Source organism: Lemur catta, chromosome 2, assembly GCF_020740605.2.
Source record: "Lemur catta isolate mLemCat1 chromosome 2, mLemCat1.pri, whole genome shotgun sequence".
NCBI classification, from domain to species: domain Eukaryota; kingdom Metazoa; phylum Chordata; class Mammalia; order Primates; family Lemuridae; genus Lemur; species Lemur catta.
The window spans coordinates 9,758,733-10,047,090 of record NC_059129.1 but is presented as its reverse complement, the minus strand read 5'-3'; the positions used below and the strand labels follow the sequence as shown (position 1 = coordinate 10,047,090).

Genomic DNA, 288,358 nt, shown 5'->3' with positions numbered 1-288,358 from the left:
GGCATCCTGGTTCAAAGGCCCAGCATGTCGGGAAGAGTCCTGTACACGATGCCGCCCCTGGGCCTCATGGTCATCCCTGGGGGACAGACGGGGGTGCTGGGGGCTTCCCTCCCTCGCATGTTTTCCCAAGTTGCCTCCTTTTAACCAATCTTAGCACACTTTCTCTGTCTTCCTCACTTGTTATGACTGTGCACTATCTGGTCATGTGTGTCTAAGGCAGCTGCTGTCACAACTGTTTAGCTATCACGGGGACACTTAGAGGAAGCTGCTGGCGGTGAGGTGGTGGCAGAGAGGGGAGGTGCTTTCTGCCCCCGGGTCGGCTCACCCAGACCCCTCCTGGGACCACACCTTTGGCCTGGTCTCTGCTCCCACCTGACCGTCTCAGGGCTTTGGAATTGGGACTGAGCCGTGTTTGGAACCTGGTCCCCTTTGTATGACAGTATCTGTCCAAATTACAGATGCAGAAACTCTGTCCCAGCTGGTCTGCTGCCCGGCAGTAATCCTACACATAAACTGGTGCTTGGGTAGACCTTATTTATACACAAGGTCATTTTTTGCAACATTGTAAAAGTGAAAGATTGAAAACCTCAACCCCCTTCTGTAGGGTGCTGATTAAATTAATGGCACGATCCTGTAACTGAATATACTACTCAGCTGTGAAAAACTAGCAAAGAAAATCAAGGTTCAAATAAATCTTTGTGTTTAAAAAAAAAGGGAGGATGTGGGAATATGTATTTGTATTAGCTTATGTTTGCATAAAGACCCCGCTACTTGCTGAATGACTAAATGTTGCATGTGGAGCTGGAAGTGAAACTTAGTGATTAGGGGCCGTGGAGAGGGGAGGGGGACACAGATTTGTTCATTGCTTTTGAGGGGTGTGTGTAAGCGTGAAACTTTTCAAAATATCAACCTTAAAACTGCAGTGTCGTTAAAACAAAGCCTCTTTTAAATGCAGCAGTTTGGGCTTGACTGTCGCACTGGATCTTGCTTCAGCCTCTCAGCTGCGTGACCTTGGGTGAGTTACTCAAACTCTCTGCTTCAGTTTCTCCATCCATGGAATAGAAGCAATAAGAGTTCCAACCTTGGACAACTTGGATGATTAAATGAGATAAACTGTGCAAGCAGCCAGAGTGAACTGGTGGTGGCAGTGGGCTTCCTAAAGGCACTTCCCAGCCCTCGCACTGCACTGATGACACCCCCAGGTCAAGCATCCAGTGAACATCGTGCCAGACCATAGCACCCAGCTCAGAAGCTGTCTCACTTCCTGCCCAACAAAGGCTTCTTCTAGAAGCTTCTACCTACCATGGCTTTGGGGGCTGGTTTCACTGAATAAACAGCCTCTGTGCCTCATTTTGTTCACCTGTGAAATGGGGCAGTAACCCTCCTGCCTCCTTCTCATGAGGACAAGGTGAGGCTTACAGTCACTTAGGAGCGAGCAGGGACCAAGGGACCTGTGATCTCGTTTGTGCGTCTGCCTTTACCCAGTGGAGACATTTCTGAGATACAAGTCCCCGTCGATTCTGTCATGTGATTATTCTTTGAGAGAGGGCAGACTTGAGTAGGAGCATAAAACGCAGGCCCGGGCTCGGGTGTACTGGGATTCAGCTTTGTATGAACTCACTGAATTTCTGTTTAAGCCAGCATTCCACCAGCCTGGGGGACAACCTTAACCTCGGTTCTTTAGGGCTAACCCCGCCCATGGAGTTGACACTGCGTCAACAAGAACAGGTGATGTTGGGGCAGTGGGGTTGGGCCTCCTGAGACCTGGGGGTTTGGGGTGCTCGGGACAGGGTCCTGTAGTCAGGATCACCCAGTTTCCTTCTTGAAGTCTCTCTGACACCACCTTGCATGTCCTCTTCCTCCCACTCTTCCTCCTCCTCCTCCTCAGTGTCATCTCTGTCTACGCTATTGCTTCCAGCATGCTCCTGACCCGAGTATGGTGTCCCAGCTTCAATTCCCTGGGGCCCCTAAGGGCTGTTACAGGGGTTGGGAAACTTTCTATAAAGCACCAGACAGAAAATAGCTCGCGCTTTGCAGGCTCCGTGATCTCTGTCTCAGTGACACCTCGGATAGGTCAAAACAGCCACAGACAATTCATAAAGTGGATGTGTCCCAATAAAACTTTGTTTCCCTAGTTGTCCTATTTTTGTCAATAATCAACAGAGTGAAAATGTAACCTCTGGAATGGGAGAAAACATTTGCAAACTGTATATCTAATAAGGGATTAATATCCAAAGCATATAAAGAACTCCTACCACCCAAAAGCAAAAACACAGAGAACCCCCCAATGGGTGAAGGACCTGAATAGGCATTTCTCCAATAGGTACATAACAGCAAACGGCCAACAGGTACATGGGAAGGTGTTCAATACCACTAATCGCCAGGGATATGAAAATCAAAACCACAATAAGGTAATCACCTCACGCCTATTAGAATGGTTATTGTCTCCCATCCAGGTCCTGACCTGCCTGACCCTGCTTAGCTTCCCAGATCAGAGGAGATCAGGCACCTTCAGGGCAGTAGAATGGTTGTTGTCAAAAGCAAAGACAACAAATGTTGGTAAGGATGTGGAGAGAAAGGAACCCTCGTACCTTGTTGGTGGGAGTGTAAAATGGTGCAACCACATGGAAAACAGTATGAAGGTTTCTCAAAAACTTAAATATGGAACCGCCACAAGATCCCGCAGTCTGTCTTCTGCGTTTGTCTCCGAAAGAATCGAAATCAGCATCTCAAAGAGACACTTGCACTCCCATATTCGTTGCAGCGTGATTCACAATAGCCAAGGTATGGAAACAACTCAAATGTCCATCAACAGATGAATGGATAAAAAAGTAGCTCAGCCATCCAATGAACCACCTGAAAAAGGAAAGAAGTTCTGACACGTGCTATAACAGGGATGAGCCTGGGGGATGTGATGCTTATATGAGGTACCTAAAATAGTCAAACTCATGAAAACAGAGTGGAATGGTACTGGCCAGGGGCTGGGGAGAGAAGGAAGTGGGGAGTTGCCATTCAACAGGTATAAGGTTTCACTAATGCAAGATGAATGTGTTCTAAAGATCTGCCGTACAACATGGCACTTGTGGTTAACATGGTGTCTACACTTAAAAATGTGTTAGGAGGGGAGTGGTGGCTCACACCTGTAGTCCCAGCTACTCAGGAGGCCGAGCGGGGAGGATTCCTTGAGCCCAGGACTTGGAGGCTGTAGTGAGCTATGATCTCGCCGCTGCACTCCAGCCTGGGCAACAGAGCAAGACCCGTCTCTTAAAAAAAAAAATCTATTAAGAGGGTAGATCTCAAGTTAATTGTTACCAGGAGATTCAAAAGAAAATCAGATTTTCATCCTGGAACACGGGCTCATTTGCGAATCCTTTTGTAAGTCAAATAGCACTCCCTGATTTACCTTTGGAGGGAAGATGCATTTTCCTACACTGATTTGCCTAAAGCTACCTGTGCTCGATGCTCTGGGGTCATCAGATTCTTGACGTCTCTTCCATGAGCATCCTGAATTTCTCTGTGTCCCCAGCGCTCCAGGTGTGTGGCTGAGGCCTCCTGCTCGGGAGCTCCAGCTGGTCTGGCTGGAGGTCACGGTCCCACCACTTTCTGCCTGTGTGACCTTGGGCAAGGCAGCCTCTCCTCTTGGTGCCTCAGTTGCCTAATTTGTAAACTGGGGAGAATGCCACCACCTGTGCTAGGGGGCACAGGTGGTGGGGGGCACAAGGCTCAAATGAGGCAATGTGACATGCTCGTCACCGGGCCCGACAGAGGTGGGTGTTCAACAAATGGGAACCGACCACCTGGTGTCAAGCTCCAGTTATTTTGGGGAGAGGCTTGAGGCAACCGATTAGAGAGACGGTTGGCAGGCAGAAGGGACAGGATTCGGCAAGTTGAATTGTTCAGATCCCACTGACTTCTGGGTGACTTCTGGGCCGGCGATGGAACATCTCTGAGCCTTAGTTTCCCCATCTGTGAAACAGAGATGACAAAGAGTAGCAACTTCCCCAGAGCTGCTTTGAGATGGTGCCTCAGGGCCTGGCAATGCAGTAGGTACTTAATAAACGCAGTAGGTTTAGTGTTTACCTCTGCTGGTGACTTGTCTAGGTTCCTCCACCTGCCAGGGACCCCCAAGGACAGGAAGCCATCCTTGGTGGCAGCAGCGAGGGGCTTCCACCCATCAGATCAGTCGGGGAGAAAGTGTCACAAAGAGACGTCTCCAGAACCTCTCCGCTCGTGCCCGGAGCTTTGACACCAGTATCTGCTGGCGTTTATAACTTGGTCTCTTCTTCGCTGTCTCTGTTTGTACAGTTACCTTCTACCTCTGGCTGATGGTACGGGCTTTCCACTGTGATAACGTGTGACAAGTCCTTTAAGAATGTTTTTTGAGTTAAAAAAATGGGAGTTTGTTTAAAGAAAAATACTAAGCCAAGAAAGAGTACAGGAGGAAAAACCGTACTCGAGTTTGGGGAGCTCTGGGGGTGCGTGGTGAGTGCGGTTCTGGGATACAGAGCCGGTGGCGTGGTAGGGAATTTGCAGCCGTGGGACAGGAAGCGGATATTGTACAGGGGTGCTCGGAGACCCTGTAATTGCTTAACATCTCTGAGCCTCAGTTTTCTCACCTGCAAAATGGGGCAGGGAGGGCAGGAGACTGGCTCAGGCAGAGCTTGGACAGTCACCTTTTTGGGCCAGAGCTCTACCTGTGGGTGGTGGACAGAGGTCACAGAGAAACTGGCCTTAAGTGACAGAAGCCCAGAGAAGGTGGCCAGCACCTGGCCTTGGTGTTCCTTGTCAAGTCCGCCCAGCTGGTGTTGCATGCCCTTGGCTGCCTGGGACGAGGGCGTGGGCACTTTCTCCCCCATGCTGTCTCCTCCCTTCCCTGGGGTCACCTCCTCTGCCTTTAGGGGGTAGGAGTGGGAGCAGCGAGGCAACCTGTGCATAGCAACGCCCCACTCTGAGACGTGCGCTAAGGGTGTTGTATCATTGCCATGGGGACATGGCGACCCAGTGACCTGGGGGTCATGCCCTAAGCCCCTGGCCCTCTCCTCAAAGCAGCTGTGGGATGGTTTTTGTTTTGGTCATAATTAATGCTGAGCACCGACTGCATACTAGGCACTGTGCCAAGTCTGGGGATAGGGCAGTGACAGGCTGGGAGGGTCCCCACACTCCCGGAGCTCAGTCCAGCTGGGGACACAGAGCTCCAGGCAGAGGACAGCAAAGGCAGAGGCCTGGGGACAGGAATGAGCAGGGGAAGCTGAGCTGCAAGAGGCCGAGGCTCTGCAGACTTGGAGGGGGTGGGAGAGCACGATTTTTAAGTTAATTTTTTATTTGTGTATATTCATGGGGTCCAAGTACAACTTTGCTACACTGATATACTGCTTTTTTTTTCCCCCCTAAGAGAGGGATCTCACTATGATGCCCAGGCTGGAGTGCGATGCCCATTCATAGGCGCAATCATAGCTCACTGCAGCCTCGAACTTCTGGGCTTAAGCGATCTTCCTGCCTCAGCCTCCTGAGTAGCTGGGACTACAGGCGTGTGTCCCTGTGCCCCCTGGGGTGTGATTTTTTTTTAAAGAATGGCTCTGGTGGCCAGGTGGAGGTGGCTTTAGGAAGCTGAGTGGGACAGGGAGAGCTGCCGGGAGGCTGGGTAGGGGAGGGAGGCCACCCGCCTCGCATCCTGCAGCCAGGGCTCAATCCCAGCTCCAGGCCTGTGGGATGGGCCAGGGGAGCCTCCCTCCCTCTGCATACTCAGGGGACGCTGGCACCGGGGAGATGTCAGTCGTTCATTCTGAGGTGGGGCCACTACCCCCGGCCAGGCTGAAGGATCACGTGCTCTCCTCCCTGCCACCTCCTCCCCAGACCATCTGTCCCCTTAGATGTCAGGGGACATCAGGACATCAGTAGCCATGGGCTCGGGGGAAGCCTCCTTCCCACTGCAGCCTGGGGAGACAGAGGACTGGGGACATCCTCAGCACATGGGGCTCCCTCCAGGGGCCCCGTCTAAGCCCCTGGCAGGCACCTGGGGACTCCCAGGACAAGGTCCCTTCTGGAGGGTTCTCAGCTGATCCTGCTCACCACCCCACAGCCCCCAGGGAGGGCAGCTGACCCCACCAGGGCGGTGCCAGGGAGGCAGCCCGGGGGTCAGCACCCAGGACGCCTGGGTGTCCCACGGGACTTGGCTGCCCCTTTTGCCCAAGGCCCTCCCTCCCCTGGCTCTCTCTTGTCACCTTGTGGTCTCGGGTGACTCTTGTGACTGTTGGCAAATAGCTCCCCGAGGCACAGAGGCCCCTGCACGTGATCTCCGAGTCTCATCTGTGTTGCTGCTGGAGCCGCTGCCTACAGCCCCGGGCATTGGCTTGGGACGCGGGTGACATTTGTCTTCATTAAGGTGCCTGGCTCTGGAGCCCAACACAGGACCAGCCTTGTGTTGGGAAGTGAGCGCCCCGTGGAACTCCAGAACCGAGTCGCCTCTGGTGCCCGCCTGCACTCCTAGACCCTTCCTGCTTCTCCGGGTCTCTCTCGAGCTCCAGAAGTGGGGTTCTGGGCTCTCTTCTTCCTCCCAGCGGGTGACACCGTGTTCCTCTTGTTGGCAGGAGTGGACGTCCCACCTGCTGCTGATGCCATCAGTACCCTAGCGGAGACAGCAGAATAAATTCTGGGCCACCCAGGATCATTCAGTCACTCAACACACATTCCCTCGGCAGAACATTTTTATTAAAAACACAAACCGAAGACGTGCCCTTTGACCCAATGACCACACCTTGGGGACGCTGTCCTGTAGACAAGTCAGGGCAGCATCGCTGGTCGAGTGAAGGGCCCGAAACAGCCTAAATACCCATCCCTGGGGAAGGGGTCAGTACCTTAAACCACATCGCAGCTTGTCACCGATCGGGAGTATGAGGAGGCTGCTAAAAGGAATGAGATTGATGTCTCCGCATGGAATTAGCCTATTTCTGTAAAAATGAAACAAACCGCATAAGTGCAGATGGATGACTGTGCAGAAAGAAAGGTCCAGAAGGAAAAGTGCCCGGTGGTTACCTCCCTTCAGGGAAACGCAGAGGTGTGGAGGGGACCCGGGGGTTGCAAGGTTAGAGGGAAAGGAAAGAGATCTGGCTCTGTCTTTGTTCCCTCTTTGCTGTTCGGCTTATTTCAAGGAACATACATTGCTTCTATAGCTCAAAAGGAAAATCCAATACAGCATATTTTTAGAAACGTACAGAGGCTCTGCGCTCCCAGCAGCGGTGGCTGCATTTGTCGCGCGTGTTCTCTGGGGCTGGAGCCGTGCTCAGCTCTCAGGGACCCGCTGCAAGCACCGTGGGGTGGGTGCTTTACTACCCTGGTTTTTTTGCATGAGCACCCAGGCTCAGAGAGGTTGAGTGACTTGCCCAAGGGGGCACAGCACAGCTGGCAGGCGTCACAACTGGTGCCTGGGGACAGAGAGAGGGAAGGCAGGGTCTTATGTCACATTATCAGTTACCACGTTGGGGAGGCCAGAGGGAGGGGGTGGCGATGAAGGAACAACCTCAGCTGTTGAGGACTTGGGTGGGAGCACCTACCTACGTTTGCAATGTCTGCGCAGTGCCGAGGCTCCTCCACCCGCAGAGGGAAGGGGACGGCCAGCTGTCCACATTCCCCGGGCTTCCCACTCAACTCAGCGTCTCTTAGCTCAGATCAATGTTTATGGGGCCCGGAGGAGACGAGCCACAAAGCGCAGTCCCCTTTCTTCCTCACCCCTCCTCCAGGCAGGAGCTTTTCAGACGTGGACTGGGGCAGATGCTGTGTCGGTCTGGCTTCCCTCTCTCACTGCCTCCACCCAGCCACGGGGTCCCGGAGCCCAGGGTCTGGCCAGGGAGGGCCACACCTATAGGTGGGCTCAGCTCTGGTGACGGCTGCTGGGTTATCTCTCCAGAGCCTCAGCAGATGGCGTTGGACATTTTCTGCACTAAGTGGCCTGGGGTGACATGTGGGAACCGTGCCCACGTGCTCACCTCCAAGCCCTGGCTAACATTGAAGATGGCTGGAAGTATCTAGCTATGCTTAGAAACCCTGTGGGGAAATAAGATTTTGTCGCTACTACGATAATTCATTCAACAAATACTTTGTGAGTGCCTGCCGGGCCCCAGGCGTGTCGTAGATGCTGCCTGTGGCATATGGTGTGAACGAGAGTAGAGTCTCTGCCGTGCAGGGCTCATATGCCAGCAGGGGGGGAGGCAAAAACCACCCCGAGAACAGATGAATGGGCAAGCTGGCATTTGAGTGGACACAGAAATGATGAGAAGGAATCAGCCCTGCGAGGGTCTGGGAGAAATAGTATTGCAGCCAGAAGGAATAGCATGTGCAAAGGCCCAGGGGCAGGGAAGAGCTTGATGCCTTTGTGGGATGGATGGGGTACCAATGTGGGAGCAGCGTGGGAATTTCCAGCCATATTTAATCTACCACAGCAGGCTGTGATGCCTGGGGCCAGCAACTTAACCTCTCTGTGCCTGACCTTCTTCCCCTGTGAACTAGGTCTTTTGGCATCTATATCACAGAACTGTTTGCGAGGATCAAATAGATGGTGCCTCCAAAGTGTTTAGCATACTGCTCAGTCCTTGGGCAGTGCCCAGTGAACAGGAACCACTGTTATTGCTGCTGTTATTAATATTATTATGGTAATGGGAACTTAGCAAATGTTGGATGGATGGATAGGTGGGTAGAGAGATGGATGGGCGGAGGGAATGGATGGGTGAGTGCAGGGATGGATGGACAAATGGCTTTTGATGTTCAGACAACATGTAGTCCCGCTGACTTATCTGCTAGTGATAAGTCATCTTATTTCATGGGGTGTACGATAAACAGCAGCTCTTTGCTGTTGAGTTCAGCCACCTTGATTTCTAAAGAGACCTGACCTCTTGCTCAGTTGACTTTTTCATCATCTCTATTTGTGTGGGAAGATGGCAAGGGAGCGTGAGGGTCAGGTGATTCTGCTGCAGGCTCTGTGTGTAAGAAGTTACATTCAAGCTTGTGTGTGCACGTGCACTCACGTACGTACACACACACACACACACACACACACAAACTCACTCACTCACTCGCTCACTCACTCACTCACTCCTCTCCAGACGTGGCCAAACTCTAGCAGTTGTGACAAACAGCCAAGCTTGCCACTAGACAGTTAAGCGGCAAAAGGAGTTTGCCGACCCATGTTCCTCTGGGGCGGGCAGCTGTGAGGGGTGTCCCCGCCGCCCCCAGAGCAGGACCCACCTCTGCTCCTGAAGCCAGAGCCTGCGCCTGTCGGGGCTGGGCCGCCCAACCACGTGCGCGGGGCTGCTCTAGTGCTATGGTCGAGGGTAGAGGTGATCTTGGAAGAGATGGCCTTGGAGAGCATTTTGGCCCTGCGTTGGCCGGGTGAGCTGTGGGGTGGGGGTGGGGACCGTTGCCACCTGCTAGTGTCATGTTTTCCTGCTCCAGCCTGACACTGGGTGTGGGGGAGGCAGGGGCAGGAAGGAGGTGGGGAGGGCGTGGAGAGCTGTCTTAGTTCTCCACGGTTGCCGCTTCAAACTACCGCAAACCTCATGGTGTAAATAAAACAACAGAGATTTAGCCTCTCCAGAGCTCTGCAGTGAAGGCGGCGGCAGGGCCCTGTCCCCTCTGAAGGCTCTGGGGAAAAGTCCCTCCTCGCCTCTTCCTGGCTCCTTAGGTTGTCTTGCTGGCAGTGCTGGGCGTTCCTTGGCTTGCGGCTGTGTCACTCCAATCTCCGCCTCCCTCCTCCCATGGCTTCACTGCGTGTCTCTTTGTGTCCTCTCCTCTTCTTAAAACGACGCCAGTCGTTGGAATCCCTCATGATCTCATCTTAATTTGATGCCATCTGCAAAGACCCTATTTCCATTGAAGGCACATTCAGAGGTTCTGGGTGGACCTGAATTTCATGCGGACTGCATTTAACCCAGTGCAGGAGGGGAGGCAGAGGCAGGTGGTGGGACGGGAGAGAACCCAGGCTGCAGGACCCTGCGACACAGACCAGAAGCCATGGGCAGTGCTGCCCTAGGCTCGGGCAAGGACAGCCCCGTGATTCACTGGAAGGTCCGCACTGGCCCTTCCGCATGGGGCAAGGAGCTGTGGAGCCAAAGGGATGTGCCCACTTGGTGCCCACACAATCCCCACTTCCGGAGCACATCCTGGGGACCCTGGAATTCCCTGCCCAGAAACATAACCCTCACACCAAAGCCTCTCCAGGTGGCTTCCTGGATCTGCCCTGCTCAAGGTGGGCTGGCTCACCTGCATGGGCACCTCTTGGCCTAAGGGGCAGCTGTTTGGGGGGCATAGGGTGGTACCTGGACTTCCGGGCTGGGGTGCCTGTCCCTGTGCACAAGGCGGCTTGAGTACAGAATGGAGAAGGTTGGGAAGAGAAGTCTGTAGAACATGAAAGGGGGCTGGGAGAATCCTAAATCCAGACCTGGCCTTTGAGGTTGTAGTGAAAGGTGTGTTTGTCGAAGAGGGAGCCTAGATATGTTTATTTACACAGTATGTTACAACAGCTTGACTTACAGCTTTTCAACACATAGACACGCATCCACGAGCCTCCGTTTCTACCCTTGCCCTGGGCCTTGCACATGTTACAAGATGTGAGTCGAGTTGGAGGCATCTAGAAGCATCCAGACTCAGCCTTGGTCCTGTCATCGAATTTTGGTGTGTGTGTGTGTGTGTGTGTGTGTGTAACTTTTCTTGGTCTAGCTCATTAAAATATAAGCTTCATGAGAACAGGGACCTTTTCCGTCTCATCTTTAAAATGGGATTAATAATAGTCACTGCTTTGTAGGACTGCGGGGGTAGTGAAGGAGTTCATGGTTGTGAGGCAGAGCCCAGGGTCTGGCATGCAGCAAGCACACTGAGTGTTTGCTCTTGTCACTCTTGTCATCTCTGTAGCCCCAGAACAGGCAACAGTGCCTGCCAGGCATGAGCTAATATTTCTGGAAGAAATGGTGATGTGTGGCTGAGGATGCAGAAAGCAGTGTCCCACCCAGCTCTTGGGCTCGAAGACTTTGTGCCCGAAAGCAGGTGAGACCAGGGGGTTCCATGGTTCTACAAACAGCCCCAAAGGCAAGTGTGTGCTATCACATCCTAATGCCTGACCTCCCCCAGCAAGGCAGTGAGGTCATATTTGCATTTTGAGATGGTTTCTCTGGATGCTGCGGGGAGCTGGACTGAGAGAGGGACAAGAGTGGATGTAGGAGAACCAGGAGGGAGGCCATTCTAGAAGGCCAAGGACAGACAGAGAAGTAAGCTGCTTCCAGGGCTGCTGAGGAAGCGGATGGGCAGGACTTAGGCTGGGATGTGGGAGGAAGGAAGGGACCAGGAGGGCTCAGGGATGGTGCCTGGTTTCTAGTCAGCACATCTAGACTGACAGATGGCAGACCCCAGACAGAACTCAGGTTTGAGGGGTGGGCTCTTAAATTCAATTTTGGACGAGTTGAATTTGAGGAGTCCCTAAGACACCGACAAATTAGACAACCCAGGTTTGAACCCTTGATCACCTAGGGACAGCCTGGGCAAGCCTCCCTCACCCCTCTGAGCCTCAGTTTCCCCATATGTGAAATGTAGTATTTCATCAGGTGATTGTGAAGACCCTATGCGGGAATATAAGCAAATTGCCCACCACAAGGCACCATGTGGGAAAAGCATGTGTCCTTATTACGAAGCACTCTGTCAAAAGCAACAGATACACAAGGCAAACTGGTTTAAGCAGAAAAAGAATTTACTATTCTTGTAACTGTAAAATCCAGGAAATAGATCTCGTTCCTCCTCCAGCTGCATCTGGGGCTCAAGCATTGTCACAGGGCCACCATGTTTTTGAGGGCTCCGTTATCTTTCTCAGGCACCTTCCAAGTGTGTTCCCAGTGGCCACCAGCTCAGCAAATGCAGTAGTGGGGGGTGGGAGGCTCTTTTCTTATAGTTCTGGAAGAAAAGTCTCAAGGAAGATTCTGATTGGCCCAGCTTGGTCATGTACCCATGTCAGAGCCAATCACTGTGGCCAGACTTGGGTCACATGACATCCGGTTCTTGAAAGAAACAGGCATGCAAAACCAGCAGCCCAGCAGCGCCTGTGCATCATGTTCCCAACCTGTCCCATGGAAATTTCTGGAGGGGAAGAAACGGGAATGTGGTCTCTGGTGCACAGTAGGAACTCAGTTCACGGTGGTGGTTTTCATTAGGATTCCGGAGGGGGGAACACGGAACGTCCCTCCATCTGTGTGTTTTAGAGTCCTTTATAGATGTGGGTTTCACCTCAGTAATCCCAAGTTCAGTGGCATCCAGTTTTCCTTGGCCTTCTCCGGACAGTTGTTTACCACACTGGGGAGGTGGACATGAGAGATCTGTACTGGGGACCTTGAGCCACCCCTCCTGCCCCAGGATGGGGAGGGGGTCACACTGTCCGTCCATGGTCAGCTGTGAACGGGTCCCAAGCATCCCTGTCACTGACCAGGGACTCCCTGTTCCTCCGGGGGAAATTCCAGGGTCCCCGGTGTCCCCCACCAGCCAGATCAAGGGAGCAGGTTCTGCAGTTAGACAAAGACCTTTGCGGTTTATAACGTCAGGGAGAAAATTCCGAAACCTCCGGGCGAGCTGCGATGTGGACGCTCCTTTCGACAACCCGGTTCTGATTGGGGCCGCCCGAGAACTCCCTGCCAATTAGCAGCCGCGCTGTGAAACCTGGAACTTCACAGCTTAGCAACGAGAAATCTGGGAGAACTCTGGAACTAATTTAAGGAAAGGGGAAGAAAAACACCAAGAAGGGAATTAGCAGCCAAGTAATCAGGCTGCGTGTTTTATTATTACCTTTGCTGCCAAGACAAGTAATGAACGTTTTCAGCATTAATTACCAGCAGAGAGGGAACCAGCGAGATAGCTTGTCTCAAACTCCCGGGCTAATGTTTGTTTTTGTTTTGTTTTTCCTAAGCTACTGCTAGGGTAGGGATGTGAACAGAGCTAAGAAAGTGTGGTCCGAACAGGTACAATAATTAAAAAGCACATGGATCCCGGCAGCCACACCTTCCTCCCGGAGTCCCTTTGCCACTCTTTCTCTGGGTCACCTTCCATCCTGTGACGTGGACACCAGCCTGCCTGACATGGGAATCAGAGTTCTGTGAGGCTTTGGAGGGTTTCTGGGATTCCAGATGGCAAACAGGTCGGAGGAGTCAGCGGTGTCGGTGGGGCCATTCGATGACTATTGAGTGTCATTCACATGTCACCACTGAGTCAGAGGCTGTGAAACCGAAGTGAATATCACAGACCTGCCCCTCCCCCCACGGGCTGGCAGTCTAGCCAGGGATGGGGGTGACTAGATATTAATAATCAGCTAATTATACAAACCATGTGATTACAATTACGCTGATGTCGTGGAAGAGTGGGATGCTAGGGACAGGGTTATGGGGTGAGGGGAGGGTTAGCTAGAAGGTCTTGGGTTATCCTGGCCCTGCTTGGAATTGCATGGGAGTGGAGCGGGGTGGGTTCCAGAGGGAGGCTGGACCAGGTGGACAGGGGCAAGCCCACCAAAGGCCTCCTGGGCCTGCAAAGTTTAGTATTTATCCTAAAGCGATAGGGAAAATGAGAAACCATTTAGGTTTGCAAACTGGGCACGGAGGAATTAGATTTACAGCTTAGAAAGAGAGCTCTGGCTGTTGGGAACAGAGCAGACGGGAGGGGTGCGAAGAAGAATGTTGGGCCGCAGACTCCTTGGAAGGCCACTGAGATGACATGTGGGTGGTGCCTCCCAGGGGACCATAGGCACGAAGCCGCAGTACTTCTGTGGGGCCCTGTGGATGGTTCTCCCTGGCCAGCTCTGCCCCAAAGCCTCATTTCCTGGAAAACATCCATTTAGATGCCTCCCTGTCTGTGAGAGGGAGTGACCAGCTCATCCCAGCTGGCCCAGGACTTTCCTGGTTTTAGCACCTAAAGTCCCCAGTTCCCAGAAACCACTCAGTCCCTGGCAAACTGGGGAGATTGGTCACCCTACTCAGGAACAGGCTTACATGGGGCATCAAGAGTCGGCTTCCCTCACCACAGGGGGCTTCCTGGTACCTTCTCCTCAAGCAGCCCAAACAGGCTCAGCCGCTAATTTGCTGTGTGGCCTCAGTCAAGTTACTTGACCTCTCTGGCCGCTGTTTTTTCATTTGCAAAATGAAGTGTGACCCGGAGCGCTTTTCAGTCTCCTGGCAGCACTGATCTCCTGGCCCTGCTATGGCATTTCAAAGATTATGAAAGACAGGGGCCATGTACCAACAGTGTGGCCTTGGGCAGTGAACGTAGCGCACCTCCCTGTGCCTAGCTTCATCCTCCATAGGATGGAATGACAGGACTCACCTCGTGGAAACGTGAGCACTGAGTTAAGTGAAATTATTCTGTGTGTTTGCAATAACTAGATACTCAGCAGTTGGAAAGTAGGGATGTTCTGGTTAATGAAAGTATGGAGAATTATGATGTGTAAATAGTGACCGCCAGTTTTTTCTAAAACTGGGATGTGATTAAGCAACCTCAAGTCTCAAATTTTGCAATGGGTTCCTTATCACAGTACTGACAGTCCACTGAGATGCCCCTCACCCCTGAGTCTAGTTCCGTGAGGTGGAGACTAGGTCCTTTTGGCACTGTCCTTCCATAATCAACATTTGTTGAGTTATTAGAGGTCACATTATGTCCACTTTATAGATGAGAAAACTGAGGCTCAGGGAGTTCAAGGTCCTACCATTAAGTGGTGAAGTCAGAATTTGAACCTGGGTCTGATTCAGGGTCCTGTTCTCTCTACTAATTGGCCTCTACTTCCTCGGGGGGTGCACTAGGAGGCAGCCTTGGTGGGGGAGCCCCCGTGAAGATCTGGCTAGGGAGTTCTCCCAAGGGACCAGCCTTTTGGAGGGGACTTTCCCTCACCACTAGTTGCCGTGGAGACGGTGAGATGTTGCAGATACATCTTAAGCCTGCTCTCCGGGCTTGTCCCAGAGATGCCAGCAGTGGGTGGGCACACGAACCCAACACCCTCGAGAGAAGGGAAGGAAAAGGCTGGTCTTCACAATGAAAAGAAAAAAGTATAGAGCCTGTGCACACATCCTATCTGTCCCTAACAGAGTGTGGTGCCACGAGCCCCGGCTCCAGCAATCACCAGCTCTCAAGCCAGTCTTGTTCCTTCAGTGCCCCTTCCCTCCTCCCATCCCTGATTATTTCAAAGCAAATTCCAGATAGGAACCATTTCTTTTCCAAATATTTCAGTACATAACTCCAAAAAATTATTTTTCTGCCACCATCACACCTACTAAAACTAACAGTAATGCTTTTAATATCAGCAAGTATCCAGTAAGGGCTCAAAAAAAAAAAAATCAGTATCCAAATAAGGTTTGTATGTGGCCATTGGGATGTCTCTTACAACTCTCTTAATTTGTAGGTTCTCTTCCCTTCTCTTTTTCTTCCCTTGCAATTTATTTGTTGAAGAAACTGGGTTGTTCATTCTGTAGTTTCCTACAGTCTGGATTTTGCTTATTGTCTCCCCATAGAGATGATATGTTTCTCTCTCCCTATATTTCTTATAAATTGGTAGTTAGATCTAGAAGCTCACTTACATTCATGTTCCATTTTTTTTTTTTTTTTGGTATGACTTACTTCCTAGTGGTGGTTTTGTATTTCCATTCAGAGGCATATAATATCTGGTTGTCCCTCTCTGTGATGTTAGCAGCAGTGATCAGCATTGTCTAGACACATTATTTCATTAGATTTTGAAATGGCGGGATACTAATTCTATTATTCTGGTTTTGTTAGTGGAAATACGTCTAGAAAGAGTATCAACTTATCAACTACTTGGCTGTCATAAAGTATGGTCCATACCTAAAAGAATAAATGCTTGATTCTTTATCCATCAGTTTTCAAAATGAGTTGGTTTCCTAACATCTTCCAAAGGTGACAGATGAGTTTATATTTTTCTTTATTTTTCTAAGTGTCATGGTGAGCTCGTTGATTTGGACATACATGCAATGTTTCCATCCACCGCAGTCGTTATGCTCACTGATGCTCAAAAACTGACCGATCTTTGGCCAGTGGGAGCCTCTTCACAGTGTCCCCTGCTTCCTTTTGGATGTGACCCCAGAAGTCATTGGCAGCTTCAGAAACCATAATCTGGGTATTGGGGGTGCTTCTGAAAGAGTCATTATTTCTAACCTTTCGGTGGACAGAGCTAGCAAACGTGCTTTATTTTGTAGGACAAAATACAGCAAGATTTCATACTGATGCTTCCAATTCAAATTTGGGGTTATGGGGCTTTCACCTGTCTCTGTGATCTAACACGTGCATCTCCTTTCTGCCGTGACCGTGTGACAAAGCCCGTTTCTAAAAGCAAAGCTCCTCCCTGTATCTCCCATCGAGCTGGAAGCACAGAAGAAAGCACTTAAGTCTTTCCCTCAGAAATGAACCTCTGATGAGGCTGCTTGGAAGTGGCCCTAGGAGAAGCCCACTTCCGGGTCATGGGAGACGGCGTTCTCGTGGCAGACGAGCCACCTCCTTCCATTGTCCTGTGTGTGGATCCTGACATCTGGCTGTTCTCCATCCTGGCTGCACATTGGAACAACATGGGGACTTACAAAAATACCTCTGATGCTTGTCCCCGTCCCCCTTGTCACAAGGAAATCAGAATCTCTGGGGCTGGGACCCTACCATCATTGTTTTTTTTTTTTTTTTTTAAGTCTAGGTAATTCTAAGGTGCAGCCAGGGGTTAGGATCACTGCCCTGGTCCTTGCTTTGCAGCAGAGGGAGGAGAAGGAAGCAAGGGGATGGCAGAACTCTTGCCTTCAAAGCCCATTAATGTGGGTTTGAATTCTGCCACTGCCAGGTTCTAGCTGGGAGGTCCCTGCACCAGCACCGACCAACATCTGTGACGTTCAAATGGTCAGTGTAAGCTCTGTCCAATGTGGTTGCCACTAGCCACATAGGGCTATTGGGCACTTGAACTCATTGCTAGTAAAACCTAGGGAGTAAATTTTAAAATTTATTCCATTTTTAACTAATTTACACATAAATAGGCACAAGTGGCTCATACCTACCGCCTTGGACAGCACCACTCTCGAAAATGACCTAATGTTTCATGGCTTCACTTTCTATAAAATAAGGAATAATAAAGGTTACTTCAAGGGGATGTTGTCAGGATTAGAGATAATGTATCTAAAGCACCTGGTGCACACAAGGCACACAATGTTGCTTGTTTTCTTTATTGACATCAGCCTGACACTTAAAAAAAAAGGCTTGTCTGGAAAACAAGTGCTCAGAAGCACCCCACCACACAGGCTAAAAATTCCGAGCCATTCCAGAGAAACTCTCAGAAACGATTCCTTAATTGTAGAAGTTCAAATGCAGCAGGAGGTTATCAGTTACAAGGGCTGTATTTCATTACAGATCTAGCCGCAGCTCAATAAATTAAGCAATCACTCAAAATAACATGTTGCTTTAATCCCCTGTCTTGGAACAATTCCAAGCTGTTTGGTTTTATATTAGCACAGCCCAGAAAGGCGACTCACATTGGACTCTTTCCTTTCCCCTCAATTCATCAGCCCCTCTCTGGAAACATCTTTGCATCTGCAAGCCAAGCTCAAGCTTCCTTTTATCAAAACTGGAGCCTTTTCCATCCTCTAGCCTTGACACGTTCCACGTTTCATTTGCTGAAATTACTGGCGGGTTTATCTGCAACTGAGACAGAAAGGGACACCTCTTAGCAGCCCAGTTCTGGGCATGTAAAGCTAACTCTCAGTGGCTTTTCCATTCTCATTTCTCTGGTGGTTTATAATCTCACAGTAGAATTTTGTTTCCCCTAGAAACTTGGCACGGGAGGTGTCAGCCTGGAACATATTTGTTTGTGTAAATTAAAAGAAGAATATGTTGTGACCATATTTAAGTTCTAACTGCTCTAAAGAAGTAAATACTGACTCACACAATGCTTCTCACTGCACCATGCTGGCTCACCTCCTCAGACTCTGCCTTTGTTTATAAAACCCAAACTAATGAGAGAGCTCTGAATGGCTTATCTTCTCAGAAAGCTGCAGGGACAATCTGGGAGGCCATGTCCACCCCCAAGCAGGTCCACAAAGAACATCCACTTACCTCTTCTGGAATTGGCTTCCCCTGACACTGCAGCCTTGCTGGGGTGGGAAACAGTGTTGGAAACAGGCACCCACACACATGCATTGGGCGTGCGAATGATAACAACCTTTTTGAAGGGCCCTGGGCAATAGCTGTAGAAATGTAAAATGTACATATCCTCCAACTGAGAAATTCCACTTCTAGGAGTTTATCCTACAAGTATACTTGGCCATGTGCCAAAGACTATATACCTTGTAGACGGGAAGTTCTGGAGTTAACTGAAATGTTGGCTAGTAGGGGACAGGTTTAAGTACGATGTGATGCTAAAAGTCACTAGAAAGAATGAGGTGGGTCTTGAGAGCTGTCAGGATACATTGTAACACCCAGACTTTCTTTATGAGAAAAAAAAGAAGTGCATGTCCTTGAACATGCTTACAAAATTTACAAACGTTGGGCACAGTACCCACAGTGGTTACTTCTTAGAAAGTGAGGTAGGAGTTAGAGAAAAACTGCAAAGGGGGGACCCTTTATTTCCCAACTTACTCTCTTTTGTGCTATTTTTCTTACCATAAACGTGGTTTTATTTTTTTTAATTTGGGATAATTACACAACATAAAATGGTGTTTTAAAAATCATTTCCACACTCTGAGCTAGAGCAGTATTAATACCACAATACTACTGTTTTCATTGCATGCTTGTTAGGACAATGGAGTGGGGATGGGATTCTCTGCTTTTCTGATTTCTTTATGCAGATAAACTGTGGTGGGCTAGATGGTAGCCCCCAGACAGATGAAAAGTATGTCCACTTGCCAATCCCTGGAATATTACCTTATATGGCAAGAGATGTGATTAAGGATCTGGAGAGGAGGTTCTTATTCAGATGGGCACTAAATGCAATCGGTGTATCCTTATAAGAGAGAAATAGAGGCTGACACAGAAAGAAGAGGAGGCAGAAAACAGAGTGATGTGGCCACAAGCCAAGGAATGCCATAGCCACCAGAAGCTGTAAGAGACAAGGAATGAATTTTCCCCTAAAGCACCTGGGGGAGTGTAGCCCTGCTAGATTTCCAACTTTTGGCTGCCAGAACTATGAGATAATAAATTTCTGTTGTCTTAAGCCACCTGGTTTATGGCAATTTGTCACGGCAGCCCAAGGGAATGAATTTATAACCTGACTTTCCTAATACCTATTAAAAGCAAGAAAAGCACCGGTGCGTTAGGAAACAAGTTTGGTAGGCCCGTGTGTTTTGGCAAACACAATTCATTCATTGCACAGATATCTACTGAGCATCTATTAGGTGCCGAGGACAGAGCCAGCAGAAAACACAACGAAAACGCCTGTCCGCTGGGAGCTGACATTTCAGTGAAGGAGGCAGACGGTAAACAAAATAAACAGAACACGGAAGAGGGGCCAATGGTAGTAGAAGGTGCTAGAGAGTACCAGAAAGCAGGGAAGGGAGACAGGGAGTCAAGGAAGGGGACATTGCCGTAGAAGCCTGAAGGAGGTAAGGGCACCTGAGGGAAGACGGGTAGCCTGGCATAGGGGACAAATATAGACCTTGACCCTACGAGTGACATGTTGATTGGACCAGAATAAATAGGAAGGAGCTCCCTTTTCTCCCCGCCTCCTCCCTTCCCTGCCTCCGCCAGCGCTTGCTGCCTGCTGCGTGCGTTCCCACACTCGGTGACCCCCTCAGGGGGGAGCAGGCACGAATCATTACAGATATAACGTGGTGGGCATCAGAGCAGAGGCCGGGGTGGGGAGGGGGGTGTGGGTTGGGGATAAGGTCGGGGAGATGGAAGCAAACCCAGGAGGGGAGGACGTGGGATCCGAGCACACATGCTGAGCTCTGATTCAGCAGGAAATTACCTGGAGGGACCGTGGAGACATGTCTGGGATGCTTTTATTCTGAAGGACAGCAGGCCCACCGGAACAAGAATATGAGTTCTGAAGGTGACCTGCCCTACCCCTTTTGGTTCCACACAATCCATGAAAAGGAGAACAGTCCCCAAGCCCTGAAGTGGTTCACTTTGGGCTGCAACGGAAGTTGATCTGACTGAGGTAAAATGGGAGATTTATTCACTCGATAGCTGCGATGAGGAAGGGCAAGAGGCTGAGCTGCTCCAGGATCCGGGGCCTGGACTCGTAAGGTCAAGTTCTATATTTGTCCCCCCTGGGGTCTCCTCTTGCCTCATCCCCAACCCCATTTCTCATTTCTCCTTCTTTCTGCTTCCTGGCCTTAGTCTCTGGGGCCACGGGTAGCACCAAGTCCACCTCCTTAGAGCCTGGATGCCAGACAGGGGGGAAAAAGCTTCCCTGCCCCCAGCTCCTTAGATAACCTTAGATTTACCTTGCTTGGGTCACATGACCACACCTGGACCAATCACTGTGGCCTGGCTCAGGAGTTTGGTACTGTTATTGGTCAGATTGGGTCACATGGCCATGCCTGGTGCCATTATGGCAGCTGAGGGACCAGACTGTGGGTGCCATGTTTGACCATATTTCTGTGGCCTGGCAGGTCTATTACTGGAAGTGGGGAGAGTGTGCCGGCAGGAAAAAAAATAGAGCCACCTACATCTTCCAGGGCCTTCTATGCTGCTTCTCCATTCACTCTGCTGAGAATTCTCATTCAGGATCCAGATTCTGCTTTAATATCCTACTCTGGCTGTCTACAAACCCCAAGCTGCCAGCAGGACTTCCTCAGACCTGTTGCTGTTATTCTTTTTTGTCATCGTCATTACACTATCTTAATCAAATTTAAAATGTTTTTTCATCTTTGGTTTGTGATTGCCTCTCTCGGCCTAAGGGTAGGAACCCTGTCTTGTTGATTATTGTATAGCTCATGCCTCGTCTGCAGCACTACATAAAGCAGGTACACACGTAGTGAACAAAGGAATGAACATCCCACAGAGAAGGAAGGACCTGCAAGGTCTTTATCTGTTTTCTCCTCAGTAAGGCCCTCTCTTCCTCCTCCCCTGAACCTTTCTCAGTCGTACTGTATACCCTTTGATGACAAGGCTCTGGTAGTATGAGTGCACCTTGGTCCTGTTAGTTTAAGTTGAGTGTCATCCCAACACACACTGAAGGCTCCGAATCGCTGGGTGTCTTGAGTAAATAAGATGATCTATTCTTGGGTTAAGAGTCTGGATAAGCACAGGAAATAGGGTTCACTGGGTTAGTGGAGGCTGTCCTTTGACAAGGATAATGGAGCTCTCGCTGAGCTGGGAGGGATTTTGCACCACATTTGGTTGCCAGTGTCTACCATGGCCACCTGTTTCTGTCGGGCATCCCTCAATCTGCGGCTGCTCTGGACTGTTTGCTCACCAGCGGGCCTGTGTTCTTAAGACTGCGGACCTGTCATCTGCTGGGATATCAAAGTACACTCAGAATCCAGGACAAAATGGTACAGCCAAATAAAACAACTGTGAGCTCTTAGGGAAGAAGGCTTAAGACAAATTTTTTTTTTTTTTTTTTTTTTTAAGTGCTTATGACCTACATGTCAGCTAGGGTCATCTTATTTTTGGAGATTCAAATGAAAGGGACTGGAATCTTGTCCCACATGCCATGGAAGACCCAACTTTCCTTGGAACCTTTCCAGGGATTGGGGGTGAGGGGTGCTTATGTCTCTCCCAGGCACCCAAGGCTCTAAATTCCTGAGTCCACTGTAACAGCTCGGCTTAGGCACCGTTTTGCCAGCCTCAGGGCAGAGCTGGCCCTCATGGGCACGGAGCCCACTCAGTCACACAGGGCCACACTTGGTTTAATGCTCTGCTGTTGCTGTTTTGAACTTCATCATGATTTTTGAACAAAGGCCTTCACCATTTCATTTTGCCTTGGGTCCCCCCAATTAGGTAGCCAGTCCTGCCTCACTCAGGGTCTATTCCTTTCCCACCCCACGTTGATTCTGCACCAGTTCCTCCATTCTCCCCACATCCCATTGACACAAGGACGTGGGTGTAGGAGACTTTGAAGGTTTGGGACAAAAGAAAATGTTGACCTCTCAAGCCAAAGAAACAAAGTGCAATGCTTGAATTGCCTTTAAAACACTCAGCGGGAAATGAGAGAAGAGGGAAGGCGGAAGAAAGAAGACAGACAAAAGGCTGAGAAGTGTGGAAGCTGGTTGATGGGCACCAGATGCTTGTTATAGCATTTTCTCGACTTTCAGGGGTGCTGGGAAATTTCCATAATACAAAGTTTAAAAAGGCAATGTAAGACCTGTCTCTGGCAGTTCCCCAAAATGTTAAATATGGAGTTGCCTTATGACCTTGCAATTCCATTCCTAGCTATATACCCAAGAGAAATGAAAACATGTCCACACGAAGACTTATAACATGAATGTTCATAGCTGCATTATTCATAAGTCAAAAAGTATAACAACACATATGTCCATTAACTGACGATAGATCAACAAAATGTAACATTAACATGCCCATGTAACATTAATAGAACATGGTTCAGCCATAAAAAGGGATGAGGCACTGACACATGCTACAACATGGCTAAACTTTGAGACCATTATGCTAAGACTTCTGAAAGGAGCCAGTCACAAAGGACCATATCTTGTGCGATTTCATTTATATGAAATGTGCAGATTAGGCAAATCCACAGAGACAGAAAGTAGCTTAGTGGCTGCTCACGGCTGGGGATGTTGGAGGCTCGGGGTGGGGGAATGAAGGCTAAAGGGTACGGGGTTTCTTTCTGGGGTGATGAAAATGTTCTAATGTTGATTGTGACAATGGTTATGCCTTGAGATAGTTTTCATTTTCACTTTAGAGAAGTGCCTTCCACAGCCAAAGTGCCCCGTTGAGGTATTTTCCTAAACTACAATACTTTCTTGCCTCTGTAAAAGTTACTCAGTAGACAGCTGTTAAAATTAGAATTTTAAAATCCCCAAGGTGTTCTATTATGGCAGTCACTGATAAGTCCCAATAGTTGTAAGTTCCAAGAGCTTCAGAACTCCCTCAGGGGAGGAGGAGGAGCCAGCTCAGCCCCTCCAGAGACAGTGGTCATCTGTTCTGAAACCTAACTCTCAGTCACCTCACAGGTGGGGAGAGAAGAACCTTGCCAGGGCCAAGTTCACAATGTTCTGACTGAAGAGCAGGCATTTGGTTTGGAAAGGGGTCAGCAAACTAGTCCGCTGGCTGAATTTGGCCCTCTCCCTGTTTTTATAAATAAAGTTTTATTGGAATACATAGCCACATCCATTCATTTATGTGTTGTTGGTGACAAACAAGTTGGTGACATTCAAGTTACAAATGGCAGAGCTGAGCGGCTGCAGCCAGAGACTGGATGGCCTGCAAAGCCTAAAATATCTACCATCTGGCCCTTTAGAGAAAAGGGTTGCTGACCCTTGGGATGAAAGATGAACCCAAGCTCATCACGTGCTGGGTGCGTGACCTTGGACAAGTCAGTTCAAGCCTGTTCTAGGCCTGTTCCCATCAGTAAGCTGGGAATAGTTAACAGGCCCTCCCTTACGTGTTGCTTGTGCAACTAAAAGGACTTAACACATGGACAGTGCCTAGTACATACAAAGCACTCAACGATAGGTCAGTGGTTATGATATTTAGAAAATGAGGGTGATAACTCCTTCATAGGGTGGTTTTCTGAAATGATGAACCATGCTTGTGAAAATGGCTGTCAAGAACAGTATGTTTATTGTTGTTATAAATATCTTAAAGGCTTTTGAAATGATTCTTTGCTTCTTAGTAATATTTAGACGTTGGAGTTTTGAGAGTGTAGATGAACTTTCAGAGGAAAAAGGATAATCTTTACTCCAAACCCTTTCATCTAACAGCCCAGGAAACTGAACCCTGACCCCTGGCTGGGTCTTGAAGCTGCCTTAGAGCTAAAACCCGAGTATTCTTTGGGCTGTACTCAGCCCGTTCCCTGATCCAGGCACTCGCGGAGCCAGGCCCATATGTCTTTAAATACTTGTGTTGCCTTTGAACTCCCCACCAGATCCTGTTAGGCAGTAATCTACTGCAAGGTGTGGGCACACAGGTTTGGGGCAGGGGGAGGGTCTTGGGAGACCCTCAGGGGCTGTCCAGAAGCCTGCTGGGCCAGGAGGACTGACAATTGACCCTGCACTGCCGCCTTGCATCTCTGGAAGCTGTCATTTGAGTAGGTTTGGTTCCGGAGGTAGAGCAGTGTCCCATTCATTGGCTTTGCAACTATTAACTGAGCATCTGCTACAGACTAGGCCTGAGGATACAGCAATGAAGGACTCATGGCCAAACTTACTGCCAGCGGGCTGCCCTCAAACACCTCACCAGCCTGAGCCTCAGGTGCTGACCGGGCCCACTTGTGGGCTGGTGGCGGCTGCTAAGTGAGATGAGGCGTGTGAAGCGCTCAGCACGGAGGACAGGCTCGGCACTATCACCGATGTTCTCAGCCTGCTGTGACTGTCGCATCTCATCTCACAGTAATAGTTCACATTTATCATTCTTACATAATAGCTAAGGTGTATATGGCGCAGAGGCGACGACAGGCGCCGTCCTTAGATCTTTGCAGACGTTTGTGAATTGCATCCTCACCGCACCCCTATGTGGTGCCCTGTTATTCTAGTACCTATAGACGGGGGGAACTGAGGCACCAAGAGGAGAAGTAACTTACCAGAGGTCACACAACCAGTGCACGGAAGAGTCTAGATTCAAACGTGGGACAGCTGGCTCCCGGGTCTGTGTTCTTAACCTACCTATTATCAGGGCTCAGAAAACAATATCCCAAAATACGGTGTGTTGACATGCTGAACTAGCTCAGGGTCTCTCTCTCATCCTCTGTCCCTCCCCAAGCGGGGGAGAAGGCCGTTCTCTGAAGTCCTCTTAGCTACGCAGAAACCAAACCTGCCAGAAGGGAACACGATTGCCTTCTAGTCCCTCCCTGAGATTTCATTAGCCAGAGATTAATACTCGTATCACAGAGAAAGGGACTGAAATTAAACACCCCCTCCGCCCCTGGGAGCCCAGATGTACTGTCCCAAACTGTCCTCTGTTCTCCGGTCCCATCCAATGCCCAAAGAGAATAATTTACTGACCACTTCTAAGCACTGGGCCCATTCATTCCCCCGCAAAATCAATGACTACCCCTCAAAATGGCACATTACCCCATTTCCCCTCCCCTACGGAGAAGGGTACATGAACATCTGGACCTCGCTGGGTTACTGGGGAATCGTTCTCCTGTCACTCCCCCACGCTTACACATGTTGAATGAATTTATGTGCTTTTTTCTCCTATTAATGTGCCTGGCGTCCGCCATTGTCAGTGAACCTTTAGAGGGCAGAGGGGAAGCTTGCCGCTGGCTCCTACCCTGTGTGTTGACACATTACTGAGATGCGCACGCACGACCCCTTCCTGAGATCCTAATGCCAAACGTTCAGAGTGAAATTTTCACCATGATGTGGGATTATTTGTTTCTTTGCTTGTTCTTTTTCTGTCATCTCTGACTCAAGTGTGAACCCCTCGAAGGCAGGGGCTGTCTTGCTCCTGGCTTTGCCGCCGGCTTAGCACACAGTAGGTCCTCAACAGACATCTTTCCAATGAAGGAAGGGAGGAAGCAGGTGTCCAGCCAAAGCAACAGCGACAGTTCTCTGAATTCAAGCCTGTGTGGCTTAAAGGTTGTTTTGCGGGAGTCCCCAACAGCTCAAAAGAAGGCTTTTCTCACCTGGGGTTCCCCCAACCATTGTGCAGGTGGAGAGTATTTAAGGGGCGCCTGGGGCCCAGCCCCCATCCTGGCAGGCTGCAGGGCAGGGGTGTGGGGTGTGCCCTTGCAGCGGGCTGGCAGCTGTCTGCCCTGCTGGCCTCTCAGTGCCTGCCACCCCCCACCCCATGACACAGCAGAAAGTGAAACCGGAGTCAGCCCCTGCTGGCTGGGACCCAGCATCCACTGATCCCTGCGAAAGCACCATCCTGGGGGTTCTGTGGGGAGCCTGTCGGGCGAGTGCCCCTGGAGGCCAAGGGCGCGATGGGCCCCTGCCCGTCCGGGGCTGCTGGCGCCCTGTCTGTGAACCATCACAGCTGTCTGTACTGAGCCTCATGAACCCGGCGAGCCTCACACTGCTCTAGACAGAGGGTTTGTTATTCTCCCATTTTGCTGAGAAAACTGAGGCTCAGAGAGGTGGCCTGGTTAGAAAGGAGTATGGTGGGTTATCGTGACCTCAAAAGGAGACACATATCTGAGCTGTGGGTGGGTGCAGGGGTGGGGGCGTGAGGTGTCCCGGTGATGGTGGTAAGCAGGGAAGGGTGGCTTCCTGCCCCCACCAAGGGAGATGCGGGACACCCAGATTTGTCACAGCTGAAGCCCCCCCCCATGGCTATGAATTGGCAACCCACCCCTCCCCCACCCCTCCCCACCCCAGCTACATGGGTGCCGAAAATGCCTAAGAGAAGTAAGAATTCTTACAAAGTGGACCTCTGAAACTTTACAAACTACCATCTTGATTTCTTTTTTTTTTGAGACAGAGTCTCGCTCTGTTGCCCAGGCTAGAGTGAGTGCCCTGGCATCAGCCTAGCTCACAGCAACGTCAAACTCCTGGGCTTAAGTGATCCTCCTGCCTCAGCCTCCCGAGTAGCTGGGACTACAGGCATGCGCCACCATGCCCGGCTAATTTTTTTTTTCTATATATATTTTTAGCTGTCCAAATCATTTCTTTCTATTTTTAGTAGAGACGGGGTCTCGCTCTTGCTCAGGCTGGCCTCGAACTTCTGACCTCAAGCAATCCACCTGCCTCGGCCTCCCAGAGTGCTAGGATTACAGGCATGAGCCACCGTGCCCGGCCCATCTTGATTTCTTGTCCCATCCTCAGGCTACTTTGTATTACATTTGTTTACTATTTTTCTTTCAAGAAAATCACTTTTTTTACTTACATAAATGGATGTAAGAAAAAAAAAAAGGACCCCCATATCCGTACCCTAAATGGAAAACCAATTGCTTGCCCTAAATAGAAATTAGCTGTGCAAAGAAATATCTATTCGAATAATTTTCATCTTTAGCCAGGTACTACCTAAAATCATCGAGCAAGTGTGCCCATCACACCTGGGAAACTTGTGTGCAAGCCATGTATCTCATGCATGGGGATCAGGTGGCCCAGGGCGGTTGAGTCACTTGCCTGGGGTGACAAAGCAAGACAGTCACAGAGCCTGGGCTGCAGTGCAGGCCTGGCTGAATCCAGAGACCCAGGCTCCGTGCTGGGCTGCCGTCTCCCCCTCGGGTTCATCTGCATATCAGGCACGTTCCTAAATAGTACCACGAACACCTTGCGTGTTTAATGCATTGACGTTCCTGTTTTCAAAGCACCTTCAGAGCTTGTACATCATCTGAGCTCATTATAACATTCGATACGTCTGAGAACCCTTTCAGAGCAGGGGAGGTGTTGCCCCTTCCTTGGTGGATGGGGAAACTGAGGCAGAGAGTGGGAAACTGTCCTCACTCAGGAGCTGGCAGGCGAGCTGAGCAGGGACTGCCCAAGGCCTCCTGCCAAGGCGCAGCTCCCAGAGGCCCTGCTGGAAGGGCCAGGCCTTGTCAAACAGGTCACACTTGTTCTTTTGCAGTTTCCCCACCTCCCCCGACAACCCCCCCCAAGCACCCAAGCACGGGGCCACAGCCATCCTGCTTCCCAGGCCTGATCTCCAACGTCTGCCCCCGACAGCGAAAGCTTATTTAGCAACCAGTGTCTTTTTATTTTTCGTGGTGGAAACCGGTTCTGAGCGCAGGAAGGGAGATCTACCAGGGACCAGAAGGAACTACCCCGAGAGAGTTTGGGGAACATCTTTCTTCTTTTAGTTGCTGGAGGAACTCAGAGCTGCTGTCTTCCCGGCCCAGGGACCCCCGAGGAATACTGCAAGAGCAATAAGGATTTTTAGGGGCATTATGATAGTGGAATGGAAACACATCTGCCCCCAAAAGTCCCTCATTTTCCCTGCGGTAACGAAGCAGCTGGCAGGAAGTGGTGGCTCTCGGGGCACCAAGAGCCAAAACTAAAAAGGAAAAAATGTACAAAGTTAGAGCAAACTTTAAACAAGTGAGTGCTTTCATAGTGTACGGCGGCTCCACGCGGGCTCCCGAAAGGGACCTCGTCTTCTCAATAATTGGCTAAATGTGTTTCAGTGCCGCGGCCTCAGTATGTCCAGAAAATCACAGATCTATAACCTGAAACGGTTACAAGGATGAGTCCCTAAAGCCAGGCGCCTTGCAGAAGCCTGTGATGGTTCCCCCTGAAGCCCCAAGTGATTTTCCCAAACCCTCATTAACGATCTGAGCAAATAACAAAGCTTTTGATACCTCCTCTCCTCTGGAATGTAAGAAAGTTCATCCACTTGGAAACCCAGATGAAAATACCTGGTTTCCACAGCCAGACCCCGACTGAAGGTCAGAGGCTTGGGTAGGGCAGTTGGGTGGTTAGCGCTGGTAGGCAAAAGAGGAAAATTCACAGCTAAGCTCCCGGGGGCCACCACTAAGTCCTGAGGATTAAGAAGTCCAGGGCCATGGCTTCCCCAGGGCATATGATCTTCGAGGTCCCCACAGACGGGTGCCCCTGTGCCAGCCGGCACCCGAGGGCTTTGAAAGGGTTAACCCCTCCACGTCGCTGATACCGGAGGAGGAGGCTGCTCACTCAGCAAGCTGGCGTATCACACTGGCCCATCTCCGAGAGGACAGGGCCTGAAAACAGCCTCTGTGAGTTCTGTGAATGGAAGTGGCCTTATCGCCATCAGAACGAAAATGGGAGGAAAAGCCTTTCCCAACACAGAACCAACTCCCCAAGTCGCTCGCTGGCTCCTTGGCACCCGTCTTGTGGCCCCGAAGCTCTGGCAGGGACTCCCGGCATCTGCACCAGCGAGCACTTGGCCATCTCAGCCAGGCCTGAGAGGGAGTGACTCTACCCTTGCCATGTGACAGCCAGGCAACCCAGCCCAGATCTCTTCTTTCAAGTAGCACCTAAAATATTCTCCGGGTGAACCTGAGGCTAAATATGGCATGGCCTACAAGTGCCCGGTCTGGACCTTTTAACGCCATTCTAAGATACAATCGGGAACCCACGAGGCCTTTTGGTGGCCTGGAGTCCAGTTATGGGGCCAAATGGGTGTCCCGTGGGTTTGGCTGACTCAGGGCTGGGTGCAGCTTCCTGGAGCGGGCGCATTCTGATGCCAGGGCAGAGCAGGCTGCAGACTGCTTTCCTGCATGTTTTAGTGAGAATGCCTGCCCTGTTCTCACTCTCGCCTGACCCCAAGGTGGCTCAGTTGCTGGCTGCCTTATCTGCCCACCTGGCTCTCCCTGCAGGCCTGGGTTTTCCTCCCAACCCGATGAAAGAGAAGGGCTCAGCTCCCCGGGTGGGTGGGAGGCCCCACGTGGCCAGAGAAGAGCCCAGCAAACAAATGCTTAGATGCGCTATGTGCTCAGTTGCTGGCCAGGCGCCACACCCCCTTGGCCCACCCCGAATGGAAGGATCGCAGCCCTATTGCTAGAGAGTGAGGGCTGCAAAAGCCCCGCTCTGCATCTCAACCTCCTGGAGCTGCATTTGCACTTGCACAGGGCACATTTGCCTCGAGCCCGTGGGACAGTCTCATCTTTTCCCCTTTGAGCATTTGGAAGGCTGCGCTTAGCAAAGTGGGGTTCTGCCTCCCCCCAGAGCCCCCGTGGTCACTGGGCTATGAAGCCCTGCAGCATCTCTGGGGAGGCTGCCCTTGGGCGCCAAACACCCCACCTTCTGGCTGAACTGTTGCAGGCTGTGGACCAGGGGGAGACCCCCAGGCACCTGTCTGGGCTTGTCTGGGCTCTAGTAGCGGCTGTAAGGCCATGTCTGGGCCTCAGCTGGCAGTGGTCCAGGCCGTTTTGGGCACAGATTCCAGTGCCAACAGGCTGGGCACCAATCTCATGTGTGATTCCAGCAAGAGGGACTAGTTTTCTGCACATCTCTGAGAAAACTTTCACACCACACTGCACGGCTAAACTCAGGCTCACGCCAGCCACTCATTCCTCACCCTGCCTAGGCCAAATCCTCAAGGAAAGCCTAAATTTGTCCCTCACTCTATATTCCCAAAGCATTTTACAGACTGCTTTCTCGTGACACATCAGGGGATTTCATTTTCCAGGGGTGTTCCTCTCGTGCAGTGGTGCTGCCATTCAGGGACATTGAGAAAGAAGTTTGCTTTGTGGTGCCATAAACTCAGATGTTTTATATAAGGAAGATGGTGTAAAATCATTTTATTTTAAAGCTTTACAAATATTTGCACGTGTCCCCTACAACTGGGGACGCTGAGAAGGCAGAATCTGAACACTGGCTGCTTTGAAAAGAGACCACAAGGAGGGCAGAAGGGTCAGCCTGGCATGGGGTGATAAAGGGACCCCAAAATCTACTTTTAAACTCTGTTGCTTCAATATCCACCCCTTTCCTTGAAACGTCTGCTTGGCTAACAGGCCTGAAAAATCTACGGTTGTTTACATCATGTTTGTGAGCGTCAGGGTTTTTGTTCAGAGTTTATTTTCATCTCAATCCAAATATAAAAAGCAAAAAGAAATATACATTTTTCCTGCATTTGGGATGCCGAGCAAGAGAGACAATTCCAGCTTAAAGTAACTCTGATCGACAGTGTTTTATTTTGTGTCCACACTTCTTTTCTGGCAAGTGATTCTAAGTACCGAGTTTGTCTTCTCTCCAGACTAATTTTTTAGCCTCATGCCGAAAATAGTTGTATTTACAATCCAAATTAAAGGAGGGTGAGCTGATCTACTATTAGGAAGCTATAGTTTATCTGGCAAGAATGTTCTTTCTGTTCTTAATGTTAGGTTGGGATGGGGGAGGCGTACCGGGAGGCAAGAAATAGAGGGAGTGTTCCCTTGTAGGGACTTTTCCAACTTTCATTGCTTTGAGTCATAAACGCATGTTTTATTTTTAAGGAAGTATTATTTTCATTGCAGAACCACCTCTAAATATTTTATCCCTGGCCATATCTTATTCTTGTCTAGAGAAACGTTTTTTTTCCCTATGAGATTAGCAGTGGCTTGTGTACTGCTAAGAAGGAAATTCAAAGTTGCTATTCTTTTTCTTTCCCCCTAAATCCACACTTCTTGGCGAGGGGGGGGGGTGGGCATGAATAGCAACTGCTTAGTAAAATTTTGCAGAGAGGCAAAAGAGAAACGCCAAAATGTATTCAGTGTATTCAGTAGTTCCATGTTAATTTTTTTTTTTCTTACTGGTTTGGGGGGTTAGAAGGGTGGTGGTGGTAAAAATCTGAAAAGAAGCTGTGATTCTTTGCTGAATTAATGACGAGTTCTCACTGCAAAGTGCTGATTTATAATCTCTTTGCCATACTACGTTGCCTGTTTTCAAAACTCAGAGAGGGGGGGAAAAGTTTGCTAAATGTATTCATAATGACATGCACCGTTTCAGAGGGCTGAGTATAAGTCATGCTTGTGCTGTTGCGAATGCTCACCATTAAGACAGAAATCGTTTCACATTTAGCACTAAATTCTGTCTGATTGTCTACACTTAACAATTCAGTAATTTTAACATTCGGCTTCATCGCTTCGATTATAGCTCAGTATCTTGGCGCAACAGTCAGTGTTCCGGCCTCGTTAATTCACGTAAAACACCCTATTTGTAGAAGTATCATTAAAGGCTAATTTGGTGAGATATCCTTATTTAGCAAAGCAAATAGGGTTTGACAGTCAGCTCCGGGTGGCGATTCAGCAAAGCACAAACACAATTCACAACGTGACAATTTCCCAGCAGCGAGCCTCGTCGAATTGTGGACTCCTGAAAATTGTGCTGTTTCATCGTGTCCCATAATACAGAGAAAGAACTCTGGAAGTAAAAAACTCTTTTTGCCAAGGCAGCACAGATGTCATCTGTGTGTACATGTGCCATGTGCATCTAGTCACTAAATCTTACATCAGGGACTCTGTTCAAAAGGTTTTTCAGGTACAGCTCACTTTTCTATTCCCTGCTGTGAACAGTTAATTTAAATCTAGGTTTGCAAATAACTTAGGGTGTGTGAATGTCTATATAGGTTACAATTGGAGAGCTGGTGTGTGTCTGTGTGTGTGTGAGTGAGTGAGAGAGAGAGAGAGAGAGAGAGAGAGAGAGAGAGAGAGAGAGAGAGAAAGAACACAATTTAAGTTTAATATTCTGGCAAGGGCATTTGTGTCCCCCCCCCCCCCCCCCCCCCCGCCACCTTTGCCATAGAGACCTCCCCTAAACATTATCCGGACTTTCTGATAAAATGTTTTCAACATAGAGGTAGCAAAGAGTTGCAAAGAAATGTTACAATTCCAGGTGGAAGCAAACAGCAGGTTGCTCCTTTGACACATGTACAGAGAAATCTAATGGTCATTACAATTCAAGAGTTCAGAGCTGTTTTATTTGGGGGGTTTCAAACACTTCGCCACAATCAGTGGGCTACTCATTCCCTTCTGACCCTGTCCACTGAAACATCATGTTAAACCACTGGGTCGGGGGGGAACTCTACTTCTGCCTTCTTGCATCTTTTTTGGCTTCCCGAGGGGAAAAGCCCTTGAAAACACAGCAGGTTCAGCAAACTCACAACACACACATACAAGTATATCTGCCCCCAAAGGGCCCTTCACTTCAAAAGCAGCAAAGGTCCCCTTTTCCCCAGCCGGCTTTGAGATGCGTAACCCGAGGGTGGTAGCTCGCTGCCCTCACCCTCCAGGGCCTTCCGAGGCCTGAATCCCTCGCTGTTAAGAATGACCCCAAAAGCGGGACTTTGTGGGCCAGTTGGATAAAACATAAACTCATCTCGCCCTCAAAACCCCGATTCTGGGACCACAGCCTCCAAAGCCGCCTTTCTCAAGAGTGAGTTCCCTTCGGGGCTCACAGGAACAGGGACAGGCTGCCTTTGAGGCAGGATTTTGGAGAATCTGGATCATTAAAGGAATCATTACTGGATTTCCCCTCAGGGAGGGCAGTTCAGCTCACCAAGAAGTCAGGATGTCGCTGTGGGAGGGAGGGAGATACTTGCCCGGCCCACGGGGGTGTCTTCCCTCCCCACCAGTCACCAGTTGCCCCCAGCCCAACAGCCAGGCCTGAAACCCACCCGGAGAACAGAAGGGACGCCACGAATGTCCTTAGCGACATAACCCGGGGGTCCGAGCTGCCTCCTCCAGCCCTACCCCCATCTCCAGCTTAATGAAGTTTAGTCATTTGTGCCCTTAATTGTCTCTCATTAAAGTCAAATTTGCTGCTTGCCCAGATTGGGGGGTATGATTTCCATTTTAATAGCTCAATTAGCCTCTGGGCTCTGGAAAGGCCACTCCCCCACACACCTTTTCTCCCCATTTTAACCCCTCTCCCTTTTTCACAACTTCTCCTAAAAATAAATTATAAATATGGATGTGTCCTCAGAGGATCTGAGCAGCACATTCCAACGCTCCGCTTGGTGGGGATTGGAAGCAAGAGAAACCAGAAACGCCACTCCCCCCACCCCCAAATCAAGATGCCTTTTCCTTTTTTCTTTCCTTTTTTTTTTTTTTTTTAAACTTTTTTCCCTAACTTGGTGTCGTCTCGGGCCCAGACACCCCGATCCGCACCCCGGAACCTAGTGTTTTACTTCTGCCCAGCAAAAGCCAAAGCCAACGTGCTGAGGCTGCCCGCTCCTGGGAGGGAGGGGGCAGCCAACTTTATTTGGGGGCGGTGGCAACTCTCTGGGGACTGTCCTCCCTGGCTTTTCCAGAGTCCCCCGGGCCCGGCCCCCGGAGGCTCGCGCAGCCAGGGCACCAGTGCCAGCGGGGCCCGGGCGCACGTGGAGTGGCGGGCGCGGCCGGCCTGCTCTCGGCGCGGCATTGATATCGGGGTCACGCAGCGAGTCAGTTTCCCGAGCGGGCTTTCCGGGGTGGGGGCGGGGAGGCTGGCTTTCCACCGCCTCGTTAATTTCCAAGCGGGAGCATTAGGGAGGCGGCGGGGGCGGAGGGGGGAGCAGCAGCCGCGCCCCTTCCCACCTCCTGGCCTAACACGCCCCTCTTGGGAGCGGGGGAGGGGGAGGGGGAGGGGGCCAGGGGAGCCGCGCGCGGCCCCGGGGGTGGCGGCAGCGGCAGCGGCGGCTGCAATTGCAGCCCAGACAAGCGTCTCGCGCCGGTCCCGGGAGAGCCGCGCGCGGCCCCCGCCGCCACCTCCCCGCTCCCATTCCCACCCACTCCCGGGGCAGCCGCCCCGCACCCCTTCGGCCCCGGGGGCCTGGGCACCCACCTGCCGCCATCCCTGCCCTGGCCCGGGGGAAGGGTGCCAGGCAGGAGAAAGGGGAAGACTCACCGCCGCTGCCGCCTCTGGGGGTGCAGGGGACCCCCCAGGGTCTGCGCCTTCCCCGGGCTCCCAGCCGGCGTGTGCGGGGCTGGGGGCGCCCCGTGGGCCCTGCAGCCTCCGCCTCGATTGGAGCCCAGCCTCAAATCCTTCACCGTGGGGGGGGGGGTACTTCTAGAAAAAAAATCCGCCCCCCCCCCCCCAGATAAGATCCTCCAAGTGATGGGCGGGGAGCATAGAAAATCCTTTTCTGCAGAGAGCGCGGAGCCGACGGGGCTGCACCCGGCCTCCACGGTCCGCTGCCGCCACAAAGCCGCGCCCCCGTCCCCCCCGCCCCCCCCAGCGCCCTATGGCCGGCCCGGGGCGGGGGCTGGGCCAGCCCGGGGTTGGCCGCGCTGGGGAGGCGGTGGTGGCGGCCCAGGCGGCGGGGCGGCTCCTCCCCGGCCGGGAGAGAGGTCGGGAGCCTGGAAGCCGAGCTCGCCGGCCCGCCCGCCCGGGTGGGGGCTGGGGCGGGGGCCGGAGTCGGGGGGGCCCTTCCTAGAAACCCTCGCCACACAGAGCCCGCGGTAGGGGCATTCCTAGAAATGCGGCGGCGACGTCAGCCTCGACCTGTGGGGACAGAGCCTGGGGTTCTCCGAACTGCGGGGACGGCGGACGCACGAGGTTCCCCACTTCCATTACCCCCGCTGCCCGGAGAGGGAGCGACCCGGGCTTCCCTCCTGAGGAGCGGGCGGGACTCCAGGGCGCCCGGGGGATCCCGGAGCTGGGCACTGGGGTGCCTGAAATGGGGACGCAGCCACTTAAGATTCAGACCCGCCCCCAGTCCTGCCCCCCTCTTTCGGGAACACCCAGCGACAGTACCAGCAGGAGCATTTAGCCCTTCCCCCAATTTTCAACCACCGCCCCCCAGGCCCCCTTCAACACAGTGAAAGTGGCGACAACAACAACGTCCAGCCAGCCCCAGGCCTCTCCCACCCGCCCCCGGGTGGCCCTAACCTCCTCCGGGATCCCCAGGTTTGAAACTGCAGGGACACGCTCTGTTCCCAAGAACTCCCCAAAACACCAGCCCACCTTCAGGCCAAAAAATAAAGTTGTGCTTCCTCCTCCCCAATCCAATGTCACTTTGTTGCTACTTCCAAAGCTCTGGGCTCTGGAGATGTGCTGGGAAATTCGGGGTGGGGCATGAGGGTGTCCTCTCTCCACCTGGCAAAGATCTGGCCTCTGGCGCTGACACCCCCACCCCCCATAAGCTACTTTTCCAGCGTAAGGGGCACGGCCCCCCAGCTCGTCCCCCTCCTGAAATCCGTTCCACCCACACAACCCTGCACAAGGACCCCCAGGTCCATCCCAGAAGCAGCCCCTCTTTCCCAATGAGAATCCTAATAACTGAGACATGACTTGTCCCTCTCTACCGCCCAGCCTCTCTGTGGGAAAACGTGACTGGACTGAGCCTCCCAGGATCATAAAAAATGTATTTGCTGTCCTCTGTTGGCCAACGCGGGTCACACTCGGAAAACACATCACCTAACCCAGCAGTCGGTCCTGATGCCACAGGGGCTGTCCCAGGGACCCCATCCAGAGGGAGTGAGCCAGACAGCCCCTCTTCTTCTGCCCTGGGTGCCTCCCTGCTGTCCCCTACCTTACCCACCCCTCAGTGGGGGGGGGGTGTCCTATCTTGCAGCTGGTGTGCAGGACTTTGATCCGTGGGTCTTGTGGCTCACATCCCCTTTCCCCGTTGGGCCCTAATTCTGGAAATCTGGAGGGCAGTGCCAGGAAGGCTGGGTTTGGGGCACAGGGACCCATGAGGGTAGTTTCTCCAAGAGCAACTTGGCAGGGGACTGGCAAAAGGGGGATAGGTCAGACCCCTCTGAGGGCAAAGGGCTGATCACTGGTATTAACAGTCCTCATTTCTTCTGGAGGACCTACTATGTGCCAAGGACATGAAGTACACTGTCTTATTGAACTCACCCATTTTCCAGATGCAAAGACCAAGGCTTAGAGGTCAGTTGTTCGTGGAACTAACACCTGCTTGCCCTCTATGTTCCAGGCACAGAGATGATGCCAGGGCCATGGTGGCAAACAGGACAGGTCCATGCCCTCAAGGAACTCGTCATCTGGGGGAGAGATCTGAGTCACCAGGAGATCTATATATTGCCATCGGGGTCCAGGGCACTGGCTCTGGAGCCCAGTTGCCTTGGGTCAGGGTACCATGAGAGACTGAGGCTGGACTGGGGATGTCTTACCCAAGTGCACCCTCAGGGGCTGTCTCCACTGAGGCTGCAGTGTCCTTGCTCTCTCCTCTTGCCAGGTAGATTGAAAGCTCTGTCCCCCTTTGCTGCTTGTCACCAGCTTGCGAGACCCTGGGCACTGCACAGCCCCCTGGGCCTCAGTCTCCGGTAAAGTAGGAGTTGTAAGGCCTGCACTATAGGACTTTTAGGGGGATCAAATGAGGCGAAGTCCCTGCAGGAGTATTTTGCAACAGTGGTTGCTTGTGCTTGGTGCTACTACCTGGAGGAGGGGGTGTCGGAGCTGAAACTGCAAAGAAGGGAGACACTGGGCAGGTGAGAGGGGAGGGGTCGGGGCAGCCAGTACAGCACGGGCAGCAAAGGCTGGGTACCCTGGGGAACAGAAATAGTTTCCTCCTGCTACTCAGGGCCCACAGGTGCTGCCCTTGCCCACATCTGTGCACTGAGCCACAAGGTTCTGGAAGCTGCCTGTATCCCCACTGCCCAGACTCTGGGGTGGCCAGATGGATGCAGAAGGGGAAAACCAGGCTCTGGTGGGACCAGCAGGGTCTTGGGTGAGGCCCCTGAAGGCAGCCAGGGCCTGGCCTTTATCTTGTACTTTAAACCCCCTTAAAAGATGCCCCCAGGTCCCTCTGAGGCCTGCCCTTGCCAGGCCTGGCTCAGCTCCCCGTGACTCAAGCTAGTGGCGGGCCTGAAGTCCGGTTAAGCACCGGAAGCAGCACCAGACTCCAGAAAACAGGCGGCTCTTCGGGCCGGAAGCCCCGGAGGCCCACGCTGGCCTTTTCCCAGGAAGGAGCCCCGCCCTCACCCAGGTTCCTGGCCCGGGGCGATGCCAAGGCCTGGGCATAACGATGGGGAGGCCACCTGGGCAGCAGGAGTCCTGGAGAGCTGCGGCCAGGAACGGCCTGGACTCCGGGCTCTCAGGCCCACAGACAGAGGGTGGGTGCAGGCCTCACTCTGCCTGTCTGTGGGTTTGCCTCGGGCTCTGGGGACAGCGGGCACCACCTCCCAGTCACTGCCATCTCCTGAGCCTCCCAGGATGTCAAAAACGGATAACTTCCAAAGCACATGTGCAAAATTCTTGTACAATAGGTTTTAAACGTTGACATTGAACAAATATATGCTTGTAAAAAAACAGGCACCCACAATACATTGTCACGCAGTTACGTTAGACATGGGACAATGGCGGGAAGGACAGAAAATACATTCCTATGCACTTCCGCAAGTGTTGTGATGGCCGTCTTCCTTCCTCAGTCACGTCAGAAGGAGGCTGTGCCCGCCCTTGTGACATCTTCTGGAGATAATGTTAAGAATCGAGACTGAAGGCCGGGTGCGGTGGCTCACGCCTGTAATCCTGGCCCTCTGGGAGGCCGAGGCGGGAGGATCCCTTGAGGTCAGGAGTTCGAGACCAGCCTGAGCAAGAGCGAGACCCCGTCTCTATTACTTAAAAAAAATAAAAATAAGAAAAGAACAAGAATCTAAACTGAAAAATCTTTCTGAATACAAGGTCTGAGGCCACGTGGCCCTCACTAGTTAGGTGTGAAGCAGCCCCACTGCAACCTTTGACCCTTGATGGGGTGCCTTGGCAGGGAGCAGGGGGAAGGCCTTTCGCTGTGCCCTTGCCCCCCCCCACCTAGATGCTGTGTGCCCCCCGTAGGGAACAGCAGATATTTGGGTCAAGGGCACTGAAGTGAAACCACACTCCCTGTGGCCCAGGCCCTTGGAGCCTGTGACATCAGATAGAGCTGCCCGGCCTTCCTTGAGGCCACCCAGAGCGTTACGAAGACATTCCGGGTCCCTGTGGGCCTTCAGCCTTGCGTTTCCTTGTGAAATGAAAACATGGGGAATTCAGAGCCCTGCATGTTTCTGCTGTGTGTGGTTGACATGCAGGACAGATCTGACAATGACAGACTTTTATGGAGCACTTCCTGTGTGCGCTGCATTTTACACTGCGTCATCAAAGCAACCCCACGGACTGTCGTTTATCTCCACTGGACAGATGAGGAAACTGAGGCCGAGGCGGTGCAGTCACTTGCCCAAGGTTCTCAGTCGGGAACTTTCAAGAATTGTGGCGGGAAGCGGGGTGCGTGCTGCTGGCGGCCCCATGTTCAGCCCCGTGGGCAGTGTCAGGAGCTCCGTGGTGCAGTGTAACGGCTTCCAGAAGTAGAGAAGACAGGTAAGGTCGTTACCCCTTGGCAGAGAGGGAAAGTGACTTGTGCAGGGTCCCCCTCTGGGCTCCCACACTTTGGATCAGACTCCCTCATGCCTTCTCCCTGGTCTGCCTGCCCGCGGCACCTTCTCCCAGCCCTCCCCACCCCCTGGGTGGCTCTTCCTCGCGTCCAAGCCCAGCCATGAGCTTTGGGTGGGTGAGTCCTCTCTGGTGTGCCTGTCACGTTCTCATTATATTGTGTTCCTTTGTTAGTCCCCTGCCACTGGTCTGTGAACCCCCAGGGGAGGCAATACTGTCTCTCATGACCCGTGGCCCTGGCACCGTGCCAGGTCTACCACATGGTGGGGCTCTTTAAAAATTTGCTAGAAAAGAAGGGAGAAAAGGCATTGGAAGAGAGGGAATGGTGGCATCCCCTCTGGGACCACATTGGGGCTCCCAAGTGGCTGATGACTCTAGGCCCTGGGTGGACAGAAAGCCAAAGTGTCACATACCCACCAAGGGGTCTGTGGTTCCTGGTGGGCTGGGAAAAAGGCCCTCGTTAGCAGGGCATGACACAGGCACTCGAGGCTGGTTAAACCAGAGCCCAGCTTCGCAGTGAACAGAGAAGCCAGAAATCCACCCGGGGCCTGGGAGCCATTCAGTTCCCTCGGGAGCAACAATGGGGTTGTGAAAAGGATTCAGCTGCGTGGTACGCAGGACGTGCTCCTGTGGCCTGGCGTGTACTGAGTACTGACAAAATTGTAGCGATCATCACTCGCTATTAAATGTGGTGGTGGACGGCCTGTACCTGTGTATGCTATGACCCGATTCACAAGTGCCAGGGGCTCTCCCTTGTGTCCTTGTAAGACGTGGTTGGTTGTCCCTGGCATTGGCTTCATCCTTGCCCCTCAGCCCACCAAAACCAAAGTGAAGAACGCACCAGCGTCTGGGGGTGTGGGCCAGCCTAGCCTGGCTGGACCTGGTCACCCAGGGAGGCAGAGGTGGTTTCTCTGAGTTTCAGCAGAGTGGCCAAAGTATGTCAAGAAACTAGAAGAATACTAGGAAGTCCAGCCCAAGTGGAAATGAAAGAGTTGATCAGCTTCCCTATCGGCATAGAACTCTTCTCTGGAACCCACATGACTAGGGCCACAGCCCCGACTCTCAGACCAATACCAAGTTAAAAATAAATGCTGTTGGATTTGAAGGTTTTTTTTTTTGACCAGAGGTTGCAATTGGCAGCCCACAGGCCAAGTGGAGCCCACAGATGTGTTTCATTTGGCCTGCAGAGCATTTAAAATAATAATAATAAATTTGATTTAGTGGCCAACATTTTTAAATCAGGAAATTTCATATTTTCAAAATCCAGATTTCTGGCTTCTCTTTAAAAACATCAGATGATCCAAAGATTTGGTGGCAGAAGGTGTGTGTTCCACAGGGCAACGGTGGCTTGGAGCAGAACGGTGGTATATTTGTCAGGGTAGGCTAGCTGCTGTGACAAACAACCCTGAGCTGTCAGTGGCGTGTTTCAAGAATCATTACAGAGCCAGGTGTGGTGGCACATGCCTGTAGTCCCAGCTCCTCAAGGAGGCTGAGGCAGGAGAATCACTTGAGGCCAGGAGTTTGAGGCTGCAGTAAGCTGTGATCGTGCCACTGCACTCTAGCCTGGGTGACAGAGCAAGACCCTGTCTCTAAAAAGGAAAAAAAAATGCTGCAGATTTTATATCTAGCAAGGCCTAGGTTTGGGCTTTTTTTTATCCACAGCAAGTAAAAATCAGAGCAGCTTGCTTACCTGAATTAGAAGGGCAGGGCAGAGGTAAAAGAAAACAGAGTGGTGGGAAATGTTCGTCATGCGCCAGCCTGGTGATTTGCTCAGCAAAACTCAAGTTGATGTGATATAAACAACGTCTGCTGCTTCCAGGGGCCTGCCACAATATTTTCTTTTAAGTGCTACTCACGCCTGAAATACACTTCTGGTTTTGAAATGTGGTTCTGAGCCCATGTACGTATACAAACCACTTGCTCCCTTAATAAGAGTTCTGTTTTTCCAATCTTTAATGTAGGTTTCCTAAGCGCATGATGTCAGCCCGGATGGGAGACCTGCCAGTCCAGTGTGGGCTGGAGGCCTCCCCTTGGAGAGGGTCAGCTTGATGACAAGAGTGGGCTTTTGCACCAGGGACTTGGCATTGTCTCCATGCAAGTGGCCGCTGTGTTAATGTCCCTACTCTCCAGAGCCCTAGGACATCTGTTTACTGTTTACATTTTCTCTTTTTGCAGTTGTTAACTTTGTAAGTTTTGCTGCAAAAATAGTGAATCCAAAAGTAACATAGCTTCTCTTTGCCAATGCCATGATATTGGGAAAAAATTATTAATAGTAATTTTCTCTGCAATTCTTCTCTCTCTCTCACCCCGCCTGGGGGTATTCATTATCAATAGCCTGATGGATGGTGGGGTCTTTGCATGGGGTACGGACTTTCTCCACATTCCAAGGAACCAAAACCAATACACACATATACATGTGTATGTACTGATAAATATATTTATTTTTACAAAAGAGGGACATCAGAAATTACAGTTATGCAATATGAGTAAGTTCTAGAGATCTGCTGTACAACATAGTACCTTTAGTTCACAATATGATATTGTGCACCTAAAAATTTTTAAGAGGGTGGTAGATCCATGTTAAGTGTTATTACCACACACACACACACACACACACACACACACACACACACACACACAATGCAAAGGGACACAAGGAAACTTTTGGAGGTGATGGGTATGTTCACTACTTTGATTCTTGATTGTGGCGATGGTATTACAGGTGTATGCATACGTCCAAACTCATCAAACTGTATATATTAAATATATGCATTTTTTGTATATCAAGTATACCTCAATACATCTTTAAAAAACAAACACCACCAACTTTCCTCACTTAACTGCATTCATGATCACTTCAGATCAATAAATCAATCATTCCGTTAATGGCTGCCCATGACGCCATGAAGTAGAGGGCTCCCCATTCACTGAACCATCCTGGCTGGTGGATGTTTAAAATATTGTCAGCAGAAGAACTCCATGACACAGGAAGTGAGTGAATGTGTGTCATTCCGATTTTACAATGGGAGAAACCAAGGCACACAGAGGTTAAAATGGCCAGTCCGAGGCTCTCAGCAGTTCCTGGTAAAGGTAGGGCAGAGCCCTCTGGCACTGTTCTTGCTTCATGCTGCCACAAGGTGTCACTGTTTAAGCTTGCTCCTGCATAGCCTCTGTTGACAAACCAAGATAAGGATCCTCTCTCAGGGACCTAGGCTCCCTCTTCTGCTTCAGAAGTCCTGTTAAGCCCTATTCTGCCAAAGATTAATTTTGAATGACAGGAAGGGGGGTTGGAAGAGTTTAATTTCTTCTTTCCCAGAAAGCCGTGGGCTCCTTATACAAATCTACCTTCTTCCCAGTGATCATTCTGTGCACTGAGGTCTCAGGGGGTCACACTAGGCTCTGTCTCACCTGTCTCTCTTTCCTCCCCACCCCCAGGATCAGAATCCTTCTTAACTTCCCTAAAATGTCTAAGGAGACCAGGGAGCAATTCTTCATAGAATAAAGACAGTCGACTTCAAGGTGACTTTCAGACATGCAATTCATACACAACTTACAGAAATCGAAACATGGCTTTATATATTCATGAATACAAGTGGTTTAAATGAATACAAAAATGTCTTACTTATTCAGACACACGATCAGCTTTACCCACTTAAGTGTAAACAGAGCCTGAATTCAGAATTTTGCTCGTGAGTTTCTGGGGCAGCATGTGCCAAACTGGTTTTACAGCTCTGTGGCATCCCCAGATTCCAACCAGAGGTGAGGGTTTTGAGACTCCTGTGTAATCTTTCAGGCCTAAAAAGAAAAAACAAAACAGCAAGCACTTCTCTATACATGAATATACACTCTTAGTTATTGTGTGTAATTTTTTTTTTGCATAAATGGTATCTACAGTATGTTATGTAAATTGTCCTTTTCTAAAGTACATTCTACACCTGATGCAGAGGCAGGTGGGGGTGGGGAGTGGAGAGGTGGAGAGTGGGGGGGGAAGTGGGAGGGTAGGGAGTGAGGCATGGGGGCGGCGGCAGATGAGAATGGGCTCTTTCCTAGGGTGATGTCACAGAGAAAGAGTGCTGCTTGACTCTTTAGATGGGGAGGAAAAGACAGGAAAATTTGGGTGCAGAACTCCACACTCTTCACAGATATTGGCCTACCTGCCCAGGAGCAGTGGTTTTTGTTTTGTTTCGTTTTGGAGGAATATTTGGGGACATTTTTAATGAACAGGAACATAAGTGCTCTTTTGTGGCACTTTTTCAAAAAGGATGAATAGACGCTCCAGTGGAGAGAAGAAAACACTCAGCATTTATCTGTCTTAATTCTGGATTGTTCTAATTTGCTTGTGTTCTAATAGGTTATGTTCATGTTTGGGTGTGGGGTCTGGAGGTGATTCTGCTCCTTCCTGGGTTTAGAACGTGGCTTTAGAATATGGCGCTAGTTGGGCGGGTGGGGTGGTGGCTCTCAGAGTGAGGTCCAGTATTCACGTCCCTGAGGAACCTGTTAGAAATGCAAATGACCAGGCCCCAGCTCACAGCGACTGAACCAGGGCGGCAATCTGTTTGAACCAGCCCTCCCGGGGATGCCCAGGCACGCTACAAGTGTGAGAACCACTGCTGTAGGCTCGCGGAATTATCCCCGGCCACCCTCTCCGGGTCAGCTCCGGAGAGCCCGCCGGGGTCTGTCCTGCTCACTGAGCTAGGCCCCGGGGCACACGCTGGGAGCCACAGTAATGCTTCCTCCAGGCCGGGCGCGGTGGCTCACGCCTGTAATCCTAGCACTCCGGGAGGCCGAGGCGGGAGGATCGCTTGAGGTCAGGAGTTCGAGACCAGCCAGAGCAAGAGCGAGACCCCTTATCTACTAAAAATAGAAAGAAATGAGCTGGACAACTAAAAATGTATAGAAAAAATTAGCCGGGCATGGTGGCGCATGCCTGTAGTCCCAGCTACTCGGGAGGCTGAGGCAGGAGGGTCACTTGAGCCCAGGAGTTGGAGGCTGCAGTGAGCTACGGTGACGCCACTGCATGCTAGCCCGGGTGACAGACCGAGACCCTGTCTCCAAAAACAAACAGAAACCCCCAAAACTTCCTCCAATTATGAACCCGGGCTGACGCAGGTTTTAGGTGAAGCCGGTTTCAGAGTCTCCTCCACACAGCGGGCCTGGACGTCGTGGTCATCGCATTACCGCTTCAAGGGCATTCGAGCAGCCGCGTGTGCACCCTTTGGTGACGGGCCGAGGCCGCAGCTCCGCTGACCGAGGCCGCCTCGGCGCCTCCCGCGGCTGCAGGACGCCCACGCTGGCCGGATCCCCGGTTTACAGAGGGACAAACGGAGGCTCAGGGCGAGGAGCTCAGGTTTTCATGTCGGAGTTGCCCCGAGTCTGGGCAGCGCCGCCCTCGGGAAGGCGTCGCCTACGGTGGCTTTCCGTTCAGCGAAGCCACCAGCCGGACGCCGCCGGCTCCGCGTGTGGGCTGGTGTCGCAGCGGCGGCTCTTCCACCGGAGTGGGTGAAATTGGGTTGTAATGTTCAGAAAACTGGGAAGTGGCCCTGGAGCCCAGTGCCACCAGCTGCAGACCTTCCTGCCCGAAGGGTGCTGGGCCCTCGCTGGGGCCTTGACCGTAGCTGTCCCCTTCGAGCTTGCGACCCCCGCCCACCGAGAGCCCGCTTTCTTTCCGAGCACGGTGCGCCCCGGGGGCGGCAGTGGCGCTGAACCCCGGGCGGCCGCGGTGCTGCCCAGTGGCGCTGAGGCTGTGCAACCCGGACCGTCACCTCTGCGCGGGAGGGAGGAGAGTCTGAGCGCAAACCGAAAGAAAACACTTGGCGCGATCTGCAATCCAGAGGAAAGGATCTGAATGCGGAGTGGGAGTGGCGGCGGAGTCTGGTGATGAGCGCTCTGGAAACGTGGTCTCCGCTTCCCAAAAAGTCTCCACCTGGCGGGGTTAAGGACAGTACCAGGCACGGACGGGGTTCGAACCCGTGATCTTCGGTTTACGAGACCGACGCCTTACCACTTGGCCACCGCGCCTGCGTTGGAATGGCGGCCCGGAGAACCTCTATCCTGGCTCTGCTCCCGGGAGCTCGCCCCGCGGGCACGAGCGCGCGCGCGCCCGGCCCTCGCGCGGCCCCGCCCAGCCCTCGTGCGGCCCCGCCCCCTTGTGGCGGCCGGCGAGGCGGGGCTCTCGCGAGCGCGCGGCGGCCACTCCCGGCGGCCACGGGGTCTCGGCCCGCGGGGTCCCCCCGCCCTCGGGCGCGGCTGGGACGGTGTCCCGGAGTCCCCGCCGCCTCGTCTAGAGGCGTGTCTGGGTCTGGGGAGCGGGCGGGGCGCTTGCTCGCGTCGCGGGGTTGGGGGTTCGAATCCTGGCTCCGCCAGAGACTGAGCGACCTGGGGTGGCTCGTCTCAGAGCCTCAGTTTCCCCTCCAGTGCGAGGCACCCAGGAAGCCGAGGAATGGGGGAGGTTTTCGTTATTCGCCCGACTTCGGGGCCGTCCACGGCTGCCTCGCACGGAGTACACGCTCAGCAAGGGTTGTGGAATGAATGTGTAAGTTTTATAAAATAAAAATCCAAAAGTCCCTTCTTGCCCCTGGGGCGTGCCCTGTCCCGGGACCAGCAGCATCGCCTGGGATTTTGTTAGAAATGCAACTTCTGCGGCCCGCCCCGACCCGCTGAGCCAGCAACTCCGGGGTGGAGCCCAGGCCTGGGGGATTTTACCAAACGTCCAGGTGATGCCGATTTTCCGGTAAGTCTGAGCCCAGCGGCTCTAGACAATTTACGTGCATATTCATGATTATAGATCCAAATGTGCCCTTTTATTTTTCTACAAGTGAAACTTTACCATTCTTTGCATTTTCATTTTTCATGACTTAATGTATGATGTGTGAATTCAGCAGCATGTGGTATGTGATACAGGGTAACCACAATTAATAGCATATATTTTTTGATAAATATAACAATTTCTATTATTCATTAATGTGATGTGTAATATTTACAAAACGCGTTATAGTAAATTATATGTACTAAAGTGTGTACTGTTGTACCACAATTGACTTCATCTGTTTCTGGGAGCTAGGCATGGGGTTGTCTGCAGCTTTTTTGCTCACAGAACATTGTGCTACCATTTTCTCTATCAGCTGGTACTGGTGATGCTGTAGAGTGTATAGGGATGTATTAACAGTATTCACAGCCCACCAGGCAGGTGTATAGGCAGATAAGAAACTGAAAAACACCGGGAAGTTGTGTTCACCAGTGGCTTTAAATGTCAAAGTTTGGGCATCTGAGTGGAAAAGGCAGAGGGACAGATTATCCTAGTTTGCAGACGTAGTTATCTTATATCTAGAGAAACCTAAAGACTGCACAAAAAACTGTTAGAACTGATAAATTCAGTAAAGTTGCAGGATACAAAATCAATATACAAAAAATCAGTAGCATTTCTATATGGCAACAGTAAACAATCTGGAAGAGAAACCCCCATGTACAATAGTTACAGATAAAATACCTAGGAATAAACTTAACCAAAGAAATGAAAGATCTCTATAATGAAAACTAGAAAATATTGATGAAAGAAATTGAAAAGGACACACACACAAAAAATGGAAAGATATTCCATGCTCGTGGATTGGAAGAATCAATATTGTTAAAATGTCCATACTACCCAAAGCAATCTACAGATTCAATGCAATCCCCATCAAAGTACCAGTGACATTCTTCAGGAAGTAGAAAAAATAATCCCAAAATTTATATGGAACCAAAAAAGACCCAGAATAGCCAAAGCCATCCTAAGCAAAAAGAGCAAAACTGGAAGAATCACATTACCTGACTTCAAACTATACTACAGAACTGTAGTAACCAAAACAGCATGGTACTGGCATAAAAACAGTCACATAGACCAGTGGAACAGAATCCAGATATAAATCCACACATCTACAGTGAACTTATCTTCGACAAAGGTGCCAAGAACATACAATGGGGAAAGGACAGTCTCTTTAATAAATGGTGCTGGGAAAACTGGATATCCATATACAGAAGAATGAAACTAGACCCTTATCTCTTGACATATACAAAAATAAAAATGGATTAAAGACTTAAATCTAAGGCCTGAAACTATGAAACTACTAAAAGAAAACATTGAGGAAATGCTTCAGGACATTGGTCTGGGCAAGGACTTCTTGAGCAATACCCCCAAAGCACAGGCAGCCAAAGCAAAAGTGGACAAATGGGATCACATCAAGCTAAAAAGCTTCTGCACAGCAAAGGAAACAGTCAACAAAGGGAAGAGACAACCCCCAGAAAGGGAGAAAATATTTGTAAACTCCTCATCTGAAAAGGGATTAATAACTAGAATATATAAGGAGCTCCAGCAACTCAAGAGTGAAAAATTAAATAATCCAATTAAAAATGGGCAAAGGATCTGAATAGACATTTATTTCTCAGAAGAAGACATACAAATGGCCAACAGGTATATGAAAAATGCTCAACATCATTAGTCATCATAGAAATGCAAAATTACAATGACATGTCATCTTACCCCAGTTTAAATGGCTTTTGTCAAAAAGGCAGTAATGAATGCTGGTGAGAATGTGGAGAAAGGGGAATGCTAGTACACTGTTGGTGGGAATGTGAATTAGTGCAACCACTATGGAAAACAGTATGGAGGTTCCTCAAAAAACTAAAAATAAATCTGCCGTATGACCCAGCAATCCCACTGCTGGGCATATACCCAACGGAGGGGAAATCAGTATATTGAAAAGATATCTGCATGTTTATTGTAGCACTGTTCACAGTAGCCAAGATTTGGAATCAACCTGTCAATGGAAAAGAACCCAAACCCTGTAAAATAATTTAAAGAGGTTTATTCGGAGCTGAATACATGCAACCCTGGCCCGGAGAGCCACACCCAAGAAGGCTTGAGCAAGTGGTCTCACCGTGGTTGGGTTACAGTTTGGTTTTATACATTTCAGGGAGAACAGGAATTACATGTAAAGTCATAAATCAATACATGGAAGGTGTACATTGGTTTGGCCTGAAAGGGCAGGACATCTCAAAGCGGGGCATCACAGGTTATAGGTGGGTTTAAAGATTCTTTGATTTGTAATTGGTTAAAGAAATGAAGCTCTGTCTAAAAGCTTGGAATGGTTTAAGTTAAGATAAAGACTCAAGTGATCTGTTAAATCAGTTGATGACCTGCCGGTGTGATTTGAGCTTTGTCTTGCACAGCCTTAGGCTTGTTAATAACTTGTAAAGGATGTCTCCAAGAAGGGATGGTGGGGACATGATGAGGCATGCCCAGCCTCCCTTCTCATGGCCGGTAACTCAGCTTTCTGGGATCCCCTTGGCTAAGGAGGGTGGTCTATTCAGTTAGCTGCGGGGCTTAAGATTTTATTTTAGTTCAGCAACCTAAGTGTCCATCAATGGATGAATAGATAAAGAAAGTGTACTTATACATAAAGGAATGTTATATAGCCACAAAAAAGAATGAAACCCTGCCATTTGCAACAACGTGGAACTGGAGAACACTATGTTAAGTGAAATAGGACAAGCACAGAAAGAAATCTCACATGTTCTCACTCACATGTGGGAGCTAAATATTAAGAACAATTGATCTTGGGGGGACGGGGGGGTATGGGCATTATATATAACGTGAACTTTTGTATCCCCATAATGAGCTGAAATAAAAAAAAAAAAAAAAAACCAAAAAACAATTGATCTCATGGAGACAGAGTAGAGTGATGGTTACCAGAGGCTGGGAAGGGTAACAGGAAGTGGGGGGATAAAGTGGGGATGGTTAATGGGTGCAAAAATATAGGTAGGTAGTTTGATATAGTGAACAATATTTGATAACACGACAAGGTGACTATAATCAACAGTAAGTTAGGGTAGGTCTTTCTCCACCCGTGGACACTGACCCACTCCACTCTCTGGAACGTATTTCCACCTTGTGTAGCTTTCTTTTTACTTCATTCTTTCTTTTATGTGATAAACTGTTTTTGTATAAAAAAATAATAAGTTAGGACATACTTTAAAATAACTAAAAGAGTAGAATTGGGTTGATCCTAACACAACTGTTAAATGCCTGAGATGGTGGATACCCTGATTTGATTAATTCACATTGTATGACTGTATCAAAACATCACATGTACCCTGTAGAGATACACAACTACTATGTACCCATAATAATGAAAAACAAAAAAGGAAAAAAAAAGGCACGGACATTTGCCCTCCAGGTGCTGGGCCGGGAACCCTGAGGCCTTGCACCTGGAGTGCTCGAGCTGTAAATGCAAACCTCGCAGCAGCCCTTAAACAAAAAAATTGGAGAACATTTTCAGAATTAAAACCTGCATTACTGAGCATTGCTTCCGACTAGCTGCACTGTCCCCTTCCTTTTTTTGGGTGTTCATTGAGTTGTTGGAATTATCATGCAGAAGTGACACGGGCTTATAAAAAGTGAAAAGAAATTAGCAAATGAGGGAAAATCACACGGGGGCTGAGCCCACAACTAACTGGCAGGTAGAATGGAAATTGGATTTTAACAGGTACTTTTTCCAGCTGCATCTCCTGAGGGAAGGGAGGGAGTTGCACGATTCGGGGGTACCGGGCACGTGGAAAGGGGTATATGTACTTTGATGGCGGGAAGGAGCTCTGGGTAGCCCACATGGTCTGGGGGAGGGCCCTCTGACCACCTGTAGCCGTAAATCAGAGAACACAGGTGGCAGGTGCTGGGCAGGCGGAGCCTATTTATCTGACAGGTGTAGTGAAGCCCTGAGCGGCCACGGGTCACGGGCACTTGGGTGGTGGATCTGTCTGTCCCGGCCCTGGCATCTTAGAGAGAGGTGCCTGAACGAGGTAGGTCCTCAGTATGGATTCAACATGTGGGGCTCCCTTCCATGTGGTCCGGAGACCCTCCTTGGCCGGAGTCCTCCAGCGCCATCCTGGTACTGAACTGCCAGCAAACGTTTTGCTGATCAAGCCAAAACCTTCAGTTTCTCCGTGATCAGGAATTGTCCACTGTTCACCCCAACTGAAAAACTTAAATTGGCAAACATTTCCTATGCGTTTCCTTCCAGGGTCCCTGGGGTGGGGATGGGGGATTGGGGGTCCTGATGGTGCACAAATGTGACCTGATCCCAGGCCTCCTAAATGCTAGGAGAAGAAACCAGAGTTGGCTGAAGTAGATGGTGCTTTGAGGGGTCTGGGAAGGCGACATTTTAAGTGAGAGTATGTCAGAATCGATCTGGTGACAAAGCCAGGTGACATGATGGATTGCTTTTGATCTTTTTGTTTCATCTGTGTAAATAAGTTGCCTACATCTGAATAATTTATAACCACTTACATTTCCTTTGTGTTCAAACTTATGCACTCTTCTATTTTAGAAAAAAATAGTTTTTAATCATTTTTTCTTTTTCCTGTACCTGTCTCCAAAGTAACAATTTTTTTTGTTGTTGTTGTTGTTGTTGTGTTTTTGTGGAGACAGGGTTTTGGTATGCTGCCCAGGCTGGTCTCAAACTCCTAATCTCGAGTGATCCTCCCGCCTCAGCTTCGCAAACTGCTGGGATTACGGACGTGAATGCCTAGCCAAGGTAGGAATTCTTAACCCCGGGCTCATGCACTCAAGCCCAGGAAATCTGTAAATTCCTCCAAAGTGTACATAAAGTGTGTGTGTATTTTGCTGGAAAAGGCATGTCACGATTTTTTATCAGGTTTTCACAAAGCCCTCCTGAAGGTCTTAGAAGCTTGCAAACCTTTTTTATTTCCCCCCTCCTCATGATGGCACGTGATTTACCCAAACCCTGCAGAGACGCGATATCTGTCTAAAGTGCTTTAACCATCACCGGGGTTGCTCGAAAAATTGCTTCCAACGAATTCAATGACAGCGTCTCTAAGACACTCTCCCCTTCAGGGATGACCCACGCTTCAGCCAGCTCCCCTCTCCTCTGCCTGCAGCCCTGCACAGAGCAAAGCTATGCGACAAAGGCTCTTCCCGGCTTGGGAGGGGCTTGCACCTGCGGGATCTCAGTTAAACCCTGGCAGTTCTCACTGGACCACGAGCTGGCCCACCTGCAGATGTCATTAAAAGGCAGACTGCAACTCAGCAGGTCTGGGCTGAGCCCAAGGCTCTGCATGTCTTACCTCCCAGCTGCTTTGGGACCTCACTTTGAGTACCAGTGCTTTAAACTATTCTTGGAGCAATTCATTTGCTTGCTGAAGGGGAAGGAAAAAAAAAAAGAAAAACCTCAGGCTTGGATATTTGGGTCATTTGAGGTAATGACTGCAGGCTTTCTATTTAATACTAATATCTTAAACATAAGACTTCACCTAAAGAAGCCAAGCTTAGCTACTCTCAGCATCCCAGCTCGTTAAGGCGGGGGCTTTGCCTTGTTAACTGATGGTCAGTTTAGATCCCAGAACCAGCTGGGTGGAGAGCAGAGAACACCGCCCCTCATTTCATTGCCGTTGTGATAAATTCAGTGATTTAGAGCAGTCTGGGCACCTCAAGTGCTTGGCAGGGCCAGGCAGGTTACATAATGAACCTGTGAATCAGGCAAGTGTAGGACAGAAGAGTGAGGCACCTGGGGCCAGGTGATGCTATGCTATTTATAGTCCCACCAGAAATACACAAGTTCCAGTTACTTCGCATCTGTCACATTCTGTATTTTAAATTTTAGCCATGCTAGTGGGCGTGTGGGGGTATCTTATTGTTTTAATTTGTATTTCTCTGATAGCTAATGATGTTAAACACCTTTTCATGTGTTTGTCGGCCATTTGTTATATCTTTTGCTAAGTTTCTACTTAAATCTTTTACCCATTTTTATAGCTTGTTTGTCATCTTATTGTTGAATCATCAGTGTTCTTTGTATATTCTAGATACAGGGTTTTTGTCAGGTGTATGTGCTGTGAATATTTCATCCCAATCTGTGCTTGCCTTTTCATTTTCTTAATGGTGTGTTTTGAAGTACTAAAGTTTTTAATTTTGATGAAGACCAATTTGTTAATTTTTTTCTCTTATACTTCATACTTTTTGTGTCCTGTGTCTTATCTAAGAAATCCTTGTCCACCAAGGTCACAGAGGTTTTCTCCTATGTTTTCCTCTAGAATTTTTATCATTTTAGCTTTTATGTTTAAGTCTATGATCCATTTTGAATTAATTTGTGTGTATAGTGTGAGGTAAGGCTTAATGTGAATTTTTTTCCCCGTAGGCATATCTAGTTGCTCCGGCACCATTCGTTGAAACGAATACCCTTTTCCCATTGAGCTGTCTTGGTACCTCTGTTAAAATTCAATTGACTGTATCTGTGTGGTCTATTCCTGGACTTTTGATTGGGCACCGTTTATCTGTATGTCTATCTGTGCGCCATTTACCACAATCTTGATTGTTGTATATTTATGGTGGGTACTGAAATTAAGTACTGTAAATCCTCCCACTTTGTTCTTTTACACAATTGTTTTGCCTATTCTAGGTCTTTTGCATTTCCATATAATTCTTAGACTCATCTTGTCAGTTTCTACAAAAAGCCTGCTGGGATTTTGATTAGCACTGCATCGAATCTATAGATGAACTTGGGGGAAATTGATGATTTAGCAATATTGAGTCTTCCCACCCATGAATATTACATGTCATTTCCTAATTGTTGATGACACCTACAAATCTCTTATTCTAAATTCATTTCTTTGGAATTGAGTTTCCCATGATGTTCTGTGGAAGAAAGGCTGGAATGATTGTGGTAACTGTATTCTCCCACCTCCTTTTAATACTCCGTCCGAGCAAAAATCCCCGCCGCACATGGGAATGGTGCCAGCGCCTGCAGAATGCAGCATGGTGTGTTGCCTGTGTAATTCAAAGATCTTCCAGCTCAGAAGGAGAGGTGATGATTACTTTTTAACACCCTTAACACATAATGGCAACCATACACGCGATGTTGTAAAGACAAAAAGTAAATTTTTCTGCAGAGAAATTACAGTCGTACAGGATGCCCTGGTATCACCTCAGCAAATCAATCTTTGAACCTCTCTAACCTTGGAACATATCTGTTTAAATTGGTTCATTCCAGAGCCAGAACAAGATCAAGTTGGCAGCTATGAATAATAACAAGTTTTGTTCTTTCTTCCCTTTTCCTTTTTTTTTCTTTCTTCTTCTTCTTTTTTTTAAGATAAGCTATAAAAAGGTCAACCAGATTATCTGACATACAACATTAGCATGCAGAGTTGACAATGGGTTATACATATAAGAAGCAGACAGTAACAGAGAAAAAATTGCTATTTGTCTTATTATTCTTCCTGCATGTAGCAGAGGACTCCCTCCCTCCCTCCCTCCCTCTTTTCAAGGTTGGCCATTGTTATGAGTTTATTTTGTATCATTACATATCTTTCTCTTTGCTTTTGTGTTGATATATATTTGCCCATAGGAAATATAGTTAGTGTTTTGGGTAGGTGCGATTTCTCCCCACAAATGGTATCATATTGTACATGTTTTTTCTTTCTTTTTCTTTCTTTTTTTTTTTTTAACATCTCTTTTATTCTACAAAGCTTTGGAAGTCCAGCCATATTCCCTGTGGCTCTAGCTCATAGGGAATATGCAGAGTTCTAATCCACTAGGTACCTGTACCACAGTGTTAATAATTCCCCTATTGCTGGCCACATAGGTAGTTTCCAGGTTTTCTTCATTATAAATAGTTTCTCTTGCATCTTTGCACATGCCTCCCTGTGCACACGTGTGGAGGGTTCTTGGACAATAGATATCAGGGCCTGTTGCTTTCCTAAAATAATCCAAATTCTCTGTTGGATTTTTACCAGCCTTAAGCAACAGTTCTGAAAAATATCTGCTTCCTGGTGGGTAAGCTGGCCATCGGTCCCACTGGGCTACAGAAGTGATATTAGCTGTGGCTTACGTCTCTCTTTTTAGCTCTGTGTGGGGTTGGTTGGGAAAAGGCAGAAATAACCAGTCCCATCCTTGGTGTGACAATGTGGTCGAAGTACACTCAGCTGCTTGAGACACGTGTTACAGGTTTGAGTGTACTGGTATCAACCCAGACAAATTCCTTTGGTTCTTTTTAGTATTATGAGCTTGTAAGAAACAATATGTAAATGTCCAAAATTGGTTCTTTCACATGTGTTGCCACTTCTTATAAAGTAGTATGAGAATCTCACATGAATGATAGATGGCACGTGTTTCTCAATACAGGAAAGAATATTTTTTAATGTTTATTATTATATGATATTAAAAATGCAGACCTTTACTCATATTATCCAGGAAGTTATTTTGATAGATAAATAGATGGTGATGTTTTTCTAGACCTTGTATTTTAAGATCACTGGTACATAAATGACACTTGATCCTCTGAGTTGTGAATTTTTGTAACCAAAACAGAGTTTTGGTGAATTTATGCCTGCTCTTGGGCCATCTTCCACGCACACACTCTAGCAGTAGCTGTGTGATTAAGGATGGGGATATATGTTATGAAGTTTAAAGTGACTTTTTAAAAATGTCATCTCCTGTCATCAGACACCAATTATCATCTCCCCGGCTTTCGGTGTGGGAGGTGATTATTCCCAGGGCTGTTCTTGGCAACTTGAAAAGATAAATGGGTGGAAGGAAACGAGAGCAAATGTGATGATGAATTTACTTACCGAGCTGCGCAAGCCTTTTGCGGCTTTGCTTTAGTGGTCTGAAACTGTTAATGTGTATGTAAAACTCGGGTATAAAAATGTTGAACATGAAATGTGACCTTTTCCTTCTTCCTTGTTCCATTCTAATGGACTCATTAGAATTTCTTGATGGAAACATGAATAAGATTTTACCGGAAACATTTTTGTTGTTCTTTTTCATAGTAGTTAAAATGCTGTCACTGTGTCGTCTTGTGACACTGTCTCTCGCCATAGCTGCTTGTTGGATGCCAGCTTATTGCCTGGAAGTCTGAACGGTTTTTCTCTGGTGTTTACCTCTGTGTTTGCCCGTTGTTATGGTATATTAGTGAGCACCGTTTAATCCTATGCTGTCTTTAAAAATAACACAAGGAAAAACATTTAGAGAAAAGTACAAACACTACAGCCAGACCTCATTGTATTTCAACTAAAAGGCACTAATTCCATCCAAGTAAAAGCACCTGTAGACAGCCGGGGTGGTTTCTTTTTTCTTTTGAAGTGAGTTGTTTATTTCTTCGTGCTCTTTTGTAATTCTTCTCTTGCATTCCCCAACAACCACCATTCTGCTTTCTATATGTTAGTTTGCATATCCCAGAATTTTATATAAATGGAATCCAACAGTATATGCTTTTTTTTTTCTTGGCTGCTTTTGTTCAGCGTAATTATTCTGAGACTCATCCATATTGTACATTATTGTGTGCCAAGAATTCATTCCTTATTGTTCCTGAGTGGTGTGGACATTTGAGTTGTTTCTAGTTTGGGGCTATTACAGATAAAACTACTGTGGACATTTGTGTACAAAACTGTGAAGGGACATGTGTTTTCATTGCTTTTAGATAGATATATAGGAGTGGAATCCATGAATCATATGTTTATCTCTTTAAGAAACTGGCAAAAAAAAAAAAAGAAACTGGCAAATTGTTTTCCAAAGTGATCGTACTATTTTACATTCCCACCAGCAGTGTGGGAGAGTTCCAGTTCATCTACATCCTTGCCAGCACTTGGTAGGGTCAATCTTTTTACTCTTAGTCATTCTAATAGGCATGTAGTAGTATCTCTTTGTGGTTTATAGTTTGCATTTCTCTAATGACTAAGATGTTGAACATTTTTCATGTTTATTTGCTGTTTATCTTCGTTGGTATGAAGTGTCTGTTCAAAGTCTTTATGCATTTTTATTGGGTTGGTTCTTTATTACTGAATTTTGAGAATTCCTGATATATTCTGGATATAAATCCTTTATCAGATATATGATTTCCAAATATTCGGTCCCTGTCTGTGGCTCTTTTCAATCTCTTAACAGCGTCCTTTCAAGAGCAGAAGTTTTAAATTTTGATAAAATCCAATTTATCAATTTGTTCTTTTATGGATCTTTAAAAAATTATATCTAGAAATCCTTGCCTACCTCAAAGTTATAAAGGTGTTTTCCTCTGGCAGTTTTATAGTTTTAGATTTTATATTTAGGTCAATGATCCATTTGGAATTAATTTTGTATATGATGTGAGCTATGGTTTGAAGTTCAGTTGTCATTTCTTCCAGTGTCTTGTTGAAAAGACATCTTGAATCGGTTCCCTACTGAATTGCCTTTTGCACCTTTGTCAAAAATACATTGATTGTATATGTGTGGGTCTCTTTTTGGACTCTATTTTATCCATTGATCTATTTGTCCATCTTTACTGTCTTAATTAATACAGCTTTATAGTAAGTCTTGAAATCAGGTAGCATTAGTCTTCCAAATTTGTTTCTCTTTTTGACTGTTCTAATTCTGTAGTATTGCCATATGATTTTAGAATTCGGTAACAATTTCTACAAAAAGCCTGCTGGCATTTCAGTCAAAATGGCATTAGATCAAGTTGGGGAGAATTGAAATATCGACAATATTGAGTCTTCCAATCCATGTACATGATATGTCTCTTGATTTATTTAGGTCTTCTTTAATTTCTCTCAACAGTATTTTGTAGTTCAGATCTTAACATCTTTTGTCAATTTATCCCCATATATTTCATATTTTTGATGCTACAGTAAATGATAGTGTTTTTAAACTTTCAATTCCTGATTGTTCATTGCTAGTGGATAGAAATACAATCAACTCTTGTGTGTTGGTCTAATATTCTGCAGCCTTGCTAAACTCACTCACCAATTTTGCTGTACATTCCTTTGGATTTCTACGTAGAAAATCATATACCTGTGAATGACAGTTTACTTATTCCTTTCTAATGTGAATGTCAATTTGCTTCATTTACTGGAACTTACGATATAATGCTGAGAAATGTTGAGAAAGGACATTGCTGTCTTGTTTCTGATCTTAAGGAGAAAACATTCGGTCTTTCAACATTAAGTGTGATGTTTGCTGTGGGTTTGTTATAGATGTCCTTTATTAGATTGAGGAAGTTCCTTTCCATTCCGGCTTTGTGGAGGGATTTAAAAAAAAAAGTTAGGAATGGATGTTGGGTTTTTTCAAATGCTTTTCCTATGTATTAAGATGCTTATGGTTTTTAGTGTTTTGAGTTTAATATGATGAATTACACTGATTTTTTTTTTTTTTTTTGAGACAGAGTGTCACTCTGTTGCCCAGGCTAGAGTGAGTGCCGTGGCGTCAGCCTAGCTCACAGCAACCTCAAACTCCTGGGCTTAAGCGATCCTCCTGCCTCAGCCTCCCGAGAAGCTGGGACTACAGGCATGCACCACCATGCCTGGCTAATTTTTTCTATATATATTTTAGTTGGCCAGATAATTTCTTTCTATTTTTAGTAGAGACAGGGTCTCACTCTTGCTCAGGCTGGTCTCAAACTCCTGACCTCGAGGAATCCACCCGCCTCGGCCTCCCAGAGTGGTAGGATTACAGGCATGAGCCACCGCGCCCGGCCTGATTTTTCAAATGTTAAACCAACCCTGCATTCTTGGGATAAACTTCATTTAGTCAGGTTTTTATTAACTTTCAGATTTGCTAAAAACTTGTTAAGGAATTTTACATGTTCATTGGGAATACTGGTCAGTAATTTACTTTTCTAGTACCTTAATGTCTTTGTCTGGTTCTAGGTAATGCTGGCACCATAAAATAAGTGGGAAATAGTACCTTGTTTTCACCTAACCCAATGTAAGTAACAAAGACTCTACAAATTTTATAGTTTTAGCTCTTTCAGTTTGATCTATTTTGAGTTAATTTTTTTATATAGCATGAGGTAGGGGGTCCAAATTCATTCTTCCGCATGTGGATATCCAGTTGTTTCAGCACTGTGGAAAAGACTATTCTTTCCCTCCACTGAATTGTTTTGGCACTTTCATGAAAAATCAACTGACCATAAAGATGAGAGTTTATCTCTGGACTCTCACTCTTATTCTGTTGATCTATATGTCTCTTCTTAGGCCAGTACCACACTTTGATTACTGAAGCTTTGCAATAAGATTCGAAATTGAGAAATGTTAAGTCCAACTTTGTTGTTTTTTTTCCAAGATTGTTTTGGCTATTCCAGGTCCTTTGAATTTGTAATACACATGCGTTTTAGGATCAGCTTGCCCATTTAGGCAAAGAAGCCAGCTGGGATTTTGATAGGGAGTGTGTTTAATCTGTAGGTCAGTTTGGGGGAATATTGCCATGTTAACAATATTAAGTCTTCTGATCCATGAACATGGGATGTCTCTCCATTTATTTGTTCTTTAATTTCTTTCAGAAACATTTTATAGTTTTCAGAGTATAAGTCTTGTACTTTTGTTAAATTTATTCCTAAGTATTTTATTGTTTTTGATGTTATTGCAAATCATTTCTTAATTCCATTTGTTTTATTCATTGCTACCATATAGAAATGAGATTGAGTTTTGCATCCTGTGACATTAATGAACTCATTTATTAGTTCTAATAGATTTTTAGGGAATTCCTTAGGATTCTCTCTAGATAAGATAATGTCACCTACAGATAGAGATTGTTTTGTTTCTTCCTTTCAAATCTGGATCCCTTTTGTTCCTTACATAATTGTTCTGAGTAGAAACTCTAGTACAATGTAGAATGGAAGTTGCACGAGTGGACATCCTTATTTTTTCCTGATCATCAGAGACAAGCATTTGGTCTTTCACCAGTAAGTCCAATGTTAGCTCTGGGTTTTGTGTAGATGATTTTTATGAGGTGAGAAAGTTCCCTTCTATTCCTTCTATTCGTTGGCGCTGTGCGATACGAGTGGGGACAAGGGCTAAGTAGCATTCGGTCGTAGCACCTTTGGTATCCCTATTGCAGGTTTTGTATCTCTAGTGAATTTGATGGTGTTTTGATCAACTTTCCAAAGTGCTTAACAAATATAATTTAAGTGAAGACAATAGGTTATTCATTTAAACAGTGTTGTAGACCTTTTCTAGTGCTTAAAGAAGTATCGCAACTGAACCATCATAACCCTTTAGTGAACTTCAAATGCAGATGAGCATGAGCTTTGTGATTCTGCTTAGTGTGACTGGGGGGGGGGGTGTCTCTCCAGCTATGGGTAACAAAACACATCAAAGCTCTCAAAGGCCTTTATTTGAATCTCTGATGAGAAACACTATGAACCTGAATAAAATCACCTCCTCGTTATCAAATTCCAGCTTTGGACAGGACGGTGCCAGCATCCGAATCATCTGGGTTTCGGATGCTTTTGACAAGTCTGCTGTACGTGCACTGGCAGCAGGAGTACAATGCGAGGTTGTCATCGCAGGACAGATTTCCCAGCGGATGATCTAGACGCAGTCGTATCCCACTAAAGGGGTGTTCAGAAAGCTGATGAGCATCCTTGTTTCTTGTCTGATTATACAATGTGGGTTTATTAACTTGTCATCATAAAAATTAACATTAAAGACAGGATATCAAGATGAAGTTTCTTCCTGCAACTTAAATATCTGTCAGAACGAAAAGAGAGGGAATGGTCTTTGTGTGACCTGGGACACCTTCCAGAGGATTATGTGACCACATAAAATTGTTGGTGACACATTATGTACATCTGTCCTGAAATTAGTCTTCTCTTGGTTTAATGCTGGTGTTTCACTGCAATGTGGACTAGGCATCATCCATTCGAGGTCATCACTAAGTGTCTGGATGTGTCTGTGCTTACAGATACTTTGGTACTCACCTTCACTTGCTGTAGAGGATTACAAAGATGCAAAGTGGTGACCTTGCCCAATATCTGAAAACCTTTCTAAGCCTCTGTGTTACCCAAAGAAAATAGAAGTATCTACAGAAGGTTCTAAAGCCATTTAAAGACTGGCGATCCTTGTGTGACCAGCTTCCTCGTACCTTCCCAGAGTGAGTTCTTGGCATTTCCTTCAATGATTCTGTCTTACAGCCAAATTCCAGCATCTAGCCCACTGCCTAGCACACAGAGGGGCTCAGTCAAAATTTTTCCTGTTGTTCAGATGTGCCATGGCTTTGGGTAGCCATGGCAACTTTGCTGGGCTTGAGCCCTGCTAGCACCTCCTCCAGGAGACCGTTGCAGGCCGCCAGCCCCTGCTCCATGGAAACCATGAGTGACTGAAAGGCTGTGATCAAAAACGCGGACATGTTAGAAAGATTCAACAGGACTTGGTGGAGTGAGCTGCTCAGGTGTTGGAGAAATAGAACATAGAAAAGGACGCTGTGGCCCATGTCAGGGAGTCTGCCAGTCCCATCTGGCATTGCATTGCATTGCATTGTGGGGAGGAACCGCAGTAGTTATGTGACCCATGAAGCCAAGCACTTCATCTATTTCCTCCTGGGCTAAGTGACCATTCTTCTATTTAAATCTATTTAAACACGGACTGTACCACACACCCATGGATCTGTCTACGTATAAGGACTGCAGCCTAAATTCCAAATACCAGAGACTAAAGTTTTCAGCCCTGCTAAGGGAACACCTTGATCTCTGAACCTCTATTGTGTTTTGCACAGGGCAGTCTGTACTAGTTTGTTGTGGTTTTAAAACAATTAGTAAAACTTAGCTTTCATTTGCATTTCTTTTTTTTTTTTTTGAGACAGAGTCTCATTTTGTCACCCTGGCTAGCATGCAGTAGCATCGTCATAGCTCACAGCAACCTCAAACTCCTGGGCTCAAGTGATCCTCCTGCCTCAGCCTCCCGAGTAGCTGGGACTATAGGTGCGTGACGACTCCTGGCTAATGTTTCTATTTTTAGTAGAGACGGGGTCTCACTCTTGCTCAGGCTGGTCTCGAACTCCTGAGCTCAGGCAATCCTCTCGCCCCAGCCTTCCAGAGTGCTGGGATTACAGGCGTGTGAGCCACCATGCCTGGCCCATTTGTATTTATCTTCTATACTTCTCTGGCCCATGTTTTTTCCCTCTCAAAATTCATTAAAAAATAAAAATGTTACAGAAAAAAAAATTTCTCCAATTACATGTGACCTTGCCCAAGGGGTTTTCTCCCGTGATGCTGTCTCTAGAGCTCCCTGCTGCGACCCGGGCTTGGTCCTCTCAACTCCTGGGGCACGTTTTGTGCTCCCTGTGGCTTCATTTTCTGTCACACAAGTATTAAGGTCTGTTCTCCTTGAGGGCAGGATTTGTCTGGTGACATACGACACGTTACTAAGATTTAGCCCTTTTGAAGCATCCTCTCTGATCTGGCCTGTTGAGCCTCCTCTCCTGCCCTCTCGGTATCGCGGTGGTGGATGTTTTGCTGAATTTAAGAAATCAGTTCTTTTTCTTCCTCCCCTTTCTGCAGTTCGTGCTCTGCCCGTTTTCTTAACCAAATATTGATACAAAAGTTGTCAACCAGATGTACTCATTATCATTTTGTTTCTTCAAAGCAAGGAAGGAGACAAATACACTGTTCTCCTCAAAGCTATTTTAACCATCAACTTTTGGGTTGAAATTAGTATCATTTTAGTAAAAGAGCACTGAATTCTAAAGACCATTTGGTCTGTAAAAATACCTCATGTCCATAGTTTTTCAAACTTGGCTAAACTGAAGGATTATCTGAGTGTTTCAGGAATTTTGTTGGTGGTGCATTGATGACTATCAAACTGAGTCAGTTTTCACTGTGCATGTGCTTGTGTGTATCAATCCACCCACTGGGGACTGCTTGCTATCTAATGTTCATTCAGTGTTTCCTTATGATTGTGGAAGAAAGAACATGACTTTGGTGTACATTTTCACATGTTCAAGTTCAGCTGGTACATGTGAGTTTCTGTTTTGTATTTCATGGTCCTGGACCGGGGCAGGGTCGCTCACTTTCCGTGTGCTCTATAAACCCACCTTGGCTGGTTCATGTGCTTTGCCTGGTGGCTTTGTGCTGTGAGTTGTGTTCTAAAGGACGTGTCTCCTCCCCAGTCCGCCCCCATTCCATGGGTCAGCAATGGCTTGACTGACCCAAAGGGTGTGGTCTTTCCTCTTCATAGCAAGAATCATAGTACATCAAAACGTTTTTATTTGAGACACAAAAATGCAAAATTGCTGAGATATCAAACATTTCCCGATCAGCTACGATACTGCCACTATGTACAAAAGATCTGATGATAAATGTGCACACATATAAAAATACAGTATGCATTACCTATGTACAGTACATGTGCAAAATGTATGGCATTCAAACATGATATGGAATTGATTTCAGGGGTGCAAACAGCAAATACAAAGGCATCATGGTTTTTCTTTTAAAAAACAACATAAAGGCAATACATGAATGGACCCCCGATTGCCATAATTTCTTGTTTATTAAACGAGTGCTTCAACAAGCAGGGCTCTGTAGATTGGTATCTTTCTCCTTTTTTTCATAAAGTGAGATGCTAAGACATAACGTGACAATGAAAATAAAGAAGAGAAACACCTATCACGTTGCATTTCTATTGCAAGCAAGAAAAGAAAAAAGGAAAAAACTTTGTATTACTACTGACTATGTATTATTCTTAAACCAACAAAACAACTCTATACTATTTTACATGAAAACAATAGAGAAATATCTACATCTTTGTGAAAATTATAACCTTAAATGGATAATACCTTTTTGGGACTGATTTTTGAGATCTCATTAGTCTCAAATTTTAAATAAAAAGTGCCTCCTTTTGGCAAATACTTGGCAATGCCTTTGGTTCCTTTAAAGCGAGTTTGCTTTACTATTGGTTACTTGAGGTCAAGTACTTTTGGTAGAAACTAAACCCTTTCCTAAATGCTCCTCTTCCTACCAAATGAGCAAGATTCCTTACAGCATAATGTAGAGAGGTAATTGTTACTGAGTTTCGGTGATTCTATAAACTTTGTTAAAGCTTTGTCTAGTAGTTGGCATGAAGCTCTGTTAAACACTACAGCTGTGTTAATATCTCCAAGAACATGTTTTGTTTGATTCCAGACAGCACCTTGAAGATCTGGGATTGCCATCTCGTCGTCACAGAATCGTGACGTTTTCCGGTAATGATTCACAGAGCGATGTGTTTGTGTGGAGGATGAGAGCTCTTCTGTAAACATGTGCAGCTTTTTGAATTACAGGCTTTCCTTGAAAGATGTCAGGCAGAAACTCTTGCAATGCCGTGTTTCCTCAGATACCATAAGAAAGGGTGAATGGGGAAAAGGATGGACCTGCTTATTGCCATGCAGACGGAATCACTTCACAAATAAAAACGTAGCCCAGAAAGATTGTTGAATGAACAAGTGATTGAAGGTTCGAACCAGGAAAAAAAATTACATCTTAATTATTTTCCAGTTTTGACTGAAATTACTTAAAAGATTTGCTGAAATGCAGTTAGGATGCTCTCCAAATATACATTCATGCACTCGTAAGCTATATTCCTTGATGAACCTGACCTTCCAGTTACTGGCCTTTGTTAATTTTGGGCTAACTTTGTGGCCTTCAGGGCAGTGGGACAATGTGTATGGGTGTTCTCTGTTGCCAGTAGTCAACGTTCGTTTTTGCAGTAACTGCTGGTGAAAGATGAGGAGTTATCTGTGAATTTGGTTAAACTGACCTGTGTTGCTTTGCTGGGAGACAATGAATAGCTATTCTCTTTAAATTTTTCTAAAAAGTCCCCAGCCAGGTGCTGGTCTGAGGCTGGCTACCAGGTGGGCCCACGGAAAACAGCCCTACAATGTGGGCTTCTCCCAAATAAATATTTTCAACCCTGCCAAAGTGCTTTCCCACTTCTCTAAGGCCAGGTCCGTTTGAGGACAGTGAAGGGACTGTCCCATCATTTGTAGGGACAGATGTTTTGGCTGGTTCCAGCCTGGGAATTCTGAAAGGACTCTGAAGAAAGCTATGCTGCCTGGAATGATCTGGGGTTGGGGTAGAGGAAGCCTGAGTCAGCTTTGGTGACAAAACGGGTCAGGTGCTCCTGAGACATCCCTCAGCGTCTGTGGACTGCGCAGTGCAGTGGCGCTATCTTATTACCAAGATTTTGCCTTCGCCACTGTTCCTAAACAGCACTTACAAGCCCAAAAGCGTCGGTTACATGGATCACAGAACCATGCAGGTTTTAAAAAGGAAATTTAAATAAGATCTCTTTAGTATTACAAAAATATTTATATGCAACAAACACAAATAGTATCTAACCAAGAAATTCCATGAATTCAGAATACATCTAGAATACATCTATATACAAATATGTGGCAAGTACTATACAGTAGATTGCACATTTCAGGAAAAACACTAGAACGTGAACCACTAACACTTCCTAAAAGGTTTCTTAGTGTAGATGCTTTGCTGAAATGTACAAGATGCCCAGATACCTCTGGCCTTCCAAAGACTTTATAGAAGCTTTGGCATAGCTCTTTTTATCCATCCCACCAGTAAGATGATCTGATATCTATATACAATAGAAAGGCAAGGTTGATACCACTGTGTTTCAAGAATACGCAGGGAAAAATGACTGGGGGTTAGTTATTTTCTTGGCAATATGATATACAACAGTACCGCTGCTAAACTACACACATGCATATTGCAAATTCAATGGGCTGTTTCGACCTGTGCTTTAATGGCTGTGAAACTAACTTTAAACAGCAACAATCTTCCTTACTCGGCACACACCCTTCCCCACTGCGCTTCCCACCACGGGCACTGAGTTAGGTCAGAGGGGCCCTGCTTACAGAGCGTTGTCTTTGGTCATGTCACGTGTGTGTTCGTTCTAACCTGGAGCTACGCAGTGGGGACACTGGAGGGCAGCACTCATGTCACAGGTGCCCGGCTGGCTCCGAGAGCCAGGACAGGAGGGCCAAGCGGAATGGTGCAAGTGGGATGGCTTGTGGAGCTAAGAGCTAGAGACTCTTTGCTTTTTTAAAAATGAAGTTCTGGTACACAAGGATTTGAACACGTATGTGAAGTGGGCACTGGAGCAATTCGTAGTCGCGAGAGAGCAGGCTGACGGGACAGCCTTCTGCGCACTGCACTGCGTATGTTTGGAGAGCAACCTTCCTGTGGCGTGGGTCAAACCCTATTTTTTAAAAGCAATTAAGGGACCCCAGGGCTAGAAAACTATCTAAGTACACAACTCAGGGTTATGGAAATACAAAGTTACTCAACAAGAGTTCACAGCACTAGGTGTTCGGGTCCCCCCTCCCGTCGCACGGCCGGCTGGTGCTGATTCCATACGCCATTCAAATGTGAACCACAAAGGCGCTCAGAGCCCAGGTACGGGCCTGATGAGCCCCAGACAAAAACTCTCAGCAGGAAACCCATGGCCAAGCCCTCCCATAAGAAAAGCACCTTCCCTAGGAAATAGCCCGGCCCCGGGGACAGGCCCCTCTCGAGGCAGCTGACATGAGGACCTCGTCACATCTAGTGTGGTAAACTCTCGCTGGGCTTGGTCGGGTGGTGGCGTTCTGGTTAACAGAGTTGCTGTATCCATGCGTTGGTTTGCCAGCTGCTAAACACAAACTGCTGACCACAGACTGCACTGAGCGCGGTGGCCTTGGCCCTGATGCACGCGCAAGGCCATCAGCGCTGCCAGGGCCTTGGAGCCGGGAGGTGCCAATCAGCAGAGGGCTCCGCGGTGCTAATGCCGGAAAAGCTGACTTTTCTTACATGTAGTAAAATTTATTAAAAAAATCTAAAATAAGATCAGTTCTCAGGCAAAACACAAACCCAGAAATGGTTCACAGATTCTTTCCAAAGACTGGGTCGGGCTGCCTCCTGCATGTCGCGATGGAACACGCGCCCATCGGGGGCCAGGGGCTGGACCTGGCCCGAGGGCTGACAAGGGTGAGCGGGAGCACACGGTTAGTGTCTAATGAAAACCTCCACACTCTTTTGGTAGATTTCAGTTTTTTGTTCAGTTATTTACATTTTGTCATATACCTAAATGACTAGCTTGAAATAATCCTGTGATAGTTGGCATTTTAGAAAATTCTTAAGAAACTACTTAACAAATATGTAATAACTTGTTTTTCTATATTAAAAAAAAAACTAATAAAACCTCCAGTTTTTCAATCTTAGGCTTGACAATACAGTGAGAGCTCAGGTAGGACGTCCAGTTACGAGCCTGTGAAACGATAACCAGGGATTAGCGGCAGAAGACAGAGGGCCGGAGCTGGGACCTGGTGGCCACACACACAGGGCACGGTCCGACCGGTTCGCCTCGTGGGAATGTCCCGGGTAGATGACGGACCTTTCTTACCTTCCATTCTTCTAACTCACCAGCTCAGAAAGACATTTCATGCTAAAGCCTTTTCTTGGTTCTTTGAGATGGGTCTGGTTACCTGAAAGTTAGTCAGCAATTCTTTAAATACAGAAATAAATGTGGCTCAAGTATTCTAGAAATATTCGCATCATTAAAAAAAGTAGGACCATTGGATACCTATTTCCTTACCCCAACGTAGGCTGTACAAATCACTGTCAGAGTGTACATACAAGTGCTTAATATATACATTAAAGTCAATCTAATCAACCCAGAGGGTTGCGAATTTTCAGTGTTATCAATACACCTGGACTTTTTACAGTGGATTGTTGATGAGTATGTTGTAGACATCATCTGGTTATGGTGAAAGATTTTCCATTTCAATTTAAATTTGGAGATATAAAGTTAAGATTCCAAAAATCACAAAATAAACTGCAACACACAAAAATTACATAGGTTTCTGAATGGAACCAAAAGTCCCCAGCTGGCAGCTGTCACCAAACCGGCCAGTGCTGTCCCATGCCCTTGACCCCTGCTGTGTCTTGGCCTGACTGAGGCCATCTCTAGGAAGTACTAAGTGCAATGACCTCTCACCTCCCTCTCATCAGCCTTATTTTTGAGTGGAGCCGTCTACCTCCTATTTAGGGTCTTAAAGTGACCACAGAGGTTTCAATGTAGTTGATTACCAGATAATGCTAGTGTCATTTTCCTGCACACGTTACTTTTCTTTGTTTTTATCTAAAGGTACTTTTCATTCTTTACTGAAGTCTGGAGAAACAGGTGAGTCTTCTTTGTCTACACTGTTTTTCAGAAGGCCCTATGCTAGATTCGACTGTAGAAATTCACTGTAGAATTTCATTGCTGAATGCGACGAAATGTTTTCGAACTTTGGTTCCAGGCTATGACCTTCTATCCATTCTTTCTATGACAACATTCTTTAATTGCAACAATGCAACCATGGATCTATCTCTAAAGACTGACCTTTTAGAATCTTCTTCATGGTCTTACACCTCATGAACTCTGAGACAAGACATCTGTGACGTTAGTCCCATGGCAAAGGTAGGTCCTGTGGGTCTAGAAAGTCAGTGGAGAACATACTTGGCGCGCTGGCGCTGAGAGGGGTGAGTCCTGAAGATGTGTTGGGCATGGTGATGTCTAACCACTCCATGTTGTCCAGGTTTGTGTCTGAGAGGTCCAGAGACAGACAGGGGGTCCCCGCGGCAAACTGGGTCTCGGCAGTCTCCATGGGTGAGTGCGAGGGGTCCAGCACGCTCGCGTGACTCAGCAGATCGTTCTGGAGGTCCTCAATCAGCGAGAAGGGCTCTCTGTCTTCACTGCTGGTTGGTAGCGGAGCAATCTCATTGGCCGAAGGTAAAGTGCCATCCAGGAAAGCTTCTAGTTGGTTCTCTAAGCTGGCAGATAAGCTGCTCATAGGTTCTAAGGATATAGGTGGTGCCATTTGGACTTGGGGTGGTGGCCGGGACACCACTGTATTGACTGGCATTGTGGTGATGCTGGCTGTTACTGGTCTCATTTTGGAAATGGGAGAAGGCTCTTCTTTTATAGGGAGGGATATCTCTGTGCAAAATGATTGAAGTAATTAGTAACTTAAGATTTACTACTATTTTAAAATTTTTATTAATTATTAGGACAGTTACTTTTTTTGTGATTCCTTCTACACACGTCCATCTTAAAGGTAGGAAGAGAATGCTACTGGCCAGGTACAATCCTTGATAACCTTTAGGATGATGGATTATTTTAGTTAAGTAGATAAGCAAATAAGTTTATTACATTCTGATATCCTTTCAATTCTTTTTCATTAAGACTAAGCACCAAAAGCAGTTATATCCTAGTAGATAAGAATCAATGACTTTAGCTTATTTTATCTTTGGGTCCTTATTCTCAGTCATTTAGACCTTTAAGATAGGGCTCATATCTTATCCCACACCATGAATCTGCTATGATAGCAGTGTGACACGCTTAAAGTGAATGTCAAAGTGTATATCCTGAGTTTGTGCAGAGACAGGAAGTGTATTCTTAGTATTATGGAAAATCTAATTACATTCTTTTTTTATTATAAGTGGACTGTGTGCCCAATGTGGCCATATACCTTCTGTATAAAGCTGTGCAAAGATACAATGCCATCTTATTTTACTTCTGTATTAAAGCTATCACATGGCTCCTTTGACCTTTTTCTTTTAGATGAGGTGGATGACCTTATTTTTCTCTTTTTTGTCTTGTTTCCTGGATTAGGTAAAAGTGTTAATAAGCACTAATTAGGTGTTATTCCTTGCCAGATCCAGTAGCAGCAAAGTAGTGGACCATCTGCTGTAGATACCAGTGTTTACTTAACTACATATTTGAATAAAGTATCTTTTTTACTTTTATGAGGATATGATTGGTTTCATTTATATGCAGATACACTAGGGAAAATAGATTTAATTAACAATAGCACTTAAAGCTCAGTGACTAGAATGCATAAGTATGTGAGAGAGAGAACGTATGATTTGGTTCTTATAAACAAATTGTCAACTGTATGCAATGTGTTTTCGGATGGTTTATGTTAGTTTTCGTTAACTGTAGTCCTCTAGAATTGTTTTGAAAGCTTTTAAGTGCAATTTAAGTAAGTAGTCTTATAATCAACTATTTAAATGTTGGTTCTCATTATTACTGGTATTGGTACACAGTAAGATGAAATGATACACTTACTAGATACTTTGTTATAACACAAGTCATCCTTTTTAGAAAATAAAATTGATAACTTTGTCACTTTTAATTTTCAAGTTTAGGCTGTAAAAATTATCTTTACTGATCGTTTAAAAAGTCCAGCCTGGGCACTGTAGCAAGACCTCATCTCTACACAAAAAATAAAAAAAACATTAGCTGAGTGTGGTGGTATGCGCCCATAGTTTCAGCACGGGAGGCTGAAGCCAGAGGATCGCTTGAGCCCAGGAGTTTGAGGTTGCAGTGACCTATGATTGTGCCACTGCACTCCAGCCTGGGCAACAAAGCAAGACCTTGTCTCAAAAAAAGAAGTGTTTTTATCTTTACCAGGCTTGGCAAAAACTTTTTTTTTTTTTTTTAAATCTTAAAATCAGGGCATAGAATGTCTGTTTTTAAAACGTCTGTAGTTCTGGAGATATAACATGAGCTTAAATTATTTGGAAGGCCAATATAGTTCTTAGCAAAAAACACTATTTGTACATGGAGAAGTATAGTCAAATATCTAGAATTCTCTATGTCAGACATTATGAACAAAATATCAACTTCAGTATATCAAATAGTACCTGCTGTGAATAGAGAAATTTTGATCAAAATTTAAAAATTCAAATAAAACTCCTTTCATTGGGGTAAATTAAGAATACTTGAAAATTTTCCTAAGTAGTATTTGAATTTTTTTAAAACACTGATTTTATATTTATTTCTAAAGATATATAAGCTGAGGCAGAGATATTAAAGATGATATATTATAAATTAAAGATTACATATTATATATAGAAAGTGCTTTAGCATTGCCTTTATATTTTTTTTATTTTTTATTTTTTTTGAGACAGAGTCTTGCGCTGTTGCCCGGGCTAGAGTGAGTGCCGTGGCGTCAGCCTAGCTCACAGCAACCTCAAACTCCTGGGCTCAAGCAATCCTGCCTCAGCCTCCTGAGTAGCTGGGACTACAGGCATGTGCCCCCATGCCCGGCTAATTTTTTTTTTTTTTGTATATATATTTTAGTTGTCCAATAATTTCTTTCTATTTTTAGTAGAGATGGGATCTCGCTCTTGCTCAGGCTGGTCTCGAACTCCTGACCTTGAGCGATCCTCCTGCCTTGGCCTCCCAGAGTGCTAGGATTACAGGCTTGAGCCAGCATGCCCGGCTAGCATTGCCTTTAAATTTTAATAAAGGCCAGGCACGGTGGCTCACGCCTATAATCCTACCTAGCACTGTGGGTGGTGGATCGTTTGAGCTCGGGAGTTCGAGACCAGCCTGAGCAAGAGTGAGACCCCCGTCTCTACTAAAAATAGAAAGAAATTATCTGGACAACTAAAAATACATATATAAAAAAAAAATTAGCCGGGCATGGTGGCACATGCCTGTAGTCCCAGCTACCTGGGAGGCTGAGGCAGGAGAATTGCTTGAGCCCAGGAGTTTGAGGTTGCTGTGAGCTAGGCTGACGCCACGGCACTCTAGCGGGCAACAGAGTGAGACTGTGCCTCAAAAAAAAAAAAAAATGAAGTCACTGGAGTTCAAGCAAAGTAACTTGGTTGTCATAAAATTTACACAGGATTGGAATGTTTTCATCCATTACAATGACTGATACGCATGGGATAAGTTTTAAAGTTTTTCAACATGGAATTGAAATCTGGTTATACTTTGCTATTTGGAGATGGTCCTTCTCAGCAGGCATCTCTCTATGGCTAAATCTAACAGTACTGTTTTAAGCTGAATTCAATGGCTTTTCCTCCAACTTTACTTTCATAGTAAGTTGTTTTAATGGCCCAAATTTAACAGATTTTAAAACGGTAAATTCAGTTAGAATTAAAAGAATATGTTTCTCAGTCTCTGAAGATAAGATATGAGCTCTAGGGAAAAAATTTCACATACTTGTGCTGAGATGACTTCCTGCGAGGGCCTGAGGTGACTCTGACTTACCTCCGCTCTTAATGAGGATATCAAAGAGGTCATCCATCTGCTGACTGTGTGCGCTGGAGATCTACAATCAAGGAGAGTACATATTAGTTTGCTTTTATACCAACCTAGAATTATTATACAATTGGGAGCACGAAGGAACTTTCTGGAACATCTAGTTCTAATTTATCATTTGATAATTCTGAAAACAGAGGTCACCTGAGAAGTGAAGCCACTTACTCCAGGGGTGTTACCGCTGGTTAGGTGACAGAGCAAGAGTGGGCCTGTACCCACCTCAGCTGACTTCCACACTGCCCTTATTTTCTATTAGTGAATTGCATTTTGAGAGGCCTCTAATACTTTTAAGTGTCTTTATTCATTTGTGTGTAGAAATTGTATAAAGATGATCACACTATACTTTTCAGCTTCACTGAGATTTATCTGACACAGAGTAAGCTGTACTTGTGTCAAGTGTACGATTTGATATGTTTTGAGGTATGTACACAGCCAGGAAACCACCAACAAAATCAAGATAATGAACATATGTGTCACCCCTGAAGTTTCCTCTTGCCCTTCTATAATGCTTTCCTCATCCCCAGGCAACCTGCTGCTCTGCTTTCATTCACTATAGATTAGTTTTATATAAATGGATTCACATAGTGTATATTTTTGGGGGGGGGGGGCGGCTTCTTTTGCTCAAGGTAATTATTTTGAGATTTATCCATGTTGTAGTGTATACCTTAGGAACAGTTCATTCCTTTTTATCGCTGAGTACTACTCCATCGTATGGAAATATGAGTTTGTTTATTCATTCACTTTTTTTTCCCTTTTAAGAGATAGGGTTTTGCTCTGTCACCCAGGCTGGAGTGCAGCTGGACAATCACAGCTCACTGTAACTTCAAACTCCTATGTTCAAGTGATCCTCTTGCCTTAGCCAAGCATGGTGGCACACACCTGTGTAGTCCCAGCAACATGGGAGGCTAATTTTTTTTTTTGAGGCAGGGTCTCATTTTGTCACTCAGGCTGGAGTGGAGTGCAGTGGCATGATCATAGCTCACTGCAGTCTCAAACTCCTGGGGGGCTCAAGCGATCCTTCTGACCTTAGCCTCCGAGTAGCTGAGACTACAGGTGCACATCACCATGCCCAGTTAGTTTTTTTTTTCCTCCCCCCGCATAGAGATGGGGTCTTGTTATGTTGCCCAGGCTGGTCTCAAACTCCTGGCCTCAAGCTATTCTCCTATCTTGGCCTCCCAAAGTGCTGGGATTACAGGTACGAGCCACCATGCTGGCCCTTCATTTACTTGTTGATGGACATTTGGGTTTCTAGTTTTTGGCTATTAGAAAAAAAGTTGCTATGAATATTTGTGTACAAGTATTTATATAGACATATTTTCTTTTTTCTTGGGTAAGTGCCTATGAGTGGAATGACTGGATCTCGGGGTAGTTATATGTTTAACTTTTTAACTAACAGCAAATTGTTTTCCAAAATGATCGCACCATTTTACATTCCCACCAGAAGTACACGGTGTGAGATTTCTACTTGTTTTTCATTCTCACCAACACTTCATATTGTCAGTCTTTTTAATTTTAGATATTCTATTAGGTATGTAGTGGTATTGCACTGTGCTTTTACTTTGCATTCCCTTAGTGAGTAATGATGTTGAGCATCTTTTTGTGTACTTATTTGCCATCTGTTTATCTTCTCTGTGGGAAATGTCTCTCCAAATCTTTCCACTACTGCAGATTTTTTATGCTTACTATTTGCATGGTGTAACTCCCCAACCTTTTACTTTCAACCTGTGTCTTTGTATTTGAAACATGCCTCTTGTAGATGCATGCATTAGTTATCTTTTGCTGTATTACAAGTTACTCTAAAATATAATGGCTTAAAATTTGTGATGTCCCAGATTCTGTGGGTCAGGAGTTTAGGAATGGTTTTGATGGGTGGCTCTGGCTTGGGGTCTTTCATGAAGTTACAGTCAAGATGCTGGCTGGAGAATGCCCCTGTAAAGGTGGCTCATTCGCATGACTGGCAAGTTGGTGCTGGCAGTTGATGGCAGGCCTCAGTTCCCCTCATGTGAGCCTCTCCAAATGGCTGCTGGGGCGTCCACCTGGCGTGACAGCTGGCTCTCCTGGGCAAGCAAACCAAGGGAGAGCAGGGGCGAAGGGGCGTACCTTCTATGCCCCAGTCTCTGAAGTCACACACCATCCTGTCTGCCAATTCTGTTTGTTAGAAGTGAGTCATTAAGCCCAACCCAGGGAGAATTGTCAAAGAATGTGCAGATGTATCTTAAAACTGCCACACTGCATATAGTTGAGCCTGGCTTTTTTTTTTTTTAAATCAATTCTGACAATTTCTGCATTTTAATTGCTTATTTCACTAGTATGTATTGTAATTACTGACTCGGTTAAATTTGGGTTTACCATTATTTTCTATTCCCCCCCCCCCCCCCCCCCGCTTTTTTTTTTGTTAACCCGGTCTTTCTTGCCCTTAAAAAAAGGGCTATTGTATTCTAACAATTTTTCTTGTTTTTTAAAAAAACCCTACTTTGCTGTATTTTTTTAGTTGTTATTGTAAATGTGAATACACATCCTTCACTTTTCATAGGCTAATTCAACTTAATGTACCACTGCATAAAATCCCCACAGAAATGTGGGCAGACAATTTGGGGATTCCTTCTCTGGCTCTTTTCCTTTGGTTGCTCTCAACTCAGTCTTTGGTTTCCTAAGCTATAAAGATGATGTTTTTTTCCACCAGTAACCCTGCCACTTAGCTCGACCCCAGCGCCAGAGTAGCAGAAAGAGGGAACTCATCCACATAACCCCTCCTTTGAGTGTGGATCCCCCAGCAGAATGTGACTGTTTCCTCTTCAGTGACCTCATGTAGTTGCCTTTTGTATCATAACCACGATTTACAGCTGTTACCTGAGGGAAGATGGAGCCGCTAGGGCCTACTTAGCCACTAGTGGAATCAGAAGTCTGAGTAAATATATTAGAAAACCTCAGAATTCCTGGGGTTTGGTGCTCAGTGGCATATGAAGAGGTACTACAGATAGCTACTTTATTTGAATACCAAAAACCAATATAAAACTTGGCTCCCTCAGTCTATAAATGAACCTACAGACATTAAATACCAGGGATTCCAATCAGCTATCTTAGGTTAAAGTGGAAGATTTTTCTTTGTTGTTGCTGTCACCTAAATCAAGTAAGCGTATTAACCTACACACGAGAACCAGGCTTGGAAGGATGAGTGCTACCTTTTAATTTTCTTAAGAACTGCAGTTAAGCTCTTGGCAATTCACTCCACCTCTGTTTCCCTGTGAAGAGAATAGATGTCACTTCTGAAAGGACCCTGGGGGAGGACAGTTCAGTCCAGTACCATTTGTTTCAGTTCCTATTGCAAATGTTTAAACCTATTTTTGAAATTTGGCTTTTCCGTCACAGATGAGGGCCCTTGCTGAGTCTGGAGCTGAAGGAACATTTTACAGCTAGAAAAGTTACCTTGCTTCGGCACTAAGTGCATACAGAGAAGCGTGTATCGCTCAGAGAGGGCGTCCCCGGTAGGCCCCGAGGGTGCCATGCTGCGCGCTGCCCCTGGCGCTGAGCAGCTCTGCAGATGCTCACTCGGGCACTGTGGCGGGGCTGTGCGTGCTCCCGGTCGGGGGACCTGCTGCTTGCTGGGCAAAGTGCTGAGCCCTCGGCCTCGTGTTCTGTAAGTGTGGCATGAGCCGCTGCACGCACAGCCCCAGTAAGTCACCCATGGGATGCAGGAGCAGGGGACTGGCACAACTGTGCCGACGCTCCGGCTGTTTGCTGTGCGTAACAAGCAGTCCTGCTCAGATATGTTCCATCCTGTTGTCTACCTCCAGCACCTGTGGAGTGGCAGCAGGGCCACTCCTTGCATCATCCATGAGGCTGGGGTTCTTCCTTGAAAGCAAGTGCAGTTTTAAGCTTTGAAAACCTCTATAGAGACAAGGATATTAGGAAGACTGTTCAGAGTACTGACTGGGCACCCACCATGGGCCATATGCTTTTACAAGTGGGAACGCTACCTTTTCTCATCCCTTGGTACCCCTGTGGCTACTCCTCCTTTATCAGAGACACAGAGGACTCAGAGGAGAGCTAAGTGCCTTCCTTGAGGCCACATGGGCACCAGGTGGGCATACGTGTGGTGAAGCCAGGAGAATCTCAGGGCTGTTACTGACAAAGTGCCTTTGCTCAGCAGATGGGCCAGGTCTCTTGCAGGGGCTGCCTGCTGGGGGAGGAGGTGCTAAGGCCCAGAGAGAGATGAAGCGAGACACGGGGATTCGGGTGCTGCGCAGCCTCGAGTGTCAGCCAGGTGGAACAGTGTCAGTTTGCTGGCCTGACAACTGGTGGCTTTAGAAAAGAGGGACCTGTATGAAATATGTGCCCTGGTCACAATCACTTCTATCCCTAACGTGACTGATCCCCTTGCCCCAAAGGAGAAGTTAAAAGACAAACCCTGAACTTCTGAATAAGTGGTAGCTGTAGGTTACGCTGCTGCTGGAGGTTGTTTGGGATTCTTCATAATGAATGAAATTGTGATTTTAAATAACCAGGGAAAGTGCCAGGCTCCTAGCCATAATTTTTGTGTTCTCATTGAGGCAAGTCAGCCCTAGACAAGGGATCTGAGGACGGCACATCAAATCTAAGTCTTACAAACCACGACCACTGTCCTCTTACCTCTGGAAGGGGGGCCTGTGCACTGCGCGTCTGCTTGATGGCCTCCTCGTAGCGGGGAGGGTCTTTTGTCTTGGTGACTGGGCTGCCGAACAGAGAGTGCGGGACGACAAACTGTTGAGGCGGAGGGGGCGAACTCGGCTGTATCAAACGAAGGAGGGGTGCACGTTAGCTCCTCTTGGCAAGAAGCTTTCTCCTGCCCTGGCCAGACCCGGCTCTGCTGCCCTGCCCGCGGTGGCCAAAGCACGGAGCTTATGAGCAGATGCTTCGAAGCACCTGTGAGGCCGACAGCACCGTGAGCCGCCTCCGACAGGAGGGATCATCCTCACTGTGACAACAGCCAAGCTCCTGCCTAAGAGCCAGCACCACCGTATTTTCCACAATTTCATTCGTTAGTATTGGTGCCCGAAGCTGTAGGCTTTGGAATGAGTTTATACCCCAGTAAGCACTAATATTGCTACGCGGTCATCACAGGGTTACCTTGCTGGGAGTGTTTGGGCCGTTCTGCAGGGATGGAAGTGGGGCATTTCTGGGTTGAAGGACGCTGTTGGGGGTCTTGTTAATAAAGGGCTGCTGGACCGCGGGAGCAGCTTGTCTCTGATACGGAAGGACCGTATTTGATGATGCTGAGTTTGTGAAAACCTGTAAGGAATAAATATTTCTCCATCAGTTTGTCCTTCTGCTCTTCCTGATAAAGTAAAGTAAACCACGTTTTAGAGCAGGGGTGGGCAAACTTTCTCTGTAAAGGGCCACAGGAGTTTCCGGTTTGGTGGTGACCACTCACCTGTGTCACTGCAGCACGATGGCAGCCCTGGGCAGTATGTAAATAAGCAGGTGTGGCTGCGTGGCAGTACCACTGTATCTACAAAAGCAGGCTTAGGTTGCATCTGGCCCACACGCCATGGTTGGCATTACTCAGTAACTTGCCTCTGAGGGCAGTGCAGACAGCGCTTTGTGGGAACACAGTGTTTGCTCTTTATACTTTTCCTCTTAAATGACAGCTGGATTTCACCTACTCCTCACTAGGGTGATCTCATCTCTCTCATGCCTTTACTGGTCATGGTTAAGCCAGTAATCCCACCTCCACTTCCAACCTTGCTCCCAAGTGCCAAAGCCACGTTTGCGTCGTCTTCCTGGACATCTCAAATTGAACACGGTCCAAACTGAACTTTCCCCTTTCCTCCTGCTGCCCCTAGCCTCTGAGGGGAAGTAATTCTTGGTTCTGCGTTTGTGTTTTTGCTCCTGTAAATGGAACCATCAGTCACCTCTGCGTTCTCCCCTCAGTACACACACGTCTCGGAAACGCCTCTGTTCTCTGCGGTCCCCATCCAGGTGCTCACCAGCCATCCCCGGGACTCTGCCGCAGCCTCCCAGCCCAGCCTCCCCACTGACCCGCCGCTACAGTTACATTCTTACAGCACGGACCCCATCAAGCCCCAGCCGCACTCACTGGCTCTCCTACCTCTGGGGTAAAACCCTAATCTTTGGCTGGCACGGGAAGCTTCTTCTTACCTGGTCTCTTTTCCACCCTGCCTAAAACCTTACCCATGCTGTGGCTGCGGTCAATTTTCTAGTTTCATGAAAATTTCTTTAAATACATGCAAGACCCCATTTAAAACCTGCCCTCTTCTGAGAAGCTGCCTTCAGGGCTATCCGGAAGAGGTGAGAATTTCTTCCTGGGACTCCAAAATGTTCTGTTTAGAACCCTCATCAAGAGTCCCACACGTTTTTAGGTCCTTTTACAAATATGGCCATACTGCTGACATTGTACCTGCATGTGACAGAACTTGGTCTGCTCCTAAAAATATTTAATATACTTTATATCACTAATATTCAAAAAACCTCTCCCTGATATTATTATAAACATAACTATTTCTTAAGCGTGAAAAGTACATGTGTATGTACTCCAAACCATAAATCATCTCTGGGTGATGACTTCTATAAATACGCTCTTGTTTGCAGAAGATGAATTTCCTTGCATTTTGTGAAAAATTACTTCCTTCAAACTAGAAGTAATGATTTCTAATTCTAGTATTTTGAGGCTTCATGAAAAACCCTTCAGTTATCCCCTCATACATCATTTTTCTCTTTCCTCCCGCAAACAAAACTGTCTTTGCACTTGAACATTTACTAAGCTTACAACTATACTAAAGTGATATTTTGACCTTTCCCAAACTCAGTAACGCGTAAGTCCCCTCTCACTGCACTTCTCGGGGATTCGGAAACAGCGTGGGTGTTGGTGGGACTGCTGCCGTCTGTCCTTACGGCTGCTTCAGCCCAGACGGTTCACACGGCCCTAAGGCAGATCCACAGGTACCTCAGTATCTAGGTTCTCTTACGTTAAAGATTAAAACTCTGAGATTAACACTTTTCAAGGTTTAAAATAGTAAGACCTGTGTCTGAGGCCAGAAGACTTGTTGGCACAGAGAAGTGTACACAGCTCCACCTACTGGATAAGAGAGAATTTTGGTAACTTTGGGGAGATTTAACATTGGGATTTTTTGGGGGAGGAGGACCCTTTGTGAGGACGCTGAGTCCTGGATCAACACCCTCACTGTAAAGATGAGGTGACTGAACTGAGGGGAAATAAGTGAACTTCCTCCGAGGCCAAACACCTAGGAAGTGGTGAGCCGGCATTGGTAAGACCTTCTGGCTCTTAATCTGCAAGATGGCAAACTTAAAAATGTGTATCAAGACCTTACTCAAAGATTGTAGAAGTATCTTTTTCATCTTCAAATATCAATTCCTAGGGAAGAGCACATTTTTCCCCCACAATATGTTTAATTTGAAAAGAAATTTATTTTAAAACTCAGTAAATTCAATATATGAGGACAAAAAAAACCCAAAAAACTTTTGGAACTTGAAAAAGCAGTTAGCAGTTCAAGCGAGCTATCTTTCAGTAGTCAAGTGCCCCTTCTCCGCCCCAAATAGCTGGATAATCTGCAGCCGGATGGCATCTAAGCTGACGCTCGCTCTGGGGGAGACGTCTCAGAAAAGGATAAACGCGCTCCCCGAGGACCAGGCGTCCAGGAAGGCGCTGGTTGAGTGGACGGCTGGATGACGGTTACCCCAGCCACGTCTGCCCCTCGTTAGCGTCCACGCACCTTTCTGACTTGCTGAGGCTGACTGAGGACGTGCTGTGTGAAGGTGTCCTGCTTCTGAGGTGCGGTCGCGGCCAGGCCTGAGGAGGCCAGGCCTGAGGACAAGGCGGCGGCGGGCACTTGTGCAGCGGTTGCTATCTGAGGCGGAGTCTGGATTCCTGCTTGTGGTGGAGTCTAGGAGGAGAATTTAAAGCAACCAATTTAATTGTCAGCATCAAAGCGTCAAGAGTTTAGATGTGAACCAACGGTTCACTTAGGGATCGTATGTAAAGTGAAATAAGACAAGGTATGCAGGCACACATTTCAGTTCATCTGTACATAAATCTGAACCATAACAATTCTAACCAGAGAAACACCAGACCAGTTACTTTCATGCTCTTATTAAGTGGCTAAGATTTTCATTTGAAAATTTTGAGAAAACAGGAAACAAATAATAAGAACCTACAGCAGCTCTACACATATGAAATCAGGTATTGTTAAACTTTTAATAGCAACAAAGATATCTGTGACATCTAACTGTCCGAACTCCTGCTTTTAAGCTGTATGTGCACTCTCTGGGGACAGCCAGCAATGTCCCAGGGCACACGTAGGCCCAAGTTTAAAACAGTTCTTGTTCCTACAACAGCAATGGAAGATTTGGCCAAAAAAAAAAAAAAATTGTTTTTAAGATGTATTACAGAGTAGACTTTCAATTTCACAGAGACCCTAAAAGTAAAATAGGGGAATTAAAATGTTTCATATATGCTAAACAGCCTCGGGACCATGCTTCCTAACCCCAGGGGTACAAGGTTATTCCTCTCTGCTGTTTCAGGTGTTTGGGTACTCAAGGTTGAGAAGCACTGGCCCGAATGGTTTCTTGTTTACTCGTGGTCTGCATTTGGTTAAAACCCACCAAAAGCACGTTACGTGAAAACAACTTAAGGCAAACACATAGGTTATGTAGGCCCAAAAGGGAATTTCATCCTCATCAGTGTTTTAGCCTCTCTTTCAATAACATCCTCACTCTTAAATTTGCAGTCACATTTTCCTTAGTTTCTTCGTGTTAGCAGTGCCTTTCAAGAACTCAATTTGGGAGGCAGAATATAAGGCTGAGTCTGAGAGGGAAAGCTCTGGCATCAGAAGACCTAGGTTTAAATGCCAGCTCTGTCACTGGGCAAGTTACCGAGCTCCCCTTCCAGGCCTCAGTGTCCCTACTAGAGCTGGGCTGTGGCACTTGCACCTTCTGGGGGAAGGGAGGATGACATGCAGCCAGCCATTTGAAGTGCCGATGCTGTGCCCTGCATGTGGACAGAGTGCACAGCAGCAGCTGTTACTATAAGGATAATGTCACTGGAATGCAGGACATGTCTCTACATGTGATGCTATGTTCATTAAAGGGAAAGGCTAACAGATAGAAAAAACACCTCCTGTTTGTGTTTACTATATAAAAACAGCGCTGGCTATTTACATTTTTTAATAACCCTCACACACACGCATGAGTTTCCTGCAACGGTGAAGCCTGCTGTGGATGCGTTTATGAAAAAGCTCAGGTACGTCCGCCTCAGCAGTCTCCCTCCTACGTGTGCTGTAAGGCAAAGTGGTTAGAAGACACTCCACACCTGGAGCTTGAGGCTGCCTACTGGGAGTTGCACTGAGGTGACATTCGAGCCCTGGATGGACACCGGGAGCAGCAGCTGAGCAGTTTGTGTGGTCAGTAAAGCCTGGGGCTGAGCGACAACGGCAGGTGGTGGCTGTCCCTGGGAACTCACGTAAAACTGCGAGACGACGCTTTGCTGCTCCGCCTGGGCCACGGGGACCTCTTGCTTGATAACTACAGCCTTTTTGGCAACAAAGGTCTGGCCACCTGTGGAGACAGGCTGGGCCACAGGGTGGCTGGCTCCCGGGACAGGCTGCCGGGAGCTGGAGCAGTCAGGGAGCGAGGTCTCGTCTTTGACGCAGGAGCCGACGCTGCCGTGTTTCTGATCTGCCTGGCTGACGGAGTGAGCTGGGGCGCTGGGCTGGGGTTCCAGCGGCCGTTGCTGCTGCCCTCGTTTCTCAACCTCCAGCTGCATTTTCAGGACTTCCACAAGCTTCTGCTCTTGTTCCAGTTTCCTCTTTAGCTCCTCGATCTGCTTCTCCTTCTCCTGGAGCTTGCGGTCCTTCTCAGCGGCGTCCAGTTCCAGGTTGGACAGGGTGCTGCTGGTGGGGCTCAGGCTGTCCTCGTTGTTTGCCACCCTCAGAGGAGAGGAACACAGGAACTGTGAGGGAGACATCATGGTCATGATCTCGGTGAAAGTGTCCGCCATGCTCGTGTCATCGGTGCTGAGGCTGGACTGTTCAGAGGGAGACGGGGAGATTGGCAGAGGGGAGTGAGCGTTTTCCACCCGGGCAACGTTGCTGCTGCCGGCAGATGGCAGTTCCGCCTTGAAAGTGGAGACTGAGCTAGTCACGGCGTTATGTAGTGTTGTAACCGGCAATGCCATGGTCACTTCTGGGTTATTGGTGACGATGGCTGACGATGACACTGCTACGATGCTGCCAGCGGCCAGGCTGCTGCTGTTCACTTCCTGGTAGGGTTTCAGGCGTTCGATGAGGTCTGGTTTGGTGCCCGATACCGGCAGACCCCTTAACTTCAGTTCTGTTTTCAGTTCTGATACCTGGAGGTACAAACAAAGCAGATCTCTTGGTATCAGGACTTTCTGACAACTCTGTGGTGCACTTTAGTGATGGGAAAGGAACCCACGTCTGCCAGACAACTCCATGCTACTGCAAATCTGAAAGTGGGACCGTTTTTCTTTTGACAAAACACATACACTACACACCTGAAGCACTGGGAAGGCCAGTGATAACGTAAGGGGTTTTGAGAGGGCAACTCCTCTTTTATGACAATGAAAAGATATACTGCCAGGAATGATGATGATGATAACAGTACATTTACTGATTGGCTCCTGTGTGCAAGACACTGTTGGAAGCGCTTTACTCTTTCTACCAGCCTTCCCATGACCCCATGGGTGTCAGTATTACTCTTCTTCCCATTTTACAGATGAGGAGAGCAAGGCAGACAGGTGGAAGCACTCGTCCAAACTCCCACAGACAACAGAAGGCTGAGCTGGGACAGAAACCTAGGAAGGGTGGCCCTGGAGCTCACGTTCTTAACTGTTACATTTTCCTGCTTCTCCCAAACTTGGGATTGAGCAGGGAAGAAAAAAACCACAGCTTCTGGAATCCAACAGAACTGGGAAGGTGTCCGCACAAGGTACATGCTCAGTAAATAGAGAGTAGTTATTGGTCATTTAAAAAGAAAGTTAACGGAAGTAAAAAGAAAGTACCTCTATAAAGATCATCCCATTATTGGGAAAGTTGAACATCTACTGAAAACCACTGACATCTGGTAGACAAATCTGGCACAGCGTTTATGTGTCTGTGGTATTTATGGGTGAATAAGCTGTACTGGGAGTTATCACCTTTAAGTCATCCAAGCTAGAAGGCAGAGGCCCCGGCTTTCTCACAGGAGCAGGTGTACTCTGTCTTGCTGTGGTAGGTGTGGTATTGTTCAAAGCTGAATTCCCACTGTTGTTATTTTTGTCACTGAGTGGCCTTCAAAAGAAAAAGAAAATTAGAGTTTATAATAAAATAATTTCTAGATTTGACATTGCTTCTATTAATGATTTGACTAACTTATAAAGAGAAAAATACCATGGTTATGGATTGGAAGACTCAATATTGCAAAGATGCCAACTAAATCAGATCCCAGTAAAATCCCTGCAGGTTTTGCTTGTTTGGTGGAAATTTAGAAGGCAACCCTAAGCTTTATGGACATGCAAAGGACCAAGAATGGCCACGGCATTCTTGAAGAAGAAAAGCAAGGCTGGGAGAGTCACACCACCAGGTATCAATGTATACCACAAAGCCAGCTGTTCACGCGGTGCGGAGCCGAGGCAAGGACGGAACAGACAAGTGGGCGAGAATGGAGAATCGCGCACGTGGGCCCTTATGTTATCAGAGAGATGATGCCGCAGTGCAGTGGGGAAAGAGTGGTCCTTCCAGTGAGCAGGGCTGGGCCCAAGTGGATATTCACACAGAAAATACAGCTCTTGATCAACTCCTACGTTGCATCATTCTCTAAAATCTAAATGTGAATTATGAAAGTAATGAAGCTTTTAGAGGAAAACTTAGGATAATATCTTCATGGCCTTTGCATAGGCAAAGATTCCTTAAACAGGACATAAAAAGCGCCAAGTAATAGGGGGACCCCTTTAAGATGGTGAAAAGTCAAGCCACAGAACAGGACAGGGTATCTGTCATACGTATTTCCGACAAAGGCCTCATCTAGAATATTACAAGTTAGTAAGAAAAAGAAAACCCAATGGAAAAATGGGTTTTCCCATTTTTGGATACATGTATCACCAGAAAGTATATACAAATGGTCAATAATTATGTGAACAAGGGCTTAACCTCACTAGGTATGAGGAAAATAAAAATGCAAATCATGACAAAACAGCCTTGCACACCCAGCAGAATTGCTCTGATGAGTAAGACTGATGATACCAAGTATGCAGGACAACCAGAATGCTCAAACACTGCTGGCAGAAGCATGAATTGGTGCATCCACTTTGGAAAACTGTTTAATATATTAAAGAAAAACATCTGTCTATCCTATGATCCAGCATTTCCATTCCTAGATAGACATGTGACAGAAAGACACATGTATGTGTAACAAAATATACAGACTAGAAGATTCATCATGGCATTATTCATAATGGCCCCAACTGGAAGCAACCCACCTGTCTGTTGAGAGTATGACGGACGGATACATTATGGTATAGTCACACATGGAACATTAAACAGAAATGAAAATTAGCTACTGCTATGTGCACCAATAAAGATGCACATGACAAACAATATTCTGAAAAAAAGGCCAGATACTAACGTGTACTGTTAGATTACATTTATATGAAGTTCACAAATAGGCAAAACTCATCTATGGGGATGGAAGTCAGGATAGTCACTAAGAAGGGACCTAAAGGGGGCTTTGGGGACACTGATAATGTTCCATTTCTTGGTTTGGATGGTGGGTAGAGGGGTGTATTTACTTTGGCATCAATTTTCACTTACAATTTATAGACTTCTCTGTATGTAAGTTATTCTTCCATTTAAAAAATTTATGTAAAAGAAACTGGTGCATCAGTTGTCAGATTCTAAAATTAGGTGCTTTGCACTAACTGCCCCAAGCCCCTTTCCATGTCAAAGCCAGATCCCTCCTTAACGTCTTCCAACTGTGACACTCTTGGCTTCCTTTTCTGATGGTTGATACCTATTAAAGGTACACGCGACGGTTGACACTATAGCCAATCCCACTGCAGCCTCAGGCTTCATTGTCACATAAAGCTTTGGTGCTGAAGCCAAAGAGACTTGGAATTCCACCTCCTGAAATAGGGATCTGAGGTGACAATGCTTTTGGGTGACAGCCAGTTGGATGAGCTTTCTCCAAGGAGGTTCAAGAAGCCTGGGGTGGAAGCCAATGCTGGCTCTGTCAACAGCTCACTCTTCTTTTTTTTTTTTGAGACAGAGTCTCACTTTGTTGCCCAGGCTGGAGTGCCGTGGCATCATTGTAGCTCACTGTAGCCTCAAACTCCTGGGCTCAAATGATCCTCCTGCCTCAGCCTCCCGAGTAGCTGAGACTACAGGCGCACACCACCACACATGGCTAGTTTTTTCTATTTTTGGAGAGACGAGGTCTCTCTCTTGCTCAGGCTGGTCTCCACCTGAGCTGAAGCAATCCTCTTGCCTCAGCCTCCCAGAGTGTTAGGATTATAGGCGTGAGCCACAGCACCTGGCCAGTGGTTAACTCTTGACATTCATCTTGAGGTCTTTTTAACCTGCCTGAATTCTGTTGAAATTAAACATAGTTTTTGAGATGAAGTTTCTTGAAATTTGGATGAAATGACAAATATTGTATGTATCATTAATCTCCTTTCTAAAAATTCAACTTTGAAATCTCACGTTAGAGTTGTAAAAATATTTTCTTTAAATCAATGTTTCTCAACCTAATTTTCATTCATTATTATCCCCCCAAGGAGGCTTTCAGACATTTTTCTCCAGATCGCCCTCCCCCTGAAGTATCAACACCACAGATGCACTGTATGTGTCTATGTATCGTATACACGTGTGTGCTTTATTACATAAAACAGTAGTATCTCTCTTGAACCACCTTTTGGTCCCTTGTGAGTAATATCATCCCGTTGAGAATGCACAATTTAAAGTAATTGTTCTATTCATGCAATCTTTTTGTTTGAGATTCTGCAATACTCTATGATTAACAGTTTGGTGTTTAATTCAATCTTTAACAAATAGGTTAATCTATTTTTGTCTTAAATCAATGGAGAGTAAGTGGGGGGTGGCTGCTGAATGTGATCACTGTGCAGATGACAGACCTGAAGTTCGGAGGGATGACGTGGCCTTTCAGTGAGTGCATGGACGAACTGGGTTTGCCTAGAGCCTCGTCTCCTGGCTTTGGCTCCTTCCGTGGTATCAAAGCACTGCACCATACAGATAAAATCCCACTGCTATAGACACTGTAGGACTTTCAGTTTCCTGGAATTTTGGTAAAGCTAAACAATGTGTTAGAAAACAAGGTCTCCATTTTTAGGATCTGGAAATCAAACAGGACTTATGGTCAGTCTTTGTGTGGTGAAACAATACTCAAAAGTGAGTGTTTAGTTCCTGGATCTTTTTGTGTGGTATTTCCCTTGGGTGGGCTTGGTTATCATAGCGGTGGGAATGTGTGAGGAGCAGAGTGGCATTGAGGCCTTAGTGGAAAGACAAATTGGTAAGAGTTCGGCTGCTGCACACCTCAGGTGTATTCTTCCCATCTACGAGGCTGGCCCACACAGCCAAGTTCTTCCACTACAAAAAAAGACTTTCACAGATGGATAGCGCGGAAAATCCTTTTACGGGATTTTCAGTTGCACAGTTTCCTCATCTGGGAATGGGGTCAACAGCAGCAATTCTCCCTAGACTTACGGTGAGGATGGTGTGAGGTGTTGGGCACGGTGCCTGGTGCCTTGAAAGGATAACAGTAAATAGCCCTGAGCCACCGTTACCGTCAGTATTGTTGGTGGCCAGTGCCAGAGAGGGCGGCAGTGGAGGATGCCTCCCGGCACCTGGACGAAGTGTCAAGTAGCAGCAGTTTGTCTCTGATTCTCTTCCAATCTCCGTGGCCTTCCCTGGGTCCCTTCCAACATCACTCTTAAAATAATATCATGCTACAGAGTTCCTTCTCCTTTATCTCCATGCCCTGATTTAGTGAGGTCTGAATTACTCATAGGTTTAATCTTCCTCAAGATATCTGAATCTTAAGAGAAAACAAGCATTGACAATCATTCACACATGAGAAGATGTTTCTTAAGAGAGAAGCTTTTCAGTGGGTTTTTAATCCCTTTCTACTCCTAGAAAATAGGGGCGCCTAGGGCGGAGGCTGAGTTTACACATGGAAAACAGAAGTAAAGTTTCTACAGGTCATGTGAGCATAAACCGAACGGCTTGATCACAGAGAACAATTTTTCCTTGTAATGAACGAGCTTTTGGATCTTCTTTGAGAGTTGAATGCCAATTGTAGTTTCTCCTGGAAAGTTAGGGAAATTATGTTTCTTAGAAAAAGAAATATTGGGGGTGTACATCTAGAAATTTCCTTTATTACCTAATTAAAATTAGCTATGGATACCTTGCTCTGCCTTTGGTCTTAGGAACTGTCAGAACTCACTGCCTCTGTCCCTCACAGTTGGGTTCAGACTTTGGAAACATCTTCCTTCCCCACAGCTGCTGGTCCCCGAGACCTTTAACTGTCCTTGGAAACCCCCTCTGCACCGTCAGTGCCCTTCCCGTGTCGCGTCCATCGATACCAGGATCAAACTTTCTCTCCTGTGTTTCGGTCTCACTGCATCAGCACTGCCCCCTGCCACACTCTGCTGTCTGTCACAGCGAGGAACGTCTTCTGCTCCACCTCGGGTACCTCCAGACACTGGCTCTACTCAGTTGTCTTCCACTTTTCCTCAAAATTAATTGCATCTCCCGTTCAGGAGATGTTTCTCACCGTCCGATACACAGGCGCTGCTTACTGCTGTCGCTGCCCTGTGCTGGGAAGGGCCCTGCTGAGCCCCTCCACAGACCAATATCCTGCCTCTCCCCCACGGGTCTCCTTGACCATCCCAGGTTTTATGCCCACCTGTCTCTTCTCATGCCAGGCCTTACACGTCACATGCTTATCTCATAGCATCTAGTACTGTTTTGAGTACACAACAGGCAAGTCTTTCCTGGGTGAATAACTGTGAAAAGGCATTTCTAACTTGTAAAAGTTCAGAACCTCTTCTGGAGGACAGAAACAAAATGAAAATAGTCATTGACCACAAATAAATCACAACATCCAAGCTTCAGTAATTTATGCTTCCTCATAAAAAGAAACCATAGTAAAATCCATGCTATGCAACCAGCAGTGAACCCCCCCCCGCCCCTTACTTGAATGGAGCAGGCAGGATGGTCTGGTAGTTGTAGTGCTGCTTCTGCTGGCTCAGGATCTGCAGCTGCAGGAACAGTTGCTGCTGCTGGAGGAGGCGGGCGTAGTTGGAGTCCATCTGCGGCTCGTTCTTCTCCCCTTTCTGATCTGGTGGAATGTATTGGTGGTACTTTAACTTCTTTACCCGTGGTTTGGGGTCTTTGCACTTTTTGCTACGGTGTTTGTCGTTTGGAGTCTTGGGATGGCTTTGCTATTTTTGAGAAAAAGAAGATAAGAGCATTTAAAGAGATGTCACCACATGAAATCTATTATGTGAGCCTAAATGATTTGAAATTAGAAAGCAATTCACCTTAGAAACAGGTACAACCACTTAGGAAAGCAACACGCTAAACACATGTCAAAGGCCGTGACAAGCCTGAGCAAGAGCAAGGCTTTGTCTCTATGAAAAATAGAAAAATTAGCTGGGCATGGTGGTGCACGCCTGTAGTCCCAGCTTCTTGGGAGGCTGAGGCAGGAGGATGGCTTGTGCCCAGGAGTTCAAGGTTGCAGTGAGCTATGATGAGGCCACTGTATTCTAGCCTGGGCAACAGAGCAAGACACTGTCTCAAAAAAAAAAAAAAAAAAGGCACCATGACATCTGCATATTTACTTTGAGCAGGACATTTTCTCCTGCAGGCTTGCTCCCTTTGGGTACGGGCAGGATGCTCAGCCCAGCACTATCTAGTCAAATTCAGCAGTCACCCTGGGTCTCCTGCCCAGACAGGCTGTAAGTGCTTACAGAGATTATCCTGTAGTGATAATATAAAACGGGGAAGAGATTAGGTATATGTCACTATCACCATGTAATATTAAAAAAGAAAAACCGTGGAGAATATTTAAAAATAGAAAAATGCCTCTAAGGAGAATAAAGAAGAATATAAACTATCTCTAAGGAAAACAAAAAATACCAAGTAATGTGAATATGAATTGAAACATTTTTTCAAAAACATTACATTTTTACTTTGAAAATGGGATGTAAGACCATGCATCTCTTGTCTTTTTTTTAAATTTTTTTCCTTCTTGACATTTAACTTGACTTCATGATTAAGAATTGGATGACATTTTCCTGAATTTATCAGTTCACTTTCTACTTTTCAGTGTTCAGATTATAAGATAACTTTGGGGAAAAAAGCCAGAAATTCAAAGAATGGGAGATACAGAGAGCCAAGGCATCCGCAGGGAAAGACAGGTTGGCATTCAGACCATCTTTGTGGTACATGGTTCGGGATGTTGGAAGAGGAGGTAAGAGCTGATTTCATTGGCACAGTTGCTACTTGCCACCCTCTGGAATTTCTGGCTCCAACGCTAAGCAGTGGAAGACAGTGAAATAATATTGAATAATGCTTGGCCACACTGCTCCATGGAAGGTCAAGGACGGGGACCGTTCCAGGGCATGGATGGAAGTGAGGACGTGCACTGTGCCGATCTGAAAGTCACTCCCCTGCCTCACACGGGCGCTGCAAGAGGCTGAGAAGGCAGGGAGACTAGACTGGAATTCGGGAGATGGGGCCCTTCCTGGTTTTGTCACTTCTTTGGGCATCAGTCTCCTCATCTGAAAGGTGGCAAGAGATAGCTAACTAATTTGTAGTTTTAAAAGTTTGTCATCTATGTTCTGCTAGTTTTGGCAAAAGCCATCTCTGAAACGATTAAACTATTCCGCACTTTATTACCCCCCTACTTTATTTAGACGGTCTAAATGTAATTTTAAGAACTTTAAAAATGTACTGTATATTAAAAATTTTAATCTTCCTTGGGATTTATTCCAACTGAGTTATTTCAACCAAGCGAAATGCAGGGAACAGTGCCACAAATCTGAAGCTTATCTGAAGAACAAACCAAGCTTCATCTAGCCAAATCTGCTAAATCAGAAAACATATCTGCTTCTCTAAAGCCTTTAACCTGTAGCATAATATATCTGGAATACCACCGAGTTGACCTTGCACATAAAGTAAAAGCCGTGTTACCACTAAAGACATCTGTTTGTGAGACTTGCAGATCTCACGTGCTGTGCTGAAGCAACTCGACCTTACTCCGTTTCTCTCTGTTGCATCTTAGTGGCCTGGCCGGCAGCAGAATTGGGAACTGCTGATAAAATGACTCCTAAAGCCTTTCTGCATAGCCCCAGTAGTTTCATACAGACCAAATTTTATGCTATTTTTCTGTGACTATAGGACAGTTTCATACACAAAGGCCCTGGTCTAGCAAGTCCTTCCACAGTTTGGTTTTCAAAGCTTCGGGCTAAAAGGCAGGCTGGGTAACTTAGATCAAAGCCTCTGTCCTCCGTTCACAGGGCTACAGACAGAGGCACAGGTAAAGCCACTCCACCCAGCGTGTCCAGAGTACCCACCTTTACCAGTGCTGGGCCGGGCTTTGCTGAGGACACAGTGTTTGTGGGGAGGACAGGAGCTGTGGACCTCGGGGGAGGCTGATCCGCAGTGGGAGGAGTTTTCAAGAATTCAGGAACTGCTGGGGACACTGAAGTAAACTGGTGGAAAAGGCAGAAAAGGAACCAGTCTGTGAAATTAATGACCGTGAAAACAGAAATACTGGAATTACAAGAGAATGACCTCATTAAAAAAAAAAAAAAAGTCCAGTAGAAAAGAAACAAAGGAAAAATATACCATTGTGTCTGAGACTGAGATGGTGGAGTAACATTCTTTACCTCAGTGTAGCGAATTATTTAGTCTTTGTCCCAGCAGCAATGAATAGCTTAAGCTAAATAAGGTTACATTGACTGAACTCCAGTGTTTTCTCCGAAAAATGGTCAGAACCGTCCTTTTTTGGCAGGAAAATAAGTCCAAGACTCTTGTAAAAATGGTCAAAACAATATAATGTATTCATAAGGTTTACTTGCCATATAGGTGACATTGTCCCTGGCTAATTTAAATGTGACAGTCTTTGTTATGGAGCCTGATGGATCCCTCTGCCCCACTCCAGACCCATGGTTGGGCAGCATCTCCTCCTGGACATCTGCCCCACCCACATGGCTTAAATGTCCCTTACAAGGTATGTTCCTGTTGCTAACCCTGGCGGGCACTCTCATGAACTCTTACCTCCCCACTTCCTGCAACAGGAGGAGAACTGCAGAATATATTCTGGTAAGATTGATCTGTTCCACTGTTAGTGCCCTCTTAAAACAAGAAGCTACTTTGTTACCCAGGCCCAAGTCAATGATTACCGAATCTCAATTTCTATATTAACAAAGGAAGCTACGGCAGGCTTTGCTAGGTTTTATCAATTCTTACCAGCAATCACTTTAAGTAGATTTTAAGTATTCACTTACTGGAAAGAGACGTTACTATTGTAATAAACCAATCAAATGTGTATTGATCACTCTTTGGACTGACTTATTGTTTAAGAAAAATGTCTTCCTTGATCATTTTCACTTCCCCGAACAACTCTCAAGCTCATCGCACCAACAATCAAAATCAGTTCCCTTGTTAAAGTATGTGGGTTTAAAAATAGCAAACTGTGTTTTCCCTCCTTAAAATAAATTACCGGAAAACTCAGAGGGCTATTAGCAGCAAGAAATATGAAGCCTTGTGCATACTAGTTACTCAATAAATATTTGTTTACTTGATGAATGGACATTCCTTCTGGCTTTACTCATGCGGGGTCACATCCTCAGTCCAGCTGAGGCCGTGTGTGGCCAGTGTGCGATTAATTGTACGTGCCCATGTCAGCTCTGAGGTTTTTGCCATTGATTTCAGCTTTTAAGTAATTATTAGTAACCGTAAGTGTTGACAATATAAAAGACTGACTTTGTAGAGATGGCTGTCCTCAATTTCATTTTTAAACAGAAATGAAGGAAAAGGACTCATCCTCGAGCTGCAACACCTACATTGCAGGCAGACTTCTGCCCCCAGATAGCCCAGTGAGCCTCTGACCAACCAGGCCTCATGCTTAAAGTGAAAGCTGATGCTAGCTGATCACTTCCTTACTGGGTATGATGTTAATTGTTTTCCTTTTGCCTTGCATATTTTTCAGAAATGAGGGTACTTATTTCTGGGTTGATTTTCACGGAAGGAAAAAAAACATTCCTTGGCTGTTATATAACTGGTATATGAAGCAGAATCAAATGTTGGAATTTGGAACTACATATATTCCCTTTCAGATAAATTTTGCTAACCTGGCAAGCTGTTTCACCAGTCCAGCCCCCTCTGACTGATGAATTTGAGAGCAGTAAGTGTTAATAATGTGAAAAATAATGCAGAAGCATGGATGTGGCATGAGTTGTATTATTTATGAAAACGTTTTGCCTGTATTTCTAGACTGCACCTAGCAGACTTCACCCTTGATTATTGACACTCATCAGCTCTTTCAGTATTTCAGTGTGACTTTGCTACCCAGAAAACCACAGAACCTGGCATAACACGAGAATAACCCAATAGAAATACAGTGATTGTTAACTCTACCTCATCTGAAGATAAATTCTAGTTAAAACAGGAGAAATGTCTAAACTCCTCTACATTCTGCCAGCCTTTTTATTGTGCCTTGGAAAGGACTAAAAACAAAACCCACCAAAACTCCACTTAGACCATTTCTAGATGTTAGGTTCCTAGTAAAGTTACCAAAGATTCTGAATATTAGGAATTCTGAGATGACAGTATTCCAAAAAGGATTAAAAGAGTATCCAGGCCCTATGGGATACTTAATCTTATTTTGTTTCACAGAAAATTGAGCAGTATGTTAAAATCTTAAAAGAATACTATGTAAATAGGTTTAAGTTGCCACACAGATCTAAGTTCACTTTATGTTCTATGAAAATTTAATTTCAAAATGATTCAGAATAATTTTCCCAAAGAAACAAAAAAGCTGAAATTTTGTTTTGTCTTATTGGATCCCGGTCACTGTTCCTATTACAGGTCTCATGATCTCCAGTTCTTTAATTTTCATCATAAAAGAAAAAAACTCAAAAGAAGGCACTTTCAATCTTAAAGATTGACTTTTCTCTTACTAGAAATCGCTACGGGAAAGTTCTGCTACAACAGAGAAAATAAAAGAGCACGTAACAATTCAGGTGGCTGCACTGGTTCCTTCTGCAGAACAGGCGCACTTGGCAAAGACCAGTCGTTGCTCTTGGGTAACTTCCTCTTTTTCATTTAGAACTTCGTTATGCCGTCTTGAGGGATACAGACAGGATATTTAAAAACAAAGCTTTTTTGTATGGTAGATTTTAAATCTAGAATGTGTTTTCAATTTAGGATGCAGCAGAGTTCTTAATTAAGATAGCAACATGCAAACAAGAAATTCAAAATGCAATATTCTTTAAATATTATTTCCACATTCTAATCCCCAGACAAATAAAACGAACAATGAATGAGTTGAATATAAACCAACACATTTTATATGTTTAATAGATGAATATTTTATGTAAAATTCTAGCTTTGTTAAAATGTATCACCTAGTACTGACCAATTGTTTCTGTAATATATAACTTTAAGCATTTTGAGAACAAGTAAACATTAAAAGTGAAAAAAAAAGTGAATTTCGTAGCACAAAATCTAGTGGACATTGAGTTGGTGTACTTGATTTCCATGTATCCCATTGTAAGTGTGCTTTTTAATCATAGTAAAATATATATCACATAAAATTTACCATTTTTAAGTGTATGGCATTAAGTACATTTTTACATTGTTCTGTAACCATCTGTCATCTCCAGACTTTCTCGTATTTCCCCATTCCCCTCTCCCCCCAGCCCCTGGCAACCATCATTCTATTCTCTGCTATGATTTTAACTGAGTATCTCATATAAATGGAACCATATAGTTATTTGTCCTTTGTGATTGGCTTATTTCACTTAGCATAATGTTTAAGGTTCATCCATGATGTACATACTGAAGAACTTCCTTAAAGGCTGAATAATATTCCTACACACACACACATATATATATACACAGAGAGAGAGAGAGAGAGAGACCATGCGCGCGTACAGTTTGTTTATCCACTCATCTGTGGACACTTGGGTTGCTTTCACATTTTGGCTATTGTGAATAATGCTGCCATAAACAGGGCTATACAAATGTTTGTTCTAATTCCTGCTTTTAAGTCTTTTGGGCATATATATACCGAGAAGTGGAACTGCTGGATCAAATGCTAATTCTATTTTAAATTTCTTGAGGAACTGACATTTCTATAGTGGCCACACCATTTTAAATTCCTACTAACTGCATAAGCGTTTCAATTTATCCACATCCATCCAAAACTATTTTCTGTTGTGTTCTTTTGACAGCTGCCATCATAATGGGCATGAAGCGGTATCTGGTGGTTTTGATTTGCATTTCGTTGATGGTTAGTGATAGGGCGTCTTGTCATGTGCTTATTAGACATTTGCATATCTTCTTTATTGAAATATCTACTCAAATCCTTTGCCCATTTTTGAATTGGGGATTTTAGTTATGGGAGTTCTTTACATATACTGGATATTAATCCTGTCTTAATCTGTTTTGTGTTGCTATAGCAAATTACCTGGGGCTGGGTCATGTATAAAGAAAAGAGGTTTATTTGGCGCATGGTTCTGCAGGCTGTACAGGAAGCACGGCGCTGACGTCTGCATCTGATGAGGGCCTCAGGATGCTTTCACTCATGACGGAAGGAGAAAGAGAGCAGGGATTTGCAGAGGAAGCAAGAGACGGGGGAGATGCCAAACTCTCTTTAACAGCCAGCTCTCGTGGGAACTAACAGAGGGAGAACTCACTCACCCACAAGGGAGGGCAATGATCTATTCATAAGGGATCTGCCCCTGTGACCAAAATGCCTCCCGTTAGACCCCACCTCCAACATAGGGTTTGGAGGGAACACACATCCAAACCATAGCAAATCCTTATCGGATGTGATCTGCAAATATTTTCTCTCAGTCTTTGGGTTGTTTTTCACTTGATAATGTCCTTTTGTGCACAAAAGGTAATTTTGATGAAATGTAATGATCTGTGTTTTCCCTTGTTGTCTGGGTGTCATCCAGGAAATCATTGCCAAATCCAATGTCATGAAGCTTTCCCCTATTATATTTAGGTCTTTGTCCACTTGAGTTAATTTTTGTGTGTGATGCTAGGTAAAGATACAAATTCATTCTTTTGCATGTGGATATCCAGTTTTCCCAGTACCACCTGTTGAAGACAGTGTTCTTTCCCCATTGGATGGTCTTGGCACCGTTGTCGAAGATCATTTGACCATATATGTGAGGGCTTATTTCTGGGCTCTCTGTTCTATTCTATCGGTCTATATGTCTGCCTTTATGCCAGTACCACATAGTTTGATTACTGGAGCTTTGTAGTAAGTTTTGAGTTCAGGAAGTGTGAGACTTCCAACTTTGGTTTTTTAAGATTGAAAATTGTTTTGGCTTTTCAGTGTCCCTTGAGATTTTTTTATTTCTGTAAAAGTCATTATTGGGATTTTGACAGGGATTATATTATTGAATCTGTAGATTGCTTTGGGTAGTACTGACATATTAACAATATTAAGTCTTCCATGAGCACAGGACGTCTTTCCAACCAGTCCCCTGGGCGAACCACATGTAGGCTAAAATGCTGTACATAATTTCTGTCCCTACTGTCTCGAGGGAGGGGATTAGGAATTGAGCTGATTCTTCCCAACTGGATCAGGCTGGGGAGGGGTGGGCACGGGCAGGTAGAAACACCATGAAATTTCCTTTTTGAATGTAGCTTTTTTTCTTAATTGGGCATTTGCTTGGTTGGCATAGATCTTTGACTGGTTTCCAGAGTGCCTATAAAGTTATTTTAGTCAGTCTGTAGTTTATTTAATGTTTCCATGGGAGAATAAGAGCCTGGACCTTCCTATTCCACTGTCTTGTTGATGGGCATTATCTTTTATAATGAGATTTTCCATCACTTGTGAGACAGTGTTAAGCATACAAATACTGCATAAAATCTCAAAATGTTGAGTTTAATTATTTAATACTTCTAATTTTTAATAGTTCTATTATAACCAATACTACTAGAATTAAAATATTGCCACAAAGGAAAGGGGTGATGAGGCAGATTATCATCAACCTACTCTGATCGTTAATGAATCTGTTATTTGTAGTGGTAACTCCATAGATGGATGAACATAGAAATTTCATTAATACTGTGGATTGACCTTAGGAAACCTTAGAACAAGTACCCACCTTATTTTAAATACAATCTATTTTACAAAGTTGTCATGTATTATCTATTATATTCTCCAAAATAATGTGGAATGTCTGTTACAAGCTTGGTGTGACCATGTTGGTAATCCACGAGTTAGTCTGAGTGACCACTATAGGTCAGAATGTGGAAGAATAGTAAGTTAGTATTAGAATTACTATTATTCATTTTTGGTAAGTGAGTTATGATACTTGAGTACACTATAAGAATGGAAGAAATAATGTTATAGATCTTTTAAGTAACTTCACAGTTAAGGCTAGAAACCAATGCAAAATTTAAATATTAAAAGTGGTGGAGCACTCTTGACATGTAAATTATGTAAAGCATAACTGAAGGGGTAGAAATTAGAGTCGATGTCTTTGATGCCCTAATTCAGGCTTTCATTGATAAATAATCCCAATTTGACTTACTGTAAATACTTAATACATATGTATGTGGCTTACCTATTATATTAGACCTTGCTCATTCTCTTTGTTAGCTTAAATCTAAGGTTTCCATATGGTTTGGCAAAAGATCATATACCTGAAAGTTACTCAATACAATGAAAAAAAAATAGTTTATCAAAGTCTCCTAAGCTTATCTTCCTGAAAATACAGAGTAGGTGCCCACCAAGGTTCCTTTTAGCACTACTAGGCTTTGAAAATGAACACAAATTGTCAGATCATGCTTACAGTTAAACATCTGGGTTACAGTTACATATCTGGGTGTTTATAATAAATGATTCATTAAAGGGCTTAAGAAATTGCTGAGAGAAAAGAGTCTCCAGATTAAAAGGACCAGTGTAACAGCTCCTAGTGTGCACATATGGCTATTCTTAATTTTCTACAGCTTTCCATTGTTCAAGAGTTGCTTGAGCATAAAATAAATCGAGCTCCAGTATGTGATGTGTGTTCCATTAATATTTTGGTAAATTCCTTTCCAGCTACACTTTGATCAGAATTAAAAAGAGAAAAAGCCAAGGATAACCAGTTTTAGTCTTTTGTAGACCACACAGAAATACATATTTCAAAGAATTTTTTTATACTGTGAGGTCATTAGCATTTTAGCTGTGGGACTGCAAGAGAAATGCCTTAATAATCTGTTCTTTACCTAGATGCTAACATGTTAATTCTTTTTTTTTTTTTTTTTTTGGTAGAGAATGTTTCTCATATTTAAGTACTTTCTGTAGGACTTAATCCTCTGGTATCTGTGTGTTCTGAAAAAGAATTAAGAAGACTGTATGTCATAAGACATTTTGGAGTAAAGCAAGGCATAAAGAAATCTCAAGCCTAATTTGCTCTTATCTGTAAATACAACTTTTAAAGAACCTAAAAGAAATTCCCTGCACTGGCTTGAGCTTTATATCAGGTCAAGTACAGAAAACAAACAGGGAAATTGGAAAAATGTGTTTAAGCCGTAGGATTAGATGTGTAATACAAAATGATGATTAATTGACATATGAAAAAACCTGGCTGAGTGCAGTGGCTCACCCCTGTAATCGCAGCAGTTCAAGACTAGCCTAGGCAACACAGTGAGAACCTCTCCCTACTAAAAATTAAAAAAAAAAAATTAGCTGGATGTGGTGGCACGTGCCTGTAGTCCCACCTATTTGGGAGGCTGAGGCAGGAGAATGGCTTGAGCCCAGGAAGTTGAGGTTACAGTGAGCTATATTTGGGCCACTGCACTCTATCCTGGGTGACAGAGTAAGACCTTGTTTCTAAAAAACAAAGAAAAGAAAAGAAAGGACTTGGCTCAGGTAAACAAGAAACAAAGTAAAATCTATGGCAGAGCTCTTAAAGGTATGGGCTGTGGACCTTTCCCTGTGAAGACACAAGTACAGGAAGTTACATAGAAATTTGATGTTACCCCACCACTTACTGTACTTTAAACAAACTAAGAAACAAACCACACTAGTCGTTCACTACAGCCAATCTGAGAAGTGGTCTACAGTAACTCTTCTCCAAGAACGCCCAAAAGGTAAGAAATTTATGTGAATCTTTTAATATCTAATGTGAAACAATGTGTTAAGGCCCTTTCCTCTTGAGCTACCAATGTGAAAGTAATTATTTATATATTTAGGAAGACAATATATTTTATATACATGGAGATGCCCAGAGTAACTGGATAACAGTGAAAATAAAGTATAAAATTTGTCAAAACAAAACCTAATTGTCACTTCTAGCCACAAAAATCCCAAAGACTTTACCAACATCTTAAAGTTTCCCTCTGTAGTTGATTTAAAAAATGAAAACAGAACACATACAATGCTATCTAAGGCTTATCTGTCTTTGACATCAATATCGCATTGTTACCAGGGACATGCTTCTTCAATGGCATGAGTAAAAGTATAGTAAGAATCCTTGTCAGATTCCCCACTTATAAATATTAGAACACTTAATACAGGGAATTTTATGAAGGACACACAATTTAAAGGGGTCTTAAGGCATACAGGACAGAAATTATTTAATGGGTAAAGCTACAGTGGCGCCATTCCTGACTCTAAGTCCTCACTGTTAACATTCTGTAAAGAGGTCTTTTCCCTTTGCCCCAGTTGACTGTTGACGGTCCGCATGTAGCAGGCAGAACTAGAACTGCGGCAGCACTCGGTCCCAAGTTCAGGCGTGACCCAAGGCTTAGTGTGTACTGCACTGGCAGTAAACAGGCCACATTTATTCTTCAAGAAACACTGCTATTCCTCTTTCCCTTCAAGGGATTCTGGAATGCTAGCCCACTGGGCGGGACTGCATCTGGTTAAAGTTTCTCACTTAAAAACTTAGCTGGAGACCAACTTGCAAGAGTAATGTAAAAAATACAGTAGTACAAGCAATATAGGGAAAAGGAGGATGATAATCTTTTGTGCAGGTGGAATTGTCATGAAGCCATCAATAGGAAGGTGGCCGCGGTGACAAAAATTCTGTTACTAAGAGCTAAGGCCATGTGAACAGCTGCCTGACATCCTAACCTACTCAGACAGCAGTAGAGAACAACCACCCGAATGGATAAGTGGAGCTGCTTTTTAATGGTATTTACTTGCATACTTGACATTCTTTTTACCCTATTTTTAAAGCTCAAAACCAGGGTACAGCAAATATGTGAGAACACAGTAGGGGATGGTCTCCCTTGCTCTCCCTTTCTGCCTGCTCAGACCGTGGGCTGGTCACTGACCCTCACTCATCCTTCTTCCAGGCCAGTGTCCAGCAAAGCTGACAGGCCACAGTCACTCTTGCCCCATGAACATGGACAGAGAATCTGAACTGTAGCCACCCACGCTACCTCTGTCAAGTCCGAGCTGTTAGGCTCTACTTTCAAATGGAAGGAGAACAGAAACTTCTACAAGCACTGTGTCAGTCTGCACTCAGCGTGCCTAATTCAATTCAGCGTTTATTAAGTACCTTTTCTGTACCAGGCCCTGTGCTGTATGTTACACACACGTGCACACTCTCTCCAAAATAGCTCTTGTCCTCTAGGAGTCAAAGTCCTTTTCCTCACAGGCTCACATTTTAGTTGTAGGCGTCAAGACAACAAACAATGTATTTCAGATCATGGTGATAAATGCAATGAAGACAGTGATGCTGAAAGACATTGTTCCTAACAAATAAAGGTTGACGAATGAGAAGAAATGCTGTAAGAAAATATGCAAACATTTTAAATTCCCAAACTCCTGTACCTCTGTGAACCCAGGCCACCTCTTGTGTCAGGGTTAAAGCAGATAATTGCTAAATTTCTTTCCAACTCAACAACTCTGCTGAACTTGACCACTCCCATTAAGTTGTTCAATAGTTTTGACTTTAAACACTACTGAAATTTCAGTAAGGCAAAAATGCTATGAGATGAAGAACAACAAATTATGTGTAGCATAGGAATTCTTTTAAAATCAACGGAAACATGAACAAATGTTAAAAAATAAGAAATGTAAATTTCTAATGCAATTTTCAAAAGCTCCATGACACTGAGTTTGGTAATGATTTGTTGGTTGTGACACCAAAAGCACAGGCAACAAAAACACAAATAGACTGTTTCAAACCAAAAAACCGTGCATTAAAGGACACAATCAACAGAGTGAAAATGCAACCCATGGAATGAGAGAGAATATTTCATATCACATATCTGATAAGGGGTTAATATCTAAAAAATATAGAGAACTTTTACAACAGCAAAAATAACTGGATTAAGAAATGGACAAAAGACATCTCTCCAAAGATAATAATAAACAAATGGCCTAGCACATGAAAAGATGGTAATCAATAGAGAAATGCAAGCCAAAGCCACAAGGAGATATCACCTCATATCCAATAGAATGGCTAGTATCGAAAGAATAAACAATAACAGTTGTTGGCAAGGATGTGGAGAAATTGGAACCTACGTGCACTATTGGGGAGGTACGACTGCTATGGAGAATGGTATGAAGGTTCCTCAAAAATATCACTACCGTATGACCCAATAATCCCACTTCTGGATATATAACCAAAGGAACTGAAACCAGAGTCTTGAGGAGATATTTGCACACCCATGTTTGTAGCAGCATTATTCACAATAGCCAGGAGATGGATGCAACACACCATCCATCAACTAATGAATAAACACCATGTGAGTATATACACACAGTGGAATACTATTCAGCCTTAAAAAGGAAGGAGATCCTGTCACATGATACAACATGGATGCATCCTGAGAACATTTATGCTAAGTGAACTAAGACAGTCACAAAAAGACACACACTGTGTGATTCTACTTTGATGAGGTATCTAGAGTAGTAAAATTCAGAGAAGAAAGTAGAATGCTGGTTACTAGGGGCTAGGCAGACAGAGCAATGGAGGAGGAGTAGTTTAATGGTTACAGAGTTTTAGTTTTGCTAGACAAAAAAGTTCTGGAGATCTGTTGCACAACAATGTGAATGTACTTAATTTAACACTACTGAACTGTACACTTAAAAATGGTTAAGATGGCAAAAAAAGGTGAATTTTATGGTATGTGAAGATTTTTAAAAAGCAAGTTACAAAACCATTTGTAAAAAATAAAAACATGCATATAGAGTAGGAATAATGTGTAACAATCTATTGAAAAAAATTAACCGTGTTTTGGATTACAGGTGAAAAACCTATTAAAATTTTAAGCATTTTCAGATTTTTCTCCTGGTGAAATTTCATTCCTTTCATACATAAAAAACAAGGCTATTTCTCTATTTAGGGATCAAAACCAGAAAGGTAATACCTGGGCTGGAGTGCCGGTAGTCACAGGTGATGGCGATTCACTAACTTTTGGCTCACTTGGGGACGTGGCTGACCCCTGTGACTCCTGGCTCGCGGGCTGGTCTGGAGACAAAGCGTCACTGCTGTCTTCGTCAAATGAGAAGTCACCCTGAGTGTGGGCATAGTCCTCCTTCCCAACGCCTAAAGAAAGAAATGATTCTTGGTTTAAGGTGGCCTTGGAATATCAAGCTTAATATGAAAAGGGAGACACATTGTTTCCCATGAAAATGTAGGAGCTGGTTTGACAGAAATTGAACATAATGTACTTCCCGATAGAAGAACACACCACTGCCTATGATTTATTCTTGGGAAAAACAAATCAGATCTGAATGGCATCAAGCCTTTGGGTCCAACGACCAGTTACAGGACGTACAGGGGACAGCAATGTTTTCAATGATACCAGGGGATGCAAATGTAATCAGAATTCAGAATGTGGGACATCCTAGAGGACAAAACAAGCCTGTTTTGTCAACAAATAAGCAGTAAGGAAAAAAATGGAAGGGAGAAGACCTACCCAATAGATTCAGATTTAGGAGACATATCAGCCAGAGGCAACGTGTGGACTCTGACCCAGAATCCAACTGTTTAAAAAAAAAAAAAGGAGACAATGGGAAAAATGGGGCCATGCTTGGGTGTCTGTTGATATAGTTCCCACTTCAAAGAGCAGCCTAGCTATACTGATGTCTTACCTTTTGGGGTCCATCTCTTTAGGACTGAATGGAATTAGAGTTGACTATACCACTTAGAATTCCTCACAACGAATTGCCTAAGCTTTAAACTCATACTAATGCAAAATACGAAGTTCCCAGGAATAATGAAAACTACAATAGTTTTTAACATTAGATATTAACTTTTCAAAATTGCTTGGTGAATAAGTAGCATTATTCTTGAAATGATTTTTTTTTGTGCTAAAGCTTGCCAGAAATAAAAAGAGAAAGAAACATCAGTAACTAAGCATGATAAGACTAGGATAAAAATGGACAGATATAACCATTCTTAATGAATACATCTGTACTCATTTGCTATTCACCTTTGCGAACTAACACTGAACAAGCTATTTTTCTTTATATTTCCTATAAGTAGACAGAAAAATAGTTCGTGAAACTATTAAACAGAAACAGTGTGATACAAGTTTAACTTAGAAAACATGATAACAAAATCAGAACATATAAACCTCAGACGTAACAAGAATCTGTTATTAGCAAATCTTATAATATAATAGTAACAAGAATCACTGCAACTGTTAATTTCTAGTTAACCCAGAAAACAATACTCATGATTGTTGCTGGCCTTTTAATTTGTTTTATCTAAAACTAACAGGTTTCTCCTTCTCCCAGAAAATAGTAAATTTTTAGAGAGTCTTGCCTATAATTGCTTCCTTAACACTGGAGTCTACAGGAAGGATGTTTTTCTCTACCAGCTCCATGGGACCAGGTCTTTGAGCAATCTTTTCATTCAGATCATCTGCTAGTCGAGCTCTTTTCAACTTCATCTGAGTAGCCTGCAGGGACGGCTCTGCAAATGTTTCTAAAAGAGGAAACACAATTTTAACCATTATTTGAATTACTATTATCTATTCCATAATGTTGTTTCAGACCAACTAACTGAATTTAAACTGGTTTAAACATATTTATGTGTTCTCAACATGTTTATGGAAGGAGAAAATGACTGTGTAAGACTGCTCCAGTATGCATTTTGTACTTTTTAGTCCTGGATAGTTTTACCTTGCCTACATAATATGGATGCCCACAGACTCAAATTAACATGACCTCACGGCAAAAAGGGTATAGTGCTATTTTTGACGTATGGTAGGAGGGTCAAGTTCACATTTATTAGGTATTGGGGATATACAGGACGAACAAGACAGATGTGGCCCATGGCTCAAGGTTTACAGCTTTGGATCTGGCTTCATTGGGAAGGCAAGTTCTGGTCGGGGAGACACTGCCTCTTAGGATCTGAGTTCTTTGCGGGGTCAGTGGGAAAACCTATAATTCATATTTGTGGGTTGATCCCTGTGTGTTTCAGAGTCAGTCATCAGAATTTGGGTTTATTTCTGCATCCATATCCTTGTGTCTGTTAGGAACATTCAATTACATAGTAATTAACAGTTGTAAAGAAGCACCAACTTATCTACTTACAAAAGCATAAAGTTGGTATAACTGACATAAAACTACTGTAAACATCATGACTCCTTCATTTGCTTCATTCTGTCAATTATTTGTGTTTCTGGTAACTCTCATTAACACTTTTTTCCATTGTACTCAAAAGTGTTTATAATTGATTAAAAATAATAATGTGGTATTAGCCCAAAATTCTGAGTTGAATGTTGCTTGCCTCTTAAGTTATACAATAGAAGGTCTTTGGAAATTCCCCATAAGTAGGCTCAGGATTAACTGATGTTATTCATGTTCTAGGCAGAATTCCCTGGCTGAAGCCCAAGGCTCAAGGCTGGTGAGCTACTCTATGGAACATCTACCATTTGAGCTGTATGTTTGCCAAAAGTCAACCTTGACTGCCCACGAAATAGTTTGTGTCTCTTGTGACTGCTACTGTCAATGCATAACTTAATGAAATGTTATGAAAAAATGATAAACTTCAAAATAAAAATTATTTCTTAGAAACATGATAAAGGTGAGTCATTGAAAAAAGATCACTGTCAAACTAGTTTGGGCAATTAATAACTATAAAAGATTTGGGGAAAAAAATCATAAAATCTAGGAATTTAAAGCTCAGATTGCTTTTCAAGTGTCTATTGTTTTTGTTGCACCATAAGTGGAAACTGTAGGTGGTGTACACTGTGCTTGGTGCAGGAAAGATGTGAATTCCATTCATTAAAGCCTTCCCCAAAGAGAGGACTCTGGCCCTGGGTTGGAATACTGGCAAATGAATGTATACTTTTACAAGTTAAAATGTGTGCCCAGCTGATATTTATAGTTTTCCTATATAACCAACTGTGGTGCCAATCTTGAGATAAAACACTTCTAACCATACAGGAAGATGATAGTTGTGGAGAATTAGACCATGAGAATCACTTGTATGTTGATTTTTCAATGCTTTTTGTTAAGATCTAGGTGGGATAGCCTTCTGTTTTTTTCCCCTCTCCCAGCACCATCCAAGTGATGATAGCAATATGTGCGGAAAAAAAATATTCCTAAAGCATCTACGTAGAGCCTGCCATTTTGTTATGTTTCTGTTTCTAGTCTTACTACCTCCCCATCTCCACAAGGCTGAGGCTGAAGTTTAGCTGCTGAACTTCAGAAAATAACTGAGGCTCTTGTCTGCCAAATTTTCAATACAATCAAAATTATTTAATGTCACAATACAGCGGGGTGGGGGGCAGTTTTAAGATATTTTAAAAGTTAAAGATGACATTCTTATTTCAAAACTCCCAACTTGAGAATTGATGTCCTTAAACATCACTTATGGTTCACTCATATATACTGTTAGGTTTTTCTAATGTTGGGTAGTCTTTTTTTAAAAAAGCAAGTATGATTCCTTTTGATAGGTAAATGTATTTGCCTTGATTTTAATTATATTAATACAGTCTATTACAGTTAGAAGGCAAACTGAAACAGACAGCATTGTTACAACAAAAATGTCCCTTATAGGTCAAGATATTTTCAGCCACAAAAGGAACCATTTACTTGGTTACTTACCAGTAAACTTGCTTCTTTGAAGATTCACTTATCCCTGACAGCTGGTAGCTGCTCTACTCTACTACTGGAGTTCTGGAAAAGATTTTTTAGTCCAGTGGACTTCTGAGAGCATAATCTAAAGTAGAGAAAGGCACATACTTCTCACCTCCTGCCCCTGGAGTGAGGACAGCCACATAGTCATAGATTCTTTAAGATTAGAAAAGACCCGTACAGACCAACTTGATACTTAGAACTTCTTTACCACATTCTTAATATGGTGTTTTTTCTCTATCACAGCAGCTGGTTTATTCCCCACAGAGTGTTTCTGACAATCTAATTCCCCCTTGTTTTCCTTGTTTATTATCTGTCTCTGCCACTGGAACCTAAGTTCTACAAAGGCAGGCATCCATCCGTCTGGCTCACTCGTTGGGTCTCTGGTGTATAGCACGCTGGCCAATGAATGAATCTCTCTAATAACGGTAACCCTATCACCTCCTGAAGATTTCACGTCTGGCCTTTAGAATATTAGCCCCTATGTTGAGCTATAATCTAATACTTCGTAGTATCAACCTAATTCTAGTACTGACTCTAATCCTAATTAGATCATTAGGCCCAGAGAGAACAAATCTTCTTTCCTACCTGACGGTTGTCTCTAAATGTCTGAGAAGTTTTCAGCTTCTTTTGGTATCTTCTCAAGGCTTAACATACCCAAAACTATCACAGGATCAAGCTCCTAGTCTGGCTCAATAAATTAGAGAAGCAAAACAATAAAAGAAAATGTAATTTGGGACTTTATGGTAGAGGTGTTAGTTTTCAAGAATGCTCTATCTTCAGACAGAATAACATCCTGGCCTGCGCCATGTGTTTAGCCAAAGATGGAATGGAACTGTCCCTACCAGCCTCGTGAGTGGTGAGGCTGGGTGACAGATAATTTGGTGTGGTAGGGCACACTTATGATAATGGTCACATCAAGCTGATTGTTATAAGTGGCAACAAAGAGAAACGCTGGGTGTGGGCATTGCACCAGGTAGACATAAAAAAGGTCCAAGTAGCTGAAAACCTAGGGTTAGACTTGTGGGTGTGGTACCCTTCCCTTTATGACTTAATGAGCAGGGTACATGCCCCTCACTGATACAGAAATCCTCTGGACCAAAAGTATTTTCCCAGAACAGTATGGTAGAGGCACCTATGGTACCAGCTGGTGGGGAAGAGTCAGTCCATTAATTGGTTATTTGGAGACTCAAATATTCCCCATGTATCTAAAACAATGTTTTAGCTTTGGGTCTTCATGTTGCTATCCAATTTGGAGGATTTCAGCCTGTGGGGTAAAAAGTTATTAAAATGGGAATAAACAGAAATGGTGGAATTCTCACTTCTTTTCTTGAGAAAATGCAGCAAAATAATAAGTAAAACCTTTACCTTCTAAAATGTGCATCCTGACAAGTTCAGAACGATCTGGTCGGCTCCGAATCTTGTGTTTCAAGAAGTTTTCTGTCTTTAAAGAAAGACAAGAAAGTCTTTTCATAAATTATTTATGATTTATCATGGTTTTAAATTTTTTTCAAGGTACTCCATTTAAATAAATTGTATACTCTTTATGTCATGTCTTTTGAGAGGAAGAAAAGAGTAGAAATTAGTACTTACAGAAACTACTATCCAATGCATGACAAACTGCAGCCTTCAAAATCTTACAAGGGACTTGAATAGTATGTTGATATAGAAGCAAGCACTTTTTTATGGAGTTTTATTTTAAAACGTTGCAATGTCAAAAACTCATGATTTTGAATATGCTTTTTCAATAAACATAAGATTTAGATCACTTAATATCTAAAATCAATGAAACGTAAGAATCTACTTTGATAACAAATTTCCTAAAAATCCTAATGTATTTTCTTTCATGAGTTCATATCCTTGATCATATTTTCTTAATTACAACTGTGCTCACTATTTAAGCAATAGGACTTTAAAATGGGTTTTATATTTTATAAGACTCTAAGAAATCATTATTACATTCTGGGAAATTTTTCTTATTCCTGGGCTTGAGCAATCCTTCTGCCTCAGCCTCCCAAGTAGCTGGGACTATAGGCATGCACCACCATACCTGGCTAATTTTTCTTTCTTTCTTTAAGACAGTCTTGCTCTGTCACCCTGGGTAGAGTGCAGTGGCATCATTATAGCTCACTGCAACCTCAAACTCCTGGGCTCAAGTGATCCTTCTGCCTCAGCCTCCCAAGTAGCTGGGACTACTGGCATATGCCACTACGCCTGGCTAGTTATTCTATTTTTTGTAGAGACAGGGGTCTCACTCTTGCTTAGGGTGGTCTTCAACTCCTGAGCTCAAGGGATCCTCCCACCTCGGCCTCCCAGAATGTTAGGATTACAGGTGTGAGCCATCACATCCAGCTCATAATGGCATTTTTAAAGAAAATAATAAACACCAATGTAATGTGCAACTATGATAGCGCCATCTCAGGGAATAAAGCAAAGTTGAATGTAGCAATGTTCTTTGATTTGGCCAAGTTCTCCTACTCATGGTCACAGGTACAGGTAATGCAGATCCAGATCCGGTAGGGAAACCACCTAAATATCTGGTGTCAGCACATCACTTAGTGTCTCTCTGCAGGGGTCACAAATGACATAACTACTTCCCTACTGTATCTCTAAAAACCATTGTTATGCTCTGGAAGCAAGAAAGTGAAGAAGTGTGACTTGTCCTTTATGTACAAAGCTAGTTACTGGTTTTAAAAGAACACAATTTGAATGCCATGGATTTTTTACAAACCTCTAAGATCAAACTACCCCGAGTAAAGACTCTCTATGCCATGCATCCTGAAAATACACTACGTTTTTGCTACTGACATATTTAGGAATAAGATTGCTACTTGTCCATAGGTACTTTAAAATAAAGGAGAGAAACAGAGTATCTTAAAGTAAAATTTCTTACTCTGGCTCGTTCCAAGCTTTTTATCTGTTCATGGAATGCCGCTGGGCTCTTCAAAGCTGTGAGGGGAAAAGAAATTGTTTTCACGGTATAAATAGAGGAGTTCAGACTTCAGCCCACAGTTACAGTGTATCATGTTGATAATCCTATTAGTTCACATCTACAGTTTCACTTATTTACTAGTTCCTTCTTTGAAACCTCAAATTTTACAGAATAAAAATTATGTATTTCCCAAATAAAACAAGTAGACATTTTAAATAGAGTTATATACATAATGACAATGCATTTATCAGGTCAGACTTGTTCTGGTTGGGGCAAATTTCCATTGCTGAGGGAAATGTTTGATGGTTCCTTAACAGGTCTTTGCTCTCAATGGCCATATAAACTACTGGAAAAAGCCCACATGTTCTTGGGAGTGATCTAACCTTGAACACACGACACTCTGTATCCAACAGATCTGAAGTCCCATTTACTGAGAACCCACAATGGGGCTTAGGTCTATGCTCTGTGGTCAATCATAATTATATTCTTGTTGGTCTTCACTACAACCTTGCAAGGCAGGTGTAAGCCCCAGTACAGAGGAAAGCTCAAGGAGGTTAAGTGAATCCTTGAGGTCATACAGCTAGATGGTGGTCAAAGTGGGATTTAAATCTAGGCTTTTGAATTTGAAAGGTTCATGCTCCTTCTACCATACCACAAGGCGACTCACTCTGAAGACAGAGTGACTCTTTAATATGCTAACTGCCAGTATATCAAATATTCTAGAATCCCATTGTGAGGGTTAGCAGTGTTTACCAAAACATCACCTATGACAGTATTTCTATCAGTTATCGTTGCACTATCCTTTTCATGTATGTCCACTATAGCCTGATGATGACACCCTGCACTTATAGACATGGGCAGTCAGATGAGTGGATGGGACATAGGACTAGGATTCCTTGAGCTGTCATCTCCAAGACTTGACCAATCATCTCCTACAACATTATTTTCAGCTCTAGTACCTGAAGCACCGAGAGACTCCCAGGAGCCCAGCCCAATCAGGTTTGGCTAGGGACCAGCTCCCCAAAGCAGATTAGAGCTGGCCTAACAGTGGTGTCTGAAACATCATAATTTGATCCAGTTTGATTGATTGGTTCACGGTCAGGAATGTGGTAGTGGAGAAATCTGGCAGATTATCAAAGGAACTTTTGACTATCACAATGCCAGATTTAAAATATTTAGATAATTAATAGTAGTCCAGGAAAAAAAAAGTTTTACTGGGAAAAATATCTGCTGTAGAGAAAAATCCTTATCATAAGAAACAAATGGTTTTACTGGCTAGAAAACGATTCAGTTATAAAACACTAGAAATTACAAAATGAAATTATACTTTCCAGTCTTCTGAAATATTTAGATATTTTAAATCAATCAATCAAGTCCATCTTAATTTTAAACTGCATCTGGTTTTTTAAATGTATTCTAAGTGATTCTCTTAGGTTGGCAATGCTGATGCCTGATTTTTCCTTATAAATTTATCTGGCAATTGTTGATTCAATGGATGTAACTCAAAGTAGAGTGGGATACAGGTTCTTTTTGGACATGCCCATCTTGTTACATCACGTGGGACACAACAGTGACGCTGTAAATCTTACGTGGCATGATGCCCTGGTCCACTAGTTGTTCTCTCGTCCTCCTCTGCTGCAGCCGCAGCTGGAGCACTGTGAAAAGGAAATAATCACCATTGGCATTTATCAGTAACTGTAGGATCCAGTTTACACAATTTCAGAGGAGATACAATTAAGTTTTATTAAACATCTTCTATTTCATAATAAACAAGGAGGATATTACCTGGCACCACCCAACTTGTAAAAAGAAAATCATTTTGTGATTTCTGCCCATTTGGTGAACACTAAAGTTTACTCAGCATATTTTTTGCTTAGTTAATAAACATAATTTGATGACTAAAGCTAAGTATTTATTTAAATACATTCACATAGTACCCAGAAAATATATATGTTGGCTACATATTAAGACTTGTTAATAAATCTCATTCATAGAAATAGAAATATGAAATTCCTTGACATTCCTTATTTTTTTTTTTTTAAAAATAAGTCAATGGCAAAATTTATTTCAAGGAAAGATTGACTTATTTGGAGGGACTTACTCCATCAGGAACAAATTTTAAATAGCTTTAATGAAGCCTACCTACATAATAAAAACTAGACCTACGTTACTAATGACCCAATGGGAAATTTCTAAGTTAGGAATTTAAAGTATAGTAATCTTTGCACAAACATAATACCGTATCTAATTCTATAAGTTCTAAGAAAGTCACAAATCAAATGATACCTTGTTATTTTAATAAAAGTAAATTATTACAACTGGTAGACAATGAGATATGTATGATGAAATGTAGATATCCAGTTTGCCAAATTTAATCAAAAATTAATTTTTTCCTAGATTTTTAAAGCAGATTCCTTTTATTACCATCTATAGATTTTTATCTGGTAAGTGAGCCAATTTAAAAAAAGAGGAATATATGAAATGACTTTGAAAAATATTTTTCTTGGTTTACCTTACAGTCAAATTGGGTTCCCATTTTAAGTTTCCATTTTGATTTTTGTTTTAAACCATAGATAAAACCAAGGTTAGGATGATGAAGAGTCTGCTTAAAGGTTGTCAGTATGCCAAAAAAATTTACCTACGTGTATTTCTTAAACAGTGGGAAGAGAAGCCAATTTTCTAGGGAGGGATGATGATGGCTGAAGTGAGAGGCTGGCTGGGACTCGTCTCTTACCCTGGCTCAAATGCAGTGCACATGGTGTCTCCTCCTTGCAATAAAACCCTGAGGCCTGAAGATGTGGGCACCCTGGCCCTTACCTCCCTTGTTTTTCTCTTAGCCTTGTGCTGACTGCAGAGCACAGCAATTAGATATACTTCAAGAGTCTAAACTGCAAAATGGCTTTTAAAGATATTTTCTTATCATTGTTAGATACAAATGTCATCCTCCATTGGATACAGAAATATGTTTTTTGTTTGTTTGGGGCCATAGGGTCACAAAGCTTCACTGATATCCCATTGAGAACTGAAGCAACTAACATAAGATTCTGTTAAACAAAGCAAAAGAAAAATGAGTCTGAAAAAATGTATGCACATTTCTGACATTAAGATGTTCTGTGATACTTTGAATCAATTATGCTCTAACCCAAAGATCTTTCCCCTGATAACTTATAGTTTATTGAGAATAGTATGTTCCCACTGTGCTTTACAAGGAACAAAAATAACCAAGGAGCTGACCTGTGTACCTGCTAGCACCCAAATGCCTGCATACTCTAACATTCTTCCAGGAAGGCTACAGTCAGTGCCTGTCTGCACTTGAGGTGGTCCATATTCAAGAAGTAGAATCCCAAGAAGAGGACAACTGAGAGGAAAAAAGGGTTACAACAGTTGTCCAGTTCAAAGGTTGACACTTCTGGAACATGACATATGTCTGTTGGGAAATCTCTGGCAGTAGTAGCTTTCCTTTCTCCCAAGGGAGAATTCAAAAGACTAAAAAAAGAGTAATGAAAACATCAACAGCCCCCCTTTTTGGCTTAAAACAAACACAAAAAATGCATCACACATATGAGACAAATGTATCAAACACAATACATTTTTGGGGTGAATGGCATCTTTGAATGATGTATACATTTGCAACAACTTGGTCTGCAAACCAACACTGATGGCATCTCCGAAGCATCTCCTGATGTTCACCGGTCATTTCAGGTGGCCTCACGTACCAGGATGGCAGCCCTGTCAGCTGTATCATCTATGACTAGAAATCACACTTTCGTGTTGATGTGCGAAGGTACCTGCTACCACAAGGGCAACACACAAAATGCATGTATGTCACTCTGACCTGTTTCTCCTACCCACACTTCTCACACCAAACATGTGGGCTTTGCCCTCACACCTGCCAGTTCTCCAACTTTCTGGACACCAAACTAGGTGTTCCACAATTCAATTCTGACACTACGTACCTGGAGTTAGTGTCAGATCCTACGAGTTAAAGGCTCCGTCCCACAAGACTGCCCTCACTTCAGATGCGAACTGCTAGTCTAGGCCCCCCATACTTCTGACTGACGGGTTACACAGTCGTGGAGTTTCTACAGTCCCCTCCTCAGGTTTGACAAATTTGCTGGAATGGCTCACAGAACTCAGGAAGGCACTTTATTTACTATTACTGGTTTATTATAAAGGATGCAACTCGGGAACAGCCAAATGGAAGAGATACATAGGGCAAGGTATGGGGAAAGGGGCACAGAGCTTCCACGCCCTTTCTAGGCACAACACCCTCGCTATGATCATGCCTTGTCTTTCTGGTGACCAGCCCCTATGCTGGGACCGTCTAGGGTCTCCCAGCTACCTGTCACCTCATTAGCATACAGAACCTACTCTTATCACTCTAGAGAGTCTAAGAATCTTAGAAAGAAGCTCTTGCATCAAGAACTGTGGACTAAGACTAAATATATAATAGAAGATGCTCCTATCACCCCTGTTACTGAGGAAATTCCAAGGATTTTAGGAGCTCTGTGCCAGGAACCAGGGACAAAGACATTTCTTATCATATCACAATATCATAGACAACAATCACCAACTGTTAAAACAAACACAAACACAAACTATTTGTGTTTTCAATCCCATTTTCTATACGGCCAAACAGGCAAACAGCTCTATTTATGTCATATTGCTTGAAGGTAGGGAAATAATCTCCCCAAATAATGCTCTCTTCATTGCCTATTAACTTTCCCAAGAAGCAAGAACATCCCATACAAGCATTACTCAAAACAGCTGTGACCATCAACCTCCCCCAGGCATGTCCACTTATTTAGAGCATTTCTATGAGGTGTCTGGGTGCTGTATGGGACCAAACCATGGGAAAGAGCAGCAGCAGTCGCTGTGAATGGAAGATCTGTTTTTAAGCAAAGACATTAGGAAGAATATGAATGGAAGGGGAAGCACATTTGCAAGTAACTAGTCATTTTGTCAAGTGTGTTGATCACCCAGCTTCTTTTAGTTTTCACCCACACCAATGGGTGGACAGTACTGCACACATTACGCTGAACATGAGGCACAATGTCCTGACAAGAGAACTGGGTATGCTGCCACCTTTGGTCAGTATTAAAACACAATGAGGCCAAGCGTGGTAGCTCATGCCTGTAATCCCAGCACTTTGGGAGGCTGAGGCAGCAGGGTTGCTTGAGGCCAGGAGTTCAAGACCAGACTGGGCAACATGGTGAGACCCCGTCTCTACAAAAAATACAAAAATTAGCCAGGCACGGTAACACATGCCCTATAGTCCCAATTACTTGGGAGGCTGAGGCACCAAGATTGTCTGAGCCTGAGAGTTTGAGGCTGCAGTGAGCTACGATGACACCACTGTACTCCAACCTGGGCCACGGCAAGAGTCTGTCTCTAGAAAAAACAAAAAACAAAGAACAACCTAAAACAACCACAACAAACCACAATTACAGTATTTGATTATATCAAATACAACCAGTCATTCACAACTTGACAAAGGTTATTCTGAGAACAACTGCTAGGTATACAAAGTACTGATCATACAGGTACAGGCTCATAATTTTAGAAAATATCAAACTTCCTTTCAGTGCTCATTAGTAAAAAAAAAAAAAAAAAAATTAATGTATTATAAATCACAACAGATATCTGCACCTTGGAGGCAGATCATCCAAGGCCAGGAAGAACACGGCTTGAATGACATAGACAGCTTAATTATCACGCCACAGTGGAAGGCAGGAGTTGGGCAGAGTTTGTCAGTGCTTAACCAGGATTATGAAAGGGCTAAGGGACCCTGAAAATAGAGGACCCAACTCTTCTAATGATCAGAGAGGCATTCACAGTTGTGGGAGAAGGATGCTTTATCAAGTTTCTCTGGGACCTTCGTGGATTAGGTCTGGAGGAGACCCTCTTCCTCCTTTTTCAGCCGCCGTGCTCCTCCTCGGGTGTTTCTGTCTGCGTGGAGGGAGAGAAGGCCTCGATCACAGAATGTTACTCAGTGCACTGCGCAGCTGAACTTCTTAGGACCAGTGACTAAGCTGGCACACTGGCTGATCTCTGGAAAACCTGACACAGTCTGCACGTGTTGACAAGATTTCATTTCCGTAGCTGCAAACCAAAGTTGAGACACTGGCCAAGCGCTGCTTTCCTGTGGTGGCAGCAGCAGCAGCATTCACAGGGGTGATGGCACAACTGCCTACGAAGCCAGTGTCCCCGGCAATGGCCTTACGTCTGAAAACTGAACCCGAGAGCATTCTCCCCCTGGTGCCTCATGGAGTAGATGAACTATGCTGTCGGGCAGACATCATAGCCTCCATCCTATTCGGAAGTTGACTGACATTCAGTATCTTCCACAGCCACTGCACGAATAACTGCTTATAAGAAAAGGATACACATAAGGCTATAGAATTCTCAGGGGAAAACACAGCTCAAAACACTCAGTGACTGAGTATCTACATCCTTTCAGGAAACACAGGACATAAGTAACAGAGTGAAATAGAATGCAAGTTGCAATTGCTCACATTTGAACATTTTCAAATGTCTTTATCTTTGAACAATCTAGAAACTGAATCCAACACCTGGTCCTGAGAAGTCCTTAAGTTTAAAATTAAGGTTTAAAACAGGATTTAAACCTGTTTGATTTTCTCAAAAAAGGCGGGGGGGGGCAGGGGCAGATATAAAAAAAGCATATCTCAAACAGGTAGCAATGTATTCTCTGTGTAAAACATTTACCCTGAGAGTTCTACCACAGCTGTGTATTTCCAGATGGTAAAACTCACAAGAGGCACACAGGGGTCCCATCAACAGAGGGAGATGAGGTTATAAGTCCATTTGCTTACTGTATGTATCACATCTTTCTTAACTACCCTGAGTTTAGGTGTTTTTACTAAAAAAAATCTTTTCACACATTAATTACATTTATAAGAATGATATATGTTCACTATACAAACTATGAAACTGGCAAGTCATTCATTGGCTCTGAACTTGATTATTTTTATCAGAGAAAAAGACCACAAGATACAAAATTAGAACATTCAGCAGTTTTTTCTAAAGAAGTTCTCTCAGAAATTATATAAAAATTTAGTTGACAACAATTACAACCCATCATTCTACTCTAGGTAAAATGAAAAAAATTGAAAACAGGTACTCAAATATGTGTACACATACATTCACGGCAACTCTAGTCACAGTAGCCAAAAGGCGGAAACAGCCCAAATATCATCACAGATAACTGGATAAAGAAGCTGTGGTATGTCTACACAATGGAATGTTGCTCAGCCACAACAAGGAATTAAGTATTGATACAGACTACAACATGGATGAACCTGAAAAACACTGTAAGTGAAAGAAGCCAGACACAAAAGGGCACATATTGTATGATTCCATTTACCTAAGATACCCAGAATTGGTAAATTAAGAGACAGAGTGGAGAACAGTAGTTGCCGGGGACTGACGGGAAAGGGGCATGGGAGTAATTGCTTAATGGCTAATTTTGTTATGTGAATTTCGTGTCCATTAAAAACAACAACAACAGGGGAACACACTTTAAGGACTAATTTCTCACTAATCAGATTTCTGATTTCCCAACCACCCCAGGCTCACCCCTTCTAACCACGATAATTCCATTAACTATTCATGGTGACTTGATCTTTTAATAATTTAGTAACTACAGTAATAGCTATATTATATATTCCCCATCACACCAAATTCTATGTATTTTTTGCCTCTGTTTTCCCTCATAGGCCTCATCCTTATATTTCTAGCACCTTCCACAGTACTTGCCATATATAGAAGTTTCACTAAACATGTTTTTCTTAACTTCACATGATATAATTAGAGTATATAACTAAGTTACTATTTTCTAAGAAAAGAAATACTATGCCACACTGAAGGATAAATTGTCAAAAAGATTTTCTATGGTCAAGTGATTATTATGGGGCAAAATCAATACTGTTTCACTTCCTTGGGTGAATTTGAGGTTTGGGATTATTTCTGAATTGCTACTGGTGGTAGGAACAGAAGACAAAATGTAATTATGTTGTTTGGAAGGGTAAAAAAAAGACTAAAAAAGGGAGACTATGGGCAAAGAAGACTATCATGAAAAAGTGGTAGATGCTAATTTCTTTTCATCTCTATTTATAATTAGTATGAAATCCATGCTGCATTAAAGAGAAGGCACTTAGGTACTCTCATGGATGATAAAAAGTAGCAACCAAAGGTAACAGATTTTTACTTGTATTTTCAGGGGTCTAATTTGCCAATTATAAAATAAGGTTCTTCTTCAAGTGATTTTAAAACAGAATGCAGAGAGGCCAAAAATAAAATGGTGGTTTGTCCTGTAAGAGCTGTACTATCTGCACTGATTACGCAAACTTCCATCACCACTTCCTGTCTGAAACAAATGCAGAATTACACAGTGTGTGCATAAATCTAAACCTCACACACTACAGAGAGCAAACAGCGTTTTGATCAGGAATTTTTAACTATTTTCTGATTAAAAGGAGAACAACATCAAGTTAACTAAAAAACTGTGCAAACTAGTGTTTGAAAAAAGGCCTCAGACTAAGTGGAAATGTGGCCATTCATTTCAATGTAAGGAAGTCTGGAAGCTCAGGCATAGAACCAGCCTATGGGTTAAAAATGAATTTTTAACCTATGGGTTAAAAATGAATTGTTTGGAGAACAAATCAAATATTGTTTTAACTTCTGTGCATTGCTAGTGATCAGGCAGTTAAGTGGATGATTTTGCTTTTGAAATGCCTGTTACTTGTGTTATACTTCCATTTACCCCACTGTGTGCCTTATTTTCAGTACTTTTTAACCAAATGAGCTTGGTACACCAAGGTTGGGGAAGTAGAGGAAGAGGCAGGCGGCACAGACTGCTGAATTCCAAACCACTGTCCCTTGCCTGCAAGGAGGCCTCGCAATCTAGAATGCATTTCCCCTCTATTAGAAATTAAAGAGCAAAAATGAAGTAAAAACTCAAATGCTAACAGAACTGCTATTATTCCCAGCTAACACACTGTAGGTTTCCTGCATTAATCTGCAGCATGAGGTCAGGAAGACAATGTTTTCAACACTCAGCCTTGGAAATTTACAGGAGCTTTGATAACTCTCTGGTTGGCTGCTGTTTCTGTTGCCATGGAAACAGACTGCTAAAAATGGGGCATGTTTCTTTAAACTGATCATACCTTCACACAAATTTCCTTCTCCTTTTTGTCAAAAGTTGGAATGAATTTAAAGTATGCTGCTTGTGGTATGACAGTCTGGTGTCAAGCCAGGGGCCTGATACAGAATGGCAGAGATAACATTAGCCTGTGGCAGACATACATAAAGATATCATAAACACATGCATTTTAAAACTCTCATTTGGTTAAAAAGTGGTGGAAATAAAGCACACAGTATAAATGAGATAAATGGAAGCATAACACAAATAACAGGCATTTCAAAAGCAAAATCATCCACTTAACTGCCTGATCACCAGCAATGCAAAAGAGATTAAAACAGTATTTGATTTATTTTTCAAACGATTAACTCTTAACCGATGGGCTCATGCTCGTTCTATGCCTGAACGTCTAGATTTCTTGCCTATATGGTTCCAAAAGAAGATAATGTTTATTTTTCTTATTTTGGGGGCAATAAAAAATTCTACATTCCGCCACTGTATTAGAATTTCAGTGTGCAGCTCTGGGTAGAGGTGCTACGAGCTAAAGCTCTGCTTCCTAATCCCTCTATTATACTGTGAAAATGGGAGTTGTATAAAAGACTCTCAAATTTCCTAATATAAATTCCTAGGTGGGCTGTCTGAATACAAGAACAATCAACAATGAAACAGGCAAACAGTGGATACTGTTTACCTCCAGTTTTTCCCAGAACAGTAAGCACACGCCCTTCTGCAGAGGTGACTTGATCCAGCCTCAATATCTTGGATTTTCTTTCCATTTTGTGGATTCGGGAATGGAGCTAATACATACACACACATATCTACATATATATTCACGTATATGCTGACACACACGTGTGCAGTTAGCCCACCAAAACATAAAGACAACTGAGAACTGTCATAACTTGTGTGTTATCCTAAAATCCTAGCCAGATGATGATGTACCAAGTAGCCATGCCCAGCATGGAGGGTCACCCTGTTACCCCTTGCCACACACACCAGCCAGTCATTGTTCAGGTATTACAATGGCATGTTTTCTAAAGATAGTACATGTAGAAAGATTCTGATGTTTGGATGCTTTTGGTTTTTAGACTCCAAGACAGACAATCTGCTGGCTCCACTGTTTCGATTCAAATAAACGAGAAAAGGACAGCTCTAGCAGATGAACATGCACACCAGAATTCAAGTTTCTATAATTCTCTAGATGAGAAATGTATTCACATTGACCAACAGGCAGAGACCAGACACTTACATGTCTTCAGAAATCTTATTCAGTTGGGAAATCACCAGCCTCTGCGTTCACCTGCTCTAGCAGCCTAGAACTTGGTTTTACTGTGTCCCGAACTGGAAAGGATGGCCAAGCAGAGCTTTCACACTGGCAGGGCATACTGTGTGTCGGGCACTACCCCAAGAGCTCTCCAAGCATTATCTCATCTAACCTGCATAGCAGCCCTGCAAGATGCGCACCGATGTTTATTTTCACAGAGGAATTAAGCACTTACCCAAGATCACACAGCTAGGGAGAGGCACAGCCAGAATTAATGAGGAACATTTAGTGTCTCCACAGGATTATTTTTCTAAGAAAACCCCCAAAAACTCCAAAAACAAAACAAAAACTTAGCACACAAAAAGAAATATGTCCTAATATGCTGTTGGTTTTTGCCACCATGTCATGTGACCACAACAATGCTTTTGATCATACTGCCTCTATTTTGTAAGAAATTCTACACATTATAATTCTAATAGGAAGTCATATATATCAATAAGAATTCACTGGTGTTATGGACTGAACTGTGTCCCTCTCAAATTCATGTGTTGAAGCTCTAACCTCCAGTGTGACAGTATTTGCAGACAGGGCCTTTAGGAGATAATTAAAATTAAATGAGGTCATACGGTTGGGAACCTGGTCCGATAGGGTTAGTGTCCACAAAGGAAGAGACACCCGAGAGTGCACCCTTCTCTGCCCAGGTGCGCACCGCGGAGAGGCCACACGAGCCCACAGTGAGAAGGCCACGAGCCAGGAAGGGAGCCCTCACCAGAAACCAAACCCTCCGGACATTCCAGCCTCCAGCACTGTGAGGAAAGTCATTCCTGCTGTTTAAGCCATGCAGTCTGAGCTGACTAATAAAACTGGGAAGACACAAAGAAATTAGAAGATCATTCTCTTTGCCATGCCGAAGCCTGTTAGAAAACCCTGATAAAGCTATCATTAGGAAACAACTGAAAACCTAATGTTTCAAACTTATCTATATTTTTTCCTGAAAGCTTTTAATAAAGTAGAATGATGTCATGATAGTACAGATGCTCCTTGACTTAGGATGGGTTTAAGTTGAAAACTGTAAGTCAAACAAATGCATTTAATACTCTGATACACCCACTGTAAAGTCCAAAAATCCTAAGTTGAACTACTGTAAGTCAGGGGCCGTCTTATCACATTACTGAGGTGAGGCTGATATGATGAAATAGTAGCCAGTGCCTACCCCAGACTTTAAAGTGGTTTAAATGGTAATTTTGGTGTACTTTTCTTCCTTCAGGTGACAGGATCAGGGTAACCACTGCAGCCCCAAGAACCCTTTCCTGATTGTTCTAACCCAGGAGATATCGCCCTTCTCTGAAACGTTTACTCAGTGACAAGCAGAAGTCATGGGCTCTGAGCCACAAACACAGTGGTGAACAAAACAGACCCAGCCCCTTCCCTCAAAGATCCCACGGCTCTCCTAGAAGGGGAGACGGACATTTAATAAAACAATCATGGTGGACACACAGGAAGACTAAAAGGATCTGAGTTAGTCTGAGGAAGGGGCAGTGGTGCAGAAAAAGGCCTCCGTGAGAAGGCGCCCCCTGCAGTGAAACTGGCAGGATGAGCTGCAGTTGCTCTTGCTGGTGGGTGGGATGGGCGGGGGGCGGGGGGGGGGGCATTCCCGAGAGAACAGTGATGATGCTTCTGGACACACAGGCAGGGCCGTTTACCCCATGGACTTCAGATTTTATCCCAGTACCATGGAGACCCACTACAAGGTGTGAAGCAGCAGCACAACTGAGTAAGATCATATTTTAAGATGACAACTCTTGGTATCAGTGCAGGGTGACGGGGTGGGAGTAGAAGGGAGGGGAAACCAGCGAGGCAGCTCTGTCTCGGCTGGAGTAAAGAGTCCTGTAAAGAAAGATTCTGTTTGGGTAAAGGGGACCTGGATAAGGGTGCTGGCTATGGTGATACAGTGCTGTGGACAGATGAAATAGTAATATTTTTGAGGCAGAACTGGGAGCTTTGGTGACAGGCTCTGCTGATAGGTTATGAAGACGAGGTCAAGGAAGGTGTCGAGGATTGCCCCCACTTAGGTTCCTGGCATGAACCACTGGGTGGACAGAGGTGCCATTTATTGACATGGGAAGCCCTCGAAGAGTATGTTTGGTGGGAATAAAAAGCCCATCGGCCACGTCGGGGAGGTAGATGGCTGTACAGATCGGGAGACTGAGGAGTCTGGCCCTCAGCCTGTCGCGCTCGCTCGTTTGGAACAAAGCGTGTATATGATTTTCTTCTGTTATCTCGTGTGTGTGTTTTAATTTCTACATTATCATTTACTTACTTTCTCACTCAAATAAAATTCGAGTCATCCAATAATGACCTAGGAATCATCCTCCGCATGGGCAGGTGGTCTGACACACCTCAACAGTGCCTTAAAGGCAGCAATGCGTTACATTTTGGGCGAGCCATTACTTTGTAGTTGAATTATAAATTATGTCTGAAGGTGATAGTTCAAATTACTATATTCTGTTTAAGAAGGCAGGGAGGGGCATAATATTCTTTAAATACTTGTTCATAATAATGTGTCACGTAAGTTCAGGTAGAGTATGTATGAGATAATTTCCATCATTCCAAAAAACTGATCCTTTGGTAAAGTTATTTATTTAATCTAGGTTGGATCCCAGGTTGGACTACTGAGAATATCTTAGACAAATGTTCATTTTCTTCTTAAATTCTACTATAGACATGTCCCAGGTACAATATGTTAATCCACTCCACTGTTTGCTAGCCAACCTACCACACACTGTCACCCACTTCATCTCAGCTGTTATTAACCAGTCTGTGGCAGAATTGGGAATGTGGTCCCCAAATCTGTAACTCCTCCCTATTCCTGACACACATGGTCGAGTCATGTAATGACAGGAGCCCAGATACCCAAGTCACCTCCTCAAGGACAGCTGCCTAGCATTGCTGTCCAACCCACACTGGACTGTGTAATGAGCAAGAAATATATTTTGATTGGTTAAAGCACTGCATTTTAGGGTTGTTAGAGCAGTTTTAGTCCAAGTAATTAATACACAACCCAGTCTTCTTTCTGTGGTATCTTATTTTCACCATCAGAGAGCCAAACATCAATTACTCCTCTTTCAATTTGCTTGCTGCCATTTTACCTTTGTTCAATATGGAATATAGCTAGTAGCATTGGTATCATGATTCATTTGTCTCAATAATGACTCATTAAAACACTTATCTGAATTAAATCATCTCAATTTATTTGATTTTCCTGAAAATTCATAATCATCAATTCTTCAGTTGTCAAGTCAGAGTGGCTTATAATATCCTTCTTAGTTGTAGATCCAGAAATTAATTTAAATCTCATGCATGTTGAGCATAATTAGAAAATGTTCAAAGCCTTTGGTAGACAAGTTAAAATTTGAGATTCCCTATTGCTGCTTTGACAAAAGAAACTAGTCTAAAGAGAATTCTCTATTTTGAATTTGTTCAGGGGAATTCATGACATTTATTGCTATTCTCACCTACAGCAGAAAATAATTAAATTCTCCTACTACATGCATTGGTTGGTATTTATCAAAAAGTTTATATAAACATTAACCGAACTGTGGTGATATGCCTCATTATCCAAACAATTCTCTGGTACGTGATGACAATTCATAGGTGGTCAAGCACTTAAAACTCTTTCCTTTTCTAAATTTTCATAAGGTATTATTAAATTTTCTTGTTAAGGTGTCACATAAATTCTTGAATCTTACAATATTTGCTTACAAAGTCTGTTCCTCCAATAATGATTTCAGCCAACTAGTACTGTCAACAATTACAGGAATTCTAAATATCCCAATATAAGCAAGAAAGAAAGCAATGACTTGAGAAGCACAGTCTTCCAATCTCTGACAGTAGACATATGTCAGAAACACCAGAGAGACCAAGCTTGTGTCTATGTGGTTAAATGAACCAAAATTTATCTTTCCTTGATTACCCAAAAACACCGATTCAGACATTAAAAAAAAAAATTCTAAGCTGAGTGCGGTCGCTCATGCCTATAATCCTAGCACTTTGGGAAGCTGGGGCAGGAGGATAACTTGAGGTCAGGGGTTTGAGACCAGCCTGAGCAACACAGCGAGATCCTGTTTCTACACAAAAAAAAAAAAAAAAGGAAAAATTAGCCAAGCGAGGTGGTGCACACCTGTAGTCCCAGCTATTCAGGAGGCTGAGGCAGGATCACTTGAGCCCAGGAGTATGAGCTTGCAGTGAACTATGACCATGCTACTGCACTCTAGACTGGGCAACACAGCGAGACCCTGCCTCAAAAAAAAGAAAGAACAAAACAATTTTTAGAGGTTGCTCTTTCAAACAAACAAAAACCAAGTTTGTAAAAAAATGAGTAGAAAACCAAACACTGTGGATATAAACATATAATAGATATTTTTAATATGTGTCCCTTAACACATAAACTATTAGGCATTATTAATAGTCATTTATACATTTGTCTCTTCTGACAAAACAGCCTAGGTTCTAATCGGACTCTGGGACAGTAAGTCAATCAAAGGCACCTGAACAAATGCTGCCATCTCAATCAACCTCCATGGGTTAATACAACTGCTGCATGCCCAATACCTCAGAGCAGACGAAGCTTGCCAGGGGCTTGTCCCCGTGTTATAATTCTATAAATCTGATAAGCTGAACACTGGTGTTCACCTGCAGGCAGGAACTGTGACACACCGAATTTCAGGAGTTCAGTTTTGCACAGGGAACCAAGTTATTTTCTTACAACTCCTTTCTACAAAACTTATTTTTTCCATTCTAATTAAATCCAGATTGAACTCTTTCAGTGTCACTAACTTTGAGGTAGCAGATCACCCTCATACCTATATATATTGTTTCACCCTCCGCCCTACCTATTGAAGAAAATGAGTAGAAATATATAGTTTATTAAGATATAAAGCAACACCTAGCTCAATGCAATTGTGAGACAGATTGATCATCCAATTATTTCTGTGGATCATTCTGAAATACGAAATTTCTCTCCCCTACCTCTTTATACCTATGAATTTACATGACAAGATAGACAATATTTCTATTTTTTAAATATATACAGGATTTTAAATAGAAGGAAAAAGTAACAGAGAATTAAAAAACCAGGTAAGAAGAGGGATGAGAAACTGGCTATTTAAACCAGGCAACTCACAAAAACACTATGAAGTAAATACGGTTTCTCCTCATTGTATAAATGAGGAAATTAAAGCTCAGAGCAGTGAACCCATCCAGGGTCACAAAAATAGCAAATGGTACACCTGGGATTTGAACCCAAGTCTGTCTCACTCCAGAGTCCATGCTCCTTTGACATGAGGCTACTGCACCTGTGTAAACTGAACACGTAGTCAGAATTGTTAGTCAAAGAATCTATACATTATGTAATCATCTCAGCTCTGTTTTGCTGTTCCTCTTGATGATTCTCCTATCCTGTTTTTATATTTTAACCCTTGCTTTCTATGCTCCTTAATCACACTCTGCTGTTGTGACATCTTTTTACTTTCCTCTTCCATTTTCTTCTACTTTCCCAGCTTTACAAGTAGCACAAAAATTGTTTTAAATTTGTATTAATAATAGGAGCTTAAAACTTGAATTTGATTTAAATGATGTGTGGATAATTCTCAAACTTTTTAAAAATTGATGACTTTAAAAATTGAAGTTCCCCTCAATGAGTTTCCAGAAATGTGTCCTAAAACTTCCCTGGTATTGATTTTTGTAACAATCTACAATGAGGCAAGCTGTGCACAAGCAGAGGCAGCCCCATTGTTCGGTTCCCAGCAACAGCTATTTATATGTGTGTCATTTGTTTCCATCTAGGAGTTTTTTTTTTTTTTTTCAACCTATACCCAAAAGTAGTTCAACTCCAGCAAATTCAACTATTGTTTCTTCTTCTTATCTTTTAAATCTGTAACAATCTATCGTCACATTCTCATATTCGAAATGTCTGAGAGGAAAAAAAAGGAGGAATACCCCTTTGGAAGAAGCCCAAAGTGCTGCTCAGGCTGACTAACTCTGCATTCACTCTCTCGTCTCTATAAGATGAGCCAGAGCAAGTGGGGAGGTGTGGGGGTGGCTGATAGCAGGAGCTGAAAGAAGGGAGAAAGAAAAAGGGATATTGCAGGGGTTTTGCCTCCCAAAGAGGACTAGAAAACCAATTTTCAAATTAAACAGGCATTGGGAAGGGTGACCCTCATGTCTCAAATTTAGGAAACACTTATTTTCTACAGACCCCGAATTTCTTAAACCACAGTCCTGGATCTCCAGCTGCTACAGTAAAGCAAGCCATGCACTGGTTAGCCTCACTTCAGTGTGCCTGGACAGAGGACAGCACTACCCATACCTTTGGCCATTTCCTTAGATCAATCAGTGAGGTACCTGTACAGTGTCACTAGCAATAATAACTGACAGTATTCTCAAGTTTATTCTTTGCTTGCTTTGTTAAAAAAAACAAAGCTATGCAATGTGCTTTTTAAAACAAAAATGATGCAATGCAATGCATCATTTTAGGATTTAATTAAGAAAGCTAACTACTTTTTTGGTTTTAAATAAAACATAACATACACATCTTAATTGAAAAAAAAGGTATTTTCCTGGAATTATGTGTTTGTAAACCCCAAAAGCAGCAGTGTTCTGACTAAGATTGAAAAGGAAAGGGTCTCTCCAAAAAGGCATAGGGGGCAAAAAAAAAAAAAAAAACCACCCAAAAAACAAAAATTAGAGAAAATACACAACATGAACCTGAAAAAGATTTACCAAAACAAGGACTGGTTTCATAAGTCCCCTTACCATATTAATTACTGCAAAATCCCTACGGTTCTACCAGCTATGAGTCTTTAGCAACAGCTACCGAGAACAGCATTAAGCTTTCATTTCAAAGAACTCAGCCCGTGGAGGGTACATGAGTGAATAGAGAGCAGACACACGCATGGTAAGCAGACACAGACGCTCAGCCTGGCTGACGGGAATATGAATTTGGCAGTTTTGCCCCTGTCCACAGACAGACTGACCTTCCTTGAGACTTTTCTGGTTGCTCCCCTCAAGGCATTCCTTTTCTTTTAATGGTTCAAATTCCCCAGCAGTTAAAATCTCTGGGAAGCCCTGTTGCTGCTTCTTGGAGCTATCGATCATGGTGAGAGGCTTCTGGAGACAGGCAGCATCAAGCAGGAGAAAAGCTTAATTTGCAGAACAGCACAGAGCGGTGCTCAGTACACTGGTCCCTGGGTCCTTGGTTGCGCCCCACAATACCCGAATCACTGGGCAATTATGTCTTTAAGCAGCTGAAGGCAGCCATTACCCTTTAGTTCCCAGCTTGACCTGCAAATACACTCCTGCTGCTGGAAGCCCTTAACTCTCTCCCACGTCAGGAGGCAGAGCCACACAGGCACGATTCTAAAATCCCACCCCTTTTCCCAGCCAGCCCCCTTCCCCTTGCCATTCCAGCTTCCCCCGCGCTGGATACTTCCATCTGCAGTTTGATGGTCCGAATCATCTGACAAACACTGAGTCAAGCAGTTAAAAATAAATCCTCGAGTTGTTAAAAGAGAAGACTTTGCTGATACCTAAGATGACAAACTGCTGCCTGTGATCTCTCTTCGGCTCTTTATAAACACAGCCACGGGCTGTGGAGATACTTTATATCGGCCAGACCAGCAAATTCATTCCTCATTAAGTTCTCCGGCTAAACAAACGGCAGTCTAGGGCATCTGAAGGAAGCGGCTCTTATCTCAGCAGAGGCACCACTCTGAATAAACACGCTACTAGCAGATGTGGTGAAAACAGAGTCCGCTCACTACCAAAGTTCTGCTGTGGTGTGCTTTTTGCTGCCTACGGCTCTTCCTGGCAAAGCCAGTGCTCTTTGTAATAGGGAAACGTACTGAAATTGCAGCTTTCTTCCTCCGGCAGTTCAGACCCGAGCAGCAGTTTTCCTTTGTACCACTAGTCGGCTGAGAGACTTAACATCGCCATGATTTTTTTTTTAAGGAAAAATCTCCTCCCCTGTATTAAAAGCAGCGACACTGAGAGCTTCTAGTTCATGACAGATTCAACCAGCGACCAGCCCAAGTTTAATTTCACATGAGCTATCAAGGATGGGCACCTCTCCTGCAAGCCACAGGCTGCAAAGTCACCAGAGCCCAAATAGGCTGCTGTTTACAACATATGAGGGACACTGCTGGAAGGAAATCTCTAGGTATGGGAATTCCAGGCAAATGTGGAGACAAGCCTGTTTCCATATACACCAAATATGTATCTGCAGACAAAATAATCTAATTATTTTATGGTTCAAAGTATGTTCCTTTGCAACGAGCTCCCATAAAACTCACTAGAGGCTATAAGGGCAGTAGACAGTGAGTCCTGCTCCTTGAGGGATCCATTTTGCTCACTTTTTTACAGTCAACATCTAGCAGAGTGCCTGGAATATGAGGAGTTCTCAATAAATACTCGTTGCATGATTGAGTGAATGAATAAAACTAGAAGACGGTGCATCAGGAAAACTTCTTTGGATAACACTTAAGAGTTCTATTCTAAAGAAGTCCTAGAGAATGATTCAGAGCCACTAATTTTAGATGAACAACTAAATAAATGTTCTCTAAAGGAAGCACATTTTTTTCTTTCAAAGAAAACATACAGATACATTTTAATTATGCACCTGATGTGACCCTCATGCAGGATGAAGAAAGGCTTACCTTTTTACTGCCAAAAAAAATCAATATTCTTTTATAACTTAAACACAGATGGGGCTGGGTGAAGTACTCCGTCCTTTGTCCGTGGTTCCAAGGCTGGTACCCACTAAACCTGCACTGTTCTAGAAAGACAGCTGTCTATCCTTCTCCAGCATCTCGCAAGACAAGTTTCTTGTCAACTGAGATTCCTTCTGAAGGAATTTAAGCCCACCCTTGGTAGTCCAAACCTCTGCAAGAACAAACAGTGATGAGCTTATCACGCTTCTCAAAAATTCCCTCAAACATTCTGCTACTATCTCTGATCTGAAGGCTTGTATTCTTTTAAATAAACTACTCCTGCGCTCTTAAAAGAATAATAAAAATAACCATCATTTTTTTGAGGACATTCTTTAGGCTACTTACTTAATTAGATATTTTGCCAAGTTTATCTCATTTAACCTCCAACAATCCTTGGGATCACTATGATTATTTGTTCCTCACAGACATTTTACAAATCAAGACCAAAGTCACAAAGCTTGTAAGTGACAGGTCTGGGCAGACCAAAGCCCAAGTCTGTCCATGGCCTTGCACTGCCTGTCGTCTTCTAGAATATGCTCCACCCTCCAGGCTCCAGTTTGATCTTGAGACAGGTTTAACAGCAGAAGCCATAACTTCTATAGCCTCCTAGTAATTCTACTCCTGATGAGAGAAAAGAGAGCCAACATAATCACACTAAAATGATTTTATGAAAGCATTTTAACTTTTCATGAAATCATAACAATAGTAGCCAACTTCACTTGGTGCTTACTATGTGCCACAGTCTAAATGCTTTCTATACATTATCTCATTCACTCTGGTGACAGACTTGTGAGTTCAATATTGCTATCCTGATTTACAGATGGGAAAACTGAGGCTCAGAAACATCAAATAGTTTCTCAGAGGGGGAATATCTTCCAAGGGATAGCCAGGATTCCAAAATAGGCAGTGTGGCTCCATTCTTAATTACTTTGCAAAAAGAACAACAATCATTTCACTTCAGGAAACTAAGGGGAGGGAAGGGACAACAACAACAAAAACATAAACCCCAACATTGTCTTTTTCAGGATGTTGCTTTTAAATCCTGAAAAATGCCCAACTGTTTTTAGGCCACAAGTGTAGGAACCTGAGTAGATACACAACTACACCAGCCACTTAGAAATTCTTTACTGGCTGTGTGTGTGTGTGTGTGTGTGTGTATTCAGTGTGTGTTGAATGTGTTTTTAAAAAGTTCTTCTTTAAGGAGCCTCTGTCTGCTTATTATATCTGATAAGTATCAAAAAATCCCAATAAGGAAACACACTGTCCTGCTGTAGATTTATATCAAAAGTCTTGTCTTTGCAGTTTTGAAAGAAAATAATTTCTCTAGTGGTGAATGTACCTGAAAGAACACTTATTTTGCTATAAAAATTTCTGAAATAATTTCAAATTCACAGAGCATTTCCCCCCAAATAACTGTGAATAAGGTCTAACGTGGTACCTCCCAACCCTAAGTACGCGAATTCCTACAAACAAGGCTATTCTCCTACAGAACCACAATATGAACATCAACCTCCAGAAATTAACATTGACATGTCACTACCATCTAACCCACAGACTCCATTTAAGTTCTACCAATTGTCCCAACAATATCCTTTATAGTGAAAGGATCGAAGCCAGGATCACATATGGCATTGAGTAATCAAGTCTCTGGTTTTCTTCCATCTCAAACAATCCCTCAGTCTTTCTTCACTTTTCTTTCCTTGAATTTTGAAGATTACAAGCTAATTATTTTATAGCACTAATTATTTTGTGGAGAGGTACTTTGAGACCAAACCATTGATGTACTTTGCTGAATTATTTATTACTATGATGGTTACCAAATGGTGATTTTGAAAATTCCCACATTCCTTCCACATTTACTAGGGGCACATCCTATTGTAAGTAAAAGAATTCTCTTTACATGGTTTATTTTACCTATTTATATCAGCATGGGCTCATGGGTTATAACTTGTTACTATCACTAGTTATTTTGATGCCCAAATTATCCCACATTTGGCTAGTAGGGACTTTCACAGTGTCTTCTTGTCATGACATTATTGTTCCCTGAGCGTTGTCTTACTTTCTGGCACAAAAGTCTCAGGCTTATCTTGTGCTCACTGCTACAGGGTGTCGCTGTTTCCAGGCCTCTGTAGACAGAGCTGGGGAAGGTGTGACTTCACACACACCATACACAGATTTACATCTCTCCATATTAAGAGATGTAAGTATGCATCTGCATTTATTTACATATATTAAGAACCCTGAGTTCGCCCCAATTCCTCCAAATACAATCCAGTGCCACAGGTCCATTCTCATTTTCTCTTTTCTACATTTGTAGCCCCCTTCTCCTACAGGGAGAAACTTGTCTCCCATGGTGTCTGCCCCTCCACCCGTGGTCAGAGACACCCTGTACACCCCACCACTGCCACTGTTGTAGCCAAACCCTGTGCAGATGCCTCCTCACCCTACACTGGCCAACCGCTCCCTCTCCCACAGGCCAGCCGCTTGGCTCAGCCCCACACAGTGTCTTTCGGATTAAATGAGGGAGGGAGGGAGGAAACTTGCATTACCTCTCAGTGAGAGAAGCCCACAGTTGTCACATGAATTGCTTTCCAGTAGGTTTGTCCTTGTTCCTTACTGCATGCGCCACATCGTCTTCACTGTCACTTGGCTCTACTGTCATGAGTGGCATTTAACTTCAAATGATATGTGATTAAAGTCACTTCTGCTACGATAAATCTGCTTCCACAGTGTTTGTGTGTATGCAAACTCAAAAGAGTTGTTTTCATATGAAACAGACTACCATAAATCAAATCAATTTTCCCACCACCCCAAGCCCAGATACTTAGTAAGTGTGAGAAAAACTGTATGGCTTAGAGACTTGGAACAATCCAAGAAAGCCTTTAGGGAATTAGAACACAAACAAACGCAGCTCAAGAGACTTACAGAAAAACTTGGCAGAGTGAATAAATGCTTACAAAACTGCTGATAAAAAGGTTACTGCTGGGATGATGCTGTACTTCAGAAAAAATCTGAGAATATTACCAACTGGGTAATGTTCCATCAATGTAAAAGCATTCAAAAGTAATGAATACAGCAATGACTAACAAATGCAAAGAGACTGCTAAATACTGAGGCATACTTCTCTGGCGGCATTCTTGACATGGAGATTGAGAGACGATGACCTGTTTTTTCATCTTCCACGCCTCAGTTCTTGGTACCAGATCCTCAGTAGCTAGCCACTGACGTGAACAAGCGTCACACAGGCTGAGCCACAGTATTATAAAATCAACACGGACAATTACACTGGATGCATTTAGGAGGAAAAAAAAATCTCAGTCTAGGTTTCCCCTAAAGTATTTCTCTAAGGCTACCATATTTTTAGTAAGATACATATTTGATCCTTATTTTTCTCCTTTGTAACATCATAAACACCACCATAAAATACCATATATTTATGTCACTACTAAATGGTTATGGTAAATCCTAACAGTTAATTTAAAATATGTTTTTTATAAAAAAGGACAATTAAAGAGTGATATCTCTTGTCTGTTATCCTCCATGGCTACGTGTTTGCTAGGTTTAGGGTGTCTCTGGCAAGACATACACGCATATACACAAACGCAGACCTGCACACTAGCTGTAGCACCACACACACCTTTTACATTTTCCATCCACAGCCCCCAAGGCTGCAGCCCAGGTGTAGATAAAGTTAACCATTTTTTTGGTTTGGTACTTAATATCTTCTGGTGTGTTCCTACTGCTTGCGATTTCATGAGCTTAAAATTTAAATTTGTTCAACATGCAGAAAGCCCTGCTGATACTTTTTCACTTAACTGGAATAATGAATAGAAAAACTGGTTTAAGAAGTATGAGACTTACTGGGACTAAGAAATTGATATTTGAAAGACTTTTACTTTAATGCTGTTTAGTCACCTCATTGATACAAATACTTCTAAGATGCCATTCAAAACATCTCACTGAAGGTCAACGCGACCATGTTAGGTATGCGGGACACAGTCTTTGTTCTCCAAGGAATGTGGTCTAGAGTTTTTAACAATTTTTGACTGCTACCTTTCTCCTCCTCTTTCCAATTAGAATGCTCTTTATACCAGTGTTTCTGTAACTACCTGTGGTTAGGAGGAATATTTTAAAATTTCCAGCCTGCTGTGGACCAATATGTGGTCCCCCTGTGCATGACTGGTAGGGTCACGTTATAATAGTTTGGCAATATCCAGACTGATCTGTACTTTGTTCAACAAGAGGAGTCCACAAATCATGCACTTGAGTGTTTTACCAGTGTCATATTGACATAAAAGTTTCTAAACACTATTTCTCAAGTTACCTCACAGGGGACTGCTCACACCCTAGTTGCATTTCTCTTCCTTAGTTATCTTTAGATCTAGGATAAACTATTTCAACCACCCTAAATTCTTCCAACGTCTTGATATTCTGCCATTGCACCTTGCCTATCCTCTGTTCCTCAATGACTAATCGTGGTCAAGCAATCAACCATAAGGTCTGGGAATTGGGTAGAACAAACACTAGGACGTGAATCTCAGGAGTCCAAAGATGTGTTCCTGAGTGTTCACAAATTCTTTAAGACAATGCAAACATTTTATAATCAAGTGTTGCCATATATAGAAATGAAAAATAAAGAAAAGTCAAACTTTCTTTGGGCAGGGGACAGTCTCACTGTCACCCCAGGTAGAGTGCAGTGGCATCATCATAGCTCACAGCAGCCTCCAACTCCTGGGCTCAAGTGATCCTCCTGCTTCAGCCTCCTGGGTAGCTAGGCCTACAGGCATGTGCCACCATGCCCGGCTAATTTTGCTATTTTTAGTAGAGACGGGGTCTCCCTCTTGCTCAGGCTGGTCTTGAACTCCTGACCTCAAGCAATCCTCCTGCCTTGGCCTCCCAGAGTGCTAGGATTACAGGCGTGAGCCACCACGCCTGGCCGAAAGTCAAACATTGTGATGATGACATATTCAAGCCCAGAGAAGGCAAAATGATACCCCACCTGCAGTAGTGTGCATAGAGAAAAGAGATGGGAGGAATGAGTCATCATGGCATATGGCAGTACAGATGCCGAGCCTGTGCTAGGCAGTGAGTACCTTTGTCAGGTCTCAAGCAGCAATCACATTTATATAAAAATGTACTGCCTGAGCAAGAGCGAGACCCCGTCTCTACTAAAAGTAGAAAAGAAATTATACGGACAGCTAAAAACATATATATATGTAGAAAAAATCAGCCGGGCATGATGGTACATGCCTGTAGTCCCAGCTACTCGGGAGGCTGAGGCAGGAGGATTGCTTGAGCCCAGGAGTCTGAGGTTGCTGTGAGCTAGGCTGACGCCACGGCACTCTAGCCCTGGCAACAGAGTGAGACTCTGTCTCAAAAAAAAAAAGAAAAAAAAAAAAAGTATCATGTCACAGTAAGTTACTAATGATTTGAATTTCATTAGCATCGTGGATTTCTGTAATTAATATGTAAAGTGTTTTGGTTTTGTAGCTGTGTTAAGTGCTACTAAGCACCAAGGAGTTTATACTTCATTTATGATTGCACATGATCCAGCAACATTATACTAATAAAAACCAAGTCATCTACTAATTGTTTTCAAAAGGTTTGCATATTACTTAAGTTTGTGAAACACTACTTCACTGTACAACTCAAATGGCTTCCACAACATTATCTTGAGGTAGGAATTAAACATTTGCCTTTGTTTACCTAATCTGACTGGGTGTCCAATTTTACCATTTTGGGAGTCAAGACAAAGGGAGAGAGAATCAAAACACGTAGCTTGAGAAATTAAGGAGCCAAGATAACTATCCAAATGCAACATAAAGTCATGTCATGCCCTTGCATAAGCTCCAAAGTGTTTCCTTTGTCTCTTATTGACTACTTTGACTCACCTGCACCTCTGTTCCACAGGATTTTCATTCTCCTCAAGATCACCCTACACTACACCACCCTCATATCTTTCTCAGGATGTAACTTGGATCCCTGGATTCACAAACAATACTGAGGTCTTCAGACATAAACTCAATTCCACCTTTTTTCTCCCTCCCATTCTTCCTGCTGTCTTTGAGGAACAAGTAATCTTTTTTCGTGCCATAGGGAATCCAGACAATTTGTTTAGGACTATAATCCCTTCTGCCTACTTACAAAACTGTGATCGATAAAGTATACCCTCTCCACTAGGATCTTTCATGCCTACCAAGGTATCTGCCTTTCCTGTCATACTCCTCTCTTTTCTAATCTCCTAAAATTCTGACTCCCCATTTCTATAATCTCTCCCTTATAATCTCAACCTTGCACTGGCATCCACTATCGACTCTAGACACCCACCAATGCACACACCCTACCTCTGGATCATGTACTTCTCGCTTTCTAAATGAGTTTTCTTTCTGGACGTAAGATACTCTTGATTTTAAGATTATGTGGTATACTCAGGATTCAATCATCAAATTTTATAAGACAGGCTTTGCTTCACTTTTGTGGAAAAACAAAAGATAGAAAAACAGAAAACACAATGGCAAGTATGGGCTAGCCTAGACCTCAGGTTGCTCCAGCTCTGAACAATGCACTTAAAAACCACGTCATGCTATCTTGTCTTTACCGTCTCAATGCCTCAAACAAACACCATGACACTCAATTAATACTGACTCCAAGAATAAACAAATGTCACTCAACTTACCAAAACTCTGTGCCTCTCCCCTATCTACTTAATTCAGCTCGCATTTCTTAGCTTGGCATTCAAAGCCACCAATGCTTTGTCTTCCCCTTCCTGAACAGCATTAACTCCCTACATGTTCCCTATGCTTCAGCCAAATGAAACAGCTTAGCATTCCCCCCATACACTCCCAGCTGTCCTTGTCTTTGCTCAAGTTTTTTCTTCTGCCTGGAATTTCCCATTTCCAATCTCTGCGCATGGAAACTGTACTCAATCTTCCAGCATGAGTTCTAGTGTCAATTTCTTTTACAAGCTTCTCAGGATGTCCTTGTCTACCCCTAAGAGTCAAGGCTTTTCCTCTGCACACTCTGAACACTCCAGATACCTGTCATCAGAGTACTCAGAACTCCACATAATGATGATAATGAACATGATGATGCTAGTTGTTGATGTTTACATGTCACTGTTTCCTGCAGCACTGTATTTATGCATGGTGTTAAGTGCTTTACATACATTAACTCAGTTTACTCCATTCAATGGCTCACTTGTCCAGCTACACAGCTTCTGAGAAGCACAACAGGAGATTTTAACCTAGTCAGTGTGTTTTCAGTCTACTATCTTTCCTCAATGGGTTCTGTTAGAGAATTAAGCATTAACGCCCAAAGGCATCTATTGTACATAATAACTTATTAATAAATTCCTTCTTGAAATCTCTAAAACGGTATTAGGTTACGTCATCCTTGGGCGACTTGAGAAAACAGTCATTCAAACCATGTTTGCAGAGTTTAATTCTCTCACAGAGCCTGGGCTGAGAAAAGCTGGGTGTGTTTACTCCCTTGTGTTTTCTCTCAACACCTGTCAATATTTCCGTATTCCTGACATCCCTTCCCCATCTTAGTTTGCAGTCTTTCAAGCTGAAACTGCATCTCATTCATCTTTTTATTCCTATGAGATCTACTCCAGTGTTTTAGAACTTTTCACACGGTCAAGTTTCTCTTCAATTAAGTAAATTCTTAGAATTCAGCAGTTCAAGCTAGTTGATGAGCATCTTCCTTACAATAAGCTAACAACTAAAACTACCTTATATATATATATATATATATTATTTTGGTTGTGTCTGATAGACACTTCAAAATCAATTTTACTGAGATATAATATAAAGGCGATGAGGTATATCCATTTAAAGTGTATAAATTGGTGAGTGTCAAGTGAGGTGTGAAACCTGAACCACATTCAAGACACGGGACACTTTCATCATTCCCAAAAGACTCCTCTTGCCCCTTTAAAGTACCTCCTTCTGCCACCCCTAGGTTCCAGATAATCACTGATCTGCTTCCTATCACTACAGTTTGCCTTTTTTAGAATTCCAGTAAATGGAATCATACAGTATGTAGTCTTTTTTGCTTGAATTCTTTCACTCAGCATAATGATTCTGAGATTCATCCATGCTGTTGCATGTATCAGCAGTTGGTTCCATTCTATTACAGAGTAACCCACTGTATGCATGTACATTTTGTTTATCCAGTCATCTGTTGGTGGACATTTGGGTAGTTTTCAGTTTTGAGCTACTATGAATGAAGGTCATAACATTTGTCTATTCACCTTTGTGTAAATATCTATATTCATTTCTTTTGTATAAAGCCTTGGTCATATAGAAGGTATGTGCTTAGCTTTTGAAGAAACCATGGTTTCTTCAATAGACTTTATTGGTAGCTTTATCTGTAATAGCCAAAACCAGCAAACAACCATCTATCCATTAGTGAATGAATGAGTAAATTTTGGTATATGTGTAAAGGGAATACTACTCAGCAATAAAAACAAACTACATACAACAACATGGATGAATCTCAAAATAATTATGCTGGAGAAGCCAGACAAAAAGAGCACATACTAAATATGATTCCATTTATAAATAAATTTTAGAAAATGTAAATTAATTATTAGTGACACAAAACAGATCAGTAGTTCCCTGGAGACGGTGATGGAAAGAGGAATGGATTACAAAGAGGCACGAGGAAATTTCTAAGGGTGGTGAAAATGTTTGTTATCTTGATTGTGGTGATGATATCACACGTGAATACATGTGTCAAAATTCCTCAACCTGGGTTGGCCACGGTGGCTCACACCTATAATCATAGCACTCTGGGAGGCTGGGCCAGGAGGATAGCTTGAGGTCAGGAGCTTGAGACTAGCCTGAGCAAGAGCAAGACCTCGTCTCTACAAAAAAACAGAAAACTTAGTGGGGGGCATGTTGGTACGTGCTGTAGTCCCAGCTACCTGGAAGGCTGAGGCAGGAGGATCGCTTGACCCAGGAGTTTGAGGTTGCAGTGAGCTATGATGACACCACTGCACTCTAGTTGGGGTGACAGAGCAAGACTCCGTATTGAAAAAAACAAACTCCTCAACTTGAAATATGCACAGTTAACTGTATGTCAATTATAGTTCAATAAATTTGTTTTTTTTTTTTGGAACTACAAAACCCACAATGGTACTTGTAGGAACAAAGAGAGTCATTCCTTTATGTAATACAATAACCCTGAAACTGTCTCTACTATTTACAAAACTTTAATGCAATAGAAGATTATTTACCTGGTGTCTAAGCCGTGAAAACAACTGAGTAGCAGAACTGCTCCAAAAGATCTTAAAAAAATGAAAAATAAAAAAGCCAAACAACAAACTTATTCATCCATTAAATCCCATCTGTAATAACTACAGAATGCTTTCTAAAGTGCATGTTGATGGTGTAACTAACTCAGTGAGCTGTGACTGACAGGTCTATACTATTTATTTTGGTAGACTGATATGTGTTACAAATCAGGATGGCAAAGAAGTACTGATTCTGAAAACAGAAAACGTAGGATTCAAGTAAAAAGAATTACACGTGGTAACACTTTCTAATGCTAAAAGCTATAATAATGAAAATACGCAGCTATGACCATGCACAAAACAACACAGCAACCACTCTGTCACAAAACAAAAAGGACAGGAGACACAATGTGACATAGACTTTAATCTGCCACTCTCAGCACAAGACAGATAAAGTAGACAAAAAATAAGAAAGATATATAAGGCCAAAATAGCATAATCAATAAAGAGATCTTATCCACATACATTGAAATTTACATTCTGATGATAGAGAATAAATCTTCTCAAATATACCAGGAATTCTCAAAAAAAAAAAAAATTAGGTTACAAAGAAAACTTCAGCAAGTTCCATAAAAGAAAAAATATTATAAACACCATTCTGATCTCAATGTAAAACAACTAGAAATTATTATAAAATAAAAAAACTAAAAAGGACTGTGTATCTGGAAACTAACCACATCTTCTGTTAACCCATAGAAATGAGGAAAACTACAAAGCAAAAAAAAAAGAATTTCCAAAAAAAATGATAGTTTTTTCTTTTTTGGTATGTCAGAATCTATGACATACATTTAAGGAACGATGAGAGAGAAATTCAAATCCATAAACTGTTATGTCAAAAAAAATAAAAGAATGAAAATAAACTGTATGACAGAGCGAAAAAAGATAAAACAAAAACCAAAACAAAAAGAAGAATGGAGCCTCAGTGATTCATGGGATGATATCAAAAAGTCTATTTTACATGTAATTGTAGTCCCAGAAAGATGGCAGAGAGAGAATGGAGCAGAAAACATATTTGCAAAAAATAATGTCTGAAAATCCCCCAAATCTGACTAAAATCAAGTTGATAAGGAAAAAAATAAAAAGGCCTAAGGTGAACCAGAAAAACACAGAAAAAGAAAAGCCATGGGTTGCAGGTGGAGGGAAGAGCCTTACCAGAAAAAAACAAAAACAAAAACCTCCAAAAGGATCAGGGATCTAAATGTTTAAAAGGAAAAAAAAAAAAAAAATCAAGCCATATGAGTCCAAAATCCAAATGCAATAAAAGGCTGGTAAATTTTGGCCACATTAAAAGAAAAACTCAAAAATATAGTGAAGAGGAAAGACTAATATCCCCAAAATGTAAATAATTCTTTAGAAATGGAAAAGTTCAAAAACTTGACGGAGAAATGAACAGATAATTCACTGCCACCACCGCCCCAACCAAAGATTCTGAAATGGCCTTTAAACATATTGAAAAGATTTTCAAACTTACTCATAATTAGAGAAACTGAATCAAAATTACACCAAAATACCAGATGGTAAAAATGTCTGACAACACATTCTGTTGGTGAGGCTGTGGGGGAAAGAGACATTAGTACACAGTGCTGGTTGGGATGCAAACCTTTGGAAAAGGAATTTGGCAACATTGAACAAAACTACACAAGGATTTACTTCTTGACCCAGCAACCCTATCTGTAGGAATTCACCTGAAAGATACATCTCTGACATTATAAAAAGATATACACCAAAAGTTATTTACTGCAGCAGTTTGTAACAAGCAATATATTGGAAATAACTTAAATGTTCACACTTGGGAGACTGGCTGAATAAACGACAGTATGCCCACGCAATGGAATACTATACAGCTGTGAAAAGGAGTAAGGAAGACCTCTGTGAACTGATGTGAGGTGGTTTTCACAATATGGTAAGTGGAAAAAGCAAACTGCAAAATAGTGTTAAAATGTTACATCTTGTGCAAAAAAGAAGGGGAAATAAGTTAATATAGACGCTTGTTTGGGAAAGATACAGTGAGGACACACTAGAAACCAATGAGACTGATTACCTTCATTGGGTGGGGAAGTGGTAGAAAGGATGGAAGGATGAGAATGGGACAGGAGAGAGCACTGGGGAGTGACACTTCTCTGAGGACATCTTTTTTGTATAGTTCTGACTTTCTGAAACTTGTTTATATTTCAGATATTCAAAAATAAATGAATGAAATTTACAAGGATGGAGGACAAGCCAAACCTGAATATAAACAAAATAAATGAACTCAACTGTATGTCAAATAACATGGACACATTGAAGAAAAGATAGAACTAACCTTAATGACTTTTGAATACAAGATTTTGACTATGTACCTTTGGGCTAAAGAAGAAAAGAATGTGCACAAATATTGAACTCTAGTTAGCAGATTATATTTTAAACACCTTTATTGAGATATAATTTACAAACCATAAAGTTCGCCTGTTTAAAGTGTAGCAGACTTATTTTCTCAGTGGTATGGGCTAGCAATTCTGAAACTACTTTATGTGTATTCTAGAATTTAACACGTTAAGAAAATATATATATATAGTATGATTAATGGGAGTCAAGTTCTCACTGTCAGAGAAGGGAATTATAAATATGGAAAGAGGGAAGGCTAAAATGAACCAAGTGCTGAGGGAATGAAACTGTAGGTATCAGTAAGGATGCCTGTTTTTCAATATATGCAGCAACAGAGACAGATACAGATAGAAATATATATGCATGTGCGCGTGTGTGTGTGTGTGTGTACATGCACTTTCTATTTCTGTCTACTGAGAGGATCTAGAAGCAATAAACATATAGTAGCAATGAACACACCTAGCTCCCAGATTTTGGTTTATAAATACTCCATGAAAAGGAACCAGACTTTCTTGGAGAAGTGGCTGATTCCAGGGCTGGAGCAGGAAAAGAACATCTGTGACAGAAAGTAAATAAGTGCTCAAAAAACAATATAGAGACTTAACAAAAGGATATACAAGCCAGCGGAGCTGCCACTTGCCAAATATAAAACAATCTGAGCATCAAAATAAATAATAGTGACAGATTATAACCCACAGAATCCATGATTCTATACTGAGATAAGTTAATAAATAAAGCAGGGAGAAAGGAGAGCTTATCTTTAAAGGAGTATGTCATCTAACCAATGTAAGGATTGATGGAATTGGAAAATCAACACTTAGCAATTACCAACATAATAGTTGTTTCAGGTGAGAATCATCAGTGGATACTAAAGCTGTTAATATTTAGTACAGAAGAGAGTTGGATGAAGATATTTACATAGCATCAAGATATCTCCTCACAACATAGTTATTACAAAATTAAAAGAAGAAAAATAGTAACTGTACAGTAGATAAACTTGGAAGACACCACCCGAACCAAGTGCTCAAAGTTAACATCACCAGTAACAGGTCCAACAGCTTCCTGATGTGCTGCCCTGAGAAGACACAAGGTCACATCTGTGCCATTCCACCAGAAGTGCAAAATCTGACCTAATCATGAGGAAGCACAAGGTAAACTCAAATAGAGGGTCATTCTACAAAATATTGGCTTATACGCTTCAAAAATGTCATAAAAGAAAAAAAAGAACAAAACAGACAAAAGAAAAAGGAAAAAGAAAAAAGAAAAAAAGAAGAGACTGAAGAACTGTTCCATCCTAAAGGAGACTCACAGACCTGACAACTAAATGTAATATGTGATCCTGGACTAGATCGTGAAATAGGAAAAACATTTTATTTCTTTTCCTATAAAGGATATTATTGGGACAATTGGCAAAATCTGAATGAGGTCTGCAATGTTAATTCCTGATTTTAATAATTGTGGTTACATAAGAGAATATCCTTATTTTTACGAAACACACACTGAAGTATTTAGGAGCAAAAAGGGATCGCATCTGCAACTTACTCTCAAACAGTTTGGAGAAAAGCATTATGATAGATATGGAAAGAGCATGATAAAGCAAGTGTGGTTAAGACTAACATGCAGGGAATGTGGATGAAGGATATACAGGAATTCCTTGTACTATTTTTGCAACCTTCCTGTAAGTCAGAAATTATTTCAAAAGTTTTTAAAAACTCATCAAATTGTACAATTAAGATCTGTGCATTTCAGTGCATGCAAAATATAACTCAACTTTTAAAAATTTTAATAAACATTTTTTTCAAGTAGGTAAGAATACTGTGAAATACTTTCAAACATTGCGAATAAAAGCATAAATTGATGTATTTCTAGAAAGCAAATGGAAATATATTCAAGAATCCAGAAAGAAGTCTAAACTCTTTGATGCTGTAATTCAATATCTATGACTTTATTGTAAAGAGATATTCTGGAATGAAAAAATATGATTTATTCACAACACTATGCATCCCAGCATTAACTACAGAAGTAAAACCCAGGACAAGAGCTAACTGTTAATAAGGGAAGGATTAAATTATGGCACATATATAATGATACATTGTACAGCCACTGAAATAATGGCTTCAAAATCGAAAAATAATTATTGGGTGCTTACAATGAGCCAAAGTATTATTCTTAGAAGGTTACTTAATAACATGGAAGAATATTCACTATAAGGGGATGAAAAGAAGGCCATAAAAACATACGTTCAGTATGGTCCCTGATTTGTTTTTTTAAATTATATGAATTAAAAGAAAACATCAGGACAGAATACTCCAAAATGTTACAGTGGTTATCTCTGAGTGGTAGGGCTTGTAGTTTATTTAAATTCTTTGTCTTTTATCTTTCTGAATTTACAAATGGTCTACAATGAGCATATCTACGATGAAAAAAGGCCAAATCCTAATAAGACATTTTTTATATTAAAATTTCTTGAACTGGTAATCTGGACTATCTCTTCAAAGTAACTGCCTATAATTTATTTAAACCGATTTCAAGGTATTATAATTCTAGATAAGCAAATGTATACCCCTCTACTATAAAAAGCAGCAAGACTGTCATTGAGAAAGGACTTAATTTTAAAGGCATTTCTATGAATTTAAAATTGAGAAGAAATGAGTTATTTATTTCATCAGATCCATCAGCAAATCATTACATTCCAAGTCTACAAAATAGACGTTTCCTTACCTCATGTGATTCTGATATTGTTCTAGGAAATGACTCTGAAATATTACATATGATAGTCATTCTCTATATTATGGGCATATATGTTATGCTTGACATTCTTTTTATAAAATTAAGAATAAAGCCATTTGGAAAGAATTAAGAAGATTAAAAAAACTTTCTACATAAAGATTCTACTTAGTTTGAATGTCTGAGGCATACCAGATGACATAACATACTACCTACCACACAGCCACATTTTAGTAAACTTGTCTAATAATGCTAATTACAGAAAACATTTTAATGAAAAGTCTATAATATGTGAGTAACAAGCATTCCAGAATTTCTAATTACAAAGATAATTTACAGTAAGAGGGCTTTTGGCATCCTACTAATGGAAATTCTCTTGTTCACCATGTAAAAACATTTTGATAAACCACTCAAATAGGGAAGATAGCACTAAATTTTGTTTTAACTCCTTTATTTCTGTAAAATAAAAACAATTCAATGATAATAGTCATCACAAATATGTACTGAGCACTAACTGCACAAGACAGTGTGCTAAGAACTTTATATGTTTCAGTTATTTAATCCTGTCAACAGCAGCCCTAGAAGGTAGATACATTTATGTAAACTTCATCCCAATTTACCGATGAAGAAACCAAAATAGCAGTAAGGCAACTGGCTGGGATTCTTAAACTCAGGACTGTCTGTGCCCAAAGTCCATGTATGTAGCCAGGATATACCTTCAGACTTTACAAGAGCTAACTAAATAAAGAATATTTCAACAAATGGAATTAAAATATATTTTAACAGTTCAAAAATGGTAGTGTATTATGTATAAAGATTTTAATCTATAGGAAAAAAAAATCCAATAGAGTAAGGATTTGGTTAACTGAACTATTAATATGTCTGACACATTTACTTGAGCTAGTATGCAATAATTAAATTGCTGCTTATAAAGCAAAAAAAAAAATACCCCAAAAATATAATATAAAATGTAATGGAAAATGGAAAAACAAAGCCCAGAAAACAAATTTACATAAATGACATTATGAGATCAAAACAGCCTACACAGAGAAACAATGAAGGTGATATTATAAAATTTAACAGTGATTATTTGAGTGATGTGACTAGGTATTAACCTTTTTGTCTTTCCATTTCTTTCTCACAAATTTGCCATAACTATCTGTAATTGTTTCCATCACGAATAATCAAATTATTTTAAAAGAGCTAATAAGCCAAGTATCACAGCAGCACAAAAAGACCAAAGAAAATGCACACCAAGAATGAGAAGTATAAACAATGACAGACAATAAAAATACTTCTCATAAACATTGTTATCAGCTATTTTATTTACATATGATCACAATGATTCTTTTCCAGTGTATCATGTATGCTGTGGTTTCAACTTTATTCCTAAATATCATTTTGGAAATATGAAGTTTTGATGTTAACCTTAGGAACATTACTTATATGTTAACAAGAGGAGTGGAGAAGTTTCAAAGAGGAGGGCAAAGAACTTATGAAAAGGAAGAGAGAAACAGGAAATAAAATAGGAAATAGCAAAAAGCATTGTCAAGGGGAAACATTTTCTTAGTCACAGCTTTAGAGACTATTTATAAAAGAATACAAATACAAACAAAAAAATTGACAGAGAAAATGAGAAGTGAGATATTAGATGTATTTAAATTGTATATTAAGAAGATTTTATATATACACATATAAGTAAAAAATATGACAAAAAGCCCTCAATAAATAACATGACAAAGTATATCTATTGTTTTTATGAGATTACATGCAATTTTCAAATGAACCAAGAAAAAAAGGATAGAAATAGTCTTAAAAGAATAGGGCAAATTCTTGTACATAGAGACCTGTAAAGTACTAAATTGTGTGCATTTTTTTCAAAATGAGGTTCATTACCACCTCAGAGCGTTCATAATAGCATAGAACTTCATGACATTGTAACGTAGAGAAATCATATAGCCTAAATAGGTGGATATTTAGTTACGCTCTAGGGACTAAGTGAGGTTTTTTAATTTCTGGAGTCTGCTACTAGTACTGTGAGTTACAGGAACAAAAAGTACAGCTGGCCTCTGTGTCTGTGGGCTCAGCATTGATGGATTCAACCAAACCGGATCAAAAGTATTGGAAAAACAAACTCTTTCTGTACTGAATATATACAGACTTTTTCCCTTCTCATTACAATACAGTATAACAACTATTTACATAGCATTTACATTGTCTCAGTTATTATAATCTAGAGATGACTTAAAGTATGGGGGGAGGATGTGCATAGGTCATATGCAAACACTACACCATTTTATATCAGGGACTTGTCCATCATGGGATTTTCCTTTGGGCTGGGGAGGTTGTGGAACCAACTCCCCTACTGACACCAAGGGATGACTGTAGATTTCCTAAAGGAGGTACCAGCTCAGTGATGGTAATTTTCAGTCACAAATGGTAAGGTTGCTGGGAGGAGATAATCACTTACTGTACACATGATCATACTTAAACACTGAAACAATTTGGAATAAAGAAAACATATATATACACCACTCAGCAATAATAGAGAAGCACTATTTTTAACACATAAGGAATATTTTCCAAAACACATGAAGAAAATTAAAGCAACATTTTTGGGTTTCCTGATATTTAGTTGTTCAGTTTCTACAGCAAATACAATACTAGTAGCACTTATCAATGGTTGTAGAATGAGCTAAACTCTTGTACTCTTCCTTCAGAGAAGACATTATAGCTTTTCCCTTTTGCAGTCCTACTATTTAGCACGGAGTTCGGCACTTTATATATATATGCCATATCAGTAAATCACAGTCACAGGACCAGTTAGGTCAAAATGCATCTACTGACGTCTACTACTATTAACAGTAACACAACAGCTATCAATGGTCATTTTCCTTAAAATACACATATCTACACATACTTTCATACATGACCATAACCCATAGGCATAAATGAACTCACTCTGGCAATTCTGGCAGAAATAAATCTTTATCTGAGTTGATGCAGAATGAAATGTCTTTCCAAGTGGCTTTCACTTTATGCTTTATACAAACATAAATTAATACATGCCTTCCTGCACTGATGACAACTAGTTAAGGGTTATTGAAAGTCTACAAGATCATCAGCTAAGCAGAACAGAAAACAATATTTAAGTCATAAAATTAGTGTGTCCAAAATGAAATTTAAAAACAATTTCATTGACAACACTGTAAAAAATAAATTTATGTATATGACCTCTACATTTAAAACTAGAAAACATTGCTGAGAGAAATTAAGGAAGGCCTATATAAATGGAGAGATACTATATTTATGTACTGGAATTAAGATGTCAGTTTGCCCCAAATTAATCTATAGACTCAACACAATCCCAATCATGTTCCTGTGAGAGCTGTTTTTTTTCTTTAACAAGTTGATTCTAAAACAGAAATGGAAATGCAAAGGACCAAGAATGTCTAGCACAATCTTGTAAAAGGAGAACCACCTGATTTCAAGACTAACTGTAAAGCTGTAACAATTAGGACATCATGGCACTGGCATAAAGACTAACAGATAGATCAACGGAACAGAATAGATAGCCCAGACGCAGATTCATACTTAAGGTACAAAAGCAACCCAATGGGGAAAGGAAAGTCTTTTAAACTAATGGTGCAGAAACAATAGGATATCCACGTGGAAAAAATGAATCTCAACCCTACCTCACACCAGACCTAAAAATTAATGTGAAGTGGACTGTATACATAAATATGAAACAAAAAGCTGTGAAGACTTCAGAAGAACATAAAGGAGAATACTTTCATGGCTTGGGGGGGGAGGCAAAAATTTCTCAAGACACAGAAAGCAATAATCATAAGAAACCGATAAATGAGACTTCCCCAAAATTAAAATTTTTGCTCATCAAAAGAAACTTCAAGAAAACTAATAAGGAAGCCACAGCCTGAGAGAATATATTTGCAAGACACATATGTGACAAGGCATTACTATCAAGGATATGTATAAAGTACTCCAACAATTTCACAGTTAAAAGACAACCCAGTTCAAAAATGGCTAAATGGGCTTTTTGGGGCAAAACCATTATGTTTTACGGACTATTCAGAATCAGACCTGAGTGGGACTGACTATAATGTGAGAGTATAAATGGGCAGGAAAGGCCAGCAATGGATTAAGGGTAAAGGAACATGAAAAGGAGAAGCATGGATAATTTGTTCTTAAAATGAAGACATTTTAAACAAATACTGAAGTTGATATACATGCTGAAGTTGTTAGGGAGACATGTACAGATGCATAAATATGTAAAAAAAAAAAAAAAAAGACAGGTTGATGGTTGGCAAGTACAGCACAGTAAAATATTAATGGTAGTGCCCAGCTGGTATATATATGAATGCTCACTGTAACATTCCTTTAACTTTGCTGTATGTTTAAAAACTGCTATCAAAAATTGAAAAAAATGGGCAAAAGGTTTGAAAAAAACCTTTCACATAAATAGCTAATAGGTACATTGGAAAGTGCTCAATATCATTAGATATCATGAAAAAGCAAATTAAAACCACAATGAGATACCAATGCACACCCACCAGAATGGATAAAATGAAGAAGACTAACTTTGCTAAATATTGGTGAGAATGTGGCACAACTGGAACTCTCATGTGTTTCTGGGAGCACTGGGAGTATAAAGTGATGCAGCTCCTTTTGGAAAAGGTGTGCACATTTCACACCCAGCAATTCCTCTCCCACATATATATCCAAAGAAATAAATACTTGTATAAGACTATTCATAGCAGCTTTATTCACAGTAGCCCCAAACTGGAAACAGTCCAGGTATCCACTAAAAGGAAAATGGATAAACAAATTGTGACATATTTATACAATGGAATATTACTAAGCAATAACATAGAATGAAGTACTGATACATACATTAATGAATCTTAAAAACATTATGCTGAGTGCAAGTCTTACACAAAAGAGTGTATATTGTACGATACCATTTATACGAAACTTTAAATCCTAAAAAGAAAGATAAACAAACCTAATGTATGGTGACTAAAACCAGAACAGTAGCTATCTCAGAGGGGTTGGGGTCAAGACTGATTAGGAAGGGGCAGGAATAAACTTTCTGGCACGATGGCAATAAGGGATTAAGGCACATAGGTGTATGCATATGTCAAAACTCATCCAATAGTGTACCATAAATTTCCACATTTCATTACACACACACACATATAATTTTATCTGAGAAACATAAACCACTATTGAACTTTACGTAATAATGGTCAGTCTGAATTGTTTAGAGGTAAAGTGTACTGGTGTCGAAAGCTTTTTAAAAATAATGTAATCCATCATATTAACACACTAAAGAAAAAAAAATCACAGAATCCTATCAAGTGATGCAGAAAAAGTATTTGACAAAATTCGACATCCACTCATGACAAAAACTCTCAGACAAACAGAAGTAGACTAGAACTTCCTCACATCATACTTGACGGTGAAATACTGAATGCCTCCCCCCCAAGATCTGGTACAAGGCAAGGATATTCATACTCATCACCTTCATTCAACATAGTGCAAAAAGGCAAGAAAAGTAGACAAACGGTATATAGACTGGAAAGGAAGAAATACAATTGTCCCTATTCGCAGATAACATGATTGTCTGCCCAGAAAAATCCCAAGGTGTCTAGGACCATACCACCCTGAATGCGCCCGATCTTGTCTAACCTCAGAAGCTAAGCAAGGTCGGGCCTCCTTAGTAGTTGGATGGGAGAAAATCCTAAGACATCTACAAAAACATCCTAGAACTGATAAATGAGTTCAACAAGGTTTTAAGACACCATACACATACAAAAATCAATTTTATTTATATGTACTAGCAATGAATATGTGGATATTGAAATTAAAGATACCATACCATTTATAAACACTCAGAAAATAAAGACCTAGATGTAAATCTAACAAAACATGTACAGGACTTGTCTGCTGAAAACTACAAAACACTGATGAAAGTAATCAAATAAGATCTAAGTAAATGGAAAAAGACATACCATATTTGGGGATTGGAAAACTCAACATAATAAAGATGTCACGTATTTCCAAAGTGATATATGGGTTTGGTGTTTTTGGGGGCAGGTTATTGAAATTTTATTTTTTAAAAAATGTTTTATTGAGGTAAAATACACGATTTATTATCTTTATCATTTTTAAGTGTATAGATTAGTGGTAATAAATACATTTACATATATTTGTTCCTTTCCTCCCTCCCCAACCCCTCACCTTCCCAGCCTCTGGTAACCTCCAACCTACCCTCTATTTTCATGAGATCTACTTTTTTTTTTTTTTTTTTTTTAGCTCCTGCACACGTGTGAGAACATGTGATATTTGTCTTTCTGGGCTTAGCTTATTTGACTTAACATAATAGCCCCGGTTTCATCCATTTGGCTGCAAATGACAGGATTTCATTCTTTTTAATGGATGAATAATATTCCAGATATTGACAGCTTTTAAGTATATCAAAAAATTTGATGGATTGATAAATGGATAGAAGAATATATGTAATAAATCAAGTGTAGAAAAATATTAAAGGTGTTTATTACATGGCTATGTATTGTACAATTCTTTCAACTTTTCTGTATGGTTGAATTTTTTCAAAATAAGATAATGGCAAAAAGAAAAATAAAAAACAAACAAAAAACCACCCTCACAAGGTATCCTTTAATTTCTATAATCAGAGTAATATATTATCCTATTCTTGTTAATTTTTAAATGAGATTGACATGCACACTTGGAAGTGGCTGCTCTATTTTGCAAAGAAAGCAAATATCATCGTGATTTCTTGCCTCAAATCATTATGTCCTACTTCTTGCTTTCAACTATGACAAGGGAGACATAAAGACACACGGCTCTAACTGCAGAAAAGCTGTACCTTTTGTGATTTCAAGTAAAACATGCAGAGAAGGCTATATTACAAAATACTATCTGAAAAACAAGCAATGCTAAATATTTTATGTAACAAAATACACCAAAACTGAAAAGATACACATAATGGTAATCACAAATACAGGTTTAACACTGAAGGCAAAGGCTGCTAACCATTTTATGGCTTAGAATGACAAAATAACAACTATTTACTCTGAATCATCTAGTTGGATGAAGAGCGAGGATGACAGTGAGAACATGTACAAGGCAGGAAGAACAACAGGTACAAAAATATGAATACAAAGTCCTAAGAGCGAATAATGTATAGCAGAGAGCTAGTAGTGCAGCAAGGCTGGAGCGCAGGGTGCAGAATGGCACAGAAAGTGGCTGGATAACTGGGCAAAGTTCTGGATGTCACAGGACTTACAAGTTTACCTTTAGGATAAAGTCTAAACATCCTACAAACTGGTATCACTGCAGAACTGCACGCGAGGGTGGCATGTCTAAATATACACATTAGAAAAATTGCTTGGCAGCTGCGTGGAATAGAGGAGCATCAGACTAGAGAGGAGCAGACCAATTAGCAGCCTACTGCAATTCTCCATGGCAGCAAAGATGAAGGAGGAACAGATCAGAAGGTACTTTCCCATGGTTTCTCAGATATTACTTATACAACCATGTGATCTCCCCTCAACTGGCAGTACAAACTAAAGCTTGGAGCAATATATCAAGCAATTAAATTATCTAAACTTACAACCTACTGATACTAGACACATTCCCATCTGAAACGAAACAGCCTTAAGACAAAAGATTCATCATAGAAACTGTGTTTCCAGGAGCCAAAACAGCAGCAACTGATCATCTTACCCTTTTTTTCCTAGAAAGTAGTACTAAAATCCCAAACCTAAAACCTGAAAAGAAAGGAAGACATAATTAGAAATGCCAGTTGTTTTTGTCTTTGGGGTTTCTTGGTCTTCACTTGTTCTCTTTTCTTCTTTCTCAGAATTAACCCTAAACCTCAATTAAAAATGATTTTAGGCCAGGGGCAGTGGCTCATGCCTGTAATCCTAGCACTCTGGGAGGCCGAGACAGGCAGACTGCTTGAGCTCAGGAGTTTGAGACCAGCCTGAGCAAGAGTGAGATCCTGTCTCGACTACAAATAGAAAAATTAGCTTGGCATCATGGTGTGCACCTGTAGTCCCAGCTACTCAGGAGGCTGAGGCAGGACTGGTTGAGCCCAGGAGTTTGAGGTTGCAGTGAGCTATGATGATACCACTATACTCTACCCAGGGCGACAGAGTGAGACTGTCTCAAAGAAGAAAAAAAAAAAAGATTTACCCTAAGAAAGGAAAAATGCTCATAATTGACCATCTGCTGTGGAGTCATAAAGATCTGGGTTCAGACAAATCCCAATCTGCCACTTCCAGCCATGTAACTTCGCCTAAGTTTCCAAATCTCTTGAAGCTTCAGTTCCTATTAGTTCCTTATCTGTCAAACATGAAAGATAACTTTACTCATATCACAAGATTGCTAGAAGTATTAAATGGGATAATGCAAGGAAAGCACCAAGTGCAGTGCCTCACACACATGAAGCCATCAATACAGACGGGTACCAAACGAAAGGAAATCAGTGTACCAAAGGGATACCTATAACCTCATGTTTACTGCAGCACTAGTCACAATAGCAAAGATATATATTCAACCTAAGTGTTCATCAACAGGTGAATGGATAATGTGCATTTATACACACAAACACACACACAAAATGGAATACTATTTGGCCATAAAAAAGAATGAAACCTTTTCATTTGCAGCAACGTAGGTGGAACTGGAGGTCACTATATTAAGACAAATAAGCCAGGCACAGAAGGACACGTTCTCACTCGTATGTGGGAGCTAAGAAAGTTGATTTCATGGAGGTAGAGAGTAGAATAAATATATTGTTTTTGGGAATCAAGGTTTTTTTATTGTAGGACAAAAGTTATATAAATAAGAACTGGGGCAAAAGCCTATGGTGTTAGATTGAAATTAGATTTGGGATTCTTATTTTTTTAATTTTTTATTTCAGTGTCATATACACACAGAAAAGTATATAAATGTGAAAAGTACGTAAGTATATAATTCACTGAATTTTTACAAACTGACCACATCCACATGACATTTCCCATACCCTAAATAGCTCCTGCCTTGTGCTTCCCTTCTGGTCACTTCTCCCCCCAAAAGGGTAACATTTCTAACACCACAGAGTACGTGTTAGCCTGTTTTTGTACTTTACATAAATGGAATCACATACTAGCTGCTTTTGCTCAATCTTATCTTCATAATATTTATGCACATTCTTGCATGTAGTGGTAGTTTGTTCATTTTCAGTGCTTTATTCCACTGCGTGCTATATCACAATTTATTTAACTATCCTACTGATGCACTCATTTGGGTAGTTCTGGTCTTTCCCCATATCAAATAGTGCTGCTATGAGCAGTCTAGTAGACAACCATAAGAAATGCTGACAGTGCTTACAAAAAATGGCAATTTGACAATTCAAATTAAAACATCTTTTGATGAACATATATATGCATTTCTGTTGATTAAAATTTAGGAGCAGAATTCTGATATCCAAGGTACTGAAGTAGAACTGTATATAACACTTTTCTAAAGTGGTTATACCAGTTTACAAACCCACCAATTTCTCCACATCCATGACATATCTGGTATTTTCTTTTCCATTTTAGCCATTCTCAGTGGTGTAGGGTAGTATCTCATTGTGGTTTTCATCGGCAGTGCTCTGGTGACTAATGAATACATATCCTTATTCATATAGATGTGCATAATTTGGATATCCTCTTTTGTGAAGTATCTATCAAGGCCTGTGTTCACCAATTAGATCGGCTTGTAGGAGTCCTTACGTATTCTGAGGAATAGTCTCTTGTTAAATGTATATATTGAGACTTATCTCTTCTCACTTTGTGGTTTGCTTTTTCTCTCTCAGTGACGTCTTTAGGTGCACAACAGATATGAATTTAAACATAGTGCAATTTATCAGTTTTTTTCTTTTATAGGTAGTGCTATTTGTGTCCTATTCAAAAATTTTGTGCCAACTCCAAAGTCATGGAGATGTCTTCCTTGAAAAGCTTTCATCTTTCATAGTTGGATTTTTTCTGTATGGTATGAGTTCCATCCAGATAAATTTCCTCCCACTGGATCTAACTAACCCAGAACAATTTATTTAAAAAGGCCATCCCTTCCCCACTGAACATATGTTTTGCCTTTGTAATGAATCAGATGCTTGAATACTATTTCTGATTTCTCTATTCCATTGGTCAGACTGTTTACCTGTCTAAAGTACTTCAGTGTTATAACAGATCTTCATATCTGGGAATGCAAATCCTTTGGTTTTGTTCACCTTCTTCATGACTGCATGGCTATTCTTGGTCTGAACTCATGATGTTCCCCGCCTGAGCTCTGCCTACTGAAAACGGCTAGAAGCAATGATACCCAACTAACAATAAATAGGCCGAGCTCTTAGATTTTGGCTTATAAATACCGTTCCTCACTAAAAGGAACCAGTGATTCTTAGAGAAAGGGCTAACTGTAAGACTGGGCCAATGAAAGTATGAGGTGATACTGAAATATCTTGTGCCAAAGTAGGGAAGTACTCAAAAAATAAGAGGAATGGGTCAAAAGGACACAAAAGCCACCATGAAAGGGGTCTCACTGGCCAAATTTGGGACAATTTTTGCATGAAAAAATGAAGAATCTTTGAGTCCATAGTGATACTTCCTTTAGAAAAGAAGGCTCTTCTTTTTAGAGCAATGTTAGCTAGTAAATAGAGAATGAATGTAAGAATTAGAAAATAATTTTGCAAGTACCTTTATGGTAATATTAGGTCATGCTCAACTTTGAATCAAAAGTATAGTTTATTATATCTCAACAAGAAGCAGTACAATTAATCCAAGTATGAACCTAAACTATTGACACAGTTTTGCCATCTTAACTGGAGCTTGTTTATGCCCGCAGTGAAGAAGCCTGGAGAACAAGCGCGATGAAATCATGAAAGAGATTTTCCACAGCTTGTTGAGAATTGAATATTTTTCCTCACAAGGGGTCCAAAGCCTGGAATAAGTGATGGTCAGTTGGTGCAAAGTCTGGTGAATATGGTGAATGACAGACAGTTTTTAAGTCCAGCTTCTGTAGTTTGAGCAGCAATGTTTGTGTGACATGTGGTTCAGCTTTGTCTTGCAAGAGGATTGGCCCGTCTGTATTGACCAATCCCAGCTGCTTACTCGCAAGCATCCTCATCATTTCATCCAGTTGGTTGCAGTAGACATCCACTGTAATCGATTGACCAGGGTTCATGAAGCCATAGTGGAAAATGCCAGTGCTGTACCACAAACACACACCATTAGCTTTCTTTGATGAATATTCGGTTTTGGTCTGCGTTTTGGCACTTCATCTTCATCCAACCATTGTGCTGAACACTTGCAACTGTCAAAAACAATCCATTTTTTCATCACACACAACAATATGGTATAGGAATGGTTCACCTTTATGTCATGACAGCAAAGAAAGGTACATCAATACCCACCTTGGTCTCAGGTCACCCACCTGGCTCATTTTCAATACTAAAATCACCAGAATGGAACTTCTCAAACCACTGACATACTGTGCATTCATTAGCCACATCCTTCCCAAACACTTCGTTGATATTTCAAGCTATCTGGACTAGACTGGTTCCACGACAGAACTTACACTGAAAAATAACACAAATTTTTGGCTTATCCCTGGCTTCACAAAGATTTCTCTAAAAAATAATTTGAAAGATGATCATAAGCGAAAGCATGCATTTCGAAGACTAAGGATGCACCTTCACAATAAAAATAAAACAGGAAGTGTCAAAGTGAAATGTGCTTAAGGAAATCGGACATTTCATACTTAATAACCTAATAATTTATTTAGGCAAGAATCATCATTCAAACCATGGGTGAGAAAGTTGGGACACAGAACAGTCATGTAGTCTCAAGGTACTTCCCACACATTACTAATTACAAACTGTCGTGTACCTCCTGATATGATTCCCTGAGGACACATTATCTATGTATGTAGCATTATCACCAAAAATGTTTAACCTGAACTGATCACAAGGACCCAATTGGAAAAACTGGGGTCATTCTGCAAAATAACTGGCCTAGACTCTTAAAAACTGCCATGAAAAATTTTTCTTAAAAGTGGGGGAACTGTGTTATACTAGAGGATATTAAAGGCACATGACAATTAAATGTAGTAAGTGACACCTGACTAGATCCCAGATTTTTTTTTAAAAAAACTATAAAGGAGATTATCGGGGAAAGTAGAGAAATATGAATATGGTTGTTCATTAAATAACACTACTATACCAATGTTAAATTTTCTGAGGGTGATAACTATATTGTAGTATACAGGAGAATGTATTTTTTCTTAGAAGATGTGTGTTGACATGTTTGGCCATGTTTGCAACTTACTTGTAAAAGGTTCACGAAGTTAACAAATTAACTACAGGGGTTAAAAACATTACGTAAAAAGATTATCATCTTATTTTAGGAAACTAGACCAGAAAAATGCCCATTTATATTTTTTCATATAAAAGAGACAACTGATCTACAGAATTAGTAAAAGCAGATTTTTATTTTAGTCTTTAAATGTCAAAACTTTATTATGAAATAAATTGCCATAACAGGGTAATCTATTTTTAGGCTCTCAATTTTACTAGCAAATGTGAAAGTATATTTGTTTAAAAAAATTAAAAAGAACAAAATGATTATTTGGACATCTCTCATTAGAGAAATTTTTAAAACTTCTTCATTCATTTAGCTGAGTACCTGCAAAAGCAGTAGGCTAGAACAGACAAAAATGATGACAATTATCTGTTCTGAACTACCAAGGTACCTGGTAAACTGGAATACAACATGAGAAGAGAATACTGAGCATGCCAGTGAGTTTTCATTTGTATGAATGTCCACATGAATCAACTTCATACAGTACCCATTATATATTCTGGTTAAGCTTAAATAGAAGGCAGCCCTGACAGGTTCAGCAAGGTAGATAGTTAACTGTAGAATGTCTTAATCGTCAACAGCATTTTAAGGTAAAATTATTTTGCTCAAGTAAAATCCTTACATACTGTTATATTTATTACCTTTCATACCCATATTCTTCATATAAAAGTTAAAAGCATTAGTCAACTCTTTCAAATGAAAGTAATCTTTCCTATTGTAAAAACATTCTTTATAACCTCTAGAGGTAGCTTTAGAGCCAACCAGATCCTTACAACTTTATTCCTTATTAGCTGAGTGTCTTTGCATTATTTAATCTCTCTCAGTTTACAGGTCTTATAAAATGGAAATAATTAAAACCTACCTCATAGGTAAAATGCCTTTGCCTCGTCAGGGAAGAAACTCTCTACTGGCAGAACTTAGTACTTTAACTTGGCTATTTACCAATTGGTTCTAGGCCTACTGTGTGGGCAAGGAGGAAGAATATGGCAATATGCAGAAACACATGGAAAAACTTAACACAGTGCCTTGTTTGTAGGTGGATCTATAAAAATATGTGTTGATTGGTTATATTATCAAAGGGAAAGAGAAAAAAAAGTTTTTGTGAGAAGTCAAAGAGAACTAAGAAGGTCAAAATGTAAGTGCTAGGTATTTAATTTACATGATTATAGTCCTTAGCAAAGCAAAAATGGGGGGACTATACCTTATAAAATATACATAGCTTAAAAACAAAAATTCTATTGGAAAAGATTTTGCATTAGCACATTTAAATCACTTAACACGTTAATTCAAATAATTATGTTTTCAAACATTTTGGCCAATAAAATGGAATCATGTATATGAAACTCAGTAGTGATAAAAATATGACATATCCTAAAGTACAAAGTATGAATATATATTAAATATTAATGATTCCAATTTTCATAAATATAGTCTTTTTACTTTTCATTTTACTCAGTGGTGGCTTATTTATCTGGCTTCCATCTGTATTGTCAGCAGGTTACCTGGACCAAATGAAAGTAAGAACCAAACCCAGCAGCTCCTTGTGGGAGCTGCCATCTGCTCTAGGTTGGTTCTTCTCCATCTCTGCAGTCAGTTTTGACACAGAAGTCTCACTCACCAAGCCCACTACTAGAGGCTCTGATCTGTTTTTGTCTCCTAACTCCTACTCTGGCTTCTCAGCAACTGTGAGACAGGCACGTGGCAGCACACATGGGCAGCGAGGGACGGCTCTGTGGACCTACGTGGGAATCTTAAACCACTGGGCCCAAGGGTAGAGTAGGAAGTACAGACTTTGGGCAGCCAGACTATAGAGATTTTGATCCAACTGTGTTCCTATGATTATGCTGATACACAGTTTTAAGAGGTATGATCAGATAATCTCAGTGATATTTTATTTCAATCATACCACTCAAAACTCTGTATCCACATAAATTCTTCTTTAAAGCTCTGCTCATCAATAAAGAATGAGAATCTTCATTGTTGTGAAGATGAAAATCTTCACCTTGTGAAGATTCAACTTGGACATTCAACTTGGAATCCCCTCCAATATCATAATGTAATCATATAAGCTACCAGATCACTCTGATATTCCCCATTTTTTTTAAAAACAGTTTTTCCCTTCATTGATATAAAAGTACTATATGCACATTATGAAAAATGCAAACTACAGAAAAGAAAGAAGATGGAAGTAGTGTATGTGCATGTAAATTGCCAAAAATAATTTGATACACTTCATTCCAGGACCATTTTTCCTATGCATAGGCTTTCTTTTTCTGCAGGGGAGGGGCTTGATGGAGGGTGTGAAGAGGATGATTAGGTGCATTCATTTGGCTTCATTCAATCACTGATCAAAAAGCACAGAGCATCTGGGTGTACCCAGCAAGGTCTGAGCGTTTGGGTGGATCCAAAAATAAAATGACATTGCCACTTTAGTCTAGTCAGAAAGCTAAGTTCCATGTGCCCAGAGAGGAACCATGTTTCAGTGAAAAGCACAGGCCTTATGTTAGAATCCCAATTCCAGACTCTTTTTTTTTTTTTTTATCATGATAGAATAACAAGAACTGGACTTAACCTCCTGCCATAAGCAGCCATAAAACTGGGCAAAATACACAAAACAACTGCTTTCATGCACTGGGAAATGGGTAATGCAGGACTATGGCCCCTAAGAGAAGGGAAATAAATGAGATGAGCCTTACAACTGCCCTAAGCTTTTGCCTGGAGGCAATTTCTAGACTGTGGGTATAAGGAGGGATAAGTCAAATGGGAGCTAGTTAGGCTTGCTGCTGAGTTGAAGAGGCGAAGGCAGCTGGAAGTTTCAGGGCACATTTCTGAAAAGGAGGATCCATGCCAAAAGAGTTCCAGAAACCTGCCTAAAGATGCCCCTGAGTCTTTGCTGAGTACTAAGCTATATGTACATAGAGCAAAAATTTTACAAGGTTGGGCAAGAAATACTAGGGACTATAAGCTAAACAATTCCAGAATACACACAAGGTTGGGGAGTGTTCGAGCTCCAACCAGCATGAGTCAAAGTTCTCCCTTGGGCACTTAGCAGGGTGCTTGGCAAAGATACCAGAGGGGGCCAGGCCCTAGGAATTTAAGCACCATCCCTGGCACAAATGCTACCCTAGATCTTTCCTAACAAAATTTAAGAAAGGCTTTGAACGTGATCCAAAAGTAGTAACTTAGCTGCCTACCAAACCAAAGCCCAACTTTCTTTAAAGGAAGACAACAAAAACAAAACCCAGACACCCAGTAATATAACATTCACAATGTTATATCCAGTAAAAAATTACTGGACTACTTGCCAAGAAGCAGGAAAATGTGATTCTTTCATAGGAGAAAAATTCATCAATATGAACAGACCCAGAATGACAAAAATAAATAGAACTATTAACAGTTACTATAACTACGTACAAGTATTTAAAAGAAAACATGAATATGAGAAAAATGGACAATGCAAAAAAGAACAAGATAGAACTTCTAGACATAACAGTATAATATACCACATAAACATTTGATTGGATGGGATTAGCAGGATATTAGAACTGCATTGGAAAAGATCAGTGAAAACTTGAAAAAAAAAAGAGGTATAGCTAAGAAGAAGACATTGTAAAAATAAAAAGTCAAATAATAAAAAAATTAACTTTAAAAAGGTAAGAAAAGAGGAATAAAGTGAGAGAGAACATACTGGACCAAAACAAACAAACAAACAAACAAAAAACATATAGCAAGATGAAGGATTTAAACTCAATCGTGGTAGGCAGCTCTAAGCTAGCCTGCAGGGATCCCTGCCTTCTGGTGTTTATGGCCTTGTATAATCCTCTCCTCTTGAGTATTGTGCTTCTAATCAATAGAACATGGCAAGGCTGAGGGAATGTTACAAAAGATTCCCACTTTTGTCTTGCTAGCAGTCTTCTCTTTTACTGGCTTTAATAAAGGAAGCTGCCATGTTGGAGAGATCCAGGTGGCAAGGAACTGAGGGTGGCCTCCAGCCAACAGCCACCAAGGAAGTGAGCCCTGAGTCTAACAGTCCTCAGGGAATTGACTCTTGCTAAGGACAATGTAAGTAAGCTTGGAAGTAGATCCTTCCCTAGCTGAACCTTTTGGTGAAACTGGCTGACACCCTTAGTGCAGGCTCCAGAGAGGCTCTGAGGCAGGGATACCCAGCTAAGCCATGCCTGAATTCCTGACCCACAGAAACCATGAGATAAAAAATGTGTGTTAAGCAGCTACAGTTTAAAGTACTAATAATTTGTTACACAGCAATAGAAAACTAATGTACCAGACATGAAATTACCTTAAATGTACATAATATAAACATTGCAATGAAAAGACAGACTGTCAGACTAGACTTAAAAGAAAGATCTAGCTCTAAGCCATCTATGAGAAACCCACTTTAAATATAAAGTTATAAATGGAGTAAAGGTAAAAGCAAGGGAAAAGGTATTCCACATAATGCTAAGCTTAAGAAGCTCAGAGAGGCTGTATTATTATCAAAAAAAAGGTACACTTTAGGAGAAGGGTCATTACCAAGGATGGAAAAACATTTCATAATATAATAAAAGGATCAATTCACCAAGAATACATAACAGAGTCTCAAAATACATGAAGCAAAAATAATACTGAAGGAGAAATAAACAAATCCACATTGGTAGCTGAAGTTTCCGACATTCCTCTCTGAGTAATTGGTAAAACAAGTAAAAAGACAATCCGTATGGATACAGATGACTTGAACAACCTTATCAACCTACTGGACCTAACTGACATTTATGTAACATTCCACCCACCTGTGTACATGAAACATTTGTGGTCATTTAAGAAATGTATGCACCTTCATGACAGAGTATAGTAAATAGCTGCAGTGTAATAGTTGAAGAAAACAAAAACCAAAATTCTTTCTAAAACCACTGGACCCTGACAGTCACAATTTAAGACTAAGTTCTTGGATTTCTTTAAATTTCAATTTTTTTAGTCCTAACAATCTGATTGATATAAATTTAAATCCCTTTATCTGGAAAATCCTCCAAATTATAATATTTGGGTATCCAAATAAAATCTTCAACTTTTTCAAGGTGCAAGCATTTTGCTTCTGTTCAGGGTTCAGAAAACATTCAGCAATCAATCAAGCAGCTACTCTACTTCTGTGCACAAACAAGTATGCAATTATGTAATGAGAGATTTCACTAGTTCATCAGCAAATCGTTATTTAACCGAGTTCCATGTCTTTGAATAAAAGAAGACACTAACAGAAATATAGACAGAGACAGAAAAATGTGTTACAAAATATATTAGAAAAGTAATACTTCCTTATATTAACAACACATCTGGTTAACTATCGCTGTTATTCTTTGCTTGAGAAAAACAGTACACACAAATACATCTTTTTCAGCATGTATATTTTATTTGTATTTTAAACATCAGTCAAGAGCCACACAATTCTCTAGTACGTTCAGTAACTATTTGTGACCAATTACTAAGCAAATTTCACTTTCGTTTCCATTTTTTTCTTTTTTTTTTTTTTTTTACTAAGGAGACCTAAAATATCCAGGGTTTCTGACAACAGGCTATTATAATATGATAAAATAAATTTTATTTCTACTACCAATTTTAAGTGGCTTGGTTGAGATCATAAGTCAATTTACTTGCCTGTGTCCCATTTTTAAACTCATTCAAAACATATTACATTCCTACAACAGAATCAGATGTCAAATCATAAGACATTTTTTGTGTGGGACTCTTATTTAATAGTTAAAACTCTGTGGATTCATCTAAAGGATCAACTCATTGAAAAGAAACATGCAAAGGAGGAGAGAAACCATACAAAATCCCCCAACAAACCTGACCCTTCCAATGTGGAATGTTGTTCACCCCTGGAATTTCACACATGCCACTCAGAGACTTTGGATGAGACTACCATGAAGCTTAGCAGTTAAGGCCAACTATAAACCAAATGAACCCTAATTACCCATTTCCTTAAGCTGTCCAGGCTCCAAATCTCTTGGGTTCTACCCTTCTCATTTATTTTTAGCACTATATTCTTTTTTTAAAAAAAGAAATGTATAACAATGCACAATACAATATTTTAGGAGGATTCAGATTAACTGGAAAACAACTTACAAATCTGTGTAAGTGATCTTAAAGCATTATCTAAACAATTGCCATCACAACAAGATTTCATAGGAGAATATTCTAAGATACTAGAACTGTTTCTGTTTTCATATATTCGAAAGGTCACTGTGAAGCAAGTAATCATGTATACACATACATGTATGAATATACATATTTGTTTTTAAAAGATAATTTCTAAACTCAATTTCTTTATTAAATGATTGGGTTAATAATGAAAAAAACTTAATTTAGAGATGTGATTATGACATAGATTTCCTGGAATCAAAAAGAAGAAGAATTTAGAAGACAACTCAGAACAAGAAATCTCTCTAAACATTACAAATAACTATTTTATTACTTCAAAATACCAAAAGTCTTCTGTATAGTACTTTTCATATATCTCAAGTGCCTTAAAGGAGTCTCAAACCATATCTACTGTCTTCATCTCGTCAGAACAAGTACATAAAGAGGAGAAAAATCTATAAATCAGTCCTCGATGACAGAGGGTTTGTTTAGGAGTTTACCAAATGGAACGACTCTGCTGGAATTCCTTCAAGTAGCCTGTGAAAATGTCAGAATGGAGTCTGTTTTGGAGGTCATAGTCCCTAGAGAGCTCTGAGTTTTGGCCTGTTTGTCTTTTCACATGCTTTAATATTTGAAAATCCTTTTTTGTAGACACTGACTGATGCCCAGGGAATGCTAGGATTGTGGGAACTGGCAGTACCAATGAGAGACGAACTTCATGGGAAATCAGCGCCTACTGCGTTTGCCCTCTCAGCGCTAATCAGATAAGATGCTCTTCAAATGTTATAAGGTACATGTTGAGACATTAAGGAACTGCATGTCATTTTGACTTCTTTAAAAAGAAATACTTGTATAAAATGGGGACAAAGATTACTGGGACAATCAAAGGAAACTCTAGGTTATAAAAGACCATGTTGCAAACCCTGAAAAACTATATTCACTTAGTATAAACTGAAATACAGTTGACCCTGGAACAACATGGGTTTGAACCACATGGATTCATTTATGCATGGATTTTTTTCAACAAATATATTGGAAATTTTTTTTGAGATACGCCACAACTTGAAAACACCTGCAGATGAACTATATAGCCTAGAAATATGGAAAAAATTAAGAAAAAGGTATGTCATGAATGCATAAAATATATGTAGATACTAGTCTATTTTATCACTTACTATCATAATATACACAACTATCATAAAATATACACAAATTATAAAAAGTTAAAATTTATCAAACTTACACAAACACAGACCATACATGGTGTCATTTACAGTCAAGAGAAATGTAAACCAATGTAAAGATGCAGTACTAAATCGAAACTGCATAGTACACACTGCACTACTGTAGTTTCACAGCCACCTCCTGTTGCTAGTGCGGCGAGCTCAATCAAGTGTCGCAAATATCCGCTTAAAATGTTGTGTGATGCTTATCACCTCCATGTGAGCAGCTTGTCTCTCCAGTAAAGTGTGTATCGTGCAGTTCTCCTGTATTTTTCATGTTTAGTGCAATACCGTAAACTCTGAGTAACACCATGGGACCCATACAAAGTGCCATCAGCAATGCTGGAAGTGCTTCCAAGAAGCAGAGTAAATAAAGCCATGACATTACAAGAAAAAGCTGAATTGCTTGATACGTACTATAGCTTGAGGTCTGCAGCTATGGCTGCCCATCATTTCAGGCAGGTGATTATCTTGTAAACAAACGACATAAACTTATGGTATCAATAAATACAGTACAGTACTGTAAATGTATTTTTCTTATGATTATCTTAATAACATTTTCATCTCTCTAGCTTATTTTATTGTAAGGATACAGTATAGAATGCATATAATATACAAAATATGTATTAATCAACTACTTATGCTATCAGTAAGCCTTCTGATCAACAGTAAGCTATTAGTAAAGTTTTGGGGGAGTCAAATGTTCTACGTGGCTTTTTTGCTACATAGTTGTAAGTATCCCTAACCCCTGCATTGTTTAAGGGTCAATGGTACTGCATTCTCATAATATACATACTAGTAACAAATAGTTAAAGTGCTAACAGTGTGTGCCTCTGCCATTTAAAATACTTGACTTAGATTAATTTATCTAATCCTCACAGCAATCTTACAAAGCAGGTGCTAGTATGATCCCCATTTTGCCAATACGGAAACCAAGGCAAAGGGAGGATAACCATCTGGTCCAAATTCACACAGCCAGTAATGGTATAGCCGGCTCTAGACTTAGGATGGCTCCAGAGTTGGTCTCTTAACCACTGTGCACGCTGCCTCCTTCATGGTATTTTAACATCAAGCATGCAATGCTGGGTAACTGTAACATGTTCTGAGTGCTTAGGAGGTACCATGTATGTGCTAGTCACTTTAAATGATTTCATTTAATCTTCCCAACAACCTATGAGATACATCTAAGAATATTCCTATTTACAGATGACACACAGGCTTTCAGGAGACTGACACCACACATCTAGTACAACGGAGTAGGCTTTAGCTAGGCTTAGTTCTATAGCCCCTGTCCTTTAAAACTAGCTTCTTCTTCCTCTCAGTTATCTTCAAAAATCATCTCTAACTTAATTTTCCATGTATAGTCAGGGGAATTACTTTTAAATATCTACGTGTCCAATAATTTATGAGAATATACTATACTCTGAACTTCCAACATTGTACTAGAGGCTTAAAATCTAGGAATTATTATAGGGTAAGAGACATAAGGATAATTCAATAAGTGTCTGCTAACAGTAATTTTTAAAAGTACCCTGATTCCCACCCTTGAAATATCAATTTCTTAATACTTTGGGACAGCTGAGTATTCTGATATGGCAAACTTTTCTTTCATATAATACATGATGGTTGTTTGATCAAGCAGTCCAATCAATATTCTTCTTAACTGCTATGTCGGGATCAAGGCTTCTGTCAAAGAGGATCTTCTATTTTGTAGCTATGAATGGCAAATCTGTAGAGAGTGCTGACCCATTCTAACACTTGTCAGTTTTTAAACTTAGCCTACAAGAACCAAAGGCAAGTTATGAATCAGACTTTTTGCTTTTCTTACGTTTTCATTAAACACAGAGGTCATATATCAAAAATGACAGTTTGTGAAAACAGACACCCCCAACTATTAGCGTTTTCTTAATGGAAACAACAACATAAATGACCATAAAAGAATATGAATAATTTGGGCTTTGAAGAAAGTTAAAACAGTTGTCTTTTAACTGATAGTCTGACACTACTACAAAAATGTTATCACATACCTGCCAACCCTTGAAAACCAGGAATAGAAAGATATTGCATGTAAATTAGATACATTATTTTTGAGAATAACAAATTAAATCAATTTCTCCTTTCTTTAAAATATAGTGGGAAAGTCTGACTAATTGAGAGAGCTGGCATGTATGTTCAGTAATACAGCCATGAGGAATGTATTAAGCAGCAACATGACCAATTCGTATCTATGGAAAATGCTATCAGTTAACTGAGATGGAAGTTATCTTCTATTCTTTCTGTTTCTGCTGCCCAATATACAGCACAAGGCAAAAGTGATAATGAGATATAAGAACACATGATGTAATGAGGAAGGGCAGCCAGGGAAAGACACATGGACTGGAAGCTACCGTACGGAGGGCACAATGGGCATACTGTGACACAGAGAGAGGCTCGCACTTACCCATGCTCACAGACTGAGTCAGCAGAGGAGACTGGAGTCCTGACTCCCAAAAGACTATACTTCCTGTCAATAATAGTGAGGGCAGTTGGTGAGGGTAGGAGAGCCAACAGCATGGATTAATTTAAAGGAGTCAGAAAAACACTGGGTATATTTGCTAACTAGTCTGGATGATTATTAATTATACACCAAAGTGATACCTCCAATACATTTGTTGTTCAAACATGTATGTCTTGTTGCTTTCTGTCACATTAGTACTTGATTACTACTGTCTTAAAATATAAGCTAAATAACAAAGGAAGAAAAATAATCATGGATCATTTTTTCCCAGTGCACTCCTTGTATTTATTAGGCTCTTTTAGAAGTATGCCAGAGAACAGGTGTCCAATATCTATCTCTTCTCTTTCTTTCTTAGCTACAAGAGGTCTCTGTGGTTGGGTTCGGTGGCAGACGTAAGTAAAAAGAGCCCCACCTTAACTTTACTACGTCTCTCAGCCCAGCAGAACTATTCAATTCCCAATAGTCTTGAGAGGTCTGAGTAGCTAGGAGGTTAGAGTAGAGTAATATTTATTAACTAATTATTTACATTAATATTATCTTTTATAATTGCTTTCTGATGGACAGCAAAGATTGTTTAATAAATTAGTTTCAGTTTATTCCCTCTAATATAAATCATAAGGTGGACTGTGGTTTTATGAATATTATCTCAAATAATCTATATAAGAAATAATGTACTTCTATGACTCTAGTAACTCTAGAAAAGTCTCGTAAAGTTTTTAAGCAAACATTTTTTAAGTTTAAGATGACGTGATCTCACTGCTGGTTTAAACTGCAAATTACTATTATGTTTTAACTCTTATTTTTAATAAATATGTTAATTGCCTAGGTCCCAAAGGCATTTCTGTAAGAGGACATAATTTAAAGACTGAATACTCAAAATGAGGCTTCAGGGATGCTATACCTGGAGTCTTGCTGATACACCTTTGAAACTGCAGGCTTCCTCCACACCCTCAGCGATAACTAAAGCACGCTCATGTTAGCGTTCTGACGCTGCTAGGCCAGCAGATCCGACTCACTGCCAGCTACGAATGGGAGAGGTAAGTTCACACACATCCCCCTCCCTCCCTCTACACACACACTGTCTGGGTGTGTCCAGCCATGCACTGAAGCAACTAAATCCTCAGGAACAACAAAACTATCTAAATAAGAAAACCAGATTAGAAAAAAAGGCTGTGGACTAAGTTACAGGTGCTTACCTACACTGGGAAACAAAACATTCTATTTATTAATGAGAGACTTTATAAAAGCCATTATGAAAGAGAGTACCTCACCCTTAAGGTACTTACAAGGCCTCCTTTTCCTTTTCACAGGTTCAAGAGATTGTAATAAGAGTGTAAGAGCTGCCATAAATAATTAGGATTTTCATTTGCAGTTGTCAGGAGGTTTACAGTGTGTTTTTAAGCTGTAATTGTATTTAATGTAAGTCCTAATGCCTAATTTTAAAAGACATTAAAAACTTGACTAAGAAAAATTATATTCAAGGAGTAGGTATTTCTCTTCTCAGCCTAAGTACTCTAATCCCTGAAAGCAGGAAAATAAGTTATCTAAATGTATCAGAATGTTTATTAATGTCCTTGAGAATTACATTAAACATTCAGGATCCTAAATATGTTAACAGCAAAGCCAATGACAAGATAATTTTATAGAAAATTATTCATTTCTATTACCTCCAATACAGAAAGGGAAAGCAAGAGTCCCATAGTTCTGTCTTGGCTATGTAGCCTGCCCATTTATGACACTATTAAGAATCTTCTGTCTGGCTGACTGCTCCAGAGAAAAACAGAAATTTCCTTTCTTTCCCTCACTAATCTCCATACAGCTATCCCAGTTCATGTACAGTCTCAGGAACCCAGTTTAGTCCAAGACAAATGCCCAATACCTTTGTACATTTCCAAACACCTGCCCTGACAGTAAGCCTAACAGGTTAATGAGGAGTGGGGAAATGTTTTCAAAGTAAAACCCAAAGAAAAGACCAGCTGTGAACATATGCCATTTATTTTCTGTGGTGCAAGGCAAGCAGTCTTCTTTGGCTGGGTTCCATGGCTAGGCTAAGTTCATCTGACTATTCACAAATATATTAATATATGTATTGAATCTGAAGCAAAGAGCCACCTTATGTCCCCTGTTGTGTGTCACAAACATTAGAATTATTTTTTTCTCCAGTAAGCGATCATTCAACAGAACAAGAGATAGATGGCCCAAAATTGTTTAGTGTGATAAATTTAATGAATGGAAAATCACAGAAAAAAATTTCAAGATGGGACTATAAACTCTAAACCCTAAAAACTGCAGTAACTAGTAATACCGAAGTTTAAAATAATAATAATAAGTCTTTCCTCTTTATTGAGGCCTAAACTTTGCTGACTTTCATATTAAATACAGTTTCAAAAAGCCTTTTAATTCAGGAAGAAGAAGGTGGCAGACACTGCTTTTACAAAAGTGTAAAATCTGACGGCCTGTGGTGCATCTGTGACCATGTTAATGTGACTGACAATCACCTAAAAACACCTGGACTCAAGAGACATACCACAAAGTATTAAAATACCAGATTTTAAAAAATGAAAATCTGCATTAACTTCTCTGCTTACCCTACAATGTTAATAATACTGCCAATGACTTAAAAGCTTACGTTCACCAACCAGCACCCTCCAGGGCTGCTCTGCCTGAAAGCTCACTAGCCTTGCAAATGACCTCCTGAGTCAACAGCGTCTCCCGCAGGGTCCCCTCAGAGTGTGGGCTCAGGCAAAGAGCTGAAGCTCTTTCCGTGCTGTTTCCACCCACTTTGACTTGCTCTGCTTTTACGCTTTTCTTATTTAAACAAAAGACTTGTGGCTTTGACTGATTTCCTTTTTATTCCCAGTACTGACCATCTGAAGGGATGTTAACATTGAAACATAAGATAGATCTAATTTGTATATAAAATGTCAAACCAAAGCTCAATGTCCCTGCATATGTCTTGTTTTAGTAAAGACAGAGTTATATATTTCTGTATATCCTATTTCCTTCATGAGGGGCTCGCTTCTTGGGAAAAGTTAATTGCCTAAATGGTCGCTTTACTTTTTCAGGTGCTATTTTGGCTACATTCAGGGGTAAAGAAAAACCCTAGTTTACCTTTACCAAACAACTTCCATATCTGCTCCACTAGGGAAGTATCTTGCCACTCCATTATCACTCCCAACATAAATAAATATTAATCAAAAATAAGGAAAGATCCCAGAATCATTACTGAAATGTCAACCTCATTTTCCTTGTAAAGTTTATTTATAAGCTATCATATATAATCCTCTATACATTAATCCCAAATTGAAATATCTCAATTTTTCCCCCAACAGAAAATAATTCTAGTAAGTGAAACTGAAGTGCTTAGGAATTACTATAAAACACATCAATTTGAATGATGAATTTGATTATTTCAGAGTATCTAAACAGTACTTTGTATTGATTTTTAGGCCAACACCTACATTTTGTATATGATATGATTTAAACATGGCATTAAGAAGACCTATGAAAAATGAACATATGTGAAAAAATCATTAAGAAATTATGGCCCTTTCATCTAGGTATTACTTGATGTGAATATACTCTGCTCACATAATTGTCAAAAACTTGGATTCCTTTTTTCATTTAACATTTTTGTTTTTTAAATTGACAAAAATTATATATATTAATCATGTACAACATGTTTTGAAATACGTGTATACTGTGGAGTGGGAAATAGTTAACATGCATTATTCATATACTTATTTTTTTTTGTAGTGATAACACTTAAAATCTACTCTCTTAGCAATTTTCAAGAATACAATATATTGTTATTAACTACAGTCGCTATATTGTACAATATATCTCTTGAACTTATTCCTCCTTACTGAAATTTTATATCCTTTGACCAACATCTCCCCAAAAACCTAGATTTCTGATAGTTGTGCAAGGTTTCCTTTTATGCCTTGGAACATGTATGCAAATTAGGCTAATAAATCATAAGCCTGAAATCAGAGTATATGCCTGAATACAGGGTAAGGTTTCTAACTCCCTGAAGTCACTTACTAAAAAGAGGGAATTATCTCATAGCTGAGTCTTTACACAGTATTTCATATTATGAGATGTTCCTTCATTTACTCAATATTGAACAAAAAAGTACTCTTTTTAAGTACACTGGCTTAAAAATCAACTTCATTCGAAGCTGTTTCTAGGCTTATAGAAATATATTAATGAGAATCAAGGTCGGGCACGGTGGCTCACGCCTGTAATCCTAGCACTCTGGGAGGCCGAGGCACGTGGATCGCTCGAGGTCAGGAGTTCGAGACCAGCCTGACCAAGAGCAAGACCCCGTCTCTACTAAAAATAGAAAGAAATGATATGGACAACTAAAAATATATACAGAAAAAATTAGCTGGGCATGGTGACACATGCCTGTAGTCCCAGCTGCTCGGGAGGCTGAGGCAGGAGGATTGCTTAAGCCCAGGAGTTTGAGGTTGCTGTGAGCTAGGCTAACGCCACGGCACTCACTCTAGCCCAGGCAACAGAGTGAGACTCCGTCTCAAAAAAAGAGAGAGAGAAAAAAAAAAAGAAATACATTAATGAGAATCAGGAAAGAAAGAGAAAAAAGTCAATACATTAATTATTCCCAGTTATAACCTTAAAACTGAAAGTGTTGGATATTGCTACAAAGAAGCCTTTTAAAAATTGCCTTTAGAAAAGTGGCCAAATATTATTCTCTCAGAAAGGACACCATTAATAGTAGTTAATTCTGGGAAAGTAACTAGTAACTGGGCAGGTAAGGGATAAGACTGGGAGGGTAGCCTACTTTTTACTATGTACCTGTTAACACTTTAAACCATGTGAATCCATTATCTGCTAAAAAGAAAAAAAAAAAGGCTAAATTCTAAAATAGAAACTAGACCCCCATAAAATATTACAACCAATGACAAATCAAATGTAAGCGATTATGTTGTAGAGATTATGAATATATAACTATAAAACAATGTTTTAAAAAAATAGTTCCACTGTTTTGTGAATGGTATTTGTGATTTAGACATGAAATTCTCAGTTAGATTATGCACATATTAAAAAACTGTTGTAACGCAAACAAGAGAGACACAAATGAAGATATATCCAGGAGATTACTGCTAGATGATACATGGGGGTCGTCCTATTGATCATAAAAACACTGACCACAACGATTCATGTATAGCATTTGAACAGGATGGTTTTATGAACAGTGAGAGTACGCAAAGTAAACCTTCTGTATTATTGTATTGCTTCATAAAATGTAACTAAATTAATAAATTAAAATTGTTACCATTTCATCTACCCCCTAAAAGTTTATAAGGGGAAACTCCCCTCCATTTGGGCTTACCTTACATTCAGGCATATATATTAACTTCTATAAGAGAATGTGCTGAGCTGTATCAAGTAAACGACTATAAAGTATCAACTTTCCTCCACACACTTCCTTCCTCTGCTACAGATGACTATTTCTTGTGAGCAACTGTATATTCTGATTTTATACCAATTCATCTCTTATTTTCTTTTAGAGCAATAATTTGGACATTAAACTGGTCCAGGTATACTGCATAAATCTGATCACATTTAGTCAAGTTTCAGTAAATGTGGTTATATTTTCTCAGCCACTAAGGTAAGGCTAGGCTCCTCACTGATGGAAGGTTTGACAGCCATCACCATCAGTCACCCACAGCTTCCTAAAGGCTTTGACAGCACCTTAGCTATGATATTGCTTTAAACCAACCAGTCAAGGGTTGTACCTCACAACAGGATTCAGATACAAAGCAAAACATATCAAATTTGAAGGGAGAACAAGTACACATCAAAGCTATGTGTTAAAGACTAAGAATAGTGGTATACGAACGTCTTATATCCATTTTCCTAAATAAGGTAAGGCCAATAATGAGAAGGACTGGAAAACACTCAGAACCCAGAAGAGAAGTAACAAGGTACACTAAGGAAGCATTCTGTAAGGAAATGGTTTCATTTTTTCTGGCTATCAAAACTTAAAAAATATATATTTGTGAATGTAAGACTCATCAGAACTGTGGAAAGTGCCGTAATTCCAGGTAAAATTCTTAATTCTGCCATTTTAATACATATGTTTAGGGTATTTATAAATTTTAACATTACTTTGTATTTGTTAAAGTATTAAAATTAAGGATATATCATCTATCTCTATTCATCTATGCTAAAAAACTGACGGTATTGTGTTTTCTGGCGACTCTGGGGTGCCTGTGACCAATGAAAACTTCCTGAACAGATAATGAATGAATAGAAAATATTTCGTATGCAAGGATGAGCCAGCCAAAGACTGAGAATATGGTCATATCCTATATCCATTAATATGAAAAATACTCAGATAAGAAGTTCTTGTCTTCTTAGTGATCACTGAGATAGCTTAAATTCTGTCACTTCTGAAATGAAGGTGCAATGCACAGGAGATGGAGAAACTGGGAGGAGAATGTCGTCATGGCTACCAATCTATCTCCCTGGCACAGGAAGCTACTTTCCAATGCCATTCCAGTGTGGAATCTTCTGCTTGTGCTAAAATGGCTGCATCTAAAAATTTTCGAAGGTAATATTGCTACTAAAGGTACCTACTGAGAAAGTAATGAAAGAATTGGATGGAAAGTGAAATTTTCTCTGTTACTCAAAACCACCCAGTACCTCTGTGGGGTTCTCCTCCATACAGACTGCTGAAAAAGATTACTACCCAAGAGGAACAAATTGGGTTCATAAAGAGGGTAAACCTTTAAATCAAAGTTCCCACTGCACATGCTGAAGAACTCACCATTCTTCCTTTCGTTCAGAGGGGGTAAGTGCTGACTGGACTGCAAGGAAAGTTCCTGGAATTCATGAGCCACAGCTTCACTTTGAGGACTTGGAGCAAGATGGGCTAAAGGTCCCAATTCATCCTCCGTGTCTATCGCCCCTGTGTGATCCATTGTGTTCCAGCCACTGGTAACAGGGAGTACGAGACACCTCTTACACGTAGCCTGCTGAAGACACTGTCAAAATAAAGAATCTGTAAATAAATGCTACATTTATTTTTCTCCAATTTGCACAAAAGTATTAAAATGAGAACCCTGGGTTCTAGTCTAGTTTTACTGTTGTGTGGCTGTTAGCAATTCATTTACCCTCTCTGGACCTCAGATTCCCTGTCCAACACACAGGAATAATATACTTTTCACCTAAGAAAGTACTTATAAGGCAAACTGAAATTGAAAGATACTTTGTATAATTTTTTATACAGTGGACTAAAGAAAGTTATAGTCAGTGGTGCCATTATTTAAAGATTTTAATGCATGATAAAATGAAGTCAACTAATGCTGATGCAAATAAAGTAGTCTGGTTTGAAAATTCATTTTAACTCTTACATATCAAGTCATTTTAAATTAGTCAACATTCACAGCAACCAGAAATGTTTCAGATAATGAAACATCAGCCTGTGTCTCAGAGGAAGAACTACAGAAAATAGAACTTTCAGCTAACCCACAATGGACATACAGCTCATGACAAAGAAACAAATTTTTAAGACATTGAGATTTGAGGCTGTCTGTTACCACAGCATAACCTGGCCCATTCTGACTCATACAGAAATCAGCAACAGAAGTACCAATGACACAACAAAAACTCTAAATATGCAACACTAGCTTAGGAGCTAAACAGCGGAAGGCAAGAAAACTGATACAGGAATCTAAAAGGATGATGGGTCCATGTTATGCAGTGGCAATACATTTGATAAAACTGCCGCCTGTTTATTTAGTAGCACCCATACCACTGTTTATCCATTCGCTTACTGATGGACATGTGGGTTGTTTCCAGTTTTTGACTATTACAAATAAAAATACTCCTGCACAAGTATTTATATGGATATATGCTTTCATTTCTCTTGAATAAATATCTAGCAGTGAAACGGCTGGATCATACGGCCGCTGTACATTTAAATTTTTAAGAAACTGACACAGTGTTTTCCAAAGTCGTTGTACCATATTGCATTCTTATCAGCAGGGTATGAGGATTCCAATTGTTTCACGTCCTCAACAACACTCCATATGGTCAGTCTTTTTTATTTTAGTCATTTTAATGGGCAATTAGTGATATTTCATTGTGGTTTTAATTTGCATTTCCCTAATAACTAATGATGTTGAGCATCTTTTAATTTGCCATCCCTGTATCTTCACAGGCTAAGTATCTGATCTAATCTTTTGTTCATTTTTAAAATTAGCTGGTTTATTTTCTTGTTATTGAGTTTTAAGAGAATTTTAAAAATATATTCTAGACACAAGTGCTTTATCAGATATGCAACTTGCAAATATTTTATCCCAGACTGTGGCTTATCTTTTTATGTTCTTAAGAGTGTTTTGTGAAGAGTAGATGTTTTTAATTTGATAAAGTTCAATTTATCAATTTTTTCTTTATGGACGTTTTTGTTACTGTAGCTAATAAATCTTTGATTAGCTGAAAGTCACAAAGATTATCCCTCTGTTTTCTTCTAGATATAGTTTTATGTTTTACTTTTCATTTAAGTTTATGATCCATTTTGAGTCAATTTTGTATATGCAGTAAGATGCTAATCAAAGTTCTTTGTTTTTTTAAAGTCCTTTTTTTTTTGCATATGGATATCTGATTGTTCCAGTACCATTTGTTGAAAAGATTATCTTTCTCTACTAAAATGCCTTTGCACCTTTGTTGAAAGTCAACTGACCATGCATATGTGGATATATTTCTTGACACTCTATTTAGCTCCCAAAAAGGAGTGAGTCAAAAATGGGGAGTCCCTAAATTTTGTATACAAACTCTGCCCTAAGTCTCTGGCTGATCTCTAAACTATGCAGGTACAGGGCAGAGACTCCATGAAACCCAGATAAGGCAAAAAGAACTGAATTGAGATGTCAGAGGCTGCCCACCCTGGAAAAACACAGTTTGCAGAAGTGTGCGCAGCAAAGTCAACTGCATACGAAAATAAAAACACTCCTAAGAGGGAACATAACAGAATCTAGAGTCTCTACAACTGTCAACCAGAATCCCGTATGCAATGGAAATACTCTTTAATAATGAAGGAAAAATTGTCACCAGCAGACACATTATATAAGAAATTCTTAAAAAACTTATTCAGGCTAAAGAGAATTGATACCAGATGAAAACTTAGATCTTAGAAATGAAAAGTATCAGAAATGGTAAACATGTAGATAAAAACTACAGACTAGTTTTTCTTCTTAATTTCTTTACTATTACCATTCAAAGAAAAAATTATAACACACTGTTATATGGTTTATGACATATGCAAATGTAATATATTGACAACTACAGTATAAAGGATGAGGGGGGTAAATGTATTCAACATTTTTACATTTCTATACATCATAAGATAGTAGAATTTTAACTGTAAGTAGACTGATAAGCAAAAAAATTTTAGCTAAACCACCAGTAGGGACATTAAAATGGCATTCTAAAAATACTCAACTAACCCAAAAGAAGGAAAAGTAGAGAAACAAAAGACAAAATGAACCAAAAAAAAAAAAAGGTAAAATAATAGACCTAAATCCAACCTTATCGATAATTACATTAAATGTAAATGAACTAAACATTCCAATTAAAAGACAGACATTGAGAAAAGCTAGAGGGGGGCCAGATGGCCAACTAGAGAGAGCCATAGTTTGCTGGACCGTTCTGGAGGGAAGACAGAATTTCAGATGGAGTACAGGGGAGAGGAGACACAGCTCAGGTGTAGATCATATAGAGAGGTACTGGAGCCTGCTGGGGACCTCAGGGAGGAAAACTGCTAAGTAGAGAAGGAATAAGATAAAGGAAAGGGGGTATCAGCGAGGATCAAACCCAGAGAGGCTCCGAGCCCAATGAAGAGGTACGGGGGCATCCCTCTCTGCCTCCCATGCACCTTTGGTGACCAGTGGGCTACTGAGTTTCTTGGAGGGTTTTCCACCCTCATGCGCCCAGACATAGCAGCAAACATGACACAGTGGGGAGAACTTGCACGATCCCAGAGCTTGGGCATTCTGTGCACGATTCCCCTCCAAGGAGAATGACCCAAGAGGCCAGACAGCCAGCTTCCTTCCATTCAGACGCTTTTCCTTCCCGGTGCCTCTCCCATCCACTGCAACCAGGAAAGCAGTTTGAGTCGAGAATTTGGCAAGTGGCTCCCTCTCCCCAGTGGGTGTGTGCTACAGGCTGAGGTCTTTGCAGAGAGTGGGGCCCACACCTCTTCCCTTGAGGACCCATAGCGGACCCAGGGTGCCCAATCTGGGAGCTCCCTGCCCACCAGCGTTTTGTGGAGACCCATGGCAGTGGGTCAGACATGCAGGCTGGGGGGAGGTCTGAGAGCTGGACTTGGGTGGTAAGGGAGCCCACATGGACAGAACCGACAAGAGAATACTGTGGGGTTCTGGCGATCTGGGAGAGCACCCAGCTCTCCCTGCAGGAAAGCCGAGCCACTGGATTAGGATGGGGCCTGCAGTAGGGAAGATCCCAGCACGGGACCATAGCAAACAAGCATTTAAGATCTTCCCCATTAACAACCCTCTCAGTCTGGAGAGCCTGCCCTGACTTTCCTCCCAGCAGCTCCCCCTAGTGACTGGGAAAGCAACCTCTGAGCCCTGCTGAGGCTTTGCAAAGCCTTCCAGGCTAGCACAACCTAACCACACTCTGCCTCACTCCTCCATCCTCCTCTGCTGCGGTGGAGATCAAGCAACCCCCTGGGAGCTACAGGGCCCCTCCCAAATCCTGAGGCACTCAAGTGCTCCACCAGAGGGACTAGAGCTTACCACGGGCACAAAGGAACATCTTGACAGAACAACTCTACAGCTCATCACAGCATCTACTGACTCAATTAAAAAGGGCGTAGCTGATTCTTACTCACAAGTACCACGCACCATCTCGGAGATTAAGCTGGGGGACCCAATACAATTCACACTTCTGGGAAGAAGTGAATATAGCAGGATAGAGGCAAACCACGCGGACTGTTTATTAGGAGAGAAAGAAAAGTTATGGGCAGCTCGATCTCTGGGGGGTCTCCTTCTTCCACTGCAGACCTCTGGGCTGCTCAGAGTCTGTGCAGAGACATTCTACCAGAAAGCAGATGCAGCAGAGATCTGGTGCCTGCCAATACCAGGCTTCTGCAACTGATGACATCCTGATCATTCTGGTGTACACAGCCAGGTCCGCTCAGGACTCGGCCATCCAGCAGTAACCTTAGCATCACCCTCACTGGGCTGGGGAAGGAACAGACACTCCCCTGTGACGAGCCTGTGACTGGGAGTTGAGCATGCCTCCTCATTGGCGTGGAAGTTGAACAGATGGGGAGCCTCAGACGCCACAGGTACCACATGGAAAGCTCTGGGCAACTGCCTCAGTGGGTCCTAGGTGTGGGCAGAGAACACGGTCAACTAGTAGCTCCAGCCTGCCTACATGGAACCTGAGCTGCTGAGAGAAACCCCTGGCCATGTGACTGGGTATCAGCAGTCTCCATGCTGGTGGAACTACCCCCCAATATGGGTGGCTCTGCCCCCGAAATCCCCAGAGCCATCTCTGAAGCTCTTGCTGTGCCCAAGTCCAAGGTTCTGCCCCTGTAGCTCCAGGGCCCCCACTGGGCTCATGATTCCATCCCTGAGACTCTAGAGTTGTGCCTGGATCCCAAAACCCAACAGCCGAGTCCCCACCACTATGGCTGGGCTGGCAGAACCTCCCTGAGGTCCATCAGGACCCCCCATCCCTGAGCAGCCATCACTCCTGGATTTGGTTCGAGAGAATCCCCAGCAAAGGAGAACAGATACCCTGCATACCTATTATCCCAAAGCCGAGAGAAGAGAAGCAAGATGAGAAGAAACCAACATGAAAAAACAAAACAGTTCAACACCCCCAAGAGAACACAGTGGAGCTACGGTAGTGGACTCCACCTACAAGGAAATTGCCAAAAGGACAGAAATGGAATTCAGAATATGGATGGCAAATAAGATGATTGGAATTGAAGAGAAAGTTGAAAACCAACAAAAAGAAGCCAAAAAAAAAAAATTTCAGGAAATCATCAAAGACGTCATTAGAGATCTAGACAACATAAGAAAAGATATAATAGAACTTAAAGAACTGAAAGAGTCATTCAGACAATTTCAATATGCAGTTTACAGCTTCAACAACAGGCTAAACTAAATAGAAGAAAGAATCTCAGAGCTTGAAGACAAGGTTCTCGAGATAACCCACTCATTCAAAAAGGCAGAGAAGAGTATAAAAAAGTCTGGGCAATCAATGAGAGAGATATGGGACTATATAAAGCATACTAACATCCGAATTACAGGTATCCCTGAGGGTGAAGGGGAAAGAGCTAAAAGCATGGAAAACCTATTTGAGGAAATTATTAAGGAATACTTCCCGGACATCGCCAGAAACTCAAACTTACAGATACAAGATGGACATCAAACACCGGGAAGATTGATAGCAAATAGGTCATCTACAAGACAGTAATCAACCTGGCCAAAGCAAAATGAAGGAAAATTCTGGAAGCAGCAAGACAAAAGCATCATATAACCTACAAAGGAAAACCCATTAGGGTAACTGCAGACTTCTCAGCGGAAACCTAACAAGCCAGAAGGGATTGGGGCCTCATTTTCATTCGACTTAAACTGAAAAACTGCCAGCCTAGAATTTTGTATCCTGCAAAACTAAGTTTCACAATAGACAGAGAAATTAAGTCCTTTCCAGACAAGCAAACACGGAGGGAATTTTTCATGACCAGATCTGCTCTGCACAAAATACTCAGAATAGCACTATACACAAATCAGCGCAACGGATACCTACCAGTATAAATTCACCTGAAAAAAAAAAAAAACCCCAAGACTAACAACTCCTATAAAACAATGGAACTAGAGGTAAAACAAAGCAATAAGGGACTATCCAACCAGACGAACAGACCAACATCCCACCTATCAATACCATCAATCAATGTGAACGGACTCCTATCAAAAGACACAGGCTAGCTGAATGGATGAAAAAATACAACCTAAGTATCTGCTGTCTCCAGGAAACACATCTAAACCACAAGGAGGCACACAGACTCATTGTGAAAGGATGGAAAAAATATTCTATGCAAATGGAAATCAAAAGAGAGCAGGTGTAGCCATTCACATTTCAGATAAAATTGACTTTAAGCCAACAAAGGTAAAAACAAAAACAAAAAACAAAGAGGGCCATCATACAATGGCAAAGGAAGCCATCCAACAAAAAGCCATAACAATCCTAAACATATATGTGCCCAACACAGGAGCTCCTAGATACATAAAGCAAATCTTATTAGAGCTAAGCAAAGAAATAAATAGTACCACTGTAATTACTAGGGACCTCAACACCCCACTGTCAGAGATAGATAAATCATTTAAGCAGAAAATAATGAAATAATGGACTTAAACCAAACTCTAAATCAAATGGAGGTAACAGACATTTACAGAACATTCTACCCAAAAACTACAGAATATACATTCTTCTCAGCAGCATGCGGCACATTCTCCAAGACTGATCATATCATAGGCCAAAAACAGGTCTCAACAAATTAAAAAAACTCAAAATCATACCATGTACCTTCTCAGACCACAGCGGAATAAAACTAGACATCAATCCCAAGAGAAACACTCAAATCTACACAAAGCCATTGAAATTAAACAACCTGCTGCTGAATGATTATTGGGTCAAGAATGAAATTAAGATGGAAATAAAATTCTTTAAGCTGAATGACAAATGGGGCAAAAGCTATCAAAATCTTTGGGACACAGCAAAAGCATTCCTCAGGGGAAAATTCATAGCCTTAAATGCCTACATCAAAAAGACAGAAAGACCACAAATTAATAACCTAATGTCACACCTCCAGGAACTAGAAAAGGAAGAACAAACCAAACCCAAAGCCAGCAGAGTAAATAACGAAGGTCAGAGCAGAACTAAGTGAACTGGAGAACAACAACAAAAATACAAAGGATTAATGAAACAAAAAGTTGGTTCTTCAAAAATATTCAGCCGTAAAAAGGATGAATTAATACCTTTTGCAACAATCTGGATGGAACTCGAGACCATTCTCCTAAGTGAAGTATCACAAGAACAAAAAACAAACACCACATGTACTCGCTATTAAGCTGGAACTAACCAATGAGCACACAAGTGCACATAGGGAAGTAAAATTCAGTGAAAAGCAACCGTGGGGAGGGGGGAAAAGGAGAGGGGAATAAACCAACCTAATGGGTACTGTCAACACTATCTGGGTGACGGGCACACCTATAGCCCGATCATTACAAAAAATGATCCATGTAACCTAAAACATTCATACCCCCTTAATATTTTGAAATTAAAGAAAAGATAGAATGGATTTTAAAACATCTAAGAATGTATGCTTACAAGTGACATACATTAAATATGAAGACACAAATAGGGTGGAAGTAAATGGATAGAAAAAGATAGGTCATGCAAACAGGAATTCCAAGAAATCTATAATGAATATATTAATATCAAATAGACTTTGGAAAAGATGTACTAGGTAGGTGAATTTGCTTGTAAAATTACTTATTTCACTAAGGAATATTAAAATATGACTCCTAGATTTTTTCAAAACTATGAATTTTCATTTCAAATTATTTATCCATACAAAATAAAACGTGTTCCCACCAAATTAATTCTAAGATACAAGTACCATAATGCCCTTATAAATGGCAAAGACATACAAACTCTGAACATCAATGCTAATGATTTAGAAGATGCTCTAGGCATGGATTTTAAAATATTTTCATGCAGTATTATCTGTTCTTCATGTTGAAGAATTTTTTTCAACCTATTATGCCTTGACATTATGCTCACCTTAAACTCCCACACATCCCTTCAAATTAAGAAAATTATAAGCTAAGGAAATCTTTACAAAATGTAGCAAAGGGAAAAGAATAAGTTTTCAATAATTTTTAACTTAATATTCATGAATATTTTTGAGACAGTATAGACTATACTTATTCTGAAATTTTGTAAGCTGTCATCTTAAAATCTACTTAACTACTTGATAATTTTCTTTTCAAAATTAAATTCAACATCAAAGATTAAAAAAACACTCTCTGTCCAGTAGTCACTAATTGAGATGCTAAAGAAATGGCAATAGATTTTTTCATTAGGTCATAATTTAGTTATTGAAAGTAAAACAATCATTTAGCTTTAACTGGACAAACTGCGATAAAGTATTAATTTATCTAGAACTGACAGAATGAATAAGTAGTTAATACCTTACAAATCCCAATAATAAATGCATTCCAAAATGAAACAAATCCAACATTTATCCAACACTAAATAAAACCACAGCACAATACTAGTAAGATCATCCTAGGATATAGCTTTTGCTCTCAAAACAAACAAACAAACTACTTCTTTGTCGGATATTAATACTACACCAGAGATAGGAAGGAAAAATACAGGAAAAAACTAAGAGGTATTACGATTTCATTTTTTCATCTCTTCTCTCATTTTTTTCTGAATAGAGTCAAGATAACACCACTAATAATATTATATTTTAAAAGATGCTAGGCTACTGGGCTAAGGTGTTCCCCAAATCATTACTAACACTTCTTTTGAACTGAGTGTAAGTCCAAAGCCAATTCCTTTTCCACTGGACCTTACTGCCAGTAATGACTAATTTAGATGAAATACTAGTAAATAAAATGATATATCATTACTACTATACAGAAGAAATGCTAAATAATGAAAGAGCTCAAAGGATATCAACATCAGACTTCAGAAGTTTAATATATAATCAGTCAAATGCAGATAGGTAGATTATCCAAATATCCTCAACAAAAAATGTTTTGGCTATAGCAAAACTGTTGTTCTCCCTCTAAACTCCCCTCAATTATTAATACAAACATTGGAAAACACCTGGATAACAGCCAGTAAAAATAGATTTCTAAATTCAAACAAAACAGCAAACTTGGATCAAGAAGTTCAAAGACATTTAAGCACACACACAAAGTAATTCCCTACATTAGAAAGTATTTATTATTAAGGTCTATAATCAAACAAGTTGAAAATCTGAGGTCAAATGCACTTTGAGAAACAGAACTTTGTGGCATTGGATTAGGTAAATTAATGATGTCAACCCTGGGTTATTTTCTTATCTTTTCTTCCCCTAAAGTTCCTGGTGGCAATTTGTTAAATATTTGATGTTAAAGTTCAAAATTTATTTACTAGTGTAAGAACAAAATCATATCAACTTGTATATATGAAAATATTTTCTTAATAATATACTGCCATTTCTGTATTATTCTCTTCTAAATGAAATTTCTTAAGGGTATCAAGAATTTATTATCAAATCCATGTTTTTACATGAATAAAATTCACCTCCTGATTTTGTAATCAGGGAAAAAAATGAATCAGAGAGAACACTTCATCCAATCTGTCCATGTTCAATCTTAACAATTAGAATAGAACCAGAGAGTTCTAAAACTATGTTTCTATACAAATATTATTTCACTCCTGGGACATAAAATTTTCATTAACTCATCAGGAAAAGTGTTTTAATTCCCCTATTTTCTAATTCCTAGTTTATTACTTGAATCTTTTATATTTTAAAAGACTGTATAAATTCACAGAATCACAATATTTTCGCTGAAAGGTATCTTAGAACCAATGTGTAATACAAGTGCTTCTCAACTCTCCTCACAATATGATAATCATTTGGGGAGGTTTTAAAAAAATCCCTGATGGGTGGGGTTGGGAAGGAGGATCTTCAGAGATTCTGCTATAGGTGGTCTAGGATAGAGTGATTCTAATGTGTAGCGGGCGTTGGGACTCACTGATCTAATGGAACCCCTTCTTTTATAGAGAAGATAAATCATTTGCCCAGTGAGTGGGAAGAGAGATCAGAAACAAGTTATTACAGTGTATATGAAAAACAGTAGACTATAAGTAGGTATAAGGTGCTATAGGAACCTAAAGAATTAAATGTCTAATTGAATTTGGATAAGTTAGGAAAGTCTTCAAGGATGAGTAGGAGTTTGCCAGGCACACAGTTTTTCTCATTAGTAAAAGGAAAGCAGCACAGAGATCGCCTAACAGCAAAAAGTCTGACGGGCCAGTGTAGAGAGGGCACAACAGAGGGGTAGAAGATAAGGCTGGTGTGGTAAAGCACAACTGTGAAGGAATGTGGATGGTAAAAAACCATGATGTGATCAGCTTTATACTTTACAAAGATAATTACAGTGGAGACCAGTTATTGATAAAGTCTCATGCTAAAATGCTGAGGAACTAAGACAGTGGAAATACAGAAAAGGGAATAAATTCAAATACAGTCAGGCTTACTGATGGGATATGTTCTGAGAAGTGCACTGTTAGACCATTCTGTTGTGCAAACATCTTAGAATCTGTTTCTACAAACCTAGATGGTAAGGCCGGTTGCACCCAGGCTTCAAAGCTGCACAGCATGTGTTACTATACTGAACACTGTAGGCAACTATAACATGATGATAAGTACCTGCATATCTAAAAACTTATCTAAACGTAGAAACATATAGTAAAAATACAGTGTTACAATCTTACGGGATCACCATCATATATGCAGTCCATCATTGACTGAAACGTCATCATGCGGTGCATGACTTACTATATAAGAGGCAAAATGTCAAGGTTTGAAGACTAGCCCATTTGAAAGGTAAAGGAGATTAAAGAATTGAGAGTGGGCTGCCATTGGTTGATCATGCCTGTAATCTCAACACTCTTGAGAGGCCACGAATTCGAGACCCTGTCTCTTTAAAAAAAAAAAAAAAAAAGAATTGAGAGTGGTTGAGGTTTCCAGATTTGGGCAGTTGTTAAGGTATCATTAACACCAAGGAAAGGATGAGTAGTGAGGGGCAGATAAGGAATGTCCACCCAGGGAAACCACAGGCTCTCAAGGCAGGAGCTCTGCAAAAACAATGTGGCTAGAGGGAGAGTTATTTGACTCCAGGCCAGGCAAATCCAAATCACTTAACCTCTCAGAGACCCACTTTCCTTTTTTTAACTGGAGACAAGGTCTTGCTCTGTTGCCCAGGCTGAAGTGCAGTGACATTCATAGCTCACTGAAACCTCCAACTCCTGGGCTCAAGTGATCCTCCTGTCTCAGCCTCCTGAGCAGCTGGAACTACAGGCACGTGCCGCCACACCCAGCTAATTTTTCTATTTTTTGTACAGACACAGGGCGGTGGGGGGTGGGGAGAAGGAGTATCGATATTGCTCAGGCTGGTCTCAAACTCCTGGCCTCAAGCAACCTTCCCACTCTCACCTCCCAAAGTGCTAGGATTAAAGGTGTGAGCCACATCACCCAGCCAAGACCCAGTTTCCTAATTTAAAAAATGGGAATGACAACTGAAAAGAAGAAAAACAAAGACTATTTACCCAGTTTGGCACTAAATCTAATCTAGGCTTTCCCTAATTTTGCCCTAAAGACCTTTCTGTGGATATCACTATTCCCATTTTATAGATGAGAAAATCGAGGCTTGGGAAGATTAAGCAAACTTGAGAGACTAACATCAAAGCCAGGTTTCCAACTTCAGGGCCCATATTCCTTCATGTATGTACCAAAAGGCAAATAAATTGGAACAAATAACTGGGAGAGACAGACGTTGCTAGGGGAGGGGAGGTGACGGGGAAGAGAGACATGAGGCTGTGAAGAGGTCCACTGGTACAAATCCTAACATCCATATTGATGGCCCACATTATAAGCACTGTGCTAGACACTGGGATTCCAAAGATGAATCAGTCACAATCCCTGTTCTTCCCGTTCTCCAGGAGGTCAAGACCTTGTCACACAGGCAGTTACAACATTTCAGTACTTAACAAGAGCTTCATGGCAGATGAAGGAAACACTCATCTTGTTCTGCTGAAAGTGTGACTGTAATTAAACTTCGGAGAGAAAATGACATCTACAGTCGTAGATGTACTACATATAAACAGGACATCTTTTACACTAGATTATAACTCTTTCAAATAAACAAATTCTAAGCAGGATTTTTATTTGTAGCAGTTGGGTTTTTATGTAGAGCCATTAAGTATATGGTAAAAATGTACTATAAATATACCAAATAATGACAATACACCATATAGAAAGTTATATGACAGTCCTTCTATGCTGGAAGTGGCTCTTATAGTTCTGAGAATGCCAATGTCATGATTTATTTTTTAACTTGTTTACTAAAATGAGTAAGTTTCAAATGAACGTAACACAGCAAACTGCATATTTACCTTCCAAAATGATGCATTCTTAGTAAATACTATAACTAATACTGAAGTAAACAGTATTTCAGAAATATTCAGTAAGATCCATCTATAAGTAAAATTTGAATTAGTAAAAGTTTAAAATACATGTGGCTTTTAAATCACTACATAAAAAGATGAAGAATTAGAAAATGTTATTTGTTCTCCAAGTAAAATGGCTAAAACCCAAGTCTTTTTAGCTTGAACAACTGTGTTTTCCAAGTTTATTCATAATGAATGAGTCTCAGAGAATAAGAATTGATTAGAGGATTAATTTTAAGCTGTGATGATTTCCATATTTAGCAAATATTGGGTTAAAAACAAATTCTAATTTTGTTGAGCCACAGTTAGCATTCGATTTAAATGCTAAGAAGTAAATATTTATAAACAGATTAAACAAATGTTTTATTTAACAGAAAAATACATTGTACTCTTCCTATTTCCAAGTTCTCTAAGGCAGGGAGAGAAAGGGGAAGACAGAAAGAGAAAGAAAGGGAAAGAGAAAGGGAAACTAAAAAGAAGGAAGTCTTTTCTTTTTATTTGCAGGCTTTTTATTCTTAATATTGGAAATCAACAGAATTTAAATTAAAATTTAAAATACATGGGAAAAAAACGAAATTTGTTCTACTTGTCCAAGATATCCTGACTAGTTAAGCAGCAGTACTGGGACCATAAATCCTCTAACTTGTAATTTGGTTCTTTAGTATTTATTTAGCCATAATGAGAAACCCTAACACTAACCATGCCAGTTAGTTGGTAAACTGAAAAATTCAGTTATAAGACAAGTCACTAAAAATGATACACATCTTAAAAACTGTCTTTTTAATTAGAGTGCATAAATGTCAATTCACTTGACAGGATTCCGATACAGGGTCAAGGCCACCTCTTGTCTCTCTGTGTACCTGCTGACCTTCTGGCATAAAACACCACTGTCTATGATTTGTAGTTTCTGTTTCTTTAAAGTGGAAGAAAACTAGAAAGGATTTATGATTACAGAATGCATCCACATTTTTACAATTTTTAACCCCACTTTTTAAGTTTTTCTCTCACATTTGATTCAACAGTATCATTTAAGAAACATGCCTTTGTTTTTCTAAACATTTAATTTTTTGTGCTCGTATTTTATCAGTTTACACAATATTTTGTTAAATTGCTACTAATGGCATAAATAGATTTAGGAACAAATGCAGCTGACTTTTCGTTAGCATACAACTCAATTAGTGAGAACAGACCTACAACACCAGACTTTGGCATCACCTCCTGGCCATGACCATTCAGAGTGTCCTGGGACAAAGGAATGGAGAAGGTTGGTAATCCAGAAAGCTGGCCAAGCGGAGGACAGATGAGAGAGGTTCTACCACAAAATATTTAAAGAATATGTTGATGCCAAGGGCATCTCAAATTAGATGCTTGGGGCTTTTAAAGTTTTCTGGAGTCTGTTGATACAAGTTACAACTTAGATATTATTTCATTACTGTTTGACTTCTTGCAAAATGTGTTAACAATATTGTACTCTGAGACAACAGCTTAGAGTACATACAAAATCTTCAGAGTTTTACAAGAGCACTTTAGCAGGCAGTAGAACTGTAAATAAGTTTCTAACACTATTAGCTAAATATGAGATAATCTATTCTAATTTTATTGAAGTCCTGTAAAATTCTTATGAGTTTTCTGCATTAAATACATTTGATGTATAAAACAGCAATCTTAACTAGCTGTGAAAATTTTATTAGTTGTACTATAGTTGTGGATAAGGCGTTTTTTGTTTATTGAGATAAAATTCACATGCCATAAAATTAGCCATTTTAAAGTGTATTAATTCAGTGGTTTTTAGTATATTCACAAGGTGTGCAACCGTCACTCTAACTCCAGAACATTTTCATCACATCTAAAAGAAATCCTGTACCCATAAGCACAGCAGTCACTTCCTAATTTCCTCTACCCTTAGCCCCTGGCAACCACTAATCTACTTTTGTCTCTATGGATTTGCCTGTCCGAGACATAGAATGTGTCATAGAATATGTGGCCTTTTGTGAGTAGCCTCTTTCACTTAACATAATGTTTTCAAGATTCATCTACGTTGTACCAAGTATCAGTATTTCATTGCTTTTTATGGTTAAATCATAGTCCACTGCATGCATTTACCACATTGTGTTTATCCATTCATTAGATAATGGAATTTGGATTATTTTGGCTGCTATGAATAATGTTACTATGAACATCAGTGTACAAGATTTTGTGTGAATATACACTTTCAGTGATCTTAGGCAATAAATATATATATATATGTACGAATGGAATTATTGGATCATATGGTAACTCTATGTTTAACCACTTGAAAAAATGCCCAGCTGGTTCACATAGTGGCTATACCATTTTACAACCAGTGAAACGTTAGGGTACCAATTTCTCCTCAACCTTTTTCAATTTTTTAAAACGATAGCTATCCTAGGAGGGAAATGTAGATCAAAACTGCAATGCGTTACCACTTCACATTCACTAGGATAGTGAATTACTGGGTTACATGGTAACTCTATGTTTAACCACTTAATAGTGTTGAGTATCTTCTCATGTGCTTACTGGCCATTTAGTTATCTCCATTGAGAAATTCCCATTTTTAAAATAGGGTTACTCATCCTTTTATTGCTGAATTGGAACAGTTCTTTCTATTTCTCCATATAAATGTATATTATATATAAATATATACAATGGATACTAGATCCCTATTATATTCACAAATATTTTCTCCCATTCTATGGGTTGACTTTTCACTTTCTTGATAATGTGCTTTGATACACAAATTTTTTTAATTTTGATGAAGTCCAATTTATCTACTTTTTTCTTTGGCTGCTTGTGTTTTTGATGTCATATTTAAGAAACTGTTGCCAAATTCACATTCATAGACTTTTGCACCTATTAACAATTCTGGTTGTGCTATCCTAAATTAGTTAAAAAAGAGTTTATCTACATTGTCTTAATTATGAGATCCAGAACTGGATCCAGTCCTCCAACTAGGGTTAATATGAACAGCTGAGAAACTATGATTACCTCACTTATTGGTGACACTTTTAGTAATTTAGTTTCAATTTGTATTAAATGAATTTTCAATAAAAGCCTTTTCCACAACAGAGACAGTATAGTAAAGGGTATCAGTTCAGAGCTCAGGCTTTGGAGTCAGAAAGACATGGGGACAAAACCCAGCACTATTACTAGTAAGTTACATAAACATGAGCAAGATGTGTAACCTCAATAAAGCCTAATTCTTCACATATAAACTGGGGTCATACTACCCAACTAATGGGATTAATGTATGATTAAATGTAAGAATACAGGTAGCTATTATTACAGTGGTTTCTCCAATCAAAGTGAATTTTCACTTACACAGTATTGGCAAAATTCTGAAATTTTAATAATACATGCTATTGCAAGCTCGGGCCAAATTTCACATATTAAAGGAATATAAATTGGTACAACATTTACGGAGAAAAATTTGCCAATATCCATTGGCAATATCCATTGAAATTACAAATGCATTTACCTTTTGACCCAGCAACTTATCTTTTGGGAAATTACATGTTCAAAATGAAACTGCAGGTAGGATTTTCAGAATAGTAGCAAATCCTCTCGCCAAAGGTGGTAATAACATAGGACAAAATTGTCAAAAACAACAATTTCAAAACTCCAGAAATGGGACAAAAGGCATATAACAAATGGAGAAGTATTTAAGACAAAATTACTGAACCTTAGTAAGAACATGAGATTCTGTGGCATTTTGCAAATCATATATTGGGTAAGACTTGCATCCAGAATATAAAGTACTCTTCCAAGTCAATAATAAAAATTAAAAGCCCAATTTAAAAACAGGCAAAAGATTTGAATAAACATTTCACTAAAGAAGACACACAAATGCCTAAGAAGCACACAAAAAGATACTCAATATCATCAGTTGTAAGGAAAATGCAATTAAAACCATAATGAGATACCACTTCGCAGCCACCAGAATGACCATAATAAAAAAGACAAACAAAAACCCCATGTTGGCAAGGATGTACAGAAACAGGAACCCTCGCACAGCACTGGTGACAATGTAAAGTGATAGCTACTTTGGAAAACAGTTTGGCATTTCCTTAAAATGTCAAACATAATTTTACCATATGATCCAGCAATTCCACTCCTAGGAATTTACCCTAGAGAAATAAAAACAAATATCCAAAGACTTGCAGGCAAATGTTCACAGCAGCATTATTCAAAATAGTCAAAAACTGTAAGCAAGATAAATGTCCATCAACTAATGAATGGAAAAAAAACCAAAATGTGGTAAATCCTAATGGAATATTACTCAGCAACAGAAAGGAAGGAAATACTGATACATCATGGATGAAACTCAAAAAAGTTACACTAAGTAAAAAGCCAGATGCCAACGACCACATATTGTATGATTCTACCTATATGAAATTCCCAGAAAAAGCAAATTTATAGAGGCAAAAAGTAAATTAGTGGTATCCTGGGACCAGGGGTGCAAATAGGCATTAACTATAAATGGGCACCACGTTTCTTTCTGGCATGATGAAAATGTAAAATAGATTGTAGCAATGGTTGCATAACTCTATAAATGCACTAAAAATTACCAAATTTTATAATTTTAAATGCGTGATTCTTATGGTATGTAAATGATACCTCAATAAGGCTACTTTTAAAAGAAATGATATTGCCATCTTTGTATGAATGTTTATGGCAGCTTTGTTCATAATTGCCAAAAACTGGAAACAACCCAAATGACCTAAAAGGAATGGAATAAAAAACGATGGCACATGCATATAACAGAACACTGCTGAGCAAAAACAGGAATGAACTACATGAAGCAATATGGCTAAATCTCAAATGCACTGTGCTAAGTAAAAGAAGATATAGTCCAAAGGCGTCAACACTTGGGCATGCAGGAAAAGCCAAAGCTACAGGGACAGAGAACAGACCAGTGGCTGACAAAGGAGGGCAGATAACAGGGAGATTTTTGGGTGATAGAAGTATCTTCATTGTGGTGGTGGTTACATGTCTCCATGTATTTGCCAAAACTCAGAACCTACGTCAAAAATAGTGAATTTTACCACATGTAAATGAAAAACAAATTTAAAACAATGACACTGTACAAGATTATTCATTGCCACATGGTTTCTACCAACAAACAACTACCAATAACTCTAGTCATGATGGCATAAAATATTACACATCCATACAATATAGTACTATGCAGTTGTAAGAAAGAATGAGGAAGCTCTCTCCAGATGATACTAATATAGAAAGATATCTAAGAGTTGTTGCTAAGCAAAACACTGAATTAGAAAAGGGAAAAAGAAGAATATATATTCACTTTTGCTAAAATGACACTCTGGACAAAGACACAGGAAGCAGTATGGTGGCTCTTGGCTGTGTGTGAGCGTGAGTTGGGTGGTGCGATAGAGTGGCTACTGGCAAAGGCTGGAGTGGATTTTTAGTATCACTGTATTTCAACATGTGAATGTACTGCTCATGTTTAAAAAGCCAAACAAAAAATCTTTCTGAATATTGTTCTATCCTATAACATATTTACTCTTAGTTTTGTGTCATCTGAAATTTGTTTGCCTTTTTATTTTGTATATTCATCGTAATCATTGATTAAAATACTGAACTAAACCGAACTATGAAAATCCTTGCAATAAAGTAATAAAAATCTTTCTTAAATTGATGTTAATTCATTACTCTGCATTATCCTAACTTCACAAATTACAAGAAACTTTACTACAGGCAAGTTACTTAACCTTCCCAAACCTCTTTGTAAAGTGGGTGTAAACAGTATCTCCTTTGTAGAGTGCAAATTAAATGCAATAACATATGTCAGGTGCTTGGAATTATGCCTGCACTGAGAAACCATTCAATAATTGTTCACTGGCTTCATTTTCAGTTATGGTTGTTTCCCGGCTGATGTATTCACTTAAGTGTCATAGTAGTCAGCCCGTATTTCATGAGAGACCACGTCAGGTTAGAACCGTGGTGGTGAAAGGTTCCTCCTCTGTTGTCAGGCTGCCTGGGTTCCAATTCCAGCTCTGAAATTTTCTAGCTGGTGCGCAAACCACTTTAACTTTCAAAGCCACAACATCTTAGCATCTTCAGTTAAAAACGGTGGTGACAAAAGTACTTACTTCACAGGGTTGATGAGAGCACTGAAGAGATAATAGATGTGGGGTGCACAGCAGAGCTTTGATAAATCAATAAATGTCAATAATGTTAGCAACTAACGTTATTATTCTGTCTACCACATTCCTGGTTCCCTACACCTATTATGTGAAATGACATAAAAAGTATAACATAATTATTTAAAAAATTTTAAAACCTCTTGTTAAATTTCATTTCTAGCCTGTCTTTACTTTCTAATTATACTTCAAACTTCCAAATAAAAAAAATTTATTCCTACCAACTGTCCTGACACACACACAAAAATATTCTGATGAATAAATGATGATAGAGCTTTAAATTTCCCCTAACACAGGCATAATACAGGCTAGCTCTAAAAGTAACAGAGGTTGAAATGAATATTTATATTTTGCATTGTTTTCTTCAATATTTAGGATTTCACAGGCATTTGGAGTTCTAGCTATATGACAGTATAATATGGCTATATGTATAAACTAAGGTTTTTAAAAAAACAAAACAAACAAAAAAAAACCCTCTGTTTTTTAGAGAACGGTATTGTATCTAAAGTTACTTCTTATGAAACTAGGTACCCAAACTAATCTCAATGGATTACAAGAATTTCCCAAAGTTTTCTCTTTAAAGTTCAATCAGTAAAATAAAATCTCACTATGTACTTTTTATTCCTTATTATATTGTTATCTCTTTAGCTTTTCTTAAAGTAGCCAGAGAAGTTCAGGGTTTTGAATTTAGTCCTTGAAAGCAATATTTAGGGTTATGATTTCTGCACTGAAAATGACTAAACTAATGAAGGGGAAGGCAGCTCGGATTTCTGTGTTCCGCAAACTCTTTGTTTTTCAGGCAGCATTATTTTAATTATTTCCTATAAATACATCATTGCCCTTAAGAAAAATATTTTTCAGATAAAGATTAAAAATCTTTAATTATCACTTGGAACATCACTTGGAAATGACCTCAGCATGGAAATGACCTCAGCATATTATAAACCTCAAACAGTCGTACGAGCATGAAAACCATTTGCCAAATAAAAGCAAGAGATTTCATTAAACAAGTTATTCCAAGAAGAAAGAGATTCAAGAGTTTTTATTAGATAAGTGCTAACAGAATATTTTTAGAAAATTTCCCAGAGAAACCATAAAAAATTAGCAATTAGATAAAATGAAGGTGTTGGCTAGAGAAGAATTCTGCTTACCCTCACTCATCCCTGCTGCTACCCTCAATAACTCTGAGGCTTCCCCTCAGAGTTGCCCCCTTTGGCTGGCAGGACCATTGTATCTGCCAGGTCATATTTCCCTTAAACCTTGGGCAGGAATTAAGATTTTCTTCCAAATTTAAAAAGACAGCTTGAACCCACAGTATTTATCCCCAATGGAATTCTGACTATGAGACAAAGATGGCCTTTCTGGAGGGGCTGGGCAGTGGGTGCTTGGTGCTGCCACTACACACACCCTTGCCAAGATGGCCTCAGGAAAGGTAGAGGCAGGTGCACCCATCCCACCTCTCTGAGACAGACTGCGGCAGGCAAACATTCCTGTTAATGTAGCATCCCAGTCCCGTTCTCCTTAGCACAGTGGGCAGCAAGCAACTAGACCATTATCACTGCACTTGTGAAGGGCTGCCAACCTTAATAGGCAAACCTTAACCTTTTAGTCTGCAGGCAAGGATTCTAGTGGGGTCTTTATTTGAAGTTCTAAAGGAATTCCAACAGATACCAAAGTACAGAAGAAAAGGCAGATTTCAGTTTTGAACAACCCAACCCAGTATACACCAGCAATGTACTCAAAGAAAACACAGGAAAAAAAAAATTAATAGATAACAGGAAAGTGCAATGGTTAATAAATGCATTAATCAAAAACAACTGAAAACTATCTATTGCCCATCAGTGGGTTAAACAAATGTTGGTGCATTCACTCTTCTAAAATTATGCTATAATTGAAAAAAATGAGCTACAGCTATATGTACTGGACAGGGGAAATGTCCACGATATATAATGAAAAACTTGACTACTGAACAGACTGTGCTATGTGTATATATATTAATAACACTTACACAGAGGGAGCAAGAGAAAGAATGGGGCAGGTAGGGAGAGTGGAGTAGCCTGGCATGCTGAATGACCAAGAAACAGAGGGAGAAGGTAAGAAAAAAGGGACAGGGCATCAGACAGAGAGGACACGGGCAAGAGGCAGGAGAAGAGGGACAGACGGGGAAGTGAACGTACTAAGCTGGCTATCTGTAAGTGTCATGTGTCTCCTTAAATATAAATTAAATTAAATGCAAAATTCAGTTCCACAGTTGCACTAGTCACATTTCAAGTACTCAAAGCCACGTGTGGTTAATGGCTACTGTACTGGACAGCACAGAATAGACCATTGCCATCACTGCAGAAAGTTCTATTGGGTAGTGCCATTCTATACCCTTCAGCATTGTGCAAAATTTTTATAATAAACATGTAGTACTTTTATAGTCTGCAAATAGAATAAAGACATATCTAATCTGGGAAAAAAATAGGCTTTCAGGGCTTTTCCTTTTTCTCATTCTGCATCTCTTTTAATACTTTTTCAAACACCACAGAAGCACCAGAGGTTTCATAAGGGCTTAATAACCTATGTACTCGCCAATTTTCTCTAAGTTACTTGATTCTTACTCAGGTCTACTTAATAAGAGTTCAAAAGCCACCGAAACAAGGAATACAATGACATACATTTGGAGCATCGTGACATCGCTCTTGTTCTTCAAAATCTAAAAAAGGTCATGTTACTCACGCTTAGTAGAAGTAGGAGCAGTTGAGAGAAACCCCTTACAGTTTGGACAAACATTTTAAATTGACGTTTTTCTCCAAAAGAATAATGGCATTTAAAAATAGCATTCATTTTTTTTTATTCAATTCAGTACAAAGTGGGGCGGGAGGGGGGGAAGCCTCAAGCTTTTAAAAAAAAAAAAAAAGCAGCCACATTAACTGAAAAAGCAAATGGCAATGCTAAGGACCAGTTTTCAAATGAAGACTATAACAGCAAAGTAAAGAATGTTTATAATAACTAGTTTTAAAGGCTTTCTGATGTAACAGAAGTTTGAGGCATCTGGTGAGGTTTTAAGAGGGTAACAGTTTAAAGAAGAGTTCATCAAAGTATCTCCAGAAAAAAATACATATATACAAGTTTACAGGGAACGCAAAAATAACATCTTGAGCCCCTTGGTCCCCTTTGAAAAACCGACTACTGCAGAAAGATCACAGCCCCAGTCCCTACTGCTTATGTACCAGCACACAGTGACCCAACGGGTCCCACAGGCAGATCTAATCTGCGCCTGCAAAGCCCTTCCCAAAATCAGGTCCACCTACTTTCCTAGTGCAGCCCCTATTATTCTATCCCCACACTGTAAGCTCCAATCATAATCATTCATTCAAGGTTCTAACCACGGGGCCTTACATAATATATAAATACATAAAGCCACAGTAACTAAGACAGCGTAGAAGTGACACAGGAATATATTACAAACCAATGAAACCACCCTGCATACTGAGCAATCTGAATACCTGAGAAGGTGGCATTACAAATCAGTGGGGAAAAAGACGGACTATGCAATCAGTGACAGTGGCTTGTACAACCAGTTTATTCACATGGAAATTTATTCCCTATCTCATATGCACACACAAAAATAAATTCCATGTGGATTAGACTTACGCTGAAAAAAAATATAACAAAGTTTTAGAAGAAAATATGGCAGGATCTCTTTATGACCCCAAAGTACTTAGGGTATGAAGGGATTAAATATGATGCAAAAAGCACCAACCATAAAAGAACAGACTGAGAAATATGACTTGATTAAAAAGGAAAACTGGTACACAATAAAGCACACCACAGAGTTGAAAGATAAGCCACTATGGAGAACATACTGAAATATGGAAAATATATGTGAAATGTAAAATATCAAAAGATTAATCTAGAATAAAGAACTAAAATATATATTTAAAAAGCCAATAAAAAACATGCAAAAGAAAAACAAGTCACAAATGAGCAAACTGAAAAGCCAAATAAACTTACGAAATGATGCCTCGGCCAGGCACAGTGGCTCACACCTGTAATCCTAGTACTTTGGGAGACCAAGTCGGGAAGGTCGCTCGAGGCCAGGAGTTCAAGACTAGCCTGAGCAAGAGCAAGACCCCATCAAAAAAAAAAAAAAAAAAACCAGAAAAATTACCAGAGCGTGGTAGCGTGCACCTATTAATATAATCCCAGCTACTTGGGAGGCTGAGGCAGGAGGATCGCTTGAGCCCAGGAGCTTGATGTTGCAGTAAGCTATGATGATGTCACTGCGAGACATCTGTCTCAAAGAAAGAAGGGAAAGAATGGAAGGCAAGGCAAGGCAAGAAAGGAAAAGAAATGATGCCTAAACTCACTAGCAATCAAGGAAATGCACATTTCAAATTGGCAAAATTGCACAAATCTGGCAGTACCAAGTCTTGGTAGGAACATAAAGCAACAGCAACTCTCAAACAGTGCTACTGGAAACTAAAATTTCAACAGCAACTCTGGAGAATGATCTGGCAACATCTAGTGAATTTAAGGACATATATACCCTATACACCATCCATCTACCTCTAGGTACATACAAACCCTAGAGAAGCTGTCAAACATGCACAAGAAGACATGTACTACAATGTTCACAGCAACACTGTTTAACAGCAAAGCATGGAAATAACCGAAACTTCCCACTGATGGAAGAATTAACTATAGGGTAATCCTACCACATAGCAAAAATGAAAGAACTATTGAACTACTGCTACACACGTCTACATGGATATATCTCACACAAAATGCTAAATGAAAAAAGTTGCAGAAACATATACACAGTATGATACCATACTATACAAAGTTCACGATTTATAGTTCACTATAAGTTAAATATATTGTTTATAAATATATATACATGCAGTATAAGCACAAAGCCATGCATGGGAAAGAAAACATCCACTTCAGGATGATGGTTCTTCTGCAGAAAGAAGATGGGAAGTGACATCTGGGAGGGGCACACAGAGAGCATCAACTACATGTGCAATGTTTCACGTCATTTTTATTTTTTAATGTCAACGGTAGTAAAATGTTAAAATTTGACTCAACTGGGTAGAGGTTATATTATTCTCTGTATTTTTCTATATTTGTGAAATATTTCAAAGTATAAAGTAATCTGTATTTTTAAAGAAACAAAAAGAGAAGAGAGGCTGACATTTACCAATATGGTTGTCTCCTGATACTGAGCCTATGAATGGCTTTTCTTTTTTTCTTTCTAGCCTTTATTTTCTTTTTTCCAAAAAGTCATCCCAGATACTTCTAGTCCAGATTATTCTCCCATCTTACTCCCAGAATCAACTCTGCATTTTCTTGTCCCTTTGATACAAAACTTGGCATTGCAGTTGGCACTGTCTCCTCTGCTGGAATATAGGTTATTGGAGGGACTGACACAAGCATTCCCATTTTTACATCAGCTATGTATTGAATGCCTACAACGTGCCAGTTATTGTGCCAGGAGCTGGAGAAACATCAGTGAACACAACAGACATTGCCCCTGCCTCCACAGAGCTTAGTTTTGAGGAACAGATACAGAAAAATCTACATAATTAAAATTTTGAGGAAGGTTATAAAGGAAAAGAACAGGTGCTATGGGACCATATAATAGGAAGGCCTAATCTGGACAGGATGGGAGGAGTAAGAATGTGCGGGGAAGGGAAGGGTAGAAGGGCCTCTGGGCAGAGGGATGAAAGCCACCAGTGTCTTTCTCACTAGGCTGGGAGCATGTCGAGGGCAGGGATTGCTTTTGATTCATATCTGTGCCCATTATTTGCACAGTGCTTCAACAAATCTTACCTGACACGTTCACCTCACCTGATTGATTCTGAGGCAGTCCCTGAGAAAAATTAGGAGACTAGCTGTGGCCTGTAACTAAGGCAGGAAAGAATTCCTTGGGGGATGGCCCAACAGGCAAAAGGAGGAGTCATTCAAAGAGACAGAACAGCGTCTGAGCCCATTATGTGTGGTACCTCAATCCCTTGCAAATCACCTGCCATATATATTCCCCTCATGCCCTGTCATGAGAGGTTGAGCCAGACTCTCTGTCTGTCCATTCATCCATTCCTTCCTGGCCAGTACCCTCATTCTCACTTTACTCATTACCTTAATCCCATACATTTAAAGGGAACTACATGTGCCAAGGTAGGGATACCAAGACCCACATGAGCACAGGCCCTGCCTCAAAGAGCTTTCCTTCTAGACCAGCAGATCTCAACCAGGGTGACTGTGCCCCCCACGGGACATTTGACACCATCTGGAGACATTTTTGGTTGTCATAATGGGGAGAAGGGGGTTACTAGCATCTAGTGGGTAGAAACCAGGGCTGCTGCTATTAATAAATATCCTACAATAATGCTTACAATAACCACCCTCACAACAAAAAAGTATTCAGCCCCAAACATCAACAGTGCCAAGGTGGAGAAACCTGGTATCTGTATTTAGAGCTGTGTCTAGAAGCTGACTGCTAAAGCAAGGCAAAGTCAGAGGCCAAGACTCAGGGGCCTAGGAGGGTATTTAAGCATGTAAAAAAGGTCAGTAGTACTGAGGTTGAGAACTTGCTCTAGAGAATTAGCAATGTAACCATATCACAATGCAACAGGAGTATAGGATGTTGCCCAAATACAAAGGTAGGGTACTTAATCTAGAACTAGGGGTGGAAATGTCTCCTTGGAATTGAAATCTAATCTGAGACCTGAAAAATAAATGAGTTAGAAAAGGGATGTGAGGATGGAGGCAGGATAAAGGGGCTATTTCAGACAGAAGGTATAACCAACAGGCAAGGGGGAAGAGAGGAAATATGTTTGTACGAAAGAAACGTGGGGAGGGGGCTGAAGGGCTTGAGAGGTAAATCAGGCCCAGATCATAATGAGTTTTGTGTGATGAGTTAAGAAATGTGTACTTTATCTGTAGGGCAATAAGAAGCCACTAAAAGGATTTACACAGGAGTGATATGAACAAAACTTGTTTTAGGACAATCACTCTGGAGAATGAATTGCTCAGAGACAAGGAGCCTGAGTAGGAGGTGCCTGTGATCCAGGTGACAGAGTTGCGGCTTGCCCTAATGGTGGCTCTGAGGATGGAGGGAAGGCGACACTCAAGGGATGCGTGGACAGTGAAATCGTCACACCAAAATGTGTACATATCACAGTTCTCTGCATGGTGACACCAAAGCTCCATCTGGGGCTCAACCTGACCAGAATCATGTGGCAGCAAAAGCAGAGCCTAAACTGTCGTGAGGCTATTTAGGGTGCAATTACCCTATTTAATGTGACTATTTCAAGGCAGAAGTATTAATGGTCAATTATGGGATGTTGCCCCAGACCTCACTTGGGTAGCATATATTATTATTTTAATTCGAAAATGTCTATTCCAAAATGCAGCTGGGGCCCAGGGTTTTAAGAAAAGAGGTGGATGACCTATACAAGGTGCTAAGTAAACTCTTGTCAAACTACATTAAATTGGGCAAAATGGATTACTGAATGATTATTTGTTCAAAGTATTTATCTACATTACTATCCTCACTAACAAAAGTATGAAAGTTCCAGATACCACATACATACACACCACATGATTAACTTTAAGGAAATTTGCCTTAAAAATCTAGAAATATGATCCTAATAGACTTGCAGTAGTAGGATTTGGGGAAAGAACTAAAAACAAAAAAAAAATTACTTCACAAAAGTTTACTTATTTACTTCATAATTCCTCCTCCTGGCATTGCCATATAGAAGAAAGAGAAGGTACATTCGGTAACACGAACCAGATCTTCCTCTCAGTAGAATAATCCCAAGTAAGGTCAGTTGGGAGTTGAAAGAGATTTGAGGTCACCCTCGCAATCCCTGTTAGCACAGAAGGGAACACATCCGTGACTTGACTCCTTCTCAGTAGAGGAGATCCGATCCTTTCTGTACGTGTGTCAAGTACTGCAAATACTCGCATTAAGTGGTGCTGCAAATAAAAGTGGTCACTAGTCACGGCTGTAGTGGCAAGGATAAAGGACCTAAGACTCACTCTTTCATTCATTCACTCATTCATTCAGTCGAAAATTATCTGTGCAGAGCTTTCTGTGTGCCAGGGACTATTTATTATAGGTGCTGAAAATACAGTGACTAACAAGACAAGCAACCTTGGAGGTTATGGATTTTACAGGGATACATGGACACGAAGCATATAATTCCAATAAGCTGTAACAAATCATGACAGGAAAGCATAATGATGACAGTACACAGCAGAGGGACCCAATGGACTAGAGAAAGAATCTATTATATAGACACCCCTGACAAGGTGATATTTAACACCTTAACTGCCATCTGAGTTGTATTTAACTCTTACTAGTTTTGAGTCCGGGGCCTCATGAAGCACATGTAACTCACATGTCATTTCACCTTGGGAGCCTTGAGAACTATTTTTCAAGCTGCATATAACTCACACACAGAAAATAATAAAATAATAACAAATTTTGATTACATTTGAAAGGATTGTTTTATTTTCAAAGTTTTTATCCTATTTTCATAATAAAACACCACAGCCCTAAGGAAAAAAATTTTTTTTTCTTTTTTTTTTCCTTGAGACAGAGTCTCACTCTGTTGCCCAGGCTAGAGTGCCGTGGCATCAGCCTACCTCACAGCAACCTCATACTCCTGGGCTTAAGCAATCCTCCTGCCTCAGGTTCCTGAGTAGCTGGGACTACAGGCATGCACCACCATGCCTGGCTAATTTTTTTCTATATATATTTTTAGTTGTCCAGATCATTTCTTTCTATTTTAAGTAGAGACGGGGTCTTGCTCTTGCTCAGGCTGGTCTCGAACTCCTGACCTCAAGCGATCCTCCTGCCTCGGCCTCCCAGAGTACTAGGACTATAGGCGTGAGCCACCGTGCCCAGCCTGAAAAAAATTTTTTTCTAGTGTGGCAGTCAATGTGTTAAACTAAGACCTTGAAGATAATTAGAAATTATTGGTCTGAAGGGACCAAAAAGAGAAGAAACTGAACTGAAGGAAACTAGAGAATAGGAGAAAATAATGGGCGAAACCATTATTTCTGAGGTTGGAAGGCAAAACTCAGAGAAGCTTAGAGCCAGCCCGAGCACGATGAAATACAGCCTCAAGGGTGGGCAGGAAAGGAGCTATTACCCAGAAGAAACCCTATTTGAAACTGGACTGCTCTGAAATTGGACTACTCTTTCTGATGTTCTGGAAGGTACTTGGCACCTAAAAATAGAATAAATGTGGGAACTGGGATTTAAAATACATACTTAAAATTTTATTTTTTGCTTATTTGGGCTAGGAGAAAATAATCCTTCCATGTAATAAAGCATACCTAAAATGCTTCCTCAAATGGATAAAATGAACAGTTGTCCACTGAAACATTCAGAACACTTACAATGAGTTTCAATAAATTAGGTCATCAGCAATACGCTGCCAACTTTGTAAAGCACTATGGTCTGGCAGGGCATTTTAAAATAATAAATTTACCAGAAACATAATTGAGATATTCAGATGTCAATTGAGAAAACTTTGGCAACATTAAAGTTTCCAACCACAAATATATCAGTATAAATTATACCCTATATTTTGAATGTAAGACAGTTTGAGAAGCAAATATTAGTACTCTACCCCAAAGATCCAAAGGAACTAGTAATCCATAGCAACTACTTTTACTGACAGTCTCTTGGTATCCCATGCCAGAGTAACAGACTTTTAAAAACTAGTGTTAACACATTTTAATTCTATGTGTGTAATATTTTTTACTCTAAAAAAGTTCAAGAGACCTACTAAAAGAGCTCACATTTAACTAATTTGGGAAAAAACAAGCTTGACATAAGGGGAGAACTATACCTCACAACTGCTACTTGCTCTGTGGACATGCTTTTTTTTTTTAAACCAGTCCCTTCCCCCAATTTTTGTTAAAGTCATCTACTGACCACTCAGACCTCTCCTAAATTCCTCAGTGACTTTGGGCCTCACACATAGTATGGTTTTTTTGTTTGGTTTTTTTTTTTGAGATAGAGTCTCACTCCACAGCCCCGGGTAGAGTGCTGTGATGTAGGTCACAGCAAACGCAAACTCCTGGGCTCAAGCAATCCTCCTGCCTCAGCCTCCTGAGTAGCTGGGTACACCTCAATGCCCAGGCAATTTTCCTATTTTCAATAGAAACTGGGTCTTGCTCCTGCTCAGGCTGGTCTCGAACTGACTCATAGTTTTCCATGTCATTTTCAGCCCTGACTCTAGAGGAGTTGTAATTCCTTCTAATTATCCAATGTCCCAGTAACTCAACTTTCTCAACAACAGGAAGCATCCCATTCTCTCCACTTCAACCTCCCACAATAACAATTGCATCCTACACCTACCCTAGATCCTGAATTTTGAAAGACCTACTGTGAATACATTGTTTCCTCCTTTATGCCTCTTGTATCTGTTTGCTAATCTCCTCATTCACTCATTCTCAGTTGTTCATTCATTCTATATTCAACTAACATTTATAAATGTCTGCTATTTGCCACGTTCTGTTCTAGGCGCAGGGAAAAAGCAGTATGAAAAAAATAAAGATATCATAACCCAGACAGAAATCTCAGTCTTCATGGAATATACCAATAAGTAAGCAAGTAAAATAGATACTGTCAAATAGTGGCAAGTGCTATGGAGAAAACTAGGGCACTAAAGGGGGTTGTGAACGCTTGGCCATTTCGGTTAGGGTGCCCAGAGAAGCCCTAACATTTCTGTCCAAGGAGATATTTGAACAAAGACCCAAAGGAGGTGAGGGAGCAATCTACAAAGGTATCTGGCGAAAACCGTCTTGGGGGCAGAGGCAACAGCAAGTGCAAAGCCCTGGAGGCAAGAACATTCTTCATGGTTCTAGGCACACCAAGAAGGCCAGTGCCTGGAGCAGTAGCAGCGAACTCAGCAAGGGGCCGGATCCCAAAGGCCTTAGAGAGGGGAATGAAAACATCAGACTTCTGCTGTAAAGTTAAGATCGGGCTGCAGTGGAGTAAGAGCAGAAGCAGGAAAGCCTGGCTCTCACCTTGAAGACACTGCCTCCTCTGCAGCCCTTTCAAGCCGTGGTGATTTTCTCCTCATACCACTTACTAGGCCTGCAAGTGGGCCAGCTCATCATTGTTGTTTCCAAATTATTCTCCCTGCCTCCTCCCCAAAATCCCTCAGCTTTGAATCTGCTATGGCTCACTACCCTCATGGAAGCTCTTCTCCCTTGACAAGCCCTCATACTTCCTCAGCTGCTCGCCCATGATCATTCCCTAAACCAAGAACAGAACACACCTTCATCATCCCAGTTTCACACACCCACCCTCTGATCACCACCTCCTGCTTTCCAGCTCTCTCCCAAATTCTGGGTCCAACCTTCCAATAACCCCACTGGAGTCCCCATGCCAATGACCCTACCACCTCATGACTTTCCCTCTCCCCTTGATATGGGCTCCCCCTCTTCCACTTCATGGTTACCCACCGCTTCTTTGTACCTGCTGGGCAGAACCTGAATGCTGATTAAACCCCACTCTACCCCTACCCCCACCTGCCACTGAACAGGGAAAAACCGATGGAGTCAAAGGACGCACATCAGTGCAGCAATGCCCTTGAGGAGGGAAGACAGGATGGCACCCACTACAGCGCTGCCTCAGACGGGAGCTGAGGACGCCCACCAACAGTGGGAAGGGACAGCTGAGCACGTGCACACTCATCTAGGCAGGTGGAAGGGTGGGGCAGTGGAGCTTGCAGATGTTCCCTCCTGACCGCGTCGGTGTTCACTGTACGGAAGCAAAGCCATCAAGCAAGCAGGAGATGAGCAGAGAAGTCTTAGAGAACTGACAAAAAGGAGGAAACAGGAGAATGAAGCATGATGGATGTGCTACCTCACTAAGGCTTTAGCACCTACCTTTTCTAGGTTAATCAGCCCTCTTCCATGCTCACTTGCCTCTGTATCCATTTTAGAACCTGGCGGCGGGTGGAGGGGATACAGCCACTTCAACAATGCCAATACCCAAACCTGGGTTTGCCCATCCAGATCCCTAAAGCTCAGCACTGCTAAACAAATCCAGAAAACTGCACTGAGCCCCTCACAAATTCATGTTAATTAACTTCAACTGGATCCTCAATGTTTCTCAGTAAGTCCTTTACTCACCCCTGGTTAATGCCCACCCCAATGCCCACAGCAAGGTGGGATCTTCTACTGTCTCCAGGATCCTAGCACCCCTCATCACTCTGAGCAGATGAACTTGGGTTCTATTTTATAGAGGGAAAGACCACTTGATGTGAGTGAGCTTCTTAAAACTTCCTTTCTCTATGACTTGAAATCCTGGTATGTTTAACATCTACTTCTCTTTCCCTCTTGGCTCCCAAATGTTCTTTTCTTCTTTCTAGGGTCAACCCCACCTCTCCCTCTATCACCCCACCTCCAATTTGCAGAACTTTATTCTTTTACCTACTTTTCTTGCCTCTCGATTTCCTAAATTTATACGCTATGAGGAGAAAAAAGGTGTTTGGGGTGAAAGAAACAAAACGAGTAAGTTACAGAAGCAGGAAAAAACATGGAATGCTTATATGAACAATGATAAATTGGTATTGTTACATTGCAGGGTGTGTTGGAAAGTGATAGAAAATAACTTCATTTAGACAGATAGGGTGGGATAAGATTACAGAGGATCTTAAAAACCACATAGGGTACGTTGAGGATTTCTAAGCAAGGAAATGCTCATGATCAAAGTAGTGTTTAAGGGAGATGAGACTCAGAGCATGGGACGGGACAGGACAGGACACGATGGGATGGGATGGGAAAGGACAGATTCACATTGGGAACAGAGAGAGGTTTGGGGGCCTGGGGACAGGGAACGGTGGAGGCAAAAAGGTGAGGAAATCATCCTGACAAATATTAATGAGAGCCTGATGTGATGTGCAATAGTGAGAAGGAAAAAGACAGAAGACATTTCCAAGAGGAAAATGGACAGCCTGGTGAGTGATGTGAATGAGTTTCCAGCCTAACTCTGGGCAGGGTGGCATAACTGGTACACAGTGGAAGGCACAGCGCCGCACTGGTCAAGTGCTTGGAGTCGCAGCACTTTGAGGCTAGAAGGGGCTGGGACCTCTGAGATCATGGGATTCAACTCCCCTGATTTATAAATGAGGAAGCAGAGACCCAAAGAAGTGAAGTGATCTGTCCAACATCACAAAACTCGTTGCTGACAGAGCTGGGACTCAAACCCCATCTCTCTGACTGCCTCAGAGCTTTTTCACTATACTCTGCCGCCTCTTCTAGAACCTCCTCTCAGTTTCTTATTTGCCCACCCAGGCCCTCAGCTGCCAAACTTTCCCTGACAAACATTACAGCCTGGGGCTAGCCACCCGGTTTGGGCCTATGCACGGATCCGGTCCAGGAGGGCTTCAAAGCTGCTGGTCTGGCTCTGCCCTGGGACCTTCCTGAAGATAAACCTGCCTTGCTGTTTAACGGTGAGCCCAGCTCAGACCCTGTGACTTCTCCAAACGCTGTCTTGAAGTTTCTAGTAAGTCCGTATTTCAAGGCAGCAGAGTAAATAAGACACAAGTCCTACTCGAAGGATCATTAAAATGATTTTGAGATTAACGAGCAAACCACATTGACCCTTATTGTTTCCTTCTTCCCTTCCTATTCTGACTCAGTAACAGAATTTAGGATGCTGTTTGGCTCATTTGTGATGAAAATCTTGAGCCATGTGTATGATTCCCTGACAAGAACCGGAATTTGTGTTTGGTATTCTTCATACTGTCAGCTTATACCCATAACACAAAGTAGTCTATCATTTCTAGCAGGGCCTCTAATTTTTTTTCCCCAGACAACATTCATTACTGAAACAAGAGTTTCTAGATAATTTTCTAGTGAATTTAGAGGTTTGAAAGTAGTTTACATAAATGTAGTTTTCAGTGTTCTCATGGAAATGAAGCACAATTATTTACACTAAGTAAAAATGGATAACTTGGTGGTTTCATTTCCTCCACTAGTGTCAACAAGGTCTTTAACAATGAGCCAGTGACTTCAGCAAACCATCCATATTAAAACAGGTATTTAGAGTGGACTGTCCTGAATGATTTGAACTTATTAATAGCTGCCTGAATCAAGTCAACAGGTAAAGCTCAATAATTTTATAACAGAATTATTAGTATTCTTTCTTTTCTCCTCTTGCCAATCCAAAGAGTTGAAACAAACAAAAAAAAAATTCTGTAAAGAAAGAAAACAACTATAAAATATGCCAAATCCTTCCTTGGGAAAATACTGACAATCCTGTGTTTTCAAAGACAAGTTTTCAAAGTACAAATTTTCAATAGTACCCACAGGGATGACAATATTGCAATTAAAATGTATACAATTCAGGGATCAAAACTGACCCTTTGGTTTATGTTTTCTTCTTACTTTTATTTCCTCATACTATTCATTTTGAAATTTAATTTTTTTTTTTTACCACATGCTTTGAGCATCTCAGAAACATACTGAGTACATCTGTTTGCTTAGCAGCTTCAAAATATTCTCTTTTGTGACTAAGTGGCAGGTGCTGTTCAGTTTATTTTCATACACGTAAACTAAGCCCTTGAACTCAGAGTGAGGAAAAGCATTCAGCTTAAAGTTTAGAAAGGAAGGAACTACACAACAGCTTCCTTTGGAACAGACTGCCTTTTCAGCTTCCTGTATAAAAATAATATTGTATTTTTATAGGAATTGCTAGGAAACAATGAAGGAATTATATTTAAGCCTTAAGAAAGTTAAACTTCAAATCCTTTAAAGAGCAAATAATTTCTTCTAATAATTTCAATATTTAAATCAAGCCAAGAATAGAAACAGAGATAAGACAGAAATGTGGTACCAAGTTTATAATGGACTATACAATTTTCAGATTACTATAGAGGGGTTCGTATTTTCTCCCAGTAAATAACAGACATTAACACTTTTGGCCTTAAAACTCCCAAATATCAAGCTACTGTATTTGGCAGGAGAGATGAGAAGGGAAAGGTTTTCTTTGTTGGTAAAGTCGCTATTGTTGTCATTGATTAAAACATATAAACACATGTAGGCACACCAAGTTCACATTAAACACAGCTTTTCAGACTCTAATAATAGTGAATGTTTTCCAGAAATAATTGACTATTATCTTTAAAAATAAAAATAAAAGCCACCTAGAATCCCCAATCTGAGGGGAGAGAGAAGTAACTTCATCGGGATACAAGACTTAAATGTTATCCCCTAAACTTCTACCAAGTGGCCAAGTCCCCCGGCAGTCTGCTTCCATGGCCACCCCTCACATACAGATTTTGAGAACTAACATGTACACAGCCAGGACGATGATCATGTTGTCCATGGGCTCTAAATTCTCTCCCTGCACAATTCAGTGTGTTACTATTATGCATTTAGAAATTTTCTATCAAGGGTTGTTAAATGAACTTAAGTTTATAACAAAATTCAACCTCATGTTCTCACACTCTTTCCTGAATGCTCAAAGTTCATCTTATTCAAGATTCCCGTGTGGTAGAGAACTCCACACACTTTTTTGTTTAGGAAACAGCAACACAGACATGCAAAACTATAAATAATTCAGTTTCCTGGATGTTTTTTCACCCACCCCAATCCTACTCCCTCACTGCATCTAGCAACGGATCCGGCAGTTCTTTCGAATTCAGGGCTCTGAGAAGCATGTGACTCTGGTCTAAAGACTGAAGCCAGGTAGAAAGCAGCTCAGCTCACTGTAAGAGCCAACCCTGCAGGAACCACAGTCTGTGGCCTGGACCCGCTGAAGTAAAGGTCCCCGGTGGAGAAGCAGTAGTAGGAATACAAGGCCAGGGTGGCCGATATCTGGAATGAAAACTCAGGGCCCTCCTGTCCTTACCTGGGGTCAGACACTTGGAGATGATAAAGCTGTGTCAGAGCAAAGGTAAGCGCGTCTTCTAGAGATCCCAACAACCCTTACTGTGTCCTTTACCCTCACCTTGCACTGGGTACACTGACCTTTCTGCATCTCCCTCTCCAGCAACTGCCGCCCCATGTGCATTGCATTTATCTGCTTATATTTGCACCTGCCCCTAGGAGTCTAAGCTCACTGAAGTAGAGGAGGTCATGTTTTCATCTGAGCATCTATCCCCAGTTTCTAGCACACACAAGGGGTGGGCCTAAGGCAGTCATTCAGAATTGGTTCTTAAACTATTTGTTGGAGAGTGTTAGAAACCACAATGAAGTTGTGCGTTCATCCCTCCTTCCCTAACTGTGCTGCCATCCTGATATCTGGTCAAAAACTACTGTCAGGAAAGGGTACAATAAACCCCTTCATGCTAAAATGAAAATGGCAGATGTGTGGTTGGCTGACCTCTCTCGGTGGCTCTGCAAAATGATGGGATTTCAATGACCTAGATGTGAATGGGAGAGAAGTCCAGGCAGCGGCCCCAGAAGCACTCTACAGGGGCAACTGCTCTGTCCATGGCCGGCAGGTCCACCACACAGAAAATCTTTTTTCTATTTAATTTTTTTTTTCTGAGTCTTCAGGTCCTTTGGTTCTAATTGCTCTCTCTGGCTCTGTTCTCTCTCTGGTAACCAACCTATGCCTAGACTCCCTTCAAAACAGTAACTGGGCCACGCAAGCAACTATACTACTTTAATCAGTGTGCTGAACACCTGTACACTCAGCTGTATGGTACACTTCGGCATACGATTTTACTCTATTTCATATTGGTCAATTTTGATTCTCAACTAAGTTGGAAGCTGCCTAAGGACAGGAACTATGTCTACTTCTCCACACTGAGTCTCAGCCCAATGCCAAGCACATAATAGGTATTCAACAGGGTACCACAAACAAGATTTGCAATCCAACAAGCATGCGAAATATTTTAAAAACACAGTACCCTCCCTCTTGCAAAAGCATTCAAGATTACCAGAAAGCTAGAATGAACAATGATAATGTTGTTGTTAAAAAGCAAATTATGTTTACTTAGAACTTACTAAATGTCAAACTTTGAGCCATGCCCTTTCCAGATGGTCTCTCACTCGATACTCATAGCAACCCATGAGGTTTGGAGAGGCTAAATAACTCACTTGCAGTTACACAGTCAAGTGGGTCAGCCTGTAGGCTGATTCCAGAATATATACTCAATCAGCCCATGAATTCAAAAATTTAAGATCCCCCAAATATTTCCCAGTGGTATGACTAAGAAGAAGTACAGTGATTTAAAAGAATTGATCTACAATAACTCCTCACCTCTCAGCCTTTACCCATGCAGTTTCCTTTATGGGAACACCACCTTTGTCCCACCTCCCTGTTTATCTGGCAAACACTCCACTGCACCTGGCACTCACTGCCATTCTATCAACTGTCCTGCTCTAGTCCACGTGTCTGTTTATTATTTCCCCAGGAGAATCGGAGCTCCCTGAGGTTGAGAATCCTGCCTTTCACCTGCTACCCAGGTCTCTAGCATAGTACCTGCCACATAATAAGTGCACAGTAAAAGTGGTTCTTGAAAGAGTTGTTAGAGTAGAATTAAGATTCTTAGTTTGCAACGTCTATCTTTCAGAGCAGATCTACATCATAATTTTCAATAACTTAAATTTGTTTCCATAGCAACTAGGCAAGGTGCTCCTTATAATACTGGTAAAGGCAAGCTCTACCTTAAGGTTCAACCCACTGAAATACTTCACGATCATTTGCTTTTGTTCTTAGTATGAAGAGACAGAATGACAGCATTTAACTTTCTCTAACTACCTTTCTGAGAACACTCTAACTTTAACAATAGCAGTAAAACTCATTTTTTCAAACGTAACTAAACTACAATTTCCATTAACAAAAGGACAATGTCTTATTACTTCACAAATCTACAATGTCCAGAAGCAAACAAAACATCTAATCAGGCCATAACTGTATTTCAGACCCTGACAGATCAAAAGATATATACTGTGACATTTTATTTTTAAAGTAAACATCACTGCTTTCTGGGAACTGACCTTTTATATAAGATGTCATCAACAATTCTATGAGACAGAGATGAAAGGAGAGACTTTTCTGGGCTAACCTAAAATGTGGCATAAATTAAGCAAGAGGGGTGGTATGAGAACTTCCCGAGGCCTCTACCAACTCAGTAATTTTCACTCAAAGGAAAGGAATAATGGGTTCAATTTTTCATTCTTAATTATGCTGCTCACTCTCTGAGAGTTTACTGACTGCCATGATATCAAATCTCTGGGCATTCACTTTTTTTTTTTTTTTTTAAATAGATGGCCTCTTTCCTTCCACCCATTCCCTCCACCCCTAATGACCCGACACCAGACCAGTGAAAAGGCACTGACGACATTCTGACAGCCCTAAGTTCTTAAAGGATAACAAGGCAGAAATGTAAACATTCTTCAGTTCAAGTGCACATTAACTACACTCAGCTACAATTTCGCCAGCATGGCAGGCCAACAAAATGTAGATGTGATCAAATCACCTAGCTGGGAGGACTATCCAATGAGCGGGATAGCTATCAAGTGAAAATGGACTATGGTGTCTAAGTCCCTGGGTTAATTAAATCCTAAAGGAAAAGGTCTCATAAAATTTACTAAGACTCTCAAAGCTTACATTTCCAAAACCTGTCTTTCTCAAATTTTACTACTGGAAATAACTGGCACATAAACAAAAACAATTCCCATTTTTTTGGTTTAGATTCTTTATGACAAATGAGATGCTTTTTCATTTGTAAGGTGAAAGCCCAACAATGCGGATGATGAAGTCTTCAAATAGTACTCAGACTTACTTAGGTATGTTTGAAAGCTAAGATCTTGCTAGATGAATAGACTAATAGAACTTTATGATGTTATCCTGCCCAAGTGCAAAATACGTAGACATTCATCTACTTCATGAGCTTCGCTTATCAAGTTTATTTATTCATCAGCACTTTCACTGCTTTGGAGAAGCATCTGATGAACGTGATTCAGGAATAAATGAGACTGACTATTGTCATGCTGCTCCCTGATGTCTCTACTAGAAACCCTAAGAAATGGTGAAAAGGAAAAGAACGAGAAAATATGCTCGGCCCAGACAGTCAAACAATGTAGGCCTTTATGGGTCCTTCCTATCTGAATAAATACGCAGCATTCAGTCTTTCTGGCTAGATTTCAGTTCAGGGCCTCATACCTAAACACACACTCTACACTACATCAAAATCCATTTGTAATTTATCTTCTGTAAGTTTTTTTCACTGTGGTTCAAAAGCACGCTTTGAAAAGAAATTGTCATCTGTCAACTAGGTAGATTATACTTTAATATATATGTCACTTCATCACAAGACTTCATTATTTTTTCCTCTATACTAAATCATGGTTTCTCTCTCTCAGTAGCCAGAAACCAGGCAGTTTCCCTCTTGGGGGAAGTTAAGCGTTCATTTAATTGACCACAGCAGAGCCTAAATTCTCAATACATAAAGATAAAGGAACCAAAGGCCAGTTGCCTCTTTAAAATTTCAATAATTTCTATTTCAATTTCAGCATCTAACTTACTGCAGTTTGGTTGAACTGACTTTGTGAAGGCATTAAAAGTGCATTGCATTTATAGCCAATCAGCCAATGTGTATGACACAAAGTGTACACGTAGCTACAAGATTCTGTTTCTCCTGATTTCAGCAGTAGAAACTGGAATCCAATAGGTGTATCCTAGGATTCTACAAAGTCCCTGGATCTAATCAACACCAAGTAAAGGCACAAAGGGTGTCAATGGCTTTAAGGAATTCCCTGAACTGATTCACTGATTCACATGGCTCAGATTTTTTTTTTTGGGCAGAGAGGATGTTGGACAAAAAAACTGAAAGAGGCTGGAATGTGGAGGAAAAAAAACCTCTGTTAGGATAAATTGTATATTCTTATCATTCTCTGAACTCAACCCACTGAATTCAAGTCTTCCTATTCAATGCAATTTCCCCCAGCACCTTTAATCAGAAGTTTTGTGGGAGGCTGGGATATGGCGAGCAAGACCTATTCCCTGACTTTAAGGTTTGTTAGGGACATAGATAAGAAAATAGACAATGACAACATGGTGTGGTAAAGAATATTAGACTGGAGCAAGTGTTGTGGGAGCAGGGGGGTGTGCATGGGGAGGGTCTTTAACACAACTGGGCGGGGATCAGCGAACGGATCCCAGAGGACATAAGTGCTGCAGCTAAGACTTAAAGAGTAAGACAGGTAAAGGACAGAAGGCTGAGGAGGGAGGAGTGGACACTCCAGGCAGAGGGAGCTGATTTGCAAATGACCTCTCTGCTCTGAGACTTTGTATCACTCAACATTCTCCATCTCACTACTCTCCTTTAACTTTAAAGCAAAAGCAACAGAAAGCCCCCAAAGAGAGGAAACTGCAGATTCCAAAGTATCTACCATGAGAGGAAAACGCATACATACACATACTGTATAATTACTAGGTAAATGTCAAGACATGTAACAAGAGAGATGATGTTTATATTAGGAAATACTATATTGTTTGCTGGACATATCATAAGAAAGTTTGAGAACAAAACTGAAGAGACAATCTTTTTTTTTTTCTATATATATATATTTTTAGTTGTCCATATAATTTCTTTCTATTTTTTTAGTAGAGACGGGGGTCTCACTCTTGCTCAGGCTGGTCTCGAACTCCTGACCTTGAGCAATCCACCCGCCTCAGCCTCCCAGAGCGCTAGGATTACAGGTATGAGCCACCACGCCCTGCTGAAGAGACAATCTTTAATATCAAAGAGCAAACAGTTTTTAAAGCAACTATAATGCATGGAAATTCAGTTGCATTTGTTTAATTAAAAAAAAATCGTTATTCAAAAAGTACATGGAGTGAGTTGGGTTCACTTTAGAGAACACAAAAACTCTAAATTAAGTAGCTTCTTATCTGCACATGACCCTTAATTATTTCCTTGAGTCTTTGGGAAGGGGAAAATAGTTCCATACCCAAAATAGTATCAAACATTACTGAGTGATAACACACATTTTTTCATTTAACCCACAACCAAAAGAAAGGAGCAATTATCATCTCTACTTTACAGATAAAAGAGGTTAGGCTAAGTCCTTGGATAAGTCAGGATTAAAACCCAGCTTTCCTGAGCCAAAAGTCTGGGTTCGGGTTCTGGTCCTGACACAAACTAACTGTTTAATCTCCATTGCTCTTTTCACCTCTACAAAATTAAGGGACTGAAAATTTTAAAATTTTTCCTAAAAGCTCAGATTGCTTTTTCTTTTAAAGAGAACCGAGAATAATACACACAAACACTTTGCCCTTATCATTGTTTGAAAATAACTCCTCATTTTTTTCCTTTTGTTTCTTCCCTACAGTTGACCACCAGCCACATTTAGTGCCCCTCAGCAAACAGCTGTTATGTATTTTTTAAAATCCCTAAATATAGTACCTTGATTCAGATTGGAGAGGATCTCAAACTTCCAATATGGACACTGAGAAGATGCTGGTTTCACTCCATTTATAAAATAATCAGAGAATTAAGCCTTTTTAATGATAAAAATATTTAACTTAGAACTTGTATTAAAGAATAATTTGTTACTGAGACTAAGTTTTCAGTGAGATACTGATGTGAATCTTTATAATAATCTCCCCACATTCCGCCCCCAGGTTTTCCTCCTATTCAACATAATCTTGTTAGCAACACCTGCCAACAGTGTTACAGCTGTAGTTACCATGACCACTGCAAACAGTCTTAACAGAAATAAAAGGTAGATTTGTCAATTAAACCCAAGGGAAAAATAGCTCTGTGCAGAATTACTCCTGGCATAGTCTAACTCATTTTTCACAATACAGCAACCACGAGGGAGATCTGCAGCCACTGTAAAATAAACTTTAAGAGCTAATAATTTGGGTTTGCTCTCACAGATTTATCCATAGATTTCAGCAAAATAAGGTACCTCAGACATCAACTTCTCCAAGGAGGCCTCTTACCCCTCTCCTCACACTAAGCACCATTCTGTGCACATCCCTGCCACCCTCAATGCCTCGACCACAGTATTTATTACTGCAAGAAAAAGGGTATAGGCTATGCTATAGTTAAGACAAGACTGCTTGTCTCAACTTCTCTCAGCCTCAATATGCTCATATGGGAGGAAACAGTCTCAATCGAGACCTTAAAAGGACCATACTTCACCCTTAAAATTAGAAAACTTGAGCAAAAGAAAAAAACAATTAATTAAAATTATACACACACAGAGTAAGCAGGAAAAAGACAGTAATGAAGGGCAGAAAAGTCAATGAAACAGAATACAGAGAAAAATCAATAAAACCAAAAGCTGATTCTTTGAGAAGGTAAATAAAATTGATAAATCTCCAGTTGGACTGATCAGGAAAAAAGAAAGAAGACACAAATTACCATCTCTCAATCTATGAGAGATGCACCGTAGATTCTACAGCAGTGTCACCACAGATTCTACAGATATAAAATGGATAACGGGAATATTATAAAAAAACTTTATGCCAATAAATTCAATAACTTAGATGTAATGAACAAATTCCTTGAAAGATACTACTAAACTCATTCAAGAAGGAATAGATAACCTGAATAGCCATAGATTTAATTTAAAAATTGAATTTGTAGTTTAAAATCTTCCCTTAAAGAAAACTCTGGATCCAGATGGCTTCACTGGTGAATTCTAAAAAACATTTAAGGGAAAAAAATATCAATTCTACCCAAATTCTTTCAGAAAATTGAACAGAAGGAAATACTTCCCAACTTATTCTATGAGGCCAGCATTGACCTGATACCAAGACCAGACAAAGGCTTGTATATAAATGTTCAGATTGGTTTTATTTGTAATAGACAAAAACTGGAAACACCCAAATGGCTATCGGCAGTGAACAGATATACAAATTGTGGTATATCTATACAACGGAATACTTCTCAGCACTAAAAAGGAATAAACTATTGACGCACTCAACAACATGGATAAATCTCACAATAATTACACTGAGTTAAAGAAGTGAAACAAAAAGAGTACATATGATATGATTTCACTTATATAAAACCCTAGAACAGGCAAATGAATCTATAGTGACAGAAAGCAGATCAGTGGTTGCCTGGAGACAGAAGCAGAGGAGCATGAGGATCACAGAGTGGTACAAAAGAAATTTTGGAAGGTGATGGGTATGTTCATCACCCATACTGTGGTGATGGTTTCATGGGTATATACATGTGTCAGAACTGATTAAATTGTACACTTTAAACGTGCAGTTTATTCCCTATCAATTATACCTCAATAAAGCTGTTTTTAAAAGCTGCCTAAATTTTATGATATTAAATTGTCCCTTTTTCATAAGCCTACTGAAAATCTTTCACTACAACAAAGCAATTGATGTAACTGCTTCAAATACACCTTTTCCTTTGACCTTTACTCTATATAAACACAACTGTAAAAGTAAATTACTATTGGATGGAAAAGTGAACAAACTGGTCTCCCCACATTGCACAATAAGCAGACGTTTATTGGCTTCAAATGAAGCCTGAATGTTTAGCTAAACTACCAGAACTGAATGTTTGGTCACTTCATATTGAAAATATTGTAACCGCAAGCTGCCGTAAAGCAATTCATTAATTCAAACAAACATTTACTGCGTATGTACTCTATGTCTGGCATTGCTGTAAGTGTTGGATTTCATACAGAATAGTCAGTACCAAATTACAATGCTCTTCTGCACCTTCTCTTGGAATAATTTGTATGGTGTTAGTCATTGCATTTACGTAACACAACTAAAGAATATCAATAGAAATAGGCTGTGGACAGACTAAAATGGTGATTCTTCTAATACAAAGTTAAAAAATACATGCTAATGATGACTAAAGAATTGTACCCCAACAGCTTACAATTTCAGAATGAGAGATATTTCTTGAAGTCTAAGTGAATTCAGAACAGATATCAAGAAAAAACCCTCCATGCACAGCAAGAAGAATGGAGCCTGTTAGCTCTAAGAGGTCCTTCTGGCTTGGAAATATAAAAAGATATAGACAGACCCAAAATGATTTTAAAAAATAATGACTGGGAATTTTTAAGTAAATTGTCTAAAGACTGGTATCAAAGACAACATTCTGTACCACAGCATATTCTTTACCAATTTTAGAGACAACGTAGTGGCAGGACCAGGTGCACGCAACGATTTACCTCCCATGCACTGGCTTTCAGGCAGCCTTTGTTACCATAATCTTGCAGTCAGGCAAGGTCTCTTTGGTAAGATGTTAAGACTATTTTAGACCTATGGGGTAGCCTAACCAGTAGTGCCATTATTACTCCTGACTATGTTTAAAGTGGCTTTAAATATTTAAAATAATTCTGATTTTAAATGGTAGCAGTGTTTATCATACAAGCTAATAATTAGTATAAATTTCTAACAAACAGCATACATAAATGAGTAATTTACCCTTTGTTCCTCCAAAAAAGATTCTACATTTCATTAACGACAGCATGGAACGGCGGCTTTTGAATTATGCTCCTGGAGTCGTGGTGGAGCACCAGGCCAGCTTTCCACTGACCCCTGACCAAAACCCCTATTTTACTGTTCATACACTGGGGTTTCACGGATAACATATCCATAAAAGAAGTTTACAAACCACACAATTCCCACCCTTTTAGAATTTCTGTATGCCATTTTGCCATCTTTGAGATAGAGTAAAATTTAAATTCAGACTGTACATTAGTTTAAAAAAAAAAAAAACAGAAGAACTAGTTGAACAGCTTCTGCATTCTCTTTGTCCATTAAGAAAGACTATTCAGTAAAGAACATAAACAAGATCTTGCAGCTACTTAAAACTACAGAAACTACAGTCAAAGCACATGAGAAATGTCAATTTACACACAAAATATTACTTAGAATCACTTATTGAATTCCTTATATCTGCTAGGCAATATATCAGCCTAAATTCTACACACATTTAAACAGAAGTGTGTTTCAACTGTTTTATACTTTCCATGTTCTGACAAATTCTTCCCTTAGAGTAAATCTAGACAAACATTTGGATTCACCCTCCCCCCACTACACTTAATGCTCCTTTTTTAATTATATTTATCAGCTGCTGAAAAATCCAAAAATTAAATAAGTAGACATACTGCATATGTGAAAGCAATCCTGTCATTTTAAGCAGTGCAATAGGGGTGGACCTGATAAGCCCAGAGACAAACTGTACGACGGAGTCAGGCCTCGCTCAGCAGGGCCATGGGATGACCACCATCTGCAGGAGCTGCTTATTGCCTCCCTGACATCGAGGCTGTGAACCTTCTTATGTTCAGTGACACTGCCTTTGAAGAATTAATTAGTAAAGAACAAAGCTGACTGCTTCTTAAAGAATAAAATCATTTCAGAAAACAGAATAAGCTATACTATATCAGATACATTTTAATTATTTTTTCCAGGAGCTGATAAGGGTTGCTTCCAGAAATCAACATTCTTTCATTTCACGTCTATAACTGATTTTAAAAGTGATATAATTTGCATGGGTCTGGGACCTTGGCACAGAAATTTTCCATGTAATCACTTAACTAACCTATGTAGGACTCAAATCCATGATTTGATCTCATCCTTAAATCCAAAATGTATTCTCTCTCCCAGTCTTGGAGTAGTTTTGGTAACATTCAGAATACACAAAGTCTTCGTCTATTAGATATTTGTCCAAACTCTATCTGAAAGAACAAACATTAATCTACAATTCAAATAAAAATGATCTGAATTTTTTAAAATAATCATTTTTATCTATATATCCTTTATAGTAATTTAAAAAGCTGAGATGCTATACTAGAGAGAAGTGCTCTATTAAATCACACCTTGCTAAATTACAATGGTCGCCAACCTTTTTGGCACCAAGGACTAGATTTACAGAAGACAATTTTTTCATGGACCAGCGGCCAGGTCCCTAACAGCCCATGGACCAGTACCAGTCCACAGCCTGGCAGTTGGGGACCACAGTGCTAAAGGATATGGAGCCAAATTTAATGAAAGTTCTTTGGTGACATAGTAAATAAATAAATAAATAAATAAAAGGCTCAGATCTCTAGTACAGGGAAAAAAGGAATCTAGGCAATAAACAAAAAAACTACTAATAAAAATATATGCAGTTTACTACAGTATCTTGTCATATGGCAAGGTGGCAAGACAAGAGTGTTTAATCTACAAAAGTAACACGATTATACTTCTGCCTTAAAATTTAAAAAACAATCAAGCCACCTTTCCCAAGTGTGAATATTACTCTTTATATAAACACAACTATATTTTTATAGTGTTTAAATTTTAAAAATTGTAGTAGATCCAAGCTACCAATGGTTTGGTTTTCCTGAATATGAAGGAAGCCAGAGTTGGAAGCACACTCACCTCAAAATTAAAGGGTGAAAAAACCAAAGTCAAATTCCATTTCTAGACCAGTGTTCCAAAGGTTATTAAGAAACTGCAATCAGGAGTCAGATTTCAAGATGCCAAGATTTGAAAACTGCAAATTCATTTTATTTTTTATATAAAAGATGAAACTAAGTTAACATCTGCTATTTAGAATACAAAATTTAAGTCTTGATGTGAATTGAATTCTTACTTTTAAGGTGAACTTCCAGTCCTTTCCATTCACAAATAGGACTTGATTTATTAAGTTTCCTGCTTTGTATCTCCAGAGTTGATCAAAGCACATTTTCTTAGTACAATCTGTATTGTTCCAAGTGTTTTTATAAACATCTCCTTTGAGAGTTTACAGGAGTGATCCGAAATCATATCCAAGGTTTCATCCTATGAGTCAGTTATTCTTAAAAGGAAATAGAATCTCTCCGTCTTTATCACCTTTATTTCCCTATCTGTCCCAAGTCTAATTCAAATCTGTCAAATTAAAAAAAAAAAAAATCACTGGCAGGATTGTCAGCAGATAATTACTGGTATTAAATACTAGACAGGGCAAAAAAGAAAAAAAAAAAGCATAAGTTCATTACCTGGGCATGAAAATTACAGGACTACACCATATCTGAACTTTTATAAATGTTCCTTTGCCAATAAGAATAACTCTCAAGGTCTGTCAACCATCTAGCCTTACACTGGTAACTCCTAAATCTGTATTTCCTGTCCTCATCTGAGGCCCAAACAACCCATCCAACTGCCGGCTGCACGTGGCCACCTGCATCCATCCATTCATACATACTAACTGAATACCTAATGTGTGCCATGTACAGTCTGCGCAGGCTCTGGAGTCACAGCAAAGAAAACAGTCCCTATCCTCTCAGGGCTTCTAGTAGTGAGGGACGCCAAGTCAATCAAATAATCACAAAAATATGTAACATACAAACCGCGAGTACCCCCATGTCCCCGACTAAGCTGATCTAAAATTGAACTCAGTTTACTTGCTGCATGCAGCCTGTTCACCCCTGAACCCTGTTCTTTGGCAGAAACAGTGCTGTTGCGGGTTACCAAAGCCACAAATGAGAGAGGCCTTCCTGACCTTTCCCCTCTTCCTCAGAGTTTCTCAATCTCTGGGCCCAGCAGGTATTCACAGAGTAGACATGCACAGATGGCTCTGGCAGAACAACCCTTCCCCACCTCTAGAAACTCTCAGTGTCATGGTGGTGGAGAGCTTCCGACAAAGACCCTAGGTCAGGCCAGGAGTGCTCCTGAGGCTGGGCGTGGTGGCTCACACTTACAATCCTAGCATTTTCAGAGGCCAAGGTCCGTGGATGGCTTGAGGCCAGGAGTTTGTGACCAGACTGGGCAACATAAGAGTGATGGCATGTGTCTGTAGTACCAGTTACCCAGGAGGCTGAGCGGGGAGGATCGCCTCAGCCCAGTAGTTTGAAGCTGCAATGAGCTAAATGTTCACAGAATGATGCATGCATTATAAGGTAGGCAGAACGCTGAAAGACATCTTTCTGATTTAAGAAGAAAAAAAGCACATTGAGTGTCAGTTAGGAAACTTAGTCTTCTCAAATTGAATTAGATGAGAATATTTGAAGCCTCAAAAGATGTTAATATCACTAACCCATTGCATAGTTAACCAAGTGACCACTTAATTTTGTGCAAAATTTTAAAATGGGAGATGTCTAGAAATAAGGTATGATTTTTTAACTTTTAGAAAATTTCAAACAGAAAGAAAACTGCACAAGCAACCAAAACAAATTGGTAAATTAGACTCCATCAAAATTAAAAACTATTTGCTTCAAAGAACATCAAGAAAATGAAGACTAATCCAAAGAATGGGGAAAATATTTTATAATTTATATGTATCACATCAATATATGATAAAGATAGATATGTGTATATATCCAGAACATATAAACAACTATTAAAACTACAGTAAAAAGACAACCCAATTTTAAAAATGGGCAAAGACGTTGAATAGCTATCTTTCTAAAGACGATATGCAATGGCCAACAAGCACATGAAAAGATGTTCAATATCATTAGTCATCAGGGAAATGCAAATCAAAAGGAGACACTTCTTCACACCCATTAGGATGGCTACTATGAAAAACAGACATGGAAAAGTGTGGGCAAAGATGGAGAGAAAACTGGAACCCTCGAACATTGCTGATGGGAATGTAAAAGGTGCAGCCACTTTGGAAAACAGTCTGGCAGTTCCTCAAAAAGTTAAACACATAGTTAATGTATAACCTAGCAATTCCACATCTAGGTATATACTCAAAAGAAACGAAAACATATATCCACTCAAAAACTTATACACAAATGTTCACAGCAGCATGATTCATAATAGCTAAAAAGTGGAAACCACCCAAATGACCATGATGAGTAAACAAAATATGGTATATCCATACCATAGAATAGTATTCCTCAATAAAAAGGAATGAAGTTTTGATACAAGCTACAACATAGATGCACCTCAACCCCATGCTAAGTAAAAGAAACCAGACACAAAAGGTCACATATTGTATGATCCTATTCATACAGTCTGTCCAGAATAGGTAAATCCACAGAGAGAGAAAGCAGATTAGCGGCTGCCAGAGGCAAGAGACAGGGAAGAATGGAAAGTGACCGCTAATGGGTATGGGGTTTCTTTTAGGGATGATGGAAGTGTTCCGGAATTGGACAGCAGTGACTGGTGTACAACTCTGCAAGTATACCAAAGATCACTGAATTGTATACTTTAAAAGGGAAAACTTTAGGGTATGTGAATTGTACCTCAATAAAGCTGTTATTTTTTAAAATGGCTGCACAAAGTCACATAACAGCACCTCTGGTGCAGGGGCCCAGCTGAATCACCCTGCTTGCTACAGGATAATCTGTTGTAAAAACACACAATCTGTTCAAACAAGGAAATAATTTATTTTCCTACCAATAAATCCCTACAGCAGCCAACCATAAAACCAAATCCATAATAAAAAGAGGAAAGAACAAAAGAACATGCAATTCACAATTAGCTGGCAGGTACGGAATGGAATTAACCAAAGACTGTACAAAGAAAAATGTTTATCAGAACTGCTCACTTCCCTTTGATTACACTGATTTAAACAAGTCAAAGTCCTTTTAACTCACGAAAAAATGTGCCAGCTTCGTTATTAGCACAGAGCAAGGAAAAACAAGCATTCTCTCCTCTAACCAAATTAACATCTCGCAGAAGGTCTGTTTGTACTTGGCAGCCACGAACCTTTCATCTTAGAGCTCTGCTAAATTAAACAAGCCTACGCTGTATTGAACACGGTGAGCCAGACACCCTGGCAGACTCCTAGACTTCAGCAGTTGATGTTGAAGAACACTGGAAATAAAGAGGATGGTGAGAATGGTGGTGGCGGTGCTGGTGATAAAGTAGCTTTATCTTCATTTTGTGTGACATTCTGACATCTGCAACAATGGGAACGTGCTAACAGCACCCTTCTCTGTCAAAGACAGCATAGATTTTGGAGCCAGAGAGATCCGGCTTCAAGGCACGGGATTTTCAGGGGTTTTATTTGTTGTTATTGGTTTTTAATCTACTAGCTGCATGCCCAAGGAAAAATTTCACACTCTCGCTGAGCCCTTCCCATCTCTAAACTGGGGTAATTACATGTAACTTCATAGAACTGTTGTGAGAACAAAATGAGGTAGTGCACACAAAGGGCACAGCACAATCATCAGGTATATGCCCACCATAAAAATCTTCACTGCTCTCCACTCTTCATTTTAGAGCTTATATCACAATGTATGCCATGGTCATCAGTCATCCTTCTTCTACCCAAGGGCAGCCACACAACTGAAGATCCCACAAAGATTTCATGTTAAATAAATTATTCCCCTCCACCCACCACCCACCGCATAGAATTGAAGGTAAGAAAGCCATGAATAAAGTCTTTTAAATGTATTAAATCAGGGCATGACACAAAGCATTCATTCACCTAAGAGGTATTTAAAAGCACTGAACTGAACGAGACACACCAAGAGAAACACTTACTATTAGAGGGAAATGCATAGTTTTGCAGTGCATTAATTGGTAACCTTTCCATAAAGATTGATGCAATCTGATTATAATTCCCAAGTGTCAGCAATCAGTTCTTAAAGTAAAAGAAAAAGGAAGTGGGATGGTTTCAAGCACTCCAGAAAAGACGTAGGAGGATATCCTTTCCCACTGACAGCAATTAATGTTTGAGTGATGGCTGCTAGAACGTTCAGACTGAAAAACTTCGTTACATGAGAACAGACTGAAATATATTTAAAACAAGACTGACTGGGTTTAACATATACAAACACTTAATTCTCACCTTGATCTAGTTGTCCTCTCTGAACAAACTGAAGAAGGAAAAGCTTGTGTGAAATTCCAATATTTGTCACTGCATAGCTGTAAGGGAGGAAATAATAGTTTTCGGCCACATTCCCATGTTGTATGTCTATTTAAAGAGAGTATATCTAGACTCTGCAGTAAGAGAGTCAGACTCCCCTTGCCCAGCCTCTGCAACACTAGGCAAAGCTTCTAGGGTTAGGAAAGAAGGAAATTTCTCAAGGGGATTGGGACATTCAGAGATTAGGGATGTCCCTAGGGAGGTTTCACTAAGCACTGAGCTCATTACAGAATTTATGGCCCAAAGCTACTGTTCTCCCCTCCCCTTTCCAAAACTCTACCCTTAAGACTGAGTTAATAATGTCCCTGGAAGAGACCAACTCAGTTACGGAAGCCCTGAGCGTTGGCTTTGCTAGGAATCTATTATCTACACTGCATACAAGCACTTCAATTTGTTTTCCTCCTACTGTAGTTCAATACTGTTATCCTGATCGTAAGAGAGTTTCAACTGAATATTCTACTGCCACAAATGCTGAATATGAGGACAGAACTTTTCTCCTCTGCCCAGCTTTCTAATGAAATGACCACTTACCCTGCCAGTCTAAACTTTAAGCTTTATGACTAAAATAGGAAGAAACTGTTGCAAATGCACAAAATCCAACCCATTAAAGATGTAAAGAAAGTTTTAAAATCTTCTGTTTTTAGGTACAGTGTAAAATTTTTCACAAATGCCGCTAAAAGGAGAAATAAACAATACAACTTTAATTTTAATTAAAACTTCTTTTAACTACTACTAATAACTCCTCACTTTCCAGGAATATTTTTAGGATCAGGGTTTTAAAGCATGCAATTAAAGAAATTAACTCATCAGTAAAATGAAAGCTACCATATAAGCGAATTCCTGTATTGCCACAGAAAAGAGAGTCAAGAACCCAACATTCTGCTTATTTTAGAAAACAAATGCAAGATTATACCCACTAGCCACAGTAAGACATTAGAGGGAAAAGTCCAAGAAAACCTCATTAATTTAGACCCTCCTAATGAAGACTCAATAATATCCTTTCATGTCTGCCTAGATTTAACTTTGGACTATTTAGGCAAATTAAAGTGCAAATAAAAATTGCTAGATGATTATTTAATCAATTTAAAAATTTTTACATGCAAATGCTGCCAAAATACTATAGCTCATACACTCTTTACAATCCCATATTCCAATGGAAACAAAGTGGATGAAACAAGAGACCAAAACATTGCTTTATATCTACTGGATAATTGTTCCGTCCTCTCTGTTTAGTTTGGCTGTGAAAAACTGGTTTAGGAGTCAGGAAAGCTTAATAGGCAGGATAGTGGACAAAGATTTATACATTATTCTCAAGGGCTGGCAATCTATTCCTCTACTTTTGTTTTTAACAAATGCCAAACCATACAATTAAAATATAGTTCAACTTATTGCCATTATAATTAAAAATATATTTTAATTCATTTTAACCTTGTCTTCAAATAACATAATTGTGAAAAATATTCTCATGTCTATACTAAGAAACATAAACAGGATTCTTTAAGAAGATCTCGTATTCTAAAGTTTAGATACTTACTTTGCCCTTAACAACAAAAACAAACAAAAAAGCAGATTCAGAAAATAAATGGGGTATAGTCCAAATCAAAATTCCAAACAAAATGTCATAAAATGTTACGGTAGCAAGTGTCAACATAATTATGCATGTCTAGTTTTAAGTACGTATAAAACTCACAGATGCTAGCTTTCTTATCCAAATTTAAGGTACTTTTCATTTACGTCCTAATGCTAACTTAACAATGACAGTACAACATATCAATCATTAATTCCTTCAAAAACAACGTGGGTGTTTGCTGTGTATGTGCCAGGTATTGTATTAGGCACTGGACGTAAACTGGTGAATAAAACACCGGTTGGACCTCTTGGTCCCTGCTTTGGTGGTACACTGTCAACACTGTTAACTTGGAGTGAAAAGAAAAGCACCCACATTTAAGGCAATCTGTGTAAGAAGAAGATGCATTTTATACCTAGGAAAAAGAGGTGACTTTTAATTGGCCTTTTTTGGTTTTTTTGGAGACAGGGTCTTGCTCTGTTGCCCAGGCTAGAATGCAGTGGTGCAATGATAGCGTACTGCAACCTCAAACTCCTGGGCTCAAGCAATCCTCCCTCCTCAGCCTCCCAAGTAGCTAGGGACACACCACCACACCTGGCTCATTCTAAAAATTTTTTGTAGAGACAGGGTTTCGATATTGTACCCAGGCTGTTCTCAAACTCCTGGCCTCAAGCAAACCTCCTGCCTCAGCCTCCAAAAGTGCTAGAATTACAGGTGTGAGCCACCATACCTGGGCTGTTTTTTTATTAAGTCCAAGAACAAACCATAGTCAATGACAGTCGGTATGTGCTAACCTTCCTTAAGTAACTCTTATTTGAATGAAATAAACTCTAAAGCAAACATGAAATTAGAAATGACATATCAGAAACTGGTAAAATCCTTTGGACAGAAGAGATTCAACATCAACATATATATGTTTATACGTGAATGCACATTCACATAATTCACATAATTCAAGAATATTACATTATCATCCAAGTTTGTAAATCATATTCTATTAATATATACTATTTTGCAATTGGTACCCATGTTTGAAAGATCTTAAGAAATTCTTAAGACAAACTCCCCTGTAAGGGAATAAAAAACAAAGGTATTGCTCTCTAAGGAGAAAAACTTTCGGTATTCAAAACAGTAACAGCTGACCAATGACATTTAAATATTTCTAATGAGTTAATCAAGGCAACACCTCAAAACGAAGAACTCAACATATTTTCACATTTTCATCACATTTAAAGTTCAACAGTGTCTCATTTATGCAACCACAGGTAAGTGGTTCAATAAGAAAGTTCTCAATAAGAAAGTAAGTTCTCAGTAAGAAAATTCTTTAGTTAGTAAGAATTTCAAATGAAACATGTCTTTGAAAACATAAAAGGTATATTCCAATCAAAACCCTTGCTATCTCAAGAAAAAATACTTTTTTCTCCCATTTGATTGGCAAAGATTAAAAAGTTCAACAAGTTACATACAGAAGAACATGGAGCAAGATGGTGGAATAGGACTCTCCAGTGATTGTCCCCTGCAGAAACACTAAGTTGAACAACTGTCCATGCATGAAAATATCTTCCCAGAGCTAATAAAAACAGGTGAGAGATCACAGTACTGATCATAGCACAACAATGAGAAAAAAACGCAACGAAGAGGGTAGAAAGGACAGTTTTACATTACCTGTGTCACCCCTCCCCACCTAGGCAGCATATGTGGAGAGAGATACCATCCACTTGGGGGGAAGAGAAGGAAGTGAGCATAGGACATTGCCTTGGACCCTAACACCAGGCCCACCACAGTAAAACCCAGCACCAGGCCGACCCTCCAAGGCCCCTGACTTTAAGCCAGTACCCAGGGACTGAGCCACCAGACCTGTCTCAGCACCAGGGCGACACCTATGGTCCCTGTACCATAGACTTCACCTCTGGTCCACATCATCACCGGCCAACGACACATCCTCGGGCTTTGGAAACTCCCAGTAGCAGGCAGGCCTTAGCAGCCACAGGCTTCAAGCAACCAAATTGGAAAGAAAGAAGTTAAACTGTCCCTGTTTGCTGATGACACAATCTTATACATAGAAAGCCCTAAAGACTCTACCAAAAAACTGTTAGAATGAATAAACAAATTCAGTAAAGTTGCAGGACACAAAATCAACACACAAAAATCACTAGCGTTTCTGTACCGTAACAGCGAACTATCTGAAAAAGACATCAAGAAAACAATCCCATTTACAATACCTACAAGATAACAATAAAATACTTAGGAATAAATATAACTAAGGAGGTGAAAGATTTCTACACTGAAAACTATAAAACACTGATGAAAGTGAAGACAACACAAATAAATAGAAAGATTTATGGATTTAAAAAGTTAATACTGTTAAACCATCCATACTACCCAAAGCGATCTACAGATTCAATGCAATTCCTATCAAAATACCAATGACATTTTTCACAGAAATAGAAAAAAAAAATCCTAAAATTTGTATAGAAGCACAAAAGACCCTAAATAGCCAAAGCAATCTTGAGTAAAAACACAAAGCTGGAAGCATCACACGACCTAATTCAAATTGTACTACAAAGCTACAGTAACCAGAACAGCAGGACACTGGCATTAAAAACACACACAGACCAATGGAACACAACAGAGCCCTGAAATAAATCTACACACTTACGGTCAACTGATTTTCAACAAAGGTGCCAAGAACAAACAATGGGAAAGGACAGCCTCTTCAATAACTGGGGTTGGGAAAACTGGATATCCACATGCAGAAGAATGAAAATAGACCCTTATCTCACACCACCTACAAAAATCAACTCAAAATGGATTAAAGACTTAAATGTAAGAACTATAACTGATGCTACCAGAAGAAAACATAGGGGAAAGTTTCATGACATTGGTCTGGGCAATGATTTTTGGATATGAATCCCAAAACACAGGCAACAAAAGCACAAACAGACAAACGGGATCACATCAAACTAAAAAGCAAAGAAAACAATCAACAGAGTGAAGAGACAACTTACAGAATGGAAGAAAATATTTGCAAGCTATACATCTGATAAGGGGTTAATATCCAAAATTTATGACTCAAACTCAATAGCAAAAAAACAAATAACTCAATTAAAAAATGGGCAAAGGACCTTAATAAACATGTCTCAAAAGAAGACATACAAATGACCAATGGGTATATGAAAAAATTCTGAATATCACTAATCAACAGGGAAATGCAAATTAAAACCACAATGAGGTATCACCTCACTCCTGTTAGAATGGCTATTATCAAAAACACAAAAGATAACAGATGTTGGTGAGGATGTGGAGAAAAATGAACCCTTGCATACTGTCTGTGGGAATGTAAACTAGTACCGCCATTATGGAAAATAGTATAGCGGTTCCTCAAAAGCTTAAAAATAGAACTACCATATGATCGAGCAATCATATTGTTAAGGCGATATGTGCACTCCTATCTTTACTGCAGTATTATTCACAGCAGCCAAGACATGGAATCAACCTAAGTGTCCATCAGTGGATGGTAAGAAAATGTGGTGTATATATATACAATGGATACAATTCAGCCATAAAAACGAAGGAAATCCTGCCATTTGCGACAACACAGATGAACCTGGGAGACATAATGTTAAGTGAAATAAGCCAGCCATAGAAAGATAAATACCACATGATCTCATTCATACATGGTATCTAAAAAAGTTGATCTTGCAGGAGTAGAGAAAAGAATAGTGGTTATCAGAGGCTGGGCAGTTGGTGGTGGTGGTGGCGGCGGGACACAGGGTATTGCAGAGATGTTGGTCAAAGAATACAAAATTACAGTTAGAAGGAATAAGTTCAAGAGATCTATGGTACAGCATGGGGACTATAGTTAACGATAATATATAGTATTCTTAAAAAAATGCTAAGAAAGCTAAGAGAGTGGATGTTAAATATTTTCATCACAAAAATGATATCTGTGTGAGGTAATGCATATCTTAATTAGATTTAACCATTCTACAATGTATATATACTTCAAAACATGCTATGCACAACATACAATTTTATCTGTCAATTTAAAATAAATAAATAAATAAATTTTGGGAAAAAAGTTACATGCACATTAAAAAAAGGAGATTAACAAAACTCAGTTTCCAAGGGTACAGAAAACAGGACTCTCGTGGACTTTAGGTAGGGGTATAAATTAGTAGTCTTTATAGGACAGGTAAGCCACATGTATCAACATTTAAAATGTGTATAATCTTTGACCAAGCAGTTACATGTCTGAGAATAAACAAGAATGCAATGATATAAGTAGAGGGTTGATCGACACATCAATCTATAAGAAAGGAAAACTAGAAACAATCTAAAAGGTCACCAAAAGAGTGTTTAAAGTGTGGGCCTCTAAAGAAGAGGAATTTTATGCAGTCAATAAAATGATCACGTATGATTACGCATGTCTTTTCCAACTCCCGTGCAGAGATGTACAAAACATATTGTTGCATTAAAAAAAGATCACCATATATAGTGTAAACCAATTTATTTAAAATTTTGTATATAAATACTTCTATATTCATAAAGTTCTATAAGTATATTCACCAAAATATTAACAGCAGTCATTTCTTGGTGGTAGGAGTTGGCTGCTTACTTTTGTCATTATGTTGTTTTATACTGATGGAAGTTTTTCTCATTATTATAATAAGAAGACATAACAAATTTTTATTTAAGAAAAAGTATTGGCATCTCACCAAAAGTGGCTTCAAATTTTTTCAACTCCCTATTTTAAAAAGAAAGTATTCATTGAATGTTGCAAGCATATATTGTATAAAACCACCAAATTAGCTTATGGGTTTCTACCTACCAGATTTCCTTCTCGGTACTATGCTTTAAAACAATGTGATAATGGGAATTTAAAGATTAGAGTCAAAGAGGCAGAGAAAGCTAAATGACCTTATTCAAACAGCCCATGTTCTTGGCATCCACCTTAAGAACCGCAGGTTGTATGAACTTAAACGCTCCTGAAACAATCTCCCTGTTACCCTTTTATACCTTAAGAAAACAGGCTGTGGAGAAAAATTTAAGAAAAGGAAAAAAAACAAAAACAAAAAGGAAACTTCCTTTTCTTAAAAAAATCAAATGATAAAAAAACTTACCTTCGTAAAATATTTAATTATTTTCCTGTCTTACATTCTCTTTCTTAGCACCTTTATTGTGAACCTGGGGGAAAAAAAGTAAAAATTACTTTTTATTGAACACCTAGTACATGCCAAGCAGGGTAATTAGAGAAAGACTCCCAGAGAATGAGAAGTCTCAGATGAATTGGGAAGAACAAGACAGAAGGTACTAAAATGGGATGGCTGGGACGGAAAGCAAAAAGTTGCAAGTGTAATCAAAACTTTACCTAAATTGTTCAAGAACCTATAAACGACTATACTCAACAAACGTCTTTGGAACACTGTAGCAGGTAACAGCTAGGAGACTAGGCTCAGATCATCTGCCTCTAAATCCCAGCTCTACCCTTCCTAGCTAGATGACCTTGGGCAAGTCACTTCACCTCTATGTGCCTGTTTCCCCATAAGTGTAATAATAGTACCCAATTCATTGTATTGCTGAGGATTATGTGAAATAAACCACATTACAGACTCTCAAGCAGTTCCTAGAACATATGTTCAATAAATGTTAATTATTTTATTATTTTTTAAGCTATCCATTTTTCTGGGAATTATTATTATTATAAGCTTTTACTATATAATAAATCTGTCTCTCACCGCCTCCAACATTAATAATAATAAAGTATAATAAATATACTTAATATTATTTTAAAAGGGCATAATCCTTGTCTTTCAAGGGCTTACAGTGTACTGGGTGAGAGATAACAGTTACTCAAACACAAAATATAAGGCAAAAGAAAGATCGAAGTCAATTATTCATTCATTCATTTATTGAACAAATATCTGAACGTCTAATCTTTGCCAGGTATTTTGCTGGGTGCTAGGCATTCTCTGGTGTACAGGACGAACATAGTTTCTCTCTTCACAGAGTTTCCAGTGCACTGAGGCCCAAGCTATGTCACAGATAAGCTACATGAAGAGACAGATACTGTTTTCTACTTGGTTGGGGGCATTATGTATCTGAACTGGACGAATTAGGAAATAAGACATTCTGGGTGGAAGGGACGGTGTTCCAGGAAACGCAGGACCTGCGGGGACTGCTAAGTAGCACCATTGTTGGGGTGTACCCAGGAAGAAGTAGGTAGTAAGGCTAGAAAGTAGGAGGGAGGCCTTGAATGTCAGGCTGAATTTGTCCTCTGTTCTCAAGCACATTGGTTACCCTGCTCAAATTAGACAAAAGCTTAGTTTTAACTTCAGTTCTAATATCTTCTGATTGTTTTTCTTCATGGTTTCTTTCTTTCTCTTTTGAAAGACAGAGGGGTAAGAATGGGAAAAGAAAAAGGGAGCAGTATCTTCAGCCCATGTTGGCAGTGGTGGTGGGAGTAAATGAGCACTAAGTGATGAGTTCAGAGATAGGTTTTCTCTTTTAACCCGCCCCTCCCAGCATTCTTACAAAGACTGTATTGTTCCTTTAACAGATTAGGAAACTGAGGCTCAGAGAAGTCAAATAGATTTTAAGCTCATAAATTTAACATCATCTTGATTTTTTAGAAGATTTTTTTTTTCTGGAACTAGAGAAAATGATTCTAAAGTTCACATGGAAAAATAAACAAGCAAGAATTGCCAAGAAAATGAAGAGCAACAAGGGGAAACTAGTTTTAAAAGATATTTAAAATGTTTATAAAATCAATAATGTGGTACTGGTGCATGAACAGAATGACTAATGGAATAGAATACAAAGTCTAGAGATGTACCCCAATACACCCAGAAATTCACAACACAGTGAAAGTGTATTCAAAGACAGACTCTGAAACAAACCGGTAAAGATAACTGGTAGCCATATGGAAAAAGATAAAGGTGACTGTATACATCACTCTGAACACCAGAATAAATTCTAAATGAACCAAGGATTTAAGTATAAAAATAAATCCATAAAAGTGCTAAAAGAAAACATGGGCAAATTCCAGAAATCTTGGAGGTCAGACACCATAAAAGATTAATATTAATTATATAAAATTTAAAGAAAACCGTATTTAAACCTTCTTTATACCAAAATACATAAAAGTACATTTAAAAAACAAGTAACAAACTGGGAGAAACTGCAATTCACATCACAAAGGGCTAAGCTAATCTAATTTATTAATTCCTAGAAATTGACAAGAAAAAGTAATCCAAAAGAAAAATGTGCAAAGGGATAAAAAAGAAATACAAATAGGCTTTAAGCTTAAGAAAAGATGTTTGGCCTTATTCATAATGAAAGCAATGCACATTAAAACAACACTGAGTTATCATTTCTCATTTATCAGACTGATACAAATCCAAAGGTTGGTGAACACTGTTGGAGAGGTTATGGAGAAACAAGTCCTCTCATATATTACCTGTGGGAGTTCAAAATGGTGCCACCCTGAAGGAGGCAAGTATTTATCAAAATTATAAATGCAATGCGCACTGACCCAGGAACCCCACTTCTGGGAATGTACCCCACAGACATGCCTGGACATATACAAAATAATATGTGTATAAGATTATTTACCACAGTGTTGTCTGTGATTCTGAAAGACTGGAAACGACTCAAATATCGATCAGTAGGGCTAGTTAAATGAACTAATGCACAAATAGTAGATATCCTGCAGCTGTTAAAAATAAATAAGGGCAAGGAACAGTGGTTCATGCCTGTAATCCCAGCACTCTGGGAGGCTGAGGTGGGAGGATCACTTGAGCTCAAAAGTTCAAGACCAGCCTGAGCAAGAGCTAGACTCTGTCTCCACCAAAAAGAAAAAAAGAAAAAATTAGTTGGGCGTGGTCGTGGGTGCCTGTAGTCCCAGCTACTTGGGAGGCTGAGGCAGGAGGATCCCTTGAGCCCAGGAGTTTGAGATTACAGTGAGCTATGATGATGCCACTGCGCTCAACCCAGGCAGGGCAAGGGAGTGAGACTGTGTCTCAAAAAAAATGAGTTTTCTATATGCTAATATGAAAAGATCTCGAGAGTGTATTAAAAAAGGGGCACGATAATTTACACAGTATATACATTTTATATAAAAAGACGGAGTATATATATTGGTATTTGCTTGTATCTACACAAAAACATGGACATCTACAGGAAATAAACGAGATTATCTATGGGGGAACAAGACAGAATTAGAAATCAGACTTCTCAAAATATGCTTTGTGTTCTCTATGAAGATTTTATCTACACAAAAAGAATTTTTAAACATTAAGAGTAACTCACAGAAAGAAGAGAAAGAGAACTACCTATAAACCAAAGTCAAAATCAAACAAGCATTAAAAAGAGAAATTGTTTCTGAAATTAGATATTGACAAGCAATTTTAGTGTGGCCATCTCAATGAGACAATGTGTTTTTTCTCCCTCAATCAGCCAAAGCATATGATTATAATAATCTATAAAAAAGCTATTAGGAGGGGTGAGCAATTGAGAGAATAGAATGGTACAATGGGAAGGATGCTCTAGTCTAATGGTTCCCAAAGTATGGTCCATGGACCAGCAGCATCAGCATCACCTCATAACATGTGAACAATGCAAATTCTCAGGCCCCAGCCCAGACCTACAGAATCAGAGACTCTGGAGTAGTAGGCTAGCAACCTTGTAATACACACTCAAATTTGAGAGCCACAGATCTGGTTTGGTAATTGTCATAAGTTCATGTGCATCACAATGGGGAATAGGGTTGGGGAGAGCTGGATCTTGTTAAAATGCAATTCTGGTTCAGTTGATCTGGGGTGGGCACCAGAGTCTGCATGTCTGTATTCAAACAAGCTTCAAGATGCTGCTGATGTGCTGATGGTTTGGAGACCACACTCTGACAAGCAAAGCTGAAGTCCACCTGGGGAAGAAGCTATGCAAACAGTCTTCAGGTGGCTGACTTTGCTGTGACACCTACACTCAATATCAGACAGAAAAAGTCCTTACACAGGTTTCCCGGATAAGGGATACCACGGAACTAGCTTCCCACATAAACCGTGTACTTCACACAGAACAAATGTTTTCAAATATATTTCTTATTAAAACAATAACTATGAATCATGAAAATCCAATTTCTCATATGAGAAAATCTTCATTTATATGTGGACCTACAAGCCTTCCAAAATGCCCAAAAAAAAAAAAAAATCCACCAAAAAACCATATTCATACAACTGACTAGTTATATCATCTGATTAACTGTACCTCAAACACATTAACCACACCATCTGCTCCCCATGAAAAATCACCAAGCAGTGTGTTTCCTTCTAAACATTTTCAAAAAAATGGTTCTTATATTTACAAACATTGATTCTCCATTTGTTTTACATGGGGGGAATACTTCTACAGGACTCTTCTGAGTAAAGAATTCTAGTTTAAATGCAAGGATCTAGAAATGCTATATATCTTCATTTTGTAAGTCATCCTTCAGATAAAGTTTGTGGGGTTAAACATTGATTAATGTGCTAACATTTTTATAAATATTCCCTATTTCACTGAATCTAAGATGCCATCAATTTTAAGACACACTCCTAACTAATGTACCACTAAGAAAAAAGAAAAGTTGCCAATTAAATTAAACCACAACATGCCGATTTTAAGATGCCATTCCATCTCAGATGTGCGTCTTAAAAATCAATGAAATACCTTAATTATAAATCACAGAGATATGTGCATAGTAAATATATTCTTCTATTTTTGACAACAGTCATTACTTACTTGTCTGTTTCCACAGCACCTTTCAAAAGTAATAAGCAATGAATAATAAACATCTTAAAGCACAAAGCAACTTACCCAACAGAGGCAAAATAAACTTCCTTTTCAGATTTAAACAAGAGTTGAAGAAATTTATGTTACTATGCAGCTACAAATGGTCTTGAGTTGAACTTTAACTCAATTTGCATTTTCCTCTATGCCGCAAGACTAGCAGAGTTTGAAAAGACAATTTCTAATAAATCATACTATGAGATCTGATATGTGATTATAGGCAATTTTAATTTTCACCTTTGAACACATCTGCATTTTCCAAATTCTCTAATATGGATATTAGTAAGTAGAAAAGATTATTTAAAAAGTGATTACACTAATTTATATTTTACTCAACTCAAACCTTTTCATTCTATACATTATTAATGTCACTTCCCAATTCCTCCAAGGGGCTGAAACTGTCTCCAAGGAGCAATTTTAATTATGAAAGACACTGGGGACACCACTGGCATTTAGTTTGGGGGCCAGGTCTAGATTTCACACAACGTATGGGTGGGATAGATCTGTACAATCAAGATTCACCCTGGTCCCAAGAGTCTTTTGAATATCCAAGCAGATCAAGCCCCCCATAAATTGACATCACTATACAACGGAATGTTGAAGAGTTTTTACAAGAAATTATGGGGAAACTCCAGTAATGTAGGAGAAAGCAGCAAGGAAAGCTTAAATAGAGTAAGGAAAAACTGTCTAAAAATTAGTGCTTATTTCCTCACACTACACACTGTTAACAAAGGATTGCGATATCATAATACTGAGCATATATGTAAATGAGATACTGAATCCCAAAATTTCAATCTTGTTAATATTTTATTATTATCAATGGTAAGTGCTAGGAAGCTGGTGTTTCTCCTTGAAAAAGCAGTACCCCAAAGTTTGTGACACAAAGGATACTCTATGATACACTTTGAAAACGTGGCATCCATGAAGGGATTATACTAATATTATTTATGTGTTGATCGAGACAGTCTAATTTATCTGGGCATGTTATCCCCAGTTCAATCTAGGTTCTCTTACATTAGCATAAACAGGTTATCCCAACACTGGGTGCTTTTCCTCCAGTGTCCATCTGTATCTGTTCTTTTTCTTGTTTGAAATAGCTCCTGATATATTCTTCTTAACTAATCCAAATGCATTCATTAGAAGCAGATAGAAGCACCCTAGTTCGTGCTATCTTCTAACACAGTAGTACGCGCCATATATAAATGGTATAGCAATGCCTGTCATATATTTTTTCATTTCTCCCTTACATTTAAATGAATGCACCATCCTGATTTTCAATTATGAGTGTAGATAGGCTGTATGACTTACGAATTTCATTTCAGGGTAGCCTAGTGGGCTGTATAAATATTTGCTACAAAGGGGAAGGGCCTTAATTCTGACAAAGTTGGAGAACCACTGTTCCAAAGAGTGGAATCACGTGCTTAAACAAAAAAACGAACTTTAAAAAGTTTCCTTCGCCTAAGGCAAGCCCTGGACTCCAATATGCCACCTCCATTGGGCCTGACACCCCACCCCCCACATACACCCGCTGCCCTAATACCACCTCTGCTCTCACACAGGGCCAAACAATGGTTCTTGACCATCTGGGCGTCAGGGACACTTCTAGGAACTGGACAAAAGCCGTGGAAAAACTCTCTCCCAAGAAACTCATATACCACGCTGCATCAGTTTTCAAGGGGCTCCCGGACACACCCTCTGCAGCCCCACTGGGACCCCAGGAAGAAATAACTGCGAGTGGGGGTGGGGAGAAGGAAAGGGGCAAGGACGGGGTGCGGACGCTGGAGCCAGCGGGCCCGGGGTTCGAAGCCCCGTCCCAACACTTTCCAGCAGGGTGACTTCGGGCAGGGCGCTCCACCTCTGCAGCACCAGCGTGGAAGCGCGCAAGTCAAGTGCCCGGCATACGGCAAAGGCTCGATAAACGGCGCTGCCACGCCAGCAGCGCCGACCCCGCCGCCGAGGGAAACTGAGGCGGGCCCCGGGGTCGCACCCGAGCGCAGGGACTGGCTGGGGGGGGGACTGGCCCCGGCGGCCCGCGGCCCCGGCCGCCCCGCCCCGCGAGGGTCCCGGGACGGCGCGGACCAGGCGGCGCCGCTGCAGCCGCGCGACGGGCTGGGACAGCCGCGCAGGACAAGGGCCGCCCGCCCGGCCCGCTCCCCGGCCCGGCCCCGGGTCTCGGCCGCTCTCCTCCCTCCTGAGCCCACAACGGCCGCCGCCGCCCGCAGCTCACCTCCTGGGCCACCGCCGCCGCCGCCGCTACCGCCGCCGCCGCGCGATCTCGCGAGACTTCGCTCCCCTTGGCGCTCCCCCTCCCTCCCCGCGGCGCGCGCGGACCCCGGCCTGGAACCGGCTGGGCGCGCTCCCAGACACCGCCCTCTCCTCCTCAGGGTGGACCCTAACCATTATCGCCACTCGCCCCCGACCCGATCCCGGCATCCATTCCGCCCACCCTCGTGACCGTGAAGAGTTAAAGCCCAGGTGCGAGGCGGCCGCCTCCCTCTCACCTGGGCGGCCGGTGCGCGTGCGCATGCGCGTGCCCGGGGCCCTGGACCCGGGACCCTTGGCGAGGGCAGCGACAGTGATCGTAGCGGCCGGCCTCTGAGCGCTTGCTGCGTGCCGAGAACTGCAACAACCCCCCTTCGGTCCTCACAACTGCTCCAAAAAGCGGGTATCACAGTCCTCCCCATGCCAGAGAGGAAAACATGGAGGCTTGGCAAAGTTAAGTAACTGGCTCCAGGTCACAGCTAGGAATTGGCAGAGCCCGCGCTGGAATCTGGGGTTGTCTGACGCCCAAGCCAGAGCCCCATTTCTCCTTCTTTGCGACAACCCCCAGGCCCTGTCCCTCTTCCCCTGAGGCGCCGCGTCTCAGCCCTAGTCTTCACTCCCCGCTAAGAGTCATTCTCCAAGGTGTGAGGAGGCGCTCCTGGGAGGTCATTTGCTGCGATCTCTCCAGTTTCAACACAGCTGGCTACAGTAACATGCTTTTCCCTCACTGTACAAACTTCCTAAGGCCTCCCTGTGCCAGATCCTGTGCAGGGGCCTGAAAACTACGTGACTATTTATATTCCACTCTGTCTCTCCTTAGACTGGTGGCATTTTGCTGGTAGAAAGCATGGTAGAATGGCACACAGGACATAGAACCAGAAGGTACGTGACATTAGGGAACACAGAGAAACGTGTGACTCCTTTCCAGGGGTAAATCTTAAGATAATTGTTTCTAAAGAAGAGGAGCTAACATTTATTGAGGGCCTATCAAGCCGATACCAATATTCTTCCAATCCTGAAGATGAAGAAACTAGCCTGTTTCCATTGTGAGACAGGATTTGAACCTGGGTCTGCGTCCAACACTGCCTTGCAGGAGGGTCCCGTTCCACAAGCTAGCTAGTTCACCTAGGCCCAGCAAACCGCTGTAAAACCGAGCTGTGAAGGTTCTAGCTAGCCCTTCAACCTGCATCAGGGTCTCATGGGTTTATCCAGCCTGCTTGAAAGTCAGCAAGTGCTGGCTGGCCCACCCTCCAAGTGTGTCCACCGTTCCCCAAGACAGTTCCTCTGTACAGGCCAAAGCATGTGGGTGCACCTACGTGTGCCAACATCACCCAACCCACCGGATGGAGGAAGTGAGTCAGGAAGGGAAATCACATCTGGTGGGCAGCCACAAGTGCTGAGTACTACTCCAGGTGCTATCCATTAATAACTCATTTAGTCCTCCCAAGGACCCTGTATTAGTCAGCATTCTCCAGAGAAACAGAACCAAAAGGATACAGATATAGACATATAAGAAGGGATTTAATGTAGAGGCTGAGACGTCCTACCATATGCCATTTGCAAGCAGGGAAAGCAGGGAAGCCGGTGACATAGCTCAGTCCTAGTCCAAAGGCCTGAGAACCAGGGGAGCTGATGGTGTCACTCTCAGTTCAAGGCTGAAAACCTGAGAAACTAGGGGGCCACTGGTGCAAGTCCCCGGAGCCTGAAGGCCAGAGAACCTGGAGTTCTGATGTCAGAGGGCAGGAGAAGACGGACATCCCAGCTCCAGAAGACATACCAAGTTTTCCTTTCCTCTGCTTTTTTTGTTCTATCCTGGCCCTCACCCAGTTGAGGTGAGGGCAAATCTTCCTTCCTCAGTCCACTGATTCAAATGCCAGTATCTTCCAGAAACACTCTCCCAGACGCACCCAGAAATAGTGCTTTGCCAGCTGTTTGGTATCCCTTAATCCAGTCAAATTGACCATCATGAGCCCCACATGGAAGTTACGTTTGTACCCATTTTACAGATGAGGAAACCAGGAACCTAACAGGTGAGAGGACTTGCCCAAGGGCACACAGCTGGTAAGTGTTTCCACCGCAGGTCACTCTGTCTCAAACCCACAAACTTTGGCTTTAGTGACCAACAAGGTTCTTCCTTGCCCCAAAAGCCTGTTATCTTCGTGAAATGGAAAATCCAAAAATCCCCTGAGGTCAAGACTTCAGTCTAAGATACTGTATTTTCTCCTCTGCGTGGACTGTGCCTCAGTGTTCTCATCTAAAATAAGGATATAAATAGGTTGTTGGAGGACTAGCCAAGTTAATATGTGTGAAGCATGTAGAAAAGTACCTTGCACAGATTAAGCACCCAGTCAATCATAGCTATTACTACCACGGGTGGGTTCTCTATGATATTTTATTCTTTCCTCGTCTCCCAATATAAACTCTAAATCAAGTGGGAGGATGTGCTCAGACATGGAAATAAAATTACTTTCTAGCGCACTGAAGACAATAAATGCTTTTTAAATGGACAAAGTTACCACAGTGCTTCCCCCTAATAATGAAAGGAGACCAGCTCTCCTGAAACTCTCTCTTCCCAACTTCCTGGGAGAGTGTCTGTCTGCTTTACAAAGGGGTCCCCTTATGTAGGAAAAGCCACCCAAATATTTTAAAGATCCAACTCCAGAAGTCACTTGAAAGGCAAAAACAAAAGCAAAGAAACAATTAATTAAGCCTGAAGCTTCTTAAGAGAATTTTGGCATGGTTGGGGGTTAAAACTACAGTGACATCATGATTCGCGGGAAGGTTTTTATAGGAAATGAAGCTGCCACTGTCCTCAGGCCTTGGTATGCCAGACTCAGGTTTCTACCCTGACACAAGGTATGCCACTCGTTGCCATCAGTGCCAATGGCTCACTGTGGGAGTGATCCTCACAGGAAAAGTGTGGACATAGCAAGAACCATGGAGGCATTATTGTTCGTCAAAAGAACTGGGGTGATTCTAATATGTATACCCCTAAAAGTTTAAGGCATTATTTCCCAAAAAGCACCATTAAATGTCCTTTGATCCAAGAGGTATTTTATAAATGCCTCTAATAGAGTTTGTTTAATGATCATTCACTCAACAAAAACATATTAAGCACATAAGTGGGACTGCTCACGCTACTTGCTCACAGTTGCTGTGAGCAAAACAGATGTAGTCCATGCTTTTATCACATTTATGGCCTAGAGGACAAGAGAGATGTTAATCAAATAATTGAACCAGTAAGTCTTGAGATATAATGTGATAAGTAGAATGAAAAAGAGCCAATAACAAAAAAAAAAATGGTTAGATGGAAGGATAGGAAAGAACTTGCAACTGAGTTCCGAAGGATGCATAAGAGAGAATTAGGCAAGGAGGAGAAGGGAGAACATTCTAGCGACAGAGAACATTCTAGAGATCAGCAAGGAGTAGGTAAGTGGGTAAGAGTTGGTGGCCAGGATCAGGACCTTGACAGGTATCGCTTTTTTCTTTTAGGTGGGGTCTTGCTATGCTGCCCAGGCTGGAGTATAGTGGCTATTCACAAGCATGATTGTGGTACATGTATGATTGTGGCCTTGAACTTCTGCGTTCAAGTGATCCTCTCACCTCAGCTTCCCAAGTAGCTGGGACTACAGGCGTGCTACTGAGCCAGGCATCTTAAGACATGTATGCACCCTGAGCACATGGAGATAGCGGAGAGAAAGGAACCAAATAGGAGGCAGAAGGGTGTTGGGGGTAATGCCGTTGATCCCCAGATATTCAGCCTTCCTGTTGGTCAATCTGAGCTCATTATGGAATCCTACCACCTCTGCACCCCCTCCATGCTTCGTCAAGGATGGCCAGGCTGTAGTGGACAGCTGTCGTACCTGTAGCCTATCTGTGTTTGAGGAAATCTCACATTTTAAGTCCTGGCACCCCATAGAAGTTATTGAGATGCAAATCTCCTACCTCCCTTGCAATTGAGACAAGGGATATGACGGAGGCTTTGCCAGTCAGAGGCACCATGTGAGACTGAATCCAGATTTGAACCTGAGTTCTGTTGATGTGACCAGTGGCAGAAGCAGCCAACTTTGGGGATGGCGGTTGCAGAGTTGAGCTCGTGTTGGAGAAGCGGGGACCCGTGCTGACGGCATCAGCGGTTGCAGTAAGGGCAAGCTCCTGGCACTCGGCACTTCAGGGCGGCAGGAGCAGGGTGGTGGTTAGTTCATCGGGCCAGGCCCGCAGTGTGGTTTGGGGCATTTTTCCTAGAAGCTTAGCCTCAAGTTATTTTCTCCAGCCCTCCCAATGATTCTGTGGGATGCCTAATATCCTCTATTGCAGTCCGCTTTCTGCTTAAACCAGCTAGCATTTCTACCCAAGAACGCTGACCTCTCACAGGCCAAAGGCAGTCGGAGCCTGTGAGACTTGGCGAGAGGCTTTCTGGGGGCAGTGGGCACACAGATCTCTCTGCTGTAAGAGAGAGCTCCAGGAAGCCAGCTCACTCTCCCTCCCTCACATGGAACCTTGGTTGCTACCAGTGGCTTTTCCTGCAACTGTGATGTGAACTGGCCTTAAGGTAGGGCCTTTCATTGAGAAATGCTCTGTCTTAAAAAAAAAAAAAAAAATGATAGGGCCTCTTTCTTTTGGCAGAGAAACCAAAAGATCCTGGGTCCTTGATGACATCACCAAGCTGCTGAACTGACCCCACACCCACAGGCCCTGGACCTCCCCTTCCCTGAGCTAATACATGTGGTCAAACCAATTCCAGTTGGCTTCTCTGTTCCTGGCAGCCCGAACATTCACATTGCTGCAGGGAGGAAGGGAGCAATTTATGGGGAATAAGCATGCGTCCTCCCTGGCTGTGTCAGGAGACCCCCCCCACCCACAATCCTGTGCTACCTTTAAATCTACTCCTTCCCTCCAATATCAGTCCAACTCAGTTTAAGTCCTACCTGGCTCCAAACACTTCATTCCAGAAAACAAGTCCTTCCTTGGCCCTTCTCATGCTTTGACTCTCTCTGATGGGTGAAAAGTGGTTCTGTTACTTGCCCAGCTCACACATCTGGTAAGTGGCTGAGCTGAAGGTCTGGAGGCAGTCCAGATTCCAGGCTTTTAACCACTAAGTTTAATGCCATGCACCATCCAGCCTCATTACACTAAAAAAAAAAAAAAAAAAAAAAAAAAAGCTCAAATTTAGCTCCTTATTTGCCATTTGCTAACTGGCCTTGAACAAGCTTCTTAAGTCTCACTGTGAAATGAAGTTAATGATGCCAACTTCAGAGAGTCTGGTAGTCATCTGTGTTGTTCACTGGTGACCTCTGGGTCCCGACCTCCTGGGCACATGCAGGATTGCACTTCCTGGTCCACTGGGGTGGGGGTCACGTGACTAGTCCTAGCCAGGGAGTGTGAATGGAGGAGTATGTGTCACTTTTGGGCCAGAGCTCTGTCTCTCTGGTATGACAAACAGCAATGCCAAAGATAGTGGTGGCTCTGCTGAGCAGAGCCCCCAGCCAATCCATCATGGACACATAATGTGAGCAAAACACAAAGATTGTTTTAAGCCACTGCAAGTTGATGGCCATCATTGCAAATCCCAACTAATACATACAGTATGGTCATTTGCTCACTGATTCCCTCAAACACCTTTCTGCTGTGGTTCCAAAGCCCACCTAGATAAGAGAAGAAGCTCGGGCCGTGATCCTGAAGGTTCTGGTTCAATTTGTCTGGGATGGGGCCTAGACCTCTGCAGTTGTCTGGAGCTCCCAGTGATTCTGATGTGCTGGGAAGCCTGAGACCCCTGCATGACTAGGGGCCCACTTGTGATGGTCACAGTGAGACATGGTCCCTACCCTTGAGGGTCACACAGACTGGAGAAGGCCAGGTGCAGAGATAGAAAAATGGCATTCAAACAGGGTAAGAGAACTGAAACCTGTGAAATTAGGTGAGAACGTATAGGAGCTTCATGAACTATAAAGCTTTACATGTGATAGAAAGTAGATGTGCATTCTGGCAAAGCCGTTCATCAGCTATGTGACCCAAGAGCAGCTGTACAGGCTCTCAGCCTAACATATATAATATTATTTGTCTCTCTCTTTTCCAGATATGAAAATTGAAGCTTAGAAAAGTTCTAAAACGTATCCCACAGTAACACAACTAGTACATGGCTGAACTAGAATTCAGACCCAGGTCCTTCTGAATCTAGAGTCCAAGGCCCTCGTGGGCTCACACAAGGCCCCTGCTTATCTCACCAGCTTTAGCTCTTATCTTCCCTTTCACCTTGAACCCTATCTTCTAGCTACACCAAACTGTCATTCTCTGCCCATGCCACACTATTTCATACCTCTGTGCTTTAACTTTCTATCCATCTGACATGCCTTTCCTCCATTCTCACTGCCTTGCCTCCAAACACTGGCCAAATCCTTGAACACTCAATCTAATGGCCCCATCCCTGGTGCTGTGACCATCTCCCATCCTGCGGCCCTGCACTTGCCGACTGGGTGCCTCCACCATTAGATTGCATCCATGGTGAGAGCGGAGCCTTAGCTTCCTTTCTCTGGGTCATCTGACTAGCACCATTAACACTTGTGCTAAAGCATCAGCCACAGCCACCTGAACACTTAGCAAAACCAAAACCCTACAGCTTGTAAGACAAACCGTTCCTGGGAGGTAGTAGGCATGGGAGGATAGGAAAGGTCGGTTAATGGATACAAAGTTCCAGCTAGATGGGAGGAATAAGTCCTAGAATTCTATAGCAATATAGGCAGAATATAATTAACTATAATTTATTGAATATTTTTGAAAAGCTAGAAGAGAGGATTTTGAATGTTCACAACACAAAGAAATGATAAATATTTGAGGTGATGGATATGCTAATTATCCTGATTTGATCATTGAACATTATATTCATATATCAGAAAAATCACTCTGAATCCCATAAATTTATACAATTATTGCACGTCAACTAAAATAAAAATATTACCTCAATAATAAAAAAGACAAAGAATTAAGTATTTGTTAGTTCTTAAAAAAAAAAGACCCTTCCAACAAGACTACACAGAAAAGTATTTAAGAAAGCAGGCTCGGGGTTCTGTCCAGCCTCTGCCACTTTGTGGCTTTGTGACCACACATCTCTCTGAACCTCAATTTCTCAGATGTAAAATGGAACTAATGACAGTACCTCACTCACACAGTTGTTGGGAGAATTCAACGAGATGCAATGTGTACAATAAACTGGTGCACATTGCCTGGCTCCTAAGGAAATTCTAGCTGCTTTCGGCATTGTTATTATCCTCGTCATCTTCATCTTATTATTATTACTGCAACGCAACATGCCCCCCTCGCTATCACTGTTAATATTATTACTCACCACATCCTCCCTCCCTTCCCGCCAACCCTAAGTGACTTTGCTAAACATTCCTTCCAAGAACGGATAGTATTCTGGGAATTCTCGAAATGAGTTCTTCATTGTCCCGGGACAGCTTGGTGCTCTGGTGGCGACTTAGCACCCCTGGTACCCCCGGGAAGCTGCCCAGTTGGCTCCTCAGGAAGTTTGTGGCTGCCAAGCCCATTCCATCCAGGCTTCCTGGATATCGCTAAGAAAATACGGGCTGTCCTCAGGCTCCGTCTCCCTCTGACTTGACAGCTCCCCACTCCGGGGCATTTCGGGTCCATGGTCATCCCAGGTCACTCTGAAGGTGGCCTCCACCCCTCGCTACGGGAGTGGCAGGATCCCAGTCAAACTGGCCTGTGGGCTTCTGCAGTTGTTGATAACACTGAAAGGAATAATGCCTGGAACAGGCTGATTTTCTTTCTTCCTAGGAGGAGTGCAAGGAGTCAGGCTTTTGAGTTTCAAATAATAAATGCTCCCTGTGCCATCGGAGTGAGCAACTCTTGCCCTTCCTACTTATCTTCCACATATCTGGAGTGCGGCGGGCAAAATTTGGGTTTTCGGCGAAGCATTCCTTGAGGTTTCACACCGAGCAACCCTGAGCTGTTATGAAAGGATGGAAAAACAAGAAAATTCCCCCACACCCAAAGTGTTACAAGAACAGGGAGCCTTAGAGAAAAACCACACTTCAGGCAACAGAAGAAAGGAGAACGTAAGCTCGGCTTTTCTCATCGAAATGATTCTGAAGACCCAGCCATGAAAGGTTACCGCTGGGATCCACTTGGATCACAGGGTCTGCGAAAAGGGACATCAAGATGGGAATTCAGAGGGAAAGGGAACGGCATGTATTCGGGGGGCAGAAATCAGCAAGGAGATGAAAAGGCAGCTGGCGAGAGCCAAGGTGCTTCTAGGAGCAAGGAGAGTGGCCAATGTAAGAGGGCCATGGGGTGAAAGTTTCCTCCAGAGGACTGGAGCAAAAAATAGGCCCCTAAAAAAAATTTTCTGGTTTTTTTTTTTTAGGAACCATGTTGACACACAACTGCTCAAATAAATTTGCATTCCCATCTCAACTGACTCACTGGCCTGGAACAATGAGCTCACATTCCAGAGCCTGGGCTGACCCTCCTGTACCCCACTGCAGACAAAGTATAAAGCGTGTATTTAGTGCTTTTTTGCACTGAGAAGGACTGTGAAATCAGCTGGGTTCTCTTTTGTGTGGCATCTGACAGCAATATCTAGCATTCAGTGTTGTGTTCTCATGTCAGCCTGTTCCAGAAGGGAAAAGATGGGAGGAGGAACGAGAGAACACTTTAAAAAAAAAAAAAATTATCAAATTTTAAGCATCAGCTCTTCAATTAAAAAACAAAGTCACTAATAAGGAAAGGAAGGATATTAGAATAAACCCCATGGCAATGAATTGAAATCAGTAGTTTCGTAACATACAGACATTGATAGCTAGGTATATGTAGATGTGTGTACACGAATGGGTTGTATACATAATATATTCCCAAGCTCTGAACACTGAGAGGACCTAGAAGCCAGGATTCCTAGTAGCATGCGCACACCTACCACCCAGACCTTGCTTTCTAAACACCATTCTCCAATAAAAGGAACAGGGCTCCTTGGAGAAGTGGTTGCTTCAAGAGTTGGAACAGGAAAAGTACAAAATGAGCGTGGAACGTCTTGTCATGCCAGAAAATAGGGAATTGCTCAAAAAGGATGGGGGCTTATTGGAAGGATATAGGAGCCAACCTGAAAGAGCTCCCAACAGCCAAAGCTGGAACAATCTGAACAAGAAAATAATGGTAGAATGGGATTATAAGTCAAAGAATAAAATAAATGCCCATGGGTCCATATTGATAAGGAAAGAAGGGAGGAAGGAAGGGAGGGAGGGAGGAAGGGAGGAAGGAAGGAAGGGAGAAAGGGAGGAAGAGAGGGAGGGAGGGAGGAAGGGAGGAAGGGCAGACTGCAATTAATAAATGTAGAAGCAATGGGGGAAATAAAAAAAATCACCATTAGGACACCACAGTAGTAATTGCTGCAGGCAAGATCCAGGGATGCGTGCTAACATTTAAGTGAGCAAAAGTTTGAGGAGAAAGAAGATAGTCTCAAAGCATCTCACCCAAGAGATTTACTAATGACAAAGGAAAAAATAGTAACTTTATAGTGAACCAAGCAGAAACCACATTAATCAAGTGACTGAGGTTATATCACTAGTAATAAGTCCTGTTGCTATGTCCCTTGACGTGATTCAATGAGAAGGGCGCTTCACCTTGGTGGTGTTCTTCCCCCAAACCCATCACCCCTCTCTAGTCATGACAAAACAGCAGAAAAACCCCAATGGAAGGACATTGTACAAAATATCCGACCAGTATTTTTCAAAAGTGTCAAGATCATAAAAGTCAAGGAAAGACTGAAGGATTGTCACAGACTGGAAGAGAATAAGGAAATATGATGACTACAGGAAATATGGGATCTTGGATAGAAACAGGACCATTAGAGGAAAAACTGGTGAAATTGAATACAGTCTATAGGGCCCACTTTAACTTTTTAGTTTGTTTTGATCATTGTACTGTAGCAATAAAAGGACGCCAACATTAGGAGAAGCCGGGTGAAGGGTCTATGGGAATACTCTGTCGTTTTTGCAACTTTTATGTAAGTGTGACATTATTTTGAGATATATTTTTTTAATTAGGTGCTGAAGTTACCTATTTATTGCTGGTAGATTTTTTGAGGAGCAATGTGAACCTGGAAACCATCCATTTTAAAACAGGTACAAAAAGTAAGGCCCTTGGCTGGGCACGGCAGCTCACCCCTGTAATCCTAGCATTTTGGGAGGCTGAGGCAAGAGGATTGCTTGAGCCCAGGAGTTTGAGACCAGCCTGGGCAACAGAGAGAGACACCGTCTCTACAAAAAATTAAAAGATTAGCCAGGTGTGGTGGTACCGCCTGTAGTCCCCGCTACTCAGGAGGCTGAGGCTGGAGGATCACTTGAATTTCAGGTTAGAGTGAGCTGTGATCACACCATTGCTCTCCAGCCTGAGCAACAAAAGGAGACCTTGTCTCTAAAATAATAATAATAATAATAATAATAATAATAATAATAATAATAATGAAGAAGGAGGAGGAGAAAGGTCTTTCAGAGTTCCATTCCTTGGGGGAAAGTTCTGAAGGGGAGCTTTATTTAACAACACATGCTTATTAAGTATCATGCTGGGTTCTGGGGAAATAAAGGCAAACATACAGACATGGTTTCTGTCCTCAGAGAGCTTACTAACTAGGGGAGGAAAACAGACCAAAAGTAGGTATAAAAGAAAAATAAAATTATTGTGAGCAGTGACAAATGCAAGAAGGCAATCAACAAGGAGGTCAGGGAAAACATTCCTAAGGTGATGACATTGAGGCTGAGACCTAAAGAATGAGCAGGAGCTAAACATATCAAGAATGCGGGAAGGAGAACTCCAGGCAGCGGGACCAGCATGTGCAAAGCTCTGAGTCAGGAAAGAGCTTAGAGTGTCTGAGAGGAAATTGCACAAGTCACCACCAACACTAGGCCATTAAGTTGACTTGGAATAGAACCCTGAAACAGTATGGAGGTTTCCCAAAAAATTAAAAAGAGAACTACTATATGATCTAGCAATCCCACTACTGAATACTGATACAAAGGAAAGGAAATTGGTATACCAAAGGGTATCTGCACCACCATGTTTATTGCAGCACTATTCACAGTAGCCAAGACACGGAATCAACCTAAGTACCCACCAGTGGATGAATGGATAAAGAAAATGTGGCATATATATGCAATGGAATACCATTCAGCCATAAAAAAGAACAAAATCATGTCATTTGCTGCAACAAGGACAGAACTGGAGGTTGTTATGTTAAGTGAAGTAAGCCAGGCACAGAAAGACAAAGATCTCATGTTCTCACCCACATGTGGGAGCTAAAGAAGTTGATCTCATGGAGATGGAGTAGAATGATGGTTACCAGGGGCTGGGCAGGGCAGGGGTAGAGGGACGAAGAGAAGTTGGTTACTGGGTACAACATAAGGAGTAAGTTCTATTGTTCCACATCACAGTAGGGTGACGATAGTTAACCATAATATATTGTGTATTTCAATGTAGCTAGAAGAGAAGGTTTGAATATTCTCAGCACAAAGAAATGATAAATGTTTGAGGTGATGCATATCCTAAATATCCTGATTTGATCATTACACACTGTACGCATGTATCAAAATATCACATGTACCCCATAAATATGTACAGTTATGCATCAATAAAATTTTTTTTAAATGAAGAAAACCCTAAATCCATATATACACCACCATCACAACTACTACTACTACCACATTGCATGTAGTCCTCCCTACAGTCGTACCAGGTAGAGAATGAAACAACCAGCACCCCCAAAATACAGAACCCTCACTAAATGTAATAACAACATGGAGCGTAGCCACGCCAGCCAGCATTTTAAGGTTGTGTGGTGGTGTGTGGCTTACTCATCAGTGGGGAAATAAATCTCTCTACTGTTCTTTCCCCCTTGCAAAACCTGATGTGAGAGGAAGAGACCAGATTCTTTCCAGATCCTCAGATTCTTTCCAGATCCTCAGCCCCTTGTAAAGTCTGCCACACACGCGGGGCCAGTGTGTGTGTGTGCGCGCGTGTGTGTCTGTACGTGTGTGTTTGCATGTCTGTGTGTGTGTCCGTGTGTATATGCATGTGCATGTGTATATTTGTGTCTTTGCATATTTCTGTCTCTGAATCTGCGTGTGCTATTGTGCCTGTCTACGCTTGAGTGTGTCTTTGTCTCTGGGTGTCCCTGCTTGTGAGTTTGTGTGTGTCTTTGTGTGTCTTTGTCTTTGTGTGTGCGTGCTGGAAATCACAGCAAGGGACTGAACTCCTATGAGGGTGAAGACAAATAAATTGCCCTAAGAGTCAGAGGGAGAACCAGAAGTCAGCTAAGACAGGAGGAAGACCTAGGTGACAGAGAGAATGTCAGGTCCCAGGAATTCGATGGCATCTTTGCCAGGGCATTGGAATTCCCCCAGGGTCTGGAATGCGGATGGGGTGGCAAGTCAAGTCAGTATTATCTAGAGACCTCAAAGGGCAGGGAAACCCGCCCCCACAGGGCACCTGGCTTACCCGGTGTGTCGTCTCCTCTTTGCAGCTGCGCACAGAGGCCCACAGCCAGTGCTTTTATAAGACTGCAGAGCTGCGCCGGCCACTGAGCTAGCAGAGGCTTCTGGCTGGACAGGCGCTTGGTGGAAAACACTGAACCACAGTGAGAAAATCACTCCCTTCCATTTGCTTTCAATCCTTCTGATGAGAAAGTCTCTTGTGCCCATCCCTGTTCATCTTTAACGCCTCTCTAACACTTGCTAATTTTTACAAAGAAAATACTTTTTCTTTGTGATCAATCAACACCCACTGAGAGCATCACAACACAGCCGTGTGAACCAGAACATAATTCTCTCCTGGATACATGATGGCACAATAGTGGAACACCCCCATGAGACAATTCCAGCATGAACCTCGAGTTAATTTGGCTGTCTTATCTACGTAAATATACGACGTGGAAGAGGAAGATATTGTTTTTTAAATTGGTAGATGTTTTAATTTTTGGTAATTATTTTGGGAGTTTGTTATGAAGCATTCAACTCATTGGAAACCATTTAATATTTGAAGCTGTCCTGAGCTCTTAAAAAATTTGAGACTGTTGCCATACTAGTGGTAAATTCAGGAAAGTTTTTGTTTGCTTGCTTGCTTTTAATTGTTATTTTGCAAAAAATTCAATACTACAGAAAAAGTTGCAAGAACTGTAAAATAAACTCTTGTATATACTTTATTTAGATTCGACAACTGTTTATATTTTTGTCACATTTGATTTTTCTCTGTGTCTCTCTCTTTCCGTGTATATATATAAAAGTATGTGCAATATATACATGTACTTTTTTAAAAAAGCATTTGAAAATAAGTTGCCAATATTATGATCTTTAATTCCTAAACACTTCATGTATCTCCTCAGAACAAGGACATCATTCCCTTACACAACCACAGTGTAGTTACCAAATTCAGAAAATTTAATCTTGATAACAATGCTATTAACGAACAAATTCAGAAAATTTAATCTTGATAACAATGCTATTAACGAACAATCTATCAAAGTTTGCCAATTGTCCCAATAAAGTCGTTTCGTTTGCTCTGATCCAGGATCCAATCCAGAATCATACTGCATGTATCTGTCATTTCTCTTCTCTCCCATTTAATCTTGAACTGTTCCTCCGTCTTTCATGACATTGACTAAACTCCCTGTTTTAAGAAATAGAAAGTAAGCTTCAGGCTCAGCGCCTCAAACCAGTAACGATGTTCAGCTAGGAATGTAATTGATTTTTGTTTTCTGAATATCTATCTTCCGATTATCTTTTATTTATGGCAAATGACATTGGCTTCTTACTTAGGGGAGTGATATATAGTTTCTTTAATTTTTTTTTCATTTAAAAAGTGAATTAATTTAAAGGAAAATATTAAGGGGTAATAGAACAGGCATGTAGATCTAGTCCAAGTTTTCTCAACCTCGGCACTATGGGCACTTGGGACCAGATAGTTCTGTGTTGTGGGAGCTGTCCTGTGCATTGTAGGGTGTTTGGCAGCATCCCTGGCCTGTACCCACTAGATGCCAGTAACATCCCCTGGGCTAACTCTGCTTGTGACAACCAAACATGTCCCCAGACATTGCCAAATCTCCCTGGGAGGCAAACTCACCCAGTTAAGAGCCACTGATCTAGCCAAAAACAGTGAGAGTGGAGTGTGAGTGACAGGAGCTTGGGAAACTTGGCGTACAGCATCTGTCCAGTTCAGCTCCAGCGATCTTTATCAAGTGCTGCGCATGCCTGGCCCTGCACTAGGTCCTGGGGAGACAGTGGAACAGGGTGCAGTCCAGCTTTTCAGGAGCAGCACTGAAATTAAAAAGGGGCAGGGGATGTTCAAGAGGCAGAAAAGGTAGGAGCTGGGAAAAGCTATACCACCACCTAGACTTAAGTCTCAACCTCATGACACTCACGAAAACTCTTCTGCCCCATCATTCTTTTTAAGACATGAATCAGATCATGTGATTACCCTGATTAAAACCACCTGTTACTTCCCACCCCACTTAGAATAAGATCCAAACTCCTCATAGGACTTAAAAGATCCTGCACAATCTGCCTTCTGTCTTCCTCTGTGGCCTGAATTTTCCCCTCTCTCCATTGCTCCCAGGCTCCGGCCACCCTGGACTTCTCTCTCTCTTAAGGTCTCACCACGCTTATTTTCAAATGAGGGTCTTTGCACTGTGATGTCCTCTCTGTGAAATTCTCTGTCCCAGCTCTTTGCAGGGCTGGATCCTGGTCATTAGGTCTCTGTTCCAATGTCACCTCCCTGACCACCTTATATACAGGAGCCTTCCGTCCTATCGTCCTGTTTGATTTCTTCCATCGCACTTCCCGTGGCAGACATGGTCGGTGGGCTCACGTGACCTCCACAGTCAGGGCCCTTCTCCTTAGTGACCACCCAGGCAGATCTGGGTGGTCATCTGACCCACATCTGGCCCAGGAGAGATGCAGGAATCTGCTGGCACTGCCTGATACAGCCTCTGCCCTCTCCCCTTCATGACCATCCTGCTGAATTACAGGTGAGAGGACTGGAGCTGCCCGGCCATCCTATGACTGTGCAGGAAAGACCATGCACGTGTCAGATCCTCGAGCCACAGAACCAGCATTGGCAGCCTCTCACCTCCTGCTCTGGGGAGAAAAATAAAGCCCCAGGGTTTAAGCCACTGTAATCAGGTTATCTGGTATTTGCAGCCAAAAGCATCCCTAACCATGTGAAACTGCTGTGTGAATTTAGCCCCTCACTTTCTTGTCCGTATCCCCCCAGTGGAGACTCCATGCACCATGAGCCAGGAAGTCATGTCTGTCTTGTTCACGACTACATCTTCAGTCCCCAGGCACAGGGCCCGACTCATGACAGAGTTCTATAACTCTGACCCTGTTTTCTAGTTCTGTCACACGCGAAATAGGGATCGTCACAACACCTTGACAGATTGTAAGGATTAAATGTGTCAATATGTGTTCAGCACTTAGAGCAGTGCCAGGCACATAATCATTGCCCAAAGGATTGCTATTATTTATTGACTTAATGAGCTAATTAATTTATAGAAGAGCGAATTCCTTCCCTGTGTGCTTTTTGCAGTGGTGTCGTCTGGCTTCTTCCTTCTCTTTAAATCAAAGCTGCGTTTACTTGGTGCTGACAAGTCAGGCTATAGATTAAGCAACATGACCATGGCAGTTGGAAGAAATTCACACCGTTTACAGTGAGCTGCTGGATTAGCACCTTTAGGGGAGGGAAAGGGGACCAGACACTGACACACAAAAGGGTATGGCGCATAAAGCCTGGCATATTCCAAAGTGCAGGCCAAGAAATGCTGGAAATGAAATCTAATATGAGGTTTTGCCGGTGTGCGCCGTGGGAAGAACAGAACAGCGCATTGCAACTGGTGCTCCACGGAGGCCACTCAGGGGTCAGTTGGAGGTTATAAGGAGGGAGATTCAACATGTGCGGTGGGAGGTGGGCTACAGCCCATTGGGGCTAAAGGGGTTCATTCATTCCCTCAACAAAATATTCATTAAGCACCTACTATATGCCAGGTAGAGAGGGAACTGGCAGAAAAACATTAACTACTGCCGTGACTGAAATGATTACAACTGGGTGATTCCAAAGGACTCCACAGTCTGTCTTCTCTAACTGCCCTGCAACCAGGTAGATGCTAGCCCCAAATTTTAGATCCCAGGTGACTTAGTTTATGACCAATACTACTGCTACTAACTAACATTTTCCAGTACTTACTCTGTAAAAAGCACTATGCTGAGACCACTCTACCAACCATGGCCAACGTCACTCTCTAGGAACTTGGTCAATATCCATTTCCCTCTTCTTCTTCTTCCTTTTTTTTTTTTTTTTGGAGACAGAGTCTTGCTCTGTCACCCCGGCTAGAGTGCAGTGGCATCATCATAGCTCGCTGCAACCTCAAACAGCTGGGCTCAAGTGATCGTCTTGGCTCAGCCTCCCAAGTAGCTGGGACTACAGGCACGTGCCACCTCATGAGCAAAGCTTGGGAGGAACACTGGAAAGTACCTGACATCCAGAAGCTGCCTTTGCTTCACATACCTGAGCTGCAGAGCGAGTGTGCTAATGTTTCGTCCTGCTGTCATGGGTACCTACTTCCTCCGGATTTTGCAGACAAACAAATCGGAAGACACTGTGAGATCGACACACCTTCCCTGAGCCTCAATGTCCAATTGCTCTTAAAATGACAATAATCAAGGCCACCTCCCAGGACTGCGAGGCCAAAGCGAGGATCAGAAGCATGAAGGAGCGTGACCAAGCTCACAGGCTGGGTGTGGGACCTCACGGCTCACCCTGCCTTCCATCCTGCTGTCTTCCCCCGGATGCTGTCAGGAGAGGTGCCTGGAGCCAGCCGGGACCTGGACGGCAGCTCAGCGACAGCAAAGAGATAGACAGGCCTCGTTTTAATGCTTGTCCAGAACCTGGACCTGATTTCCCAGCATTTGGCTCATCTTGTCACCAGTTGGTGTTTATTAACACTTAGTAGATGGATTAAATGAGTGAGTGAATGAATGCATGAATGACAAGGCCTTTGCTGGGATTTGTGGGCGTCATGGCCACCAACTGATGTCATGTGAGGCTCTGGCATGCTTTTGGTGGGATCACCTAAATCGCAGAGGGAGTCAATTTTCACTCTCACAAGTCTCCCAAGTTCAGATGTCACCTCCTCCAGGAAGACTTCCCTGATACTCCCAATCTGGTTAGGTGCCTACTCTGTGCTCTTCCTCAGCTCTATATATCCTAGTCTGTTCCCTGTGGTTCTCTCATTTAATGGTGAGTACTTAGAGATAAGGTTATGTCTCATGTCATCTCCCCATGTCCCTAGTGCAGGGTCTGGCCCAAGGTGGGCATTCTGGAAACAGTAGGAGCCATTTATTGAGTGCATCCCGGGTAGCTGGTGCTGAGCTAAGTGCTTTAGCTACCAATGTCCAGGGTGGCCTTATCATGCCATTGGACTGGGACGAAAGCTGAGGCTCAGAGAAGCTAAGAAGCCTGACATTTCTTCCTTATTTCTGCCTCCTCCTTTGCCAGACTGCCTGGCCTAAATTCTTGAGGCTTGGGAACAGTATAAAGCTCAGGGCAATGGGTGGGTGGGTAGGAAGATGGAACAATGGAGAAAGAGCACATGTTAGCAGCTGGTATCCACGCCGCCTGCCAGACAGTGCGTTCTCGTCCCAGGACCACAGCACCGAGACCACCCGAGCAGAAATGCCTTGTGGCCTCTGAGCGGGGAGTGTTAACCACGCGCTCTCCAGGCACCATCTGCTTCCTGATTTGGAACAAATGGGTGCTGGAGAGCTTGCGCTGTTAGGTGCAGGATGCCTCTGGCAGAAAGAATTGGGAAAACAAAGCCAAAAAAGCTCCCCCAAATCCCAGCAACACAGAGTAGAAGTACGCAGAGGTGAGCTGACACGAGAGGTAGACGGTAACACAAAAATATCAGCACCCACAGCCAAGAGGGAGGAAAAGTCTGATGCCCTGTTGCACAGCCCATTTTAAAAATAAAATAGGGCTGCAATTTTGCTTGTCCAAAGAGCCCCACACAGACTCCAGAAGTGTCCCAGGGGACTTGTTCCTTTATAGACCTTTCCTGCCCAAGCTCCGGGCTACCGGTAAATCTGACCCTCTCCACGGCCAGGGGGCCTCAAGAGCTTGGAGACACACCGGAGCAAACAACTTCGCAAAAACAATCTGCCCCATAAACAAAGCCAGTGGAAAGCGTCCAGCCCCGCACAATGGAGCTAATCTTCTGGGCACACATTTCCCGTCCGGGGTATTAGCATGGACACCGCTTCCTCCTAGGTGGAGGTAAACGCAGCTTGACCTGTCGGTCCAAGAACAACAATACTTCGTAGATTTCCCACTTGTCTGAAGCATAATGGGCAGGAATTCAGAAGCAAGAAGCCGCTTTCACCCTTCTCCTTTCTTAAAGAAGCACTGCAAGTTTAAAGGCAGGGAAACATCGGGAAGGACATGGCGTTATGGACCACACCACCCTGGGTTCCGATTTAGCGTCACCACTGACCAGCCCTGTGCTTTGGGACAAGTGATTTAACTTCCCAGAATCATAATTGCCCCATGGTTCAAGGGCGATTGTGTACAGACGGCCAATCCCATTTGTACTCATTGTGGTGCAAAATTAAAACATTGAATGGCCACTAGCAAAGAAAAGAAAAAATCACCCAGAAAATAACAAGCGTTGGTGAGGATATGGAGAAATTGGGCCCCTTGTGCACTGTTGATGGGAACACAAAAAGCTGCAACACTATGAAAGACAGTATGGGGGTTTCTCAAAAAATTAAAAACAGAATTACCATATGATCCAGGAATCCCACTTCTGGATAGATACATATCCAAAAGAATTGAAATATATATACCCCCATGTTTATAGTAGCATTATTCACCATAGCTAAGAGACAGAAACAACCTGAATGTCCATCTATGGATACATGAGTAAAGAAAATGTATATGTGGACAATGCAATATTACTCAGCATCAAAAAAGAAGGAAATCCTATCACCTGCTACAACGTGGGTGACCCTGGAAGGCATTACGCTAAGTGAAATAAGCCAGACACAAAAAGACAAATACTGTATGATTCCACTTTGATGAGGTGTCTAACACAGTCAGACTCATAGAACAAACAGAATTGTGGTTCCCCAGGGCCGGTGGGAGGAGAAAATGGAGAACTGTGATTCAGTGGGTACAGAGTTTCCGTTTTGCAAGATGAAAAAGTTCTAGAGATTTGGTGAACAACAATGTGAATCTACATCCACATTAACACCATGGAACTGGACATTTAAAAATGGTTAAGTTGGCAAATTTCATGCTACATGTTTTTACCACAATTAAAAAAAAATTAAAATGTTGAGATACCATTTCTCTACCCATCATATTGGCAAAAATTAAAATTGTCCAGCAGTATAAAGAGTTAGTAAGGTTGTAGAGAAATGGAAACATTCCTATTTTGTGGATGGAAGAATAAACCAGTATAACTATTCTAAAGGGCAATTGGCCCCATCTGTCAAAACATAAAATACACATATTCTATAACCCAGCAATTTCTCACCTCTTTATTTATCCTAGCACATGTACGAGGGATGTTCAGTTGTTAAAAAAGCAAAAAACTGGAAACAATCTAAAGGCCATTAAGAGGGGAATGGATAACTAAAAATGGCATACACTTAGATAATTTAAGGCAATAAACCGGATCTATTTATGTCAATACAGATAGATATCAAAAACATATTATCAAGTGAAAAAAATCAGGTTATATTAATACAATAATATATATGGCATGTCACCCATAAAAGAGCACAAAATGCTAATGTATTTTCTGTGTATACAAATATAGATAAGGTAACCAGAAAAATAGTTAATCAGAAATAAGACCCTTTGATCCTCCTGCTGGTGACTAAACAAAATGAAAAACCCTTGTTAATTTCTAGTGTACCAGTCTCTGAGATGACCCTGTGTGACCCTTGCCTCCTGGTGTTCATACCCCTGTGTTCCCTCCCACGATGAATAGGGCTGGCCTGTGCTCTATTCATTGCACAGTCTGCCGGTAGGATACCGTGACATTGATGGCATACGACCTCCAAGGCTAGGATATAAATGACATCACACCTCTGCCTTGCTCTCTTGCTTCCTCCATTGCTCATGCTGCAGGAAGCCAGCCATACTGTGAGGACACTCAAGCAGCCTGAGGAAGAGGCCCACAGGACAAGGAACTGAGGGTTCCCACCGACAGCCGACAATCAACTTGAGCCACTTAGAGGTGGATCCATCCATCCCAGTGAAGCCTTTAAATGACGGCAACCTCGTGAAAGTCCACGAACCAGAACAACCCAGCTAAGTTGCTTCTGAGTTTCTGCCCCATAGAAACCGTGGCATAATAAATGTGTATTGTTTGAAGCCACTAAGTCGAAGGGTGATTGATTTCACAGCAATAAGTTTCGTATACAGACGTGGCTGCCTGCTAAGGCTCTGTGTCTGAGGCCTACTCTCCATTTGCTCTGGCAGGTGTCAGAAAGCTATGAAAGGCACATTCGTACCAGATCGAACATTTTCTTCTTCAGAAGGATTTGTTGTTGTTTAAGACCTGTTCCTGTGTTTAACATGAAGTCAATCCCACCAGTACCAGGAGCCCATACTTTGGGAGATACAGGCTGAATTGTGTCCCCTCCCAAATTCATATACTGAAGTCCTAGCCCCTAGTACATCCCAGAATGAGACTATATTTGGAGATAGAGTCTTTAAAGAGGTAGTTAAGGTAAAATGAGGTCATCACGGTGGACTCTAACCCAGTAGGACGCGTGTCTTTATAAGAAGAGGAAATCAGGACACTGACACACACAGAGGGAAGACCACGTGAAGGCACAGGGAGAAGACACCCGTCTGCAAGCCAAAGAGAGAGGCTCAGAAGAAACCAACCCGCCAACTCCTTGGTCTCACACTTCCTCCCTGCAGAACTGTGGGAAAATACATTTCTGGTGTGTAAGCCAGCTAGTCTGTGGTCCTTTGTTATGGCAAACTAATAACACACCTGCTTTGCAAACAATGACCTTCGGTCCAAAGGTAGAAGTGACATGGCCAATGTTACAGAGAGGATGCAAAGCAGAACAGCAACGAGAGCCCATATTTCCTAACTGCAGCCCAGTGCTTCTTCCAATAAGTGAGACCGAGGCTCCACCGGTGGAGGAGAATTCAGTAAGTGCTCGCTGACATCAGCTGAACTCCATATTCCTTGCTGAGGACAGCAAGTGAGCATCCTCCTCTACCTCTTGCACTGCGGCTTCCCTTTAGGAGTCAGCCCCAGTGTGGCTTTCTCTTTCCGGGTTTACCTCTCAATGGAAGAGCAGCCAGTTTAGGGAATTGCACAATTTCCCAGGAAACAGTGACCATGAGCCATCAGAGAGCCCAATACAGAGGTGGTGGCCAGAAGCCCACGGACTTTCAAAACGCACAAAGTACACAAAGAGTAAAAAAGTTCCCACCTCTATGTAGAGAGAAGCTCTCATAGGAAGACGCCCTTCCCCATAGGAAAATCTCCAGCCCTAACCCACATGTCCAGCCACCTCTGGACATCTCCATGTGGGTGTCTCTTCAACACTGAAAACCTGACAAGCTCAAAATAATCAGTCTCCTTCCAACATACCCGCCTATTATACTCCTGCTTTCATGTAATGTCATTGCCATAACAATGACAGTGATCTACCGTCTGTTGTGCACCAGCAACATGCCAGGTGCTTTACAGGAATCACCAATTAATCACTCAAAGTGACGATTATCATAGCTCTTCTGCAGATGAGGACACCCAGACTTCCAACCATGACACGGTCACAGATTTCAAAAGTGGCAGAGTTGGGACACAAACCCAAGCCTGCCTGACTCTAAGGAAAACCCTAGAAGCCTGCCGGCCACATCTGGTCTGCAGATGGGTTTTGTTTGGCCTCAACAATGGTTTTTTGGTTGCTTTTTTTTTTAATTGTAATTAGAGGCTAACATTAAAAAGTTAAGACATTAGGATATTTCACAACAAAAGCCAGATTTCTGGAGTGTCCATAAAAAACCTGAGATGATCTGGCAGTGTAAACTTGACAAGCTAATTAACTTCTAGAGACTCAGGAGGGATAATTAGAAGGCGACAGCTGCTACTCAGCATAGACAGTGTTTGGGGGTGCAGTGGGGGCTGGCCCAGGGCGGCAGATGATGGTAGTGATGGCTCTTGTTTCTTGCACACTGTGATGAGCCAGAGAGTGAATGGCGGAGCTGGGATCCTATCCCAGCCCGGATTCCAAAACACCAGGCTTGTGCAACCCTGGATGGTGACAGATCTAGGTAGTCCAGGTCCTAGCTACAGAGTATGCAGGTTGCTTAGAGATTGGTCTGTTTCCTCTGCTAGATCGTGAGGATAGCATTCAAGCCTCACTCATTTCTCTGTCTACCCCAGGGCTGTCCAATACGTGTCTGTTAAATCACATTGAATAAGAATGTGTGACCAAGCCAAGGTTAGTTTATAGCCTGGTTGCTTCTCTGCTCACTAATAGGAGAAGCAAAGAATCACTATAAAAATAAAATAATAACACACACATACACCTTTTGCCCAAGATATCTCACTCTGAGACACTAATCCAAAGATATGTACACGTGAATGCAGAAATCACACGTGTATGAGGAAATTCACTGCAGCCTGGTAATGACATGAGGTTGGATGCTAGTCAAACACACTTAGTCCCATCTGTCATCCAGACACTCTTCTATGGGAGACATGGTTGGTGGAGGATGGACTCTGAGGCCAGATCTCAGATCTCACTGGCTGACAGATCCCAATTAGTCAGAACTGGTTGCATGGCTTTGGGCAAATCACGACAGAGCCTCAGTTTTCTCATCAGGAAAGTTAGTAAGCATCTGAGCTTCTTAGTATTAGTTTTCTTATTAGTGTGAGTATTATTACTACTACTCTACAGTTATCAAAAGGGAAGATGAGGCTCTGCATTTTGCACGAAGGCCATATAAATTGCCTCTTCAACAAATAGCGAAATTTCTCCCATCCAAGTACTAACCAGGCCTAACCCTGCTTAGCTTCCAAAATGAGACAAGATCGGGCATGTTCAGTGTGATACAGCCGTAGACAAATAGCTAAATTTCTGAGAGAAAAAAGCAGGGAGGGGCTGTGGCACAGGCTAGTTGGAATAAAAGCAGATTTGTGGTCAGAAGATTTGTACCTGGCCATCTGCCCCCACTGGCTGGGTCCCCCTATAGTCATACAACACCTCTGCACCTCCGTCTCCTGTTTGTAGGAAGGGGAAGATGTCACTCTAATGCACTCTCTGCAGGGTCAAGTTTGGTGCAGGGGCTATAGTTGTTTAGGGTGTAATTGAGCAACTTTGGTGGCTTCAACAACTTGTGGGTTTGGGGAAACACATTCTGGATTGAAGCCACCTCCGCAAGGCAAAATCTCCAAAGCTTCAAGGCCAGGTATTTCCTGACTATACTTCTGTCTCCATGTGGTGGAGGAACCAAAGGCAGGGTTGACCCAGCAGAGAAACCGTAGAGGAGATCAAGGCCCAGGGAGCCAAAGAGAAGTCAGGGCTGCAGGCCTAGGGCAGTGAGGCCTTTCCCTCCCACTTGCTGAAATAGGTCTGTTACAGGTCCAGTTGTGTCCCCTCAAAGGGGGTTGAAGTCCTAACTCCCAGTCCCTGTGAATGTACCTTATTTGCAAATAGGGTCTTTGCAGATGATCGGGGTGAGTCGCGGCCATACCTGATCAGAGTGGGCCCTAATCCAGTAAGACCGGTGTCCTTGCAAAGAGGGGACATGCGGACACAGAGACAGACATACACAAAGGGAGGACACAGTGAAAACACGGGAGAAGGCAGCCACCTACAATCCAAGGACTGCCTAAGGCTACCAGAAGCTACGAGAGAGGCACGGACAGATTCTCCCTGATATCTCGGAAGGAACCAAAACCCCGCTGACACCTTGGTTTTCAACATCTGGTCTCCAGACAGTGAGACAATAAATCTGTTGTTGAAGTGACTCGAGTGGTGGTAGCTTGTTACAGCAGCGCTAGCAACTAATTCAAGCCCCCAAAGCAGCAGCAAGGCCCCGGGCCCCTCGCGGGTCATGGCTGGGAGAGGACCACCTGCTGGTGCCAAGACAGACCTGAGCTCACGGCCACATGACAGGGAGGAGGAATGTGAGGCACCTTCTCTTTGCCCCCTCAATGTCCCCCTAAGTGGTACATTTCCCTTTCCGAACCACCTCATACGCACATGGTTTTTGATGCATAAATCTTGGCTCGATGAGACCCAAGATGTGTGCGTACCCCCCAAAGAGGAAAACTACAAAGAAAAACAAACTGTTCCCTTATATAGTCACAACACTTCTGACACCATATATGTGGGTTTTCCACACCAAGCAATTCTCCAAATCTCTGCAGATACCAATGGGTGTTTTACAATTTAATTAAATTCTGGCACTAGCTACCTGGGGTTCGTGCAGACCCCACAGGCAAAGGGCTCAGTTCCACAAGACTGTCCCCATTTCAGATGCCAATAGCAAGTGGTGGCTCCCCAGGTGACACACAGCTTCTGTCTGACAAATTGGAGGGTCCCTTGATGCACTATTCAGATTCAATAATTTGCTAGGACAGCTCTCAAAAACTCAAGGGACCATATACTTACATGTTTGCTGGTTTATGAGCAAGGATACAAGTTAGACAGTTCAGTGGAAGAGATGCATGGGGCAACGTGCGAGGAGGGCTGTGGAGCTTCCATGCCCTCTCTAGGCACGTCACCCTCCCAGCACCTTGATGCATTCGCTAATCTAGAAGCTCCCCGAATCCCTGTGCTTTGGGGATTTTGTGGACACTTCATTACATAGGTACAATTGGTTAAATCATTGGCCATTAGTGACTAACTCAATCTCCAGCCCCTCCCCCCTCCTCTGAGCTCCCCTGAGGGTGAGGCTGAGAGTTCCAGCCCTCTAATCACATAGTTGGCTCCCCTGGCAACCAGCCCCCATCTTGAAGCTATGCAAGGCTTTTTCAAAAGTCACCGCATTAACACAAACTCAGGTGTGGTTGAAAAGAGCCAGTTATGAATAACACCTTTATCACTCTGGAGCTATTTCAGGCACTGGGGACAAAAATCCAAATATACCAAATGATGTTCCTTTCACTTTTTTTTTTTTTTGAGACAGAGTCTCACTCTGCTGCCCAGGCTAGAGTGCAGTGGCATCATCATAGCTCACTGCAGCCTCGAACTCCCGGGTTCAAGTGATCCTCCTGCCTCAGCCTCCCGAGTAGCTGGGACTACAGGTTTGCACCACCACACTCAGCTAATTTTTTCTATTTTTTGTAGAGAGGGGGTCTCACTATATTGCCCAGCTTTGTCTCAAACTTCCTCGGTCAAGCATGAGGCGCCGTGCCTGGCCATCCTTTCCCTCTTATCGCTTAGGAAAGTACATTGGGTTTTAGGAGGTCTGGTCAGGAGCTGGGACAAAGACCAAAATAAACACTCTTATTAAGTCTCAATGTCACACCCATGTACCTGTGGTCCTATTACCTAACATTTTCTGCTTACTAAAAGAACAAACACATCCTTTAAATTTATCTTCAATAAAAATATTCATTTAATCATGGATCCAATTGCTAGTTATTTTTCTAGTACCTATTAAGATGTATAATTATTAAAATGATAAATGTTTTTCCATGTACCAAAGTTTGGGAAACACTGACCCAATCTAATCCCATATTTTCTTCCTTTTATTTCTTTTCCTAGATGAGTAAGGAGAGGCCCCAGGCTAGTTTGCAGGTACCGTGATGTAGACCAAAGGCTTGCCCTGGGCTCTGTCCTCACAAGATAGTCCCTTGTTCCCCTGGATGTTTCATAATGTACAGGTTTCTCAGTTGGGGGCTACTGGCTTTTGGGGCTGGATATTTCTTTGTGTAAGTCTGTCCTGTGCATTGCAGAACATTTCCCATCTTTGGCCCCCTGCCATTAGGTACCAGCTATGTGCCTCAGTCACCATGACAACCAAAGCCCCCACCACCAATTTCAAAGCCCCCAGTTGAGAACCACTTCTAGGGAGTCCTCTGCTCCAAAGGATCCAGTTCCTGGTCCCACCTCCAGGATTCTCGCTATGTTTTGCCATTTTATTGATAAATCGACACATGCTGCACATCGCGATGTCACCTTAGCTCTCAGCTTGCAATCCCAGGTGGCTCGGGGGGCTCCACCAGGGAGCAGTGAAAGCACCGAGGCAGGATCCAGGCTCCTGGTTTGATTGGCTCTGCCCGGGGGGAGTCACTCCGTGAGTCTGGGCCTCTGTTTCCCCTTCTGTAAAGTGAGGTTGGACTAGCACCTGCCTCAAGAGACTCTTGGGAGGATGCAAGGAGTTAACACGCACAGAGCGTCTGAATGGTGTCTGGCACACAGCAAGCAATTCGGGTCAACCGGAAACCTTACCCACACATTTGTCCTGTCACCGTATTCAGCCATGAATATGTAACTGTTTCATCCTCGGAACAGTCCTGTGAGGTTCAGGTTTTGATTCCATTCACAGATGGTGGGACTGAGCCGTAGAGAAGAGGTCTCTGCAGCTTTAGCGCCCGCAGCAAGACAGTGGCAGAGCCAGGGCTCGAACCCAGGTATATCTGACCCTGCGGCAGCGTGGGCAGAGGGCGGAGAGGACACGTGGAGCTGGGAGGTGGCAGGCCCGGTTTCAGGGGCCACTATGGGCCTCTGTTTCCTCATCAGAAAATAAGGGCTTTGCACCAAATGCTTTCCGAGGCTCCTGCTGTCTTCTGCAGCAGCCAGAAAGCTGGGCGGGGGGGAGTCGGCCGCGGGCCCTGCAGAGGTGGCGGACGCCCGCCCTCCGGGACACCTCCTCGCTGTGCCCGCCGAGGCTGCCTGCTGACCGGTCACAGCCGGCTTCGCTCCTCCCCCACCCGTGCCCGGCGTCCACCCGACTCTCGGGGCATCTGAGGACGCGGAGGATGTTATCTCAGCCCCGGCAAAGCCATTCAGCCCAGCACGCTGGGGCCCAGTTTCCAGGGAATGAGCGCGGTGAGGCTGCAGGTAACCCAGATAGCGACTCTCTGCGCCGTCCCCAGAGGATGCTGCCCCTGAGAACGGCTGTGCCCAGGGCGGGACACACAGGGGCCGTGCCTCGGCTCTGCTCTGGAGGCTGCACAGCGATTCCCGGAAAAGGCCGTGGGGGGTGGAGGCGGCGGCGGCTCCAACAGCTCCAGATACCTGCAGACTCTGTAATGTCATCCTCTCCGGGTGCACGCACGCTGCAGTGTCGAAGGCAACGCTGAGGGTCAGTAATATTAATAATTATCCCTGCCATTTACTGAGCACCCACAAGGCGCTGGCATGAGACTAAGAGCTTTCCACACAGTATTTTTTTTAAATACTTAACATTCACACAGTCCTGGGAGTCAAGGGCCTTTGTCCCCATTTTAGAGTGGAGACGCTGAGATTCTAAGACTTTGGATAAGTGTCCAAAGGTTGAAAAAGAGCACAGCTGGGGTTCGAAGCCAGGCAGCCTGACTCGCCACCGGTAAACACACGTGGCAGCCGCAGCAGAGGCCTGGCCGCGCCCTGCCACACTGGCTGTCCTCAAAGGACGTCCACATCCCTTTGAGATTCCCCTGGACACTCGTTTGAATCTGCTTCCAGCTGGACACCAAGGAGAAGTCAGCAGGAAGAACAAACCCGTCCAGAATGCTGGGGCCAACCCCCTCTGTTGGTGCCCGATGCACATTCCGGAGAATAAGGTGAACCTGCCCAGCCCTGAGCCCTTGACCCGAACGATCTCAATAGCCACCCAAGCTAAGAGGATTCCCAATGTACAGATGGAAACACTGAGGCTCCACGAAGTGTAGTGAGACTTGTCCCAAGATCACACAACTAGGAAGCTGCAGTTGGGATTCGAACCCAGGCCTGAGAGGCCCCCAAAGGGACAGTAAAATTCAGAGTTGCAGCTCAAAGCAGCTCTCAGCCCGAGCTTGCGGGAGGGGAGTGCTTGTCCAGGGGAAGGGGCTTCATCTCCCCAGGGCCATCTGCCCAGCGGAATGGCCAGAATGGAATTCTGGGAAGATCCTGCCCCATCCCAGGCCTGGGCCAGCGCTGGCACCTGCTGCCCTCTGCCCACCTGCTTGTCACTCTTCCAGGGATCCCCAGCTCTGTCACTCATCTCCTTGCTGCAGGAAACCTGAGCCTTCCAGCACCTGCCCAGCCTGGAGCCTAAGAGCTGGAAGACCTAAGTCCGGCCTCCTTTCTCCTCCCTTCGGAGTCAGACAAGGGCAAACATTGCACTAGGTTTTTCATTTATTCCACTGCTACCTAAGTCCTTCTGTTTGCTACATGCTGTGAAAAGTGCTGGAGAAACAACGGTAAATGAGATGGGGCTGGTTCATAAAGATACGTCACACTGCCCTGCCACTGTCCCCAAACTTTTTTGAGGAAGCCCCCTTAAAGTTTTTCTAAAAGTTTTTATTGCGAAATACTTTTAGATTCACAAGAAGTTGCAAAAATAGTAGAGTCCTCACGTACCTTCTCCCGCCTCCCCGGTGGTAACATCTTACACAATTTACAATTCCCAATTTAATATTGTGTATACTACATACTCAAAATTTTCACTCTTTCACAGCACATTAGCAAAGTTATTGGGAAGATAGAACTACCATGACCAAAGATGTTACAGAGTGCGCTTTTAAAACCAGGAAACAGACAATAGTACAATAGTATTCACTAAACTACAGACCTTATTCATATTTTGCCTGTTTTTACATGCATGCATTAATTTTTTTTTTTTTTTTTAGAACAGCCAGGCAGCCCAGCTTTGAGAAGGCTCTTGGCATGCCATGGGCTGCAGGCACCCGGCACACGCCCTCGCTGCTGCCAAGATAGATGCCCAAGAGGAAGATCAGCTTCGAAGAGCCCAAGAGGAGGTCGGTGTAGTTGCTAGTTAAACCTGCTCCTGCAAAAGTGGAAACGAAGCCAAAAAAAGGCAGCAGGAAAGAATAAATGATCTGACAAAAAAGTGCAAATGAAAGGGAAAAAGGAAGAAAGGGAAAACAGGCAGAAGTGGCCAACCAAGAGACAAAAGATTTACCTGCAGAAAATGGAGAAACTAGAACCAGGGAGAATCCAGGCCCTGCTGGAGCGGGTGAGAAAGAGCCCAGGTCTGATTAATACCCCACACATCTCTTACCAGTGGTCACGGTCTCCCTTCTTGCACAATCCAGAGGAATATTTTAGCCACTATTTTGTAAATATAAGTTTTTTAGTAGCTCTAGAAACATTTTTAAGAAGAAGGGAATCCCGCCTCATCCCATTTTTTTAAGTGGATGCTTTTTTTTTTTTTTTTTTAAAGGTGAAATCATTTGCTGGTTTATTTTTTGGTACAACCAGAAAATAGTGTGGGATATTGAATTACGGGAGGCTTTGACCGTCTTGGGTGTCAGGTGAGGGGGTTAGTTTTTATATCCTACTACAAAGCATATTTAATGGCAATGTGGAGTCACAGCCCTGCATTTAATCTCTTAAACATTTGAAATTATTTCTACTCCCACGTTGTTTTTTAGTAGAATTGTTTCCTAAAGAAAACCACCCCTTGACCATGGCTCTTCCTGTCAGAATTGAGTACACTCTGTAATATCTTTGGTCGTGGTAGCTCTATTTTCCCAATAACTTTGTTAATTTGCTGTGAAAGATTGAAAATTTGAGTATGGAGAGTGTGCAATATTAAATTGTGACTTGGTGGGAATTAAGTAAGTATGAGCTTATCCACCTTTGAAGATAGCGGTACTTGATGTCCTCTTAAGGAAAATTTGCCTCCAATTTTTAAGCTGGAAAATCACTGGAATAATTGTTTAAAAAAAGAATTCACAATCCATGGATTTTTAGATTTTCAGTACTTATGTTAGGAATTGTGTACAAATTGAAATGTGTGTGTACCGATCCTTAACTCAACCAATAACAACTCAATTACAAAAGAAAAAATAAACTTTTTTTTTTTTTAGTGTACAGTGCTCTAAAATTTCATCACATGTAGAGATTCGTGTATCTATCATCACGACTGGGACAAGGAGTTGTTCCTTCGCCACAAACAAACTCCCACGTTAGAATCCTTTGCAGGCTCACTGCGCCCAACCCTAACCCCCGGCGGCCACTGAGCTGTTCTCCATCTCTATAATTCTGTCATTTCAAGATATTATATAAGTGGAATAATCTTTCAAGCTTGGCTTTTTTTTCACTCTGCATAATATCCTTGACATTTAGCCAAGTGGTTGAGTGTTTCACTAGTTCATTTCTTTTGGTGGCTGAGTAGTCCTTGTTTTATCCATTTGTCTGTTGAAGGACATTTGAGTTGTTTCTGGTTTGGGGCTATGACAAATAGAGCTGTTATGAATATTCATGTACAGGTTTTTGCAGGGGCGTACATTTTCACTTCTCTAGTATCAATGTGCAGTGATGTCATCATAGCTCACAGCAACCTCAAACTCCTGGGCTCAAGCAATCCTCCTGCCTCGGCCTCCCAGAGTGCTAGGATTATAGGCATGAGCCATGGCGCCGGCCCCAGGAGTTGTTTTGTTTTTATTTTCTTAGATCCCTTATTGCTCTTCCAGGAACCCCCAGGTCTTTCACTCAGCCCTGCAGACCTCCCCCTCTTCATTCCCGGCAACCTGAGCCTCCGGCACCTGCCCAGCCAGGAGCCTGCAGGGCCTGGGGAGAGGTGGCAGGGGGCACAAAGACCCAGAATGGGCTCCTTTTTTCTACTTTCAGCCAGACTAGGGCAGACATTGCACGAAGGTTACTGATTTACCCCCCAGTACCTAATGAGAACTTACTATGTGTGAGGTGCCTTGATATGCACCGGGTAAGCACAGCAAACAAGACAGAACTGGTCCATAAAGATCTACTTCATCCTGTTTAAGGCTGTGTACTACCCCACAGCTATTGAATATCTCCAACCTTCTGTGATCAACCACCCTTTAAACTTTTAACTTTAAACAACCCTTGGTTGGTGCATATTATTTTTTTACACATTAAGATATGAACTATTGTATTACTTTATTATGTATGTTACCAAAAAAGGAAAAGCTGTATAGTATAGTGATTAATCCCACTGACTTGGGAATCAGACTGACTGCCTGGGTTTAAATCCCAGCTCCACTGGGGGACCTTAGGGAAATTACTTAACTTCTCTGTGTATTACTTTCCTCATCTATAAAAGACGGATAATAACTCCTCAAACCTACCTCATAACATTGTTGTGAAAATTAAATGCAAAATAGAGCATGACTCACAGAAAGTTTACTATTCTTATTAAAACCTGTATATTACAAATAAAAATAAGACATTAAAGAAAGAGATACAAGTTTTACGTTTATTTCTTGCATTGCCTCTTGGGAGGTGCTGCATTTTATTTAACTACCTCTCTTTTGACAAATGTTTAGGTTGTCCCATTTTTGCCAGTATGAAGAATGCAGCAATGACTGTCCCACTTTGTGACTTCTTGGGTAGATGTGCCAGTGTGGCTCTAAGGGAGGTTTTCCGAGAAGTGAAACTGCTGGGTCATGAGAAATGCCTGTTTTTAATTTTAATAGCTACTGTCAGCCTGCCCTACACAGTGGCCGTATCAATTTACATCGTCTGGGCATTTCTATTTCTCTACACCCACAGCAACACTTGATATTATCAGACTTCGGGCTAATTCTGTCTGGGGAGGGGGAGAAGGGACCAGTAGGAAACATGGTGTCCAAAGGAGACATTAGCTTTATCCTCAATGTTTCAATTTGTTTACAGAATGTATCCTTGATGACATATGTAATGAAAAATCAATCATAAGCAACTCCCTTCAACATAATAGCTCTTATGGAGCTTGAATCTAGTAGGAGTCACAGACACTAAGTAAATATACAGGCAAAAAACTATGATTGCAAATGGTAAGCAGGGCTGTGAAGGACACCAGCAGGATGCGGCAATGCGGTTGCTGATGATAAGGTAGATAATGGTGATAATGGCTGTTGCCACTATGCTACGTGCCAGGCACAGTTCTAAGTCCTTTGCATTTCTAGGTCCTTTGCATATGTAAACTTATTTTTTCCTTGTAACAATTTTTTGGGGGCAGATGTTGTTACTGTTCCCACTTCACAGATGATGAAACTAAAGCACAGAGCTTAAAATGTGCCCAGGGTCACACAGTAAATAGAGGAACTAGGAGTTCGGCATAGGGACCTGGCTCCAGAAGCCATACTTTTCACCAACCCTGCTACCGCTGCCCTCTTCTTCCTGCTAGAGAATTATTGAGGATGGCACAGAGGGAAACCACACAACGTAAGAGCCATCATAGTAACACATAGCATAAAAACAATATTAACGATGACTTGCATCTGCTGAATCGATGAAGTGATTTTTTGCATATGCAATGTTATTCAAGCTGAAACTATAAAATGGGCTGATGACAGGGTTGTTAATCCCTGGCTTCCATCGCTCTTCTACAGAGGTAGAAATTGGAACTCAGGAGGTTAGCAGCTTTGCCCACAGCTACGGTAAATGTCAAAGCCAGATGCACAACCCATTATTCTACTTCCTTGCCCAGTGTGGTGGGCAGAAAGGCTCCCCAAATATGTGCATACCCCAGTCCCTGGAACCTGTAAGTGATGTCACACAGCACATTCCCACTGTTAGAGGCACACCTTGAAACTAAGCCATTTTTCTACCAAAGTCTTGTTGCTAAGCTCAGGTGCCATCTGAGATGAGGTCATGCATCCACAGCCTATCAGTAATTACCATGCAGCCAGAGGAGCTTCCCACCCCGAAACACAGAACAAGCATGTTTTGATGCAGAGCCCAGAAGTTCCAAACAGCTAAGGATCCTGCCCTGAAAGAGAAGCTCTAGGTAGGAGACAGAAGTGGGAGGGCCCTGAGTAGCATGCAGGGACTGAGGACCCATTAGTGACAGGAAAGAGAGTGGCCCTATTTAATTGTATCTGGAGCCGCCATGATCTTGCAGCCTCTTGCTTTATTGTCTTTGCACCTGATGTTCCCTATGCTGAGAATGCCTTTCCCTCAGCCCTTCTTGGGGCTAGCTCCCTCTCAACATCCACGGTCAGCACATCAGAACGGCCTTCTGTGACCATCTGGCTAAAGTGGTATCCCTCTGCCCTTGTCACTCTGATCTTCCCAGTGGCCCTATCACGTTCTAAAACAATGCTCTTAGCATTCTAAGGTGCTTATAATTCCTGCCCCAACTTGGCTTATAAACTTCAAGAAGGCTGGGACTTGGTTTCTTTACTGGGGCATCCGCAGTGCCCAAACAATGGCTGAAACTTTATGGGCATTCAGAAAATATTTGCTGAGCAAATGGAAGACTAAATGACAAGGTAATGTTTGACAAATGCAATAAAAGATACAGAGGATGAAATTCTGTGAAGGAGCAGAAAAGGATGGAAGGGAAGTCATTGAAAAGATAGAGGATGTTTTTATGGGTGGCAGAGTATATGACCTAGATAGGATTTGTCCTAGAGGAGGGGGACTAACTGACATAGGCAAAGACAAAACAGTGGGACGGCACAGGGTGTACCCAGGCAGCAGCCAGAATGAGGAGTGCGTGGACAGAGGTGAGTATACTGCGAAGCTTATGAAGCTTAAGCTTAAAGGTTTATCACATGCTTAGGCACCTCCAAGGCCCTGGTAGGGACCTAGCATGGTGCTCATGTGGTCATCTTTCAATAAAATTTGCAAGAAAAGTATAGTTTTACCACAATCGATTAAGACATGTTTCCTTCCACTTGACTTCATCTTTCCTATCTCACTTCCTTTGTGTTGGGCGACATTGAAATTTCTGTGGGCATCTTTTTGGATCTAGCTGAGGGAATCTGAGTTGGGGATACATTTGATTCGAGTCCACCAGGATATATTTATGCGGTTCACAGTCGCTTCCGTACGGAGTTAAGCAATTGCTAGCTAGCCTAGTGCAGGCATGGTCTCCAGGAATGTGCTTCCAACCCACTGGGCTGACTCACCTGGAATCAGGACATGGAGATTGCACTGCAATATTAATGTCCTCAAGTATGTGGGTGCTGGAGGAGAAACAAGGTTTGAAATGCACAGAGCCAGAAGTTAGTCCGTGGAAAATTATCCCCCAAATTTCAACACATATGAAAAAAACTTGATAGCGATCACAATGGTTCATTTTGTGTGTCAACTTGACTGGGCTTCCCAGCACGATGGGCCCATGCTCATGGAAATCACTGGTCTCACCATGTTTTCTTTTTAGAATTGGGTACACTGAGGCTGTGAGAGGCCCAAGTTCATGTAGATACAAAGGGTGGAGCCAGGCTTCACAACCAATAGTCTGCTTCCAGAGCCTGGGTTCTTCCTCACCAAAGCTAGTTAAGAAAAGATCCCTGAATTCCATGCTCAGGAACAGGGTTATCACATGGGGGATAGAGGATGGGCTTTAGGAGGCACATGGAATTCTGAAATTATACATAAGTTTTTATGTGGGTTCAAGAGTGTGTTTTCCTTGGAAAGGAAGTCTACAGCTTTTTTTTTTTTTTTTTTAAGATAAGGTCTCGCTCTATCACCTAGGCTAGAATGCAATAGTGTCATCATAGCTCACTGCAACCTCCAACTCCTGGGCTGAAGCAATCCTCCTGCTTCAGCCTCCTGAGTAGCTGCGACTACCGGCACATGTCACCACGCCCGGATAATTTTTGCAGAGACAAGATTTCTCTCTTGCTCAGATTGGTCTCAAATTCCTAGCCTCAAGCAATTCCTCCTGCCTCAGCCTCCCAAAGTGCTAGAATTACTGGCATGAGCCACCACACCCACCAGAAGTCTATACCTCTCATAAAGTTCTCGAAGGGGTTAGAAGCACACAGAAAGGCAAGGAATGGCTGATTCAGGATTGTGAGTAACTTTGGTCCAGAGAAGCCAGTCCCTTGCACTAAGGGGCAGAGCTAGCTAGATGGCCAGGGATTAAGAAGAATGATGGGGGTGGGCCCTTTCTTGAATATTGGCAGTGAAGGAAGAGAAAGTGGGAGGATGGGAAGATGTCTTAAGATAAAGGAGAACCAGGCATGTTTGTCTGCTGAAGGAGGCGGCCAGGGGAGAGAGAGGGAGGGATTTATGGTCCTCACAAAGCAAGGACACTTTGGAAAAGGGCAATGCCTGGGCTCCCAGCACAAGGATCCCAAGAAATCTGGTTGAGCTGGACCAATGTGGTGTTTAACAGAAGGGGGAGTAGTCTCGCTCCTATTCTCTGGCTCCCCAAGGGGTAAAGCTGGAGAGATTTTCCTGCCTGCCCACTCCCACCCTGCTCTCCCAGGGGGCTCCTGCTAGCTGCCCACTGACGCTGCAGAACTGGGGTCAGCGTGCCTTTGAGGTTCTACTAGTGTGTGTTGTTCACACAACCACCAGTTTCTACGCCCATCCAAGATGGGGGAATGGTAACGGCCTCTTTGTGTTCTCCCAGAAAGACAGCTTCTCCATGCTTCTGGTTCTGTTGGTTTAATTATCACTCAGATTCACTTGACCTCAACAATATACTAGGACCACTTCTAATGGCCAAGAACTGGTGATTTTCGGTTGCTGGAACAAACCTCTTCTGAAGTGCTCCCTGACATCAGTCTCGGATGTGCATCTACTCAATTCATTATTTCATCCAACAGCTCTCTATGGAGTGCCTGCCACGCCCAGCACTGGGCTAGGGACTGAGGGACGCGATGATGAACGAAACGTGTGTTTCCCTGCCCTCGCGGAATTTAAAGTCCAGTAGGGGAACTGGTTTTAAAATATATTAACTACAGCACACTATTTGGGGGATGGGAACACTTATAACTTTGACTCAGATGGTACAAAAGCAATTTATGTAACCAAAATGTTTGCAACCCTGTAATATTCTGAAATAAAAATAAAATCCAAAAAAACAATATTAACTACATAAGTAGATGAATTTAAAAGGACAAGATACTATGAGTGCATAACATGGCATAGGAGTCAGCATTGACTTTTCTGAGCATATAGTTTTTTAGGTGAGACAGGAACAAAAAATCAAATTAACCAGGTGAAGAGGCAGACGGGAGGTGGTTGGGAGGCGAAGGGCAGTTCAGGTAGAGTGAACTGCGTGGCATCGTGAATGGAGGAAGAACGCCCGACACCAGAGTAGCACCTGACTGTGAGTAGGGGTCATGGGGGACGGGGTGTGGGTTAGTGGCAGTGGCGACTTCTTAGCAGAATCAGGAAGTCTAATGTACAATTTCTTGTGCTTCTGGCTGCACCTCTCACATACCATTCCTAGGGATGGGGAATTTTCCAACTTAAAAAGAGTCTCTCCTCCTAAGAGTGGAGGCCAGAAACTCACTTCCCTGGACCCCCTGCAGCCTGGATGTAGTCATTGTTCCTGGCCATGCAGCCTCCACGCCCAATTATCTAGTCCTGCCAGAGATTCTGAGTGACCTAATACAACCTAACATTCTCCGTTTCTTCTCAAAGTAGCTGAAACGGATTCTATTGTTTGCAACCAGGAACCCTGAGGAATACAGGAAGGATGATTAAGTAAACAGAGGGAAAACAATGGGAAAAGAGCTACATACGGGGGTAAAAAATAATGTGACATGTCTAGGAAAACATAATAGTTTAGGATACAAACTTTCCCACTGCCTGAGAAGGAAATATCTTCAGCCTGGGAGCAAACAAAGTCTTAGGGAGGCTTTGGTATTCCTGACAGGACTGGGAGCTTGCTGTGCTACACCATCTGGAAGATTAGGGCTGTGGGAACATAGATAAGGCTGTAGGGAGGGGACATTGAGGATGACGAACATAGTGTCTTGTTCATGAAGTTAGGGGATGACCTGCGTCTCCTCAGACCCATCAGTCATTTTCCACAGCTACGTGTGAAAGAACACATTTCTGAGAACCAGGAGCCCTGGGCTGGAGACCATGACCTGTTAATGGTGTGGTCTTGGGGGCACGAGACAACTTCACCTCTCTGACCCTCAGGTTCCTCATCTGTAAAAAGGAGGTGACACATGGCTCTATGATCTAGCACCTGTGAAAATATTTTGTGAACTGTGAAGAGCTCAATCAATGTGATAGTTGGTTCTTATCATCTCTGTGGTGCCAAAACAGATGCAAAAAAAAAAAAAAAAAAACCCTAAATAAAATATAAGATTATTTCAGTGGGTCAGTGGGTGTAGACGGGGCCTGAGGCCGCGGGTTGGAAGCAGTGAAGACCAAGAAAGAAACATCTATTGACAAGGAGGTTAGGAATACTGTAGTCAGAGCTCTTACGGTTGCAAGTGACAAAATTTACGCTATAGTGGCTTCACAAACAACAACACAATTTACAGTTCATGTAATGAAAAAGCTCAATGATTCAGGCACAACTGAACTCAGGGACTCAAGTCATGAAATCACAACTCCGTCTCTGTCCATCTCTTGTCCCGTTTTTCACTGCTGGCCATTCTCACTCAGACAAATTCTCCCTTCCCGCTGCCAAGAAGGCTGCAGCGGCTTCAGACATGGTTGCATCTCAGAAATTCCTATAAAAGTCTTCCTGCATCTTATTGGTTCAAACCAAATGACATACTCACACCTAAACCAATCACTTATGACCCAAGGAATGTGATGACTCAATTGGCCGATTCTGAGTCACATGTCCATATCTGGAGCCAATCAACACCACCTCAATCACATGGCCTGGGAAGGGGATGAGGTCATTTCCATGCATAAAATGGGGTGAACAAAACAACCAAAAGTATCCAATACTTTAGATAGTTACTGATAGAGGGTATTTACTATACCTTGAAGAATCTAAGTGAGAACCACCTAAAAAAAAAAAATCATGCTTTAAAATCACTGCAAAACTTCAAGTTATACATAATTTTTTCTAACTGGGAGGAGCCTTATTCCAAGGACTTCTAGGAGCTGTTGGTTATGAGGGCGACTTGATTGCTACTCTCTGAATAGACCGTTTACATCTGATGACTCTTCTAACTCTCTGCAGAGCTCCCACATCTGTTCCTTCATTTGATCTAAATTTAACAACACTCCTATGAGTCAGAGAAGTTAAGTAACTTGCTTCAAGTCACACAGCCAAGCCAGGTTTCCTGCCTCCCAGCTTATAAGCAGAGCAGCGGGTCCACCCATCCTGATCCTGAGGTCCTTACAAGAAATGTTTTGGGGAAGTTACAGGGCAAAGGCAGAAGGACAGGCATTTAAACACGAAGGATGATGAAGGCAGAAGATGAACCAGACAGACCCGGTCCCTGTGTGCAGAAGGTCAAGGGCCGGTGGGGACCCAGACAGAAAAGCAGCACATTCCCTGTGCTTACCTGTCAGCACAGGTAAGCACAGAGCCTTCTGGGAGATGCCACTGATTTTGGTGGCGACAGTGTTCTTCAAGTGTGGATGGGAGTGAGCGAGTCTGTGCCTTTAAGGATCACATAATCCCCATTTTAATTATTAAGTCGCTGCATTATTAACTAATCAGCTGTGTGTGGCAGAAAACCAAGGGTCAGAACTCCACAGCAACGATTCATTCCTGGTGGAGCTGCCAGGCCCGTGGTCCTGAATTCTTCTCGAGCATCTTAAGAGCATGATGAATGATAGAAACCTTCCTTCCAGAAAAATGTACCATTTGTCTGCAATGTCAAGATTCAGCTAAGAACAGGGCTGCGGCATTCCCTCCCAATGTCCTGAGAAGTTCCCCACATCAAGCCTCATGTGTCCCAGTTCCCCTATATTTCTTGGTCTCTTTCTGAGTAATAATAACCCCCTAAAGGCAGCCTTGGGGAGAGGAGAAAGGGGGGAGAAATTAGGAGGTGGGATTTAACAGCACAGACTGAAATTATTTGGGGAAAAGAGGAAAATAAAGTTCTTTTTGCTGAATTGCCTTTCACAAGGTGCTGGCCAAAGAGACCTCTACTGGGCTATTTCCACGGATGCGTGTGCACGCGTGTGCTCATGCTCCAACTTCAGCCATGCAGACACCACCTTCAAGCCTTTTGCTTCATTCCACCCACACCGTGACTATTTTTCTTTAAAGCAATACACTAAAGCTTCAATTTCTTTCAAAGGGAAACTTTATGTCACTACCATAAATGTAGAGCCACAAATGTTATTTGGAACGAATTAAATGCTCAGGAAACAAAACAATATTCTTAAATGCTAGCTAGCCTTGATAACTGTCCTTCACTCTGAGCCCAGAGATGCACTTTGTATTAAAGAAAAAGGGAGGGTGATGGCGGGAGTGTGGGGGGTGGGTAGGGAGGGGAATAGCAAGGAAAAGAGATGTTAGACACCAAAATGAGCCTCTTGATATTATCAGAAGGACTGAAATGACTGCAAGAAGCAGTAACTTTCTCACCAAATGATTCAGTTCTTATTTCATTCTCCACCCCAATTGGGAAATACTCTAATTTATTTAACAAATATTTGTTGAATTGCCTACTAATCATTCTTCGCCCAGAGGGGATGAGAGTACACAGGGAATAGACCGGGGTCTTACCCTCCTGAAGGGATTATTCTCATGGTGAAGACAGATAAACAACTCAACAGAAAATAAAATCATTTCAAATGGGGTTGAGCGCCATTTAAGTAAACTAGCAAAAGGTTACAATGGTGAGTTGGATGCGCGAGGGTGGATTTTGCATGCTGGAGGTAGGATGGGAAGGCAGTTTGGTCCTCCAGCAAGTGAAACTGGAGTTTCCAACAGAAAAGCCATGTCCAGGCCAGCTGCTCAAGGAGTGGGAAAGTGGTTAGCAGCTGTAACTTGATATCCCAGGCATAATCTGAAGGACACTACAGAGACCTGCACTTTGCCCCTGATTCAATCAGAAAGCAAAGCAGATGTTGTCTTAATAGTTTTCCAGTCCAGTGGCCAAGAGAAAACAAAATATGTCATACATGTGGTTGTATTTAAAGGCAAGATTACAACACATGTCCAACAAACGTTAGATGTTGCTGGAGCGAGGGATTCCATTGGTCATCGCAACTCAGTTAATCTAATTAACTGCAAATGAAGATGCTTGTTTTCAAGTTTAGCCAAAAAACGGTCAGAAGTACACAGTATTTACAATGTTTTCCTCTCTTCTTTCTTTGGAAGGCCCCAACCTGCCATCCTGTTTTTAAATGCTCCAGTGCTAGTGACGTGACATGAGAGTTTCTCTTTGCTGTTTGGGCCTGATCGCTGCAGAGGCAAAGGTTGAACACCCTTACGAAGTTAGATTTTTAAAAGAATAAACCAGTATCAGTGTTTTTGATTGCAATTGATCAATATCCAGTCCCCCAGATGAACACTGCACAATCCAATGAGAGACACAACACTCTTAGGATTCACTGCTCTGTATCTTGTCCCCTGATCGCTGCCTGAGAGCTTAGTACCTCTGCATCCCACCCTACTAGCCAGTACCAGGGCATCACTTAGAGGGCTCTGGACATGGGCATAAGCCTCTAAAAAACAGTTCCTGAAATCTCAGGCTGAGCACTGGCCTTCTGAGTGCTGGGCAATTCCCAGGCGAGTGAGGGGTGGGAGGTAGCAAGGATGAAAGGCTGATTTTAGCTCTGCTTTTGGGGCCTCTTAAACCATCTTAGACGGGAGCTGGAGAGACTGGGGGAGGATATGGATTAAGCCCATTCCATTTAAAAGAGCTCACTCGGACATAAGGGAAAGGCTGGAGGATGACAACACTAGGTTTACAAACCACAGGCAGTCTGCTTCACCACCCCCTGCAGGTTTATAGCTTCAGGGTCATGACATTTTAGGCTCTCAGAGGCAAAGGGGTTATAGGCTCTGGACTCAGGTAGCCCTGGGTTCAAATCCCACCTCTACCATTTACTGTGTCTTCAACCTGTGTAAATTGCTTAACCTCTCAAGCTTCAGTTTCCTCATCTACGAAATGGGTATAAGACCACCTGCCTCTCAGAGCTGTTCCAAGGATGGGAGATGATGCCTATGCAAACGTCCAGGTCAGTGTCAGTGCCTCTCACATGGTTTGCACCTGCATTCGGTACACAGTGGGTTCTCTCTGCCGCCCTGCACCTTCTCCTGATCTCCATTCTTCCCCCGCCTTCTCTGGTTTCCTCTTGTGGCTGCCTGCGCTCTAAGCAATCTCTGTGATGTCATCCACCCCTGGTCTTTCAAATTCCTCCTTAGATTAGACATTTTTCAGGGGCAGTGCTGGGTGACAGCCCTCAATCCAAGCTGCGGCCAAGGAAAGCACTCAACTCGTGATGAATGGCGACTCCCAAGTGTGTTCCATGTAACAATAACGAATGCCTGTGAGGATTCCTTGCCAGAATTTAAAAAAAAAAAGAAAAAGGAATTCTGTGGTCATATCGATTGAGAAATACCTAGAGATTCACAGTGCACATTAGTATAGTAAATGTCCCTGGGAATCCTGCAGCGAATAAACCCATTTATAGCTTTGTTTATGCTGACTTTCCCACTTTCTCTGACCTGGTGACATCCTGTCATCCCTGCTCTTTTCTCTGAGTGCTTTCCTTTAAATCCTCTCAATTCATCCCCAATATCCTTCCCCCCACTTTCATAGATGTGGAAATAGGGTTCAGAGAGGTTAAGTGACTTGCCCACGATAGTTCAGCTGGGTGGCACCAGAACCAGCTGCTCTCTCCCTGAGTCCAAGGCTCTTTTCTCTAGAAGAGAAACAGCTTTAATATATCTCTTTCTAGCTAAACAACCACAGAGTCTATAAATCATTTCCTAGGCTCCTAGGATGACATTGCCCAACAATTTCATTTTCTTGACAATGAGAAAACTAGAGAGAGGAAGTGATCTGTCCATGTTACAGAATTAGGGGTGGCAGAGGCAGAACTGGCCCCCAGTTCTGCTCACCTTCACCTGATGCCCAGGACTCACCTGTCTGGCTCAAGCCCCTCCGTCATCTTCCTTTGATCTTCCCTCTAGTACTAGAGCGATGCTGTCCAATAGACCTTTCTGTGATGATGGAAATGTTCCACAGCTGTGCTGTCCAGTATGGTAACCACTAACTACTTGTGGCTATTGATCTCTTCAGATGTATCTAGTGCAAATGAGGAACTGAATTTTTAATGCTACTTAATTTTACTGAATTTGCATTTAAACAGCCACATGTGACTAGTGGCTACCATAGTGAACAGGACAGCTCTAGAAGCCAGAAATCATATGGAGTCTATAGACCCAACAGGACAACTATCATATGGGTAGAAGATTCTTCTAACAACGATCAAGGTGAAACTACTTGGGCCTTGTTAGGGGCCCAGTTCAGCTTCGTTTAATGGCAGGTCATAACCTGAGATGCCTTTGCTTGAGCTATGTCCTCCCCTCCCTGGCAACAGCCTACCCGTTCTTCTAATCCCGGCTCAAACACACCCTCCTTCAGGAAGGCCTGCTGCTCTGTCTTCTCCCCACCAAGCAGAGCGAAGGGATTCTTCTTTGGAACTCCCACACCTCTATATTTGTTTCCAGATGGAGGAAAGGGAGGAGGGTTTCTGTTTTGCTGAGAGCCCTCTGTGAGCAAGTGGATGGGAGAGGAGAGAGTTCGCCTGGGTGTGGGGGAGAGCGGTGGCAGGCCCATTGGCGAGTGGCTGGAGAGACATAAAGAAGACATGATCAGAAAAGAGGGATGATATATGATTTCACCTTCTCCTCTATCGCCCCTACAAAATCTTCAGTAAAAGTAGACATTACAAGCCATGGATAAATCTCACAAAGATGAGAGAGAAAAGCACATCACATGCTTCATAACAAAAGCACTCAACGTGCCAGGAATAGAAGGGAACTTTCTCAACCAGATATAAGGCATCTAGGAAAAACCCAGAGCTAACATCACACTTAATGGTGAAAGACTGAAATGCCTTCCCCCTAAAAACAGACACAAGAAAAGGATGCCTACTCTTGCCACTTCTATTCGACATTGTACTGGAAAATTGTAGCTGACAATTAGGCAAGAAAAAGAAATAAAAGGCATCCAGATTGGAAAGGAAGAAGTAAAACTATTTCTACTTGCAGTTGACATAATCTTGTATGTAGAAGATTGTAAAGAATCCACCAAAAAACTATTAGAACAACCAAACGAGTTCAGCAAGGTTGCAGGATACAAGATCAATACCCAAAAACCAGTTGTATCTTTTCTAAATGTTGACAAGGAGAAAATTGAGAATGAAATTAAGAAAATTTCATCTACAATAGCATCAAAAAGAATAAAATACTTAGGAATAAATTTAACCAAGGAAATGTGAGACTTTTATGCTGAAAAACTACAAAACATTGTTGAAAGAAATTAAAGAAGACCAAAATAATAGAAAGACATCTCATGTTTATAGATTGGAAGACTTAATATTGTTAAGGTAGCAAAGCTCCTCAAATTGATCTATAGATTAAATGCCATCCCTATCACAATATCAGCTAACTTCTTTGCAGAAATTAACAAACTGATCCTAAGATTTAGACGGAAATTCAAGGGACTCAGAACAGTCAATGAAATCTTCAAAAAGAAGAACAAAGTTAGAGGACTTCTACTTCCTGATTTCAAAACTTACTACAAAGCTACAGTAATCAAGACAGTGGAATTGGCATAAAGACAGACACATAGATCACTGGTCTAGAGTTCAGAGTCTAGAAATAAACCTTCACATTTCTGATCAATTGATTTTCTACGAGGGAACCAAGACAATTTAGTTTAACAACTGAAAGGTGGTGAGACAACTGAATAGCTACATGCAAAAGAATGAAACTAGACCTTCAATTACACCATAAACAAAAATTAAATCAAAATGGATAGAAGACCTAAAGGTAAGAGCTAAAATGATAAAACTTTCAGAAGAAAAGGTAAGTGTAAATCTTCAGGACACGTGGCCTCTGGATCCTTGAATGTGGCCTCTTGATTGAATCTAAATTTTTTAAAATTTGGGGATCTGGACAGCCACATGTGGCCTTGAGGCCTCAGGTTCCCCAAACCCTGAATGAAAAAATTTTGTGCTTCAAAGACAACATCAAGACAATGAAGACAACACACAGAATGGAAGAGAATTTTCACAAATTGTATATCTGATAAGAGATTAGAATATATCTATATAAGATATATATCTGATAAGAGACTAGATATTTACATATATCTAGAATACATAAATAACTATTACAACTCAATCATAAAGAGACAAATAACTCAATTAACAATAGGCAAAGGATCTGAATAGACATTTCTCCAAAGAAGGTAAACAAATGGCCAATGGGCACATGAAAAGATGCTCAACATCACTAGCTATCAGGGAAAAGCAAATCAAAACCACAAGGAGACACCACTTCACACCCACCAGGGTAGCTATAATAAAAAAAGATAATAATAACTGTTGGCAAGGATGTAGTGAAATTGGAACCACCATACATTGCTGGTGGGAATGTGAAGTAGTACAGAGCTTTTGAAAACATTCTGGCAGTTTCTCAAAAACTTAGACATAGAGTTATCATATGACTCAGCATACAGAAAAGTAAAAACATATGTTCACACAAAAACGTGTACATGCAGGTTCATAGCAGTATTATTCATAATAGCCAAAAAGGGAAAACCACCCAAATGTTCGACTGATGAATGAATAAATAAAATTGTGGTATATATATATATACAAAATGAAATATTCTTTGTCAATGCTGAAGAACTTATACATGCTACAACATGGATAACCTTTAAAAACATTATGCTAAGTGAAAGAATTCAGATACAAAAGGTCAATGATTCTACTATAAATGGAATTCCACATGTGGAATGTCTAGAATAGGCAAATCTATAGAGACAGAAAGGAAATTAGTGGTTGCTCAGGCCTGGAGGGCATGGGGAGATTAGGGGATGATGACTAAGAGTGGTGTGTTTCTTTTTGGGGTATTGAAAATTTCCTAAAATTGATTGTGGTGATGGATGCTCAACTCTGTGAATATACTAAAAGCCATTGAATTGTGTATTTTAAATTGGTGACTTGTATGGTATGTGAATTATGTCTCAATAAGTCTTTAAAAAAGCAAGTTGTATGTACATACATATAACATATCATTTTTCTAAAAAATATGCAAACAATGCTACTATTTAGGAACGCATACAAGTACAGGGAAGGCATAAAGACATGCATGATAAAAGCACACATTCTGTAGCTTGGGTAGTTACAAGGCCCGGAGGGGATGGTTGGTGTGTCAGGGAGAATTGAATCCAGCAATTTCTGGGACCGTCTCCAGAGCATCAGTTCCCACGGCTGGTACTATGAAAAAAATAATCTGATCTTTGCAGCCAGACAGCCCTGGGTCGAATCCCCACTCTACCCCCATTTAGTAGCATGGCCTCTTGCAAATTACTTAACCTCTCTGAGCCTTACTTTCCCATCTGCCAAATGGGAATAATAGCATTTACCCCTCAAAATGGTGACGACTGAATGCAGAAGCCCTTGCAAGGTGCCTGGCTTCCCCTGCTGCGGTGGAGGAGGCTGGCGCGAGCCCCACTCACCTCCCTGCTGAATCTTGCTGGGAGATCCAGGTTGTGCCCGATCCTCCACTCCTTTGCACGGTGTACGATCAGCCATTGACCAATTCTCTCTGAGTAGAACTGACTTTAAGAGCCTGAACTTTCTTCCCCTCTTGTTCAGTCCTTTGAAAAGCAAAGGGAACTAAAGACCTCCGAAGAGAGCTCCCTTCATTACTTAAAATACAAAACAAAATAAAGAAATACATAAATAAGCTGGCGCTGTCATTCCCCACGGATCGTTTTTGTATTCCCAGCTGTTGTTCATCAATTCCTGGAGGCTCCCGGGGCCAGGCCAGCCCCCAGAGGCCGACGATGGGATGATGATGGGATGACGGTGTGTGTGTGTGTCTGTATGCAACCTCCCCCCAGACAGCCATGTGCGCTCCCTGGGCCCTTCTTGGAGCCTGGAGGTTGGGCGCCTCGGCCTAGGCCCTGGGCAGTGAGATCCAGGCACATCTCAGCAGGGGGCCAATGGCAGCTCGGTCCCTGGGCAGGACCGGGCCTGGGCCTGAGAGCCAGGCGGGCGGATGGGAGCCGGGCCTGTGCTGGCGGCTGAGCGGGGACGGAGGCAGCTCTGGCCGCAGGCAGGAGCCGCTGCCATGCCGCTAAGTCCCCGAGCAGAGCCCGGGAGCACATCTCTGAGCTCTGGGCTCCGCAGCAGCAGCCTCCTCCGCACGACAGTGCCAGCACGCGGCCATTCCTCCGCCCCCTCGGGGACTCGGCAGCTTGGTTTTGGGGCGGGGCTGCAGTTCCTGTGCCTGGTTCAAGTCTCGATGCCACCCAAAGCCTTTGTGGCTAACGGAGGGCATGGAGGCAGGGCCCCGTGGGCTGTCCCCGGGCCGGTGGGGAGAGCCTGGTCACAGCGCCCCTGACTGGCACAGAGACGGGTCAGAGCATGGGCCTGGTTTACGTCACTTTCCCCGACCTGCAGTAACCCCACTGTGATTCCCTGTGGTTGCAACTTAGCTGGAAAGGGATGCATCACTGTAGCTTTAGCCGCGGTCCTCCGGGATCCCTTGAGGCCCTATCTGTCCAGCGACCGGCCCTGACTAACCTGTGGCCTTTCTGGCCCACGGCGAGGCAGGACGGAGTGGGACGGGCGGCTTTGGGAACTAAGGGAAAAGTGACAGTTCATTCTCTCCACCCCAGATTATTTGTCTGGTGTCCAGTTCAGCCAGTCTCCCATTCACCCAAACGAAGGTCCTATGGAAATCAGGGTCCAGGGCTGCCACCAAGCCTTCTGGCTTCTCTGGCAAGCTCCTGGCGGTCACAGTCCCCCCCCCACTGTAAAGCCACTCATCAAACCCTCCAATGGGACCGTGTCACAGGCGTGTCTTACAGGCCCTGCTGGGCTCCCCTCCACAGACTGCAGGCCCATAGGTGGGTTTTTGCTTGGCCTGCGTTGAGATTTTTGAAAATCTGGAAGTTTCACATAAGAAAACTGGCTTTGCAGCTTCCCGTGAAATGCACGGAGCCCTGGCCCTGCATAGCGGCAGGTGGCGGAGCCAGTGCAAGGCCGCCACCGGTAGGAACGTAGGAAGCAGTCTCCACCGCTCCCTATAGCCTCACATCGGCCTCCTTTCCCCACTGCATTACCTGCAGGGCGCGCGTGCTTCCCCCCCCAGTCTCCAGCAGGGAGGGAAAGAGGGAAGAAAGCAGTAAAGATAAAGGAAGGAAGGAAGGAAGGAAGGAAGGAAGGAAGGAAGGAAGGAAGGGAGGGAGGGAGGGAGGGAGGGAGGAAGGAAGCCAGTCCTCGGGTCTGAGAGGCGCAGGCCTTCCCTGCCAGGACTTAGGTGCACGTTCTGTAGAGCAGGTTGGATGGAGGCGCCTCTGCCAGGACGCCCACCCTTGCACTGCTGTGGCCCTGGTGGCCCAGGGAGCTGCAGGGCACTCAGGAGGGCTGTTCTCTGATTCCCAAACTGTGGCAGGGAAGAGCACTGTGAGCGCGCGGGGGTGGAGGGTGGAGAGAGACAAAGAAAGCAGGAGCAGAGGGAAGAGGAAGGGGGCAGAGGCGTGCTGCTTAGCAACCGCAGAAGAAAATTTAGAGAAGTGACAGGACCATTTCTCCCAGTGCCTGAAAGGGAGGATTTAAAAAAAAAAAACAACCCTCCGCCTACGCTCCCTGATCTTGTTGTGGCGGCTCTGGGAGTGTTGTCGGATTCGCAGGGCTCCTCTGGGAAGGAGGGAGGGCCACGGCGAGGAGCCCGGCCAGCCACGTGTGATGCGGAAAGCTGCAAGAACTACGTCCCCAATAGCTCCAAGGGGAACGTTCTCACGGCCCCTCAAGGGGACGAGTGAGCCTTGCAGGACAGATGTCAGGACACAACCTGTTCATCTCATCTTTTCCCTCTCGACCCCTCCTCCCAAGGCTACCAACGTCTAGAAGGGAAGGTGTCTGGGGACCGTCCCTCTCCCCGTCTTTTCCCCAAGACCTAACACACCCAGCCCCGGTCCTTCCTCCCCGCTGAGAATTCTCTGTTGCTTTTCTTTCTTAATTTGATTTTCTCTGGCTCAGAATCGAGATCAAAAGAGGAAATTCTTTCCAGTCTTGTAGGAATAATTCCCAGAATCTCCCCCTGGAAAATGCATACATAATTAGCATCATTATTTTAAAAGAAATCTTTCTTGCTCTCCTACCCGCTTTTTTTCCCACCTCTCCTGCAGGCTTAGGGAGGAGGGGACAGGGAGGAAGCTTCGAGCATCTTTGTGGGTGCTGGGGGACCGGTATAAACCACGTTCTCACCGCTAAAGTGGGAGACACACACCGCTCCCGCACGGTGTAGAAGAGAATTGTCGATCCGTGCAGGCAGCTAATGTGAATCGCACCCAGCAGCATTAAACGCAATGCAATCACCTAGTGGGAGAGTTACTCTCTTTCTAATTTGTTTTCAGTTGTTTTAATTTCATGGAGTCTTAAGTTGGTGCTAGGTATGTCATTAACACCTCCTGGGCACTTCGGCTTGGAGTAGGCAAGAGCGACCAGCTATAATTTAATAGTAGCATTGCTTTTTGTTGCATTTTTTTTTTTTTTTGTGGTTCATGAGAGGGGCTTTTTGTTATGGCTCGTTCCTGTTTAGAGGAAAGACAAATAATTAATAAATAATAATTGAGGTGGAACAAGGATATGGTGCACAACGACAGAGGCTTGGAAAAGAGCCCGGATTGTGGGATCTGAATCAAGGAAGCTTATTTAATCCTGTAATGATCTCAGCATGGAGGTATATTTTTATCACCATTTTACAGATGAGAAAACTGAGGCCCAGGGCCCTCTGAGAACCTTAGGGGCCGAGTTGGGTCTGGCTCCTCGGTAGTGCGTAGTCCTGGCCACCCTCCTACAGCAGGCGAGTAGATTTCTCACTGGCAAATACAAACCTCAGACAACGTGTTGCTGGGATGGGGCACAGGGAACAGAGGGGTCTCACATGATGATGATGCTTATGCCCCAGGGGCTGTGTGGCGCCCAGCCTACATGGCTGTCCACGGGCCCTGCAGATGTGGAATCAAACTCTTTCTACTCTAGCTCAAACACAGCAAGGCAGAAAAGGCCCCGGGCGTGGATCCGAGCCCATTAGTGCTGATGTTCCATGTGACTTGGGACACATCATGTCATCTTTCCAAGCCCCGCTGCTGTTCCCATCTGGAAAGTGGAGGCTCCAGCCCCTGCCTGGGTCACCTCACCAAGCTCTTGGAGCACTGGATGAGGCCAACAATACAGGGAGGCATTTTGCAGAATCAAAGGAGGGGCTATAGGCGGAGGGGGTCGCTTGACTTCCTGGTGGCGAAGGAGCAGGTGCAGACAGATGTAAACCAACGACCTACGACCAACCCGTCCTCCTCCCCATCCGGAGCTGGGAAGAGGCAGTCCACACGGTGACCTGAAAGGAACCTTTCTGTCCCCAAAGCGGAGAGAGATAAGAACTGTGAGGCGAGAGAAGCGAGGCTGCTGCAGGCGCTTGGGAGTTTATTTTTACCGTGTTATCTCTATCCCGAAATGTCAGGCTGGGAGCTGCCTCTCCCGTTCTCTCCACCCCGCCCCCCGCGCGGCAACCCAGCCTGGAAACCGGTCCCCTCCTCCTCCTCTGCTTCCTCCGCCTTTCCCTGCGAGTCGCAGTGCTATGGTGACAGGAGGCATGGAAACACTGAAATAGAGAAGGGGGAGGCGAGACCATTTATTTGGGTTCCGGAACAGGCTCATTTCCTCCTAGAGACGGAGCGTGCAGTGGCCCTCGGCGTCGTCGGGCACCTACTGCAAAGTGTGTGTCACGTGGGCTCTTGATGCCGCAAGACACGAAAACTCAACTTAAACTGGCTTATGCATAAAGAGCCTTTAACTGGCTGAGGCCACTGACATGTCTAGCAATAGGGTGGGCTTCAGGTGAGGTTGGATCCTGGTGCTGGGTGCTGTCACAAGGACATGGTGTTCTCCTGCCTTCTGTGGTGCTGGCTTCGTTCTTAGGTGCCATGGGGTGCTCCCCTACAGCCCCTAACAGTTCCAGAATCTTCTCCAGGGTCACGAGGGGCTGCAGTGGTTCTAAACTTTGCATCCTCATACTGGTGGCTCCCAGGGCAAAGAAAGGAAGCTTCTTTCTCCCAGGAGTCTCCAGGCAATGTCTTCCTGAGCTGCACTGGCTCTGACTGTCCTGTGCCCGTCCCTGAGCCAATCGCTTTGCACGCGTGTGTGTGTGTGTGTGTGTGTGTGTGTGTGTATGTGTATGTGTGTGTGTGTGTGTGTGTGTGTGTGTGTGTGTGTGTGTGGCGGGGGGGTGAGGGGAGCAGGAGATTAAAAATGCTTCTCACCAGCTTGAGCCAAACCATGTCCCAAGAACAGGAGAGCAGTGGTGTCCTGGCAGAGAGGCAGGGCATCGTCGGGGATGGATGCTGAACCACAAGCAGGAACCTAGTCCGTGGCTGACTCACTTTGCAGTTTCATCCTCTCCAACCCAGGAAAGCTTCTGAGGTTAGAAGTGACTGTTCTTTCTTCTCCAGAAACAGGCCAACCTAAATGTATTCTCTTTCCATCTGTAGGTTTACCTGGGGTTCTGAGTTCTAAGAATCCTGGGTCTGCCCCTCCCAAAACCTCACTGAGGCTACAGAATCTCCCCCAGGTAGATAGGTAGGTTCAGGCCGAAATGCCACGTGTTTTTGTTTTTTTTTTCCCTGCTGAAGGCTTCCTCTGCATTCAAAATGAAATTTGCACTCTACACCCCGACCTACCTACCACTCACCCCCTCGCTCGGGTGTCACCACACCTGTGTCTTGTTCTTCCTTAAGCCCATCCCCTTGGTGCTTCAGAGCCTTCTACCTGCTGATTCTCTTGGTCTAGAATGTTCTTCCTTTCGATCTTTGCATGGCTGCTCAAATGTCATGCCTCTGGAGAGGTCTCTGACTATGTAAAACCACCTGAAAATATTGCGTTTGTGGATGGTGTGATTGTCTCTCTCCCTTAGCCAGACTGTAAGCCCCACGCAGCCAGGATGGTGCTTGCGAGTCACCTGTGTCTCCTCCAATTCCTCGTTGTGTGCCTGGAGCACAGTAGGTACTCAAATATGTGTTGAATAAAAATTCTTTTCTGAATGGCCTTGTAAACTTTGTCAGGGAAGGGTAATTTCTTACACTTTTCTTGGCTTTAACTTGGTGCATACGAAAACACCACACACAAAAGAGACAAAATATGGTCATATTTTTCAAAGGAAGAAACTGAAGCTCTCTGCTAAAGGGTTTTCCTCAAACTTGCACCCAAAGTAGTACACAAAGATACCTGGGAGGTGCTAACTGCTTCTGTGAGGAATTCCCTTTCCGAAGTCATTGTGCGGAAACATTTGAGGGCACAAAACCAGGGTTGTAGAGGGGGACATGGGGCCATCTTTCTATCCAAGTCTGTAGTGTAGTGACAGAACCACCGTGCACAAGCACAAGTCTGGAAAAGACATGTGATGATGATATTGCTCCCCCCTTCACCCAGGGAGGCAGAGGGAGAAGAGCGTCCCGTAAGAAAAAGGGTATTTCACCCTGTCCACTGCAGACGGGTAAGTCAGGGTCAAAACCTTCATGTGCTGATCATGCAGGTGGAACCCCAGTCTGTGGACACAAACTCTCCCGGAGACCTGCTAGCCTGTGACAGTCCTCAGGACAAATGTGTGAGGGTCTGCATGGCCCAGCACAGAGGGCAGAAACTCAAAAACACACCTCCTACAGAGAGCCACGGGTGGTCCCTGTGCCCGACAGACAACACACCGCCCGGGGCATCTCAGGTACGCTTAGTCCTTGCTTGTTCTCTGCTCACCCCAAACCGGGCTGATCCCTTGCTTAGCCTCTCACATGTCACCTTGACCTTGCTCTATAGGACCCTGTCATTCGAAACAGTATCTTTCTTTAGGTGATTATTTGATTAACATTCATCTTCCCCATTGGACTCCAAACTTCTTAAGGGCGGGGACCAGCCTCTTTAGATCCCTGCTGTACTGAGTCGCCCCGCTCTGTGCCTAACACGTAGCCCACGCCCCGTGAGTACGTTCCGAACGGAAGGATGCATACGTGAATGGAGCCAAGGGACACCCAGCATGACTCAGGTGGAGGACAGAAAACAGGCTGGATTTTTTTCAGTGTTGGTCAGACCTTGTCGCCTCATCACCGCCCTGCCCTCTTCAACGAGGTGTCTCCTGTGCCTAAAGCAGTATCTGGCGTGGAGTAGAGGGTCAACAGACACTGGGAGAAATAAATGAACGGACGCTGCTCTTTCTCTTCCTGGAGGAGACTGGTTACCTTCTTAAGGGTGGATTCATGGAGAGGGAGAACAGAGGGAAGCGACACTATTACAAGCCACAAAGGTTCCATCTAGGTCACTCGGTGGGTCTGGTTCTCAAGGCCACTAAGCTGGCGGGCCAGCAAGGGGGGAGCTTAAAGCGCAAACTGAACTAGTTTGCTGGAGACAATGCTCCTTTGGATTTATGGAACAACGAGTGCTGGGGTGAGACATTTAAAGTTTAAGTGGGTCATGGTTTCCGGTCCTTATCACATACCCTGAAAAAACGAAACCAAACCACCACCCAGGAATGGTGTCAGACCTTAGGAGGTAACCTGGCCCCGGTCTCTGCCACCAGGTCAGGAAGAAGCTGGAAAGAAAGGCATTTTTCTTCTCCATTGCCACACCCTCCTTACTGGGGGACATCTGAGTCCTAATGCGGTGTCTTTGCATCTGAAGATTAACCAATAAAGGGTTCAAGATATATGGTCTCTGTCAATCCTTTGGGGATGACAAAGAGGTTACATGTGTTCTGCGATCACCAATCCAAAAGCAAACACCAAAAAAACAAAACCAAACCAAACAAAAAACCATACTGACAAACCATCATAAAGCCAAACTGCAAACACGCCTGGGTCTTGAGCCCATCCCGCCCGGCAAACGCACGTGGCTCACGTTCCAACGACAGACCCTTCCAGAGCCAGGAGGAAAGGGGAGGGATTTACGGGTCGTCTCAGAGCTGCAGGCTCTGCCCTGCCTACAGGATGAGTTCACTGCTTATTCTTAGAAACTGGACTCAAATGAAACAAACAGCACCTATAAATAGAGCGGGGATACACTCGGCTCGGTGTCACCGAAAGGTCCTTTTCGCAGGGACACACCTGCTAACTGGACATTCTCGGGTTACCCGCGGGTACTACGCGGGCAAGAGCTGGGCTTTTTCCCTCCCAGTGCTGTCCAGGAGGGGAAAGCAGCAGGTGAGTCAGACTCCGGGATTAGGCCTAATTCTGTCGTCTTCTCTTTTTTTTCTAAATGCTCATTCACACTCTAAGTGGGAAGGAGCCGTAGAGGAAGGATGTCACTCTATAAACGCCCTGGCTGGGCAATCTGGCAGTTCCCCCTGGGAATGGATCCTGGTTCAGGCTGCATTTGACATAGTGTTCTGGTCTTTTAGATTAGATTGCAAACTCCCTAAGGGAAGGGCCCACCTGCTAGGGTTTCCTCTTGGTTTCCCCGGTGCTGCCAAGCGCAGGGCTGGCTAGGGTTTCCACGGCAGGTCCTGAGCTGTGAATCAGAAGGACCTCCTTAGGCATGGTGATCTTTACGGAACACCAGGGGCCTGCGATCCAGGCCTGGGGTGGCTTTCCATTTGATCACACTGAGGATTGAAGTGGAGTCATCACATCACCATGATAGTCTAGTTGGGGCTGGAAACACCTGGAATCACCGCAAATGGACACAAAGCCATGAGCAACAAGGTCAAGTCGCTGTAATAGTAACAGGAGTCAGTAACATTGACTCAACCTTTCAGCAAGCTAATTCCAAGCACTTTGTAAAAACGTATTTAATCTTTTGCAAACCCCTATGAGATAGGGTCTATTAGTATCTCTATTTCAGAGGGGAGGAAACTGAGGCACCAAGAGACTGTGTGCCTGGCTCCAGGCAGTTTGGTTCCAGAGCCTGGTCTCTTACAGTAGAAATTAAGTATGCAAAGTATCTACCTGTTGGTTTTCTGTCCAGCAGCTCGTCCTCCCTCCCTCATGACCACAGGCCTCTGGGCGACCAGCTCTTCCCACCCCCAGCCCAGGTGCTTCGGTGCCTTGTCTTGGGTGGAGCCCTTGAGAATCCCGGCCCAAGCCCGAACCTCCCATCGACAGGAGTCTTGCAGGCATGGCCGTGGGACGGAGGTACGGCAATTGCAATGAATCCCAGGACGTTTGCTGGGAATGCCAGGAGGAAGACCTTCTGGATTTGAACTGGAAGTGGACGGCCTTGGGAAGTGCCATGGCCACCTGGCTATCCAAGAGGGAGCCTGGCTGAGAATGAAATCAGTCATGAAAGGCAGCGGAGTTGACAAACACATCCTGGTGGCCTCATCTGAAGCCCGGATCCAGCTGGGGGCCTGATGCTGGAAACCTACACTTCAACTTTGCACTTTCATGAGCCAATATTTTCCCTGTACTGGTTAAACTTGATTGGCCCAACTAACAACCCAGCACCATCCACGCTAGCTCCCTTTTTCAGCCCCTTTGGGCTCTTCTGGAAACACGTGCCCTATCCTGGTTCCGTGAACTGGCTCAGTGGCTCCGTTCTCCACCTACTCAAACCCCAAACACCACCTCCCTGCGGAGGCTCAGGCCACACCTGTCAGGATTACCGACCACTTCCCAGGGTTGCTGCGATACGTAACTTGTCCACTTCCTTAGCACTTATTTTATTCTGCCTTGGAACACATGTAGTTATTCACAAGTCATTTATTAATAATTACTGAATGCTTCCAATGTGTCCCATCCTTGGCTAGGTGCTGGGGATTCAGAGCAAATATTAATAATAGCAACATATATCTGAGGTCTAACTAAGCGCCAGGCACTCTGCTCGGCACTTTGCATGCATCAGTTGTGTCACTGCATCTCCTTAAAAAGCCCATGAGGTTAGTATGAGTAATATCTCTGTTTTACATGTAACAGGGTGGTAAATTAGGAAATTACAATGAGGTACCGACATCTCATAGATAGGAAACCGCAAAGCGAGTCACCAGATGAAGATGTAGACTTTTCACAGCCAATATTTCAGAGCTCATCTCACACTCGAATCCCTGCAGTTTCACAAATCCCTAGTCCACAAAGAGGATCTAAAAGAATCAGTGGGTATTAAGAGAGGATTTATGAGGGTTTTTTTTTCTTTTGCAAATACTGTGCTGTCATTCGCCTCCCAACAAACATGCACGCACGAGGGGGGGGTGGTTAACCTATTCCTGCAACTCAAGTCCAGTGAAAGCAGCTTCTCCAAAGGCTGCAGAGAGTTCGATCAGACTTCCCAACCGTTAGGGAGGGGGAAGCACAGGGGGCCGACAGTGCATGACTCACTCCTGAGCGTCCGGACGGGACGGTGAGAGCCGTGGCTAGGAAGCTGGCATTGGCTTGCACGCCCAAATCTTGTTCTGCCGCAGTAGGAGTGTTTCCTACGCACCAACCTGGCCAAATGGGTATCCTCCCAAGGCAGCCTAGGAGGGCAATAATCCCTCACTGGACAGAGACAGGGGGAGGATCACCAGAGTCCGGGGAGTGTCAATGGATTCCCAGGGTGGCCTGAGCTGCACTGCCCCAGTGCTGGGGCCTTTCCAGGTACCCACTCATCACCCTGCGTGGTACCTGAGC

The 288,358-nt window shown here is 42.4% G+C and overlaps 1 protein-coding gene, 1 non-coding gene and 1 pseudogene across 6 annotated transcripts; 1 reads left to right on the top strand and 2 right to left on the bottom strand.

Moving 5' to 3' along the window:
* Positions 1-44,765: 44,765 nt before the first annotated feature.
* Positions 44,766-44,837, bottom strand: TRNAT-CGU. The gene has a single exon. It is a non-coding gene; the product is annotated as a tRNA-Thr (tRNA).
* Positions 44,838-59,920: 15,083 nt separating this feature from the next.
* Positions 59,921-60,187, top strand: LOC123631985 (annotated as a pseudogene).
* Positions 60,188-61,796: 1,609 nt separating this feature from the next.
* MRTFB (myocardin related transcription factor B) lies at positions 61,797-225,785 on the bottom strand. 5 transcript variants are annotated; one of them, XR_006733364.1, is made up of 16 exons: positions 169,584-169,805; positions 108,516-108,581; positions 106,888-106,943; positions 105,363-105,438; positions 101,674-101,835; positions 100,271-100,449; positions 89,284-89,421; positions 86,900-87,147; positions 81,850-81,982; positions 80,005-81,042; positions 78,410-78,580; positions 75,786-75,947; positions 75,309-75,446; positions 70,629-70,689; positions 66,966-67,562; positions 61,797-66,066 (listed from the first exon to the last, which is right to left on the bottom strand). XR_006733364.1 is itself a non-coding variant. In XM_045542632.1 (16 exons), exons 2-16 carry the CDS (start codon positions 169,735-169,737, stop codon positions 67,027-67,029), a joined length of 3,318 nt encoding a protein of 1,105 aa, XP_045398588.1. In that variant the 5' UTR covers positions 169,738-169,800; positions 225,720-225,785; the 3' UTR covers positions 61,797-67,026. The 5 variants fall into 5 exon arrangements, 4 of the variants coding, with proteins under 4 accessions (XP_045398588.1, XP_045398590.1, XP_045398589.1 ...); XM_045542632.1 differs by adding an exon at positions 225,720-225,785 and having other exon boundaries at positions 61,797-67,562; positions 169,584-169,800; XM_045542635.1 differs by lacking the exon at positions 61,797-66,066 and adding an exon at positions 67,643-67,722 and having other exon boundaries at positions 67,459-67,562.
* Positions 225,786-288,358: the final 62,573 nt, after the last annotated feature.

What these genes read in the sequence shown, in the direction of transcription:
- MRTFB (XM_045542632.1), bottom strand. Translation starts at nt 169,737, where the DNA reads ATGGATCACACAGGGGCGATAGACACGGAGGATGAATTGGGACCTTTA. An exon ending in CAGGATGCACATTTTAGAAG is followed by an intron (nt 101,836 to 105,362) that starts GTAAAGGTTTTA and finishes TTCCTCTTTTAG; the next exon opens with AAACATTTGCAGAGCCGTCC. An exon ending in GCCCAAACACTCCCAGCAAG is followed by an intron (nt 75,447 to 75,785) that starts GTAACCCTGTGA and finishes CGTTTGATACAG; the next exon opens with CCGAGTTCGCCCCCTCCGCC.